At 42.0% G+C, this 243,793-nt stretch overlaps 1 protein-coding gene and 1 non-coding gene across 2 annotated transcripts; both read left to right on the forward strand.

Annotated features, from left to right (window-relative positions):
• Positions 1-73,684: 73,684 nt before the first annotated feature.
• On the forward strand, positions 73,685-73,758 carry Trnat-ugu (transfer RNA threonine (anticodon UGU)). Its single transcript has one exon. It is a non-coding gene; the product is annotated as a tRNA-Thr (tRNA).
• Positions 73,759-123,139: 49,381 nt separating this feature from the next.
• LOC126298810 (uncharacterized) lies at positions 123,140-241,918 on the forward strand. The gene is made up of 16 exons (XM_049990275.1): positions 123,140-123,222; positions 185,341-185,428; positions 192,719-192,851; positions 197,800-197,936; positions 204,284-204,405; positions 208,635-208,779; positions 215,625-215,737; positions 222,139-222,364; positions 222,451-222,570; positions 223,279-223,454; positions 228,744-228,877; positions 238,344-238,483; positions 239,475-239,556; positions 239,687-239,831; positions 239,959-240,157; positions 240,353-241,918. Exons 2-16 carry the CDS (start codon positions 185,347-185,349, stop codon positions 240,502-240,504), a joined length of 2,106 nt encoding a protein of 701 aa, XP_049846232.1. The 5' UTR covers positions 123,140-123,222; positions 185,341-185,346; the 3' UTR covers positions 240,505-241,918.
• Positions 241,919-243,793: the final 1,875 nt, after the last annotated feature.

Consider the following 243,793-nt stretch of genomic DNA (forward strand, 5'->3'; position numbering starts at 1 on the left):
TCTTATATCTTATTCATGGTTCTTTGCTGCTCACAGAACTACGAGTGACCTTTAGCAGAACTGTAGCCCCGAACAAGTCTACCTGCATATCCATGTCTGTCGCTTTCTGTAATACAAAGTCAACTTCCCTCGTCTTTTAATGGAAAGAATTCGTGGAAAACCTTAATAGAATAGATATAAAAATCTTAACCAGCCGGTATGGCCGAGCGGTTCTAGGCGCTACAGTCTGGAACCGCGCGACCGCTTCGGTCGCAGTTTCGAATCCTGCCTCGGGCATGGATGTGTGTGATGTCCTTAGGTTAGTTAGGTTTAAGTAGTTCTAAGTTCTAGGGGACTGATGACCTTAGCAGTTAAGTCCCATAATGCTCAGAGCCAAGCCATAAAAATCCTATAACTACTTCTCAGCATATTCACCACCTGAAAACAAATACCTTCATCATCTATTATATTTCTGTGTCTTATAAGTCTTCCGCCATGGATTGGAACAAGTGTGTGATGGACATCTGTATCTGTTCGTCACCGTGAAAATCTCGCCAGTAAAGGATGCTGTTCATCTACATTGGTACCTACATATACATGTGCACTCTTCGAATCACTGTGAAGTGCGTGGTAGAGGGTACACTTTATTCATCCATTTAGAAGGGCTCGTTCTCGTTCGGTTCACGGGTGCAGCGGGCGAAGAATGACTGCTTTAACACTTCTGTACGAACTGTCATTTGTCTAATATTATCTACGCGATCTCTTCGGCGTAGATACTTGGAGCTGAATGATATTCGTAATATTTGCCTTGAAAGACTTCTCTTGAAGTTTCCTAAGAAAGGTTCTCGTGAGACGTATGGTGCTTTTATTCGACTGTCAGTCAGTTAAGGTTTACAACTTTTCTGTCACCCGCTACAGTCGCAGGTTCGAATCCTGCCTCGGGCATGGATGTATGTGATGTCCTTAGGTTAGTTAGGTTTAATTAGTTCTAAGTTCTAGGCGACTGATGACCTCAGAAGTTAAGTCGCATAGTGCTCAGAGCCATTTGAACCATTTTTTTTCCTGTCACATTCTCTCTACAGTGAAACAAGCCTGTGACAGTGCTGGGCTTCTACATATGCCTCCCTACTCCGCAAGTGACTGTAAAGTACATGATAAAAGGTGCTTCATATTGTACTAGTTGTTAGAGTTTCCACTCAATATGGAGCACGGGTGTTTAACATCTCTGTGCGCGCTGTAATTAATATAAGGGGTAGTCAAATGAAAACGATACAGATGGAAAACAACGTAAGTAAACTGTTTATTACTTCAAAACTAATCGCTATAAATGTTAACACATTTATGTCACTGTGAGACTAGGCGGCCCATTCCTTTATGGTGAAATGTTTGTGGTTGCCTACGGAAACACGATTGTACTCAGGCATGTACTCTTCGTCCGAATCAAATCGGTAGCCATGAATGTCTTTCTTCGGGAGATCAAAAACAGGGAAATCGCATAAGGGGAGATCGAGAATGTATGGAGGATGTGTAAGGGCTTCCCAGCGAAAATTCTGCAGCGTAGCAAATATGTAGGCGCGACTACATGTTGCCATGGTTGTTTTGGCTACGCTGGCAGAAGTGTCGCTGGAAAGCCCTTACACACCATCCGTTCTGTCACGATCCCTCCCCACGCGATTTCCACATTTTTGGTGCCTTAAGAAAGATATTTGCGGCCGTCGATTTACTTCGGACGAAGACTTGCACGCCTGGATGCAATCATGGTTCCGTAGGCAACTGCAGATTTTTCCGTGAAGGCACTGACGATCTTGTTTCACAATGGGATAAATGTATTGGCAACTATGGCGATTACTTTTGAAATAATAAACAGTTTACTTACTTTTTTCTATGTGTGTTGTTTAAGTTGGACTGCCCCTTATATAATCTTGTCCTTGCAAGCCCTACGGGAGCAATATGTATGGAACTGTATATTCCTAGATTCATTATTTAAAGCTACCCCTTGATATTTGGTACGTAGTCTTCCATGGAATAGGTGGCGTCGATCTTCAGTTGTCTCCCAGTTCGGTTCCTTTAGCACCTCCCTGACACTCTCCCACGGGTCGAACAAACCAGTGACATCTACATCTACATGACTACCCTACTATTCACAATAAAGCGCCTGGCAGAGGGTTCAATCAACCACCTTCAAGCTGTCTCTCTACTGTTCCACTCTCGAACGGCACGCGGGAAAAACAAGCACTTAAATTTTTCTGTGTGAGCCCTGATTTCTCTTATTTTATCGTGATAATCATTTCTGCCTATGTAGTTGGGTACCAACAGAAGATCCCGTCGCAACGAAAAACGCCTTTTTTGTAATGATTGCCACTCCAATTCACGTAACATGTCTGTGACACTATCTCCCCTATTTCGCGATAATACAAAACGAGCTGCCCTTCTTTTTTACTTTTTTGATGTCATCCGTCAGTCCCACTTGATGCAGATCCCACACCTCACAGCAATACTCTAGAATAGGGCGGACAAGCGTGGTGTAAGCAGTCTCTTTAGTAGACCTGTTGCACCTTCTAAGTTATCTGCCAATGAATCGCAGTCTTTGGTTTGCTCTACACACAATATTATCTATGTGATAGTTACAGTTTAGGTTATTTGTAATTGTAATCCCTAAGTATTTAGTTGAATTTACAGCATTCAGATTTGTGTGACTTACCGCATAATCTAAATTTACCTGATTTCTTTTAGTACTCATGTGAATAACTTCACACATTTCCTTATTCAGGGTCAATTTCCACTTTTCGCACCATACAGATATCTTATCTAAATCATTTTGAAAGTCGTTTTGATCATCTGATGACTTTACAAGACGGTAAATGACAGCATCATCTGAAAACAATCTAAGACGGCTACTCAGATTGTCTCCTATGTCGTTAATATAGATCAGGAAAAATACAGGGCCTGTAACACTTCCTTGGGGAGCGCCGGATATTACTTCTGTTTTACTCGATGACTTTCCGTCTGTCTCTACGAACTGTGACCTTTCTGACAGAAAATCACGAATCCAGTCGCACAACTGAGGCAATATTCCGTAGACACGCAGTTTGGTTAGAAGACGCTCGTGAGAAAGGGTGTCGAAAGCCTTCTGGAAATCTAAAAATATGGAATCAATTTGACGTCCCCTGTCGATAGCAGTTATTACTTCATGAGTATAAAGAGACAGTTGTGTTTCATAAGAACGATATTTTCTGAAACCGTGCTGACTATGTGTCAATAAATCGTTTTCTTCGAGGTACTTCATAATGTTCGAACACAGTATATGTTCCAAAACCCTACTGCAAATCGACATTAGTGATATAGGCCTGTAATTCAGCGGATTACTCCTACTTCCCTTTTTGGGTATTGGTGTGACTTGAGCAATTTTCCAGTCTTTAGGTACGGATCTTTCTGTGAGCGATCGGTTGTATATAATTGCTAAGTATTGAGCTATTGTATCAGCATGCTCTGAAAGGAACCTTACTGGTATACAATCTGGACCGGAGGCTGTGCCTTTATTAAGTGATTTAAGCTCCTTTGCTACACCGAGAATACCTAATTTTATGTTTCTCATCTTGGCAGCAATTCTTGATTGGAATTAAGGAATATTTGTTTCGTCTTCTTTGGTGAAAGAGTTTCGGAAAACCGTGTTTAATAACTCTGCTTTAGTGGCACTGTCATCAGTGACATCATCATTGTTATCGCGCTGTGAAGGTATTGATTGCGTCTTGCCACTGGTGTGTTTTATGTATGACCAGAATCTCTTAGGGTTTTCTGCCAGATTTCGAGGAAGAGTTGTGGAAATTATTAAAATTATCTCGCATTGAAGTACGCGCCGTATTTCGAACTTCTGTAAAACTTCGCTAATCTTGGGGATTTTGCGTTCTTTTAAATTTGGCATGCTTTTTTCGTTGCTTCTGCAACAACGATTTGACCCGTTTTGTGTACCACGGGGGATCAGTACCATCACTTATTAATTTATGTGGTACACATCTCTCAATTGCTGTCGATAATATCTCTTTGAAAACATTCCACAACTTTTCTACAGTGCTGGCCGTTTTCGTGTACGTCTAATATCTGCTGTTAGTCCTATCCGCTACGGGTTGTACACACTTGAGCAACATTCTACGATGTATCAGACCAGTTCTTTGTAAGCAATCTCCCTAGTAGACTGACACCATTTCTGTAGTACCTACCTGTGAACCGGAATGTGTCACCTGCTATACCTACGACTGAGCCTAGATTTTCAATCGGTTCCATTTCCCTACAAATCATAACCTAGGTACACGATTCCAACTGCGGTTCGTTGATATTGTAGTCATAGGTTATATTTTTGTTTGGGTTCGTAATGCACAGTTTTACATTTGTGAATATTTAAGGCACGTTGACAATCTTCGCAGCCGTTGAAACATTGTCAGTATCCGACTGACTACCGTCGCAGCCTTTTTCAGACAGTACTTTGTAGATAAGTGCATAATTTGCAAAATGTCTCAGGTTACTATTAATATTATCTGCAAGGTCATTAATATACAACATGAACAGTAAAGGTTCCAACACATAACCCTGGTGCACACCTGAAGTAACTTCTCCAGCTGTCGAAGTTCCTCCATCCTAGATAATGTACTACGTTCTCCCTACCAAGAAATGTTCAGTGCAGTCATAAATTACGCTTGATACCCCATATGATCGTTGTTTCGATAAAGGCACAGGTTCGTAGGGGAGATGGGTCGAATTCCTGTCATGTAGATCGGTCACTTGCTATCGTAGTAACAAATTCACTGAGCGGTGCTCTGATTGTGCTGCAATCTACAGAACAACGATAGGAACTAAAACAATAGTGTTAGCTATTGTTTGTTTGTGCCGCTTAAAAGTAAGGTATGTCTTAAAGGTTTCATTACTTTTCTTATAATTCTAGCTGTGTGACTGAACCCAGGTAAGTGTGAGTATTCATGTTAGTTTTGTAGAATTCTTCTGATTTATAACTTGGTTACATACAAGAAGTTAATCTGAACTGCAATGTTTCTACTAACTTGCATTTATTTAATAACTTGAAGATGGAGATTATGGCAGTCAACATGACTGTCATTGCCTCCACAAACGGTATTACGCCACGTAATAATAATTTTGATTTTACTCTCATTAAGATGGCGAAGAATCGTAAACGTATTTCGAATAAGGCAAAATGGACACAAGATTGCAAGATGTTATTAAAGCCTGTAAAGACGGGAAATCTAAAAGGTTAGTAGCAAAAGAATTAGGGATTCCTTTCAGCACTTTCCAGGAGAAGAATAAAGAAGGGAATGGAGGAATACCCTAGAATGGGTTGCAAATCGGCGTTCATTGATCAACAGAAAAAAGAAATTGCAGAACATGTCAAGAAGTTAGCAAACATGTTTTGTGGCATCGGTTTTCTGGATCTTAGGATATCTGCGTACGAATTTGCGTAAATGAACAAAATAGTTAACAATTTAAATCCAATTTGGCGTATGCCTGGTAGAGATTGGTTGGACAGTTTTCCGGAGGGAAATCACTCCATATCTGTAAGGAAGCTAGAATCAATGACCATGAGACGCATTCTAAACTTGAGTAAGGAAGCAGTGTCCACACTCTACGATCCTCTGGCTGAAAATTCCAATAACTCAAATGAAACTCAAGGTGCAATATCTCCCAGCAAAAAGAAAGTAATCTGCAGAAATATCACGAATTCCAGATCCTAGCAACACCATGAAGAATAGAGCAGCAGCGCGGTTCCGGACTGAAGCGCCTAGAACCGCTCGGCAACAACGGCCGGCCGCGATTATTACAACTTGACAGTGGCTGAGCACTGTCTTACATATGGACATAGGATACTATACAATGAGATAACAGTTGTTGCAAACGCCTCTCGTTACTGGGATTGTGTTTTAAAATAATCTATCGAAATCAGACCTATAGACAATATCATTAACCGTGATAATGGATACCCATTAAGTAAAACTTGAAATCCTGTTTTATCAGATATGAAGAAACAATGGTATATGAATCGTTCGGCTGTGAGTAATATTTTTTAGCGGTATACTGTTTTTCGACAGTATTCACCACTAGAGGCGCTGCAACTCTTCTTCTGTCAGGGGGCAGCAGAAACGCTTGAGCGCTTGCGCATTACCTCGGCTCATGTGCTTTCGTATTTTCGCTGCATATAAAGGTTCCGTCGTTCACGGTTTGAATCAGGTCAACACTCGAGCTTACGTCACATGTCGATGGGTACCCCCAAGGCTCTGTGTTGTCTTCCATCCATTTTAACATTTATGTTAATGATATGCCAGTCCTCCCACACTGCCACCTGGCGCAATACGCCGATGATACTACGCTCTATACCACTGGCCGCAACATAGTCCAGCTCATTGTTCGCCTCCATAGGCAGGTGGACGCGACAGTGACCTGGTGTCGTTACAACAAGATTGCCCTCAATATAGCGAAAACTACGGCAGTCTACTTCACTAAACGGCGCCCCATCCTTCGCCACAACATCACTATTGCAAGCGTCCGGGTCCCATGATCCCCTGATACCAAATACATAGGTGTCCGGATGGATAAAAAACTGCTCTTCCACCGCCATGCAGAATACGTAACCCAAAAAGGACTCAAGCTGATAAAAGCGTTGTACCCAGTGTTTAGCAGCTGGGAACTGAACATCGACACCAAGCTCCAGCTGTACCGGATGGTTGTCCATCCTTCCCTCACCAATGGCTCCACTGCGTGGGCTACGATTAGTGCTTCCCCGATGAAAACCCTCCAGCGCCTTTGGTGGAGCCTGCATGCCTCTCCTCTCACGAGGGTAGTTATCCTCCACGAGGAAACGGGCATGGCCACTCTCAAGGCGTCCATACGAGAGAAAGCAAGGCATCTCTATGCCAAAGTAAAAGCCCTATACGACACGTTCGCTGGCTTACAAGACATTGGCACAACGCGTCCCCGGCTCTGGTATCGACACCTTGTTCCTCTCACCATCCTTGAGAACTCAATTCTGAAAATGGCTAACGATAGCACTTTTACGGCCACTAATCAAGTGTTAGTGTTGACTTGACCACTCGATGGGTATCGACCATCGTCAACCACTACTGTTGATATGTAATGTAGTTCGTAGGTAGCTAATATTTACCTGCGACCTGAAATTCCACCGTCAGAGGGTTGTATGGTACTTCAAGTCCCCCCGGCACACCACAGCTTAGCTTTTCTCGCATGATGATGGCGGTCATGTAGACTGAGGAAATATTGTGTGCAGATGACAGTTTGATCCGGCTGAAGACCCGACAAGAATCTGACTAATTCTTGGATTTCCAGCCAGTTTTTTATTTCACGCCATTTTACACATAGGGCACTCGGCTTGTGTCACAAGGAGTGAGGAGAGGGGAGAAATCTGTGAATGGGACATGACACTCTCGTGACGTCTTATAAATCTGGCAACAAAACAGAGACTGCCAGAACCCACTCATCATACCTGTACTACTGCCCAAAAGTTAAGCATAATCACGAAAACACTATAATGAGATGAGAAAAGATGATAAATCATCCAATATCAGTGTAAACATTTACCTACGAGCTCTACTTCTTCGCTCTGTACAGGATAGGTGTACTCCGTCCTGTGAATAGTGGCATAAGCGAAAGGTAAATACAAACAGTGCACCAGAACACTCATGTCTCAGTCTCGTTTGTCTCTTCATAATGCGCAGAGTTTAGTCTCTTGGTGAAGCTGACAATGCAAAGCCACAAATATGCCATTTGGACCCTGTTTTGCAGGGTAGAATATGCGGGCGCCTGGAAGCAGACCGGACACAGACACTGGATTTGCCACAAAGAGTCATTTCGAGGCTTTGAGACACAGGAGATATTCGTCGTAGGCAATTACAAGGTCGACCAAGAATAATCACCCCCAGCAGGATCGATATCTGGGTGTAACAGCCCAACGAAATGGGAGTACACCTGTAAGACAACTGGCTGCGGAGCATGTTGCTGCCCGAGGAGCTGCTTTTTCCCGACGAACTGTGTATCGGAGGCGCAGTGTTTGCGGACGTCCAGCCATGTGCATCCCACTCACTCCAACACAGAAATGGGCTCATGTATTGTGGATTCGGCATCAAAATTGGACCATGGATGGAGGAATGTGCTCTTCACAGATGGATCCCGTCTCTTCTTGTAAGATCATTCTCATCGCATATCACTCTCAAGAGAACATGGTAGCCGATACAACCACAGGAACATCGTGAAAAGAGATTGGTTTGGTGGTGATGGTGGCATGGTGTGGAGAGACGTCATTTGAATGGCCATATGGAACTGCACATCTTCGTTGGTGCTCGGAGGAATACTGTAAATGCTCAAAGGTACAGAGCTGAGGTACTGCTATGACATGTTCGTCTTTTCAGAGCTGCGGTCCGCTTGGAGCTACTCTCGAAAGTGAAGATATCTGTCACGTGGACTGGCCAGCGAGGTCCCCACATATGCATCTCACGGAACATACCTGGGATGCACCAGGGAGGCGAATTGCATCCCATCAGTCTCCACCAAGGACACTTCCAGACGTATGCATCCTCTTGCTCAGGAATGGCATCGACCACCAAGAGAGCTCTTGCGCCATCTCGTGGAGAGCATGCCACGTTGCTAAGATGCACATGTGGCTGTTAGGGGTAACCATATCCCCTATCAACAGCTTATTTGGTTCATCATCATCATCATCATCATCATCATCATTTAAGACTGATTATGCCTTTCAGCGTTCAGTCTGGAGCATAGCCCCCTTATAAAATTCCTCCATGATCCTCTATTCAGTGCTAAGATTATTGCCTCTTCTGATGTTAAACCTATTACTTCAAAATCTTTCTTAACCGAATCCAGGTACCTTCTCCTTGGTCTGCCCCTTCTCCTCCTACCCTCTACTGCTGAACCCATGAGTCTCTTGGGTAACCTTGCTTCTCCCGTGCGTGTAACATGACCCCACCATCTAAGCCTGTTCATCCTGACTGCTACATCTGTAGAGTTCATTCCCAGTTTTTCTTTGATTTCCTCATTGTGGACGCCCTCCTGCCATTGTTCCCATCTGCTAGTACCTGCAATCATCCTAGCTACTTTCATATCCGTAACCTCAACCTTGTTGGTAAAGTAACCTGAATCCACCCAGCTTTCGCTCCCATACAACAAAGTTGGTCGAAAGACTGAACGGTGCACAGATAACTTAGTCTTGGTACTGATTTCCTTCTTGCAGAAGAGAGTAGATCGTAGCTGAGCGCTCACTGCATTAGCTTTGCTACACCTCGCTTCCAGTTCTTTCACTATGTTGCCATCCTGTAAGAATATGCATCCTAAGTACTTGAAACTGTCCACCTGTTTTAACTTTGTTCCTCCTATTTGGCACTCAGTCCGTTTATATTTCTTTCCCACTGATATTACTTTCGTTTTGGAGATGCTAATCTTCATACCATAGTCCTTACATTTCTGATCTAGCTCTGAAATATTACTTTGCAAACTTTCAATCGAATCTGCCATCATAACTAAGTCATCCACATATGCAAGACTGCTTGTTTTGTGTTCACATATCTTGATCTCACCCAGCCAGTCTATTCTTTTCAACATATGATCCATAAATAATATGAACAACAGTGGAGACAGGTTGCAGCCTTGTCTGAAACTACTCTGAACCATGAACTCAATTTACCGTCAACTCTAACTGCTGTCTGACTATCCATGTAAAGACCTTTAATTGCTTGCAGAAGTTTGCCTCCTATCCATAATCTCGTAGAACAGACAATAACTTCCTCCTAGGAACCCGGTCATATGCCTTTTCTAGATCTATAAAGCATAGATATAGTTCCCTGATCCACTCATAACACTTCTCCATTATTTGCCGTAAGCTAAAGATCTGGTCCTGACAACCTCTAAGAGGCCTAAACCCACACTGATTTTCATCCAGTTGGTCCTCAACTAATACTCGCACGTTCCTTTCAACAATACCTGAGAAGATTTTACCCACAACGCTGATTAAAGAGATACCTATTGCTTTATTGCACTGCAATCTATTGACCATTTTCTCCACTTCCTCAAATGTGATCCTATTTCCGTCACATCATTCCTATCCCATTCTACCTCAAAATCTGAAACATTGCTGATCGTATTTTCACCTACATTGAGCAACTCTTCAAAATATTCCCTTCATCTGCCCAAGGCATCCACTGGATTCACCAGCAGTTTTCCTGACCTGTCCAAAATACTTGTCATTTCCTTCTTACCTCCCTTTCGAAGACTGCTAATTACACTCCAGAATGGTTTTCCAGCAGCTTGACCCATAGTCTCCAACCTGTTTCCAAAGTCTTCCCAAGATTTCTTCTTGGATGCTGCAATTATCTGTTTGCCTTTGTTTCTTTCTTCAACATAACTTTCTCTGTCTACCTGAGTATCTAGTATGTAGCCATTTTTGATACGCCTTCTTTTTCCTTTTACAGGCTACCTTGACTGTGTCATTCCACCAAGCTGTTTGCTTCATCCTACTTTTACACACTACTGTTCCAAGACATTCTTTAGCCACTTCTAGTACTGTGTCCCTGTACCTTGTCCATTCCTTTTCCAATGACTGTAATTGACTACATTCAACTAACTGGTACCTTTCTGAGATCGCTGTTATGTACTTGTGCCTGATTTCCTTATCCTGAAGTTTCTCCACTCTTATCCTCCTACATATGGACCTGACCTCCTGCACTTTCGACCTCACAATCCGAATTTCACTGCAGATTAAATAATGATCAGTGTCATCAAAGAATCCCCTGAATACACGTGTGTCCCTCACAGCCTTCCTGAATTCCTGATCTGTTAATATATAGTCAATGACAGATCTGGTTCCCCTGCCTTCCCAAGTATACCGGTGAATGTTCTTATGTTTAAAAAATGAGTTTGTGATTACTAAGCCCATAGTGGCACAGAAATCCAGGAATTGTTTCCCGTTCCTGTTGGCCTCCATATCCTCTCCAAATTTACCCATAACCTTTTCATACCCTTATGTTCGATTTCCAATCCTGGCGTTAAAATCACCCATGAGCAGAACACTGTCCTTGTCCTTTATTCTAACAACAACATCACTGAGTGCCTCATAAAAACTATCCATCTTATGTTGATCTGCCCCTTCACAATGCGAATATACTGACACAATCTTAATTTTCTTGCTAGACACTGTCAAATCTATCCACATCAGTCTTTCGTTTACATACCTTATTACAACTACGCTGGATTCCATTTCTTTCCTTATGTAAAGCCCTACACCCCATTGTGTTATTCCTGCTTTGACTCCTGACAGGTAGACCTTGTATTCTCCCACTTCCTCTTCTTTCTCACCCCTCACTCGAATGTCACTAACAGCTAAAACGTCCAGCCCCATCTTACTTGCAGCCTCTGCCAGCTCTACCTTCTTCCCAGAGTAGCCCCCATTGATATTAATAGTTCCCCTTCTCATTACCATTTGTTTGCCAAATCGTATCTTAGGAGTCCCTGGTTTGCCAGTTAGAGGTGGGACTCCGTCACCTCCAAAGGTCCGAGGCATTTTGCTCTGATTGTTGCTTATTTGGTTACGAAAAAGATTTTACTGTCGTGTTAGTTTCTTAGAAATGTGTATCTTAACTATCATAACTATTGTCACTTTTTGTTTTGGGTGATGTTGTAAGCCAAATGACTTATGATTAAGTTGCAGCTTCTTCAGTAATCCTTCTGACATCGTGATGAGGCAACATGTCCTCTTTTGGACACTAGTGTACATCTATGGTCTCGAAACAACAATGCTAACTACTAAAGCAGAAGGTGCTATTTCAATTCCTGACAGAGACATGGGCGATAAAAATCTAAAACCGCATATTCAGTCGCTACTGCCGGCAGTCGGAATGTAGGAACAGTCGTTCACGATAGCAACTCTCACACACACCCATCCATCTTTCGTTTTCCATAAGTTTACATCACTGAGCGTTGTGAGAAAACATACTTTCTGGGTAAGCTTTGATATAGCTGCACATATAATAGTATAGTGTTGACTGGAATACTCTTTCAAATTTTGAAGGTGGCAGGGGTAAAATACAGGGAGCGAAAGGCTATTTACAATTTGTGCAGAAACCAGACGGCAATTATAAGAGTCGAGGGACATGAAAGAGAAGCAGTGGTTGGGAAGGGAGTGAGACAGGGTTGTAGCCTCTCCCCGATGTTATTCAATCTGTATATTGAGCAAGCAGTAAAGGAAACAAAAGAAAGATTCGGAGTAGGTATTAAAATCCATGGAGAAGAAATAAAAAATTTGAGGTTCGCCGATGACATTGTAATTCTGAGACAGCAAAGGACTTGGAAGGGCACTTGAACGGAATGGACAGTGTCTTGCAATTAGGATATAAGATGAACATCAACAAAAGCAAAACGAGGATAATGGAATGTAGTCGAATTAAGTCGGGCGATGCTGAGGGAATTAGATTAGGAAATGAGACACATAAAGTAGTAAAGGAGTTTTGCTATTTGGGGAGCAAAATAACTGATGATGGTCGAAGTAGAGAGGATATAAAATGTAGACCGGCAATGGCAAGGAAAGTGTTTCTGAAGAAGAGATATTTGTTAACGTCGACTATAGATTTAAGTGTCAGGAAGGCGTTTCTGAAAGTACTTGTATGGAGTGTGCCATGTATGTAAGTGAAACATGGACGACAAATAGTTTTGACAAGAAGAGAATAGAAACTTTCGAAATGTGGTGTTACAGAAGAATGCTGAAGATTAGATGGGTAGCTCACATAACTCATGAGGAGGTTTTGAACAGAATTTGGGAGAAGAGGAGTTTGTGGCGCAACTTGACTAGATGAAGGGATCGGTTGGTAGGACATGTTCTGAGGCTTCAAGGGATCACCAATTTAGTATTGGAGGACAGCGTGGAGGGTAAAAATCGTAGAGGGAGACCAAGAGATGAATAGACAAAGCAGATTCAGAAGGATGTAGGATGCAGTACGTACTGGGAGATGAAGCAGCTTGCATAGTATGGAGTATCATGTAGAGCTGCATCAAACCAGTCTCAGGACTAAAGGCCACAACAACAACAACTTAGCATTGCTGTCTCAAAAATGTGTTAGTCATTACTGGCATGTTCTATATATGTTAAAACTGCATTGCAGCTTCTGGAGGCATCATGAATTAATGTTTCCTGAGTCCGAAAATCCACCAAAGGACGAACATTGAACAGCGTTGTAAGGGTTTTGTCCTTTAAAAGTAGTGACCATCCCAATTGAGGAGATAAGCTTTGCTCATATGCTGTTTTCTTCGTTTCCCTTCAAAACACACTACTAGAAAAGCTCTATAATGCAGTGGTCAAAGAAAAACTCTTAAGCATCCAGAAGTACAGAGATTTAGTTCAACATAGTAGACAACGTAAACTAATCTATATTTCCTTATGACGGAGGATAATGCCAATCAGCCTTAGCAGCTCTGATGAATTAATTTCCAGTTGAAAAAGATATGCTCACCAACGATGTCTTACAGAACATATCTGGGATACATAAGAGTGCAGCCCGTCAGTTGGCACATGGGGACTTCCCAAACTGTTGGCCTAGCTCTTACTCAGGAAAGGGATCTAGTGTTAACAAACCATGTAAACCACCTCATAGAAAGCATGTCACATTACTGTCAAACTATTGTGTCAGATACAGCCAACCACGTGATCACTTCTAAACTGTTTTCATGTTAAGAAAGACATTTTATTGTTTTGTTAATTTTTTCATATTTATTTTCGCTTTCAGAACTTTTCTGATTGCATTTTGGGCTCACTGTTATATGCAAAATCTCTTGTAGTCAAGCATCACTTTGCCATATATCTCTTCAACCTGTTCAAAAAGCCGGCCGGTGTGGCCGAGCGGTTCTAGGCGCTTGAGTCTGGAACTGTGCGGCCGCTACGGTCGCCGGTTCGAATCCTGCCTCGGACATGGATGTGTGTGATGTCCTTAGGTTAGTTAGGTTTAAGTAGTTCTTAAGTTATAGGGGACTGATGACCACTGATGTTAAGTCCCTTAGTGCTCAGAGCCATTTTTCAGCCTGTTCAAAAAGAATATGAACTTTACTTGGCTGCACTAACATTATGTATATGAATGCAATTCCCTCACTGTTCCTGTAAGTGCTCGAGAACAAACAAAAGTCATTCTCTGCAGATTATTTATAATCACCTCGCATTTATTGAATAATGCTTTAAATTTTTCTAATCTAACGCCATGAAACCTTAAATTTCGTAGTGTAAATATAATAAAAATCGTAAGGCCTGAGATAGGGACTGGAAGTTGGATGTCGTGAAAAGGGATGAATTTGCCAGAAACGCCAATAAAATTGCCAACGTGTTTAGCAACTTGGTTCCCAGTATCGCCATCAAGAATGAATAGAGACCTGCCTGTCAGAAAGACATTTCTCTTCAGAGTAATCACCATTACTTTCCCTGGTCAAAGTATAGTCTTCATCTGTAATCTTACAGACTCTATTCGCTTCCGCACTTTTCTCCTTTACAATCACAATGACGCAATCATTTCTTATCAGAGCGTAACACTTGTGCAAAAAGCTGGAAAAAAATTCCTGACATAAAGTTTTCACATTTTGTTCTGACCAGCAACCACCTTACGGCCAGCAATATTTCGTCACGTAAAGTGCATCGTACCATTGACTTTTGGTCAATGGCGTCTCAGATTTCAACGTAGCTGTTACTGTATGCGTGGGTGAATCAATACAAGTCTGCGAGCACAACATTTTTCCATCGACACTGTTCACATGTTCATTGCACCAAAGGCGATTACGGTTTCTTCACAATGGTATGCATGCCACCAGTTCAGCTTTCAACAAACGGCACCTACAATGAAGGGTTCCAGTGCCGAGCCAACTGTGCACACTGAACGATCCATCTCTATCACGCGGTCGAGACGGCAGACATCTCCAGTACCACGGTCACATTGTGCAGTCTAGTACATGTTCGTCACTGCATACGACCCTGGTCTAGTCGCTGGTTCCACACGTGCATGTTTCCTTGCGTCCTGTCCAGTATGAGCCGAAATGACACGGTATGAGAAACCCATTTCCCGAAGACTGGTCGTTCTGCGTCGTTCCAACTTAAATGCTGCTGTTGTGACATTTATCTTCAACGAAACATACTCCAACTTGCTTTAACGTTTCCACTTATTTCAACGGCTCTTTAATGACTGAGCTTTGTGAGGTTTACGTGTCTCATGAGAGAGAGTGTTGCTAGGTAAATGTCTCTGTAATATCGTTTATGGTATCTACATTATTCTACAACAGCTTCAAACTTTAATTCACTCGGTTCATTCTTTCCGAATCACGCAATTTTCAAGGTTAGCACGTGAGCTACCACAGTCGTCTACTAGAAAGAACAAATGAAAGAAATAGAGTAGGGGCTTGCTGCGTTAGTACTATCATTTATTCTTTCCTTTTTCGCCAGAGACGGATTACGATGACAATGACTGCTTGCAAAAAGGAAAAAAGAGCACTAGCAATGTATTTGAATCTTATTTAAATAATTTAATATTCTTATTTATTCATTTTATTAGATTTCGAAATTACCATGCGTTTTCTGACCAATACCTTACGGTGCTCTCCTTTCTTAGAAGACCACGATTGTTTCAGCCATGTTCTCACGTATTGCAACAAGGAAACGTTGCATGAGTGTGCGTGGGCTCTACAGCGCAACAGTCCAAGAACGTTGAAGGCTATTTCACAAATTTTTTCACTGGTGTGCTGGAGAGCTGCCGTACACTCAGGTCTTGACAGACCAGGAGTTTCGGATTGCCACTTGAGGCTCCTCATCTTTAATACTCTTAATTTTTCTTTATTGATTCTTTGGAAAAATGGGAACAACGAAAGAGCTTTCGTCGCCAGTAATTCGGTACGGTGAGGGAATAACAGAAATAGAGGTCGGACTCCATGTCGAAGATAAAGTCGTCGAAGATGGAGCATAAGCACCGATTGTATATGTATGTAGATGGAAGTCGGCCATGTCCCTTTGAATGAACCATCACAAATTCTGCCTTAAGAGATTTAGGGGAATATTGCTTGTTTGATAAACACGCATCCGATTTCACATGGAGGTAGAGGTCTGGGGCTTAATTTACCTATAGCACTACAAAGTTTTTATTTTCAAAAGAACTATCCGGTGTTTCATAGGCTAAATCATTTACATACCTGTTCATATAACATTGGAATACTATTCACAACTACGTTTAGGATCAAAGATTCATTTAACCTTCACAAATGTTCATGGGCGCTCCACGGAAGCACAAGAAACATCCAAGGCTATAGTCAAACTTACTACATACTTCTAGGAGCATGTCTGTCGTTACTACAGAGTCTAAAACAGATGCCTCCCCCCCCCCCTCCACACCTCCAAAGAAAAACACCGTCAGATTAGGCGACATTGGTGGCCGATGCTGCAATGCAGGATCCGTAAGCCCCTCACTGCGGATGCATCGTCGATCCACGATCCAATGTTTTAACTGCAGTGCAACTTTAACTGAATGTTTCGTCGGTGCTTAGCATGATTTATATATTTATTTATTTATTGTTCCGTGGGACCAAATTAAGGAGAAGCCTCCATGGTTATGGAACAAGTCAATACATGAAATTATAACACGATATTAGAAACAGATAAAATGAAATACAAAAAACATATTCAGGTAACAAGTAAGTTTAAATAAAGAAAATCAACAATGTAACACAGGAATTTGCTTAATTTTTTAGATCTTCCAGGAGCTCCTCGACAGAATAGAAGGAGTGAGCCATGAGGAAACTCTGCAATTTAGACTTAAAAGAGTTTGGGCTACTGCTAAGATTTTTGAGTTCTTGTGGCAGCTTATTGAAAATGGATGCAGCAGAATACTGCACTCCTTTCTGCACAAGAGTCAAGGAAGTGCATTCCACATGCAGATTGTATTTCTGAATAGTATTAACTGAGTGAAAGCTGCTAACTCTTGGGAATAGGCTAATATTGCAAACAACAAACGACATTAAAGAAAATACATACTGTGAGGGCAATGTCAGAATTCACAGACTATTGAATAGGGGTCGACAAGAGGTTCTCGAATTTACACCACATATAGCTCGAACAGCCCGTTTTTGAGCCAAAAATACCCTTTTTGAATCAGAAGAATTACCCCAAATCATAATACCATACGACATAAGCGTATGAAAATATGCGAAGTAGACTGCTTTTCTTGTTGAAGTGTCACTTATTTCAGATACTGTTCTAATGGTAAATAAAGCAGCATTTAGTTTCTGAACAAGATCCTGGACATGGGCTTTCCACAACAGCTTACTATCTATCCGAACGCCTAGGAACTTGAACTGTTCCGTCTCGCTTATAATATGTCCATTCTGTCTGACCAAAATATCGGTTCTTGTTGAATTGTGAGTTAGAAACTGTAAAAACTGAGTCTTACTGTGATTTAACATCAAATTATTTTCCACAAGCCGCGAACTTATTTCATGAACTACATTATTTGATACTGTTTCAATATTACACACAAGATCCTTCGCTACCAAGCTGGTGTCATCAGCAAACAGAAATATTTTTGAATCACCTGTAATACTAAAAGGCATGTCATTTATGTAAATAAGAAACAGCAGTGGCCCCAGCACCGACCCTTGGGAACGCCCCACTTAACAGTGCCCCATTGGGACTGAACATCACTACCACTCTCAATATTGCGGAGAATTACCTTCTGCTTTCTGTTCTTAAAGTAAGAGGCGATCCAATTGTAAGCTACTCCCCTTACTCCATAATGGTCCAACTTCTGCAGTAATATTTTGTGGTCAACACAGTCAAAAGCGTTCGTTAAATCAAAGAAAACTCCTAGCGTCCGCAACCTTTTATTTAATCCATCCAAAACCTCACAGAGAAAAGAGAATATAGCATTTTCAGTTGTTAAACCATTTCTAAAACCAAACTGCACATTTGATAGCAAATTATGTGAATTTAAATGCTCCAGCAACTTTGTATATACAACCTTCTCGATAACTTTAGCAAACACTTATGGCATACCAATAGGTCTATAATTGTCAATATTATCCCTGTCTCCCTTTTTGTGAAGTGGCTTCACTACCGAGTACTTTAATCGGTCCGGAAACCGACCACTCCTAAAGGAATAGTTACAGATATGGCTAAGTACTGGGCTAACATACATAGAACAATGCTTCAGTATTCTGCTAGATACTCCGTCATATCCATGAGAGTTCTTGGTCTTTAGTGATTTAATTATTAACTCAATCTCCCTATTATCAGTATCATGGGGGGGGGGGGGGGGGGGAGGATTTCAGGTAATAGTCTCGGAACACTCTTTTCTAAGAGCGCTAAATGATTCCCTGTTGGGACTAGGTTTCTATTTAGTTCACCTGCTATATTCAGAAAGTGATTATTAAATACTGTACATATATGCAACTTATCAGTAACACGGACATTCCCACAACGCACTGATTCTACACTCCTGGAAATCGAAATAAGAACACCGTGAATTCATTGTCCCAGGAAGGGGAAACATTATTGACACATTCCTGGGGTCAGATACATCACATGATCACACTGACAGAACCACAGGCACATAGACACAGGCAACAGAGCATGCACAATGTCGGCACTAGTACAGTGTATATCCACCTTTCGCAGCAATGCAGGCTGCTATTCTCCCATGGAGACGATCGTAGAGATGCTGGATGTAGTCCTGTGGAACGGCTTGCCATGCCATTTCCACCTGGCGCCTCAGTTGGACCAGCGTTCGTGCTGGACGTGCAGACCGCGTGAGACGACGCTTCATCCAGTCCCAAACATGCTCAATGGTGGCCAGATCCGGAGATCTTGCTGGCCAGGGTAGTTGACTTACACCTTCTAGAGCACGTTGGGTGGCACGGGATACATGCGGACGTGCATTGTCCTATTGGAACAGCAAGTTCCCTTGCCGGTCTAGGAATGGTAGAACGATGGGTTCGATGACGGTTTGTATGTACCGTGCACTATTCAGTGTCCCCTCGACGATCACCAGAGGTGTACGGCCAGTGTAGGAGATCGCTCCCCACACCATGATGCCGGGTGTTGGCCCTGTGTGCCTCGGTCATATGCAGTCCTGATTGTGGCGCTCACCTGCACGGCGCCAAACACGCAGACAACCATCATTGGCACCAAGGCAGAAGCGACTCTCATCGCTGAAGACGACACGTCTCCATTCGTCCCTCCATTCACGCCCGTCGCGACACCACTGGAGGCGGGCTGCACGATGTTGGGGCGTGAGCGGAAGACGGCCTAACGGTGTGCGGGACCGTATCCCAGCTTCATGGAGACGGTTGCGAATGGTCCTCGCCGATACCCCAGGAGCAACAGTGTCCCTAATTTGCTGGGAAGTGGCGGTGCGGTCCCCTACGGCACTGCGTACGATCCTACGGTCTTGGCGTGCATCCGTGCGTCGCTGCGGTCCGGTCCCAGGTCGACGGGCACGTGAGCCTTCCGCCGACCACTGGCGACAACATCGATGTACTGTGGAGACCTCACGCTCCACGTGTTGAGCAATTCGGCGGTACGTCCAGCCGGCCTCCCGCATGCCCACTATACGCCCTCGCTCAAAGTCCGTCAATTGCACATACGGTTCACGTCCACGCTGTCGCGGCATGCTACCAGTGTTAAAGACTGCGATGGAGCTCCGTATGCCACGGCAAACTGGCTGACAGTGACGGCGGCGGTGCACAAATGCTGCGCAGCTAGCGCCATTCGACGGCCAACACCGCGGTTCCTGGTGTGTCCGCTGTGCCGTGCGTGTGATCATTGCTTGTACAGCCCTCTCGCAGTGTCCGGAGCAAGTATGGTGGGTCTGACACACCGGTGTCAATGTGTTCTTTTTTCCATTTCCAGGAGTGTATATCCTCGACCTGTCTCTGCAGACCAGCCACTTCCTTTACGACTGACCATATGGTTCTAATTTTATCCTGAGACTTAGTTATTCTATCTGCATACCACATACTTTTTGCCTTCCTAATAACATTTTTAAGCACCTTACAGTACCGTTTGTAATGGGCTGCTGCATTTAGATTCTGACTGTTTCTAACGTATTGATATAATTGCCACTTTGTTCTACAAGATATTCTTATCCCTCTAGTCAGCCACCCAGGCTGCCTGTTTGTGCTAGTACCCTGTTTTGAACGTTCTAACGGAAAGCAACTTTCAAAGAGCACGAGAAACGTCTTGAGAAAAGCGTTATATTTATCGTCTACTGTATCAGCGCTACTTTCAAAGAGCACGAGAAACGTCTTGAGAAAAGCGTTATATTTATCGTCTACTGTATCAGCGCTATAAACACCTTGCCACTCTTGTTCCTTGATAAGGTTTACAAAGGTCTCTACAGCAACTGGATTAGCTTTCCTAAACAGCTGATGACTATATTTAACACGTGTTGCAGCACAAAAATCTTTTAGAGTTAAAATTTGTGCATCATGATCTGAAAGGCCATTCACCTTTTTGTTAACAGAATGCCCTTCTAGTAATGAGGAATGAACAAAAAAGTTATCTATGGTTCTTCTACTGTTCCCTTGCACTCTTGTTGGAAAGAATACGGTTTGTATAAGATTATATGAATTAAGGAGGTCTATCAGCATCCTCTTCCTTGCACAATCACTTATACAATTAATATTGAAGTCACCACATATAACTAACTTTTTGTATTTCCTGTAAAGTGAACCAAGAACCTCCTCTAGCGTTAGCTAAAATGTTGTGAAATCAGATCTGGGGATCTATAAATAACAACAGTTAGAAGTTTAGCTCCATTAAATTTAACCACACCTGCATAACATTCAAACACCTTTTCAGCGCAGTACTTTGAAACATCAATTGACTCAAATGGTATTCCGCTTTTCACATACATGGCTACTCCCCCACACCGCAAAGAGCTCCTCGAAAAGCTGCCAGCCAACCTGTATCCTGGTAAAGGAAGCCTCTGAATTATCTCCTTATTTAAGAAGTGTTCAGATACACCAATAATTTCAGAGTCAACATCTATAAGCAATTCACTAACTTTATCTCTAATACCTTGTATATTTTGATGAAGTATACTAATTCCCTCATTACTCGGATATCTAAGCTTTGTCAAAAGTGGTTCCTTTGTCAGAGAGACTTCCTGTAAGCAGGAATACCTATCATCTGACTTCAATCTAAAAAAGGTGCAGGTCTAACATCCACTACTGCAGGAATTTTCCCATGAGTGATCCCACCAACCCCACCTATGCTGTCACCTATAAGCTTTGCTAACCTTCCCTTCCCATACCTGTTGAGGTGCAGGCCATGTCTAGTGAAAGCCGTCCTGCTGATAGACTCCACCGACACCACTGAAATGTGACCCATGCTTTCTGTCATCAGCGCACCCCCAAGTCTCATGTTATTACGCCTGACGGCTGTATTAAGATGAGGCCGATCGTGACGCTGAAACAGTTCCACGAAATGCACATTCGTGTTGCCAGTGTGAGTGGCTGTCTTTTCCAGGTCACCATCTATGTCATACTCCCCATTCCTATCAATACTATTACCAGCCCCACCCACAATCACTACCTGATCCTCTTTAGGAAAATCCCTACATAACCCCCCTATGTTAACAGTCACCTGAGCCAATCCTGCATTAGGCTTCACAATGCTGGTGACCTGGTACTCACTGCCCAGCACTTCCTACACCTCTGCCATGAGAACTACCTAACAGCAGAACATTCTTCTTCCTCTTCAACTTTGCAACTGTTCTAGCCACCGTAACTACTAAGGTCTGCTGCATACTTCCTACATCTACAGCTACCAGAGATTCCTCTCCACTAGATAATATTAAAAAGGAAACACTTCTAACGTCCTACGAAACTATATGTATTTGTTCACGAACCACCTTTCGGCTTCTTAGGCCATCTTCAGGTGCAACTGTCGTGGTCATTTCACGAGACCTATGTGGCAGGAAGTAACATGTTGCCAGACTCACCTTCGAATTTACACTATTGGAATTTCAGCAGTAACCCTCCCACTGATAAACAACACTCTCTTGTAGGAACTGCTACTTGAATTTGTTGAGCATCACTGTAACTCTGTCGCGCCTTCTAAACGACTCCGTGAAGAAACGCGCTACTCTTCGTTGGATCTCATCGACTGAGTGAAATCCTGCGATCCATATATTTGTGGGACTCCGATATAAAATGTTACAGATACAGAGCCACCGAAACCTTGGTTATGGGTATGCATAGTGTGGCCTCAAATGCTCTTACAATCGAAGATCACAAGGAGTATCCACTGGATGGTGTTGGCGGTACTCCGTCTCGACCTCCACGTATGCTACACCAAGTAGTCTTTCGATCTCGTGATCATGAGGTACATAACTACAACGCAGCTGAAAGTCAGGTTGTCGTTTCATGATAACAAACAGTTCATCTGTAAGGATGAGAGCGGAACCCTTCCGTGTGTGTCTATTGTGTATTAAACCGAGGACCTAGAAACGACGAAGAGGTTTCGTCCCGCCGTAGCCCTCAGTGTTTCACAGCGCCACAACAGGCTACAGCAGTCCACTCACCCCACCGCCGCCCCACACTGAACCCACGGTTATTGTGCGGTTCGGCACCCAGTGGACCCCCCGGGAACGTCTCATACCAGAAGAGTGTACCCCAAATGTTTGCATGATAGAGTAATTAAGAGGTATGCGTACTTGGAGACAGTGTTTGCAATTTGCGCAGTAATCGCCACATAGTGCAACTGAGGCGAAATAAGTGGAACCAGCCCGCATTCGCCGAGGTAGATGGAAAGCCACCTTAAAAACCATCAAAAGGCTGGCTGGCACATCGGACGTCAACTCCGGGAGGATCCATGCCGGGGACCGGCTCTGGAAGCAGCGCATTAGACCGCGCGGCTATCCGAACCCTCCCGTACTCACACTATTCACTAGAGTGACTAAATGCGTAAATGAGTATTTATTTGTAAATAGTGGATGTGTTTGCGAGAGTTTATGTGGAATAGTCGGCTGAACCGTTTGCCTTAAGTGTGTGTTCCTGAGTTGATTGATTGCACACTATATGTAAGTGAAAATTGTATACATTAAGTCTAATATTTACATTGGAACGTTTAATGAGGGTATGAGAGGCATAATATTTACATAATTCCCAAAAGATACAAATTCTAACCCTCATACACCACACAGTGGTTTCCTGAATGTAACGCTTTCTACCAAAAACATACGCCAGGTGCAACAAACACGGTCGATTTCTAAATGTAACATCCACGCGCTCTTTTCCTAGCACAGATGGAGGCAACTTGCTTACTTCTTATCTTGTAAAGATAACTCTTAGCCGACCGCAGATTCTAACGTGCATGCAACAAAAAGTGCATGACAGAATGGCTAATAGAAAGGTTCCAATCTTACTATAACGAGAATTGAAAGATTTTACGATGCCAACTAATGTTTGTTTCATTTACCCCCTGTAAAGTTAGTAAAAACATTTCTATAGCCTGTCTAACATTTAAGTTCACACAAGGTCCCCGGATGATTATAATCATTTCCTGAGAACCATAAAAATGACAAAAATGCATCCATCATACGATCTTAGGAACCACACGAGATCACTCATATATGTTTTTGAGACAACTTTCAACAAATTCTTTACGCGCAATCGTACTTCATACACTAAATCACGAGTTGCTTCCACGGAAACTGAACGTAGGCTCCTCCACATCTTTTTAAGATTAACACGAGTTTGAACATCTCGTCGTAGTAACCACGATAGTTTTGTACTTTAAAATATGCTTTTTTAACAGTTCCGCACAGATGAAAATCGCTTGGTGCGAGATCGATGTTATGCGGAAGGTGCTATAATTCAGTCCAACATCAACGCCGGACTAAATCACGCGGAGCAGGAAGCCTATGCGGTCCCGTCTGGTGTAACAAAATGGCACCTTCCAAAAGCAGTCGAAGGCATTTTCTTCAAATTGTCATCCCAAACCATCAAGTGTGGCTCAATCAATATCAGCATTTATGGTCTCTCCTTAGGCGAGGAAATCAACCAGTTGCGCACCGCTCGTATCTCAAAAGACTGTGGGAATTACATTCTCCACGGCTCCCGTTATTTTGACCTTCTAATGGGGGAATGGACGGTCTCCGTGTCTTTGGTTCTCTCTTTGTCTCATGTGTCACGGATGTACAACGTTTCTTCCTATATGACTATGCAGTGCAGGAGTAAAACACCCTCTGCCTAATACCCAACGGAGTGCCAGAGAGACGAGCCCGTCTCACGACTTCCACTATAATACCAACGGAGATGTAAGAATTGTGTGCAGCCTACCTCATTGAATGAAGGCTCCGATAGACACACGTTCTCCTCTCAAGTGAACTTGCTTGTCCGGCATGAACATTGCACGTTTCGCACATCTGTTTTGCCTTCATCGCATTGATAATATTAAAACAATACCTTTATGTGATATTACACATATTCAGTATACTTTCACTAGCTGGCGATGAATTTCAGCTGGGAACATTTTCTTTAAACGGAAAAGCCTTATTACACTTTGCACTTGAATCGACGCGGTTCAGGCGCTCAGTCCGTAACTGCGCGACTGCTACGGTCGCAGGTTCGAATCCTGCCTCGGGCATGGATGTGTGTGATATCCTTAGGTTAGTTAGGTTTAAGTAGCTCTAAGTTCTAGGGGACTGATGACCACAGATGTTAAGTCCCATAGTGCTCAGAGCCATTTGAACCATTTGAACTTGAATCGACGACCATCTATACGTCAACACTTCCATCTTGAAACAGGATTTCGAAGCGCAGTAGCATAGCCACCTCCATCTAACTGATCTAGACATGTAATTCAGTTAGCATGTATGACATGAGGATTCCTGTCACCTTATTTGCTGAACAACCCTCATCTTTCTTGTGATCCAATTGTATATTGGAACGATTGCTACCTATTTCCGGCCACATGGTACGCTTCTTTGTTCTTCTTCTTGCCACCGCATCAGGTCCGATTACCTTTCCTGATTTCTGCGTTCAGTAATTTTAATATCCATCACTGTCGCATTCATTGCGATCCACTTTGGCGAAGAAATTTCGGAGGGCAGGATTTAGGTGATGGATGAAGGAAGTGTGAAAATGAATTATTAATGGCTTCAAGTATGTAAAGCGCTGAGGGGGCAATGTTATTAAACCAAGTGGACCAACCAAATCTATAAAGCAGGCGAGTAATCTTTAGTTTCTCATGCACGGCTATCTCACAATATACACTCTTGACTTCGTTCTATCGAATGATTGCTTGTAGGACCAAAAAGTTTTAGACAACTTGGCAGCTAAGATTTGCATACACATTCGTTGAACGATTCACGCAAAATTTTTCATCTTTCAGTACTGTATTTTGGGGTAGCATACGCAACGAATAGCAAGCCTAATGTTGCGGAGTGTCTCAACAAATAATACAATCTGGATTGCTTCTGTCAGCCGATGATCCCAATGGAAGATACTACTCCTTCAAATACCTTCTATCAGACTACTGCTACACTCGAATTCCAACGAAACAATAGCCTTCCCACACGTCACAAAAAAAATGGTTCAAATGGCTCTGAGCACTATGCGACTTAACTTCTGAGGTCATCAGTCGCCTAGAACTTAGAACTACTGGAACCTAACTAACCTAAGGACATCACACACATCCATGCCAGAGGCAGGATTCGAACCTGCGACAGTAGCGGTCGCCCGGCTCCAGACTGTAGCGCCTAGAACCACACGGCCACTCCGGCCGGCCACACGTCACACCGAGCGTAGAAGCCTTCGTCGTGGTACCTAATATATTGGTATTTCTGTAGCCTAAATATTGCCATCAGCTGTCACCGACTACAAAGGTACTGCATAAGATCACTCGTCGGAGGACAGGCACTGAATTTCAGAAGTCTGAAGTCTGCAGTTACAGAAAATGTAGCAAGCAATAACTCAAAAACCTTCCAAATACATATCTCATTTGGTTCCTAGATGTAAAAGTATTATTGCAGGTCGTAGTGGAGTCACATAATAATGTAATGTACGTTAGTTTCCATGCATTTAGAAGAAAATCACAAATGTAATGGAGACACAAACAGCTATGTGTTTACTACGATGAATACCAACACAAAAATAAAAGGAGGAAACACGGGTCCAGATAAAGAAGCTATACGGAAGAAGCTGTGCCGATGCAAATTTGCTGTTTATAAATAACACACTCAACAAACAGATAAAGAAAAATGAAATAAAGAAAGGCAATTAAAGCGACAGATATTTACTAACAAGAGCATGTTCAGTAGTACTGCGTGTTCCTAAAATGATTTTGATGCCGACTGTAGGGGATGATGTGGAAATGCAAACGAATCAGTTACAGGTAAGATACAGTGGTAGAGAAACGCCCTAGTCGAACACTACGAGGCTAAAAGTGTTGTGGGACAACTCCGCTAGTGTAACACGAGAACCTAGCGTTCTACGATGTGACAATTGATTTACGGTACTGCGTTCGTTGTTGTTTATGCTGTAAGATAGTCGTGCCCCATGGCGAATCCCGTTTGGTTCATCTGATCTGACACCAGTTGACTCTTTCTTGTCAAATCATGGCAAGATTTCAACGAAAAATGACAAAACATTTTTTACGACGATATCGTGCTGCATTAAAGACAGTATGAACAACTGTTGTGATTGTGGCCCATGTGTTAGTTGTCTAGAGGAATAAAATTATAACCATTTTTTTTTTCTATTTGGGTTTAAGTTTTTAAAAGCTTCAGTAGGGCAATCGAAAAAATTTTAATTTTCTCTCTTGCAGTCACGTTTTTCGGTGCAGTCGTTTTGAGACTGGGGTTACCTGTCTCAAATTGATACAGCTGTCATGGAAGCACCGTGTATGTACTGTTAGACTACGTTTTCAGTGAAAACGCACTGGGAATAATAACAACCGTAAAATACCTAGGTGTAACCTTCCGGAACGACCTAAGATGAATTGATAAAATAAAGTCAATTATAGGAAAATCAATTACCAGAGTTTCATTGCAAGAAGCTTAAGCAAATGTAACTCATTCACGAAAGATGTGGCTTACAAAACGCATATTTGGGGGATTCTTGTGTATTTTTCGTCGGTGTAGAACCCTTACCAAGTGGGATTAACAGAAGAGCTAAGAAGATCCATCACGGGATTGTTTAGCTGGCGAGAGAGCATCGCGGAGATGCACAACAAACACCAGTGGCAGTAGTTACAAGAGGAGCTTTGTGTATCACGGATAGGGTTTCCGTTGGAATTCTGACAGCGTACGTTCGAGGAAGAGTCAGGTAACATAATATTCTCTCCTACATGTATCTCCCGAAATGCCGACGATCAGAAATTCAGAGAAATTAGGGAGTATTCGGAAGTACTCGCGATAGAAAGAAGAGAAGGGGGAAAGTGATAGTCATACTAGGTGTACGCTCCATTACACTCCGTTAGGTAGGTGGCGGAGTGTAAATGCAGATGGAGATGTATGAAATCTGATAGCATATTAAAATGTACGTAATCAATGTATCAGCTCATTGCTGCTCAAGTAACGTCAATACAGACGAAGATGGTGATGGCTACGTGTCACTACATACACAGTAAAGTGTGACGCTTTTAATGTTAGTCGTTGAGGCATCCATTGGTAATAAATGTCATTCTTCTTACAAAGCTACTCTTAGAGTAGAAGTGACATAGGAAACATCACAGCAAACGCCAACAGCTCACTCAAGAAGATTCCAAATACCCCCTGAGTAATTCAAGGTGAAAAGTCCAGCTGGCCTTTCTATGGGATGAGCATTAACCCTCAAGACGATTCTTGTAAGGTTATCGAATTGTAGCATGAAGTCATCTTCTATTTTAATTGCATAAGGAAATACGAGCATCAAGAATATCATCTCCTCGGCTTACTTCCACCTGGAAAACGATACAGGTCTATTAGTCACTCTAAAGGTATACAGTACTGCTCCACACACAGACAATTTCTAGTCTGAAGGCATCACTCCACGCAAAGTTTTCACTCAGTTTCAACAACATTAGCACTAAAAGTCCTTGAGAAAGAAATCATTTAATAAAACGATGTTGGGGTACTGAAGAATGTACACTGATGAGCCAAAACAGAATAACCACTGCCCACCGCGAGGTTGAATGCCTCCTGTTGGCGTTACGGGCAAGTGGCACGGTAAGAAAAGTATGTAAGTGGAAGAGAGACGAATGATCAGTCATTATAGCGAAGATACGAGCCTAAAATGCGGAAATCCTCTGACATAAGCGGTTCTGACGAAGGGCACATTGTTGTGGCGCTGCAGCTCGAGACGAGAATCTCTGGAACGGCGAAGCTTGTGGTAATCGAAGGCATCATGACAGCAGTGAAACACGTGAACATTACTGTGGACCGCCTTCATCGCTTCATGCTTGAAGTCTCTCCCTAACGGGCTGACATCTTCCAGCAGATTAACTGCCCATGTTGCAAGGTCTGAATCGTGCTACAGTGGTTTGAGGGGCATTATAGCGCACTCAGATTGAGGTGCTTGATCTGTACCCATTGGAACATATATCGGGCGCCAGCTGCGTGCCCGTAAAGCACCATCCCGTAATTTGCAGGAATTGCTTCACCCTTGCGTAGGCATCTAGTGGCATATACTTCTGGAATCCTGTCAAGGACCTGACAAAGCAGAATCGCTGCTCTATTGTATTTGCATAGAGCCCAACACGGTATCAAACTGGTGGTCATAATGTTCCGGCTCATCGGTGTATGAGAGGGTTGCATAAAAAGTGGCGACGAGACTGCCGTAAGACGAAGTACGAGGTTATTTCGGAAAGTAAAGATACACCGTACGCCAGAGGAACAGAAGAGTTTTGGCGAGCAAGTTGGCAACACTAGTCTTAACCGTGAACCGTTGGCTTTCTCTTCGCGGTCGTTCGGCAGTTGAACGTTGCTTCTGGTTGGAGTATGTCGTGTTTAAATTGGCTGCGCCGATTCAGAATCCCGCCAAATGCGAAATGCGCTCCGTCGTACGTTTTCTTCATGCAAAAGTCAGCGACCAGCGGATATTCACAAAGAAATTGTTTCTGTTGATGGGAACATTATGAATCGACAAAATATAACGAAATGGTGTCGTCATTTCTCTGAAGGTAGGACCGATGTTCATGACGAACAAAGAACCGGTCGGCCATCTGTGATCTCTGATGCCCTTCTTCGGAGAACGGAGGAAGCAGTTCGTGCGAACAGACGTCTCACATTGAAAGAATTGCATCAGATCATACCGGACGTGTCAATGACAACTCTTTATGACGTTGTGACTGTCAGGTTAGGGCACAGGAAATTGTGTGAGCGCTGGTTTCCAAAACTGTTAACAGAAGAACACAAAAAGAAAAGGATGGGCTTTGCACTCGACTTCCTCACACGCTATGCTGAAGCAGGTGACGAGTTCCTTGATCACATTGTGACAGGTGACGAGACGTGGGTTTATCACCATACACCTGAATCCAAGGAACAATCAATGCAATGGCACCATTCGAATTTACCAAAAGCCAAGAAATGCAAAACGTCGATTTCAGCGAAGAAAATCATGGCTTCTGTTTTTTTGAACAGACAAGGCATTCTTCTGTTGGATTTTATGCCTCCTGGAACGACAATTAATGCTGCTGCAATTGCCAGACTTTGAAACGTCTTCGAAGGGCAATTCAAAACAAACGCAGGGGAATGCTGACAAGTGGAGTCCGCTTGCTTCATGACAACGCTCGGGCTCACACAGCGCTCGTAGCCAAAGCACTACTCAAACAATTCAAATTGGAAATATTGGACTATCCGCCATACAGCCCGGACCTTGCGCCCACCGACTTCCATGTCTTCCGTTACCTGAAGTCACATCTTGGTGGAAAATCATTCCACGACGATGAAGAGATCAAAGATGAAATTGAAATGTGGTTCCGACAGCAGGCGGCAACCTGCTATGACTGTGGGATACAAAAGCTTGTGCACCGACTTAACAAATGTTTGGATAACTGGGGTGATTATGTCGATAAATAACAAATAATCCAGTTAATAAGATGTAACTGACGTTTTCTAAATAAATGTTCTATTTAAGGACTGCGAGCCATTGTGTCTTTACTTTTCGAAATTCCCTGGTATGTGCGTTAAATGGCACGTTTGCTGTCTACAGCTGATACCAGCAGGTCAGTTGAAGTAGTGCAGTAAGTGCCGAGGCTGTGTTTGATTCAGTTGCAGTGTGCACTGTCTGGAAATGCGGGTGGCCAGTTCAAGCACCGTAACAGTATGTTTAGGGAACACGAATAAAGTGCGAGGATCAAGACTGACGTAATACTTGTTTGGAGTCCCTAATAATGTTTTCAGGGACTGGGTGAGGAATGTGGTGATGTAACAGTGCTATACCGTACGGTGGCGAGATGGGTGAAAGTGTTTCACGATGGCAGAGAAGTCATTCAAGTCCGATCCCGTCCGAAACGGCCACCCACAAACATCACAGTTGAGCTCCTTGCCTCCCTGCTGGCTGTGGATCGCCGATGTACTGCGTACGAGTTAGCAGCAAAGGTAGACGTGTGTCACAAAACAAGAGCAAAACAGTGCACAGTGTACTTGAGTTGCAGCACGCTCAATCGCTACCACAGGAAGGGTAAAGATGTCCTTGGAAGGATCGTCACTGTGGACGAAACCTCGCTCTGTCACACGAACCAGGATAAAAGCAGTAACCCAATGAATGATACCGTCCTGGTCCTCCTGGCCCGCAGAACGTGCGCCGTGAACCGGCTTCTACCAAAGTGACGGCTATTGTGACTTGCGATACCCATGGATTAATTCTGCATCATGTTGTACGGCAGGGGCAGACGGTCACTGCAACCTACTGCTTCTCTTTTATGCGACATCACTTTCGTCCCGCACTGGAAAGAAAGCGACGGCCCCTTCTCGTGCTGCATCCCATCATCCTTCATGACAGCACGATGCCACACATCGAACTCTGTGCGGAAGTTACACTCCTGGAAATGGAAAAAAGAACATATTGACACCGGTGTGTCAGACCCACCATACTTGCTCCGGACACTGCGAGAGGGCTGTACAAGCAATGATCACACGCACGGCACAGCGGACACACCAGGAACCGCGGTGTTGGCCGTCGAATGGCGCTAGCTGCGCAGCATTTGTGCACCGCCGCCGTCAGTGTCAGCCAGTTTGCCGTGGCATACGGAGCTCCATCGCAGACTTTAACACTGGTAGCATGCCGCGACAGCGTGGACGTGAACCGTATGTGCAGTTGACGGACTTTGAGCGAGGGCGTATAGTGGGCATGCGGCAGGCCGGGTGGACGTACCGCCGAATTGCTCAACACGTGGGGCGTGAGGTCTCCACAGTACATCGATGTTGTCGCCAGTGGTCGGCGGAAGGTGCACGTGCCCGTCGACCTGGGACCGGACCGCAGAGACGTACGGGTGCACGCCAAGACCGTAGGATCCTACGCAGTGCCGTAGGGGACCGCACCGCCACTTCCCAGCAAATTAGGGACACTGTTGCTCCTGGGGTATCGGCGAGGACCATTCGCAACCGTCTGCATGAAGCTGGGCTACGGTCCCGAACACCGTTAGGCCGTCTTCCGCTCACGCTCCAACATCGTGCACCCCGCCTCCAGTGGTGTCGCGACAGGCGTGAATGGAGGGACGAATGGAGACGTGTCGTCTTCAGCGATGAGAGTCGCTTTTGCCTTGGTGCCAATGATGGTCGTATGCGTGTTTGGCGCCGTGTAGGTGAGCGCCACAATCGGGACTGCATACGACCGAGGCACACAGGGCCAACACCCGGCATCATGGTGTGGGGAGCGATCTCCTACACTGGCCGTACACCTCTGGTGATCGTCGAGGGGACACTGAATAGTGCACGGTACATACAAACCGTCATCGAACCCATCGTTCTACCATTCCTAGACCGGCAAGGGAACTTGTTGTTCCAACAGGACAATGCACGTCCGCATGTATCCCGTGCCACCAAACGTGCTCTAGAAAGTGTAAGTCAACTACCCTGACCAGCAAGATCTCCGGATCTGTCTCCCATTGAACATGTTTGGGACTGGATGAAGCGTCGTCTCACGCGGTCTGCACGTCCAGCACGAACGCTGGTCCAACTGAGGCGCCAGGTGGAAATGGCATGGCAAGCCGTTCCACAGGACTACATCCAGCATCTCTACGATCGTCTCCATGGGAGAATAGCAGCCTGCATTGCTGCGAAAGGTGGATGTACACTGTACTAGTGCCGACATTGTGCATGCTCTGTTGCCTGTGTCTATGTGCCTGTGGTTCTGTCAGTGTGATCATGTGATGTATCTGACCCCAGGAATGTGTCAATAAAGTTTCCCCTTCCTGGGACAATGAATTCACGGTGTTCTTATTTCAATTTCCAGGAGTGTAGTATGTACGTGGAGATGGGAGATACTGGACTATCCACCGTATTCAACCGACATGAGTTCGTGCGATTACGACCTGTTCGCCAAAGTGAAGAAATTTCTTCTTGGCACCCGCTACTACACAAGAGAAAACATCATCCGTGCCATAGGGCGGTCCATACGAGACATCGACAGAGATGCATGTGCTGACGATATACGAGGCCTTCCATTTTTATGGGGAAATATGATCGAGATGCACTCCGAATATATGTAATACTGAAAACGTCTGTCAATAAAGGCTGGTATAAAAAACAAGTTCGACGTCAGCTCAGATTGATTAAGAAGGGGAAGTCACCAGCTGCAAAATTTTCGAAGAAAACATGCCAGAATTTGCCTTAAGTGGTTTTGTAAACGATGGAAAACCTGTATCATGATGATCGGTTGACAATTTGAACAGTCGCCGTCCCGAAAGTGAGTTCAGTGTCTTATCCATTGCCCGTTTTCGCTCGGCAGGCGCAGAAGAAATTTTCAATTCCTTAAACTCGAAAAAATAATGAGGAATACGCGTAATGAACCACATCTGAACTACCTAATTTTTTTAAAAAAATGACATTGTACCACTTAATGGAGAAACTCGGCAAGGACATCTCAAAATAAATTGCAAGAGAACTAAAATACGTATAAACAACACATCAAAAAGGACAGGGTACAAATTAACATTGAATCCATAAAGTAGTCTGGTATTCAGGCTCTAAGCACTATGGCACTTAAAATCGGAGTACATCAGACCCCTAACTAACTTAAGAACATCACACACATCCACGCCCGAGGCAGGCTTGGAACCTGCGACCGCAGCAGCAGCGCGGTTCCGGACTGAAGCGCCTAGAACCGCTCGGCCACAGCGGCCGGCCATGGTATTTAGGGCAGTTGTAGGCAACTATTGATTGGACAACAAGTGAAATAAACAGAAGAGTAAAAATATCCTGGGTTGAAATTAAGCTACGACATGTCTGAAACGGAAAGTCGATAATAACTGTGTTTGCCGCTACCGACGTGGTTTCTTAATACGGAAATCATTCGGAAACTGAGGAACACTCAGCGTGTGATGGAGAGACACCTGTAGGGAATTGCTAACATAGAGAGAGAAACACACTCACGGACTAGAGTGGAATTATGGCTCTTAATAAAACAGAAATGGAGGTGGAAGGAAGGAGTCTTTCGCGATGGCATGCTTCAATAAAATCTTCTCGGCTTACAAGCCACGTCATTTCAAATAAAATAGTCGTTAGAAGATGATATATATCGGACGCTTAGTCGTGATCCAACACAAACCATCATCAGAAAGACAAGGAAGTTAATAAAGGACCCCGGTATGCCGTAATAATTGACGAAGAAGTTAATGCCACGTGCCGCCACACCTCCCAGGCTTAATGGATTGCCGAAGATACACAAGGAAAATGTTCCTCTGAGACCTGTAGATAGTGCAATCACTTCGCCCATCTACAGATTGGCAAAACATTTGGCAGGGTTATTAGCAACCAAACTGGGACACTGCGAACATCACGTTGTTAACTCGCAATCATTCTTTGAGACCCACAAGAAAATAATGTTAGGCCAAAACGACATAATGGTTAGTCTGGACGTTGTGTCACACTTTACGAGAGTGCCGGTACAAGACACGCTGGATCTTTTGGTCCAACAGTTTCCCCCTGAGATTTTCAAGCTGTTCCGCAGTCCCTTAACGACAAAGTTCTTTATGGAGCGTAACGAATATTACGAGATGAAGAGTGGCATAGCAATGAAATCCCCACTGTCTCCGGCGTTTGCGAACTTTTTTTTATGGAGCACTTTGTGGAGTAAGCTCTTAACTCTACGTGGTTGCGACCGTCTTGCTTCCTATGGTACGTTGGTGACACTTCCTTGATATGGCCTCATGGTGAAAATGCGCTGCAGCAGTTTGTCTACCGCATAAACGGTATCCATCCCAACACTAAATTTATTGTCGAGTTGGAGAGGGATGTCAAGTTTCCGTTCTTGGATGTTTCAATTGAATGGAAGGCAGGATGCCGACTTGGTTATTCCGTGTACTACGCTCACTAACCGGTACTTAAACACTAACAGTTTTCACCTCCCTGTACACAAGAAAGTGGTACTGAGCACGTTAGTGCACAGGGAAAACATTATTACTGACGATGACCATCTAGGGTCTGGATCTGAAGAGCGTGTTCAGAGAAAATGGTTACAGCAAGGCAGATATTGCTAAAGCTTTCTAGTGCCATCGATGTAACACGCCTCGTGAATAGGCGGAAGAGGCCAAGCCAGCTGCATTCCTTCCGCACTGTGGAGCAACTACTGGGAAGATAGGGTGCGTGCTGAAGAGACATGGATTAAGACCAGTGTTCCAGCCTGCCTCCAAGATAAGTGACATGTTACACCCCATTAAATACAACATAGATCTTCGAATTCCTGGAGTGCAATGTGTCCCCTGTGACTGTGGTAGTATTTACATAGGTCAAACCAGTCGCACTGTTGCCGAGCGTTGTGCAAAGCATTCACGGCAAAGCACGCAAAGGGAACTTAAGAAGTCGGCCGTGGGTGAACGTTGCCTAGAAAATGGGCATAAAATACAAGTTGAAAAAACGAGGGTTTTGGCTCAAACAACATCATACTGGGATTCTGTTATCAAAGAAGCGGTCCAAATTAGAATAAATAACAACAGTTTTAACAGAGACAGGGGGTAGATACTTAGTAGGGCATGGACGCTGAGCGAAAGCAGAGACGTAGGCTTGACGCTTGTAGGGACGCGGGAGCGGCAGTTTCAAACGTGGCAACAGCCGCTTGCGCCGGGGCCGAAGAGGCCTCGACACGCACCATGTGACGTCACTCGGTCCCACGCGAGTCCCACAAGTATATCTCGTTGGCCCCAGTCCCGCGGTGGGACGGAGCTGCTTCACAACTTGCCTTCTGCGCATACGCCACTCTGGCTCCAGACGCTACCATTAAATCTATACAAGGAGAACACTGTGCCAGCCTCGACAGTCAGTGATTTCAACTCCTGATGATAATGGCGGAGACAGCTGTCGAAAGCTCGAGTGTTTAATTCGATATGACGCGGCTTGTAAACCGAGATTTTATTGATGGAAGGAACATGTCGTTATCAACCCAAATGTATCAACAGTTAGACACCATAGATTAAAAAACAGAACATAATAGTTTCAAACGTTTTGAGGCGAAAGATATCCCAAAAGAAGCTGATAAAAAATTATGTGTGGGAGTACTGTTACAAGATGCAATAGACATGAGTCGTGATATTGCACAGAAAATAATAAGTAGGAAGGAAATTCGACAGCAAGAAAATGATCAGGTATTAGTGATATAGAAGACGATCTAGGGATGAGCAATACGCGTAAAAAACTGTGAACAGTGCAAGTCAAAATGATAAGGCCGATGTAGAAACTGATGAAGTGCTAAATGAGAGGATATAAACGGTACTACGGGAAGCAGTTGTAGCACAAGGCAAAATTATGAACGAAATTAGCAGAAGCCCTAGCAGTGAACGGTGTAGCCAAGGCTTGCCAGCAACTGACAATAGTGGGATATGGAATCTTTGTTGGTTTCAAACAGCAGTCACATGTTCCGACACAAATACAATGTGGATTTGCTGACGGACAATCGGACAATAAATTTCTCGGAGTTTTTTAATCACAAGGCATAAAGGAGATGAGAGGTCAGAGGTCGCGTAGCTACAGAAAGCAGAAAAGACTTAAAAATCGTAGATGCAACCACTGCAGAAACCACAATTACCAGTTTAAAATAGTGCGGGTTAGGTGACTAGATATGTTCGACGATGAACAGGACCGATTTGGCGCAATATATAAAAGCAGACGTAAGTACATTAGAGAACTTAAAAAAGAAATGGATAGGTTAAACTAAGATATACTCGAAATTAGTGAAGTCCGATGGCAGGAAGAACATGACTTGTGGTGAGATGAATACTGGTTTATCAGCACAAAATCAAGTAGAAATAACAAAAGAGTAGGAATAACAAAGAGAAAGAAATAAGAACACAGGTGAACGGCTATGGCCAGCACAGTGAACTCATTGCCATAGCCATAGTAGGCACTACTCCCAATCAGTAGTGAAAGTTTGTATGCCCACTACCTCTGCAGATGATGAAAAGACTGAAAGAATGAATGATCAGGTAAAATAAATTACTCAGATCGTTAAGTGAGTCAAAAATTTAATCGTAAATGCGAACTGGTAGACGATATCAGAAAAACGTACAGAAACAGAAAGAGTATGACATGGGAAAAGAATTAAAGGGGAAGCAGCCAAGTAGAATTTTGCACAGAGTCCACTTCAGTTATTACTAACACTTCGGTTAAGAACCACGAAAGAACTTTTTATACTTGAAAGAAAACTAGGCACACCGGAAGGTTTGAGATAGATTATACGAGTGATAAGACAGCAATTTCGACGCCTGACTGTAAAATGCAAAATACTTCCATGGGCAGATGTGAACTCTGTCCAGAATCTATTGGTTATGAATTGCAGACAAAACCTGAGTAAGTGCAGAAAGGTAGGAAATTAAACTGAGGACACTTGGACAAATTCAGAGAACCAGTGATTGTTGAGACTTTCAAAGGGAACAGTAGACAAACATTGACTGAAACGAGAGAAAGGAATGCAACAGATGACGAAGGACAACTTGGAGGGATGAAATAGTGAAGATGGAAGAGGATCAAATAGGCAAAACGACGAGGACCAGTGGAACTGACGAAACCATAAAACTGGCGATAGATAGAAAAGAGTTTCTGAAAAAAACGTCTAACATAACTCTATCCCGAAATCGGGAAGAATATCCAAAGAGATTCTGGTTGTATGTAAAGTACATCAGCGGCAAGACAGACACAATCAGTATCTTGACTGTGCGGTACCAATGGTAATATTACCGATGACAGCGCCACTAAAGCGGAGTTATGAAACAGTTTTCCGAAATTCCTTCACGAAAGAAGACGAAGTAAATATCCCAGAATTCAAATCAAGAACAACTACAATCATAAGAAACATAGAAGTGCATATCCTCGGTGTAGCGAAGTAACTTAAAGCACTTAATAAAGGCAAGTCTTTCGGTTCAGGTGGCATAAAAATTAGGTTTCTTTCAAACTATGCCGGTACAACAGTCCCATACTTAGCAATCATACACAACCCCTCGCTCGACGAAAGAGCCGCACCTGAAGACTGGAAAGTTGAACAGATCACACCAATATTCAAAAAAGGGAATAAGAGTAATCCGCCGAATTAGAGACCCATACTAGAAACGTCATTTGCAGTATTTTGAAACATACTATTTTTGAACACTATGAATTACCTCGTAGGTAACGCCCTATTGACACATACTCAGCACAGATTCAGAAAACATCGTTCTTGTGAGACACAACTAGCTTTTAATTCGCACGAAGTAATGAGTGCTAGCGATAGGGGATCCCAAATTGATTCAGTATTGTAAGATTTCCAGAAGGCTTTTGACAAGAGACTTGTAACCAGAATGCGCGGCTATGGCGTATCGGTCCAGCTGTGCGACTAGATTCGTGATTTCCTGACAGAAAGGTCACAGCACGTAGTAACCGACGGAAAATCAACAGAAATAATGTCTAGTGTTATACGGCTTCTGCTATTCTTAATCTACACAAACTATTTAGGAGACAATGTGAGCAGCCCTCTTAGACTGTTTTCAGATGATAGACTTACCATATAGTAAAGTCATCAGAAGCTCAAAACAAATTGCAAAATGACTTTGACACGATATCTGTATGTTGCGAAAGGAGGCAATTGGCTCTGAATAAGGAAAAGCGTGAGGTCATCAACATTACTACGAAAGGAGTTCCGTTAAATTTCGGTTACACGATAAATCACACAAATTTAATGGCTGTCAACTCAGTTAAATATCTAAGAATTACTATAACGAAAAACTTAAACTAGAACATAGATAATGCTGTGGGGAAGGCATTTCATTGGCAGAACACTTAGAAGATGCAACAGGGTTACTAAAGAGACTGCCCACATTACGACTGTTTGTCCTCTGCTAGAGTATTGTGCGGCATGGGATGCTTACCAGATAGGATTGGCGAAGGACATCGTAAAAGTCCAAAACAGGGCAGCTCGTATTGTATTATCGAGGAGTAAGGGAGAAAGTGTCGCGGATATGATAAGCCAGTTGGTGTGCTAATCGTTAAAACAAAGACTTGCATTGTGTCGAGATATTTTCACGAAATTTCAATCACCAGTTTTCTCCACTGACATTTTAATGATACTAGCCTACATAGGGAGAAATGATCATCGAAATAAAATATGAGAAATCCGAGTTCGTACAGAAAGATTTAATTGTTCATTTTTCTCACGTGCTGTTAGAGAGTTGAACGGTAGAGAAATAGTCTGAAAGTGGTTCGAGAACCCTCTGCCAGGCACTTAAGTGTGAATTACAGAGTAGTCATGTACATGTAAATGTATATGCAGAAAATTAAAAGTTAAGAAATACTTTCTGAGATGCCCAAGCAGCCACTCGCGTTAGCACACACATCGACTAGACGAATTCATGCCCACTTCCCACGTGCCGCCTCAATCAGACGATTCGCAAAATACTTCGAAAACGTTCTCATATTTTCATGTGTATAACACTAGACGCAAAAACAAGGGATACGTGAATAATTTTTCCCGGTGGAAGGGATGAGTGCAATTTTGAGGGCATCCGGCCACCCTATGCCACTAATAATGCCAAATCCAGATTTAACACGCCGACCTTGTGACGATAGCAGGAGAAAGAGAAATTCCTTTCTGAAACAACTTGTCTGGAATATAGCCTTGTACGGAAGTGAAGTATGGACGATAAACTGTACAGACAAGCAACTTCTAAAATGTGGTGCTTCAGAATAATGCTGAAGATTAAATGGGTACATCGGATAACTTACGAAGAGGTAGTGAATCGAGTTGGAGAAAAAGGAAATTAACGGCACTGCTTGACTTAAAAAGGGATCGGTTGTTATTGGAGGGAAGTGGAGACCGGGCGGGGTTGCGAGATAGATTGAAAATCTAGATGGAGACGAAAGTTTGACTGTAGTAAGAGGATTGAAGTGGATGTAGTTTGTAGTAGTTATGCAAAGATAAAATTACTTGCACAAGTTACATTAGCGTGGAGAGCTGCACTCAACCTGCCTTCGGATTGAAGTCCACGACGACAACAACAAAGCAGACGCAGTCAAAAAGGCAAGAAGCTGTTTCCTGATCTGATCACAGTCTGAGCAAATTAATGTAAAGGTTATATGTAGTGGAGTGGATGTATATGCAATATAGTAGAGTTTTTATGAGATTGTTTGTTTTATAATTCATAAATTTAACTGTTGCAAAACTCTTGAAATCAACAGGGGAAAATACTTTAAAATAAATTGCAATGATCCTGGAAAACATTTAGTACTCTGAAAAAATTCCGGATGACTGGAAAACTGCTCCGATACTTCCACTACATAAAAAGGGAAACAGAAAGGATATTAATAATCATGGAGATGTCTCTCTTCTTCCTATTCAATACAAAATTCTGTCACAAAGTCTCCTGGACAGAATACAACCAACAACTCCAATGCCTAACTCGTGAGTATCTTACAACTTTGTGACCAAATAGATATTGCGCAGAACAAGTTTTAGTTCTAAAAATAATTCTAAGGCATCAAACAATTTACTATAAGATGGTAGTTTGTACCTTTGTAGATTTTAAATGCCTTATGCGACAGTGACCAGTAAGTCTCTCTCTCAGATTCTGAAATAAGAAAGTCTGCATCCCAAAACCAATGCAATTATTAGTGAAACACTAAGTGGTACACAATCTAAGGTAAAATTCAGGGGATAAATTTCCGAACATTTTGAAATTAAACCAGGAGTGAGTCAAGGTGATGGACTCTCTCCATTACTTTTCAGCTGTGTCTTAGACGTACTAATCCAAGAGTGGCGGAAACTAAAATCAGAGTTTAAAAATGACGAATCAATAACACTAAGAAGAACCGACATAAGGATAGACTGTTTAGCTTTTCCAGATGGGCGGCCGCTGTGACCGAGCGGTTCTAGGCGCTTCAGTCCGGAACCGCGCTGCTGCTACGCTCGTATGTTCGAATCCTGCCTCGAGCATGGATGTGTGTGATGTCCTTAGGCTTAAGTAGTTCTACGTCTAGGGGACTGATGACCTAATATGTTAAGTCCCATAGCGCTCAGAGCCATTTGAACATTTTTCTTTTTTTCAGATGACCTCTCGATTCTATGCCAAGAAATTCAAACAGTAACAAAACAAACAGAAATTTTTAATCATCCGAAAGAGGATCGCTTCAAAAAAGAAAGTACATGCCCAGCACCCAAAATTCTAAAAACTACTGTGAGAAAATCGAAGAGCTCCTCGGTTCAAGTACTCGGACGAAACCATTATTGTCCCTCAAAATGTTGGTTACGTAATTAGCAGTCACAAATGGAAACATCTTTCAAAGTTCCAAGAGAGACCTACAACTAAAATTGCATCTCAAAATTCACCAAAAGCAGACATCAAACCGGAGTGCCTTCATGAGCCACAAACACTCATTTTAAACTTAACGAGAGGGAGTAATTGGAAATATTTTCGGTCTAAATAATGAATAAGGGGCGTACCGACAAAGAAAAGAGATCCTCGGCAGGCCGTGAAGGCACAAGGGATGTCTCCCGACCGTCGTGTCATCCTCTGATGTGGTCAGCACACAGCTTTCTCCGCTGTTTTCACACACTTTGCTGACCTTGGAGCCGCTACTACTCGTTCAAGTAGCTGCTCAATTGCCCTCATGAGGCCGAGTCCACAACGTACCAGTACTCCCAACAAACAAAAATCCTTCGTAGCACCGGAAATTGAAACCTGGATCTCCAGACGGCAGCCAGCAACGCTAACCACTCAGCTATAGGGGCAGACAATCCAAACTAACAACACGTAAATAAATTGTAAGGTACATCAACTCGTATTCGGATATGCGAAAACGAAGGCTAATATACCATGGACATATTAAATGAATAGAACCATCTAGATTAACTATACCACTTCTGGGATTCTAGGAAACGTGCAATAAAGCAAAAAAAATGGCTCTAAGCACTATGGAACTTAACATCTGAGGCCATCAGTCCCCTAGACTTACAACTATTTAAATCTAACTAACCTAAGGACATCACACACATCCATGCCCGAGGCAGGATTCGAACCTGCGACCGTAGCAACATTGCGGTTACGGAAAGCAAAAACTGAAACAATAAAATTGCTCGGTGTGGAAAAAGAAGACGGGCTAGAAACAGAAATAACACAACTAGATGTACCACACAGGAGATTATTTAGGCAGAAAATTCAGGAGTGGGCAGTTGGTTTGGCAAAGAAACCCAAGCAAACAAGAACAACTTGGTCTGTCGAGTGCAAAAGAACACATTATGAGAGAATGAACGTAATATGGGTGCGTAGGAAAGCTAAAACAATACTCTGAAAATGCCCCATGTTGTACATCGTGGGGAGGGGTAGGGCACAAACGTGAATAATAATAATAATAATAATAATAATAATAATGATAATAATAGTGGTAGTAATAGTGTAATTAACATTACTAAGGCCGCGAGGGGTAGCCGCGTGGTCTTGGGAGTCTTGTCACGGTCCCCGCGGCTTCCCCCGTCGGAGGGTTCAGTCCTCCCTCGGGTATGGGTGTGTGTGTTGTTTATAGCGTAATTTAGTTTAAGTTAGATGAAATACTGTGTAAGCTTAGGGACCGATGACCTAAGCAGTTTGGTCCCATAAGATCTTACCACAAATTTACAATTTTTACAACATTAGTAAGCACACTGACTTTGAGTGCAGTTAATTCCATCACTTCAAGAAGAGTTTCACATCGTGTGGCTTAACAACAAACAACACACAAACAACAAAACCTTCACTATAACAGCTGTGACACTGTGCCACTTCCCCTTCTTCTTATGATTTAGACTGTCGTTTACTAAGGTTACATTTATTATTTATATGCATTTTCTGCTACCAGTCACTTTTATTTGTTTTATGTTTAATTTAGCATAAAACAACGTGTTTCGAGGAGGAGGAGATTAGTGTTTAACTTCCCGTCGACAGGGAGGTCATTAGAGACGGAGAACAGGCTAGGATTAGGGAAGGACGGAGAAGGAAATCGGCCATGAAACCTAAATCAGGATGGCAGGATGCAAGATTGAACCGTCGTCCTTCCGAATGTGAGTCCTGAGTGCTAACCACTGTACCACCTCGCTCGGTGACGCATTTCGAATATGATCTGCCCATCTTCTGGCGTTTATGCACACAAAAAGATGTTACTTAAAATGAACTGTCTTAAACTAGATTGACATAGAACTATTTCTTTCCTGTTTGGAAATGGGCAGAACATGCTCGAAGCATGTTGCGTTATGTTAAGTTAAACATAAAACAAATCAAAGTGACTGGTAGCAGAAAATGCAAATAAATACTTATTACACATAGTAACGGTTCCCAAACGCACCCAGTATGACCACAATTAGTTGTGATCACATTTGTCTTCGAAGTATTCGTGTGATAAAGACATTGAATTCCGTGTTTCCCTTCTCGAGAAGGGATGAAAAACAGAGAATAAAAAAAATTCGCTGAATCCTTTTGAGCATATGGTCCTTGTTGCATCTGCCTGTTCTTAGCCTCACGCAAATTCTCGCTACGTGCAGTGACAGTGCAAATCTCAGACATCCCGCACGTCGAGAGCATTTATATGCTAAGCAGGCGCTGCTCCCACCGGACGGAGCCACATCATTACGCGGAGGAAGCGGCTGAGAGTACAGGCTTATAGCTCCGTTTCTTCTGAGCGTGCGCACTGTGGCACTTAGTTAGTCTGCATGAGTCGCTTTCCCAAAGAATCTAAATAAGAAAACGATTCATTATAACGGCTATCCAAGTATATAAGAATTCGCTTGGTATTTTTAAGCCTGAACTGTTGCACATTATTTGTATGAGATTAGATTTACTAGTTTCAAATCTTCATTGTTAAAAACAATAGTGAAGATCATCGAAAGTAATGATTCGTCAGGAAGTGATTTAAAGTAGTTGCCAACGATAAGCTGGTCAGTAATCTACTGACATTGCAATAAATAAAACACTCTAACACGATTTCTATGGCGAGATCATTTGTTAGAGAAGGCACGCTGAGATATCAGAAAGGTGAAGTGATGTGGCTGTAGTCTTACAGATAGAACAGTTTCAGCACTCTCGTCGGATGGCGGCTCAGTCATGTATCATTGTGCTGAGGTTTCTCTCTCTCTCTCTCTGTCTCTCTCTCTCTCTCTCTCTCTCTCTTTCCGATTGTGCCCATAGACCCATCTTGTCACATGAAATATTATATTGCAATTGGTTTTGACAATTCATGGTAGACATTATTTTAAGTCGTACACTGGTGCGATGTAACATAGGATTAACAAAGGACTGATTCGATATAATAAAGATTTACAACCAGAGTGTCAACAAGACGAAAATAAACACAGGATACGCAGTGGTAGTATACTATAAAATACAGTAAGAAATGATAAATCGCCGTTGTTATGCACTTGGGATATTTCCAACTCTGTCTACATTAATAACTGGATATTTAAATTACCAATAAAGTGTTCTTTGTATGTCCTCTGAGAATTGTTTTAAAAGCTGAGGATAGAAAATTGAATATCTATGCAGGTATTTAAGTACCATCTACACAGAACAGGAGAACATTTTACAAGAACCAGAGTTGTGCATTACAGCTACACACCAATATTCTGACACGTACATATAGGAGGTACATAGTGACATTAAATTTAGAGACTGAGCGTTCCATATTCTGCGGAGTAGCAAGTGGGCACACACTCAATTAATTGAACTTTGGTCTTTCCCTAGTATTCTAAGCATCAGGAGCATTAAATTAGCAGAGCAGGCAGCTATGTTTTGATGTTGGCACTGTGCGTTTCTATATCGCTGGATGCCAACAAAATGGCTCTGAGCACTATGGGACTTAACATCTGAGGTCATCAGTCCCCTAGAACTTAGAACTGCTTAAACCTAACTAATTTAAGGACATCACACACATCCACGCCCGAAGTAGGATTCGAACCTGTGACCGTAACGGTCGCGCGGTTCCTGACTGAAGCGCCTAGAACTGCTCGGTCACACCGGCCGGCGGATACCAACAAGGTTTGGGGTTTGGAAGCTTTTTTGGGCTAATGACAAAAGCCCGAAGATTACTTGCAAGGACGTTTATGTGATACGTGTTGCGAGGACATCGTAGAAACATGTTGGGACCTTTTTCTCCCTCTCCGCAAACACATAGGGGGGTGGCGCTTAGGTTGAGCCGACAGAGGTGTTTCTTGAACTTCCAGTAATTAAATTTCAGCCATGCTATAATTGTCGTGAAGCTCCTTGATTATTGTGTCTTGTTATATTATGGTACTATTGGAATCGTGGGATGCACTAGTGCATAGTGGCTACCTTTGGTTGTAGATGTTCACAACCATTCCTCCTACCAATCCGAGAAAAACCGCGTTCTGAGCGTGAGTACTATGTCCGTGAGGGACTTTATCATATTTAATAGCTCCATGCAGAGATGCCTCCGTTGCTAGGACATCTACTTGTTCATTTCCAGATATCTCCGAGTGGCCATTAGTCCATTTCGCCACGATGTTGCGACAGTGTCTCTGCACCCAAAACACAACGTCGATAACTGCTGCGACTATGGGGTTGGTACAACTATTGTTATGGTTTCTAAACAGTTGCAGGGCTGACATACTATCAGAGATGATGACTTCTGTGTCTGCTGCGGACGTCTGTGCGTACAGTAGGGCTTTCAAAATAGCAATCCGCACGACAATCGTAATGATGGAGTGTGGACCCTACTTGAATAGGCCTTGTTGTTTGCTTCGGGGTACTCAATAAGTGCTGCCAGCGCCGTCACTAGCCTTGAACCCATCTGTATACACCATGCACGCATCGTGATAGTGACACAGGATTACCATTCCCGATGCCTTAGTTGGGTCCTGGTTTTGACACGTTAAACTGGTCCTGGCATCAATCTGCAGAGTCGGCGTTTCGTAAGGCCTATTGTAATGCGGTAGAAGAGTTTTCCACACCTGGTGCTTCAATGTCTGCATCTCCATGTATTCAGCCGCGATGGATGGAAGTTACTTATTTATCCAGTATCTTCCTTACACGCAGTAGGATGCTAATTCCCTAATTTTTTCGTGAAGGCGCTCATATTCGTCGAAATAGAGTCGCAGGAGGAATTTCTTGCAGAGGAATATTCGTCGCAACTATAACTGTGGTTCATTCGCGTCAACCAGTAATGCGTTGGTTGGTGTTGACATGAACACCCCAGAAACTACACGAGAGGCTTTGTGTCAGCTGTCTGATGCTGGTCCGCAACATAAGTGTCCGTAATCAAAGCGTGCCCCTAGTAGGGGCTGGTGTGAGCACATCGCTGTGTTGAGGTTAGTTAACGTTGCAGTGCGATCAACAAAGGCACGTTCTAGGTATCTCAGCTATAAATCTGTCCACCACTTTAGCCGCAGGCTGTGGTAACTACACTTTATACATACTCAGTGGCAGACACGTCGCACAGGGAGCTGCTGTTTGGAAACATCGCTTAATTGTACTGTATCCTTAGCTGACGTCGATATGGTCATTACGACATACACCCTAGTCCAAAAATTTTCGAGACTGGGTTTACAAAAAAGTGACAAATATGAAGATGGTGATTTTAACACTTCATTTGTTGTACGTAGTTTCCCTCCAATTGAGCAGAACACACAGAACATTCACACCATCATGTGAAACTGTCATAAATGTCTTTCTTTAGGATGTTGTTCAACTCGCGCTCCACACTGGCTTCAATGTTCTTTATGTCGTCAATGTGTTGACTCTTCACGTGAATTTCTGCACTTTGTCACTTTGAGGTAGACTCGTATTGATAACACTGAGACATATCACTCGTGATGATTAGTTTTACAGAAAACAACTTTCCGGATTTTGCATTTTAATCAAGCCGCAGCTGACGTCCATGCGTTCGGGAGTAAAGTGGCGCGGGACAAACTATGCACACACTTTTATCTCCTTAAAAAGATTCTGAGTAATGTCTCTAACGCTTGATTCAGAGATGCTGGCTGGTCCATTGCGTTTGCGTTTTGTGACAGAACAACGTTGATACACTACGGCCCCAAGCCTACTACACTGCTTGCTCGCGAATGACTGATCGACTGCACTTCCGTTGTTAGTACAAGCTGCCACCGTATTTACTGCGCTTATGTTGCTTGTTCGCCAGGATGAAAAGTAGTCTCTGAACTTTTTGAACGGATAGTGCACATGCCAGTCTCTTTCCTTCTAGATGTGCTTCCCAGAAGTAGCGTACCGCCCATTGGTTATAACAACAGTCCTTACGTAGGTGGCCAGCTACTTCACGTGTGGTTTATGACGCAAGCGTCTCAAAATAAGTCGTTCGACGCTATTTATTGGAGGGACCCAACAACACTGTCTCTCGAAATAGTGGGCTGTGCAGCTAATCCATAATCTGCGTAAAAATTTGTCTTTCTTTCGTCATTGCCTACTTCGTAATTTGTGTTGCCAACTCTTCCGCTGAACATTATCTTGTAGTAAAATATTATTCCTTTGATTAGAATTGTATGCTGTTTTCTGAAGTCAATGCCATCATATGACAGTGTAAATTGCGAAAGTGTACTGGTTAGCCTAAAAATGTAACATCTTCGGTACTAATAGTAATAGATTACAGAGGTTGAGAAAGGCACAAATAAGAAAGAGTGACTGTATGTTGAGTGACCTGACAGTAAGAAAATCCATGGTCTAATTTTGAAGACATTCTATCCGGATTGATAAGTTACACTAGGGAAAACTGCTTTCTCTGCTAAGGAACATTAGCTTGGAACATCTTGACGGATTATAACTGTGTGGTGGAAATCGAACCTAAGAACAGGTGCAACGTACCATTATGTGTCAGAATTCCCTCAATTCCTACCAGCCGTCACCTGAAGTCATACCCAATGGCTCGCCATACCATGACGTCAGGAATAACACTTCAAATGGCTCTGAGCACTATGGGACTTAACATCTGTGGTCATCAGTCCCCTAGAACTTAGAACTACTTAAACCTAACTAACCTAAGGACATCACACACGTCCATGCCCGAGGCAGGATTCGAACCTGCGACCGTAGCGGTCACGCTGTTCCAGACTGAAGCGCCTAGAACCCCACGGCCACACGGGCCGGCTCAGGAATAACACTGCTGTGCCTCTCCGAAACATTTGGAAGTCTGAGACCTTTGCACAGGTCGCTGCCATATTCACTGACGGTGGCCATCCGTGGCAGTGCAGAACCGCGATTCATCACTAAACACAATGCGACGCCATTCATCGGCGGTCCATGCTTCCCGGCCACGGCAGAACTTCAGACGCTGCCGTTTGTGCTGTGGTATTAACGACAACCTACGCGTGGAACGGTTTATTCCAGTGTTTTCCAACCTGGAGGTAATTACCCCGTGAGGACTAAAATGTAATTCTCTGAGGGGTAAAGAGTTGTACTTCGGTCATAAAAGTAAATTATTCTTAAAAGTCCATTACTGTTATCATTATTTCCAAAAACTTTAATACTGATTGCTTACGTTACCAATAATTACATACTTCTTTAAATGCTGGCGAAACACGTGACACAATGTGGTGGGGGCTACAGCTACTGAAATCAATGTATAAACATCATCTTCCTCACAAGGTCTACGCAATACACACATACTTGTACTTTGTACAATGCGCCTATAACAGTAAAACTGAGACATATTTATACATCACATGTGCTCAAATATCTCATGAAAATGCGTTCTCCGAGTTGTAGGTAGTTCCAGGAACAGGCCATAAATTGCCTCATTCTTCACTTCGCAGCAATAAACGAACTTATTGACAGTAAAACGCATCATTATCTATAGAGTTATTACACTACTGTAGAGCCTAAAGTGCGTTATTATTATTATTATTTTATTTTTTATTTATTTACATGTCAGGTTCCGTAGGACCAAATTGAAGAGAAAATCTCCAAGATCATGGAACGTATCAGTACATGAACTTACAACATAAAAGTAATAACAGATAAAAATAAATGTTAATAAACCTGAAAAAAGTCAGTCCATAAGTTTAAGTAAACGCTATCAGCAATATAATAAGAATCAGCTTAATTTTTAAAGGAACTCCTCGTAGGAAAAGGAGTGACCCATGAGGAAACTCTTCAGTTTCGATTTGAAAGCGCGTGGATTACTGCTAAAATTTTTGAATTCGAGTGGCAGCTTATTGAAAATGGATGCTGCAGTATACTGCACACCGTTTTGCACAAGAGTTAAGGAAGTCCGATCCAAATGGAGGTTTGATTTCTGCCGAGTATTAACCGAGTGAAAGCTGCTTATTCTTGGGAATAAACTAATATTGGTAACAAGAAATGACAAAAAGGAATATACATATTGAGAGGCCAATGTCAAAATACTCAGACTCGTGAACAGAGGTCGACAAGAGGTTCGTGAACTCACACCACTTATTGCCCGAACAGCCAGTTTCTGAACCAAAAATATCCTTCTAGAATGGGAAGAGTTACCCCAAAACATAGTACCATGCGACATAAGTGAATGAAAATAAACAAAGTAGACTAATTTACGTGTCGAAGTATAACTCACTTTTGATACCGTTCGAATAGTAAAAATGGCAGTATTAAGTCTTTGAACAAGATCATGAACGTGGGCTTTCCACGACAGCTTACTATCTATCTGAACATCTATAAATTTGAACTGTGCAGTTTCACTAATCATAAGCCCGTTCTGTGAGATTAAAACGTCAGGTTTTGTTGAATTGTGTGTTAGAAACTGTAAAAACTGAGTCTTACTGTGATTTAACGTTAGTTTATTTTCTACAAGCCATGAACTGAGGTCATGTCCTGCACTATTTGAAATCGAGTCAATGTTGCACACTACATGCTTTACTACCAAGCTAGTGTCATCAGCAAACAGAAATATTTTAGAGTTACCCATAATACTAGAGGGCTTGACAGTACCCCACTCAGTTTCCACATCACAGCCGTTTTCAACATTGTGAATAATGACCTTTTGCTGCCTGCTGCTAAAGTAAGAGATGAACCAATTGTGGGCTACTCCCCTTATTCCGTAATGGTCCAACTTCTGGAGCAATATTTTGTGATCAACACAGTCAAATGCCTTAGTTAAATCAAAAAATACGCCAAGCGTTCGAAACTTTTTGTTTAGCCCATCCGGTACCTCACAGAGAAAAGGGAATATAGCATTTTCAGTCGTTAAACGACTTCTAAAGCCGAACTGTACATTTGATAGCAAATCGTGTGATATAAAATGATCAATTAACCTTAAATACACAGCCTTTTCGATAACTTTTGCAAACACTGATGGCATAGAAATAGGTCTAAAATTATCTACATTATCCCTTTCTCCATTTTTATAAAGCGGCTTTACTACTAAGTACTTTAATCGCTCAGGAAACTGACCATTCCTAAAGGAAAAATTACAAATATGGCTAAATACAGGGCTAACATGTGCAGCACAGTACTTTAATATTCTGCTAGATACTCCATCATAACCATGAGAGTCCTTAATCTTCAGTGATTTAATTATTGACTCAATCTCCCTCTTGTCTGTATCACAGAGGAGTATTTCAGACATCAATCTCGGAAAGGCATTTGGTAAAAAATTTAAATGATTTCCTGTAGAAACTAAATTTTTATTCAATTCACCAGCAACGCTCAGAAAATGGTTATTAAATACTGTACATATATCTGATTTATCAGTAACAGAAATATTATTACTGCGAACTGACTTTATATCATCGACCTTGAGCTGCTGACCAGACACTTCCTTCACTACTGACCATATGGCTTTAATTTTATCCTGTGAATTAGCTATTCTATTAGTGGCAGTGCTCAGACACAAAGTCTTGTATCTTGCCTACTCGTCAAGCATGGAGTGCCTAGGAAACCTACTTTCTCGGATCGCTAGACCACAATTCAAGCAAATCGTATTAATGACTTTTATTACAAAAGTAACTGATTATAATACTTAACTTTGTGTTAAACAGATGTGTCACAGGCAAAAGACGGCAGATAAAAAAGCAATGTTCTTCAGTACGCTGGTCTTGAACTGCCTAATCTCGATGCCGCGGCACTTATGTTCTCTTCGCCTATATGCCGTTGTTGTCCCGGAGAGGGGTCGGTCAGCGCGCAATTGGCTGACGTCTTCTTCACAGGCCTCTCTGCTCACTCGTTTCCACTGTCGTGCCAGCTCCTGACTTTACGCCGTAACACAAAGCATGGGCAGCCTGAAGTTTTCCAATTTCTGTTAGTCTAGAAGTAAGGAGTCCAGCAATCAAGTGAGGTACAAACAGTAGGCCTAAATGTAACGCACACATTTTAAGTCAGTTGATTGTTGAGCATGATGATCAACTGATAAAGCACACGATTGGAAACAGAGAGGTTACGGGATCGAATACCGACGAGATCACGAATTTTTCAGTCTGCCCTTTCACCTAGCCTTTAACGATGTTATGAATCACCAGAAATGGCACGTACTTCGGATTCCAAGGTAAAATGTAAGTGCGCTTTCCATTGTTGTATAACTGAGGCAGGTGAGGGGCGCGCAAGTCGCTGAAGTTGCGTCCAATTGAAAGATTTGCTTCAGCCGTTGAGCCACAGGAAATTATATTAAATAGGGTACAAGGTGTGTTGAAGCAAGTGTCGCTAGAAAGAGAAGCGGTGCAAAGAAATAATGTTTTGAAACAAGAGTACGCCCTCAGTGTGGACAGTTAAAAAGCTTTCATTCTGAGAAGGAGTTGTAGGTTCACTAGCGATGAAGTTAGAATTGGTTCTCATTACACGAAAAGCATGTCGTGAGAAATAAACAGTATCAATTATATCACAGAATCATTAATTCGTAGTTTAATAAAAACGTCTACAAAAACTAAATATCATTTATCTTTCGTCATTTTAAAAATGAAAGTGTCTAAAGAAAATTACTCTTCATTCTAAAGTATAATTAGCAGCCAACATATACTGGTTCAGGGCATATGTGACAGAACTCAAATTGATAGCCCAAGGCAAATCTTCGTCCCTGTGATTGCAAAAAAGGAACTTCATAATTACCTGGCAACCATTTACCACAGGAAGGATGATCTCAGTGAAGAAAGATAGTCAGGTTAAGCTGTCATATTTGTTAACAAGAGATACCACTCTTTACCTCCATCCCTCCGCAAAATCTTGCAACCATAATCAGTTGCTGTTAGTGTCCAGTTGGCAAATAAGGCAGATTTGTGTTCCTTGTATCTGTAGGCCTACCATAACGAAGACTTAGATCCATCTATGGGTATGCTTTCATGCCCTCGCCGACACCGCTCACTGTGAGATTGAACTTCGGTCACTACTTCCCGATCAGGATATATGACAGACCGAGTAGTTGGGATGGAAGCTCAGCAGGGTTAAACGGTGCTGTACAACCAACTGGCTGTATATGAAGCTCGAGCCAGTGTCCAGGATTTGTTGGATAGAGTCACGAACATGATTCAGCAAGTCACTGAGGTATCTGTTCCAAATCTTCCTCCTTAACGCATGTTCCTGGGAAGTGAAGAATGGCACTTTATACACTCCTGGAAATTGAAATAAGAACACCGTGAATTCATTGTCCCAGGAAGGGGAAACTTTATTGACACATTCCTGGGGTCAGATACATCACATTATCACACTGACAGAACCACAGGCACATAGGCACAGGGAACAGAGCATGCACAATGTCGGCACTAGTACAGTGTATATCCACCTTTCGCAGCAATGCAGGCTGCTATTCTCCCATGGAGACGATCGTAGAGATGCTGGATGTAGTCCTGTGGAACGGCCTGCCATGCCATTTCCACCTGGCGCCTCAGTTGGACCAGCGTTCGTGCTGGACGTGCAGACCGCGTGAGACGACGCTTCATCCAGTCCCAAACATGCTCAATGGGGGACAGATCCGGAGATCTTGCTGGCCAGGGTAGTTGACTTACACCTTCTAGAGCACGTTGGGTGGCACGGAATACATGCGGACGTGCATTGTCCTGTTGGAACAGCAAGTTCCCTTGCCGGTCTAGGAATGGTAGAACGATGGGTTCGATGACGGTTTGGATGTACCGTGCACTATTCAGTGTCCCCTCGACGATCACCAGAGGTGTACGGCCAGTGTAGGAGATCGCTCCCCACACCATGATGCCGGGTGTTGGCCCTGTGTGCCTCGGTCGTATGCAGTCCTGATTGTGGCGCTCACCTGCACGGCGCCAAACACGCATACGACCATCATTGGCACCAAGGCAGAAGCGACTCTCATCGCTGAAGACGACACGTCTCCATTCGTCCCTCCATTCACGCCTGTCGCGACACCACTGGAGGCGGGCTGCACGATGTTGGGGCGTGAGCAGAAGACGGCCTAACGGTGTGCGGGACCGTAGCCCAGCTTCATGGAGACGGTTGCGAATGGTCCTCGCAGATACCCCAGGAGCAACAGAGTCCCTAATTTGCTGGGAAGTGGCGGTGCGGTCCCCTACGGCACTGCGTAGGATCCTACGGTCTTGGCGTGCATCCGTGCGTCGCTGCGGTCCGGTCCCAGGTCGACGGGCACGTGCACCTTCCGCCGACCACTGGCGACAACATCGATGTACTGTGGAGACCTCACGCCCCACGTGTTGAGCAATTCGGCGGTACGTCCACCCGGCCTCCCGCATGCCCACTATACGCCCTCGCTCAAAGTCCGTCAGCTGCACATACGGTTCACGTCCACGCTGTCGCGGCATGCTACCAGTGTTAAAGACTGCGATGGAGCTCCGTATGCCACGGCAAACTGGCTGACACTGACGGCGGCGGTGCACAAATGCTGCGCAGCTAGCGCCATTCGACGGCCTACACCGCGGTTCCTGGTGTGTCCGCTGTGCCATGCGTGTGATCATTGCTTGTACAGCCCTCTCGCAGTGTCCAGAGCAAGTATGGTGGGTCTGACACACCGGTGTCAATGTGTTCTTTTTTCCATTTACAGGAGTGTAATTGTGAGATCGTGTCTGGTTCTGCTCAGTTCCAAATGCTGTATGTCTACAGAGAACCATACAGTCTTTCGGACAGGAAAGGTCAAATTCTTCTAATTATAAGAACAGATCATGGCAGTAATTTATGAATTCCGTAAATGTTACACCAAATGATAGATAGTATTAGAAACCATCAGGAGGATGTAAAGCCATGGTACTAGGTGCCATTAGTGTTGTTAGCAGGGATGGGTTTCTCCAAAGCAGCAAAGGAGACATTAGCCAGACGATGTTGAGCATTTCACTCGAATTAGTGTCATTGTACTAGCTGGTATCTAGTTTTTCGTCTCCCTGACTGATTTCCTAAAGGATCGGTTGGGATCTCAGTTCTACCAGGGATGTAATTTACAATCTACCTTACTCTGTGTTGGTGTTACATCTGGTCTTGTCTGCAGTACGTGACGCATTATCAAGTCACAATAAATTTCATGACAGCATGTAGCAGCACATTGTGGTAAACTCTGAAGAAATCTTCCGTAATTCATAGGAAGAAACTATTTTAACTGCCACCCTATAACGCGAGAAGGGCTACAAATGGCCGCATTCCTATACTAGAGTTGTTTTCTTTGGGAAAGACTTTGTGGAGGGTGTTCAACCACTGCCGTCTCTGGGTCTTAGGATCCGTAGTTGCTTTCACTGTTGATTCATGAGATCCCATCTTTGAAATCCTTATCCTACAGGATATGAGAAAACAACAGACGTTCCTTGGCATTCACCACCCAACAGATGTTTTATTCAACTGTCATAAGGCCTACGATGGTATTTGGAGGAATAATATCCTCTAAGAGCTCCACAGATTCGTTGAAATATTTCTATTTTTTTCAGTCCTTCATCTCCTCGTGTAGCCTACCGTAGTGGCCGAGCGGTTCTAGGCACTACAGTCTGGAACCGTGTGACCGTTACGGTCGAAGGTTCGAATCCTGCCTCGGGTGTGGATGTGTGTGATGTCCTTAGGTTCAAAATGGCTCTGAGCACTATGGGACTCAACTGCTGTGGTCATCAGTCCCCTAGAACTTAGAACTACTAAACCCTAACTAACCTAAGGACATCACACACATCCATGCCCGAAGCAGGATTCGAACCTGCGACCGTAGCAGTCGCACGGTTCCGGACTGCGCGCCTAGAACCGCGAGACCACCGCGGCCGGCTGTCCTTAGGTTAGTTAGGTTTAAGTAGTTCTAAGTTCTAGGGGACTGATGACACAGCAGTTTAGTCCCATAGTGCTCAGAGCCATTTCTCCTCGTGTAATTTTAGATACCGAGTTTGCGGTGTCCTATCAGATCGTCTCATACAACAGAACGATGTCCCTCGAAATAGTGTTTCAAGTATAAACTTTCCTTTCAGTGCCTGTAAATGGTAGAACGTCAGAGCCTGGTTCACTGCTCCTAGTTTTCAGCCAATTTTTTAGTTTTCTGCTATTTTCCCAAATCTCTCAAAAAATGTACGCTACTTGCAAATCACGGTATTGGCTAGACGAGTAGAAGGAAAAAACTTCAAATTATTTTTCGAGAACTCTCTATGTGTTCATTTCAGTCGCGTTTCAAAATGGTTCAAATGGCTCTGAGCACTATGGGACTTAACATCTATGGTCATCAGTCCCCTAGAACTTATAACTACTTAACCTAACTAACCTAAGGACAGCACACAACACCCAGCCATCACGAGGCAGAGAAAATCCCTGACCCCGCCGGGAATCAGTCGCGTTTACTACATTTCAGACATTAGAATGAAATACAACACTTTAAGTTTTAAGTATTGTTTTTGGGCCTGCGTCTCGATGATAAGCTCATCTGGCTCCCATACTTTAGCGTTCGGGAAGCACCGCGCTTCAAAGCATTCGGTATATTAAAATACAAACGGCAGAAAGAACTCGTCTGTTCAATATTTATAAGGACTTTGTACAATCCTGGCCTACATCTACACCTATAGCTACCTGCATACTCTGGAAACGTATATGAAAAGCACAATATTATGTATATTCTAGATTATTAATTTATTTTTAACCGGTTTTCGGCTTACGAAGCAATCATCAGATTTCAACTGATTATCATTGTCAAAGAGGGAGCAGTATTCAAGAATAATATTGTAAAAGATGTTACACATCGAGAATGAGGTGCTAATACAGAGTAAGTGACATGTTTGATAGTGCAGAGCCAACGCAATTAAAAATGTTAAAGTTGAACGATAAATAAATACGAAGGAAACAAACGAGCAACACATTAGCTATTAACATGAAAAACAGCGCTTGTAACGTAATTTGAACTAAATTAACAATCCGAATTATACAAAAGTAGTATGCGATAAGAGTACTGAAGAACAGGTTGAAGCGCTATTACATGCGGAAGGTGTCACAGGAACAAGGTAAAAGATACAATTGGCATTTGTATCAACAGAGTATAGGAGAACACAGACAAACTGAAGTAAATAAACAAATACAAGATAATAAGATGAAAAGAATGGAATATACAGAAAACTATGAGGATTAAGTGAAGTTTGGAAAAGGGAAATTATTGAGCTGTGTTTGGTCATTCAATATGAATCAGGACTGTGCGCCAGATGTTTATTGATTTTACAGCTTCCAACAGGTTAAGTTGTTTACATCTACATCCATACTCTGCAAACCACTGCGAAGTGCGTGGCAGAGCGTACGTCTCATTGTAACTGTATTTATGGCTTTTCACCATTCCATTCAAGAATGGAGCGCAGGAAGAATGAGTGCTTAAATGCCTCTATGCGTGCTGTAGTTAGCGTAGTCTTGTCTTTGCGATGCTAACTGGGAAGGAAGGCCGTCTACATCGAACACAGACGACAATCACCAGACAGTTGAGGAACTGATTCATAGCAATCGCAGACCGATGAGGACGTTCACACAGCAGTTCTCGAACCGCTCCGTGATCAAGAGGCTGATTTCTATCGCCGAGGATTTGAAGGATTGGTAGAACATTCCGACCGTTCTTCACACAAACTTGGCGACTATGTTGAAAAATAAAGTCATGTATCTGTGTCACTTTGAACTGTAGTGAAGCATTCCATAAAAAGTTACTTGGATAGCCATAATCATTCGTAGCTCAATTTTTGAAGTCCCTTCGTATCTGTGACGCTCATTCAGTACATTCTCAACAAACACGGAGTCATAATTCTACAACCATTAGCTGCGTTCATGAGCAACCTAGAGCGTTCCTGTGCTTCTGCCTGATTGGCCAATGCAGAACTTATCACAATCAGGACAAGTAATTTTGTACACGCCCCTGTTGGCTCATTTGTGGGTCTTAGTTTGACTGATAAAAATGCACCGGGCTGTGGTCTTCCTCTAATAGGAGGAAATCCAGTAGTTATAGGATTTGAGTGTTATGGCTACACTCTGTCATACCTGTCTTAGGTATGAGATTGTGGACCACTTCCATCAAACATTGGAAGGAACAGCAGCGGAAGCATAGAGGAGGGCTATCATTTTCAATTTAGGTTTCCTATGCAAGATGTGGTCCATTAAGACAGAGTTATAGCCATTGGTTAAGGAAATAAATTGTATCGTTTCTAACTCTGCTTTGATATCTCATTGGACATAGAAACAGATAAGAGCGGTACACCAATGAGTGGAAAACTGCACCTTTGTGTGTTACTGAGAGTTGAGAGTAAAAAGGTATCATTGTGTTGCATAATTATGGCTCCTCACTTGATGAGCATGTACTGAGTGTTGGCAGCAGCTACCAGCCACAGCCCCATGTCCCCCACTGAGCAAACAAAGAATAAAAACGTAATTTGTTGAAAAACCTGGAAAGCAATAAACATGTGGCCCACAGTTCTTATTTCATATTAAATGACCAAATGCTGGTCGATATTTCCTCTTGCTGAAACTCCACCAAATCCTCACAATTTTACATCGCTTCCTACATTGTCTCGTCTATTCTATTTCTCCTCTATGTAATCCATATATTCTATAATTACAAATGTCAATTTTGCCATTTATTCTGTTTCTGTATCACCTTCCATAAATAATACCACTTCAATGTATTCGACAGTACTCTTGTCATACACTAATTTTATTATATTTCGGTTGTTTCAACTGTGTTATGGGTGCTATTTTTCCTGTTTATATTTAACGGGTTTCTAATTTGTTCCCTTTGTATACAAATCAAAAAAAGTTTTGCCTACCCTCGGTTCCAAGAGTTCCGGAACCTGTATAGAAAATTGGAATAGAGATCAACATATAAACATCATTTCTGCCCTTTTTATTGCTCATGAAAACCACACATTGCATGTTGTACCACCATACAGCGAGACCTTCAGAGGTGGTAGTCCAGACTGGAGCACATACCGAAACCTCTGATACGCAGTAGCACTTCCTCTTGCATTGATGCATGCCGGTATTCGTCGTGGCATACTATCCACAAGTTCATCAAGGCACTGTTGGTACAGAGAGTCCCACTCCTCAACGGCTAATCGGCGTCGATCCCTCAGAGTGGTTGGTGGGTCACTTCGTCCATAAACAACCCTTTTCAATCTATCCCAGGCATGTTAGATACGGTTCATGTCTGGAGAAGGTGCTGGCCACTCTAGTCGAGCGATGTCGTTACCCTGAAGGAAGTCATTTACAAGACGTGCACGATGGGGGCGCGAATTGTCGTCCATGAAGATGAATGCCTCACCAATATGCTGCCCATATGGTTGCACTATCGGTCAGAGGATGGCATTCACGTATCGCAGAGCCGTTATGGCGCCTTCCATGACTACCAGCGGCGTACGTGGGCCCCACATAATACCACCGCAAAACAGCAGGGAACCGTCACCTTGCCGGCCGGAGTGGCCGTGCGATTCTAGGCGCTACAGTCTGGAACCGAGCGACCGCTACGGTCGCAGGTTCGAATCCTGCCTCGGTCATGGATGTGTGTGATCCTTAGGTTAGTTAGTTAGGTTTAATTAGTTCTAAGTTCTAGGCGACTGATGACCTCAGAAGTTAAGTCGCATTGTGCTCTGAGCCATTTGAACTATTTTTGAACCGCCACCTTGCTCACTCGCTGGACAGTTTGTCTAAGGCGTTCACCTTGACCGAGTTGCCTCCAAACACGTCTCCGATGATTGTCTGGTTGAGGGCATATGCGACACTAATCGGTAAGAGAAACTTCTCCAAGTACTACAATGCGGCTAAACATATTGATGATAATGGTTATGATAACGATAGTCATGATCATGAATATTGATTCTTTTGCCATATTAACTAATCCTCCATCGCTTCTTGGTAGAACAACTGCATAATTGTAAATGAAAAGGACAATATTGCGTATATTGTACAGTATTAATTGATTTTGAAACTTCCTGGCAGATTAAAAATGTGAGCCGGACCTTTGCCTCTCGCGGGCAAGTGCTCTACCAACTGAGCTACCCAAGCACTACTGACGCCCCCTCCTCACAGCTTTACTTCTGCCAGTACCTCACTGTGAGACCGGGGCGTGAATCGCGCTTGGGTAGCTCAGTTGGTAGAGCACTTGCCCGCGAAAGGCAAAGGTCTCAAGTTCGAGTCTCATTCCGGCACACAGTTTTAATCTGCCAGGAAGTTTCATATCAGCGCACACTCCGCTGCAGAGTGAAAATCTCTTTCTGGATTGATTTATTTTATTAATCGATTTTCAGCTTACGAGGCCATCACCAGACCTCAGCTGACTATCGTCGTCAAACGGGGTACAATCTTCAAGAGCAATATTTTATACGTCAAGGGTGAAGTGCTAATACAGAGTAAATGATATCTTTGATAGTGCAGTGGTAATACAATTAAAACTGTTAAACGGCAAATAAACACATCAAAAAAGTTTTGCATCACCCCGCTTCCCAGAACTCTTGAAGACAGACCTTGACTGTGGATATTGTATCAGAGACACAGTCCCTTTGACTGCTCAGAGGTGTCACTAAACCCATCCAAAGATGTAAATAACCATGCGTGAGCAGCGCCTATTAGACGGAGGGGGTCCGACAGCCGATCAGTTCCAGTCATCTCTCCAGGAAGGAGGTACACGGCTCGTGTTGTGTATAGTTCAACCATGCCTAGACGGTCAGTATCGCGGTTCGATCGCGTCCGCATTGTTACTTTGTGCTAGGAAAGGCTCTCAACAAGGGATGTGTCCAGGCATCTGGGATTGAACCAAAGCGATGTTTTTCGGACATGGAACAGATACAGAGAGACAGGAACTGTCGATGGCATGCCTCGCTCAGGCTGCCCAAGGGCTACTACTACAGTGGATGACCGCTACCTACGGATTACGCTCGGAGGAACCCTGACCTCAACGCCACCATGTTGAATAGTGCTTTTCGTGCAGCCACAGGACGTCGTGTTACGACTCAAACTGAGCGCAATAGGCTGCATGACGCGCAACTTCACTCACGATGTCCATGGCGAGGTTCATCTTTGCAACCACGACACCATGCTGCGCGATACAGATGGGCTCAACAACACGCCGAATGGACCGCTCACGACTGGCAGTGTTCCAAAACATATCTGCGCTAATATGTGTCAATTACTAATCTAATTAACTGCTACTGGCTAATTTCGAGTCTTGCGTTATTTTCACTCAAGAGTACACAGCATTATAACCTAGCAAGTAGTTTCCCTGTCAAATACTATATTAATGTCATAGTAGTTATCGTTATCTGTGCATAAAGTCACTTATAAAGTCGTTATGTGAGAGGGTAGACTGTGCTAGTTACTTTTTCGGGCGCGAGTCGGTATTTGTCAACTGTTTTGAGTCATTCCTCATTTGAGTCTGTTTGATTGCTAAATTCCGGGTTATTATGTTAGCTGATGAGGCGGTTGTATGTTGGTGCCTGCTGATATTTATTTGGCACTGTTGCTTTCTTGGATCTCGTATTACGAGTACATACATACTGACACACAGTGTGCTACAATGACGATGCTTCCGAAGCTACGCAGGACGAAGTCTCTTTTTTCGAGTTCCACTTGCTAGAGGAACTGGTAGGTAGAGTGCTCTCACACCCCGCCTAAAACATGACATTGTACCAGTCATCATCCCGAAAATACAGTTTTAAAATATCAATAAAACCAGAAACGACGAAATTATTAACGGGGTTTATTCCTGGCTCCGCTCAGCCACTTGCCTGGCTAGCCATGTGAAGGCTCAAGACCAGTTCCAACTATGAGGAAGAGCTGCGTGAAAGTCTGACAGAATCGATGGTAGCAGATAACGACCTACAGTTCTTCTCCTTTGTAAATGTCACTTCTACTTCCAGAGACCCCGCAAGCTAATCCATGAGATGTATATTTTGATTTATCTGGTACAGCTGCTCCATGTAAAGGAAGTAAAGGCCATTTGTACCTCTGAAATTTCCCACATGTGGCAGTAGTACCACACCTCCTTACGTCATGTCACTGACTGCGCGGACCCTCCCGTCGGAGGTTCCAGTCCTCCCTCGGGCATGGGTGTGTGTGTTGTCCTTAGCATAAGTTAGTTTAAGTAGTGTGTAAGTCTAGGGACCGATGACCTAAGCAGCTTGGTCCCTTAGAAATTCACACAGATCTGAACATTTTCCAATGTGAACCAAGAGTCATAGTGCAAACTAAAGCCGTAAACATCTACGAAGAGTACATTATTCCTTTCTTCCAAGGTTGTCGATATTGATTATTGCACAGTAAATGAGTCTGTCTCTGGGTTTCCCCGAGGGAGAATACATTCTGGTGTGTTCGACATACAGATTTCTGTGATCCCCGGTACACAGTCTGGCCGGAAATTGCAACTCCTGAGGCTGCTGTAATCTCTGTAGACAATTATTTCACATTCATTATTTTGTTTCGCCGTTGGAGGTCAGTACGCAAATGCAGCTTTATGTCCTCTACACCATAACACCTGGACCACCGAAACGATCTTGTCCGACAATGTCCGTGCGTGCATTACGTGTCCCCACCTCTCACCATGTGAAGGTGCGTCCAGAATACTAGAAGAGAGAGAAAACACGTGGGCCTGGAAGACTGAGCAGAGGACGTTAAATAACTATGCCTTGTTTCTCTGCAACCGTGAATCAGTTATGTGCTACATCTGTTTGTAGGCTAGTGCAAATTTTGGACACAATGCGCTGAGTATTTTTTCTGTGACTATTTTAGTACTAACTGTTATGCGAGGTCTCAGCTATCGTGTCCGGTATCAGAGATGGAAGGATAGGGAGCTGACGCGGCCGTTACAGAGACGGACGGCGTGACAACATACAGTTAGCTGGCGACTCTAATGCTTCTGCAGACGATAACTCCACCAGCCGCAAGAAGCGCTACGTCCGTATGGGGATGCGGCCGTTGCTTGAGCATTGTGGGGACACTCATTAACGCAGCTCCCAACGGTTTCGTATGCCACCTTGGGACTTCACACGTGCCCCGAAACAATGATCCTAAATTCTTATTTAGACAGTTACAAGAGGTACGATTTTTATCGGTATTCTTCAGGGATGACAGCGAACTTCGATGAAACGCTAACAACTGCGAAAACGGAAACTCTAAGAACGATACATGCGCTTGAAATTAAATGTTATGCCGCAGAACAGACACGGAGAGCATACAAATGGCGTTGCTTACAGACCAAAGAATAAGGTGAATGCGTTTCTTTAGCAGTAAGTGTCGACGCTACAGTTGGCTACAATTTGCCCGATAGTCAGATCCGTTGAGACAGGCAGCGTCGAGTTAGAACACGTTATGACTTGTCAGTCAGCGTCCTCAGATACTGCATTGAGGATGTACGTATTTACCGCATCCGTCGAGCACGAAGGATTCCGAACAACATTTAAGTTCTGTTTCAATTTGCAAAAAAGTGCCAATAATTGGTGTATGGTTCAAAATGGCTCTGAGCACTATGGGACTTAACTTCTAAGGTCATCAGTCCCCTAGAACTGAAAACTACTTAATCCTAACCAACCTAAGGACATCACACATCACACGCCCGAGGCAGGATTTGAACCTGCGACCGTAGCGGTCGCGCGGTTCCAGATTGTAGCGCCTAGAACCGCTCGGTCACCCCGGCCGGCAATTGGCGTATGGCGTAATGCTGTAACTATGAAGTGGTATGAGCGGCTTAAAAGCGGAAATGAATCAGTAGAAGACGAGCAACGTTCGGAACGTCCATTCACTTCAAAAACAGAAGTAAACGTGCAAAAATTGGTAGGCGAATAACTATTCGAGAGCTTACGAAGAACTTAGCAGTTCGCACGGTCCGTGCAAAGCGTTTTAACCGATCAATCGTAAATGAGATGAGTGAGTGCAAAATGTGTTCCCAGACTTTTTGAGTGATGAACAGAAAGAAATTCGTGTGTCCGTTTGCACCGAGTTGAAGGATCCTCTTCATTCAGATCCGGACTTCATGTCCAGCATTGTATCTGAAGATGAAACTTGGGTCTACAGAAATGATTCTGAGACGAAAATTCAGAGTTCCCAGTAAAAAACCAGTGAACTTCCTCTCCCTAAAACGACACGTTGGTCAAAATCGAATCAAAGTCATGTTCACTGTTTTTTCGATTTTGAGGGCATAGTGCTATCACAGTTCTGTTCAAGGAGAACAACTGTAAATGCCAAATTTTACAAGGGCTTACTGCAACGTCTGCGAAACGGTGTACGAAGAAAGAGATCAGAAAAATGGGCCAATGGCTTCCCTCTTCATCACAACAACGCTACGTTCCATATCTCGCTAATGATTCGCGATTTTTTGGCCGGAAAAAATGTTCCCTTTCTGTCCATATCAGAGTTACTAACCAAATTTAGCGCCATGCAACTTCTGGCTTTTCCCGAAAATTAAAACTGTGCCTAAAGAAAAACGTTTTAACACCATTCCTGAACGCCCTTTGAAAGTAACCTTCCAGAAATGTTTCCAGTCGTCGATTCATAGTTGGGACAAGTGCATTGCTATTCAAGGACAGTACTCTGACAAGATTACGTCTAATTTTGTGTAACCTTATTACGTTGTTTCTAATAAAACATCTTATCACACATAGTATATTACCTCTGACAGATTTCAGTAAGGCCTGAAGTCCCCACAAAGTGCAGTTAGAACTTTTAAATATCTTGACGTAGGAACAAAGAGAGCTTTGATGCGTTGTTGGGACATATTCCTCTATGTGTTTTGGATGCTAGTCTGGCGAAGACATCAAAGTGAGTTCACTATCACGATCCTCAGACCACTCTAGAATGATTCTGATCTTGTGGCACTGACAGTTATCCTGCTGGAAGATGTCATTCACGTAAGGGAAACCATCAAGCATGAAGGGTGGTGGTGTTTCATGATAACGTTCACGTACGATAGTCTACAACTGTCACTGTGCCTTCGGTTACTACCACAGTCCCACGGAATCTCAACTAAATGTCAACCATTGCATAACACTGCCCAGCCAGCTGTGGCACGGTGTATGTTTCGAGCAGCCATTCACCTGGATGATGGGGAATCCAGACACGACGAGCGATCTAGTGTTACGAGAAATGGGATTCTTTCTACCAGGCAGCACGTTTCGATGATCCCGTGTCCACTACAATCGTAATTGATGCCGCCGTTTGGTGAACAGGGGGTAACGTAGGGATCTTCTGCTGCGGAGTTCCATATCCAACAACTTACGCTGAACAGTGTGTTCCGAAACACTTATCCTGCTCGAGCACCGAACACTATCGTCAGACCTGCCCCAGATCACCGCGTATCCTACTTCACAGAGCGTACAAGTTTCCGACCTCCATGTTCTGTCATGAGGCGTGGACGTTAAAACCTTGTCGCCTACTCGTGGTTTCACGGTCCTTCAACAGTTTTAAATAGATGCTCACGACAGTAACGAGCGAACTGCTGACCAGCTTCTCCGTTTCCGAGATGCTAATTTCCAAGTTCCCGGCCATGAGAGTTTGCCCACTGTCAAATTCCATTATATCGGTGAATTTTCCTATTTCTGGCCAGCATCGTAACTAGAATGATTTCCGTCTTCTCTGCTCCGCTTATACATTTACCTTAACGAGGGCTAGGGAGCGCCCACACAGACAGACCAAATTAAGCGAATGAATCTGAGGGTTGGCGAAAGGAATTTTCTATGTCATTTCGCCGCCCCACGCCTTGCACATACAGAAGGGGGTGAGCACAACGAATACCTGGAGCCAGTCGCAGTTATGAACTTCGCTACTGAAGGGAAGAATCTGTTTTTGCGGCCATTTACTATATCGATCATGCTTCCCGTAGCTGTTGAACTGGCGCACTGACTAAGACTGGGAGCCGTAAGTTGCATCTGTAGGCCTGTCGGGGTGGCCGTGCGGTTCTAGGCGCTACAGTCTGGAACCGCGTGACCCCTGTGGTCGCAGGTTCGAATCCTGCCTCTGGCATGGATGTGTGTGATGTCCTTCGGTTAGTTAGGTTTAAGTAGTTCTAAGTTCTAGGGGACTGATGACCTCAGAAGTTTAGTCCCATAGTGCTCGGAGCTATTTGATTTTTTTTTTTTTTGTGCTTCTGTAGGGCCTAAGTGGGCGCACAACTCACTGCGATGTTATCCGCTGCGGTAACATATGTACTTAAAAAAGCACTGTGTAATAAGTTGATTTTAAAATATATCTAATGATAACAAATAAATGAATGTTCACGTGGCACAAGAACGTCAGCCACATATGATCTTTCCCCTTTGGTTAGTTTCAAGTACTAGGGGATCCGACCGCCGCTACGATCTTCTGCTGGTGCCTGGTACGATCATGTACAGAGTAGAAAGCTGAGAGCAGTGCCGATACGCAACACAGTTATTACTGCATTTCTGCCAGCAACTGACAAACACAGCACCTGTCTAACATCAGTTAGTTAGTTTCCTGTTTCAAGAATTATTCGTATGATTAATCGTAATGATATGGAACATGTCGTTTCACATTATTATTACACATTCGTATATTAATATGTCTACGTGCTCACCATTTACAAATTTGTTCTTTTGTGCAGATGTGAATTATTAATTCCTACCTACCTCATTTTACGCAACAAAAAAATCGAAATTCCTCTACAGAATAGAAGGAGCTGTGGAGAAGAAACTTTTCCAGTTTGTTTTCAATTTTAACTTTGTTTTCTGTCAGACATTTAATATCATGGACAGCTGACCAAACATTTTGGTCGTAGCATTGTGCACCCCTTTTTGTCCTAAAGACAATCTTAATGTGGAGTAATGAATGCCATATTTTTATCTGGTATTATAATAATGTAAACCACCATCCATTCGTATTGCAGTGGATTATTTACAACAAACTTCGTTGTGGGTAAATATCCTGCAAAGCTGTAGACAAAATGCCTAACATCCTAAACAGTACCACATGTTATTCTTACATCACGTTTTCGAGTAATGAAAATTTTGTTTCTTAGGGACGAGCTGCCCAAAACATTATTCCACATGATATTATTCAATGAAAATTTTCAAAATATGTCAGCTTACTGATTAGTTTCTCCCCAAAGACTTGCAGTGTTTCAAAGTTCAAATGTGGCTCAACTAAGTTGCTTTAGGAGTACAAAAATGTGTTTTTTTTCCAGTTTAAATTCCCATCAACTTGGACATCTAAAATATTCGAAGTTTCCGCCGTAGTTATTATTTCCTTACCATGCGTTACGGCATCACTGGTGTAATAACTCTAGATGTGATAACTGAATATGTTGTGTCTTTTTGAAACTTAAAGGAAAGTCATTCGCAGAAAACCACTCAGTAATACTTCTAACAGTTTTATTTACTATTTCTTTTGTTACTGTATATACATTTGGATTGATTAGAGTACTAGTGTCATCCACAAAAAGAACTACTTCCGTTCGTTGTATGTTAGACGGAAGATGGTTCCATAAAGTCTCAGTTTGTTTGAGGTACTGTGATTCAAACAGTGAAGTGCCTTAGATAGGTCACAAAAAATTCCAACACTTACTTTTTGTTATTTAATGACTGTAAAATTTTATGAATGAACGTGTAAATGCAGTTGAGCAACTTTTCTGAAATCCAAACAGTGATTTACTGAAGATATTACTGTTGCTCAGGTGGGAAACTATTAAAAAACACATCATCTTCTCAAGCGTTTTGGAAAATTAGGTCAGTGGTGAAACGAGGTGGTTTTTAAGAATATTTCAAAGAATTTTCATGTAAAGCTTTAACAAATTTGACACAGATCAGCAGTTTCCCATTTAAGACGTACACTGTAAAAGCACAGACATACCAAAGGTTGATAAGCAGGCGAGTACGTCACAGCATGAAAGCCGAACTGTTCAATTCGTTCTGTCGCTAGGAGCGCTTAGTTCTCTCTCAGCAACTTAACACTAATTCAATTGTTGGTGTGTGTATTACATACATTTTGATTTGACTGTTGAGGTCTTTGAAGGCGTGCAGTTTTAGAGTAATACAAGCATTCAAAGTAAACCTTACCTAGCCATTAGTACCCAGAATTTACTTTTGTTCTAAGATGAGCGTTAGCCGTGGTCGAAGCTCTTCTGTACCTCGTTTTTAGAGCCACATGTGACATCAAAGAAGCTCTTCAGGTGAAACAACAAGATGCTTGCTGTATTGCAGTTCTTCTCATTTTCACAAGAAGCCGCCAGCCTTGTTGCGATGACCGTCAGCAGCGTTGTTTATTTAGCATTTTATTTGATTCCCGTGAGAAAGGAGCCGGAGCGTGTGCTCGCAGGAGCGGTCTGCGCGTCGGGATCCCTTTGTACGGGGGCAGGCATTGCCCTCTGCCTTCCGTGGCGATTGTTGGAGCTCGCCGTTATTTGCACCCTATACAGTTATGCGGCATTACAATACTCATACGGAACGGAACGGAATTGTCGGCTCCGCTTTAGTGCATCAGAATGGCCGAAGACGTCTCTCATATCTGATCCGAGGCGTTTGCACATCGGCAGAAAGCTCCCTGTATTCTCTAGGTCACGTCTGTCAGCCAAGGAAGCGGAGCCGCATAATCTCGTTATGCTTTCTTTCGGCTGGTCGTTTCAGCTCGTCCAATTAGAAGGGAACGAAGCAAGTTATATTTAACCATACAGTTCTGAAAGGTTTTCATGAAAATTTTCATGCAACGCTTTAACAAATTTTACACAGATGAGCAATTTCCCTACCAAGAGACCTTGTGAGACTCAAACACAGGGCATGCACTAACAAGCCTTTAACACAAAAGAAATAGTTATCTACACCAGACAGAAGGCGTAGAAGATGCTGAGCAGGAATAGACAAGTATAAGAAAAATTATTAAGGCTGCTGATGAAGCAGTCGGTAAGAAGAAAAAGATACGACGGAAAACGGGCCTAAAATCTGAGCGCTACACCTTGAAACAACCATAAAGTTCAAATATAACGTTTATCTCGATTATTTTAACAACTCGACAGAAGAAAATAATCACACTTTCAAACATAAAAGGGTCAGTAATAAAAAGGCAAAATGGTTCAATTGGCTCTGAGTACTATGGGACTTAACATCTGAGGTCATCAGTCCCCTAGACTTGTTGTTGTTGTGGTCTTCAGTCCAGAGACTGGTTTGATGCAGCTCTCCATGCTACTCTACCCTGTGCAAGCTGCTTCATCTCCCAGTACCTACCGCAACCTACATCCTGCTGAATCTGCTTAGTGTATTTATCTCTTGGTCTCCCTCTACGATTTTTACCCTCCACGCTGCCCTCCAGCACTAAATTGGTGATCCCTTGATGCCTCAGAACATGTCCTATCAACCGATCCCTTCATCTAGTCAAGTTGTGCCACAAACTCCTCTTCCACCCAATTCTATTTAATACCTCCTCATTAGTTATGTGATCTACCCATCTAATCTTCAGCATTCTTCTGTAGCACCACATTTCGGAAGCTTCTATTCTCTTCTTGTCCAAACTATTTATGGCCCATGTTTCACCTCCACACATGACTACACTCCATACAAATACTTTCAGAAACGACTTCCTGACACTTAAATCTATACTCGATGTTAACAAATGTCTCTTCTTCAGAAACGGTTTCCTTGCCATTGCCAGTCTACATTTTATATCCTCTCTACTTCGAGCATAATCAGTTATTTTGCTCCCCAAATAGCAGAACTCCTTTACTACTTTAAGTGTCTCATTTCCTAATCTAATACCCTAAACATCACCCGACTACATTCCATTATCCTCGTTTTGCTTTTGTTGATATTCATCTAATATCCTCCTTTCAAGACACTGCCCATTCCCTTCAACTTCTCTTCCAAGTCCTTTGCTGCCTCTGACAGAATTACAATGTCATCGGTGAACCTCAAAGTTTTTATATCTTCTCCATGGATTTTAATACCTAGTCCGAATTTTTCTTTTGTTTCCTTTACTGCTTGCTCAAGACTTAGAACTACTTAAACCTAACTAACTTAAGAACATCACACACATCCATGCCCGAGGCAGGATTCGAACCTGCATCCGTAGCAGCAGCGCGGTTCCAGACTTAAGCGCCTAGAATCGCTCTGACACAGCGGCCGGCGATAAAAAGGCAGTTAAAGATGCCCAACAAGAATCTTTAGAACAGTTTCTAAGTATAATCGAGGATGTCATCCACGGAAGACAAGCACTAGCCTATAAGCCAATGAAAACACTTAACAAAGCAGACAGAAAAATAACACAGAACAGCTGGAATGAGTCGAGCGTTACAAATACCTTTGGTATGCAGACGGGCAGACGGAAGATGGAGAAATGAGATATATACACCCGCGAAGTGCGGACGATTTGTGCATTTGTGGCTACGATGGCCTTGAAGCACAGTATCGCTGTAAGTACGGAAAGAATCAACAATGAATTCATAAGATAACGTGGAATTTCTCTCTGCGTGAGTCTGCTAAATTCGTTAAATATGGGTAGCAAAAGAAGTGTCATACAATAGAATGGAAACAAGTTGAAGTTATACCGCTGTCTGAAAAAGGAGATGGGCGTAACAGCCAGAATTGTAGAGGGATTAGCTTACTAGACGCAGCATACAAAGCTTACGCTAAGATCATGAATAACAGATGAAACGGAATATCAGAATGTTTATAAAGTGAAGAACAAATGGACTTCCGTAGAGGAACTTCGCCAACAGGCGTGATATTTGAGATCAAAGCAATCATTGAAAAACATGTAGAATTTATTCGAGAGACCCATTTAACATTTGTTGATCCGGAAAAGACCCTCGATAAAGAAATAGATAAAAACTGTGGGACATAATGAAGAAAACAGGGTCGTCATTCAATTTAATTAACTCTTTAAGAAACTTATATGATAGTATAACAATCACGTCAGATATAAATGAAGAGTCGGCCGCACCTTTTGTCACTAAAAGCGTGTGTGAACGCGCGCGTGGGCTCGTGTGTGTGTGTGTGTGTGTGTGTGTGTGTGTGTGTGTGTGTGTGTGTTTGAAGGATGTGTGGGGGAGAGCCAGACAGAGATGTAGCATTTCGTAATTTCAGCCAGGCTTTTCAATATGGATACAGACGATTTATTGTCTGCATAGAAAAGCAAGTCTCATCCGGGTATTACAATAGACAAACACACTACCCTGAACTGTGTTATATATACAGATGGTGTCACGATCTTAACACACAGAGAGAATGACCTACAAAAAGGAATTTATCTTCCAAGCAAAGTAGCCGAAGACTACAATATGACCATATCCACAAAGAAAACAGTAGTAGAATAGCTCAGGCATTTTAATAATTTTGATATTACATACGAGATATAGACAAGAAGGTATCAAAATTTGGAAAAAATGTGGAACAATAAAATAAACAGGTACTTGAGAAACAAGACATACAAAATAACAACAAACAAGTTATATAAAGTAATGGCCGTCCCCACCCTACCCTGCGCAAGTGATTCGTAGGTCATTCACAAACGACAAAAAACTACGATCCGGGCAACTGACACGAGACATATTGTGGCTGTGAAAGGCTATACCAGAGTAGAAAGATTAACAAACAACGACATTAGGAAGGAATTAAATATAGTTAACGTAAGAAATAAAATTTCAAACAACAGAAGGAAATGGAGTGCTCATCTCGACAGAATGATCAATGGTACACTAGTTTAGAAAGTCAGAAATTATAATTAGCTAAATTGAAGAAGTCTAGGGGGTCCAAGGAGAAGCTGGGAACCATAACAAGTAAAGGCCTAACATTTGAAGTGCAGAAGAAAAAGAAAAAGATGATGATGATGAGGAGGAGGAGGAGGAGAAACAGTAAGACTGCTCAGATTTGTGCGACGTTTGGACTGCGTACTTAAGCTGTCACAATGTTCATCAAAATTGATCAACTCAAAGGCAGCGGACCAACAGCCCACACGTGTTCTTATACTCCTCCAAAAAATCATGGATGACAAAAAGTAAATTACACTGATTCTACCATTTTCTGTGCGTACATATTTAGGTATATATTCAGTTGGTAGTGGTCGCCTTCAAATGAAGACCTATTTCAGTCAACACATGTTTGCATTCGTTGCCTACAGTGCTCAAAACATTTCTACATGTCGTGTTCCATGGGTCCGCGCGGGGTAGCCATGCGGTCTAGGGCCGCCTTGCTTCGGTTCGCACGGCTCCCCCCGTCGGAGGTTCGAGTCCTCGTCCTCCCTCGGGCATGGGTGTGTGTGCTGTCCTTAGTGTAAGTTAGTTTAAGTTAGATTACGTAGTGTGTAAGCCTAGGAACCAATGACTTTAGCAACTTGATCCCATAGGGACTTACCACAAATTTCCTTTCGTGTTCCATCGGGCTGCACATATTTGCCGCCTGGTGGAGCCCAAGAACACTTCTGTACAAAACTGATCATTCGGAGCCATGAATTGATCTATTTTGATGACTCTTGTCACAGTGTCTTAAACCTTCAATCCAGCACAGTATATACAGGACGGACACGAAAATAGATGTTACGCGTTTAGACTTTCTAGACCTGTCGTTTCTAGACCGCATATGGCACCATCCACTATAAACTGCTGATGAAGAACATCTATAAGATGGCGATATGTCAGAAGCTAACACAGACTATCATAATTCTTCTCCAAACTCGCAGGTTCCTCACAAAGATTCAGGATAAAAGTAATAAGTGGTGGAATAAAGAAATAATCTAGAAGGCAGTGTGCTCGGCCTGCTCTACTGAACATGTACACTAACGACAGGCCCATATCCAAAGATTCAAATAGACGGCTCACTATTTGTAACACAATACTCAGAATTGATCGACGTCCTCTGGTATGCTGCCAAGTGGAAGGTCTAAACCAAATTTTCATATGATTCTGCGACGTTCACGGATGCGAATTTTTCTACCTTCGCAATTGGGTGGAGAATTGTAGAGCCTCTCTCAATGAACTTTCCGAATTACTTAACGGTGAAGAGGGCATCACTGAACAGTGTGTGGTGTAGCAGGATGTACCGCGGAGAAAGCCGAAGGAATATATAAACAAAAGTTTTGTAATAGGCGTCATCCTAATTGGCAAAACTTGTTGCTGTGTGTAGAAACCTATGAGAAGCTCAGTCGCTAAGGCCACAGAGAACTGTCCAAGATTCTCAACAATTAACTGTTGAGGGGATAGTATTTGGGGAGTTGCTGTTGGGTCATGTGGAAGAAGGAAGGCATCAGTTGTCATATGCCAGTGATGGCACCAATGACTACGGGTGTTACAAATAATATTAAGGAAGGTAAGAAATCATTTCCTTGTCAAAACTGCAAGGTATCTGAGTAGTTGACACAAAATTTTCAGTTCTGAGGTCGAAGGTGTAGAGTATAAATGAATATGTTCAATACGTCTTAAACCAACAGCTGCCAAGCAAGTATTTAATGAATGAGTAAGGCCCAACGTTGTTCAATAGCAAATTTTGACAGTTCCTACAAGAACAAACAGAACTGTATCACAGAAATATGGCAAGCCAAAGCCTAGATGACAAACAAAAACTGAACGAAATTGAAAAGTCGGCCGGGTGGCCGAGCGGTTCTAGGCGCTACAGTCTGGAACCACGCGACCGCTACGGTCGCAGGTTCGAATCCTGCCTCGGGCATGGATGTGTGTCATGTCCTTAGGTTAGTTAGGTTTAAGTAGTTCTAAGTTCTAAGGGACTGATGACCTGAGAAGTTAAGTCCCATAGTGCTCAGAGCCATTTGAACCATTTTTTTTTTTTAAATTGAAATGAGCCTAAGAATAGCACTGAGAGAAGAGTTTAGTGAATTTGCAAGTAAAATTTTGACAACCAATGTGACTAAAATCCCTAAAACTTTCGGTCTTAGTTAAAGTCAGTAAGCTAAAGGAAATAATCTATTCAGTCGCTCAGTGTCCATACTAGCACCGAAACGGAAGATGACAGAGAGAAGGCGAAATACTCGGTCTTCCAAAACTGCATCCCCGAGGAAGATCGTGATACGGTTCCTCCTTTGGCTCAGAACACGATTTCCGAAATGGTAGAAATTGGCATAAATGATCGCGGAATGAAAAATCAATTAAAATCATTCAATAGTGGAATGGAATCGCAACCGGATGAGATACCTGTGAAATTCTACATAAATTATGTGAAAGAATATGTTGAATTCCAGTAGCATTTTAACATAGGTCGCTGGAGAAACGAAGGACATCTAAAGACTGTCACAAATCTCAGGCCATTTCCGTTTTCAAGAACGGTCGTAGGACGGATGCACATAATTATAGGCGTATAGCGATGAGCTCAGTTTGTTACAGAATTATGAAACATGTTTCGGGCTCAAGTGCACTCTAAGAAAAAAAAAGTGATGACTAACTGAAACCCTCAGCTGCCGACAGGTGCTATTGATATACCTCGATGTGGACAGCTGAAAATGTGTGCCCCGACCGGGACTCGAACCCGAGATCTCCTGCTTACGTGGCAGACACTCTATCCATATGAGCCACCGAGGACACAGATAAAAAGCGCTACCCAGCCATTGACCTTCGACTGTGCGAATGCGCACAGGTTGCCCAAACTCTTACGGGAATCGCCAAAGCGTGCGCGAGTAACGAGTAAATGGGCAAATGTCTATAAGGTACATTACATTTGTAGAATTGTGGACAGTTGGGAATGCGAGTCTCACGGGAAGCGTGCAAAGGATAAGTCCCTGCTGTCGCGCATTTCGTCTGTGTCCTCGGTGGCTCAGATGGATAGAGCGTTTGCCATGTAAGCAGGAGATCCCGGGTTCGAGTCCCGGTCGGGGCACACATTTTCAGCTGTCCACATCGAGGTATGTCAACAACACCTGTCGGCAGCTGAGGGTTTCAGTTAGTCATCCTTTATTCCAGGGAAAGCTGCACGGTCAACAACAGTAATCTGCTCTTTCGGGAACAGTTACTGTCTTCATATTAAAAAAAAAAAAATGTTGTTCCACCTCTGGGCCCGATTTGTTGACCTCCATGGTAAGCCTTCCCAGCAAGATAATGGCCGTCCGCACCCGATGAGAGTTCCTAATGCTTCTCTTCGTGCAAGGCAAACCCTACCTTGGCCAGACAGGACGCCGGAGCTGTCCCCAACTGAGATGGTTTGGAGCGTTATGGACAAGTCACTGCAACAGGCCAGGGATCTTGGTGATCTAACGTGCCAGTTGGACTGAATTTCGCACAACATCCCTCAGAAGGCCATCCAACAACTCTATCAGTCAATACCAAGTCGAATAACTGCTTGCATAATGGCCAGAGGTCGTTATTGACTTGCTCAATTTGTGAAGCTCTTTCTCATAAATAAATCATCCAGTTTTTCCGAACTATTAACCATATTTCGTCTGTACATCTACATCACTTCTACCGATTTCCGTCCCATTTGGATAATTCTTTCGTGGTGTGTCTGTTTTTTGTCTTTGAGTGGATTATGACATCCTGAGGGCCATAAACATCGGCGCCCAGGCTGATGCCGTGTCCCTTCCCTAAAGCAGACATTTGATACAGTTCCGCAGTGTCGCTCAGTGAAAAAATACAAGTTTACTGAGTATCAGACCACATATATGGCAGGATTCAGGACTTCTTACAGACAGAACTCAACACTTTGCTCTTTACGGAAGAAAATAGTCACACCCACAGGTAATTTCAAGAGTACGCCAAGGAAGTCTGATAGGTTCATATGGTTCGAATGGCGCTGAGCACTATGGGACTCAACTTCTGAGGTCATCAGTCCCCTAGAACTTAGAACTACTTAAACCTAACGAACCTAAGGACATCACACACATCCACGCCCTAGGCAGGATTCGAACCTGCGACCGTAGCAGTCGCGCGGTTCCAGACTGTAGCGCCTAGAACCGCTCGGCCACCGTGGCCGGCTGAAGTCTGATAGGAACGTTACCATTTACAATATACAGTGTGAGCCAGAACTCTACCGACAAACTTTCAGAGATTGTTCGGGAATACTTCCTGAGTAGTTTGATATATGGGACCCTCAGTCTCCGTCGTTGTGAGTTATTGCATTTCGTTCAATTTCTTGCCCAAATTAGCTCTATATATGTGTTGCACTGAAAGTCGTGCACAACAGGCCAAAAGCTGTTTCATTACTGTAACAAATTAATAACTGCTTCGACCAGTAATGTTGTCCACTTCCAAGTGATGACGGCGGCTTGTCTCGCCCCACGACGACAATGTAGGGATGGTGCAGAACGCAGTAACGCATAGGCATGCAGGACGAAGGGTGTTGATATGCGGGGCCGCAGCACCGTGGGACTGTGCCGACGTGCGTTCTACAGCAGCGCATCTCGATGCCACCCGCTTCCACGAGTGCGAGGCGCTCGCACACGGATACGAGGTATAGGAACTGACACCGCCTAAGCGTTGTAACGTTTCTTACCGCCATGCATATGACGTCCTACGTAACGTGGGCACCCAGGTACGTTGTTAGCAGTTTGAAATATCAAAACAACATTTCTGATTAGCGATTTGTATATAGGTGTAAGTAATTTACCAACGCATGGGAAAGTTATTTACCACTTTATTTCTGTCTTCAAAAGCCTTCGAACGTCGTAATAAAGTTATTTACCACTTTATTTCTGTCTTCAACAGCCTTCGAACATCGCAAAAGAAGTACATCGAGCCGTTTAAAACTAAGTTATTGCTTCAAAATATTGGATTATTTTTAAGCAGAAATTGTTTCCTTAGATATCTCAATTACCTTTTCGTTTTTACCTTGTTATGAGTCTGTCGATGGGTGTAATAAATTGATCAATACATTTTAGCAAACTTCTAAAAGTCAGTATTCAAGAATAGGGGCCGGCCGGTGTGGCCATGCGGTTCTAGGCGCTTCAGTCCTGAACCGCGCGACCGCTACGGTCGTAGGTTCGAGTCCTGCCTCGGGCATGGGTGTGTATGATGTCCTTAGGTTAGTTCGGTTTAAGTAGTTCTAGGGGACTGATGACATCAGATGTTAAGTCCCATAGTGCTCAGAGCCATTTGAACCAAGAATAGGGCTGTGCCCATATTATCATATGTTTACCCCGAAAAAGAGGCAAAAGTGAAATGTGCAGACCCTGAAGCCTCAAATTTACATTTTCAGCTACTCTTGGCGAAACTTTTCACAATATCACTGTATTCTTCCTTTCAAAAGGGCTGGTATACAAGAAAATCTTTCCACGCGGCAAAAGACTAGACCTTGTACGTTAACAACTTACCGAAAATGTTTTTCTTGGATTAGTGCAAAACGAAGAATGATTACCTTGAAGCAATATTCGCCCCATATTACGTAGGTGGTACACTCTGTGATATAATTTCGTTCAATTCACCGCTACTTCTATCAGTCGATGATCGATTTCAAGCACTCAGTTAACGTCTGATCTGTTTCCTCTGGCTGAAATTTCTTTGTTCCCTATCATCCAGTTGAAGTTTGTTCTGAAAAACATTACATTTTCAACCAAAACAAAAAATTGCTTGAAATTTTCAGTCTCCTTCCACACCAATGATTTTAATTCTGTTTATCAACGGGCACTATGTGATTCAAACTAGCAATTTGGTTTCCCCTTTAGAAACTGTGCTAGCATCACTAACATTTACTCTAAGTGATGAGAAGTTTTTCAGGACCATAGTTTCCATGAGATAAACATACAAAGCCACATGTAAAGCCACAGCTCCTCTTGTTCGTGACACTTTTTAAAAATAGCCTTTTGCAAAAGTTGAGTTATCTCAGTCAAAATTGTAGGTCAGAATACGTAGATTCAGGCAGCTAGTTTCACAATGAGACAATGCTTTAATTAAGATTACTTGGTTAAAACATCAATAAGAATATAACGATAACTTTCAAAATACATTGCTTACAATAATTTTATTTCAAGTTTGTACTCCACAAAACAAATGCTGTCGATTAATAATACAATGACCATGGCCACCTACCTAACAGCCGCTATGTCCACCTTTGGCACAGGTTACAGCGGCGACACGTTTTGGCATGGAAGTAATGAGGTGTCGGTAGGTCGCTAGAGGGAGTTCGCAGTTGACACCACATGTGCACGCCACAAGTCACCTAATTCCCACAAATTCTGTGGAGAGGGGAGATGAGCTCTGTCGCCATGTTCAATCACATCAAACATGTGTTTCTATGGGGTTCAGATCTGGCGAGTTGGGGGTGGCCAGTTCATCAATTGGAACTCGTAACTGTGTTCCTCTAACCACTCCATCACACTCCTGACTTTGTGACATAACTCATTACCTTGTTGAAAAATACCAGTGTCGTCGGGCAACATGATCGTCATGAAGGGGTATACTTGGTCTGCAACAGTGCACGATACTGCTTGAATGCTATGGTGCCTTGAACGAACTCCACATGATCCATGGATGCCCTTGCGAATGTTCCCCAGAGCATGAAGGAACCGCCGCCAGCTCGTCTCCGTCCCTCAGTACAGTTGTTAAGGAGCTGTCCCCCAGGAATACGACAATTTGCCCCTCCCATCGGCATGGTGGGGAAGGTATCGTGACGCATCAGACCATGCAACGCTCTGCCACTGTGCCAACGTCCAGTGCCGATGGTCTCGTGTCCATTTTTTCAGGTGCCGTGGTGTTAACATTGGCACACTCATGGGTCGTCGGCTGCGAAGGCCCATCGCCAGGAGTGTTCAGAGACATTTGCACTCTGCCTAGCATTAACGTCTGACGTTAGTACCACCACAGTTCGTCGCCTGTCCGGTTTTACCATTCTAACCAGCCTACGAAATCGACACCTGTAACGAGGTGGCCGCCCAGCGACGCCTGGACGTGGTTTCACCTTGGTTTCGTCACATGTTGAAGACTCTCACCACAGCACTTCTCGAACACTCAACAAGTCGCGCAGTTTCCGAAATGCTTGTGCCAAGTCTCTGGGCCATCACAACCTGCCCTTGGTCAAACTCCGATAGATCGCGTGTCTTCCCCATTCTACACACGGACAGCATGCTCACTGAGACTACAAGCACATTGCGTGTGTCTGACTAGCAGCCATTCCCCGCCAGGTGACGCAGCTATCACCTGGACGGGTTTATATTAATACTACACTCCTGGAAATTGAAATAAGAACACCGTGAATTCATTGTCCCAGGAAGGGGAAACTTTATTGACACATTCCTGGGGTCAGATACATCACATGATCACACTGACAGAACCACAGGCACATACACACAGGCAACAGAGCATACACAATGTCGGCATCAGTACAGTGTATATCCGCCTTTCGCAGCAATGCAGGCTGCTATTCTCCCATGGAGACGATCGTAGAGATGCTGGATGTAGTCCTGTGGAACAGCTTGCCATGCCATTTCCACCTGGCGCCTCAGTTGGACCAGCGTTCGTGCTGGACGTGCAGACCGCGTGAGACGACGCTTCATCCAGTCCCAAACATGCTCAATGGGGGACAGATCCGCAGATCTTGCTGGCCAGGGTAGTTGACTTACACCTTCTAGAGCACGTTGGGTGGCACGGGATACATGCGGACGTGCATTGTCCTGTTGGAACAGCAAGTCCCCTTGCCGGTCTAGGAATGGTAGAACGATGGGTTCGATGACGGTTTGGATGTACCGTGCACTATTCAATGTCCCCTCGACGATCACCAGAGGTGTACGGCCAGTGTAGGAGACCGCTCCCCACACCATGATGCCGGGTGTTGGCCCTGTGTGCCTCAGTCGTGTGCAGTCCTGATTGTGGCGCTCACCTGCACGGCGCCAAACACGCATACGACCATCATTGGCACCAAGGCAGAAGCGACTCTCATCGCTGAAGACGACACGTCTCCATTCGTCCCTCCATTCACGCCTGTCGTGACACCACTGGAGGCGGGCTGCACGATGTTGGAGCGTGAGCGGAAGACGGTCTAACGGTGTGTGGGACCGTAGCCCAACTTCATGGAGACGGTTGCGAATGGTCCTCGCCTATACCCCAGGAGCAACAGTGTCCCTAATTTGCTGGGAAGTGGCGGTGCGGTCCCCTACGGCACTGCGTAGGATCCTACGGTCTTGGCGCGCATCCGTGCGTCGCTGCGGTCCGGTCCCAGGTCGACGGGCAAGTGCACCTTCCGCCGACCACTGGCGACAACATCGATGTACTGTGGAGACCTCACGCCCCACGTGTTGAGCAATTCGGCGGTACGTCCACCCGGCCTCCCGCATGCCCACTATACGCCCTCGCTCGAAGTCCGTCAACTGCACATACGGTTCACGTCCACGCTGTCGCGGCATGCTACCAGTGTTAAAGACTGCGATGGAGCTCCGTATGCCACGGCAAACTGGCTGACACTGACGGCGGCGGTGCACAAATGCTGCGCAGCTAGCGCCATTCGACGGCCAACACCGCGGTTCCTGGTGTGTCCGCTGTGCCGTGCGTGTGATCATTGCTTGTACAGCCCTCTCGCAGTGTCCGGAGCAAGTATGGTGGGTCTGACACACCGGTGTCAAAGTGTTCTTTTTTCCATTTCCAGGAGTGTAGATCGGTGGTCATAATGTTCTAGCTGATCAACATATATGTAATAATAACATTGTATCAATTTTGTTAATGCCTTTGTACATTTAGTTTTTGTATGTTTTGAACCCTTCTGTCCGCATGTCAACCCCGTTCAGTCATAATCTTACAAACGTCATCTTCAAGCAAACAGAATCATCACTTTCTAAGAGTCGTGCGCTGGTTCATGTACAATATTTGCCTTCCGTTTCAGTTTTAATTTTGATTAGAACCGAATGGGATGGGCGTTATGGCGTAAGAAATGCACTGAGAGACTAAATTTTAAGCCGGTCACCATATTGAACAAGAATTTTGTTGCTGTGGAGATGGCGAAGACAGCAGTAGAGTTTATGAAATCTATTTATGTGGGGATGTACATGCTAGACCTATCCAGACTCAACATGTACTGCTTTCACCGTGAGTTTGCGAAAACTCATTTCGCAGATCCTATATTACTTTATATGGATACAGTTAACTTCATCTATTGGGCGAAGAACTGCGGTCCCTCTGAAATAATGAGGTACTGAGGCAATGAATTCAGTACGTCCTCATAACGGCCGATAATCCACAGAATAAGAAGGTTATCGGCCTTATGAAGGACGAGGCGAATGGATTACCGATTTTGCAGTTTGTAGGTATGCTGTCAAAAATGTATGCGTATCGCACATTGGAAGGTGCCACACAGAGGTGGGATAAGGGTGTGCGTCGTATGGCATCAAGAGTCCACTGTACTGAATAAACGTTCAAACGTGTGTGAATTCTTAATGGACCAAACTGCTGAGGTCATCGGTCCCTAGACTTACACATCACTGAAACTAACTTACACAAACCTATGCTAAGAACAATGCACACACCCATGCCCGAGGGAGGACTTGAACCTCCGGCGGGAGGGCCTGCGCAATCTGTGACAGGGCACCTCAAACCGAATGTAACGAAGACTATTTGCGCTGCCTGTACAGCAGTGTTCGCGATGGTGCACTGCAGCCGCCGCATATGGTACGGCAAACTAGTGTTCGATTGAGAGGACACGATATGTACATTTTGCTGCAGTCTAAACCCAGCCTGTCGCCTCATGGCGATAAAACAAACATTTGTGATGACGGAATTGAAACTCTCCCATACTCATACTACACACTTGTAGCAAGGGAAGGAGTGCGGGACTCTGATTGAGTGAGAGAGAGAGAATGGGTGTGTGTGTGTGTGTGTGTGTGTGTGTGTGTGTGTGTGAGAGAGAGAGAGAGAGAGAGAGAGAGAGAGAGAGAGAGAGAGAGAGTCTGCAGTGTAGTTGTATGACCCTTTTATCATTGTGTAAGAATTTTTGTGGGTGTGTATGTACACTTTATTTATTTATTCACGCATAACGTATTAATTTTTCAGTGTATACAGTCCATCAGAATTATTGTAAAAGCTTTGCTGCTAGGGCTGTGAAATTTAGTAAAAGCATCTCCACATTTGTTTTGAGAGTAGATTTATATATCTGCAAAAACTGTAAACATCCTGATTCAGTTTTACTGGCAAAAAAATTGTAAAAATTATTCTCAACCAGTGTTATTGTTGTGTCATATAAGTTGAAAGTATTTCTGCATTGGTATATCAGAGTCAAATTGAACCTCAAGAACTATACTGTATCTCAAGAACTGAACTGTAATTTCAAGAACTCAATTTTATCTGTATGAACTGAATAAACGAAAAAATTTCGTTACCATACGTCTTTGTTGTTGATATTTACAAAAAAACCTATCCCCTATTGCGGCTGTGCAGGTCACAAATGACATTAGTTTTTCTGAAGATGACTGCTATTAAGGAAATGAAGTTTAAGATGGAAGATGACAAAATATATAGAATGGTTGCATGGAACTACGCCTATCGTGCAGCACGAATTGGGTTATGGGAGCAGGAGGCACGTAACCGTGCCCACTTCCAAAAACATATAGCAAAAATTTCTAAAATTACATCTCCTGTGCTTGAAGAAAACCACAGACATAATATCTGGACGGAACAGTACACTGTCAAAGCGGGGACAGGTTGAAGAGAAGTCACACACATATTGTGAGGTAAAAATTCGTTTATTTCTCATCCAAATTAAAAGTAATTTTACATTTTCATAAGCAGACACAGCAATACTATTTTCACACATCTTCTTCTTCCTGAGTCGATGGAATTCCAGGTCTTGAGTAGCAGTAAACTTGAAGATTCGACGCATCAATGGGATCTTCTCCTTCCCCTTCACGTAGGTGATGGTGTCCGTGTGGTCGAATAACTGAAGTGACGTCACCGTATCTTTATAGGATATGCCAGGATCATCCCAGTGAATTCCAAAGCAGAAATGTGTTAACTAATTTCCACTCTTCCGCGTTTTAGTGCAAATCACGTCCTAGAACGACCGCAGTGATGCTATGTTTACTGAGAATGTCTATATTACTCCGGCATCTTCTGTGTACGCTACGAATGCAACATCTTTAAATATGAACTGTCTATGCCCAGCTTCATAGAAGCGCTGAGCGTCTGCAGTGATGTTCACACGTTGAGATACCATTGTGGAATGCTCGATGCACCACCTCATCTAATGTGCGACGTACTCGTACCCTCCCATAAGCGCGGAACGTGCAACGAGACTAGTCAGTCCGGCATCCGGTTAATTCTGATTTCGTGCAATGTGTTCCCTCTATCTGTTGAAAGCATTCGCGATAGTGGACAGAGACCCTTTTTGCCAACACACGGTTAACCCTTGACACAGTACGCCAACGGTCTAGTTACGGTATAATTTTCCGACACGGCGCGTCTTCCCATCCAGTGCTCAACTGTAATTTTGACGACCGTTTTAAGATCTGACGACATCCCAGTCACGCGAGACGCCAAACTGTTCAGTTCGGCATGGTGCCATATTACTTTCTCCTACATACACGCCGCGAAAAAACCACGAAGGTAAAGCTGGAGAGTTTCAAGCTCATAGTCTCTAATCGCTCTTCCCATACACCATTAGCGACAAGAACAGGAAAGTGGCTTGCAGTGTATAAATGTGGATGTCGATACTTTAAGTATGTGACGGAGGCCCGTGACAACCTTTCTTCGCAGTAACACTAGGAGAGGGAGGGTGACGTTCCTATCGCCTCAGACGCCTTCTAATCCTGGTAAAAGACCCCAGTACTCATTTAATAGGAGGCTGAGTGCACTTGGCGGCCATCCTGTAGGGACCGGAAGGAGCAAAAATCCCCGTCTCTGTCCAGGATTGAACTCGAGACCTCAAGAGTTGGGCGCTACTGCTCTACCTGCCAGACCGCTACATGTAGATACGAGTAGTTAGACAATGATAATGAAGAAAAAGCCTTCTCACCGGGACCTTCGTTGAGGGCGTTTCCGTACTACAACTCTACAATGCGATGTTTAATGAGGAAGCCAAAAATCACTTATTTCAAAGACAGGAAAGTGTGCACATAAAACTAATCTCTAAAATATTCTTAAAAAATCTATATGTATTCGTTGACTTGCCTCTACTCCAAACTTCCCTTTGCGAATCGCTAGTTGTTCCTGGTCTTTACTGTGATATGCCATCGATGAGGTTGGGGTTGGGGTTGGGTTGTTTGGGGAAGGAGTCCAGACAGCGAGGTCATCGGTCTCATCGGATTAGGGAAGGACGGGGAAGGAAGTCGGCCATGCCCTTTGAAAGGAACCATCCCGGCATTTGGCTGGAGCGATTTAGGGAAATCACGGAAAACCTAAGTCGGGATGGCAGGACGCGGGATTGAACCGTCGTCCTCCCGAATGCGAGTCCAGTGTCTAACCACTGATCGATGAAGTAGACGAAGTTTGTATTACATTTGCTCAGAATGTTATCGTTCCACTCAGCACATTTCTTGTCCTACATATAGGACAGTACACAATTTTCTGAAACTCAAGTGCTGGTGCAAGACTCTCCGAAGTTTATAAATGTGTTATGCTAGTGCTGTAATATTTTTAGGCTGCTTTAAGCTGTGTTAGGTTTAGGTGCACGAGCACACGCTCAAGGCAGCACAGTTCACCCGACAGCGAAAGAATTACAGTTTCCTGCGTCCTAATTGTCTGTTCCATTGAATACAAACTAATGTATCCTGCATTTACACTGGAAGCTGAACGGTTCTGTCAGAGAAGAAGTCATTAATTTTCTATAATAAACTACGCTTCTTGTCATCTCTAAGACCCGAGAGGCGTTTTGCCCCGCTGAAACTTCCGGGTTGAGCGTATCTACGGCCTATAGTGGCTATAATTCCAACCATTCTGACGATACGTAGACCACGGGCACTTCGTCGAACACAAAAGCAGCCATTTTTTTGTGGACTTAACTGACTCTGAGTTTGCACACAGGTGACATCCAAAGGCAGTGGGGGTCTACGAATTAGTGTGAACACATAAACATTTTCATAAAATATGTTTGTTTGCATGGTGGTCTTCTGCAGTTTACTGAGGTTTTCGTTTAAGCTTAATGCAATTAAAGAATATTTTTCAGCAGACGCGTTTCGCTTTTTGTTTGTAAAGCATCCACTTTTTGGTCATTCTGGAAATACAGTGTAGTACAAATGACATTTCTAGATTTTTATTATTTATTTCTTCATGAAATTGGCGCACAGTTTACTTATACTGTTTTTGCCTCATGTTTACTTGTTATGAAGTCCACTGTTTTCTCCTTAGTTATTAGTGAAGGTTGAAATCGAAAGAAACTTGATTGTAGTTTCACTTTCAGTAAAGTCTTGTCTTTATTGAACTGGCTTTTCTTACACTACATTTGTGTTTTTTCCACTTCACTTCATTAACTGTAACTATCACAAGAGCAACAGTACTGTAAATCACGTGTTCCGAACTCAATACAGTGTTTATTTTTATGCATGTTTTCTTTTCGTGCGTGTGTGTGTGTGTGTGTGTGTGTGTGTGTGTGTGTGTGAGAGAGAGAGAGAGAGAGAGAGAGAGAGAGAGAGAGAGAGAGAAAGCTACAGCAGACAGAGAGAGAAAGAGCGACAGACACAGAGAGAGAAAGAGAGAGTAGGAGAGAGAGATAGAGAGAGGCCGACAAGGCAGACAGATTAGAGTGAGGGGGCAGAGAGAAGGAAATAACAAATTTCTTTGCTAAACGATTGAGAAAATGAAATAAATTAATAAAATCTTGAGGTCAATTATTATACCACCTTGCCACATCAGCAGTGAGCTTTTTGTCATCTTTAAATCATTTCCCTAGTAGATGAGCCTTCAATCGTCCCAGCTGACGTATACCCAATGACATATTCATACCGCTTAAGAGGACATCGTCTTCATGCCAGTCACGTTTGCATGTTCTATATGCATAATAGAAAGGGTTTTTATTTCTTTAGTATTATTTCATGTCCCTCGCACAATATGAGTGGTGTGTCAGGGGTCAGCGGTTCAGAAAATTTTAAAGCACACAAAGATGAAACAAAAAATTAATGAATGATATAGCAAATATTTTTAAATAAATATAAGACGAATTTCATTGATGGTACAGGGTGTTTCAAAAATGACCGGTATATTTGAAACGGCAATAAAAACTAAACGAGCAGCGATAGAAATACACCGTTTGTTGCAACATGCTTGGGACAACAGTACATTTTCAGGCGGACAAACTTTCGAAATTACAGTAGTTACAATTTTCAACAACAGATGGAGCTGCAAGTAATGTGAAAGATATAGAAGACAACGCAGTCTGTGAGTGCGCCATTCTGTACGTCGTCTTTCTGCTGTAAGCGTGTGCTGTTCACAACGTGCAAGTGTGCTGTGGACAACATGGTTTATTCCTTAGAAAAGAGGATTTTTCTGGTGTTGGAATTCCACCGCCTAGAACACAGTGTTGTTGCAACAAGACGAAGTTTTCAACGGAGGTTTAATGTAACCAAAGGACCGAAAAGTGATACAGTAAAGGATCTGTTTGAAAAATTTCAACGGACTGGGAACGTGACGGATGAACGTGCTGGAAAGGTAGGGCGACCGCGTACGGCAACCACAGAGGGCAACACGCAGCTAGTGCAGCAGGTGATCCAACAGCGGCCTCGGGTTTCCGTTCGCCGTGTTGCAGCTGCGGTCCAAATGACGCCAACGTCCACGTATCGTCTCATGCGCCAGAGTTTACACCTCTATCCATACAAAATTCAAACGCGGCAACCCCTCAGCGCCGCTACCATTGCTGCACGAGAGACATTCGACAACGATATAGTGCACAGGATTGATGACGGCGATATGCATGTGGGCAGCATTTGGTTTACTGACGAAGCTTATTTTTACCTGGACGGCTTCGTCAATAAACAGAACTGGCGCATATGGGGAACCGAATAGCCCCATGTTGCAGTCCCATCGTCCCTGCATCCTCAAAAAGTACTGGTCTGGGCCGCCATTTCTTCCAAAGGAATCATTGGCCCATTTTTCAGATCCGAAACGGTTACTGCATCACGCTATCTGGACATTCTTCGTGAATTTGTGGCGGTACAAACTGCCTTAGACGACACTGCGAACACCTCGTGGTTTATGCAAGATGGTGCCCGGCCACATCGCACGGCCGATGTCTTTAATTTCCTGAATGAATATTTCGATGATCGTGTGATTGCTTTGGGCTATCCGAAACATACAGGAGGCGGCGTGGATTGGTCTCCCTATTCGCCAGACATGAACCCCTGTGACTTCTTTCTGTGGGGACACTTGAAAGACCAGGTGTGCCGCCAGAATCCAGAAACAATTGAACAGCGGAAGCAGTACATCTCATCTGCCATGTGAAGCCATTCCGCCAGACACGTTGTCAAAGGTTTCTGGTAATTTCATTCAGAGACTACGACATATTATTGCTACGCATGGTGGATATGTGGAAAATATCGTACTATAGAGTTTCCCAGACCGCAGCACCATCTGTTGTTGACAATTGTAACTACTGTAATTTCGAAAGTTTGTCTGCCTGAAAATGTACTGTTGTCCCAAGCATATTGCAACAAACGGTGTATTTCTATCGCTACTCGTTTAGTTTTTATTGCCGTTTCAAATATAACGGTCATTTTTGAAACACCCTGTATGAAAGTTGCTTGACAAAAAAGTGAAGCGTCCACAATGGGAGGAAAATACGAAATGAAAGTTCGCGGGTTCAAAGGGTATGTATTGTTAGTTCAGTGATTGCAAAATCGCTTAAAATTTGTAAAGAACTTGTCAGTATGAACCCACTTATCAGTAAAGTGTTGCATCCCCTCTGGCCTGGATGCATGCACTAATTCGACAGTGGAGGGTGACATAATGACGTTGTATTCCCTCCTGAGGCAAAGTGGCCCACAACTGTTGCAAATGGTCCTTGATATCGCGTATACTGGCGCTGGGACGGAATTGACGTCCAAGATGCTCCCACACATGTTCTATCATAGACAGATCTGGGGATCTTGCTGGCCACGGTAATACGTCAACATCATGCAATTATTTCATAGAAACACCTCTCATATGTGGACTACCGTTGCCTTGTCGAAAAACGGCACCACCATACTGTCGCATGAGAGCTAACACATGAGGAGGCAGGATGTCTGAGATCTAACATTGCGTTGTCATAGTTCCCTCAATTGCTACCAGCCATAAATTGAAGTCATACCTAATGGTTCCTCACGCCATAACACCAGACATAATACCCCTGTGTCCCTCCAAAACATTGGAATAATGGGACCTCTCTCCACGTCGTCGCCATACTCGCCAACGATTGAACGATTGTCATTTATGAGAGTGCAGAACCATGATTCTTCACTGAACACAGTGTGAAGCCATTCATCAGCATTTTATGCTTCCTGGTCAGGGCACCACTCGAAATGCAACTGTTTGTGGTAGGGCGTAATTCCATAGTTCAGATGCTGCTGGTTTCTGGTCAGTGGTGTGGGATGACACAGAATGTTGCAAGAAGTCCATTACTTGTTGTCAGACGGCTGGTGAAGATGCAAATCAGTTACGATGTGCTTGGTGCACAATACAGTGGTTAGCCCCTTGTGGTACAAGACAAAGAGTACGCCTACCCTCACATTCCCATGCTGCCTAAAATTGGGCTGCTCTCACATCCCAGTGCCCCAAAAATCTGGATATTGCACGATTCAACCAGCTGGCCAAATGGAGACCCACAACGAAGTCCCTTTTCAAATTCTGTTAGCTGCTGACAGCACTGTCTCGAACATGCATGGGGCATCACCATGTCCTTTACGGTGATCACTCGACATGACTTTTTTTCATGCCACTTACGCCCAACCAGGCCTGGTAACAATGCTAAACATGAACAATATTAATGCTCTCTGGTGGGTGTTCTACCTATCACAGAGAACTGCAATTCTAACCATTCACATAGTCGCTGATGGCATATATGTTCACGAGGTTACAGAGACATCTCATCATGTCTTCTGGCTTTTTCCCTTTTTTCAGTCATTGTATATAAGATTAAGTGTTGCGTTTACCTCTTTTAAATTAGACTCTAAAGCTAAAACGTTAAATAACAACAATGAAAAGCTATTTCAAAGACGTTGCAGACACGTAACGATCTGAAACTGAAACATTGCACTTTCTCTAAACAGAACTCAAGGTATTCTCGCATTTAACAGTTTCTCCATTAAAACGTCAGCCATCGACATATAGCTGTACAACGCAATAGTATTGTGACCTTTCTTTCCTAACCCACTCAAATATATTTATTCAGCAACGAACGACGAAACTTCTGCTGCTACCTTCTCTTCCTGCTCCATTCGTGAATGGTGGGTGAAAAGAATGTCTTTCTCGTTGTGATTATTTCTTGATAACTGTGTGGGATACTGTAATCGCTGTAAACGTTTTCTTTAAGCCATATGTATAATAACACAATTGACCCGCTTTCGTGTTGTAAACAGATGAAGTCATTTTTGCAAGACAGGGTGTGTTCAACAGAAGAAAACCCATACACACTCTGTCAATATAATTTCGTTGTGAATATATGGGGTGGTAGTGTCATCGATTATGTCACTTAAACTTACTTACTTCCCGATACACTCAACGTAGTCATGTTCTTTTAACATGTCCTCTCACATACCCTTGAGTAGGTTGTTTATCTCTCGGTAAAACCACATTAACCACAATTTTGTCATTGCAGTCATTTCGCGAGACGTATGTAGGAGGGAGTAACATGTTTACTGAGAAGACATAGAAGGAGCAGTAAACAGATCGCCCCTCAGCCTGTTTTCTCAGAGTATCGATCCCATCCCCACAATATTGTTGCACCATTAACGAATATTCCAGTCTTCAATATATACCATTTGCATGTATCCGATTTTGAAATATAAAAACCATTACATCACAATTCAGGCAATCATACAAAAGCGTACCCATCCCTCGTTGTTTTAGAATAGTGGTTAAGTCAAGATCGAAGACCTCCAAAAGTGAGTTTAGGGCATATCCTCCGCCATATAGACAGTGCGTGTGTCCATGAAACATTTCTTTGCAAAGATGGACGAAAATTGTTGTTTAGTTGTACGCAGATGAGATCTATCTGGTACACACACAAACACACACACACACACACACACACACACACACACACACACACACGTTTCACTTATGGGACTTCCAATCAAAGTCTTGCAGTTTTGTGAGAAATATGCAATCTACTAACACAATACATTACAAGATGTGTTACAGAACTCTCCTCTGGATCACTTCCACTGTTGCAACTGTGTAGCAGATCAGTCACAAACAGTCATTGAACATGATTACTCTGTCAGTGGCAATGTTCTGAAAAACACTTCTTTTGCAGGTGTATTGCATTCCCTTAACTATTCTGTAAAATGAATCCGAGCAAAACATATCTTTTGTTTTGACTTCCTTTCACGCTTTGTGGTTTTTTAGTGGATACACGAGCTTTTCATCAATAGAGGATTCATATATTAATTTGTTCTATGTCTAATATCAAATACTGAAAATAACACATAACTTTGCTGCGGTAATTGCAATGTCAGTTGCTAACAGTAGATTTGAATGCAGAAATATATTCAGATACAAAAGATTTATAAATGTGTCACTCTTCAATCGAGGCCTGCCCACTCCGAAAGTCTGAAAATGTTATTGAGGTGGCAAACACTCAAAGTGGGCTCAGTGCATGAATGTTCGAGCTTAAGTACACCAGCTACAGGAACTCCGGAGAGGGGATGTTTGCATCTCATTGACGGCATCGTATCAGTGCATGGCAGCGCCCTTGTGCCACGGTGGCTGATGTGACACGGCGGCATAATTGGCGGCCCGCATATTTGAAAGTGTGGCCGACTACATAGCAGCCGATACTGCGGTCTTCTTCTGCTTTAGCTTCTTCCTGTGTATTTTTTGGATGGCACTTAATGTTTCCGGCATTAGCGTACATTGACCGCGGCCCGCAGGCACATGCGGCCCGCAATTGATCTGATAGTGGCCCGCCCCTAGCCGTTCGTACTTGTAATTATTTTTAACCTTGTGATTCATTTCTTCCCAACGAGAAGAGACCGTACCCTCGTAAAACTTATTTCCGCACTTTCAACATTGTAACACAGTCAGCAATAGTATATAAGAAACGGTCAGCCTCGATTGCAGTAATGAAACCAACCTTTACCTAGGTTTCAGCCCAAATAATTGAGCCTTCTTCAGAAGATACACCTGAATCTATAATATGTCTAAGAGGGCATGGCCTAAAAATAAAACTGAAACAGCCTGAATAGGCGTACTCAAATTTTAAAAATGCAGTACATAAGTCAACACCAAGACTTAAACTCTGGCGTGTGCCTCGTCTCCATGGATGCCGTGCGGTGGGCCTCGGGAGCTAACGTGAAACTAAATTTCATTTGAGTATACGACAGGTAAAAATCTCTGGGAAATACGACGTATCTCTCACGGACATATATGGGTGGATTAGGGTACTTATGGAGGTATGCAGACAATCATTGTTTAGTCGAGCAATGCACGAGAATGGGAAGGAAAGGTAGTACATAATACTGTTATGATGTACACTCCCACTCGTGCTGTACACTGGCTTGCGATGTATGTGTATAGATGTAGAACGTTTTGTGGGTGATGGACATGTCCATGTGAAGACAGTAGCGAATTCAGGAACACCTGCGGAGGACTGCTACAGAGACTGCCAGTTGACCTGAACTTAAGTAAATGTAACTATTGCACATAAAGAGGACCAGATTCATCGTGTATGTACAGACGTGCAACAACTTGCAAGCCACTCACTGTACCTATGTAAAGGCCGCAAATTCAAAAATAATGTGCAGTGACGCAAGTTGTTACTCCAAATTGAGATCTCCCTGTCCCAATTCCAGACATAATCTGCCAAAAGAACAAATATGGTTAAAAAGGCTCTGAGCACTATGGGACTTAACATCTGAGGTCATCAGTCCCCTAGAACTTAGAGCTACTTAAACCTAACTAACCTATGGACATCACACACATCCATGCCCGAGGCAGGATTCGAACCTGCGACCGTAGCGGTCGCGCGGTTCCAGACTGAAGCGCCTAGAACCACTCGGCCACAGCGGCCGGCAAAAGAACCAATTCCTATATGGTTAAAAATAATTATAAGAACGAATGAGGAGGGGCGGGCCACACTCAGATCAATTGCGGGCCACGTACACACTCACCATAAACTTTCACTTCCCTTAAAAAAAAAAAAAAACCTAGGAGCAAGCTAAAACAAAAGAAGAATACGTTTCACTCGGATTCATTCCAGATATATTAAAGGACTGCATTCCACCCAATATATATATATATACTCCTGGAAATTGAAATAAGAACACCGTGAATTCATTGTCCCAGGAAGGGGAAACTTTATTGACACATTCCTGGGGTCAGATACATCACATGATCACACTGACAGAACCACAGGCACATACACACAGGCAACAGAGCATACACAATGTCGGCACCAGTACAGTGTATATCCGCCTTTCGCAGCAATGCAGGCTGCTATTCTCCCATGGAGACGATCGTAGAGATGCTGGATGTAGTCCTGTGGAACAGCTTGTCATGCCATTTCCACCTGGCGCCTCAGTTCGACCAGCGTTCGTGCTGGACGTGCAGACCGCGTGAGACGACGCTTCATCCAGTCCCAAACATCCTCAATGGGGGACAGATCCGGAGATCTTGCTGGCCAGGGTAGTTGACTTACACCTTCTAGAGCACGTTGGGTGGCACGGGATACATGCGGACGTGCATTGTCCTGTTGGAACAGCAAGTCCCCTTGCCGGTCTAGGAATGGTAGAACGATGGGTTCGATGACGGTTTGGATGTACCGTGCACTATTCAGTGTCCCCTCGACGATCACCAGAGGTGTACGGCCAGTGTAGGAGACCGCTCCCCACACCATGATGCCGGGTGTTGGCCCTGTGTGCCTCGGTCGTATGCAGTCCTGATTGTGGCGCTCACCTGCACGGCGCCAAACACGCATACGACCATCACTGGCACCAAGGCAGAAGCGACTCTCATCGCTGAAGACGACAAGTCTCCATTCGTCCCTCCATTCACGCCTGTCGTGACACCACTGGAGGCGGGCTGCACGATGTTGGGGCGTGAGCGGAAGACGGCCTAACGGTGTGTGGGACCGTAGCCCAGCTTCATGGAGACGGTTGCGAATGGTCCTCGCCTATACCCCAGGAGCAACAGTGTCCCTAATTTGCTGGGAAGTGGCGGTGCGGTCCCCTACGGCACTGCGTAGGATCCTACGGTCTTGGCGTGCATCCGTGCGTCGCTGCGGTCCGGTCCCAGGTCGACGGGCACGTGCACCTTCCGCCGACCACTGGCGACAACATCGATGTACTGTGGAGACCTCACGCCCCACGTGTTGAGCAATTCGGCGGTACGTCCACCCGGCCTCCCGCATGCCCACTATACGCCCTCGCTCAAAGTCCGTCAATTGCACATACGGTTCACGTCCACGCTGTCGCGGCATGCTACCAGTGTTAAAGACTGCGATGGAGCTCCGTATGCCACGGCAAACTGGCTGACACTGACGGCGGCGGTGCATAAATGCTGCGCAGCTAGCGCCATTCGACGGCCAACACCGCGGTTCCTGGTGTGTCCGCTGTGCCGTGCGTGTGATCATTGCTTGTACAGCCCTCTCGCAGTGTCCGGAGCAAGTATGGTGGGTCTGACACACCGGTGTCAAAGTGTTCTTTTTTCCATTTCCATATATATATATATATATATATATATATATATATATATATATATATATATAGGTAGATCACATAACTAATGAGGAAGTATTGAATAGGATTGGGGAGAAGAGAAGTTTGTGGCACAACTTGACCAGAAGAAGGGATAGGTTGCTAGGACATGTTCTGAGGCATCAAGGGATCACCAATTTAGTTTTGGAGGGCAGCGTAGAGGGTAAAAATCGTCGAGGGAGACCAAGAGATGACTACACTAAGCAGATTCAGAAAGATGTGGGTTGCAGTGGGTTCTGGGAGATGAAGAAGCTTGAACAGGGTAGAGTAGCATGGAGAGCTGCATCAAACCAGTCTCAGGACTGAAGACATATGTCAAACGGATGTCAACTGCGTTTTTTTAAAATGGGAACCACCATTTTTATTACATGTTCGTGCAAATATCCTTCAACTTTCCCACAGAAAGAAATACGGGGACGTCAGATCCGGTGAACGTGCAGGCTATGAAGGGTGCTTCGACGATCAATCCACCTGTCATAAAACTATGCTATTCAATACCGCTTCAATCGCACGCGATCTATGTGCCGGACATCCATCATGTTGGAAGTACATCACAATTCTGTCATGCAGTGAAATATCTTGTAGTACCATAGGTAGAACATTACGTAGGAAATCAGCATACATAGCACCATTTAGATTACCATCCATAAAATGGGGGCCAATTATCCTTCCTCCCACAATGCCGCACCATACATTAACCCGCCAAGGTCGCTGATGTTCCACTTGTTGCAGCGATCGTGGATTTTCCGTTGTCCAATAGTGCATATTATGCGGGTTTATGTTACCGCTGTTGGTGAATGACGCTTCGTCACTAAATAGAACGTGTGCAAAAAATCTGTCATTGTCCCGTAATTTCTCTTGTGCCCAGTGGCATAACTGTACACGACGTTCAAAGTCGTCGCCATGCAATTCCTGGTGCATAGAAATAGGGTACGGGTGCAGTCGATGTTGATGTAGCATTCTCAACACCGACGTTTTGCAGATTCCCGATTCTCGCGCAATTTGTCTGCTACTGATGTGCAGATTAGCCGCGAGAGCAGCTAAAACATCTACTTGGGCATCATCATTTGTTCCAGATCGCGGTTGACGTTTCACATGTGGCTGAACACTTCCTGTTTCCTTAAATAACGTAACTATCCGGCGAACGGTCCGGACACTTGGATGATGTTGGCCAGGATACCAAGCAGTATATATAGCACACGCCCCTTGGGCATTTTGATCACAATAGCCATACATCAACACGATAGCGACCTTTTTCTCAATTGGTAAACGGTCCATTTTAACAAGGGTAATGTATCATGAAGCAAATACCGTCCGCACTGGCGGAATGTTACGTGATACCACGTACTTATACGTTTGTGGCTATTACAGCGCCATCTATCACAAAGCGAAACAAGTGGTCCAACTATAACTATCATATTTCTTTACGTACTACACGAATATGTAATAAAAATGGGGGTTCCTGTTTAAAAAACCGCAGTTGATATCCGTTTGACCTATGGCAGCGCCCTCTAGCGGGCCAACCATAGCGCCATCTGGTTTCCCCTTTCAAGCTAGACGAGTTTCGTTCTTTGTAGTTTTTTTCGTTTGATGCTTATTTCGTGAGATATTTGGCCCGGTCACTTTCAATGGGTCACCCTATTTATGGTGTTTTACTAAATGTGTTTGCCTCTGTAAGTTGCGAAGTAATAGGCGACTTAAATATTTATTGCGGTTGGTCACCATAATAAACGTTACACTGTCTTTGGAGCTATTAACATAGTTTATTGTGTTATTATCCAAAGAGCTACAGCAAAAAGATAAAAAATTTTAAACGGAACAACAGTTGTTTGTATCGTGCCCTGGAATCAGTAACAACATCTGTGTATAAATCAATTTAAGTTAAATGCCCATCACTTTTAGTTTGGGAGCTACAACCCTTCAAAGTTTCAGGGGCAGATACCACACACGCTGCGCATAACGCAATATGTCTTCTAAATGTGGTGCATCCGAGTTGTAACATCGCTGGTGTCACGGAGCTAGAAGCTTCCTCGATGCACTATTAGACTGCCAATTAGCTCCGCGCAGGGCCGTATATCCGACAATTCGAGCCACACAAACAGACGGGGCTCAATATACCACCGTTACAGACATCGGATGAAGATGGCATACACGAACAACGAGTACGTTGAGATGTTGCTGATGCTCGGCGAGTGCCGACACGATGCCACTGAAGCAGCCATGCGTACGCCGTGAGATATCCTAGGCGAAGAGCCCCGGCAACCATTACGTTCTTACGTGCCGAACAACGACTTCGGGAAACAGGCAGCTTGGTAATATGCGGTAGTAACAGACGAAGAACTGCAAGAAGTGAGGAGACGGAGGTGTTTTTTAGCTGAAGTACACCATGAGCCTCATGACAGCCTACGAGTCGTTGCTGCTGTCGCTGGTGTCAGTCTCACACCTGTGTGGCGTATAGTACACGGCCACAGGTTTCACCTGTACCACCTGTCACTGACCCAGGAACTGCATGGAAACGATTTCCGTGTTAGAGTTACATTCTGTGAATGGGCCACGCGTAATTTCACGCTGGAGTCTTTACAAGATGTTATGTTCTCTGATGAGTCCACGTTCACAAATTATGATGCAGTGAATCGCCATAACGTGCACTACTGGGCCGCAGACTATCCTCGGTGGGTACGACCTGTCGACCGTCAACCTAGGTGGTCTATTAATGTATGGTGTGGAATCCTTGGGGATGAAATCATCGGATCCACACTACCTCCCAGGCACACTGACAGGTGAGTTACACTCCTGGAAATGGAAAAAAGAACACATTGACACCGGTGTGTCAGACCCACCATACTTGCTCCGGACACTGCGAGAGGGCTGTACAAGCAATGATCACACGCACGGCACAGCGGACACACCAGGAACCGCGGTGTTGGCCGTCGAATGGCGCTAGCTGCGCAGCATTTATGCACCGCCGCCGTCAGTGTCAGCCAGTTTGCCGTGGCATACGGAGCTCCATCGCAGTCTTTAACACTGGTAGCATGCCGCGACAGCGTGGACGTGAACCGTATGTGCAATTGACGGACTTTGAGCGAGGGCGTATAGTGGGCATGCGGGAGGCCGGGTGGACGTACCGCCGAATTGCTCAACACGTGGGGCGTGAGGTCTCCACAGTACATCGATGTTGTCGCCAGTGGTCGGCGGAAGGTGCACGTGCCCGTCGACCTGGGACCGGACCGCAGCGACGCACGAATGCACGCCAAGACCGTAGGATCCTACACTGTGCCGTAGGGGACCGCACCGCCACTTCCCAGCAAATTAGGGACACTGTTGCTCCTGGGGTATAGGCGAGGACCATTCGCAACCGTCTCCATGAAGCTGGGCTACGGTCCCGCACACCGTTAGGCCGTCTTCCGCTCACGCCCCAACATCGTGCAGCCCGCCTCCAGTGGTGTCGCGACAGGCGTGAATGGAGGGACGAATGGAGACGTGACGTCTTCAGCGATGAGAGTCGCTTCTGCCTTGGTGCCAATGATGGTCGTATGCGTGTTTGGCGCCGTGCAGGTGAGCGCCACAACCAGGACAGCATACGACCGAGGCACACAGGGCCAACACCCGGCATCATGGTGTGGGGAGCGATCTCCTACACTGGCCGTACACCTCTGGCGATCGTCGAGGGGACACTGAATAGTGCACGGTACATCCAAACCGTCATCGAACCCATCGTTCTACCATTCCTAGACCGGCAAGGGAACTTGCTGTTCCAACAGGACAATGCACGTCCGCATGTATCCCGTGCCACCCAACGTGCTCTAGAAGGTGTAAGTCAACTACCCTGGCCAGCAACATCTCCGGATCTGTCCCCCATTGAGCATGTTTGGGACTGGATGAAGCGTCGTCTCACGCGGTCTGCACGTCCAGCACGAACGCTGGTCCAACTGAGGCGCCAGGTGGAAATGGCATGGCAAGCCGTTCCACAGGACTACATCCAGCATCTCTACGATCGTCTCCATGGGAGAATAGCAGCCTGCATTGCTGCGAAAGGTGGATATACACTGTACTAGTGCCGACATTGTGCATGCTCTGTTGCCTGTGTCTATGTGCCTGTGGTTCTGTCAGTGTGATCGTGTGATGTATCTGACCCCAGGAATGTGTCAATAAAGTTTCCCCTTCCTGGGACAATGAATTCACGGTGTTCTTATTTCAATTTCCAGGAGTGTATATTGCGCGTTTATAGTCGACAGTTTTGGTGGTCTCCTTGAACATGTGTGTCTACACACGAGAGTCCATATGTGGATGCATCACGATGGTCACCCAGTCCATTCTGAGAGTGCTGTTGTGGAAGAACTAAACAACAGGTTTTGCAGGAAGGTGGCTGGGGCGCCATGGTCCTCATTCATGGCCCGCAAGGTCGTCCGATTTAACACCATTAGATTTCTTTTTGTGGGGATACCTAAAGGGTTGTGTTATATCTCTGGAACAACAGTAGATATTCGAAAACGGTTTTCACCAGCATGAACGTACGGCAGGGGCTTACGAAACCAAATACTATGGGACATTTTAAAACGTAAACAAATACTCTTTTCTGCACAAAGATGTATATTTTTAAATGGACACCACCTATTATTTCGTATTCAATCAATAGCATGAAAAATCACAAAAATAATGGGTTGCTTACATCGCAATAGCCGGCCGGAGTGGCCGAGCGGTTCTAGGTGCTACAGTCTAGAACCGCGCAACCGCTACGATCGAAGACGGCCGCGGTGGTCTCGCGGTTCTAGGCGCGCAGTCCGGAACCGTGCGACTGCTACGGTCGCAGGTTCGAATCCTGCCTCGGGCATGGGTGTGTGTGATGTCCTTACGTTAGTTAGGTTTAAGTAGTTCTAAGTTCTAGGGGACTGATGAACTCAGAAATTAAGTCCCATAGTGCTCAGAGCCATACATCGCAATACTTCAATTACATCCCGAGAAGTTGCGAAACGAAGTTGACGTTCGAAATAAACTAAGTGCACAGCTAGGACACGCCCTGAGACTCAAGCGTGTACCTCACACTGCCTGTGTCAGAGGCTCATACAATGGTAAGTTATGCACAGTCCACAAAAAGAAACAAGTAACACGTCCAGCGCAAAGTTACGTTTTTAAAATTATAAATGAATGTTTATTCTAGCGAAATGACAACTAGTGCTACGATTAGAGATAACACACTTAAATTCACTTTGCTAAATACATTTGCTAGTGCCCTGTCTCATATAGAAACTGTATTGTTGTGCATTACATCCAGCATAGAAAATACACCCACATCTCGACCAATGAAACTGTGTCACGTCAACATATATTCGAAGTGCCCTCAGTTTGCATCAACACACGTTTGCAGATGGTAACGAGTGTTGCACAGATTGTAAGTTTCTACAGATACTGCCGCACACGCCGCAGTAATACGATGTTGCATATACTCTACTGCCTTGGGGGTTCACTGTCTCTCACTGGGCCCCACAGAAAGAAGTCTAATGGCGTCAAGTCGGGGGACCGTGCTGACCATCGCACAGTACCACCCCATCCACCTATTTGGAAATCCCTTATATAGAACGTCTCTGGCAACTTTTGCATTGTGTGCAGGACATCCATCGTGTTGGAAATACATTGATAGATGAGTTCCCAATCCTAGATCCTCCATGAGGAGCGCTAGTATGTGTTGAAGAAATGATGCTTATCGCTGTCCATTCAATGTTCCACGGTAAAAATAGGGACCTACAATAGAGTTAGCAATGATACCGCACCAAACACTGACACTCCACTGTCGTTGATAAACAACTTGGCGAATCCAGTGGGTATTTTGGACGGACCAGTAGTGCATGTTCCGCAGATTCACATTACCATGATTTGTAAATGAAGCCTCGTCCGTAAACAAATGGTTCAAATGTCTCTGAGCACTATGGGACTTAACATCTTAGGTCATCAGTCCCCTAGAACTTAGAACTACTTAAACCTAACTAACCTAAGGACATCACACACATCCATGCCCGAGGCAGGATTCGAACCTGCGACCGTAGCGGTCCCGCGGTTCCGGACTGCAGCGCCTAGAACCGCACGGCCACCGCGGCCGCCCGGCCGTAAACAATGTTTTGCTTAGGAATACTGGATTACCTTGCAACTGCTGAAGTGAAAAACGACGGAATGCAATGCGAGATTCAATGTCATTCCCATATAGTTCTTGGTGCAGTGAATTATGGATCGGATGAAACCGATGCCGATGCAAGATTCTGGACACACTACTGCAACTTAGTCCTACACCCCGTGTAATTTCTCGTACACCTACCTGAGGATTGTGCCCTGCAGCAGTCACAACAGAAATTTCGTTTCCGTTGCCAGTCGCTGGCGTTGTACGTCAACGTTTTGCTGGAGCCCAGTTTCCTGTTTCCGTAACTGTCTTGCAGATGTTGCCAATGGTTCGACGCGACGGACACCGCCGATCTGGGTAGCGTTCAGCATACAGTGTCACAGCTTCAGTTGCAGTTCTGTGACACTCATCATAAATTAAAATAATATCTAGTTTTTCTTCATTACTGATGGCCTGTATATCGACTAGATGACGGCAAATGTAACAAGCCACAAGAAAACAGGTTTTAATGTGGCAACGTAAGTGAATTACGTTACAGAATGAGAGCGGTTCAGCAGACCAGACTGGTACGTTTACGGCAGGATACAGGCCCCAGTGCAGGCAAGCCCTGCTCTTAGCACAGTACTAAATGCGATGCATTACGCTCATAAACTGTGACGCCGTTGCTATCCTTTACAAGCCACATATTTCAGAGCTTATTAGGTTTAGAAACGTGAAACAAATTTTGTCAGCACTAACTGTACATCTACTTGTCATTTCGCAACAATAGACATTATGCGCAGGCCTTCATTTTGATACAGCATTATTTGACACATTATAAGAGATGGACGAATTCAAGTAGCGTACAGCTCAAGAAGGGGCTAAACAATCCCCCTTTAGGAGTGTCATCAATGAAATATGGGCCAATGATGTGTAGTCATACAACCCCACACCATACTGTAACACTCCACTGACGTAGTACGTCAATCACATCACGATTACCGGAAGCGTGAGGTGCACGCTTGAGTGTCAGGACGTGCGCTAGCTGTGGGATTCATTTATTTCAAGCGTCAACTTCGCTTCGCAATTTCTCGGGATGTAATTGACGTATTGCGATGTAACCAACGCCATTATTTTTGCGATGTTTCATGCTATTGATTGCATACGATATAATGGGTGGTGTCCATTTAAAAATACACAAGGTTCTGTTGAAAATTGTACTCGTTTACGTTTTAAAATTTCGCATTGTATTTGCTTTCCTAAGCCCCTGCCGTACGTTCATGCTGGTGAAAACCGATTTTCAGTAGCTATTGTTGTTCCAGAGATATTTTCACTGAGTGTTGTGTGATCTCCTTAGGTTAGTTAGGTTTAAGTAGTTCTAAGTTCTAGGGGACTGATGACCATAGATGTTAAGTCCCATAGTGCTCAGAGCCATTTGAACCAGACATATTTGAGGTGGCAGAGTTTGGTGGGTCACCCTTTATACAGAGTGTTACAAAAAGGTACGGCCAAACTTTCAGGAAACATTCCTCACACACAAAGAAAGAAAATATATTATGTGGACATGTGTCCGGAAACGCTTACTTTCCATGCTAGAGCTCATTTTATTACTTCTCTTCAAATCACATTAATCATGGAATGGAAACACACAGCAACAGAACGTACCAGCGTGACTTCAAACACTTTGTTACACGAAAAGTTCAAAATGTCCTCCGTTAGCGAGGATACAAGCATCCACCCTCCGTCGCATGGAATCCCTGATGCGCTGTTGCAGCCCTGGAGAATGGCGTATTGTACCACAGCCGTCCACAATACGAGCACAAAGAGTCTCTACATTTGATACCGAGGTTGCGTAGACAAGAGCTATCAGATGCCTACATAAATGAAAATCAAGAACGTTGAGGTCAGGAGAGCGTGGAGGTCATGGGATTGGTCCGCCTCTACCAATCCATCGGTCACCGAATCTGTTGTTGAGAAGCTGATGTGCTTGATGCTAGTACTGTAGAGCAATGAGTCGCATATTAACACAACCACCGAAGTCAACATTACCTTCCTTCAATTGGACCAACTGGCGGTGAATTGAGGAAGTACAGTACATAATGACGAAACTAAAATGAGCTCTAACATGGAAATTAAGCGTTTCCTGACACATGTCCACATTACATCTTTTCTTTATTTGTGTGTAAGGAATGTTTCCTGAAAATTTGGCCGTAGCTTTTTGTAACACCCAGTATACAGAGTGGTCCATTGAAAGTGGCCGGGCCACATATCTCACGAAATAAGCACCAAACGAAAATACTACATAGAATGAAACTTGTATAGCTTGAAGGGGAAACCGGATGGCACTATGGTTGGCCCACTAGATGGCGGTGCCATAGGTCAAACGGATATCAACTGCGTTTTTTTTAAAATAGAACCCCCATTTTTTATTACATATTCTTGTAGTACGTAAAGAAATATGAATGTTTTAGTTGACCACTTTTTTCGCTTTGCGATAGATGGCACTGTAATAGTCACAAACGTATAAGAACGTGGTATCACGTAACATTCCGCCAGTGCGGACGGTATTTACTTCATGATACATTGCCCTTGCGCCGGCCAGAGTGGCCGAGCGGTTCTAGGCGCTACAGTCTGGAGCCGCGCGACCGCTACGGTCGCAGGTTCGAATCCTGCCTCGGGCATGGATGTGTGTGATGTCCTTAGGTTAATTAGGTTTATGTAGTTCTTAGTTCTAGGGGACTGTTGACATCAGAAGTTAAGTCCCAAAGTGCTCAGAGCCGTTTGAACCAATCCATTACCCTTGTTAAAATGGACCGTTTACCAATTGCGGAAAAGGTCGATATCGTGTTGCTGTATGGCTATTCTGATCAAAATGCCCAGTGGGTGTGTCCTATGTATGCTGCTCGGTATCCTGGACTACATCGTCCAAGTGTCCGGACCGTTCGCCGGATAGTTAAGTTATTTAAGGAAACAGGAAGTGTTCAGCAACATGTGAAACGTCAACCGCGACCTGCAACAAATGATGATGCCCAAGTAGGTATTTCAGCTGCTCTCGCGGCTAATCCGCACATGAGTAGCACACAAATTGCGCGAGAATCGGGAATCTCAAAAACGTCGGTGTTGAGAATGCTACATCAACATCGATTGCACCAGTACCATATTTCTATGCACCATGGATTGCATGGCGCCGACTTTGAACGTCGTGTACAATTATGCCACTGGGCACAAGAGAAATTACGGGACGATGACAGATTATTGCACGCGTTCTATTTAGCGACGAAGCGTCATTCACCAACAGCGGTGACGTAAACCGGCATAATATGCACTATTGGGCAACGGAAAATCCACCAGTGAATAGAAATATGGTACGGGTGCAGTCGATGTTGATGTAGCATTCTCAACACCGACGTTTTTGAGATTCCAAATTCTTGCGCAATTTGTCTGCTACTGATGTGCTGATTAGCCGCGACAGCAGCTAAAACACCTATTTGGGCATCATCATTTGTTACAGGTCGTGGTTGACGTTTCACATGCGGCTGAACACTTCCTGTTTCCTTAAATAACGTAAGTATCCGGCGAACGGTCCAGACACTTGGATGATGTCGTCCAGGATACCGACAGGATACACAGGACACGCCCGCTGGGCATTTTGATCAGAATAGCCATACATCAACACGATATCGACCTTTTCCGCAATTGGTAAACGGTCCATTTTAACAAGGGTTATGTATCACGAAGAAAAATACCGTCCGCACTGGCGGACTGTTACGTGATACCACGTACTTATACGTTTGTGACTATTACAGCGCCATCTATCACAAAGCGAAAAAAGCGGTCCAACTAAAACATTCACATTTCTTTACGTACTACACGACTATGTAGTAAAAATGGGGGTTCCTATTTCAAAAACCACAGTTGATATCCGTTTGACCTATGGCAGCGCCCTCTAGCGGGCCAATCATAGCTCCATCTGGTTTCCCCCTTCAAACTAGACGAGTTTCGTTCTTTGTAGTTTTTTTCGTTTGATACTTATTTCCACCAGTGGAACATCAGCGACCTTGGTGGGTTAATGTATGGTGCGTCATTATAGGAGGAAGGATAATTGACCCCCATTTTATGGATGGTAATCTAAATGGTGCAATGTATGCTGATTTCCTACGTAATGTTCTACCTATGGTACTACAAGATGTTTCACTGCATGACAGAATTGTGATGTACTTCCAACATGATGGATGTCCGGCACATAGCTCGCGTGCGGTTGAAACGGTATTGAATAGCATAGTTCATGACAGGCGGATTGGTCGTCGAAGCACCCTACCATAGCCCGCACGTTCTCCGGATCTGACGTCTCCGATTTCTTTCTATGGTGAAAGTTGAAGGATATTTGCTATCGTGATCCACCGAGAACGCCTGACAACATGCGTCAGCGCATTGTCAATGCGCGTGCGAACATTACGGAAGGCGAACTACTCGCTGTTAAGAGGAATGTCGTTATATATATTGCCAAATGCATTGAGGTTGGCGGACATCATTATGAGCATTTATTGCATTAATGTGGAATTTACAGGTAATCACGCTGTAACAGCATGCGTTCGCACAAATGATAAGTTCACAAAGGTAATGTATCACAATGAAACAACCGCAATAAAATGTTCAGACGTACCTACTTTCTGTATTTTAATTTTAAAAACCTACCTGTTAGCAACTGTACGTCTGAAATTGTGAGCCATATGTTTGTGACTATTACAGCGCCATCTATCACAAAGCGAAAAAAGTGGTCCAACTAAAACATTTATATTTCTTTACGTACTGCACGAATATGTAATAAAAAATTGGGGTTCGTATTTAAAAAAAAAACGCTGTTGATATCCGTTTGACCTATGGCAGCGCCATCTAGTGGGCCAACCACAGCGCCATCTGGTTTCCCCCTTCCAGCTAGACGAGTTTCGTTCTTTGTAGTTTTTTTCGTTTGATGCTTATTTCGTGAGATATTTGGCCCGGTCATGATCAATGGACCACCCTATATATATATTGGCCCCCATTTTATGGATGGTAATCTGAATGGTGCACTATATATATATATCCCGTGTGGGGTTGTTGGTACCCCCATCGGACGCCTCCCCGGGTGGCGGATAGGGGAAAGCTTCCTAGATAGGTGGTACTGGGGAAATGAAATACCCAGGGCGGACCAAAAACCGATAAACCCAGTGGTCTGTTCAGCATCTGGCGTCTGTTCCTCTAGTTGAGGCGGCTGCACAAAATCTCGAACTCAAAAATCGAGTCGTATACCTGTGGTCTCAACAGAGATCACCACTAAAACTAAAATTCAACTTGAACGCATGAAGATGACCACAGAGTCACTACCCCAGGCACCAGTCGATAGACTGGATTCACTTGATCATCGGATTCTGGAGGATCAGGGACACCATGAGGAGAAGAATCGGAGCTTCTCAAAAACTCCTCACACTCTCAAAACGAAACCTAAAAATTTTATTGGTACAGTTAATGTGAACACCCTCACTAAAACAGGCAAATTAAAGCAACTTACCAACGCAATGGGAAAATTTAACCTGAAAATCACTGCACTGCAAGAGACAAGATTCACAGATGAAGGACACTTTAACACAGAGAATTACAGGATCTACAAGGGCAAACCTGCCATAAAAGTAAGAGACAAACTACCACTTTTCGGAACAGGATTCGCCGTACACACTTCCGTACTCGACTCAGTTGTTGACTTCACGTCTCCCAATGAAAGAGTCTCCCTGTTATCAGTAAAATCAGCTAATAAAGCATACACTCTGATCAATGTGCACGCCCCCACAAATCACCACAATAAAATCTACCCTGAAACAGTGGACAATTTCTGGGAAACACTAGAAGAAACAACAAATGAAGTATCTAGGCACCATGTGAAAACCTTCGTAGGCGATTTTAACGCACAATTAGGGAACGAAAAAAAATTCAGAGATACCACTGGACCCCACACCAAACACAAACGTACCAACAAGAATGGTGAAAAACTAATCGACTTCTGCAGAAACTTTGGACTTAAAATAATGAGTACCCAGTTTCAAAAACCTGCACATAAATTAACCACATGGAGATCACCCAGTCTTAGACAGGGTGAATATCAAATAGACCATGTCGTAATTTCCAAAGAAAACATAAAAGAAATTCAAAACATCAGAACCCGCAAAGGTGTCTTTGAATCAGATCATCATCTTCTCCAAATAAAAACAAAATTCCAACCTTACAGAATGCTAAAAAGGCCACCCAAAAGTACCAAAGCAGATCCGGAATATCTGCAACTCAACAAAGAAAAAAATCATAATGTAAATTAATCAGGAAAAATCAACAGACTGGAAGAAACTAACAGAGAAAATTCAGGAAGCCCTCAAATTAGGACAACCCCCTCGCAACAGGAAACATCGCTTTGGAATGCAACCTGTGATGAGGCAGTCGACAACCGAATAATTGCATGGAAAAAATTTAGCAGTCACAAAACTGAAGAAAACTGGGAGAACTTTCTTAAAGCCCAAAAACAGACCTCAAAAATAATTAGAAAAGAAAAACGGAGATATGACAACAACAGACTCTCTGAAATCCAGCAGGATTTCATCAAAAATAATACAAGAAATTTTTACAAGACTTTCAGAGAAAACTTACAGGGATACCAAGCGCCTAGCTTGTGCTTCAAGAAACTGGATGGCTCTTTGGAAACCAATACGAAAAATAACTGCAAAATCTTAGCCCAATATTTCAGTTCCCTCCTCAACTACGAACCACCCCAAGAAAAACTTGTCTTCTCTTCTCCAGTATTCACACACCCAGACTCATATGCCCCGGATCTTGAAGAAATTATGGAGATAGTCAAGCAGCTGAAAAATAACAAAGCACCAGGAGAAGATGGGATCATTGCTGAGTTCTGGAAACTAAACGATCCTATACTTATGCAGAAATTACACCACATAATGTCAGACATATGGATAACGGAGCAGATACCAGAGGACTGGAAATGCGCTTTAATTCACCCGCTACACAAAAAGGGCGACAAGACAGACATGAACAATTACAGAGGAATTTCCCTGCTCCCAGTCGCTTACAAAATCCTTTCCAGAGCCCTTTTAAACAGGATAGAATCCCAAGCAGATACACTAATTGGTGAATACCAGGCCGGATTCAGAAAAGGACGCTCATGTGCGGAACAGATCTGGTGCTTAAAGACAATATTACAAATGAGGAAATGCAGAAACACAGTAGTTACATTCATCGACTTCAGGAAAGCATATGATTCAGTGGACCGTGGAACCCTGTTTAAAATCATGGAAGAATTTGGGATCGACCGAAAGACACGAAAAATCACAGAACAGACACTTACAGGAACAACGGCCAAAGTGAAATTCATGGGCGAAGTATCAGAACCCTTCGAAATCAAATCTGGAGTCCGACAGGGGGACGGATTATCCCAAATCTTTTTCAATGTTGTTCTACAAAAGATAAACAGGGAATGGGAACGTCACGTAAAGGGTATCCAAATTGGGATCAAGAAAGAGAACGGAATTAAAGTCAAGTGCCTTGCTTTCGGTGACGATATTGCAATTATCACCAATAACAGAACAGAAGCGATTCACGCAGTGGAAAAACTACATGAAATTTCACAAAAAACAGGACTACAGATATCTTATGAAAAAACCCAATATATGGAAAGGCAGCCAGAAAATAAATCCCCTTTAATAACAAAATATGGTAAAATTGCACAAGTCTGTAATTTTAAATACCTCGCTGAAACTATACAGTCCTCAGGATTAAACCAAATTGTCAATGAACAAAGAATCACCAAGCTCCAGAAGGCCTACAAGCTAACATGGACGCATTACAACAAGAAGTGCATTTCGACAGACGCAAAATTAAGGCACTATACAACAGTGATTCTTCCAGAAGCAATCTATGCAGCTGAAACAATGGTGATTGATGGTCATTCAAAAATTAAGGAAATAGAAAAGCAGGAAAGAAAAATTCTCAGGAAGATTTACGGTCCAATCAACAAAAATGGCATTTGGATGAAGAGACCACAAAACGAACTCTATAGGAAGATCAACATAGTAACAGATGAAATCAGAAAGCGCCAAGCCAAATTTTTTACACACATCTGCAGGATGGAAGACTCCAGAACAGCAAAGAAATTATTCAACATTATAACAAGGAGTAAATGTGGCACAGAATGGCTGAAAGAAGTCCAGAGGGATTTACAGCAGATCGACATAAAAAATCTCGAAGATCGCACCGAGTGCCGGCATAAAATCACAAGTGAGAAAGTTTGGGGAAAGAACATCGCGTCAGCCTGGTAAAAAATGGACAGAGGAACGGAAGAAGGAGCATTCTGAGAGGATGAGGAGGTTTTGGGAAGCAAAGAAGAAAAACATCCGAAGATGAAATTATGAATTCAAGTTCAATCGCTCTCCTAAAGGGGAACAATCGTTATATATATATATATATATATATATATATATATATATATATATATATATATATATGTGTGTGTGTGTGTGTGTGTGTGTGTTTGTGTGTGCGTGCGTGTGTCACTGAAGGCGATGCTTCATAAATAAAAGAAGCGGAACATGTATGGCAAAAAACTAACTGCCTTTCGTTTAGTTGAAAAGATGGAACATACCTCCATCACTCTTTTTTAACTTGTGGTGAAACTGGTGGGGTGGTAAGTGGACATATGATTAGGGATTTGTTTGGTTTAAGGAAAAGTAAGATTTTGAAGGTTAAGGATGGTAACCTGTGGTGAGTATCGTAATGTATATGTTGCAACGGTTACTAGTAACATGAGAGTGCATTCTTTTAGGTGTCGATGGGCTATGAATTCACGCCTAGGCACAGTGTTACGTGTTTTGTGAAATGCATTTTTTATATTGTGTATTGTGATTGCTGTTTAGCTCTCCAACTAGAGCCAGTGCTGTTGTAGCAGGGGCATCGGTACGTTCATGGATTATAGTGAATAGGGAGTAGACAAAATGAGATTCATCAGTAATTGTAAGTTCGAGAGAATGCAAGTAGACAGGAAGTGGATGTGGTTGTGGAGGAAGTTCTGTCGGTGGTTATTGAATGCCGTGGGTACTGTCTGCTGCAAATCATGGCTTCTGAAAGTTTGAATGAGCTTGTCGCCTGGCGTCAGGCGCCATCCTGAGTTTGGTTGATTTGGGGGAGGGTACCAAACAGCGAGGTCATTGGTCCCATGGGAATACTGAAGGACAAGGAAGGAAATCAACGATGCCTTTTCAAAGGAACCATCCCGGCATATCCCTGAAGCGATTTTGGGAAATCACGGAAAATCTAAATTAGGATGGCCGGAGGCGGGTTTGAACCGTCGTCCTCCTGAATGCGAGTCCAGTGTGCTAACCACTGCGCCACCTTACTCGCCATCCTCATCTGCTGAATTGAAGAGAGCTACTCCCTCGTTTTGAAGCATCGTTTTCAGGCCCTATGGATGTCGTCCGGTTTGGTGCCAGTGGAGGAAAAATCAGAGGAGCATACAATTTTGTGACGATCTTGGAGGTGGACTTTTCAACCCCTGCAGTTTGTTGGAGAATTGCATATTCATCTTAATGTGGACTTCTCAGCATCAGTCTGTCAGGAAGTTTCATAACAGCGCACACTCCACTGCAGAGTGAATGATTCGTTATGCAAACTAACTCCCAGGCGGTGGTTAAGCCATTTTTTCGCAATATTCGTTCTTCCAGGAGTACTAGTCGCTTCAATTACAGGTTAGCTATCGCACTGGTCGCGACTTCGACCTCCTCAATACTTTCTAGATACGAAGATACTGCAAGCATCGGTCTAAATAGGTGGATGGGGCTCAGAGAGAGCTACTGTTCGATACGTCTTACATATTGCGGCTGCTCTGACTCACCCAGCTAATCAAAATTTGGGAAGAGGGACAAAGATACTGGAGGAAGTAAAGCTTTAAAGGCGTGTTGTCAGTCGTTGATGGATAGCTCAGTCCAGAAGAGCATTGGCCGGGAAAGGCAAACTCCCAAGTTCGACGCACAATTTTGCCCTGCTAAGAAGTTTCCTTTTGATAGGTTAGGAGCGAACTGCACGAAAGAAGTGGCTACTAGTGTATCACAGCACACATGTAGGTTCTTTTTAGGAGGGTGAAGACCCTCCACAACTCGATAAAAAAAAACAGTGTCGGAGAGGAGAGAATGTTGACACCATTAATCAGAGAGGTCACCATTCTTCATTTCAGATCAGAGTAAAAAAAATGTTGAGAAGTATTGCTTAACTGTCGAGCATCCATTGGAAGGTCCCAGGCTTATTGTCGTTTATAAACAGTAATAGTGCCCCATACACTCGTGAACCAATGCATTATCACACCTACCACCCACGAGAATGCTACCTGGTGGCGTTGCAGATATGTGGCGCGGTAATAAAACTATATAAGCAGGATAGAACAAAGAGGAACTCAATATAGCAACGATCGGCCTGCAAATGTGGAAATCCACCTACATAAGCGACTTTGACGAAGAGCAGATTGCTGTGGCCAGCGCCTAGGAAGGGGAAACTCGTACACCGAAAATGGTCAGCTGTTCGTCTGGTACTGTCGTGAGTATCTACGGAAAATAGTTGAAGGAGCAGTGAAACCACGACTTTGGGACAAAATGTTGAATAACCACGCCTCAACACAGGGAATAAACGTCTAAGGCTTGTCCTCTCTGTAAAGCAGGATAGGCGTTGATCAGTGGCAGATCTGACGGCAGAATACAATACTGATACAGGGACAAGTGTTCCGGACAATACCATTCAGCGCACATTGTTGAACATTGCGCTCCACAGCAGACGATCCCTCCGTGTTCCCATGTTGACTCAATAACATCATCACTTATGATTGTAATGGACACACGATCACTGAATAAGAGTCGTGGATCAATGGAAACGTGTCGTCTGGTCGGATGAACCACGTTTCTTCTTACATCAGGTCGATGGTAGTGTCCTGATACGCCATTATCCAGGCGAACAGCTGCTCAGACGAAGCGCTGTGCCACAGGTGCAGGCCAGTGAGGACATTATTATGCTATAGGCGATACTCATTTGGGTTTCCATGAGATACAAGGCACCATGATACCTACGGGATACTTGAACTTTATTGCAGACCAGCTGCATCCATTCATACTTTGATGTCTTCCGCGACAGCGATGCAATCTTCCAGGAGGACAACTGTCCCTGTCACAAGACCAGACTCTTGTTACAGATGTTTGAGGAACATGATATTAAACTCACGTTGCTGTCTTGGACTCCAAATTCTCCAGATCTGAATCTGATGGTCCAAATATGGGACGCTATCTAGCGCCAGCTGTGCACCAATGAACCAAATGGCGAGACCTACTCTTTGACATCTGGTGCCACATACCTCCGGAAGCCTATCAGGACTTGCTGAATTCATGAATCGCTGCTGTGTTGCGTTCCAATGGTAGAACAACACGATATTAAGCAGATGGTCATAATGTTATGGCCGCTGAGGGTAGAGGCCAAATGCATTGCGTCGGAAGTTAGGATATGAGTTCACATCGCAGATCTTTGCAAACTCCTTTCTAAAGCTATCAAGCGAAGTACTGGCACAGTCGATTTGTACCTATACCAAATTCAAGTTTCGTAATAACCTTTCCCTATTTCTATGAGAGAAACTGATTTTTCTTAATCAGCATTGGCTGGTAATTTCATAACTTAGTAATTATAGGTAACATTCCACTTGAGATGCACAGAATTCGTAGCGATAATATATTGAAACATCCCCTTAAAAAAATTATGAATTGCTGTGCTGGTAAACCCCTTACGTTATCTGATTTTCAAACAGCTGAGCAGAACTGAACGTACTCAGACATTTCTCTCTTTACTTATTCTGAACAACACTAAACTGACACAATATTTTTAGAGCAACGCAATCTGACTTTCAATAATCCCTACAAAAGAATGGCCCTGACTAACAGTAACCTATACCTTTCATGAATCAAGTACCTCACAAAAATCTTAGTTACTCGAACTACTGAAATACAGCGAGCGCCAATACTGTCAGCTAAATAAAAGATTTTAACTACTGAAGGCACTAACTACTGATAGGCATAGTTAGCAAATGACAAATGAAAGATTTTGATAGAGAACAAACAATGTGTTTACCTTAATAGTGTTCAAAAGTCATGTCAGTTCATGACATCCAGTCTTACAAATTTCCAAATTTCTTTTTTATGATGGACACACGTCCAGATCGTCCGCTCTCAAAACTCTGCCATCTCTCTTCCGACATCCACCACTGCTGGCGGCTCACCTTCAACTGCGCAACGCTATGCGCTGTTCACATCCAGCTGCCCAACACTACAATAGCTAATATTCCAACAATGCCAACCAGCCACAGACTCCACACAGCACAGCCAGTGATTTTCATACAGAGCGCTACGTGACGCTACCAACTTAAAAATCTAAACAGCCTACTTACAATATCTAAGAAAAAAATGGCATTAGCAACAAAGTCATCAAAATTTTATCGCTTTATACGCGGTCTAGCATCATTATCACATCAATGTGACCACCACCTATGTTCGATGTCAACGTGCAATAACCACTAACAGATGGCAACTGCCAGTATTAGCTGTGGAGGGTGTATAAAGCGTGTCTGGGGACGCGGAAAATAGCTTAGTCGTTGTCGTACTGCAGAAACGGAGCGATTTATCTGACGTCCAAAAGGGTATGGTCATTGGCTTTTGCGCCATGGATGGAAGTACTCCAGAAACGGCTAAGTTTGTAAACCGTTTGCGTGTCGTCGTAGTTGAAGTTTACTGTGCATGGTAAAATAGAGCTATCCAAAATCGGCGCTGAGGCAGCTGTGGTGCAGACAGGGTTCAATGACAGATTCGGAGATGAGTACGGGTAAAAAGACGTAACTGCCTGCCCAGATGAATCAAGAAGCTACCAAAATCGTCTCCTCTATGACCGTTCAACGAACGTTGCTGCGTGTGGCCTCCGCAGCTGGTGCTTGGTTCATACACCCTTCCTGACTGTAGTTCATCAGCGACGAAGACTGGAATTGTTTGTCAATATCGCACTGGGAGTCCACTGAGTGGCGACAGGTGGCCTTTTCACACGAATCGCGTTTTATGTTCCATCGAACAGATGGCCGTTGTCATGCACGGCCATGCAACAATCGTCGGAAGGATCCAGCTGGAGGAGGGAGCTTTATGGTCGGGGAACGTTTTCTTGATGTTCCCTGAGAGACTTCCCCATTCTGGAAGGCACAATGAATCAACACATGCATGCGTCTGTCCGTGGACACCATGTCCATCGTTACATGCAGTCTGTTTTCTCTCATCACGATGGCATCTACCAGGAGAACAAAGCAACGTGTCACACAACTTACAGTGTACGTACATGGTTCGAAGATCATTAGGGTGAGTTACCGTACGCCCCTGGGCGCCACACTACCCGGATTTAAACTCAATTGGGAAACTGTGGAACCACATCGATTTGTCTGTTCGCTCCATCGATACTCAGACGAGAAGTCCAGTGCAGCTGGGCATTGCACTGGAGTCGGCACGGCTCCACTCACTGTCGGTACATCCCAGAACCTCAGTGACTCGCTTCCTTCTGTCTAGCAGCGCTCCGCGCTGCAAACGGTGGTTGTTCAGGCTTTTGACAGGCGCCTGGGCAGTGTACTCTGTACCCTATTGTAATGTAATGTACAAACCGCGCAGCATTGGAACAACTGTTCCAGTCGGCCGTTCCCTTCTGTATCCTGACGGAATGAAATTCTAAAGGTACCCATTTTTTATTTCGTTCAATGGCTTTATACATATTAAGTGTAGCACATCACAAGAACTAAGGAAAATTTCGTCAAAGGCGTGTTATATGGATTGCTTGGTCTTCTATTAGTACTAGTTTTTAGTCCGATTAGTCATATGCGTGAAATCTCTCTCTCATACATTTCTAAAAAACGAACAACCACATTGATTCTGGTCGTTACACAAAGCAACGCAGAAGCATGAAATTCCTTATGAATGACATTAAATTAACTCAAACATCTACATCTACACCAATACTCCGCAAGCCACCTCACGGTGTGTGGCGGAGGGTACCTTGAGTACCTCTATCGGTTCTCCCTTCTATTCCAGTCTCGTGTTGTTCGTGGAAAGAAGGATTGTCGGTATGATTCTGTGTGGGCTCTAATCTCTCTGATTTTATCCTCATGGTCTCTTCGCGAGATATACGTAGGAGGGAGCAATATACTGCTTGACTCTTCGGTGAAGGTATGTTCTCGAAACTTTAACAAAAGCCCGTACCGAGCTACTGAGCGTCTCTCCTGCAGAGTCTTCCACTGGAGTTTATTTACCATCTCCGTAACGCTTTCGCGATTACTAAATGATCCTGTAACGAAGCGCGCTGCTCTCCGTTGGGTCTTCTCTATCTCTTCTATCAACCCCATCTGGTACGGATCCCACACTGCTGAGCAGTATTCAAGCAGTGGGCAAACAAGCGTACTGTAACCTACTTCCCTTGTTTTCGGATTGCATTTCCTTAGGATTCTTCCAATGAATCTCAGTCTGGCATCTGCTTTACCGACGATCAACTTTATATGATCATTCCATTTTAAATCACTCCTAATGCGTACTCCCAGATAATTTATGGAATTAACTGCTTCCAGTTGATGACCTGCTATTTTGTAGCTAAATGATAAGGGATCTATCTTTCTATGTATTCGTAGCACATTACATTTGTCTACATTGAGATTCAATTGCCATCCCTTGCACCCCAAACTGTTACAAAAATTACAATTCTTGAAAGTAATAATCAATTTATTGATTACCTTATGACCCAGTAATAAGATGAAATCAAGGTAGACTGCTCTCACTGATAGTTACCACGTAAGTGGTTGATTTTGCAGCAAAATATAAATTGTATGTTGTTCAAGCTTACATCCCAGTGTTTCCATCATTCTATAAATTGTATTCATGCCTTCCCTAACATGTATAAGATGAATGGAGGATTATGGCCGAACCATTCAGGTATCTTGCCAGATAAAAATGATGCTTTACCTGAGGTGTTCGCTAGTTTCGCTAGAGAGATTTAGACCAATATTGAATGACACAGTGATGACTTTTAAGGAATTTTTCAGAAATTCGTCTTTAATTTGGCAGCAAAAGCACAAAATAAAACCAATTATGAAGATTATTTTTGTATAAGTTAAGCCTTCCACGTTGGCAGAGCAGTCGTTAGAGATGGAGTTCAGGAACTGAGGCTGTCGTTGTCTTGCAGAAGAAATTAATGATTGAGGGAAAAAAGAAAATTAGATCTACGAAAAGTTCTCAATCAAACAGCCGAACCATTGTGGCATACAACGATTCGGTTGTTGGATCGAGAACCTTCCATGCATGATACACTCCGGGAAAAATTGAAGAATTACAAGAACATTAGAGTGGTCGATTTTCGAACGTGACAACCACATTCAAAGACGAACAAATGCATTATTACAAAGGTCACTGTGTGCAAATAGCTCTAAAAGCTTTACAAAATTAACATTGGGATTTCCAAAGTACATTTTCATCATTTACCTTGACGGTGCAATGTCTTAACAAGTCATGAAGAATGTGTTGTAAATATATGACCTCCATTCATTTTAGCCAGTGTATTAGTATTGATGTCATCGATTCTTCGTTTAAGAGTATCTCATGTCATCTCGTAAGACGTTCGAACCCCTTTTCATACTACCAGAACGCAAAAATTCGAAAAGTTGTCGGTGATCACATCCGCCTCCCCTGTATCAATGACGCTAACCTCCACATTAAACTGATTATGCGCCTGCTAGAAACAGGTTTGGTACCGTTTAGTTGTTCTGCCCGGGTTTTTTTTTTTTTTTCCCATGAAGTCCGCCGGCCGCGGTGGTCTCGCGGTTCTAGGCGCGCAGTCCGGAACCGTGCGACTGCTATGGGACTCAACTGCAGTGGTCATTAGTCCCCTATAACTTAGAACTACTTAAACCTAACTAACCTAAGGACATCACACACATCCATGCCCGAGGCAGGGTTCGAACCTGCGACCGTAGCAGTCGCACGGTTCCAGACTGCGCTCCTAGAACCGCGACACCACCGCGGCCGGCTCCTGATTAAGAAAAAAAGTTTATGGCTGTTAATACATTAGAACATCTTAAAGTTTCATTTAACGTAACTTCGTAATAAGATATCTAATACATAAATAGGACCTACTTCCAAGAGCGTAACAACGCCAGTGCACGTTCGCTACAGCTTCTGACGAGTCATAGCGTTTGTATTTGTTTACATCAGGTTTATTCTTATGATGAACAGAGTATAGTTGAGAGCAATAGTGCTCATATTTATGGTGCTGGAGTTGCGATTAAATAACCTGATCTCGGGGTCAAAGCGAGACAGTCGACCCTTCTCAAAATAGTTTGGAGCCAACCAATAACACAATTCCTTTCCGAACGTGAAGTAATTGTGTCATGTACCGAAAGTTTATGTTTTACTGATCATCAAGTATGCAAGGAAAATGACAGCAGATATTCTTTCGACTTTGTGAAAAGAAGGAAGGAAGGAAGGATGGAAGATTAGAGTTTAACGACCCGTCGACAACGAGGTCATTAGAGACGCGTATGGGAAGGATGGGGAAGGCAATCGTCTGTGACCTTTCAAAGCAATTAACCCGGCATTTCGCTTAAATGATTTAGGAACATCACGAGAAACCTAAAGCTGGATGGATGGACGGGGATTTGAAGCGTCATCCTCCCGGATGCGACTCTAGCAAGCCATCTCGCTCGGCACCGATGAAAAGAATAAGAGAACCAAGTTAAATCACTTCACACACACTGGGGAGCGAGAGTTGTGAGTAAGCTGTGTATATTTAGTCTATAAATAAGCAAAGGTAATGCGCGCAGTTGAATAAATTATTTCTATAGTGATACCATAATCCCTGCGAGACTGACTGTAAAATGTTAGTCCTCAATAGACTTAATGATGTTTTTGAATGATGTTCGAATATTTTTTCAAGAAACAGATCCTAAATTCGTTGAGGGTGACAACATCCGTGAAAATTTTTTACTGTAAATAAGTTGAACAGAAGTGTAGTGCTTTCACCATAAAATCTCCCGGCTGGGTCGGAGATTTTCTCCGCTCGGGGACTGGGTGTTGTGTTGTCCTAACCATCATCATTTCATCCCCATCGACGCGCAAGTCGCCGAAGTGGCGTCAAATCGAAAGACTTGCACCCGGCGAACGGTCTACCCGACGGGAGGCTCTAGTCACACGACCATAAGATCGTACGTTGACGTATAGGGTTCCTTCTGACAGAAATTATACAAAGAGTATTGAAGCATGATGTATGGATCCTACGCACCATTGTCTTGAAGGATTCGTCAAGGAAACAGCGGAGATTACATCGACGCGGCAACTCTTAGCTACTTCTTCACCCATAACAATGGAGAAAATTCGGTTAATATGAGAAAATCTAACCCAACAGCACACTACTGTTAGTTAAAATTCCTAGGTCTAGCTTATTACTGTTATTGTTATTGTATGCATTGTAAATAGAAATAACGAATGTCAATTAAATATGTTACAAAATTTATATACACACTCTGATTAAAAGTATCTGAACACCTCTATTAACGCAGAATTGACCACTGCGTGTCAGCAGAGGCGAGCTTGCCAATACAAAAGGAGGCGGGTTGTATTGCGTCTCAGTAGAGAGGCAGCAACAGCAGAACTGGTCCATCAGGACAGCTCATAATGGCGAACGTAGATTAGTCACTGGATGCCATCTGAGTAAGAAATACATCTGAGACATTTCAACACATCTAACACTGCGCAAGTTAATTGTCGGTGACAGGACTGTGAGGTGGGAACGCGAAGAAATAACCACAGCTACTTCAAGACCAGGTAGACCTCATGTAGCGATGGACTGGGACTGTCGAGAACTTCATTGCATGAAATCACCGGATGGAATCATTCTTGAGTTCCAAAGTACTGCCAGCAGACCAGCTGGCACACTGAGTATGCACCGTGAGCTAAAAATAACAGGGTACAATGGTCGAGCAGCTCCTAATGAGCCACACAATTCTGTACCGTGTAATTGGAGACTGTATTAGCATGATTGTTGTATTGTTGTGACTGTGTGTTAATATCGATTCAGCCCAAACATCTGCAGTAGCAGTAAAGTTAACTCCTACTATAGTTCAATATAATGGGTGGCAGTTCGCATGATAGTTACTACTCATTCATCACCTGCTTGACACGGTGGCACTGAAATGTAGCAACACAGTAAGAAATAATCAATACATTTATTAAGAGTTTGTTACAAAACTTTAGTTAACATTAGTAACATTTTAGTGTTTGCCACTTGATGTACTGTACCTAATGCAATGAAATCTAAATAACTTGGCTGTCTCTTGGCAGTCTGTGATATCGTCATTATGACTAGGTAATTATGCAGACACTTGTTTGACCACTTTTTAGTTCTCTTTAAATAGTAACTGCTAAGTCGAAATGTAATCTTCTGAACGGAATTTGCGAAACTGTGATCTGTAGCGTAGCTGTAGAAAACGTTGGCATTTACAGTACTCGACGAACTGCACGAAGTATGTGTATCTCTGGCGTTGCAGGACCTGAACTGAGAATGTCTGTGGCATGTCCTCTTTTCTACCTGTAGGAGGAAGGATCTCCATCTCTGTCCATTCTAGGTGGAAGAAAAGTACTCCACCAGTTGACAATGCTCTCTCTGGCAGCTGGTAACACTAGCAGCGGACCAGTACGATGCACTGATGGATGTGGTGGCGGAAGCAGAAAGTGGTCCCAAAGAGCGACAGGTGGTGGTGGCTGCGTGGAGCTGAGAAGGTGCCACCTGAGTGACTGCGCTTGCGTGATAGCGACCTCTTTTAGTAGTATCTCTTGAGCTATGTACACAAAAATGACAGTGCATCCTGCCATAAAGCATTATCTGTGGGTAGTGGTTTGCTGACAGTAACTGAACTGAAACCAATGGAATACCTTTGGAATGAGTTAGAACATCGACTTTGTTCTGTATACCAATGTCCAACATGACTACCTTCTCTGCTTTTGGCTCTTGAGCAAGAATGAGCTGACATCCTCCACAGACATTTAGACACTTCATTGAAAGTGCCCACAGCAGAACTCAAGCCGTCATAAAGGCGAAGGGTAGACACACAGCATATTAACGTCTACTAATTGGTATCTGGATACTTTTGATCAGATATTGTATATCACCACCACCATATGCATCAGGCATTGGACACATACTGCTAATAAAGGTCTCATACAGACTTCTCCATACATTTTAGTCTGTAGCAATATGCATACATGTAGATACCGAATTCTTCATAATGTCATCCACTCACCTTCCGTTAACTCATCATCTCGGTCTTTTCTTGTCCCTTGGACCCCATCCACGAAATAGCTTGTTCCATTTTCCATCCTTTCATCTGGCTAAATTATTTTTATTATAGTCGTGATTACTTCCTTCACTCTAGTTTTTTTTCTCACCCGTTTGTTCAAAATGTTCAAATGTGTGTGAAATCTTGTGGGACTTAACTGCTAAGGTCATCAGTCCCTAAGCTTACACACTACTTAAGCTAAATTATCCTAAGGACAAACAGACACACCCATGCCCGAGGGAGGACTCGAACCTCCGCCGGGACCAGCCGCACAGTCCGTGACTACAGCGCCCTAGACCGCTCGGCTAATTGGCTCTCACCCGTTTGTTTTCCTGTCTCTTCTACTAATTTATATCATGCATCTCTCCATGCCCCACTCAGCAACTTTCACTTTTTGAATGGCTTTGGTCATAAGTAAAAATTGCTAATACATTTCTAGCACATCAGACGTTTTAGTTGTGAAAGCTATATTTCATTTACAAAAAGCACTCTAGGCAATTTTTGTTTTTATGTTCACTCTTCTTACTGTATATCCAGTCACTGTCTTCGATTGAGATAAATTAACCAGCCTTATATTACAATTCTATGACCTCGTTATTCATTTGTTCTAGTTCCTTTTTTATGTGTCGATTATGCAAGGTACCATCAAAAAATCTCCGTCCGAAGGCCATACAATCCAGAATTGATATACTAATCAGGCAAAAAAGCCATGAGCATCGAGGCAATCATCCCAGCGATGCACCAGGTTGAAGATACCCGTTTGGTAAAACACAGTGTCCTGCTGTGTGAAGAAGTCCGTCAAGCTGCACATTCTCATCCAACAAGAATCGTCGACTCTTCGAGGCCTTTTCTAAGGGAGTGAAGGGGTGATAATTGCATGCGAGGAGATCAGGATTACAAGGCGGGTGCTCCAGCGGTGGTATTCGATTGACATGCTCACCCATACACATTCTTCATTTTCCGATGACTGTCTAAAAGTGTCTGTCCTTTGGCAGCAAAGAAAATAATAACAGTACATTGGCCCTGTTTGGACGCATTTAGTAATAACATCGCCACAGTTCATATCTCCACATTTATCACACGCTCTTCAGAAAGACGGGAACGCCACACTAATTCCTTGCCTACATTCGGTGCTCATATACTGGCATCAGGGATTGGGTATATACTGCAACAATTCCCTCAAACAGAAACTTTTCAGTCGCCTCTTATACATTATCTTCACATTATTGTAACTGAGTTTCATACCCGCATTTGTTTTAGCTCCATTAAGTCCTTCCATTAGTTTTAGAAGTTTACCTACAGTAGACGTGGCCATTATAAGGTCACCAAAACGAAATTGGTTCAGGCATATTACGAAACATGCACTTCTTCTTTCATTTCAATTTTTAAATATCTGTAAACTTCCTCTAGACCTGTTCAGAATAATTTTGGTGATCTGGAACATCTTTGCCTGACTCCTTTTCCATTTTCGGATTTCCCACTACCTTCATGATGTCTCATAATAATAATATTTATTCACTCTTTGATCATTTTCCACAATGATTTATAGAAGTGAATTCCGAAAGAGGTACATAATCTGACGCACAAAATGGAGATAATATAATTTTGAAGCACGTATTTGCGTCTTAAGTATGGGCACTGGTGGTGATTAAGATTGCAGTTCCATTAAGGCAGGATGTAAAAAACGAAAATTTGCATGAAGTTTACTACAAGCTTGGGGAGGCATATGATGAGCAATACAAAGTATGTAGGAGTAATGCAATATACACTGAAGCATCAAAGAAACTGATATAGGCATGAGTATTCAAACACAGAGATACTGAAACAGGCAGAATACGGCGCTGTGGTCGGCAACGCCTATATAAGACAACAAGTGTCTGGCGCAGTTGTTAGATCGGTTACTGCTGCTATAACGGCTGGTTATCAAGATTTAAGTGAGTTTGAACGTGGTATTATAGTAGGCGCACGAACGATGGGACACAGCATCTCCGAGATAGCGATGAAGTGGGGATTTTCCCGCACGACCATTTCACGAGTGTACCGTGAATATCAGGAATACGGTAAAACATCAAATCTCCTATACCGGAAAAAGAGCAGCGAGAACGGGACGTACGACTACTGAAGAGAATCGTTCAACCTGACAGAAGTGGAACCCTTCCGCAATTTGCTACAGATTTCATTGCTGGGCCATCAACAAGTGTCAGCGTGCGAACCATACAACGAAACATCATTGATATGTGCTTTCGGAGCCAAAGGTCCACTCGTGTCTCCTTGATGACTGCACGACACCAAGCTGCATGCCTCACTTGGGCTCGTCAATACCGACATGGGACTGTTGATGACTGGGTTTTGGGTTGTTTGGGGGAAAGAAGACCAGACAGCGAGGTCATCGGTCTTATCGGATTAGGGTAGGAGGGGGAAGGAATTAGGCCGTGCCCTAACAGAGAGGCCATCCCGGCATTTGCCTGGAGCGATTTAGGGAAATCACAGAAAACCTAAATCAGGATGGCCGGACGCGGGATTGAACCGTCGTCCTCCCGAATGTTGATGACTGGAAACATGTTGCCTGGCCGGACAAGTCTCGTTTAAAATTGTATCGAGCGAATGGACGTGCACAGGTACGGAGACAATCTCATGAATCCATGGACCCTGCATGTCAACAGGGGACTGTTCAAGCTGATGGAGGCTCTGTAATGGTGTGGGGCGAGTGCAGTTGGAGTGATATGGGACCTCTAATACGTCTAGATACGACTGTGACAGGTGTCACGTACGTAAGCATCCTGGCTGTTCACCTGCATCCATTCATGTCCATTGTGCATTCGGACGGACTTGGGCAATTCCAGCAGGAAATTCGACATCCCACACGAACAGAATTGCTACAGAGTGGCTATAGGACAACTCTTCTGAGTGTAAACACCTCCGCTCTCACCAGACTTCCCAGACATGAACATTATTGAGCATGCCTTGCAACGTGCTGTTAAGAAGAGATCTCCATACCCTTGTACTCTTACGGATTTATGAACAGCCCTGCAGGATTTATGGTTTCAGTTCGCTCCAGCACTGCTTCAGACATTAGTCGAGTCCATGCTACGTCGTGTTGCGGCATGTCTACATACTCGCAGGGGCTCTACACGTTATTAGGCAGGTGTGCCAGTTTCTTTGGCCCTTGAGTCTACATTCTGTATATAAGGAAACATTAAGCAGCGGGTTTCTTATTCAAAAATCTCATTTTGATATCAATTGTTGTGAATCGTGTAAGAATGAGAAACATCTACCAGTATGTATTGGAATTCGACAGAGGCAGCTTCGTACTGTATCGAGACAGCAGTTTATAGTTCTGTGATAATACTGTTCACATTGTTCGAGCTCCCACGACTGTCATGCGAATATGGACTAGATGAGTTCACGACCGGATATAAAGAATCGATCTTCCTTCGCTTTTTCGACGAGTTCATGAAGCTCATACCCAACGCCCTGTAGGATCTTAACGGTCCTGTGCGACTAGCACCCGAAAGGACAGACGCGTTGTTCTTCCTAGTGTGGGAAATCATATAGGCACGTCACGTACTTTGAGTCAGGAGATGACTCTGCAGCAAGACAATTATCCACACTGAGAGTGCGGCGATACTTGGAAAATCACGGACTGTCAGTCCGGCGGACACTGTTGCGGCTTCCCTTGACGCGGTACCATAGGGAGGCTCCCGACAGTGGTGCACAAATGGACAACACTGTACACAAGAATGGCACCACGTCGTCTTGTCATGAGAGTGCCGGTTTTAGGTACAGCATCACGACCGATGTGCCTCTGTGGAAGTTCTGATGGGAACAAACGTTGCCAGTTTGCATTTGTCACCTTCATACAAGCGTAGAACCAGCCTTGACGGTATGGATCGCGTTGACTACGCAACACTGTCACATCTACATCTACATATATATTCTATACTTCTCATACCACTGTCTGAGCTCCCCTCCCCTGCGCCCTTCGCGATTGTTGCCTGGGGAGAAAGAATGTCGGTAAACATCTATATTAGCTTCTGTTGCAGTCATTTCGCGAGACGTATGCTGAGGAAGTAATGTGTTATCCGACTGGGCCGGCCGGAGTGGCCGAGCGGTTCTAGGCGCTACAGTCTGGAACCGCGGGACCGCTACGGTCGAATCCTGCCTCGGGTGTGGATGTGTGTGATGTCTTTAGGTTAGTTAGGTTTAAGTAGTTCTAAGTTCTAGGGGACTGATGACCTCAGGTGTTAAGTCCCATAGTGCTAAAAAAATAAAAAAAACTACTGACAATACAACACTCCCCCCAACCACCCCTCTTCTTACACTGGCGGGTCCGCCTTTCGTGACTTGTAGTGGTCACTTCCACATTGCGTAAGGGTCTCCCTAATCTTTTGATCAGGTACGGTATACACGATTGGCTTCCCAGTTACATCTAATGATGTAGTGAATATTCCAAAATCGATTTGGCGTGTTGAGTGAATGATCAACGTCAATAAAAAACATTGTCACAAGTTATGTCTAAATCTACAAATGCAGCTTGTGATGTAAAGTTCATGTCACATGTACCTTTCTCTGTAACGTAGTTTCCAGAAATGGTAGCGCATTTTAATTTTTTGAAAACTGTATTTTTTCCGGACTTGTAGCAGGGCTAATCAAACTTGCAGACGTATTGTGTATTACATTCTGTTTTCATTGACACATCCTAGTGTTTGTACTAGGAATGTTCTTTTCGGAAGAGGCAGTATTAATGGAGTAAACAATGAGATGAAAGACGCAGGATGGAGCTGCATCTCGCCCACCGCCTCCCACTCCCAGCCAACAATGGAGCAGCAGCGGCGGCAGCAGGGAGCAGTGACCATGACGCGGCCGCCGCAGCCGCGGCCAATGGCGGCGCGCCTCACCTGCAGACACCGTTGGCCACCACACTTATAAAACTGTGGCGCCGCCAGACCCACTGCCAGTTTGCCAAGTGCAGTGCGCCGCTACCGCACGTCTGCTCCTCAGCCTCGCCTACAGGTACGTGCTCAGGCGCTCACCGTAACACACTCCATCTTTATAACAACCGTTACCTTCGACACGTAGATTCGGTACATACACCTACGTGTAGTTCGCCACTACTATTCATTCCATTTCGTGCGTGTTTTAACGTTAAAGAATCCCTGTAAAAGAACACGAAAGTTTACGTTCTCTCTTGTCTCGGCCTCCCACTTTTTGCAGCGAAGCGCTTCGGATATTCCTAGAGAGACCGAAGCACTTCCGCATCACTTCGAGAAATTTTAAACTTGATATTTAATTGTTGCGAGATACTGGTGTCAGTACAATACCAGTCCGGTAAAACACCAAATTAGCGTGAAGATTGTAAAACGTAGTATTTTCTTTTACATTAGAGATTTTATTTGTGCAGTTGTTTTACAGTGGTCCATGTGATATAAAATGCTTTGATCGTCCTCGATCTAATATTTCATCACATTCAACAGTTTATAATATTGGTCCCGCTTGTCATAGAGGAGCAACGACGAAGACTCTGCATTTCCTCGGTCTCAAAATACATAAATCGTGATTCGTGGTGTAGGCAGTAAACGACAGAAAGAAGGTAAAGGGATCAAATAAAAATTTTGCCTCTACGTGTTACCATTGTCTGTGTCCGAAATGTAGTGCTGCAGATAGTAACTCTAGTTTCTGTGATAGTGATTTGTTGGCATCAATGTTTATTTAAAAGTTCCGCTTTAGCTTCCGAAGCTAGCGGCTTTAATCAAGGAGTATTCTGAAACTGATAAAGTAGCGTAGCAGAAAATACTTCCAAAATTTTCTGGACGCAAATCTCTTCCTTCGTAGTTTCGCGCAGCAGCACGGAAAATTATCACCATACTATGTTCTTCTTTCTCTGCCTTAACTGTTACGTTTTAGCGCGTGCGCGTTTGAATACGAATTTTTATTCTTTGGTATCAACTTTCGTAATTCTTAATTCTCAGTAGCATACTTTCCGACGCCGTATTTGTTATGACTGAAATTACACGCAAACCAAGGTGGGTAGCCGGTCGCGGTGACCGAGCGGTTCTAGACGCTTCAGTCCGGAACCGCGCGACTGCTACGGTCGCAGGTTCGAATCCCGCCTCGGTCATGGATGTGTGTGATGTCCTAAGGTTAGTTAGGTTTAAGTAGTTCTAAGCTATAGGGGACTGATGACCTCAGAAGTTAAGTCCCATAGTGCTCAGAGCCATTTGAACCAAGGTGGGTAGTATTTTAGAGCAAACTTTTGTTTAATTGGCTTCCGGAATGTGCCAATACAGCCATCTCTACATTGGAAATGTTATACTATAGTTTCTTTCGACAATTTAGAGTATATATTGGTTTAAGTCGAACCTTGCTACGAAGTTACATAGGCTCAACAAAGGACAGATTTCGACATAAAATAAATTTTAAATCCACGGTATACTGAAACGATGCGAGTGCTGTATCCGTGTCTTTTTTTTTCTTGTCGTTAATGTAACTGACAATGTTGCAATAGTCATTCGTGACATAAATCATACAACTTTCGTGCCCTAGAAATTTTCGGAACTATTAATGTTAGTAAACTGGTAATTCGCTGCAGTTTGAGGAAAAATTACAAATGAATTTCGTTTCTCTAAAAAAGAATGCATTACACAGGATGTTCTCAGGAGGACTGTAGCGTTAAAGTTCAGTGAACCTGCAGACCGTTCAGTATATTAAAAGTTCAGAACGCTTTCATCGCCAGACCAACTGGTTCCCCACGTATCAGAGTGTGATCTTATCCAGGTTAATGTTGCGGGGCCTTGCTAATAGCGCCACGTTTCTTCGTGTAATGCTGTCGGTAGTCAGATGAATAGTTCGCCAGCGGCATCCTAGGTGCTTTTTTATACGTTTTTGTTCACCTTATCTGTATTCTAGGAAGTGCCTCGAGATCTTAATATGTAGTCTGTAGGAAACAACAATCCAGAACTGTTTACTCTGCAGCTGGTGGAGGTACTCCAGATCTGGATCGTATCTACCGTCGGAATATAAATTGTTAGAAGCACTTCCAGTCTATGGAATTGTTGGTGTTTAATTTCCCATCTACGGCAGTGTCATTAAATGTGCTCGGTTTTTTTTTGCTCTCTTTTGTAAGACTTCTTTTTAACTTTTGGAGGGAAGCTACCTCAGAATGGTCGAGGACTGAGGGGAGAATCGAAGGAGACAGCAACACACGACGAATAACTCACCTGGAGAAATTTATGACGGTCAAAAGGGGTTCTGCCAGCCATCTCGCTGGTCGAGGTTTCGACCTCCCTGGTGCTTCACAGACGGCGAAGTTACTGCAAGCATCGGTCAGAATAGCCGAATGGGACTCAAACCGAGCAAATGTACGACACTTCTTGTATATAGCCGCGATGCACACTCACCAGATAACAGAAATAATTAAGGGAGAACTTTTGCGAAGATTGTGAAGTAGGGGAGAAAAAATGTCAGAAGTAAAGTTGCGGGAGCAGGTCGTCAGTCGAACGTGGGTAATTTTGTCGACAGGAGCATTGTCCGCGAAACGCGAGCTTCCGAGTTCGAGTCCCATCTCAGCTCACAGTTTAAACTGACTGGAAGCTGAAGTTTCAAAATAACTTGTTTCAACTTAAGCTTGTAGTACAAATAATTAAGTAATAATGCTTATTTCTTCATACATACTTTGCTTTGTATTGATTTTTGCTGCAAATGTGCCCATTGCTGACAGGTTATAGATTCTAGAAGGATTTGGCTGTGTTAAAATACACACTTTTTTCCCGAAAGTAACATGTGTCTTATGCATTCATTGTAGTAAAAATGCGACGCTAAAATCTCGATAAGAGTCTTTATTTGAAGTACAGGGTTTTGCGACATGATCACTTCCTGAAACTGACTTTAACAAACTACCGGCGTTACATTTCAGCGCTCTGGTTAATTTACCTACAGGACTCAGTATTTCGCAATGACAGAGTGGCCTTTTTGCGAGGTAGGGGAATCGCGTTTGACACTGGGCTCTGCTCTGGATTTTTCTGCTGCAAGGAAGGCGGTCAGTAACGGTGTTCCCTGAAACTCGTGAGGTCAGCTGAAGAGCGGCGTTCATGCGGAGAAGGCGCCTCGCAGAGATTTTATTACAGGCCACGCTATAGCAATCTACCAGGCCGTAAAACTAGAGAGGCTTTGGTCGAGTACGCAGAGTGGTGTTACCTCTTACTTCTTTTTTCTGAGATCGCATTGGGTAAGACACTGGAATAAGACCTAGAAGAGCGAAGAAAATCTAGTAAAAAGTAAGCCTTATATGACAGGAGCTTTTCTAGCCAAAATATGTGGTGATATACCGACTGTACAACGGTACTCGTAGTTTATTGATGCCTTCTTCATGGGGCAAAACTCCATTTACGAGCTAATTAAGTAGAAACAACTACAGACGTGTTTTTTTCTGCTTCGCAATGCGTCAGTATCCCAGTATGACAGAATGTGCGGAAGATATCAGCTGTAGCCAAATTTAAGGAAGAATTTCAGGGCTTTCTTAGAGTGACTTTCGAAAATCGTCCGAGATTTAAATCAAATTTCCCGGTCTCAAATTCCAACCCAGCTTTTCCTGTTTAATCGCCCAGTATTGCACCGATGGGCTCGGTTGTACGAAATTACTGCAGGTCTAAAAATTACGGCTTCTATCGTAACTCTTCGCTGTCGTTCTCCTTAAGACTTGAAATTGAAACAGATGTCTCCACCGGCAGTTATCTTTTGACAGTAGCCTTCCGTACAACTTTGGCTTTCGTGGCTGTTGCAGAAATAGCGCATGTATACATGTAAGCGTATTTGTTTTAAGCCTTCAGTATTTCTACATCAATATTTGCAGTTTTCAGAAAAGAAATACAAGCAACATCAGTCAGTGTAATACAGAGAGCTACTGCACAGGATCTGCGTCACTCGTCACGAAAATGGCATCAGTTTCTTTCTTCCAGCATACGAACATGAACGTTGAATGGAATTTATGACGCAGGTTAGTATTGTTCGCTGGGGAGATGTAACAAACCTTACATGGATGACAGAGAAATTTCTTTGAGATTACGAACTAACAGTCAAAAATGAATACTTAGCTGCTGTTTTCTTCTTGTTTACATAAACAACTTACACTTTGTAGTGATTACGTAAACCCAACGCAATAGCTACTGTTCGGAGTAAATACCTCCAATTTCAATGCATATATAGAATTTTGCGGTACTCTCTCGAATATCCAAACAGTAGAATGACGGAGGCAGCTAGGACCAGTCTGTACTTGAGTTTTATTCACCAATGACCGCATGTAGTCCCACGGGAAATAAACATTTGGAGTTAACTTCGATGATTTCGCTGGCCGTGGAGCACCAGGTAAAGCGCTCCATTCAAATTGATGGCAGCAAATAAGGTTCTGTTAACTGATCGTGTATAATTCCATGCGACAAATTCATAAAGGTTCACTGCTGATGATATGAGACTGCGGTATTTTATCACACCGAACGTGTCTATTGTAGCACCTCATAACGTCATCACAGTTGAAATAAGCCTCAACTATGAAAAACACTAAGTCACGTACTGTCAGCAGTATTCATTTCCAATCATTGTCTGTTAATCCCAAATGTTGATTTTGGGATCCTCCCTCGTCTTTATGGGTTTAAGACTGTAGGATTGGATCACACTGTCACACTGTATAGGGAACGCAATGAAATTTCGTCTGCCTGTCGTGGAAAACTCGTCCGTCTACCCGTTTTCGAAGCAATATCACTTCGATTTCGAAGAGGATCCTTAGCAGAGACATAGGTGCGCTGAAACGGCAATGGCGACGGGCTCATCCAGCAACGCCTTTGTTTAACGCTATCTGCGCTTCAGTTGCATTTGTTGACAACGAGTAACCTACACTCAGTACGGCAGAAGTCACTCTCTCTTAATTTCTATTATCAAATGGTTTAAATGGCTCTGAGCACAATGGGACTTAACAGCTGAGGTCATCAGTCCCCTAGAACTTAGAAATACTTAAACCTAGCTAACCTAAGGACATCACACACATCCATGCCTGAGGCAGGATTCGAACCTGCGACCGTAGCGGTCACGCGGTTCCAGACTGAGGCGCCTAGAACCGCTCGGCCACCACGGCCGGCATTTCTATTATCCATCATAATGAAGTGCGACAACTTTAAGAAACTAGAAATCCTCTCTCGATATCTGTTGCCGATATTTGTCAGTTAACAACCTCGAAACATCAACTTTTGAGCAGTTTTGCGCTCTTACTAGTTTCGCTGCTCCTAGCTTCCCTCCTGAGCCTGTAATCTGCTATCACAAGTTGCACATTGCGATTGCGAAACTCTTTAAGGTCAAATTAAATCGAAATATTACAAAAAAGTATGGTAACCATCCATAAGATAAGAGGACAATTATATTTTAGAGTCTTGGAAAAGTTCTTGTCGGAAATTAATTAAGTTGTGGTTCACCGAGTAGTCTTGGTGTGGTTTTCACTTGTTATTTGCACACCCCATCTTCGCTTCCGTTTGAAATATGCATATAGGAAGCGTAACAAGCGCCAGAACATATTATAAATGATTTGGAAAGAGCCGAAGATTTTTTTTCTCAATTTTTAACTTCGCCTTTTACGTCATTTCTGGGAACGACGAGGGCATAGTGAGCTGTGTACGATTCAAAACTAACATGCCGTGATTTAGGGAAAATGCGAAGTAACGAAATCAGAGTGGTTTAGTTTTACTTCTTTGTTCCGAAACGTTCCGTATTGTTACATGGGGTACTCCATATGAGAAATGTTAATTTAATAAAACGTCAGTAATAGACGAAATTATTACAGTGGATTCAACAGTGTATCAGTTGAGCTTAAACGAAAATACTGTGGTATTGGAATGCGACGGTAGCCTTTCTGCAGGAAGTGTAGGACACAGCTTTGACTTCCGCGTCTTCCTCCCGTACCCAAGTAGCGTCGTCAAATTTCCGGCCGGAGGCAGACACTCCCTGTGCACACTGCTCACTGCTCACGGTCACATTGTCTCTCTGGTTGCCTTTTATGGTAGGCCGGGGGTTCTTTCCTCCTGTACATATTTGGCACTTATTTCTAGGAAAGTCGTATGATCCATTCCCAAAACGTCTTGCAAAAACAAACGGATCTCGAGTAACCAAAAGAAATTTTTTATCGAAGAAATAATAAAAACAAAAAAAAGTCTGCAGTACCCTTATGCACAGATTTGCTTAACACGGCAATGAATTCGTCTTTTCGTGTTCTCAGTGATGTTTGAGACGTACATTCCAACGAGGTTTGCACAAAACAACACAGAATCACTCAAGGAACTTTGTTCTGAATTTACTCAACTAGTCGCTCACTGGAATTCAATAATGACCGCATATTCAATAAATGCTCTATACAAAACGAAGCATGAAAAGCATCTCGCGTACCTTGTACGAGTGCCTTCAAGTACAACGAGAAATACTCCGCACTTTTCAGTGAATGTTAATATGATAGCGAACTGCTGTTCCGGTAATGACTTAAGCCACAAGTGCCACTGATGGCCATTTGACAAATTTTCATCCAGTAATTGTATTTCGTAGGCTTTCCAGAATTATTGCAGAAGGAGATCTCAGTTTTTGTATGACATATCTAAAAGTGAGTTTCTGAGAAGTGTTCCCAAAAACGGCCCTTTCACACAGCTCATTCTGATTGTGCACATGTGTGTGTGTGTGTGTTTGTAAACATTACCTTTTCTTGATTAGCTCTTAAAATATGTTTGATAGCTAAACATCTCTCTACAATAATTGTCCTTATAATAATAAAGGTCTTGATTATGGGGGGGGGGGGGGGGGGGGGGGGGGGAGGGCCGTGGGGCTGGAAAAGCTAAATTTTCGTTCTGAACACAAGACTGTAAATATACATGATGTTTCAAAGTCTTTGCATCAAACGTCTGCGGATGATAGATCACGTCATAGGGAACAACTTCTGTTGCAGACAAAATGTTGGCTGACTCTTCCCGGCGACGCTAGGTGTCTTTTATAACTGACTAAGCCCCTGAGAGGCGGCAGGGCGTAGGCACTCTACATCATTTGTTTGCCATGTGTGTTGCCTACAATCCAGTCATCTGCTCCGTGTGAAAGAACTTATCCTGAGCTTCCAAAATATCTTTCTCCGCTTAGACACACTCATTCTTAAGGTTATCTTGTTGGCAATCTCTCTGTCAGTTTATTGGGGTACGTGTTATGCAGATACGTGTGTGAAACATAAATATGTGTGCGCATATAGAAGTCGTCAACACACAAACAGTGCACATGGTGGTTCATGTAACGTAGACTACATTAATATTTCGTAACTGGTTCATGATACTGAAAATATATTTTCGATAAATGATAGCCCATGAAGTAGAAATTATTTTGCTGACTGGGTAATAACTTCTTCCCATCGAGATACTGAGGCAACTTCTCCTTCCTTCAAAAAACAAAAAAGCAGGAATGAGGTACTTTCCACGTCATTCGAGAGCTCTTTGGTTAGCCCTGGTTAATATTAGCAGTAGAACTGTTGATTAAAATAAGTGAGAGATGTCTGATGACAAGCAAAACAGACCGACAGGAATGAAAGTAAACTGTGCTTATTCTTCATGTTTTCACATTAATAAATTATCATTAAGTTGTTATAGTCAATGAAATATTGTAACCACATAGTACTTTCAGCAATCCTGGAATATCCATCGACACAGTGTCCCTGACACTAGCATTATTATATTGATGGTGTTCAGAGCTGTATCAAATTGGATGTTTTCGCACTAGCTCGATGAGTTGTGAATCATCCATTTTGAGCAGCAAAACTGTCAGATCGAGGCGAACTGCAATGACAACGCTCTCGATCGCGAGCGGATATTATGGCTCGACTGGTCGACAGATCATCATCTCAGCCGCCGCACTGGAATCGCACCTTAAGGTCAGGTACGAAAACGAATCACTTAATTCCTTACAAGGGGATCACCTAGATACAGAGGTAACACAGACTTTTCCTAATTACCTCAATAGATTCAATATAAGAAGCACTGACAGAATCAGTTATGGAAAAACGGGAACATGTAGTGGCAGAGCGCTTCGATCAAAGACTTACACTGGATGCAGAGATAAGACTATTTAAGAGGCCGTAGTTTATATGTTATTACATGTGACAGGGAAGCACGTGCTGTTTTGATTAGACTATGAGACACATTTTCCAGGAGAGAGGAAGTGAACAAGAAGCTCGGTAATGTCAGTCAGGACTGCATCATTGTAAACCCTGCGTCAGATGAGACAGTGTACGGAAATGATGTTTGACGTCAGCATCAGTAATCTAACTCCTTTGTTCCTGATGAGTACCAGTGGTTTCTGTTTCGTAGTCGCCCGCTGTAACCGAGCGGCTCTAGGAGCTTCAGTCCGGAACCGCGCTGCTGCTACGGTCACAGGTTCGAATCCTGCCTTGGGCATGGATGTATGTGATGTCCTTAGGTTAGTTAGGTTTAAGTAGTTCTACGTCTAGGGGACTGATGACCTCAGATGTTAAGTCTCATACTGCTTAGAGCCATTTGAACCATTTTGAACCGGCTTCGTGCCCACTCCAGCAGAAGAAAGGATGACAGCACGCCACATCTACAGGGTCTCTAAAGATAAAAGGCAAGCTGAAGTCTGTGGCGCAAACCAGTGACTGGGCTACTGGCCTGACTGCAGGCAGAGTGCAGCCTTCCTTCACTGAGGGGTAGGGTGGTGGATTCATCACCCCGGCGCCTTTTACCCCAGGGAAAGATCCATGGTGCTGATTTGATAGCAGGCCCAATGGACCTGGGGCCATCCTGGAGGGACTAGAAGGAGTAAAATCCGCACTCCTATCCAGGATTGAACCCGGAACCTCCAGGAGTGGAGTCTGTTGCTCTACCTTCTTTTTTTTTTCCATAGATCACCTCGGCCACCAACAGGATCTGTCGTGGGGACAAAGGAGAGAACCACAGCCACATCCTACGTGCCAAAAACCTGAAGACCAGTGTTAATCCTACACTAACAGTCAACAGCTGTAGAATGAAAGAGGCTACATTTATCGAGACTGAAACTCGGCGTCGGATTCGAATGATGTAGACTTCATCATTCTAACAGATGTTGACAGTCAATCTAGGATTGACACTGGACTTCATGTTTTTGACTGGCTGTGATCAGTAGACTGCCTTTTATCGTGTGCAGATAAAACAATAGCCGTGCGGGATTAGCCGAGCGGCCTTATGCGCTGCAGTCATGGACTGTGCAGCTGGTCCCGGCGGAGGTTCGAGTCCTCCCTTGGGCATGGGTGTGTGTGTTTGTCCTTAGGGTAATTTACGTCAAGTAGTTTGTAAGCTTAGGGACTGATGACCTTAGCTGTTAAGTCCCATAAGATTTCACACACATTTGAACAACTTGATAAAACAATAACAGCATAATGAATAATTCCTACTTAAGCTTACTATCGTCTCTTTAATTTTCTTACTATATTTTACTATAGCTGGCAAAATCTTTTCGTTATTTTTAATGTTTGTCTCTAGTTAAGTAGTACGTTGTTTTTGTTAATCTCACAATCTCCTTTTCTCCTATATTTTCTTCTTCTCTAGATAAGTTTCTTTTCATTAATTATTTTTCTACTTTTTAAATAGGTAAGTAGTGTAATGAGGTGGTGGGTTTCGGGGCTGTTCAGATAATTGCATATAAAAAAAGGAAACAGTTTTATTTATGTATTGTAATAGTAACGATAGCAACTGTGAAACGCGTCGTTCACCTGCTTCTGTGGTGCATGTTACACATAAAAATTAAACCAACTAAACTCCGCCCACCGGTCTTGGCTGCCCCAGCTGGGCTGCATTGGATCGGTATGATGCATACCGCTCGTCTAACCGTTGTGTTTCGTCCCATGGAGCCGCTACTACTCTGTCAAGTAGTTCTTCAGTTGGCACCTCGAAGCTGAATAAACCCGTTTCAGTCCTTCTGTCAACATTGCTGGCAGTACCGAGAATCGAACCAGGCCCCTCTACATGAGGGACAGCCATGCTAATCACTGTTTCTGTTTATCTCTTTTTTTTCGTTATTCGTCGTTGCATGTGTTCGAGGCGGACGTCGCATGACACCTGTTCAAGTTCATCGTTGATCCGGTTACTCATTCTTTTTACTACAGAGGGCAGTTAGCCCTCTGACCGAACAAGATGAGCCACCATGCCGGCAAATAAATATAAAGTAAGTAAAAAGACACAGTAAAGGTGGCAAAACAGTTGCGCACTAATAGAACAGGGCAAATAGTCCTCTAGTAATGCAAGCTGTGTCGTTTATTTTGTGCCTAACTGGTAGAAGAAACTGTGACACGTTTACGGCTTCGCAAGCCGCTGAGTGGTGTAAACTTTTCAGGATGGGTGTCCATGACTCCTGTATTGTTGGTGTAGCTTCTACCCGCCACCGTAGTTAACTGTCTCATGGAAGAACAATGTTCAATGCCCAGTACTGCCAAAGAATTTTTCTTTGTGGGAGGATTGGAACGGGTGTGCACTCCGTTATGCAATGGTCGATTTTCAGGGCGATGCTCTTATGCAGCGAGGGTGATGCGGAGTGTCAGCCACCCAGTGTTATTTCAGCTTTCGTATTGGCTGCGACCAGCGGAGGAAGGAAGGGAAGATGGATTTAATATTTTAAAAGCGTCGAGATTATGGGAGACTGTTTTTGACTGCTGTTTTAGGTGAATTCCGAATTTGATACGGCTCGGAGATGCGGAGTTTTTCTAGCAGAAATAAGGTGAAATGCTGATGATGCTAATGGTTAGGTGCGAGGCGCAGTAGGCAGCTCAGGGTCTGCAAGCGAAAGTAGACATTCGCTTCTTCAATATGTAGTGTCCTTCCGTGTCGCAGTTAAAACGGCTGCAGGCGACCCGTTATCATATAATAGAATTGCATTTGTATTAGACAATTCAAATGGTTCAAATGGCTCTGAGCACCATGGGACTTAACTTCTCAGGTCATCAGTCCCCTAGAACTTTCAACTACTTAAACCTAACTAACCTAAGGACATCACTCACATCCATGCCCGAGGCAGAATTCGAACCTGCAACCGTAGCGGTAGCGCTGTTCCGGACTTTAGCGCCTAGAACCGCTCGGCCACTCCGGCCGCCATTAGACAATTCCACCATATTTTTATATATTAAATAGCCACAGTGCATCTGTAAAACCATTCATCAGCATGAGGTCGTCAACTTTTGATGATACATGCGCTCAGACAAAGCTAGTTTCCAAACGCTTAAGGACAGTTCTCAGAAAATCAAATTGAAATTGAAACGCACAAGTTTCCCACTGCAAGACAAGTGCTGTGCTGTTACTTCTTCTCGCTCACAAGGAGTCCCAGGCCACCGATAACTCAAGTTGCCATGAGGCGACGACCACTTATACTCTAATCTTCGTCACCAAGACCAGAGACCTTCCGGCCAAGTTATACGTTGTGTTTACCAAAATACAGTGGCATTCATCTCGCTGGATTCATTACTGCTGCAGGTGAACATAAACTGAGATTCCACTACCAACATTAAGTTGGCTCTTAGACTACAATTGCAGCTCTTAATTATCTGAGATGATGCCGAATTAAGCTCCATCCAAGGGATTAACAAAATATTAACAGTCGCGGAGAGCTACTGTTAGTGTTATTACGACAGCGTCGATGACTGAGAACTGCACGTACAGAGCCATAAGTGTCTATGCCGCCATAAACACAGTATGGAAATAATTATCTGCCTCCACCGATATTCCAGACCTAATAGAATTTCTTAGCGAAGAGAAATTCCTCAAGGCCTCTAGGGTATGTAAGAAAGAGTCGCAGTCCCATCTGAAGAATTTCTGTGGACAAAAGTCGACTGAAGATAACAGGTGTATCAGTGAGCCATTTGTGCGTTCCTCTAGTACCGGAGTTGTAAGTAGTCATGTTCTTTGGCAATTAAAGTAAAATTGATTATCACCACACCCCTTATTTTCGTTCCCTTGAGTCTGTTTTCTTTCCTAAACACGACAACAGCTGCGGCAGATCAGAGTTATTACACAAAACTGGACAAAAAGAGTTGTTCAGCCATTCAGATATCGCCATTTTACTTCATTGGAACAAATAATTCGACGGATAGTGATCTAGTAACGTTTCACATCTGAAAAAATATGGAAAGCTACTGATATATGAAAGGCATATAACAGATTCTGGATACACATTTGGTCAGTTCATCCACAAGAGATGATTAAAGGATTTAGATAAATATGTTTAGAAAGCTGTATCTTCTGTTTTCCTCGCCCTTGCAAGTTTCACAACCATTACTTTACTTACATAACAGTAGACGTTGTTGTTAATGTCGCTGTTTGTCTTTTGCAGTGCACCCGATAATTCAATACAGTACATTTTTGTTTTTGGTAATTGTTGTAAACTATACTCTTTCGCTGTTTTCGGTTGATTCAGCAATTGAATATAAGTGTTTCTATTACGTATCTGTCCTTGTATACCGTCACTCGAATCAGTAACTATCTAATGAGAGAAAACAAGAGAGATTGGACATTTTATTTCCAGAGCATAGTCGAAAATGAAAGAGTCTCGTAAGTAATATGATGTTTAGCTCCAGTAAAACTACACCACCGAAGGAGAAATAACATAACCAGGACAAGTTGTGCGTCTTTCGGGTGCGGACGTTTGAGACATTATAACAGATGTAATCGAACATTTTTAGGTTAGGCTTTACCGTGAGTGTTACTGACATTAAATGAAACAACAAGTTCACTGTTACCAGTCACCGTTTTATTTATTCCCACGACGCGTTTCGAAGGTTTAAACCTCAAATATTGGGTGGATTTACATTTACATTTGTGTGTTACGATTTTTGGAGGAACTTGTGACACTGCCTTCAGTGGTCACAGGTTCCTTTTGCTGTCGTAACAGATCACATGTATACTGCCACATTTGTAAACAAATATGGATGGCGTCAGAAATCAGCAAAAGGAACCTGTGACCACTGAAGGCAGTGCCACAAGTTCCTCCAAAAATCGTAACACACAAATGTAATTCTTACTAATGTAAATCCACCCGATGGTGGAGGTTTAAACCTTCGAAACGAGTCGTGGAAATAAATAAAACGGTGACTGGTAACAGTGGATTTGTTGTTTCATTTAATAAAGATGTAATCGAATTAAATACCTCTTAATTATGAAACAACAAAATTCAAAGGATGAGAGCTTAACGAATCTTTGAAAGAACAAAATAGTCAAGCAAATGAAGTACAACTGAGAGCTATCTATTAGGCTTTACAGAAATGCCCATGACATGAAGTCCAGAATATTGTAGAATATTTATACAAACAGCTGCACAGTCCAAAAAACATCCACATGAACGAAACTTTAGTAGTACGTATCAATATGAGGTTGTAAGAAACAGATGTTTCGGAACTAGAGGCAGGAAAACATAGTAAAAAATAAAGAAATCAAAATTTTGCGAGTAGTGGATTAAAGCCATAATTAGTTACGTAATTGTGACTGTTTATTGAGGATGAGGCCATTGTTCTTAGAAATATGCTTCAAAATCTACAGCTCTTCGAGTACGTCGACCCTCTAACCTTTCTCTTCCCTAAGTAAAATGGAAATTTCTTCAATACTTTTCGACTTGTGACCAGAAATTAACAAATGATCAGCAGAAGTGGCATTATGTACATTAGTGCCTCTTTTTCCGAATAAATGTTTCTTGTACCTGACACTGTAAGATCTTCCAGTTTGCCCTACATAAAATCCGGACGCGTACCGCAAGTGATCTAATAAACTACGCTAAGTACCCGCACAGGTTACAGCGGTGGAATTCTAATTATGGCAAGAGATGTACTCAGTAGTAAAGCCGCATTATAAAAAGGGAGAAAGGGATAATGTAGACGATTATAGACCTATTTCTACACCATCAGTGTTTGCTAAAGTTATTGAAAAAGCTGTGTATGTAAGGATAATTGGTCATTTTATATCGCATAATTTGCTATTCGGCTTTAGAAGTCGTTTAACAACTGAAAATGCTATATTCTCTTTTCTCTGTGAGGTACTGGTTGGATTAAACAAAAGGTTTGGAACGCTGAGCAATTTTTTGATTTAACTAAGGCGTTTGATTGTGATGATCACGAAATATTGCTCCAGAAGTTGGACCATTACAGAAGTTAGCTCATTGAAAATGGATGCAGCTGTCTACTGCACACCTTTCTACACATGAGTTAAGGAAGCACGATTCAAATGCAGATTGGGTTTCTGACGAATATTAACTGAGTGAAAGCTGCTAATTTCTGGAAATAAACTAATATCTTTAACAAGAAACGACAGTAAAGAATATATATATTGAGAGGCCAGCGTCAAAATACCCAGACTAGTGAACAGGGGTTGACAAGAGGTTCGCGAACCTACACCACTTATTGCCCGAGCTGCCCGTTTCTGAGCCAAAAATAGCCTTTCAAAATGGGACGAGTTACTCCAAAATATAATACCATACGACATAAGCAAATGAAAATAAGGGAAGTACACTAATTTTCGTGTCGAGCGATCACTTACTTCAGATACAGAATGGGCATATCATTAGTGAAACTGAACAGTTCAAATTTCTAGGTGTTCGGACAGATAGTCAACTGTCGTGGAAAGCCCACGTTCAGGATCTTGTTCAAAGACTTAATGCTGCAATTTTTACTATTCAAACGTTATCTGAAGTAAGTGACTTGAGTGATGAATCACGTTATACCCTTTAGCAATCCGATGAAAGAGATTGCCTGGAGTACATTGCCAGCCATCATGTGTGGTGCCGACAGTAAAATAGCGAGGAGGTGTTGTCACAGCATGGAGGTATTTTTCTGGTTAGATTGTGCTCCTTTTATTGCGCTTAAGAAAACGCTAAATGCGGAAGTTATGAACACATTTTACGGCATTTTGTACTGCATACAGTAGTGGAACAGTCCGGGGACGATGACTGACTGTATCAGGATGACAGTGCACGCTGTCATAAAGCAGCATCTGTTAGGCAATGGTTTGTGGACAATAATGTTTCTGAAATGGACTAGCGTACCCAGAGCCCCGTTCATAAACCCAATGAAACAAAAACATGGTTCAAATGGCTCTGAGCACTATGGGACTTATCTTCTGAGGTCATCAGTCCCCTAGAATTTAGAACCACTTAAACCTAACTAACCGAAGGACATCACACACATTCATGCCCGAGGCAGGGTTCGAACCTGCGACCATAACAGCAGCGCGGTTCCAGACTGAAGGGCCTAGAACCGCTCGGCCACAACGGCCGGCCCAATGGAACACCTTTGGGATGTATCAGAATGTCGACTTAGCTCCAGACCCTATCGTCCAACGTCACCAACTTCTCTCGTTTCGGCTCATCCCTCCACAGGCATTCAGAGACCTCACTGATAGAGTCGCCACTACAGTCCGAGCCTTCATAAAGGCGAAGCGTGGACACGTCCGATATTAATGTCCACTAGTACGTGTCTGGGTACATTTGATGAGATAGTGTATCTTCCTCGTGCTCTTTGCACTAGTCTTTTAAAATTTTGTATGCATATATACGAGTGTAAAAAATACGATAACGATATCCAACAGCGATATCATTTTCAACAAAAAGCAACAAAATCCACGAATTCGATTTTTCCGAAGGTCCTGCAATGATCAGCTAATATACTGAAGATGAAGCTGTGCTTCGAAAAGTACTTTAGCGAATAAATACGCTCTTGAAGAGAGAATTGACGGACTTTAAGATTAGGATTTCAGTTGTTATTTACACTGTATGCGTGAGAGACTCAAAATCTAAAGAAAAGTCAAATGACGCGTGTTTCTTACAAAAGAGAAGACTGTCGATAAGGCTTCCAGCTGAGCGGGCACAGGTGCGCGCGGTTCGTTCCGTTGTTTGACAATGAGGACATGACGGTCACGGCAACGGGATCCGGCGACCGCGAGCGCCAGCACCAGATAACGTACAGGAATGCTTCCCCTACCCCCAGCCCGTCCGCCCCCACCACCGGCGCTCGCTCGGCCGGAAGACTCCGGCGGACGGCACGGCACGGCGCGCCGCGCGTACCGACCGGTTACCTCCGCGCCCAGCCGCGCTACCGGCCTTCCTTTTAAAAAATACCTGTTCCGGTCGCTCATTGAGGGGCCTAGCACTACCACGTCAAACGCTGACTCTAAATTATCTAAATCTGCTAGTTTCCTCGCCTTTATCTGCGTCCGGACATAAGTTTAGGTGAAGTGTTTAGCAGGTCTTCCGCACACTACATTTACGTAAAACACAGCTTCCGGAATATGGAAACCGAATTTCGGAAACCATTTATCGGTGTCGTGTTCACATGTTAAGGCTTCACTGACTGGCCAAATGCGGCGTCTGGAAATCAGCCGTTCTGGTTTCTGGTTCGCTCACCACAATGGCTGTTTCTCTCCATTTAAATTACACGCTCAGTGTAACATCTCTACTTCTTCACTGCACCAAAACTCACTCCATCCAGATTAGCCGATTTTTTTTAAGTAACACGTTTAAAAAACGGTCGTGCCTTTGCATGGAAGAGAAAATCGTTTGTGGACGTGGAAATTCGTTAGCTACAACGGGATTTCCGGAACCGATATTGTAGTATTAACATGACCAAACAGAAACGGAATCCAGTTTTGGGAATCCCATGTAAATGTAGTAATAGGAAGGTCTTTGAGGCTGAGCAACGAAGGACTTATCTGAATCTGCTAGGGGCTGCGAAAGAATCGTTTGCAACAGTAATTATGATAACATTTCGCACTGTACAGTATAGTCTCCGTGGCACGATTTAGGCTTCAGTCCGATACAGATGTTATTCTAATCATCCTTACGTTGCAAAAGGCATGTTGCGTTCAGTATAGATCTGTGGCTGAAATGGACAGGCAGTCACGAGAAAAACAGAATTTGAGATCAGATAAAGTTCAACTGATAGAATTGTAATGTAAATAAATAAATGTACTGTTCGCATATTCCAAATTCACAACAATTTTCTGGGCATGTGGCACAGTGAGGAAAGTACAAAAGCGGAGCAGAGACGAATGGGGAATCATTCTAACGGGGAAATCTCACTTAAGCGACTTTGACAAAGGTTAAGGCCGGCCGGCGTGGCCGAGCGGTTCTAGGCGCTACAGTCTGGAATGCGCGACCGCTACGGTCGCAGGTTCGAATCCTGCCTCGGGCATGGATGTGTGTGATGTCCTTAGGTTAGTTAGGTTTAAGTAGTTCTAAGTTCTAGGGGACTGATGACCTCATAAGTTATGTCCCATAGTGCTCAGAGCCATTTGAACCACAAAGGGTAGACTGTTATGGCCCAACGCCTGGGAACGAACATTTCTCAAACAGCGAAGCTGGTCGGCTGTTCGCGTGCTGCTGTCGAGAACATCTGCGGAAAGTGGTTGAAGGTCGGTCAAACCACGAGTAGGCGACAAAGTGTTGGGCGTCCACGCCTCATCACAAGGCATGGAGGCTTTAGGCTTGCCCGTGCTGTTAATCAGGTTAGGTGTTCCGCAGCTGATGTCTCCTAAGTGTTCCTATGTTCACTCGAAGACATCCTCAGTTACGATTTTAGTGGGGTGGGATCATCGAGATTTGACCGTGGATCAATGGAAACGTGTCACCTGGTCGGACGAATCACGTGTTTTATTACACCAGGTCGATGATAGTGTTCGAATATACCGTCATTCAGGCAAACGGCTGCTCGAAACAAGCACTGCACCACGGGCGCAGGCCGGTCGAGAAAGCATTATGATGTGGGGGTATTCACCTGAACTTCCGTGGGACCTGTGGCTGTAATTGGACACACCATGGCAGCAGTGGACTAAGTGAACTTTATTGCGGACCACCTGCAACTAATCATGACTGATGTCTTCCCGGAGGGTGATAACATCTTCCAGTAAGACAATGGCCGTGTCACAAAGCCAGGATCGTACTACAGTGGTTTGAGGCGCATTATAGTAAAATCACTATGATGTCTTGGCCTCCAAATCTGCTTGATCGGAGCCCGATGGAACACATCTGGGACACTACTGAGCGCTAGCTCCGCGCCCTCAAACAATCAGCTTGTAACTTACGTGACCTGTGCGTAGAGATCTAACGCCGCATGCGCCCAGAAAACTACCAAGGCCTTGTCGAATCCCTATCACGCAGAGTCACTGCTGTATTACGTTCCCAATGTGAAGCAACACGCTATTAAACAGCTGGTCATAATTGTTTGGCTTATCGGCGTAATTTCATTCGATCACAAATTAAAGATGTATATTGTCATACAGAATCCGGAATCAGGTAATAGTTACGAGAGCAGGATCATCAACAGGAACTAACATTTCACACAGAAAGAAAGTTTATTAAGCACGTATAAAGTACACGCCGAGCTGATCTGTCTCTCCCCAGAAGGTGTTCCTGTTCGTTCTTATACAGAATGTTCTGGCAAATTACAGTATTTCATAAATAATTAAGTGCCAAGACCCTCCAGAAACATCGAAGCATAATTAATAGTAGGAGGTGGGATTTGAACCGAGGACCCGCACGTCGCTAGCCAGCTACGCTACAGCGAACAACACACTGCACTTGGCAATATTGATGGCACTTTCTGGCGAACAATTCTTATTTTCTCGGCCCTTTATGTTGTGGCACGAAAGTCTGGGCAGTATATAATTCTGCAGCCTGGAAGAGACCGATTATGAAATGGGAGCAGTTGATTCAGTACTCGTCGCGATCCCTTTCAGCAGCCCACAGCTCTCGCGTTATACATGTCGCTGCACGTACTCACAGATCTAACTGTTGCCACGAGACAGACAAGTTCTTCCGTACTGGACCGCCTACGCATCTTTCATATGGAAACAAAATACTGTTTTCAAGTTTGCTGAAACAGTTTGCCATCTGCAAAGCTGTTCATATAGCACACGGAGTGAGACACTAAACGAGCCTCCATACACAGAATCCTGGTTTCAATAATCCTTTAGAGTAAACTTCAGTATAAAATATAGTGCTCTAGTTTATTGCTTTCCATCTACTTCTCTTCATTTATCTCTTTTTTATTCTTCAATGCCTCGAATTCCGAAAAAATATGAGAAAATAATGTTATTTTACAGGACGAACACATATTGTAAATTTTTATCTTTAGTCTTCTTCTTTTACCTTTATCCTGCAGCTAACTTACACGGGTTCGTCATGTTAATTATCGTAAATTACCTTATTAATGATAGAGGTTGGCCCGATGCCCTTCTTGTTGCTGCTCCTTGGCCCGCAAAAACGGAAATTGTTTACTCCATCTGTCTGCGTCTAATGTTATTCACCAGAAAGTTTGCGAAAATTTCCCTAAATGTTTTCAAATCACGTAACTGAAGCGGGACGTGGGCACCGGCCCAGTATTCTTCCAGATGAATGTGGAAAATCACTTAAAAACCACAACCAGTCCTCGTCGATCCGAGTCCGGCACGCCTTCCCCAAGCACGCGCAACTATACAGGCGTTTAGAAATGTCGATAGAACCCAAAACGTTGAAGCTGTATGCTACCACAAAGGGTTGTACGTTCATGGGACTTGTTGAGCAGAAGTAATCACGGCCGCGTGACTTTTTTTTTATCCCACTTCTGCCACCTAATAGTAATATACTAGAATTCGACGGTACCGTGAGACGCCTACCGATGTGATATTTTCTCAACTTGCATACCTACTGTTAAGATCTTCTAGGCGTCCAGCAAAGGGGTGCGTGTATAACAAGTTGGTTACAAAAGAATAAATGCTGGTCGCATATTACCCCACTGATCATTTTACATGCAAGGTATAACTTCCCATGTGATTTTACGGTACGACCATACCATGAACAACTATTAATTATGTTTGGGGTCTAAGCTTCGTCGATTTTTAAGTCATCGAGAGCTCCATCTAACTTACTGTCATTTATTGTAGCTATGCAGAACCGTGACTGCGTGAAATAGATATTTGAATTTTCTGCTACCAGTCACACTTATTTATTTTATGTTTAATTTATCACATTGCAACTGAGAAATCCTTATGTAGTATCTGTAGGCATAAAAAAAATGTGGATGGTAGCAGTAAAATACAAATAACATCTGATTCTGGTTTCCTTACTGAAAAAGTAACTACAGTTTGAATTTTTAATCGAAATTGCACTAGTGCGGGAGGTTAAGGCGGAGGCTGTGAATCTATAAGGCCATTCAAAATCAGACTCGAACTGGTCTTTTCGTCACTCTTCAGAAAATGAAACTGAATCACGACACGTCTCGGGTGACTTAGAACGCCGCAGTGAACACAGAACCCAAATTTAAATATTAATGATGAAACGTCAAATTTTCTCGCCACAACTGATTAGGACGACGGATTATAACATTGTGTTGATATGAGATGAGGCGATTAGATATAAAAAGGACATTCCATCTGTTGCTACATGGTATTCCGACCCAGATGGAAGCTTTGCATACATGTCAATAATACCTTAAACAGGCGAATAAGCACAACGATAACACGCTGGACTGTGTGGACTGCGTACGTATGTCCTTAGTTTTAGGATTTAAGTGTTCAGTTGGAGTGATATGGTACCCCTGATACGTCTAGATACGACTCTGACAAGTGACACGTACGTAAGCGTCTTGTCTGATCACCTGCATCCATTCATGTCCATTCCGACGAACTTGGGCAATTCCAGAAGGACAATGCGGGGTCCCACACGTCCAGTATTGCTAAGGAGTGACTCCAGGAATACTCTTTTGAGTTTAAACACTTCCGCTGGCCGCCAGACTTCCCAGGCATAAACAGTATTGAGCATGTCTGAGATGCCTTATAACGTGCTGTTCAGAAGAGATCTCCACCCCTCGTACTCTTACGCATTTATGCTCATGGTGTCAATTACCTACAGAACTACTTCAGACATTCGTCGAATCTGTGCCACGTCGTGTTGCGGCACTTCAACGTGCTCGTGGGGACCCTACACGATAGTAGGAAGGTGTGCCAGTTTCTTTGGCTCTTCAGTGTATATCGTAACACGACATTTAGGTCGTATGTGCTTTACTTTTTGGACTACTCTGCCAGCTGCTTCCCGGTGAGATATGAAGGTGGACACTTCATGCACTTCAGAGAGAGAGAGAGAGAGAAAGAGAGAGAGAGAGAGCGTTATATGACAACCTACCCCGCAGGAAAGTGGAACATTTACTCGCTGCTGCGCACCACAGACGAAAGTGAGCGCGTTTCGTTGTCCGAGAGAAAGTTATGTAATGTCGCAGGAACTGTCCATTCTAGGCGCCTGTGAAAACCTCCAGAGGAGCACCTTATTATTATGTGTGGCACGCCTATCATCAAAATGGAAAACGAAGAACAATCAATTTTAAATTATTCCATCGGCGCAGTTGTGTGGTAAATATGTTCAAATGTGTGACTTCCTAAGGGACCAAACTGCTTAGGTCATCGGTCCCTAGACTTACAACACTACTTAATCTAACTTATGCTAAGAACAATACACACACCCGTGCCCGAGGGAGGACTCGAACCTCCGGCGGGAGGGGCCGTGCAGTCCGTGACATGACGCCTCAAACAGTGCGGCCACTCCGCGCGGCTGTGGCAAATATTTTAACGGACTATTTTCTACACCCGAAGTACTTTTTAGCATTTTTAAGAGAGAAAAGGACACAAACTGCAGTTTTCCTACCAAAATTTATTTATTATGATTCGGTTTTAGGATTTTTATAGTCAGGTAACTAATGACTATCGTCCACAAAGACGCTAATGTACAAGAAACCAATCCCTGAAACGTATAGTATACAGGACAGAATGCACCAGATCGAAACGTTGTGCTCCTAAATATTCAACATTTCTTACATTTCTGCATCGATACACTAGATAAAACTGTTTAAATAGAAACATAACCAATTGCTGTCGGGGTTACAGGAGCGTTCCTATACTCGTCATGCCTTAGCAGTAGGAAAACAGAAAGTTTAGTGTTTAACATTGCGCCCAGTTGTTGATGAGAGAGAGAGAATGATTAAGGATGTGAGAGGAAACCAATCTTTTCCTTTGTAATGGAAACAGTCTAGCATTCGTCTATACCAACTAAGAGGAAGCTAACTGAGCATTTGACTTGATGGCTGCTCCTCCCGAATGCATGCCTAGTGTGATAACCGCTGCGCCATCTCCTTCGTCAGCAGCATAATCAATATATAATACCCTCCATGCAGTCTACAAGCCATCAGTCCTGATAGTCTAGCAGTACAGGGCGTGCTTGGAAACGGATAGATCCCGGGATCAAAGCCTGATCGGACCCAGGAAATTTCCTGTCTCTCATTAACCTAGCTAGCCAACACCTATCAACGATGTGATTAATCACCAGCAACGGCATGTGATTCGAATTCCACGTTAATCTGTGGGTCCCCTTTCACCGGTTAGACAACAGAGGTAGGTTAGGGACACGCGAGTTGCCGAAGAGGCGTCCAGGTGAAAGACATACATCCGACAATTGAGCCACACTCTATTATTATTAGTCTTCCAGCCGGATTAGTATCATCCGTGCTCTCTGGAGATATCATAGTTGGATGGGAGACCATTTGATGTCAGGATATTGGAAAGAGGATTAGCTTTTAACATTCCATCGACGACTAAGTCATTAGAGTGGGGCACAACCTCGGACTAGACACAGATAGAGAAGTATGGAAGGAAAGCAGCCCTAATTTCAAAGAATTCGTCCTGACATTCGTGTTAAGCGACTTAGGGTCTATGTAAAACATTCATATGAATGGGTTCGTCAATCAGCAAAACTGGCGCATTTGGGGGACTGAGAATCCGTATTTCGCGATCGAGAAGTCTCTTCATCCGCAACGGGTGACAGTGTTGTGTGCAGTGTCTAGTGACGTAATAGTCGGTGCGATATTCCTTGATGGCACGGTGACTACTGAATGGTACATGAAGGTTTTGGAAGATGATTTCATCCCCATTATACAAGGTGACTCTGATTTGGACAAGATGTGGTTCATGCAAGATGGAGCTCGACCCCATCGAAGCACGATAGTGTTTAATGTTCTGGAGGAGCACTTTGCGGACCGCATTCTTTCTCTGGGGTGACAGTGTGGTGTGCAGTGTCTAGTGACGTAATAGTCGTTGCGATATTCCTTGATGGCACGGTGCCTTTCGAAAACCGGACGGAGATTTGAATTCCTCTCCTGCCGCTTACGAAGCCACTGTGCCACATGGCAGGCATCTTAGGAGGGGACCTGTCGTAGGAATGCGTACTAAGGACAAATGCTCATCACAGCGCTGACTAAACAGTCAGATGGACGGAAATGTAAAAGCGAGTAGGAAGCAACCTCGAGGACAATTTGAGTATAGTTTGTCGATCGGGTTCGACCAGTGGAGGCAGAAAACTATGCAGTTGCATTCAATTCTACGATACTTATTTTGTAAACTTGCAAATAATCACACTCGCTGATTTGGTCCATCATCCTCGTTTTTCCACGGAGATTTAATCCATTTCCGCTGCGCAAGAGATGTATTCATTTTTGTGTGTTCTTTTTTTCCGGTTTGGGTATTATTAGGTATGAGGCGATCGGAGCCGGCTGGTAAGGGCCGCTAATTGCAGGAAGACGGAGCGGGACTGCTGCACGTAGTTCGGCTTCCCGTTACGTCGTGGCCTGGCCTACTCCCGCCGCGAGCGCTCACTGGAACCGAAGGCACTACCTGACATCGCTGGAATCCCATTGTTTCCACTGTCGAGATAGTGCCTGGCCAACGAGCTGAGAAAAGCAGCACACCTAGCCGAAACCTATTACGGTACGCCTTTATCGCACCATTCGTCCTTCTTCCCTTGGTATTGCCTCGTAACATTACTCCGTCTTCAGTTCCTACTATTAAAGCGTCTTTCGAAAGGTAGACTCGACATTGTCTTCGTTTACTTCACACCAGGATTATCACAAGGAATTCCGTGTTGTCTGTTTAATATACCTATAAATATTATAAACTGGAGTTCCCCACCGCGATTTTCTGTCTGTATGAGAACGCAAATCTCACGAACTACTGTAAGGATTTTGATACGGTTTTCACTAATAGAGGGACTGATTCACGAGGAAGGTTTGCGTATGCAGCTTATAACTGCAGTAATGATAAGTGTGTAATTTAGAGTATTACAATTATTGAACTATATGAAATAAACGTAAAGTAGTTACAAACTACGGCGTGCACGCAATTTATTCAACATGTAAACGTCGCTACAGATATTCGGATTTAGCTTATGACATATTCGATATGCCTGCCATCATTGGCAATGATGAGACGCAAACGAATATCGAAACTCTGCATGATCCGTTGAAGTGTCGGAACATCGATGCTGTCGGTGACTTCCTGAATGGCTGGTTTCAGCTCAGCAATGCTTTTGGGGTTATTGCTGTACACCCTGTCTTTAGTATAGCCCCACAAAAAGGAGTCGCAAATGTTCACATCCAGATAATACGGCGGCCAATCGCGGCCCATATCTATGGCCTCTGGACACCCCAGAGAAAGAATGCGGTCCGCAAAGTGCTCCTCCAGAACATTAAACACTATCGTGCTTCGATGGGGTCGAGCTCCATCTTGCATGAACCACATCTTGTCCAAATCAGAGTCACCTTGAATAATGGGGATGAAATCATCTTCCAAAACCTTCATGTACCATTCAGGAGTCACCGTGCCATCAAGGAATTCGCACCGACTATTCCGTCACTAGACATTGCACACTACACAGTCACCCGTTGGGGATGAAGAGACTTATCGATCGCGGTCGAATGGACAATAAGTCTACCTTCGCGGAAGCCAGTCGTACGTAACCGTTGAGATCCTGCGTGGTGTTAAGTATGACCGTCCTGAACCCATCGGCTCCATATTCACATGACACTCGTGGGCCCCTACCAATGCGAAAAGTAACAAGACGCAATGATAAACTGCTGGCTCAAAAGCCACAGTCCTGCCGCTGTTGAATTCCAGCACGTGCTGTAGACGGTTCTCTTTCTTGCATGACATATAACATGATTTTTTCACGAACAACCGACATTCAAATGCTATTTCTGAATGAGAAACGCGCACTTGTCTTTCCTAATACACAGAATGCAGATTGTGTCACTCCTGTGTACATTGTGCGGTTGCGCTGTAATGCTCATCATTTGCATATCCCAACTTCCAATACACTGCATGCCAATTTGACGTTAGTTGCATGCTGTCTTCATGGTGTTGCGATTTCAACGACCTGCAATGTACTTGTGAACCAGATAACAAAATTAGATGAGACAAGGGTGGTACACAAGCAGGTACCGACCAGGCCTGCACCGAACGAAGTGATACGACCGTTAGTAGCACATTGGACGGGCATCCAGGAGAGGCAGGGTCCACATTCCTATCCAGGTTTCCAGCTTTGTGTTCCCGTTTTACCCTGAGGAAAATGCCGGAATAGAACATATGCGGATCAGTAGTTGTCGAGGAGCAAGTAGTCAGTTTTACATGCAGTACACAGCATCCAGAGTCACACAGTGCACAGTATGTATGGCTGCTTCCTCCGCAACTATGGCGACGTTCTGTAAATGAAAGAAGCCAGATGTCACTGTGCAAAAATGCGACAGCAGACTGTAAAATAAGATGTTACCATAAATCATGTTTGAAACTGTTTTTTGCAGCTTCTTTTACTAAATATGGTGATTGACACAATTCACACTTGATTTCACTTTAGGAATGTTCACTGAAGTCTAATATTTTCTTCGTAATCTTTCCTAAGCAAACCAATAAGAAATATTTACTGAAATATCCTAGACATGCATCGTAATTTACCTTGTATCGGACCAGATTTATGACTGGATCCAGGATTTTCTTGCAGAGAGAGGTCATAACGTCGCTCTTAACGGAACAAAATCGACAGATGTAAAGGTAATTTCAGGATCACCCTTTCAACGCGCTATTCGCGAGTGGTACAGGGAAGGGAGGATCAGATATGGGTATCAGACATATGTCTATCCTCTGCCATACATCTAAAGAGGACTTGCTGAGCATAAACGTAGCTATAGATATCAATTTTAAGTTGGCAGAAAATACGACCACTCTCTGTACGCAAGCAATACTGTTAAGTATCTTTTCCAAACCAGTAGTGACAGGTTGTCGGAGAAATAATTATTCCATCCAAATTTCAGTCGTGTGCCATAATTGCAGTGTGAATGACAGCCACTACCGCTGAGACGATAGCATTTTTGGAAAACGTCCTTAACAGCACGGGAGCTGAAATATTCTATTCGCCGCCAGACATAGAAAGGTGGGCTGGACTTTACTCACATCCGAGCATAGTGTGGCAGTCGGGAAAGCTTTCAATGTGAGTTGAATACTTTGCCCCAGGGCTGACCAATATTGAGATGGAAGTAGTGAGAACTTTGAACGCCATTCATTTGCAAATTAGGTTACACCTGTTACTGTTGCGTGACAGCACTGAAGAAGGCTCCAATTAACGATGGAGAGGTCTGAACCATAGAGGGTAGCGTAGCGGAGAGACAAGCTGATTGTTCTGGAACCCCAAGTTGACTGGCTAAAAGGTCTCAAATGTTAAACAAATTTTGAGAATTTCGGACAGTCCAGCGGGACAAGGTTTTGACCTGATGTAGGCATATCCGAGCTTCGGAGGAAAATGCTGTTGTTTTATGGAGGTAGCGATCCTGCACGGAAGACTGATAGCCAGTAGCGAATTTCCAAGTCGAGCGTACTGCATTTAGAGCAAACGGGTGCGAATATTCGGAGCTTTGAATTAGGTAGGGGAGGAGGTGCTGGTCGAAGAAACGGATATTAAGGTAGGAACATATGATATTGTTTCCGTGGGACCTGAAGTGCGTTTATGACAATCACATCTCGAACGCCTATCCAAGACTTGTTATCAGCTGAGAAAGTTAAAAGATGCGATTTGGAGGTTAAACGGTAACTGTCCACGCTGTAGGTTCTCATTTCAGTGTCCGGATCAAGAAATTTCCACGGGTATCGCAGGATTACACCAAGGTCAGCGACATGAGTTGTCTAACAGGTCAAAGAGGGACTCTCGACTTTTATTAAAAATTATTTCACTAATACGGCAAAGCAGAGAACTGCTCTGAGTTAGTCATTTAATAATTCCCACACCAATAGTAGTGCAACTGTGTCGCACATCAGGATCACGGCCGGACAGAGTGGCCGAGTGGTTCTAGGCGCTACAGTCTGGAGCCGCGTGACCGCTACGGTCGCAGGTTCGAATCCTGCCTCGGGCATGGATGTGTGTGATGTCCTTAGGTTAGTTAGGTTTAAGTAGTTCTAAGTTCTAGGGGACTGATGACCACAGCAGTTAAGTCCCATAGTGCTCAGAGCCATTTGAACCATTTCAGGATCACGAGCGTCGCGAACGAGTGGGTGTGTCGATCTCCACACGGAGCTATTTTTGCGAATTGCACACTTAAGAAGATAAGACGATTCTTACTGAGTCGCAGGTTTAAAAGTCTTATAAGCAGCACGAACACCTTGTTACAAACATATGCAAGTCGATGTCAGAAGCGATACTATTTCAGCACGAGGGGAGAGTGTCACGGATGTGATAAGGATTTGGGTGGACATCATTTAAAGAAAGGGATTTCTCGCTGCGGAGTGGATCTTCTCACGAAATTTCAATCACCATCTTTCTGCTCCGAATGCGAAACTATTTTGTTGACGCCAACCTAAATGTGGAGAAGCGATCATCGTTATAAAATAACGGAAATCAGAGCTCGCACGGAAAGATACAGGTGCTCGTTTTTTCCTCGTTGGCGTTCGACAGTAGAATAATAGAGAATTTTTGTGAAGGTGTTTCGATGAGCTCCCTGCCAGGCAATTAAGTGTGATTTGCAGAGTAACAGTGTAGATGTAGATGAGCCACGAACGTTTTCTTTGGTACAGTGGTGGGTCCCTCGCAAGCCGAGAAGGAAATTGCGAAGATAACAAAACTGGATGAAGAGAGAGTAACGAATCGGAGTACGGAATCTACCGGCGCTGTCTCCGTCGGGTAGCAACCACGCGCGGGAAAGAAAATGTGTGATTAACCAAATGAATAAGGGAGTACTTAATCTATACTTAGCGTCTCGTAGAATATCTATTACTGTATAACGGAACCGCATGTTATCCAACAGCCCTAGTGTCGACTTGTACTAGGAGAACGGCCGCTGTGACATAACGCCAGCGTGCGCAGAGTGTCGGTGGACCGTGATCCCGTGCGTAGCTCTTCTGGCCCGTGACGGCCTTGGTGACGCGGAAGCCGGCAGAGCAGTGGCAGCGGGTCAGCGGCACGGGTCACGCCCAAGTGGGTCAGCGCCGCGTAACGGACCCCAGCACTCCTCACCGCTTCTCCGCTCTCTCTCCACAGGTTAGCTGTTTCTGCTTCAAGCTCCTCGCATTCTTTTCTTCTTTTGGTCCATATTACCACCTCTGAATGTTAGTGGTGCAGTTATGATACGCCCATTTTATATGCACCGTCTGACACAGTGAAGGACCCAAAAGACAAGTATGATGTCAATGTTACTTCGCAGTCTTACCCACCATCCGCGGGTATGTAAATTCTCAGAGTGTCAGTTCTCTGTGACAAGTAGAACGGCCACAAAACTCCATTGGTGTTGTTCATGTTTAGTGTTGTTACCAGGCCTGGTAGGGCGCGATAGCGTCAGATGTTGAGTAATCACCGTGAAGGACTCGGGGAAGCCGCGTACTCGTGTGCGACAGCTTTGTCATGTTTTCCGAAATTTCTTCACCAAAGAAGACGAAATAAACATTCCAGAATTCTAATCAAGAACAGCTGCCAACATGTGTAACTTAGAAGGAGATATCCACGGCGTAACGAAGGAGTTTATATCACTTAATAAAGGCAAGTCTTCCGGTCCAGATTAAATAGTAACTGCTGATACAATAGCTCCATACTTCGTAAAATCACTGCAACTGCTCGCTCGACGAAATATCCGTACCTAAAGACTGGAAAATTGCACAGGTCACGCCGATATATAAAAAAGGAAATACGAGTAATCCGCTTAATTAAAGACCCATATCAGTGACGTCGGTTTGCAGTACGCTTTTGGAACATACGATGTGGTCGAAAATTATGAAGTACGTCGAGGAGAACGATTTCTTGACAAATAGTCAGCATGGATTGAGAAAGTATAGTTCTTTAGAAACACAACTAGCTCTTTCTTCACACGAATTAATATGTCCTATAGGCAGAGGATATCAAATTGATTTCATATTTCTAAATTTCTAAAGGCTTTTGACACCGTTCCGCAAGAGTGACTTCTAATGGCGTTCCTGTGTAGTATTTTCTCAGCTGTTCGATTGGATTCGTGATTTCGAATTTGAAAGGTGATTGAAAAGTCATCAAGTAAGACAGAAGTGATATCTGGCGTTCCCCAAGGAAGTGTTATAGGCCCTTTTCTGTTCTTAATCCATATAAACGATTTAGGAGACAATCTGAACAGCGTTCTCAGATTGTTTGCCGGTGATGCTCTCGTTTGCCGTCTTGTAAAATCAACAAAAGATCAACACCAACTGCAAAATAATGGTACAGACAAGACATGTGTATTTTGCAAAAAATGTAAATTGACTCTAAATAATGGAAAATGTTAAGTTACCAGCATAGATATTAAAAATAGTTCGTTAAATTTCGGTTAGACAATAAATCATACATATCTAAAGACTGTCATTTCAACAAAGTACACTCCATTTCGGATAATTGCTTCGTGGTATAACTCTTTTTGTCTCAGATTGTGCATACGAATAAAAATTACGAATAACTTAAAGTGGAACGATCACATAGATAAAGTCGTTGGGAAAGCGAACCAAACACTTAGATGATGAAATAAGTGTACTAAAGAGACTACCTACATACACCTCTCCGCCTTATTCTGGATTATTGCTGTGCGGCATGGGACCCGTATCAATAGGATAAACGGAGGACATAGAAAAAGTTCAAAAAAGCGCAGCTCGCTCTGTATTATGGCGAAATAGGGGTGAGAGCTTCATGGTTAAGGTACGTGAGTTGGGATGGCAATCAGTAAAACATGTACTACATGAAAAATACGTTACAGCTTCAACAGCGATCAACATCTGTCTCGTTAGCGCATCACTCTACCTGTCAGTCTACAAATCACGTGTTTCTGGGTTCAATCCTCAGGCGGTAGGAGAATTATTCCGTCACTTACCACTTCTTCCATCTCTGACATCGAGTTGTGTATGTGAAAAATGTTATGTTGCACCGTGGCTCAGGGTACTTGCTAAACTATAGGCTACCTATAACTGACTGAGGAAGTCACTTCAGATATGAGGAGAAGGCAAGGGCATACCACTTCCGATGTGAGCGTACCTAGTAAAGCACTGTGTGGTTTAAACCAACCTTTGGATTGAGAACGGTTTTATGGAAGTCAACTGGCCACGTTCAATAAACACAGCAACAAGCGATAGTGCCTTAAAGAAAGCGAGGCTTGCGAACGTCCATAATTTAGCTTGGCGTAACAAATTCATATCTCAGTCTCTGCTGCATTATTGTTCCAATTCCGACCATAGTTTCTGGTATAAAAGCTCAATAGGTCACACACGTTATTCACATTCTCAGTAAATTTTGTTGCAGAACTGTTGCTGCTGTTTGTCTGAAGCATATGCTACTCTTGCAGACAATCTGAAGAGTTCAATAGCTTAACGTTTAATTTATCTACTCATAATTGTCAGTTACGTTTATCGCTCTAACTGCAGATAATTGTTACCAGACTGGGTGGCGCACTCGGCGTCCTCTTCCGGAGAAGTAGGATTCTGTATCCCTTTGCGTTATCTCCATTTATATCTAAATCTACGTCCACGCTCTGCAAACAATCGTGAAATGCATGGCAGAGGGTACGTCTACTATCCACTGTTCCGGATATAAGTGTTTCTTGCGGGCTGCAATTAGACTAAAACTGTCTTCGCGGCCCCTACGTGAGCGATACGTTGGGGCTGTAGTATATTGCTAGATTCTTCATTTAATACTCGCACTTTAAACCGTGTAAATAGACTGTAACTGGCGCCCATCTTTGAGCATCTGCCAATTCAGGTTTTTTTGGCATCTCCTTGACGCTATCCCGTGGCTCATATAAACCTGTGGCCATTTCTGCTGTACTTTTTTGAATGCGTTAAATACCCCCTGTTAGTCCCATCTGTTATGGGTCTCACACACTGGAGCACTATTGTAAGATGACATGCACAAGCGTTTTCTAAGTATCTTCTTTGTGTACTGACTACATTTTCTCTGTAGATAACCTCGTAGTTCCAGGATGCGTTTTGCGAGTGATACTGTTGTATACCCGTTGTGAGACTAGAAAATTGTAGCGAAATAGACGAATACATGCAGAGGATCGACGCTTAGTGCAGGGAGTGGCAATTGACCCTTAACATAACAAATGCAGAGTGTTGGGAATACATAGATAGAAAAACCCTTTATTGTATGATTACACAATTGCATATCAATCACTAGAAGCAGTTGCTTCATAAAATAACCAGCAGTATGTGTACGGAGCGACTTGAAAAATGGAGCGACCACACAAAATTAATAGCATGTAAAGCAGGTGCCAGACTAATCGCATTTAAGGCAGATTACAGACTGAGATTCATTGGAAAGATCCTCAGGAAATGTAGTCCATCAACAAAGAAAGTAGTTTACAAAACTGCTTCGACCAATACTTGAAAATTGCTCGTTAGTGTGGTATTCGTACCACATAGGACTGATAGAGGAAATAGAGAAGTTCCAAAGATGAGCAGCACGTTTCGTTACAGTTTCATTCCGTAAGCGCGAAAGCGTCATGGAGATGCTCAGCAAGATCGAGTGACAGACATTGTAACAAAGGCGCTCTCCATCACTGTATAGTCTACTGTAAAAGTTCCGAGAACGTACAGTCCTAGAAGAGTCAACCAATGTATTGCTTCCTCCTACATATATCTTGCGAGAAGACCATGAAGATAAAATTAGAGAATTTCGACGCTTACCAGCGATCGTTCTTTCCACGAACCAAACGCAACAGGAAACTGGGGAAGTGACACTGGTACAAAAAGTACACTCCGCCACACATCGTAAGGCGACTTTCGGCGCATGGATGTATGATATATCATACCAATGAACCTAAGTCTGCCACCTGCTTTACTTGCGATTCAGCCTATGTAATCATTCTATTTCACATTCTCACAAATTGCTACAATCATATATTTGTAAGAGTTGACTGATTTCAGTGAGGATTGACTGGCACTTTAATCAAAGGATACTTCATTTCTTCCTTCTGTGAACTACACTTTCCCCATGTACGTTGAAGTAGACCAAGACTAGGTTTTTGCCATCATAGTCGATACTGAAATATTAATGTATCTGTGATGCTGTAGCCGGCCGGTGTGGCCGTGCGGTTCTAGGCGCTTCAGTCTGGAACCGCTTGACCGCCACGGTCGCAGGTTCGAATCCTGCCTCGGGCATGGATGTGTGTGGTGTCCTTAGGTTAGTTAGATTTCAGTAGTTACAAGTTCTAGGGGACTGATGACTACAGATGTTAAGTCCCATAGTACTCAGAGTCTTTTTTTGTGATGCTGTAGATAAATATTAAACCCTGATCCAGAGAAGTTCTTCTAGAAATTGTACTATATCCTTCCACGTATCTTCGCTGATCACGCGTCGGCATCTGTGTAACCGTATTTCTTTACGAATTTAGTTTTAGAGCGTTTTATTTGGGTTCAAGTACCTCAAAACAGATCAAGAGCTGGATCGCCAAAGTCGGAAGCTGTATTGTCGCGAAGACTAATGTCCCGCGCAGCGGTACCAGAGAGGATATCCGACGCGTGACCTGCACTCCGATAGCGCCCCTCATTCTACTTGGAACCGCTACACGCCATAGATAGTTACCAGCTGTCGCGCTCCTAACGACAAGGACTACTAATCTCACACAGCCATTGAGGACATTAGAGAGTGAGTATTCTTTCCCTTGGGGGCTTAACATGCGTGTACAACCAGCAGCAGTTCAGCCAGATTGGGTCCTCTGGTCCAACTGAACTGTTCATTGATTGGAAATGGTTATGTCCGGCTACTTGGAGACGATTTGCAATCATTCATCGACTTCGTGTTCCCAAGCAACGATGGAATTTTGATAAATGACAATGCTCCATGTCATCGGGCCGCAATTGTTAGCGATTGGTTTGAAGAACATTCTGGACAACTCGAGCGAATGATTTGGCCACACAGATCGCCCGACATGAATCCCGACGAACGCTTGTGGAACATAATGGAGAGGTCAGTTCTTGCACAAAATCCTGCACCGGCAACATTTTCGCCGTTATGAACTGCTATAGAGGCAGCGTGGCTCAGTATACTCGCAGGGAACTTCCAGCGACTTGTTGAGTCCATGCCACGTTGAGCTGCTGGACTACTCCGTCCAAAATGAGGCCCGAGATTAAATTAAGAGGTATCCCATGACTTTTGTAACCTCTGCGTATCAGCTTCTCCACGTCTGGACTGTGCTGATTCTGCAACTGGTGTTCTGGTGTTCAGTCAATGAAAAGCCTCTGCAGTTTTCTTTAGAACTTAATTAAGTTCATACGACCGGTTTCGGCCTTTATATTAGCTCATTATCAATTGTATCTGAAAGTTATGCTGTAGAGGAGCAATGTCAAATGATAATATTTTTTGTAATCTGACATTGCTTCTCTGTAACATAATTTTCAGATACACCTGATAATGGCCTAAAATAAAGGCCGAAAGCGGCCGTGTGAACTTTATTAAGTTCCAAGAAAAGCAACTTAAGTGGCTTTTCGTTAATTAACATTGCTAAGTGCGCGAGTTGTGGCTGCGGCCGCAAGTGCGATACTGCGCCAGTTTCCAGTTCCACAAAGCTATCTTCAATCAATCTGAGCAGTTTCGCAGTGTCGCTGACCATTTTTTGTCATCATATTTACTTAATGGCCCAGTTTTTGTTCCCAGAAGAAGATAATAACAATAATAATTTCGTGTGGCTCGACGCCCTGGTCCAAGTCTTTCAAATGGACGTCATTTCGCTGACTTGCGAATCCCTAACCTACCCCAGCTATTCACATGGGAAAAGGGGACCTACAGTTTAACGTGGAATCCAATTAAGTGTCGTTTCTGGCGACTCCTCACATAGGTGAGATGTGAAGGCTAGGTTGAAACGCAGAATGAAAAATCTGTGATCCGACCGGAATTTCATTCCACGGCCTCTCAGCTTCCAAGTACACGCTTTACACGTTACTATTCGTTCTGTCTTTCGGTCTCTTCGTCATTCTTTGTCAGTACTTCTATGTGGATGTCGCTTGACACCTCTCAGTTCCATCAATGAAAACTTCACTCAGTAGCCCACCAGGCCCGACTAGGAGGGATGACATCTACTAACACAATGGTGCCTGTTTTCACGCGGAGGTAATATCAGAGATTTATCTGTTGAGTCTGAATGTGGAACAAGATCTCTTCTCTGTTCTCCGCAATCTCCAGATTAACACTGAAGTGGCAAAAATCATGGGATACCTCCAAATAAAATGTCGGACCCCCTTTTGCCCGGTGAAGGGCAGAAAGTCGACGTGGCATGGACTCAACAAGTAGTTGGATGTTCGCTGCAAGTATACTGAGCCATGCTGCCTCTACAGCCGTCCATAATTGTGAAAGTGTTGCCTGTGCAGGATTTATTGCAAGATCTGACCTATCCATTATGTCCGATAAATGTTCTCTGGGATTCATATCGGGCGATCTGTGTGGCCAAATCATTGGCTCGAATTGTCCAGAATGTTCTTCAAACCAATCGCAAACAGTTGCGTCCCCATGATATGACTCATTGTCATCCATTAAAATTCCATCGTTGTTTGCGAACATGAAGGCCATGAATGGCTTTAAATCGTCTCCAAGTAGCCGAACATAATCATTTCCAGTCAATGATCGGTTCAGTTGGAACAGAGGATCCAATCCATTCCATGGAAACACAGCCCACACCATTGTGGAGCCACGGCCAGCTTGCACAGTGCCTTGTTGACAACTTGAGTCCTTGACTTTGTGGGATCTGTACCGCTCTCGAACCCTACCATCAGCTCTTACAAACTGAAATGGGGACTCATCTTTTCCAGTCGTCTAGGGTCCAACCGGTACGACCACGAGCCCAGGAGAGGCGTTGCTGGCGATGTCGTACTGTTAGCAAAGGCACTCGCGTCGCTCGTCTGCTGCCGTTGCCCATTAACGTCAAATTTCGCCGCACTGTCCTAGTGTTATTTGTCTGTTAGCACTGAGAACACTACAGATACGCCACTGCTCTCGGTAGTTAAGTGTAGACCGTCGGGCACTGCGTTGTCCGTGGTGAGAGACAATTCCTGAAATTTGTTAATCTCGGCACACTCTTGATAATGTGGCTCTCAGAATACTGATTCCCCTAACTATTTCCGGAATGGAATGTCCCATGCGTCTAGTTCCAACTACCATTCCGCATTGAAAGTCTGCTAATTTCCGTCGTGCGTCCACAATCACGTCCGAAATCTTTTCACATGGATCATCTGAGTACTAATGACAGCTCCGCCAATACACTGCCCTTTTATACATGGTGTACGCAATACTACCGCCATCTGTATATGAGCACATCGCTATCCCATTACTTTTGCTACTTCAGTGTAAAAGTTTTTTGATCGTAGTGGTACGCAGTGCAGAAATAATAAATTATTAGCCTGTCACCTTCCTGGAGAATCTATCGAAGAGGTGAAATAAGTCTCCATCAACGGAACATCCACAACTTTTACTCATTGTCAATGGTAAAATCCGCTGCAGCTGTAAAAGTTATTAATTTCTAAAAACGGGAAACACTGCCCGCTTACAGTACATACTCGTATGTCCTATCTTCAGGTGCGTGTTAAAATGCGAGTCTATAAAGGATGCATAACTAAGAATAAAATAGGTTAAAATACGAAAAATCAGTTGAAATAAGTAAGAAAGATTTGTATTTAACATCACCCTCGATGGCGAAGTCATTACAGACAGAATTCAAGCTCGAATATGATCATGAGGAAAAGAATTGGGCGTGTCCTTCGTGATTCTTGTGTTGAGGGAATTACAAGAAAAAATAAATGTCTAGAACACATTGAACCTGCACATACAACAGTTAGGTTCATAGCCGCCTGTTCTATAAAGGCAGGAAACAGGGCCGCTCATACGAGAGACGAGGCAACTGCGAGGAGCAGCTTTGGCGATGCAGGGACGCGCTTGGCAATGACGTCAGCGGCCGGTCGTCACTCCCGAACCCGGACAGCATCCCGGCGTCTCTCAATAGCTGCAATCAAACGTCTAACGCAATCACAAATTATAATATTCATTTTCTCTTATTTTGTAGCTAGCTCTATCCACAAAAATAAATAGTGAGCGAGTGGTATACAACTTACCTTTCGACGAGCAATTACCATTTCAGCTAGTGCTAGCGACAGTTATTGGCCTTTTTCATAAACTAGACCGAGACAGACGCCCTTCGGAATAATATAATCTAATAAACGAGTACAACTTGTACAGAAACAAGCCAACAGTTTTGAGTCGAAGGACATAAAAGAGAACCAGCAGTTGAGAAGGGAGTGAGACAGGATTGTTGCCTCTCACCGAAGTTATTCAACTTGTACATTTAGCGAGCATGAAGGAAACTAGAGAGAAATTTGTAAGGGAATTAGAGTTCAGAGAGAAGAAATTAAAACTCTGAGGTTTACCGATGGCATTGTCATTGTGTCAGAGACGGCGTAAGAGCAGTTGAACGGAATAGGTGGTGTCTTAAAAAGAGGGTATAAGATGAAAATTAACAAATGTAAAACAAGGATAATGGAAATAGTCAATTTAATCAGGCGATACTGAGAGAATCAGATAGGGAAATGAGACAATAAAATAGTACACGAGTTTTGCCGTTTGGACAACAAAATAACTGACAATGGACGAAGTAGGGAGGATGTAAAATGTAAGCTGGTAATAGCAAGAAAAGCATTACTATGAAGAACAGAAATTTGTTAGCATGGGATAACGTAACTTTGGATCTAGCATTCACCTCATAATGATGTCGAGATTCTCCAGAAACGACTCGTGGTTCGTATTCCAAGCTAAATTGTAGTTCTCCTTTGCCAGGTTGGATAACTGGAGCAGGTTAGGAACATGCAAATAGCCGAAGTGGTGCTTTATTGAAAGACTTGCACCAGGCCACTGAGCAACACAAATTATTATTATAGTTGTTATTAGTGTTAGAAAGTCTTTTGTACGCAAGTGAAACGTGAACAGCAAACATTTCAGACAAGAAGCGAAAAGAAGTTTTTGAAACATGGTGTCACAAAATAATGCTGAATAATGCTAGATCGCGTAACTAACGAGGATGTTCTAAATGTAATTGGGTAAAACAAAAATCTATGGTGCAACTAGACTAAAAGAAAGGGTCGATTGATAGGGCATGTGCTGAGGCATGGTGGTATCGACAGTTTGGTAACAGAGGAAAGAGTGGGGGAGGGGGGTGTAAAAATTGTAGATGGAGATCAAGGAATACTGCTGAGTACGGCTTTAGAGCCGTTTTTCGCAGTCCCATGAACGAAACGCGAAAAAATTAAGAACCAGTGATATCACTGCAATATAATAACATGACCGTCACGAATGGCTCGATGGAGACAGACAAGCTTGCGCACGTCTAGAGTTTTCTTGCTGTTTTCAGTTTGCATTCTGGTGTCAGTTAAAATCGTCTTGGTGAGCTTATAATACTTGTGTGCGTATGAGTAGGCAATGGCAACAACGCGTATTTTGCTGCTCGAGTACTTGGGCATCCTTGGAAGGTAAAAAAGAAAAGAGATCAGTCCCATCGACGGTGAGGTCATTAGAGACAGAGCATTTTTGTTCGGCAATACTCTCCCCACACTGTCAATTTGGTAACGTTTTACTGGAGGGTAAAGTGTATGGGCACACGTACCGGCTACGCAAGCCAGTCTCTGTTTAATCCCAGTGTCTCATTTTTCCCAAAAATCTAATGCAATCTACCCCCTTTGCAATTAGGTTTTCTCCTTTGTACGTGATAATTCGTATACTCTGGCACCTATTAAAACAGAGAAAAAAAATATATGGGTGCTTCTTTGCTAGCCTTTTAAGTTTAGTACGCTTGGCGAAAGTTCTATTTTGGAAAGAACGGCATTTCAATCGAGTCTGAGAAGTCTGTAATCGTTGAAATGCTTCATTTCACAACGAATTACCTCTTTCTTCTGTCACCGTCCATCTTCAGATCTACAAAATACACTCCTGGAAATGGAAAAAAGAACACATTGACACCGGTGTGTCAGACCCACCATACTTGCTCCGGACACTGCGAGAGGGCTGTACAAGCAATGATCACACGCACGGCACAGCGGACACACCAGGAACCACGGTGTTGGCCTTCGAATGGCGCTAGCTGCGCAGCATTTGTGCACCGCCGCTGTCAGTGTCAGCCAGTTTGCCGTGGCATACGCAGCTCCATCGCAGTCTTTAACACTGGTAGCATGCCGCGACAGCGTGGACGTGAACCGTATGTGCAGTTGACGGACTTTGAGCGAGGGCGTATAGTGGGCATGCGGGAGGCCGGGTGGACGTACCGCCGAATTGCTCAACACGTGGGGTGTGAGGTCTCCACAGTACATCGATGTTGTCGCCAGTGGTCGGCGGAAGGTGCACGTGCCCGTCGACCTGGGACCGGACCGCAGCGACACACGGATGCACGCCAAGACCGTAGGATCCTACGCAGTGCCGTAGGGGACCGCACCGCCACTTCCCAGCAAATTAGGGACACTGTTGCTCCTGGGGTATCGGCGAGGACCATTCGCAACCGTTTCCATGAAGCTGGGCTACGGTCCCACACACCGTTAGGCCGTCTTCCGCTCACGCCCCAACATCGTGCAGCCCGCCTCCAGTGGTGTCGCGACAGGCGTGAATGGAGGGACGAATGGAGACGTGTCGTCTTCAGCGATGAGAGTCGCTTCTGCCTTGGTGCCAATGATGGTCGTATGCGTGTTTGGCGCCGTGCAGGTGAGCGCCACAATCAGGACTACATACGACTGAGGCACACAGGGCCAACACCCGGCATCATGGTGTGGGGAGCGATCTCCTACACTAGCCGTACACCTTTGGTGATCGTCGAGGGGACACTGAATAGTGCACGGTACATCCAAACCGTCATCGAACCCATCGGCAAGCCGTTCCACAGGACTAATCCAGCATCTCTACGATCGTCTCCATGGGGGAATAGCAGCCTGCATTGCTGCGAAAGGTGGATATACACTGTACTAGTGCCGACATTGTGCATGCTCTGTTGCCTGTGTCTATGTGCATGTGGTTCTGTCAGTGTGATCATGTGATGTATCTGACCCCAGGAATGTGTCAATAAAGTTTCCCCTTCCTGGGACAATGAATTCACGGTGTTCTTATTTCAATTTCCAGGAGTGTAAATCATTTTAAAGGTTAAAAGAGATGTTATGTGCGAGATTGCGTCAAATTTAAAATCCAGTAAAATAACGTGTTGTTAGACAAGGAGACGGATGCAGGGTTTCACTCCGACAACTGAGATACCCACGGTGTCAACGAATATTTGTCAGGAGAGTCCTGTATACAAAAGCTAATCTCCAAGTGAGCTAATAACTAACTATTCATGTGCTACTGACATATTTCAACAAAATTAAAAAAAGTACATCAGTCAGCCCAACGTATAAAATTGCAATAAAGATTTGCAATTGCCTTATTTTACAACAGAATGTAATGCACTATTGAGAAGTAGATACATTATATATTATATAAAATGGTATGACAGTATGCCAATAAGCTTAAGACAGTCAAATTTTATTTTTTTTAAATTTTAATAACTCTAGAAATTCGTATTGCACAAGCAGGGTCTCTTACATAGACAGTACTGTGAATAGTGAGCATTGAACGTACACCGTGACGTGCATGATGCAGACGGTTTCATTTATGATCAGCAAAAGGCATCTAAGTCTGACGTCATGTTTGCTGTGCACGTGTTCATTTCCTTGTTGACAGCCCTCTCAAAAAAATAGTTCAAATGTCTCCAAGCACTATGGGACTTAACATCTGTGGTCATCAGTCCCCTAGACTTAGAATTACTTAAACCCAACTAACCTAAGGACATCACACACATCCATGCCCGAGGCAGGATTCGAACCTGCGACCGTAGCAGCTGCGCGGTTCCAGACAGAAGCGCTTGGAACCGCTCGACCACAGCGGCCGACCGACCCTCTCGCTCACACCGTACTGTCGCATCTGTGCCATAAATTACGCCAACTGCAGACTACTTAATGTAATTTTAAACAGTTTATTGACCAAAGTGCTTCTGCACAATCTTCTTGGCTTTTTTATACAGGGCCCACGTCAATATGTAAACCACAGCTCTGTCTTATGGTATGACAACACTTCATTTTACTGTATTTTAAACTTATTTGTCTTGTAGATCTGAATATGGTCGGCAATGGCCAAAACTGCTAATTTCGTATTGAAATTTTTGTTATTGTGTCCGAAAATAAATTATTTTCAAAACAAACAAAAGCTTTAGTTTTTGCAGAGTCTGTAGTCTACAGTTCGTAATACTGTAGAAGTTACTGCATATGCCACATTTACCAGTGTCGTCTACAGATCGTGTATTGTGAACACCTCGCTTCTTTTCCTTCGAGGACCATAAACCGATGCTACTGCCTTCAGCATCGTGTCTCTTCTTCCGTAATTTGCGCGCTGTCGACTTACTCCATTTGAACATTCTACAAGCACATTCCGTCACCTAAGTCGGGCTGTCATTCCTTTCCCTTTTGCATAGAAGATGAATTTAATGAAGTTAATAACAAAGCTTCGAGCCTGCCCGCGGAGATATTTTCCCTTAACTCTTTCTATGCTTGCACAGCGAGGTAACAACGGTCATAATTTTTAATTGCGACGTGTTTGTGAGTAACCTAATTTTTCATGGGTTTTGGAGGTCAGATTTCATTTGTTGAGTAATAATAAAGAATTTGAAGTTTCTTATGAATAATTTTGGAATAAATTGCGTTTTTAAACGATTGCCCTGCGGTAAGGGTGGAATGATTTAGGGAATGAACGGGAACCTAACAAAAGGTATGGATATCGGGATTCAAATTCAGCTCCTTGATATTAACAATCTTTCACGAACTTCAATTGACAAAGAGTGCTTTTGCCTGTCTACACGCATATCGTTACCAAAGAGTTTCTAGTAGACCAATAGAACAGCTACGCCGCAGCAGGAAACTGACCTGCCATATTATGCATGAAGCCGAGGGGCATCTGAAGCAGGCGTATCGTTTTCATCTTAACGGCTCGCTTGTGCAAACAAGAAAGGGGTCATCTCCTCCTGTCGGTTCTTCGCATCCCCCGAAATCATTCAGATCTCGGCAGTCAGCAACTTCGGTAAGGCAAAATGGCGCGCCCTTTGCAACTGCATATTCCTTTTGTACAGGGCTCTGGCGCAACATCGTGTCTGCAGCGGCCAGCCTTCGCCATTCGTCTGTTCACTGCTTGCTCACACCAATCACAAAATTTCAGTCTCAACCATGACGCTGCAACCATTTTTGTTCATACGTATGACTACATTCCGCTCTAGAGGTTAAACCAGTTTTGACCATGTCGAAGAAACTGCCCCGGAAATTTCCTTAAGCTGTAAGAGGCGATCCAAAAGTTTCCAATTGAAGGCGTTACTGTAGCGTATACGTAACATAGCGCGACTCCGATGTGGGTATATAAGCACAGACATGCAGGCAAGGGATTAGTGTGGAATTCGTGTCTTTCCTACGTGCGTGCGATAAATGCGCAAACGTCAACTATGGCGACGTTATTACCAAGTGCGTCCAAACAGGACTAACATACAATTATTCTGTTCTTGGCTACCGGAGGACAAATACTGGTAGGCGTCCATAATGGCGGGCGCAAACGGGAGGCTTACTGTCGCGCAACCATTTCGTCTTTGTCGCTTTCCAGATGCTTCGGTTTTTGAGAGCTCGTACACGATGAGCAACTGTTTCCTGACAGCGGACACATTTTCAAGGGTTTTTGTAGTGCAGTCGATCAGTGCACAGAGATGGATTGTTTTAAGACTGCAGTTTCAACCGTAGGCATACAACTACTCGTCGTATGATTGAATCCGCATTTGGCATATTGGCGAACAAATGGCGTATTTTCCATAGACCTCTTGATGTTACCATCGACTTCTGCGATACAATAATCAGAGCATGTTGTGTGCTGCACAATTTTGTGCGCAGAAGAGATGGAATCAATACTACAGATATGACTTATGAATGTCCACTGCAGAGTATAGACATTGAACACCAAGCTAGATCGATATCTGCTATCAATATACGCAACTATTTTGCAACCTATTTTACGTCCGTTCGAGGATCTGTTCCTTGACATACCATGGACTCTGATTTCACTACTACTCAACAACATTGAAAAACTTACTTGTCCTATCCACAAAACATTATTAAGAAGTGTAATACAATAACAATGTTAAAAATATGTTAATAAAAGCAGCTTTATAAAATAATAACTTACATGCTTTTTTTCTGTAGAGAGTTGTCCGCAAATCGTACTCCACACTTCTTCCCAGAGTTTGCTTTTCAAATTAGTATCAGAATAATCTTTTAAAGTTTTATTGAACAATGCAGGCCTCTTTTCTACTTCATTTATGAGCAATTCAGGGAGACAGGACGGAGACAGTTGCGTCGCCCTTCTGTCGGCGCCCAGAGCAACTGAAAAGTTGTGTCGCTGTCGCGTCGCTCCGTGTGCGCTCTTACATACGACTGTACAGACTCTGTGGAAAAGACGAGACAGTTGCACGACAAAAAGTCTCCCGTGTGAGCCCGCCCTAACAGAATGAAGAGTGTGCATAGGGTAGCACGGTTGTTCAAAACAACAGTTCTGCAGTGGTCCGGCAAGGGGTGCTGCTGCTTCATAATAACGTACGTCCCCACACCGCAAGTGTCATAAAGCAGAAGTCACGTCAACTCAAGTGGGAGGCACTCGAGCACACGCCCTATAGTCCTGATCTCTTCCCATGCGATTATCACGCCTTCGGTCCTTTAAAAAAGACCTTGAAGGGTCGACGATTCCTGTCGGACATCCTAGGAGGCAGTTACGAACTTCTTCAAGCAGCAGGACACAGTGTCTTACCAAACGTGTGTCTTCAACCTGAAGCGTCAACGTTCACGGTGATTTTACCTGATTGGCATACCGACTCTGGACTGTACGGCCTTCGGAGAGAAACATTTTGATCGCCCCTTATCTTTAGGGCAACTATTAAAACCTAAATCTGCATTTGAACTGCCGTCCTCACGAAAGCGAGATTAATGCCTTAATCGTGGGCCATCTTGCAGTTGGTTTCGTGGCACGACGCATGTGATCCCCTCCCACCAGCTATGGCGATGATGCAACCTTGTGCGGAGCCATGGTACCAAACATTGTCGGTTGAAGAGCGTTTGCATGACATGGCAACACAGCTGTCGTGATATAAGATGGCTGAATTGAGATATAAGTTCTCGAATCGGGAAGAAACTACACTATTTATGGGAGCGAAAAGGAAAGCACCACCATCACTCACTGATTACAAATAGAGAACGAACTTTTTGTTGCTGATATAACGAAGCATTTAAGTAAACTGCAGTAAGGATTTACTGAGCATTAACATGTGTGTTAAGATTACTGTATTCATTGACAAATTGCGTCTATATCAAGGCAAACAGTGTGGAGGGAAAATATTTGAGAACTTTATCATCTACTCTTTACTAAGATTAACTGTATCAAATAATTATTTAAGCAAATAAACCTATTCTGGTATCGTGTCGTATGTATAGAAGAATTTCCCAAGTGACGGTTATCATAGCAACTTTATAGGCACGAAAATAATAAAAAATTGAAAATGGTCCTATATTCACTATGCAACAATGAGAAGCGTTTTATGTCTTGCTTGACACCAGATCACTTGTAAATAAAAATATATGCCACGTTGTGAAAATATAAGAAAATGTTATGGCATGAAAAGAAAAACTGGAAAAGGTCCTATATTCACTATGCAACTATGAGGAGAGTCTTACGTCTTGCTTGACACTTCGTCACTTGTGAATGAAAAGAATGTTCCGAAAATATAACAAAATGTATGATTTGTGCTCTAGTTTAACTTTTTGGGGAGATAGTGCAGCTTGTTTCCACAGTGTTAAATCTCTCAGGTCTAAGGCCATTTTACTTTTAAAAGCATAATTTTGAAACTTAATGAACTGTGAGATTCCGAGCAGAGATCTGAAACGCCAACCTCTCGAATACGAGTCTAGTGCTCCTTACCAGCTGTAATATTATGAAAGAAATCGTGCCCCAGTTGTCTCTCTTCATGGAATCCTAGTATTATTATTTCAACTGCTAGTTAATCACAGACCCGTTTTTGGAAATCTTTTCTGACCTATAAATGGAAGACTATCCTTCAACTTCTTTCCTTCTCATAGGAAAAATGAGCTTTTACTGTATAAGATAAACGCTACAACACAAACGAAAAACTAAAGTTTTGCACCCCATCAGACGTATAACATTTTTCTCCTCGCCATACGGTATAAGGCAGTGTTTCGCTCCCGCGTGAGGTGTTCGCCCGTATGGACGTGGTCGCTGCACCTGCCACAGCCTGTTCATGGCGCTCTTGTCGCAAAGGCAAATTCCTCCCTATGCCCCCTTCAGAAAGGGCCATCATACTTGTTAATACAGACGCCCACGTGACACTCGCTCTTACTTAAATTCATTGCAAAGCAGTTACCATTAAAAGCGTCAATTTAATATTGATAAATATTCCATTTTTCACATTTGAATCAATGCGCAGCATCTTGAATCGGCATACAGAAGTCATTACATACCATCGGATCATCTTCCTTGACGACTTGGATACAGATTTTGAAAGACAGGGAAATAATACATCTAATAGATAACTGCAACGTTCAGCAGACAACAGCGTTGCTCGTGTTCCTCATTTTTTTTCTGTTGAGTCAGTGTTTTTGTATTTTAATGCCCTAGAGTAGTCGAATCCACAGACCTAATAAAGGTAGTGACTAAGGCCTTTCTTAACGCAAGAACGTATTTCCCTTCTGAACTGACTAGGAAAATGCACAATATCAAATCAACAATAAAAGCCAGAAAAATTTTATCTTCCCTTGAGGAAGTGAGATAAGTTGCTTGTGAGTTTTGCGAATCTCCGTGTCAGAATACACCTTTCATTAACAGACTGAACTGATGAAGCCATATATAGCGCACGTGTAACAGATTGAACTCATCCAAGTTGAGCTGTTGGCAGTTTTGTTCAGAGGAGTTCTAATTAACTACGCCCTATCACGACACTTTTGCTGTTGAAAGTATCTTAAAATGCAAATACACAACTCATCATTGCTGGCAGAGAGTAAAGGTAGACCCTGCGACATAAGTAGGGAAAGAGAGGTCGAGACTGTGACATTTTCAGGGCACCGCCCGCTGCAAGTCTGCAGGTAAGAGCGCAAAAGCAGTTCACCTTGCATCGTGCAAACTACTGAAGGCTGCTATAGTTTCGCCGTAACTATTCGCAGCCGGGTATGAAAAGCTGGCTCAGCAACTAGTCCTAGGCTGAATGTCAGCCACTTCCTGACGCAGTCGTCCTCTTCGTCTTAGACTTAGTAACATAACACGTGCCACTGATTCTGGCTCTCAGAAATGTACACAGTGTGCCACCAACAGCACAAAAACAATGGCTATAGCTTTTATCAGTGGAGCCGATACCGCGAGAGCTGCAGAAATCGGATCCATTTGTCGTAGCAGTTCTCAAGTTCTTTCACTTGCAACCAGTTCTTTATAGCCTACTGATCCACAGGGTACTCCTACATGTCGCACACCACGCCCAGCTATTGTTGTACTGGCATTATTGGGTGGGAGACACGAACAGTTGTTCAGAAGGTTGGTATACACAATGGTGGGAGGAAGGGGGCTTGGGGGAGGGGAAGGGCACTTACTACCCTCCTTGTATCTGTAGTACCGATTTTTCATCCGTTGCAGTATTCCGATGCATTTATAGAAAGGATTATCCGTGATTCTACGAAACCGCAGATTTGGCACTGTCGAGTGCGGAAAGAAATTGTGTGGATGTAGCAGTACCTACTATGTTTATTTGGTTATCACGCTGTTCACGGAAAAATATCTGGTTTCTTTGGCGCAGCTGCAGTACCGGCGCTGCCCTACATTCAATGAGAATATGAAGCTTTACAGAAAATTTCCAAAATCAGGTCCCAAATCTGTCGTCTGTCGCTTGCTCGCACAGCCCTTATGGAGCTGTAGAAAAGAACTGATTGGACACCCAGTCTGGTGCCATTTCCTAGGATGGGCATTCCTCTCTCGACAGCGGTACGTAAACATAGTTGTGATATACCCCGCCGACATCCATCTCCAAATCCTACAACGGTTCCTTCTATCCATCTTGCAAACTTATTCTCAATAGCAGTTTACCTTTTTTCAAGTACACTTAGACCGACAGTGGCTTAAAAAAGTCTGTGTTACCCTGTACTTCACCTGTAGGGCCAAAGGCAATTCTCGGAAAGACAAAATGCCGTTTTTCGGGCTAGAAGAAGAGCAAAAACTGTTGAATTTCAAGGGTGAAAATATGTCGGTTTCAGAAATTGAAACAGTCTTCATCTCTGTAGGGTTCAGCTCAGAGCTACATGCAGTCATAGAGCTACAAATTCGGTATAGCGTGAAATTAAGGTGTCAAGCTGCGAAGGCGAAGACAGTCGTGGTTGAATCCTTGGCTGCTAAGAGTCGGTTCCACAGGCCTATTTACTGGTACGTTTTGGAGGTGTTCAGTATTTATCTATTGGAATATTGGACCTAGAATCCACAAACTACTAAAAAAAATGAAGCTTCTAAGACATATGCCGCTAAGCTGTCATTAAAAAAATAGACTGCCTGACAAAAAAAGTGAAGCACCCAGAATGGGAGGAGGAAACGATTTTAAACTTCACGGGTTGAGAGAGTACGTGATGGTACATCAGCGATCATAAACTCGAGTCAAATTTACGAAGGACTTGACAGTATAGCCTACTTATCAGTACGAAGTTGTGCCACATCTGGCCTGGATGCTTGCATCGCTTCGATTTGAAAGGGTATCATAAAAGCCGTTGTACCCTCTCCTGAGGCAAGATGGCCCACAACTGTTAAGCTTTTTCAAACTACTAATGTACTGGGTACATTGATGGTTGTCGTAATCGCTGACTGAAAGTGACTTTCAAATAACGCTTTGCATACATTCGTTTCTATCGCATTAAGTCATGTGCTAATGATTGTAATTAAAAATTTAGGGTTACTGACCTAATGAATATTAGAGTCTTAACGAAACAGTGATTGTAAAGATTATTTTTAAATAATGTATAATGGTGAATAAATCACACTTTAAATCTTTTCGTAAACAGCCCTCAGAAAATTAAATTTCACATCAGTTGGGAACCACAACACTTGGTATACTGCCAACGTAACGTCAAGCCGCTGAACATTGAAACTGATCCTATAAGAGACCGTTCATCTTACAAAATTTCGCAATGATGTAACACCATTCACGAACTAACAATAGTAGTAGAGTTTCCTTAACGGTTAAAGCAAAATTCGTAGCGGATATTCTTGACAGAGATCGTATGTTGAATTCTACACACTGCTGGGAACTGAAAGAACAGAAAAAGTGTCGTACAACATCGACGTTTATTTTCTCGAGAAAATAAATACATACAAGTACATCAAAACATATTTAAAAAACAGTATTAGGTGACAAAGCGAACTGAAGTCCTGTCCAGAGTAGATGCACCGTCTCGTTTACGCCTGAGAAACAACGTACACTCTCGTATCCTTACGAGTGGAGCATTGTCGCGCGCTGCATGCCATACGCTAATACTCTGCATAGCACAACAATAAAACATTCACCGGCACTTTTGTTTAACGATACTCCCCGCATACCATCACTTGACAACATTTACTCACACTGTGACGAATGCAGCTCCGCCTTTCGTCCCAATAAACAACTGAAAAAAACTTCGCGATCGGGCCCACAGGACCGTGTTATGTCGACCTGCCGCCGTCTGTACCTCTTCCATATGGCTTTATTCGGATGGTGTGTGGAGGGTCATGGAGTCCGCCACCGCTCTTCTGACCGTTGCTGGTCTTCCAAACCCTGGAGCAGACACTTCTCATTCGAATAGCTCCTCACTTGGCATCATGCGGCTGCGTAGAACCCGATCCAGCCCTCCCATCAGGAAAAATTCCTGGCAACACAGCGAACTGAGCACAGGTCCTCCCGCATGATAAGTAGACAGATACGATGACTAGTCAGCTGCGGAGGCGACCTTATGCTTCATTTTTTTTGTAACAGTCTAATGCAATATGTCTTTTTTTAATTTTATTTTAACTTGTTCGCATATGATAATTCTCTTATTCTGGCACCTTCTAAAATGTTGGTAGCCTAGAATTCTAGATCTGTTCGTATTACTTTGCATTGGTCATGATACCGCAGGAATTTCTGTGTAATACCACACTTAGCTGCAATGGTCAGTGGGATATTTATTGTCTGCACTTCTTTGGGATAGATACTAGAATTCCATTCCACTTAGCCCTCATTTGGACACTACCGGCATACTCAACGTTAACGTTTTTCTTCCACAATCCGCCACATTTTCCGGTCAGCAGTGTCACCCCTTTCTCCTTCTCATCGTCAGTTAATTTAATGACGTTAACAGCAGTTCGTCACAGTTGTCCACGCTGGCGTTTTCAGTGAGTGACCGCTTTTCGCGCTTGCACTGCGAAGTAACCATTTAAACGTGGCTATACTTAATCATGTGACAGGTTAGTTCCCGTTACGGCCGGGTCGACAGTTCGCTTTATCATTTGCATCTTGTTTTCTTTGTGTCTGCGAAATACTGTTGAAACAATCTTCATAAAAAAAAGTTGTCATGAACTCACGTTATTATTTACGCATTAGTTAGGCATTTTCTTATTCCAGGAATTGTATTGTGGAACTTGAATTATTTTTCGCTTTCAGATATTGGATTTCTCTTGTCACGAAAACAAAACAAGCAATAAAATGTAGATTATGAAGACAAATAATCACAAAATCGACTACAACAATATGAATGAGCACGGCGAGAATAGTTTACTTCCGATGATAGTAGATGACGTTACTGCTCCGTCACTCAAAACTTTCTTTTCGAGAATCGTTTCGTACACAGTCTGCGGAAATGCTGCAGTTCCAAATGCATTGTGGAATGTTTTGACGTTCCGTTCCGTAATGTCCAATAAGACTCGACCTTAACTCAATTTTTTCCCTTTCCTCCATGTCGAAGTACACTGCAAATACAAAAACCATTAAGTCACCAGTTAGGGAGAGACGTCTTTTTAGCAAAAAGCTTTGTAACTGCCAATGACTTGCAACATACGAGCCCTGTACACTGTCCAGTCGCAATTATTTATGTTGTTGGTGGTGTTACTGTAGTACTCAGCCCGAAGGCTGGGTTGATGCAACTCTCCGAGCTATTCTATCCTATGAAAGGCTCGTTATCTTCAAATAACTATTGCACCCGACATGCATTTAAACCTACTTATTGTATTCGTATCTTGGTCTCCCTATACAATTTCCATCGCTTATACTTCCCTCCAGTACTAAAATGACTATTCCATCAGTTCTCAGAATGTGTCCTGTCAACCGATCCCTTCTTTTATTCAAGTTATGCCACAGATTTCTTTTTTCCTCCATTCCCTTCAGTATTTCGTGATTAGTTACGCCATATACCTATCAAATCCCCAACATTCTTCTGTAGCACCACATTTCAAAGGCTTCTATTCTGTTCTTGTCTAAACTGCTTATCGTCTACGTTACACTTCCACACAAGGCTACATGACAGACAAATACTTTCAGAAGAGACTTCCTAATACTTAAATTTCTATTCGATGTTAACAAATTTCTCTGTTACAGGAACGCTCTTCTTGCCATTGCCTATCTACATTTTATATCCTCTCTACTCCGGCCATCATTAGTTATTTTGCTGCCCAAATAACAAAATTCGTTTACTACATTTAGTATCACAGTTCCTGATCTAACTCCCTGAGCATCGCCTGTTTTAATTCGACTATATTCGATTACCTTTGTTTTATTTTTGTTGATGTTCATCTTATATCCTGTCGATTCCATCGAAGTCTTTTACAGTCCCTGGAAAAATTAAAATGTATTCTCTAAAAATTTCTTTCGTTTCGTTTACTGCTTGCTCATTGTACAGATTGAATAACATAGGGGGCAGACTACAACTAGGTCTCACTCCCTTTTCTACCACTGCTTGCCTTTCGTGCACCTAGTCTCTTACAACTGCCGCCTGGTTTCGCTCCCTATATTTTACCCCTACTACTTTCAGAATTTTAGATAGTGGATTCGAGTCAACATAACGACAAGTTTTCTCTAATTATACAAACGCAATAAACATGGGTTTACCTTTCTTCAACCTACCTTATAAGATAAGTCATAGGGTCAGTATTGTTCGCCTGTTCCTATTTATATGTTCGGTGAAATGTGAAGATCCAGGACAGCAGATAGAAAGTGTTCCTGAGAAAACTTAAGCAGGAAAAAAAATAGTGCCAAATCTTTGTGTCAGAACATAGAATCGTAGAACTATTTGGAAGGTGGTGCTTATGTTAGAGAACAGATGCAACTGGGGGACTAGTTTACGGCAACGTGTGCGACAGAAACAAGGCGACACATTCATGTTAATTTACTTCGACCGTCTGATGAGTAGTATTACTGTCCTACATTTGCATCTACAGGATGCCGCAGACATCTAAGGTTTCGACCCTAAATATCTCTTGATACATTAAACTAGTAATACGTTCTAACCTCGACAAATATTTGTAGGAGACCCATAAAAAATGAGTTCTTTTAACGAGCTCCTCGTCAGGCCGTGAAGGCCGCCGTGACGCCTTTTGCCTTGCAGCATCATGCGAGTGTGGTTGGAGGGGCATGCAGCCAGCACACCGTTCTCCCGTCCGTTTTGCAGACTTTCTAGACTGTGCAGCCGCCACTGCTCAGTCAAGTAGCTCCTCACTTGATATCACGAGGCTGAGTGTACCCCGTACCAGTATTCTCACCTAGGAAAAATCCTTGGCATTGCCGGAAATCGAACCTGCATCCTCCGCATCTACACTGACCACTCAATTACAAAGGCGGAATAAAATAATATCTGGCAAATATTAGTTTCATATAGCGTGAAAACAATTTGCAATATTGTTGCTCACAGTATTATACGCAGATGTAAAGGAGAATTCGACACTTCATTTATTTCAAATCAACCGTCGATCGAGTGTTGATATGTTAGAGCTCCATACCGGAGTCTTTCTAGGAATCTATCAGTGGTAGAGAGCCTTTTATTAATTGGTATTGTGTCAACACTAAACTTTCGAGTGACTGGTGAACCTCGCGTGGGTTTAAATAGCTCGCTTTGGTTGTCGAGCTCAGTGGCGAGTGCGACTGAGGGGTGATGCGAAGAACAAAGTGAGGGCTGCTTCCGGACGCCGCTAGAGTCAAGAGGTTTGCTGACAATACTATTTGCGTTAAATTAGATTTACGTTCTGCATTAGGAATACTATGGCGTCTACAAATCTTTAAAAAAAAAAGCCGGAGAAGTCACATTGTTTAACGCCAAATGGGAATAACTTTACTTTTCGTATCGTTTAAAAACCATGCAAAGTGATTAATATATCATCGCACTATTATGAACTGGAAAAACACTTATTGGACCGTCATTACAACACCAGCCACGAAGACGATATGATGCACTTGTCTTCTGAAGAGCGACAGTGAAAGCTAGCTGAACTGAAGGTGGCCGAAAAAAAAATAATGAGTTAAGGGTAAGTAGAGTGGTGACAAAATCTTTTATTTTTTTGTATATCCATCCTTTAGGCAGGCGGTCTTTGGGAGGCCGGCCGTTTACTTTTGGGACAAAATAAAACAACTACAGCCGTCCTTATAATTTTATTTTCTTGCAAACAGTTTCAGCTAGTTGATGGTTAGAATGCTGACACATTATCTGCGTATCCAGTTATGCTGGCAACTGATGCGATATATATAGGGATCGTATCAAGCCTTTCCGCATCAACTACAACCTGAAGATGGTGCACCGAAGCGCTGAAACTGGTTGCAACAAAATAAAATAAAATCATAAGGGCGGCTGTAGGTGTTTTATTTTGTCACAAAATCCTTTATGCTCAACATCGGCAATTATTTGAATTCACTGAAGGTCTTAATGCAAGGGAAGAATCATTTTGGTAACAGATATGGCGGACGAGATTGATGATATCAAACAAAAATCAATCCCGTGGAAAAATCAGCTCGAAGTTCATGACAGGGAACGCTTCTCGGAACTTAAGGCAGTCATTTTTTGTACAGGCATGACTGACTTCATTTCAGTAATTGAAACATTTCATCATGAGTCCTCAAATAAAATTCAAGATATTGCACGACTGAAGACTGACTTCGATTTATTTCTCAGACCGCTCTCGCTTTATGCTGGTGATGTTGCCCATTATTTCAAACTTGACCTGCTAGAGGTCCACTGTAGCAACCAGCTCAACAACCTGTTTGTACAATCCAGGAATTTACAACACTTTTATTAAATATTACCCCAAGAGCAATATCGTCGACTGCACGGAAAAGCCGCTAAACGTATTGCAGTCTTTATTTCAACTCATGTCTGCGATATATTTTCTGTTATGAAATTGACAATGTTCCGCCAAAGTTCGGGGTTAACAGTTTTTAATCTCCGTAACGCCGTGTATTTCACTGTATCACGAATCATAGTTCCAGATGTACTGCATCACATATTCTAAAATAGAAATATGTGTAAATTTATAAGCATCGCATGTTAATGCGACTGCATATATGTAAATCTTTTTATAGTTCTGCTCACCGTATTAGCATTGTCTTTTGAACTTAATGAAGTAATAAAAGTTATTGCTTTGGCAGAAAAGTGAAAAGTTGAAAATAAACATACATGATAAATTCCTGCTTATAAAAGTAAGCTGCTGTATTCGCTCATTAAAAGTAGTCGCACTGTGTTGCAAACTCGTCCTGCTAAGTTTCCCGCGTGTGCAGCCGCCGGCGAACACCCGTCTCACTCCTATACCTGCTCAGGAAAGCGCAGAAGGGGCGGACGGGGGGGGGGGGGGGGGAGGGGGCAAGCCGGAGCGCTGAGCAGACTCGGCTGCGCTTTGCGCTTGCGAAGCACAAATCTTCGCCAGGCCTGATGTAGACGAATGTGATACGAAACATTTCGTTAAAGTACTTGCGGACGTGAACGCTTTCAGCTCTCGCAAAGCGATAAGCACGGCTTCCGCGGCCATTAATCTCCCGAACATTTTGCCCACGCAAGTTCATTTGGCACGGCGAAGCTTGTACACGTGGACGTGACAGTAGCTCTGTGCTTAGCCGTTTGTACCAACATTCTTACTGCAGCATCGTCTGCACGTGTTTAATCAATTTATGACATACGTTCGACTCGGGTCCAGCAGAAGACCTGAGATCTCGAGAGAGGCAGCAGGCAGTAGGAGGGAACGCTCGAGGCGTCCTTGCTGCGCTGCAGCTGTGCGGGTCATCAACCGGCCGCGCTACCTTCGCCGGAATTCTACCTGCGCCCCAAAATAGACGCAAAAAACTTCCGCGGGGATCTCAGGCTTCACACGCACAGCTTCCAGCTTCCAACTGGGTTGCGTGTCTCGTTCTGCCCAACAGAAGCCTTATGCCTCGCCTCTAAAACGACAGTCAGAGCTTTCACCTCTTCCAAAACGTTTCTTTTTCCATTTGCTACCTCCACTTACGCTGTCGAAAAGTTCGAAAGTCTCGCCTTAACGCACTTGTTGCATTTTACGAATTACTGATTACATTTCGTAAGGACTCGTAAAGATTCGTTTACAGGACTTGATCTTCGTTCTTACTTTCTTCATAGTTCATATTCGATTTTAATTTTTTTTTTTTTTTGTATTAGAATGCTACTTGGAAAAAGAGGCCAAACATGAAAGAAGGTCATTCATTATTAAATCCATATAACTGCCAGTATTTTACAGGCAATTTGGAACGTGAAGTTGTGTGAATATAACAACAGGCAATAGAAAAGTAACACATGCGTACTGTTCCTCAGACACATAAAAGGTACCCACAGTTTCGTGCAAATATCTGACACAGAACTTCAACACGTTGAAGACCAATATATGCGCAACTTTCTAAAGCAGAATATCTCTTTGTTGGATTTCTAGTGATGTATCAAATGTTTGTATAAAAAGATCTGGTAACATTGACGTTTTTCCCGCTCGACTCTCCAATTGACGAATCCTTCAGGCATTTTTTCTCTCTTCTTACAACAAAGCAGGGCAACTAACGTAGCAGCAGCATCTTGATGATCCAACATTTCGGAACGGACCACATAACTGCGTAACTTAATTGGGCTGTCTATAATAAAATTGCACGTCATCATTGTAAAGTAGTATTGACGTCTTATGGGCAGCTTCACCGCAACACCTAATAAATAAGATTTTTGTAAGAACGTGAAAACATTTTCGATTACGCGATGGCCTGCCATGCTGATAGAATCTTCCGACGTGGAATCTACAAGCCAAGTATAAACTATTTCAAACAAATCCTTCAGGTTGCAGTGGCAATAAGCTCCCGATTATACGTGTGTAGAGTACCGAGCTTGCGGATTATCCGTGCATAGTTAGGCGATTTTTGCGAAAAAAAAGCCTGAAATACTCTGTTATGCTGTCATTTGAACAAATATTTTCGTTTAGAATGCAAGTTTCTGGTTTTGAAGACGTAGATGATCAAGAATTCCACGAGTGGGAAAACGGCATTTTTGTAGCTAAATGACGCGTAGAGAGTGGATAAAGTTCGTTCGGTAGTAAAGGAGAGCAGAGGCGAGGCGATCGAGGAACTAGTCGTCACGCATACAGAGGCGCTGAAATTGTTAAACTGTTATTAGTGTGTGCAAGACAAAATTCGTGTGGATACACCCATTTCTTGTCTAGAAAATGAGGACCGTCGTCAGGTAAAAGTGAACGAGAAACAGAAAAAAATTGACGCTTATTTCTCTAGAGCAGGCTCGGACGGGGGACCATCCTAGCGAAGATAAGGGCTTCGCACGCGTATAAGTGTTTCAGAGCACACCGCTCATGAACACTGTTGAACATGGAGCTCCTCAGCAGACCCGTACTCGTTCACATGTTGACCCAACGACATCGTCAGTTACGATGGCCGTGAGCACGGGACCATCGGAATTCGACCCTCGATCGACGGTAACGTGTCGGCTCTTCGGGCGAATCACATTTTTGCTACACTAGGACACTGGTCGTCTCCACAAACTCCGTCATCGAGGTGAACGGCGTCTCGAAACGTGCAGCGCGCTATGGACGGAGACTGGTAGGAGCAGTATTATGCTATAGTAGACATCCCCCTTCGCTTGCATGGGACCTGTGATAGTAATTGAAGACACGCTGACAGCTGCATATCCAAAGGAACTTTGCAGCGTAACTCGGAATAATAAAGGCACTGCAATGTCGTATTTATCCACCGACACGGGGCAAGCGACTTTCAAGTAAAATTTCTCAGCTGTCCGGCAATATACATAGTATATGTACGAGTACAGATTGTGAACGCATGGTTGATGATGTATAGAAGTTTGGGTCTGGCTGTGAGTCGTGCACGGATAGCCAAAATGGTAAGACGACTGCTCGCGGTAAGCGGGATATCTGGGTTCGAGTTGCGGTCTGGCACAAATTTTCACTATCGTCTTTCCATTCTACAGCTGATGCTTTCCATATTCGCAATTGCGCTTACATTTAATGTATTTCATAACGGCTGTAGTCGCCGCAGTGCCATGCATGCATGTCGAAAGGAACTTTGCATCGTAATTCAGAATAACACAGGCAGTGCAATATTGTCTTCATGCTTGATGTCTTCCACGACGGCGATGTCATCTTTCATCAGTATAGTTGTCCGTGTCTCGGAGTCACAACCGTTCTACAGTAGTTTGAGGAGCATTATTGTGAACTCACGTCGATGTTTCGGCGACCAAATTCGCCTGATGTAAATCCTATAGAACCCATCTGGGTCACTATCGGGCGCCGTCACTGCGTACAAAAATCAGCGCCCCGTTATTTACGCGAAGTACATGAACTGTGTGTAGACATCTGATACCTCCATAAACTTAGCAACGAACTGTCGGATCCCAGATTGGCAGAATGAGTGATGTAATTAGTTCCAAATACTGAAAGGCAAGTTAATAAGCAGGTGGTCATAATGTTTTGGCTCATCATTGTAGTATGTTCCAGTAAAAACATGTGTACTTCGGAATATACGTGTTTTCCGTTTATCTTTGCAGTCTTAGGTCCGCTTTAACCCGAATAGTTGGGAGCTTTCTAATTTAAACGTCTAAGAGATTACGGTATACACTTTTCATCAAACATCTTGCCACTAGAACAGCTGTCACTATTAACAATCCCGACATCTAACAGCATCTGCTTAATGGAATACAGTCAGCAAATACTCAGTAGAACAACATCTGATATAAAAAATTGCTATTTATGGAGCAATGACGCGACAGATTTCAGCCGCAACTGTTAAATATAAGAAACGATAAATCCATCGAAAAAGTTCTATTCTTCTTTTGTGTGCGTATTTGTTTGTTTTCATTGTTCATTGCTGTTCTCTATCACGTCTGTGATATACGGTCGTCTCATTTCATATTGCTTTACGAACGATCGTACGGGTACATTGTTTTGTCAGCGTTAGCTGTGACGAATGGCCGTTTTCAGAAGTAAATAACACACGCAGTCTTTAATTTACGCACGCCAAGTGTTACATATTCATTGATACCCCCATAATGCTTTGCTGTGTGGCAGGTGTTCCGGACCGACCGAGGGGCGAGGGAACGCAGGGGTAACTCACTGGAGGACGACGGTTCAAGTTCCCTCGGGCCATCCGGATTTAGTTTTTTCGTGGTTTCCCTAAATCGCTTAAGACAGATAAAGGAAAGATTTCTTTGAAAGGACATCGTCTACACTCTTAGGACCCTTCCACAAACCAAACTTATGCTCTGCTTCTAATGACATAGGCGTTGGCGGCAAGTTAAACATTAATCTTCCTTCCTTCAGTTGTCCTAGCAGAGACGTTGATTTGATCCGATTGTTATTTCTGTAACTCGTAACGTCAGTCGTGCGGGTTAATGTCTGAACCAGTACCACTGAATCTTTGAACATATTATTAGCTTAAACGTAATGGGGTGTCTCAATCAGAATGACCGTCTTCATGGCAACCAGCTTGGATTCCGTAAACATCGATGATGTGAAATACAACTTGCGCTTTCCTAAAATGACGTACTGAAACCCACGGAACAAGGCCGTCAGGTATACGCAGTATTTATCGACTTTCAAAAAGTATTTTTCTCCGTACCACATATGCTCTTATTATTAAAGTGCGCGAATTTCGCTTCACCCTGTATATGACTGTTGGGTATATTTAACAAATAAAATCATTTTCAGAATAGAATTAAAAACATGAGCCATTTTTAACAAATTGCTTCCCCCCTCCCCTCCCTTTTCACAAAAAACTGGCTATGTCCCTGCTATGTATAACAACCTGTGACGATATGAAACAGAATGGTCAAGTACGCTGAGTCGTAGGTAAAACAAGTGAGGAACATAAAAAAGTAATTAGTCTGCGAAGGACTGCTAAGCATAATGCGTACAAAACACTCGTGAGACCCTCAAATGTGTGAGACCAACACCAAACTGAACCACCATGTGATAGTGACCGTATACAAAGAAGGATAGCTCGAATAGTGACAGGTTTATTCGACTCAGGGGAGAGTATGAGGGAAATTGTGAAAAAACTCAACAGGCAGACGAAACAGACGTCAGCTATTCAGTGAAAGCCTACTTACAAAGTTTCAAGAACCATTCTTAAGGAAGGAATATACCAGAGTCAACAACTTGATGCTCCCAAAGCGACCGCGAAGACTGGGTTAGAATGATTTTAGTACGCTCACAAGCATTTAAGCCGCTATTCCTGCTGCACTCCATTCGCTAATGGAACGGAAAGAAATCGTAATACTTGGTACAATGGGGAAGAGACCTACGATTGTGCTTAATTTCGGCCGGGACACCCCGGAACGGCGTTCCGGAACCTCCTAGGGATTTTTTTTTTTTAACTCACAGGAACAAGTCGGCACCGGAGATTTAAAATAGTACACGTGCATTAAATCGCAACGTAGCTATAATCTGGCGCTGCGCCAGCACCAGTGAACGTGACAATGGGTAGCTATAATACAACTGTTTAAACGTTCCTGTTGGCAGAAGTTGAAAACATGACGTGATAGTCACGAAAACTACTGACGTGTGCGGATATGTATCTAGCAGAACTAGGGAGCAAAGTGGCACTATTACGAAAACAGATGGTATCACCTGTCATTTATATTAAATATTATCGTTTTATTGTTTTGATAATAAGAAATTATGTTTTAAATGCCTAAATTTTATAGCACTATTTTGTAAAAAAAGATTTTTTACTGTAAGTTTTATGACAAGTTTTCAAAAATCGAAATTTTTGAGTTTTATGACTGGGGGGGGGGGGGGGGGGGGTGGCTGGGATGTTGTATGGCGGAAAAGATGTGTGTCGGCACCTACAATTTATTAACTAAGCACGTTACAGTAGTTTACAGAACGTGTGTGAAGGTGTAAAAACTTTGTTCGGATTATTGTTAACAGTAATGAACCTGGCTGCAACAGAATTCGGCGAAAGTTCGATGAGAAACTGTTAGAATCACTATTTCAACATCCACATACGATTTTGAAATACAAGGAAAGAGTCCAGAATGAGATTTTCACTCTGCAGCGGAGTGTTTGCTGATATGAAACTTCCTGGCACATTAAAACTGTGTCCCGGACCGAGACTCGAACTCGGGACCTTTGCCTTTGGTAGAGCATTTGCCCGCGAAAGGCAAAAGGTCCCGAGTTCGAGTCTCCGTCCGGCACACAGTTTCAATCTGCCAGAAAGTTTCAAGGAAAGAGTCGACGATGTGCCCCAAATCGTAACAGGAATTACGGAAGCAGCATTCTTATTTTATTTAATGGCTCGCTTTAACTATCTTCGATGACAGTTACGTAGGGAATCTGTCTGCAATTTCCCATTTCGTTTTACAGGTTAGCTTCCTTCAAATAATATTTTGGTGACAGTTTCAATGTTATGTTATGAATGATGTTACATTTAAAAAGAGACGTTGTTGTTTTATTGTGGGTGATAGGGTGTTTGAGTAAGAAACAATGAATTACCGGTACATTAACATTAGTCACCAAGGCTACTGGACGTCTTTCCGAGTATCAGGTTGACCAAGGGTATTGATTAGATGATATACACAGATGAGCCAAAACATTATGACCACCTGCTTAATAGCTCCTTTGCCCATCTGTGGGATGAAATACATCGCTGATTCTGCGTATCAGGGATCCGACAGTTTGTTGATGGTTTGTGGATGAAAAAACGGCTCTGAGCACTATGGGACTTAACACCTGTGGTCATCAGTCCCCTAGAACTTAGAACTACCTAAACCTAACTAACCTAAGAACATCACACACATCCATGCCCGAGGCAGGATTCGAACCTGCGACCGTAGTAGTCGCGCGGTTCCGGACTGAGCGCCTAGAACCGCGAGACCACCGCGGCCGGCGGTTTGTGGATGTATGTGGCATTAGATGTCTACGCACAGCTCACGTAATTCCCGTAAATAACGGGCCGCTGATTTGCGTACGCGGTGATGGCGCCTGATAGCGACCCAGGCGGGTTCCACAGGATTTACATCAGGCGAATTAGGTCGCCGAGACATCGACGTCTGTTCACAATAATGCTCCTCAAACCACTGCAGCACGTTCGTGGCTCCGAGCCATGGACAGTTATACTGCTGAATGATGAAATCGCCGTCGGAGAAGGCATTGCGTATTAAGGAACGCAGGTGGTTCGCAGCTGTCAGCGTGTCTTCGGTTAGCCGGCCGCGGTGGTCTAGCGATTCTAGGCGCTCAGTCCGGAAGCGCGAGACTGCTACGGTCGCAGGTTCGAATCCTGTCTCAGGCATGGATGTGTGTGATGTCCTTAGGTTAGTCAGGTTTAAGTAGTTCTAAGTTCTAGGGGACTGATTACCACAGATGTTAAGTCCCATAGTGCTCAGAGCCATGTGAACCATTTTTGTCTTCGGTTACTACCACAGACCCCATGCAAGTGCAGGAGAATGTCTCCCATAGCATAATACTGTTCTATCAGTCTGCGTCCGTGGCGGGTAGCACGTTTCGAGTCCCCATTCACCTCAATGACGGCGTTTGTGGAGACGACCATCGACCTAGTGTAACAAAAAATCTGATTCACCCGAAGAGCCGAAACATTTCCATTGATCGAAGGTCGAATCCCGACGGTTCCGCGCTCGCTGCCTTCGTAACTGACAATGCCGTTGGGTCAACATGTGAACATGTATGAGTGATCTGCTAAGGAGCTCCATGTCCAACAATGTGCGATGAATGGTGTGCTCCAAAACACTTGAGCATGCACCAGCATTGTGCTCTCTCAGCAGAGATGCCACAGATCACCAGCTACCCTACTCTACGGAACAGGCAAGCTTCCAAAGCCCACGTTCTGTGAAGAGTTGTGGACTTGATGATTTACCGCCTAGTGTTAGTTTCCCTTTCTAGATACTCGTTCAGAGACTCTGAGTAATAATAATCTGCCCTTTTCAAAGCCACTTGTCTCAATGTATTTCCCCCATTTGCAGCTCATATCTTCGCTAGGGTGGTCCCCAGTCCGTGGCTGCTCCGCTTACATACTTTTGTTACCGCGTCACGTGCCCGCACAGTTACCAAGAGGCGTCCAACGTCGTGGTGGACAGCGTTCGTAATGTTTTGGCTGTTCAGCGTATGAAGTATGCGGAATATTACATCCGACTGCACTGTCAGTCTGCATCGCCTTCATCTACATGCACATCTGCTTCTGTATTCCATTAGCAGGTGATGTGGGCAAGAAAGATATCGGTACTGATAACTGTACAAGATTCTACTGCAACATTTTCAGTGCGGTTCTGCTCCAGTTTTGGGATCCTTAGCTAATGAACTTGACAGAAGAAATCGAACGACTCCTGAGGCGCACCGGTGGGGGCGTAGCAGATCAATATAGCCCATATCAAAGTGTTACAGAAATGCTGAAAAAATTTCAATGGGAACCTTCTAAAGGACAATCTGCCAGACCCACGACGATCCTGCGACAAAATTCAGCGATGTAACACCACCACGGGCAAAAGACATGACGAGCAGATATTCTGAATTCCTGACCATTTAACAGCGATTTAATATCAGAAGATTGAGAGCACGTACCAATCGAAATACACTGCTCCGTCGATAATCACCTAGTAACCTAATGGCAAACCATTGTGTTACCGAACTGTTGAGACTTTCGTGGTCACTTGTTGACATATTGCTTGTTGGGTTTTGTGCCGGGACCTTCAGTGGACGTTGAGGGTGAACCTTTGACAATGCTAACCACTAGCGTTGGCGAAACGTAGAAAATATCGTTAAACGAACGTCGATCGAAGATCCCGAAAGAAAAGCCAACATGCAATAGATCCATAGCCAATGTTACCACTTTGAAGGAACGTTTAGGCATGGAAAATGAGTGTCAATGCTGCGGACAATAGGGAAATTCCACTCTGCACCAAATTTTAAAATCTAAGGCAGCGCATTTCCTCATGAGACGCAATACTAATATATTTGAAAGTCAACCTATATTTTAACAAACTGCGTCTTTATTTTACTGGTTTTAATCAACGACATCTCAACGATGAATTAAAATGAGCAGCCATCACTCTCACACATTTTTACTGTATAATACAAACAATTCACTTGTAGCGGCTAGTGCAGCTGCTGCTTTGTTTTGCATGTAGTTGCAGTTCGGCGCTCATTTTGACTGCAATCGTATAATGGTGTGCGTGTTTGTTTTAGACCATAATGAGCAGCAGCACGTTAGCCCGGCTGCGATGGATGCTGGTCGTTGCTGCAGCTCTTCTGGGCGGGGTCGCTTCCGTCAGAGGTGAGTTCCCTAGTCACGGTGCGTACATTATAAATATCCTCATGTTCCTTTTGCAGCCAAGAAAACACCAGCCAAGTTCGGCCCTATTTGCTAGAAGAGTGTTTCCAATAAAACGTCAAAAATACCATGTTTTCATAAACGTTTATCTTCATTTAAGTCTCAAAACAAGTTTAGTTTATATAATTAGCCCTATTTTTCCGGAAGCTTAATTGCTTGCATGATTATTATTATATGATTATCATCATCACTACAGTCGACGGATTTGTGGATAAGTGTGAAGGTCTTCCGCACTCCATGTTCATGGATTCAACCTCAGTTGACACTGGGGATTGTTTTTCTATTTCTTACTGCAGTACAAAATCCATCAGATGCCATACAGAAATAAAGTCACTAAATCAACCTTTCATTATCTCTCACGCATTCCCATTAAAATTTGAACTTTGGATTTTGCACCCATATTGTTACTAGTGACTGTACTGAAAACAAAAACTGTGAGAAACTGACCACTGTACTTTTACACGTTTTCCTATAGCCAGTCAGTATTTGTATGAGTGACTAATCATAGTTCTTTCACTTTGTAGCCTAATTTGTCACTGCACTGCTGTTCTTTTTTACAGTTACTAAACCAACTACTGATAGATTAGGATTGGTGTATGATCCTCTGGGTACTATGGTCTAGGGTAGTGTCTTCAAGTACCTCTAAATCAAAGGTCATGGATTCAGGGTTCGAGCCAAGGCACATCTTAAATTTTGAAGAAAAAGTCATCAGCTATGCCAGCCGAAGACTTCTGATGTAAGGAGCGACCCTCATTCTACCAGTTGCCTTGTCAATAGAAGGTGAAGAAGCAGATAGAGTTTCAGGGTACTCTCTTGCTTTAGACATGGGAAACTAGCTGTAAAGATGGAATAATAAGCAACGCTAAATCATCTGAGGATGCAGAAGGCAATGTAACCACTGTATTACAGCCACACAGGACATATAGCCCTCAATCATAGTCGCATGATGACCAGTTCCTCTGCAATAAAAATCCAGAGATAAATAAGTCCGTTTATGGATCTCCAGATGAAGACTAGTCAGAAGAGGGTTACCAGGAGGGTGAAGAATAAAGGAAAATGTTCTATGAATCAGTGTGTCGAACGTTAGGCGTCTGAATTTCATAGAGAAATTGGAGAATCTATAATGAGATAAAGGTGCAGATCCAAGGTTTGGTTCTGGGGGGGGGGGGGTCACAGTTTGTTACTGCCTGTGTCTTCCCAGCACCTTCAAAAAAACCTTTGATAATGGCATCGCCGGCCGCGGTGGCAGCGCTGTTCTGGCGCTGCAGTCCGGAACAGCGGGACTGCTAAGGTCGCAGGTTCGAATCCTGCCTCGGGCATGGGTGTGTGTGATGTCCTTAGGTTAGTTTGGTTTAAGTAGTTCTAAGTTCTAGGGAACTTATGACCTAAGATGTTGAGTCCCATAGTGCTCAGAGCCATTTGACCCATATTTTTGATAATGGCACCTTGCACACAGTATAAAATTGCGCACTCACAATTACAAGTGTTTCACTAAGCAAAACAATTGTGAACTCTGGGCTGCAAACTATGACTATACAAACATATTAAGGTGGAAATTCTGCTTCTTTGAATCATTTCTATATATTTTTCTGTTTTCTGCTTTTTTCCCTTGTGGTTTTCCTTAGTGGAGATTATTACCCTTTCTCTCTTCCCTTACTCAGATACCTGTAATTTGCCTCTTCTTCTTGTGAACTCATGAGCCATTTGCTGCTGACATTTGGTAGGTCAGCCTGTACGCCTCACCTGGTTGAAATGTTACTGGTCAGGCCGCAAACCCATCCACTTGAGAAGGTCCTCACATTAGCACTGAATTAAACAGGGCTTGTAAGTTCTAGAGTTTCATGCCATCTTGGAACTCATAGTTTTCACGCTACTTTATTTTCCAATTTATAGTGATGAGATCTGGAAATTATACATGTAAAAATACAAACACTTCTAATAATTATTTCTTGGGATGCGGAGTAATGGCCGTCCACTCCCTCCAACTTGGATCCTCACCTGAAGAGATAAAGAGCAGGTTTAACTACACTACTGGCCATTAAAATTGCTATACCAAGAGGAAATGCAGATGATAAACGGGTATTCGTTGGATAAATATATTATACTAGAACTGACATGTGATTACATTTTCACGCAATTTGTGTGCATAGACCCTGAGAAATCAGTACCCAGAACAACCACTTCTGACCGTAATAACGGCCTTGATACGAGTGGGCATTGAGTCTAACACAGCTTGAATGGCGTGTACAGGTACAGCTGCCCATGCAGCTTCAACACAATACCACAGTTCATCAAGAGTAGTGACTGGCGTATTGTGACGAGCCAGTTGCTCGGTCACCATTGACCAGACGTTTTCAATTGGTGAGAGATCTGGAGAATGTGCTGGCCAAGACAGCAGTCGAACATTTTCTGTATCCAGAAAGGCCTGTACAGGACCTGCAACATGCGCAGGGATCGAATGAAAGGTAGAGCCACGGGTCGTAACACATCTGAAATGTAACGTCCACTGTTCAAACGGCCGTCAATGCGAACAAGAGGTGACCGAGACGTGTAACCAATGGCACCCCATACCGTCACATTGGGGATAACGCCAGTATGGCAATGACGAATACACGCTTCCAATGTGGGTTCACCGCGATGTCGCCAAACACGGATGCGACCATCATGATGCTGTAAACAGAATCTGGATTCATCCGGAAAAATGTCGTTTTGCCATTCGTGCACCCAGGTTAGTCGTTGAGTACACCATCGCAGGCCCTCTTGTCTGTAATGCAGTGTCAAGGGTAGCCGCAGCCATGGTCTCCGAGCTGATAGTCCATGCTGCTGCAAACGTCGTCGAACTTTTCGTGCAGATGGTTGTTGTCTTGCAAACGTCCCCATCTGTTGACTCACGGATCGAGACGGGGCTGCACGATCCGTTACAGCCATGCGGATAAGATGCCTGTCATCCCGACTGCTAGTGATACGTGGCCGTTGGGATCCAGCACGGCGTTCCGTATTGCCCTCCTGAATCCACCGGTTCCATATTCTGCTAACAGTCATTGGATCTCGACCAACACGAGCAGCAATGTAGCGATACGGTAAACCGCAATCGCGATAGGCTACAATCCGACCTTTATCGAAGTCGGAAACGTGATGGTATGCATTTCTCCTCCTTACACGAGGCATCACAACAACGTTTCACCAGCAACGCCGGTCAACTGCCGTTTCTGTATGAGAAATCGGTTGGAAACTTTCCTCACGTCAGCATGTTGTAGATGTCGCCACCGGCGCCAACCTTGTGTGAATGCTCTGAAAAGCTAATCATTTGCATATCATAGCACCTTCGTGTCTGTAGCACGTCATCTTCATGGTGCAGCAATTTTAATGGCCAGTAGTGTAATTTGGATTTCTCCGCCCCAGTAGCTGAGTTGTCAGCATGACAGAATGTCAACCCTAAGGGCCCAGGTTCGATTCCCGGCTGAGTCGGAGATTTTCTCCGCTCAGGGGCTGGGTATTGTGTTGTCCTGACCATTATCATTTCATCCCCTTTGCCATGCAGGTCGCCGAAGTGGCGTCAACTCGAAAGAGCTGCACCCGGCGAACGGTCTACCCAAAGGGAGGCCCTAGTCACATGACATTTACATTTTTACTTATATTTAGTAGAGATTAGTGAAGTGAAATGGAAAGAAGAAAAAGATTTCTCGTCAGATGAGTCTAAGATGATAGCAACAGCATCAGTGACCAAATGATTCTTCTGAGGATTGAAAGTAATCCAACACCAACCACACTTGTGGAAGTTTTCATGCTCACATCACAAACTGATCATGAAGAAACACACATAATATATGTGGCAACAGAAGAACTGATAACATTTGTGAAGGGGGATGAAAATTTGATAGTCCTAGGTGATTGGACCACTATTATAGGAATGGGAGTGGAAGATAGAGTTCTTGGGGAACATAGCCTTGAAGAAAAGAATGGGAGTAGAGAGAGTCTATTACAGTTTTTCCACTGGTCCCAACTTTTAGAAAAGTCCGTCTTCCAGAATCACAGTGGAGGAAGCTATACATGGCAAATACCTGGAGATATCAATTAGACCTCATCATGGTTAGAAAAGAATTAGAAATCAAATACACAAATGCAAAGTGTACTCAAATTGTTATGAAGCAAGCTGGGATAATTTTACTTCCCTTCTTGTTTTGCCATCTGCCTCCTTAAAATTCGCCCTCCTATCAGAGGTTCAAGTCCTCCCTTGGGCATGGATGTGTGTGTCGTTCTTAGTGTAAGTTTGTTTAAGCAGTGTGTAAGTCTATGGACCAATGGCCTCAGTAGTTTGATCCCTTAAAGATTCACATACACACACACACCTTAAAATTCATTTTGTTCTTAACTAATAACCATTAACATATGTGGGCATAATCTGTATTTTTATAAAAGAGAAAGGTTGGACCTCAGTGTTGAAGAATATAACACTAGATCTATTTTTGTGCTTAGTTTTATGTATGTAATTGATTTTCTAATTTATTTTGACTATGCCTAGTTAGTATCTTTTGTTATAGGGTGAAATCAGTGATTGTTTCATAAATTAAATTCTATTGTTGATGTATAAACAAATATAAATTCTGTACTAAATATAAAAATTTGGATGAACAACTAATAACATTCTTTAAGCATTTATTTGACTTGATCCGAAAACATGTTAGCAAAGCCCACACTTAATAAATTCCAAAATAATTAACAGTTTTGTCAAAAGTATTGTTTGCATAACTATATATGTTAATTTCATCATTTAAACAAATAATTCGGCTTAAACCTACTAGTAGAAGAAACTCTTAAAAAGAACCAATTTTTCAATGTATTCAGTTAATTTCATGAGTTAAGTTTTAATTCGAACAATGTGTAGTTTACATACTTATTATTGTGAGGATATATAAGGGCCCGATTTTTGCTCTCGAGACAGTCAGTCCATGGCCGAGCTTCAGACAAGAAACCTGTGTTAGTTAGAACAACAACATGCTTCAACTTAATTGTGAAATAAGTGCACACAGTTAGGCTGTGTGTTAAAACAATGACAGTGTCTGTTCCACATGTACCTTTCTATTCTTCAAGAACTGTGAACTTTGTGGTTAGGTTTTTACTGCTCATAGATGTTCAATAGTAAACTATTGTAGCAGTATATACTTATATGGATATAGTGTCTGTTCTTTCAGACCTGTCCAAAAGTACAGAAACCATATCCATATACGTGTATAGTTCTGGCGATACTGGCTATGACCTTCTTCTTCTGTGCAGATGCACACATATTCCCAAACTCTTACAGGACTTGGTAAGAATGTCTTCCACGAGTAATGAGTATGTTGGGGAGGGACACTACGAATGTAGTGTGTGGACATAAAAGGTGAGAATGTGGGTCTCGCAGGAGGTTTGTGTGAGATAGTCCCTGCAGTTGCACTATCCTCTGTGTCTTCGCTGGCTCAAATGGATAGAGAGTCTGCCATGTAAGCAGGAGATCCTGGGTTCGAGTCCTGGTCGGGGCTCACATTTTCACCTGTCCCTGTTGATATATATCAATGCCCATCAGCAGCTGAAGGTATTAATATAATTCTAATTTCATAGTAGCAGTATGTGGAGGTTTGCCTGGAAACTATGAAAGAGTCTTATGGAAAGTTAAAACAATACTGCACTGGCCATATATAACTGTGGATTATTGGGGGTTTGTGAACAGTGAAAGTTAACTACTGTGAAATGCAACTATGTACCTGTTGGCTACATTATTTAAAGTAGTCAGTGTTGTACTTCTGCACCTCATTTTTCAGGCAGTATCACATCACAGTACATTGGCACCGAGGACAACAAACGAAGAAATGAAGAAAGAAAAAATGCATACTCAGACCATAATCTAGCAGTGATGAATAGCAGGTTGAGATTTAAGAGGATAAAAAAGGACTTCATGATGAAATGGAATACTGAAAATTGAGGACAGAATGAGACAAAGTGGAAATCCTGTGAGGCAGTGACAAATGGCCTGGGTAAAAGTGTCAAGAGTAATTCAGTAGAAGAGAAGTGGAACTTAACAAAGGAAGCAATTAAGGAAGGAGAGGACATTTAACATGTAGCAAAAGTAAAGATAGAAGCCATGACCAGGAATGACTCAAGAAATACTTGATCTTACAGACAGAAGAAGAATATGTAACAGTCTTAATATTGAAGTAGAAAGTCTTTAGTATCAGGTTACCTAATAATAAAATTAACAAAAAAAGCAAACAAGCAAAGTCAGAATGGATGAGAGGAACATCTCAAGGCACTGAGAAAGATATAATTGTAGCAAAGAATTATAAAGCCTACAAGAAGGTTAAACAAAACTCCAGAGAAATGAAATACAAAGGTTTAAACTTCTTAGGTGCAGATGGTAAATCACTATTAATGCAGAAGAAAGAGCAGGCAGATGGCAAGAGTACATCAAAGGCCTGTATAATGGAGAGGAACTGTTCTTAAGTGTAGTAGTAGAGTAGGAGGAACTTGGTGTGGAAGAATTAGGTGATCCAGTAATGAGTTGACAGTTCAGCAGAGCTAAGGAAGGCAGCAGGAATCAATAACATACCTTCAAAGATATTGAAATCTTTGTTAGATGCAGGGACTGCAAAGTTATCTGAACTGGTGTCAAAAATCTATGAAACATGCAACTTATCTTTCAGGTCCAAGCAAAAACATTACCATCACATTTCCAAGCAAAACATCTGCAGATAAATGTGAAGCCTATCAGACTATTAGACTGACATGCCATACCAGTAATCTGCTGACCAGAATAATATATACTTTGCTTGCTTATAAGAGCTGCTCATCACTGATAGTTATATGTTCCCAGCTTTTGACTGTATTCTTACATTTGACATTGTTCACATGGTTTAACAGTTAAGTTTATTAGGTTGTACACATTATTCATTTAATGGTGTATTTTTCATTTTGTGTCATGTACTTCGTTGTTTTTGTCTACAGATAGTTTACAGCTCAATACATTTATTTTTTAAATTACCAAGGTACCTGATGTAAATTGAGAGGCCAAAACTTGTCGTAGGCTTTTTTTAAAAGAAAAAAGATCTGTTGCTGCCACCAATTAAATAATAGTTTCATTTCATTTTAAGTATAAAGGTGATTGGTAATATGGAAGAAATAGAAAGGAAAAAACAGCTAAAATACCCGCAGATATACAACTTCATCATCTTACTTTTAAAGCTTTTTCTCATTTTACAGGTCGTACAGCATTCGAGAAGCTTACCGACCAGGACTATCGGGGCACAACATATTACTCTGTGAAGAATCTGACACTGTATGAGTGCCAGGGTTGGTGCCGGGAAGAAGCCGACTGCCAAGCAGCTGCTTTCAGGTAAGCTGATTTACCATTATTGCTTCACTTGGCACTCATAAGCATGATGCTAGACTTACATTTATGTGATACATAATAGTGACAAACAAGTGATACACATTATGAAATTTTTGAGCAATGAAATATGTTTAAGTGTGGAATTGTTTAACCTTCATTGTTTCTTTAAGTATGCTTTTTCAGAAATTGTTTCTTGATTGTAGATTTCTTAAAGATTTTTACATTTATGTTATTTTTATTATTTTTAGCCTGAATTGGTTTCATCTGTATGTAAACTAACATGCATTTTCCATCTGTTAATTAACTAAAAGAAAGCATACAACAGACTAAACCAACTGAAATTACTAACTTTGCAACATTCTTCATTTATGAAGCAATAAAATGTAGATCCAAATAATCTACACTTACATCAGTGTTATCTGTATTTCTGTTGAGATGCAGTAACATGTTTCACTCCAAAGACTCGATCTATCACAACAATATTTTCAACATTCACTCATAAAACTGCTTATCTATCTCAGCATAGCCTCTCCTCACATTCACTGCCATATCCCACAGTAGTATAATACTTTCATTCATCCTTCTCTCAGCGTATTCAGCTTTGGTGCAGTTTCTTCATTAGGAATTTTTCTTTGAGCAACATTGCCAACCTTATGGTTCTCATGATAAATGTAAATTAAGTTGCAACTGAGAAAGAATGGCTGCAAATATTGACAATAGCTTCACACTAGTTTCATGTGTGACTTGAAAATAATTACTTATAATAAAAAGGTCAGATTACTAGTCAAATTACAGAGTCATACAGAAGAATTTTAAGAAACTGCCTACTCATCATCTTTTCCTGAAGGTGATGAGAAGGAACTCTGTGAAACATTGCTGCACTGTCATTTGGTCAATAAACTGAGAAGTGTCACCAGCAGAATATTATAAGACAGCCTGTATACTTATGAACAATAATTAATTATTCAAGCAAGACAGATGAAAGGAAAGAACTTCTTTAACTCAACTCTTAAACAGTAAATTTTGTGCACAGAGTAATTTAAACAGGATTCCTCTAAGTCTGTTTTCTATGCCACTTCTCCAAGAAGCATGTTTTTAAAGGAAACATTTCTTCGTGATTGCTTGGTGAAATGCCTTTGACAAAGTTTTATTTGTATATATTCTCACCAACCTTTCTTACTGTTTACATTTTAATAGCTATGAAAACGAAGACAATCATCAATTTTTATCCTCTAAATGAATTCATAGGTTCATTTTTAAGTAGTAATGGCATAATTTCATGCTTATGCTTGGCTAGTTGCATATAGTTTTCTTCATTATCAAGTCTTGAATATTTTGGACAAATTGATTAAAAACAGCTTCTCCAATTAATCAGCCGACTGGACCTGGCCACTCACATAGTCATGCACTTGTAGTGTGAAGCTGGCTTAATTTACCTGACCCCATTGGTTTGCAATTATCTCCTTATCATTCTTCCTTCTGGAAGAATACAGTGAGTATTCATTTTGTGATATTGCAATAGCTGTAACTCTCTGAATTTTCTGTTTGGTGACTAAACCAATACCTCTTGTTTGGTCAAATTCACAATTTTATTAAACTGTATGCTGGACTTATACTTTAAATGGTGCATTAGACCTATAGAATAATAGGAGAGTCTTTGTTGTAGTGGAAACTGCAGAAGAAAATTATTGAGAAGTGGTGTTTTGGTACAGGATATAAGGCATTCACTCATGTGTCTTGATTGGTGAAGTATTATTCATGACAGCTTAAATTCTAGGTTGCAATCTTAATGCAGTGAATACTTTTATCTATTAGGTATGCCAACTTTAATTAATGGTCTATTGAAAAGTTCAGCTTTTATCCTAAAACAATTCTGCATAACATATAGGTGTTTTTTCAAGATTAATTTGAATATTTGTGATTTTTCATGATATTTTAATGTACTGTGATGCAAAAGTAATTTATAGTCCTTTTAATGCTGAGTAAAATTGAATACTGGCATGTGGATGTCCCAGTAACCTGCAAAAAAATGTTAGAGACAGAAGAAAATGACATTATGCCAGATTTTTTCACTTAATTTTCTAACAAGTGACAGAGTACTCCACAGAATAGACAATGTATGAGGAACAACCAATGGGTCTGCACAGTTCTGCAAATGACATTGTCTAAATTAACCACTCAAACACCTCCAGTACATTAAAAGAGAATACAAAGTAGTCTCTAATACAAAGTTTGATTTCAGCACTCCAGTGCTATATAAGGCAGTACAATATTCTAGATGGTATTCCCATATGCCTGTGCCTTTCTTCAACCATCCATTGATGGGTCTACATTTGAATCATGGTGGCATTTTTAACTTACAAAAAATACTTTCAGAGGTGAAACTGAAGTAAAGAGCATGAAAATAGAAAGCTCAAAAACTTTTTGAGGCTTTTGTGGCCACTTTTTGACATATTGCATGTTGTCTTCCATCTCAGGTACTTCAGTCAACATTTCTTTTGTTTTCCTGACATTTTGTCAGCATGATTGGCTGCCTTTGTCAAAGGTTCACCCTCTCAGTCTGCCACCAGCAATGGAGGTTGAACCTTTGGCAGTGTCATCCACTCATGCTACCAAAGGCCGGAAAATTGTTAAAGAAACATTGGCCAAAGAACCCTACACAGAAGACAACAGGCAATACGTCAGCTCAGAAACATTTGCACCACCCAAAGAGAAAAAGGAACTTGTTTATTGTAAAACAAAATGAAAACCATAAACAAAATAAAAGCAATCTGTTTGAAATTGTTAATTTTGTGGCATCTGTGAAATCAAAATCTGCTCCTTGTAACAATCAACATAATGTCACTCCACCCTATGCACTGTAACATGCTTGGATCCTCCTTGGAATGTTGTCCACAACTTGATTGAGACTATGCTGCTCAGGCCTGTCCACCTATTCAACAGAAGCTCTCTTGGACATCCTGTGTGTCTAGACCATTCATGCAACAAGGAACTGCAAGTTTCAACTGGTCCCAAGCCTCCTCAACTGGATTCATGTCAGCAGATACTGCAAGCCATTCCATTTGCTTGATTCCTGCCTCCTGGAGGAGGTTGGGTGTGGTGTTCTTATGTATTATCATACTGAAAGATGAACTCACCACTAAAATGCAGAAACATGACTGACCACCATCCCCTTCCACCTTCCATACACGATATGGGCAAAACCATGAGTGATCCACACAGGGCTGGGTTAAGGCCTAAAAGGCACAAACAGCCACTTCAGGTGCCAAGCTAAGAGATGTGCCAGAGGTGTGACAACAGTAAGACTTCCATACAGTACATGTCACAATTAGAAGCATCTTTTGGGGCACCAACCTTTGTACAAGGCCAGGGAGGCCCATGTGCAACCTCTGTATACAACACATATCACTGACATGGGTGAAAGTGTACACATGGAAAAGGGGGGGAGACATGCCAAATGATAAGTCACTCATATGGAGAAATTTTCTTGAACCATCCATTGGTACCTGGCCATCTCCACATTTGTTTATGATGATCACCAAGTATGAAACAAATTATTTACTTGTCAGTGAAGAGAACTTGATGCTACTGTTCTAGATTCCATTCTTGGTGCCCCCTTGCTCACTTTCCACGTGCAACATGGTGCTGATGAGTTTGTAATGTTGTTTGTAATGGATACCTAAAGACAAAATTGATCATGTAGACAACACTTCATATAGCCTGATCAATACAACCATTCACATTGCCTCCAAAAAGGCAGCACATAATTCTCTTGGATTCTGTCTAGGGTATCTAAAAGCCATTATTTGTAAGCAGTGATCAACAGATGGTGTTTTGGATCACAAGTGACTATGGTGAGGTAGATATTCAATATTTTGTGCCTCACATTAGTGGTGAATATTTTAACATTGTCACAATGGTTCATACTGCTCCAGCAAGCAATTTCCCATGCTGACAACTCTTTTCACTGTAAAGTGACATGGTGCACAGGGTCTAAGCTAGAAATGATCCTCTGAGGCATGTTGATAGATGATCAATGTACACAACTTACATTGGTCCATTGCCTACTGAACTGCACTGAAAATGGAAATTTACTTTTCCTCAATTTCCCAAGTATGTGGTGATTTCACATACCAAAACAAGTATTAAGGAAGATGTTATTGTTTTTAACTATGCAAGTCATAAAAGTCATACAAAATGTTGTTTGAGCAGTTTATAGTCTCAGGACTGACCAAGGACAGTTCCTGAAATTCTGGATGTTTAGTCTGGCATTTCCCTCATAAGTCAATAAGCTCTTTCAGATGAGCAGATGTGTGTGACTCCATTAAGTTATTAGAGTAAATACTCCTTTGTTTGATCACACTCTGTATTTGCCTTGGCTCACTGACACATGCACTTCTTCTTTACACACAAGATCATAAAGTGAGGCACCACAGACTGGCACGCCTTATAAATTTGGGAAATATGTCTATATGTATATATATTTAAATGCCACATATCTCTCATGGAATTTTGAGTGATGTGTAAATGGAATCCTATAAATCTTTCTTTGTTATAGTTCTTCCATTGTCAATTTACTTAATTACTTACTTACTTAGTCATTTACTTGCTACTAATGTAGAACTGTGGATCTAGTTTCTTTTCTTTTTTTTTTTTTTACCTGATAGAATGAGATGACATTTTGAATTGTGCTTTATGCAGTATTAAAATTTTTCAGTTGCAAATGTATGTATAAAGTATTCCTGCTTTCAGTTTTATTAATTGTTCACTCAAGTATGAAATTTGCATAAATGATACATGTTCTTAAGAAGTGACACAAAAATTTCGTAATATTCTGTCACGTTCCTCAAGTTAATGAGAAGTCTCATGTTGCAGCCTTTCGAAATCTACCCTGACTTCTCAAATATAAATAAGAATAGTCCACATAAATCTTTTGTTTCTGTTGTTGCAGCTTTGTAGTTAATCCATTAACGCCAAAGCAAGAAACATTGTGTGAACTCCAAAATGAAACTTCAGCAACAAATCCATCAGTAACACCTCAGCGGTCTGTTAACATGTATTACATGGTCAAACTTCAGATAAGATCAGGTAATGAATATGTATTTTAACCATATGTGAGATAAGGCAATCATAATTAATATAAAAAACTCATTAATATCAATACTTCCAAATTAAAAGGCTTTTAATGATTGTGCATGTATGAATCTCCCATGTTCAGCAAATTTATATCCAGTCTTCCTATGGATCTTTAGAAACATGATGTATGAGGAAATGGAAAGATACACAGCAGAGAAACATATTTTCTCCCTGCTCCTCTTTTTATTATATAACTGTAGAACACTCTAATACTGTAACATTCATTAGCAAAGTCCTGGAGTGGTAACTTCACACAGAATAAAAACAATAAGAGAATTACACATTTTTAAAAATAATTTTAGGGGCCATCACATTTATAATATGATAACAATCATCACTCTTTTTGGCCATATTCATTTTCTGTACCTATAGTGTCTGAAGATGGCCAATGTATACAATATGAAGATGGCCAATGCATGGCCAAAATCACTAATGATGGGTATCATATTACAAATGTGATGATGTTAAAACAAAACTTAGTGAATAAAATGACCAACACTTGTGTCCATAAACAGAATTTCATTTTTCAGAGTACTATTGATACATTGTTTAGAATAAAGCATGGAAGTGGTAACACACAAGAATAGTTAGTGGTATTTGACGTGACCAAACATATCTGACTATATTCGTACACATGCAAGATAAAAATGCTTTTTTCTGCTACCAGTTATTGTTGGCAATTGTTCAAAAAGTCTTTTCTTTCTCTATTTAGAAAGTGTACGCTATTAGTTTAGAACTGGATAGCTTCTAGTTAATTCTTGTCTATTGGAAATTTACTTGTTATTTTTATATCATGGACATACATTACAGTTTACTTGTTCTCTAGTCCATTTAATGACCTTTTGCCAGTGGGACCAACATCTTTTTCGGCATTCTATTTTATCTCATTTCTATGGAATAGTTTGTCCAATTTTTCTCCTTAATCTTCCTGTAAAGACATTTTAATTCCTTATTCTTGCCTGATTACTGTATTTAGTTTCGTATCATGTACCCTGCAGCTAGTGACTCCTCTCAAAAAATATTGTCTCTGCAGTATGGAGTCCATATTTATTTCCTGTTGTTACTACCCTAATCTCACTGCCATATATAACACATGTCATTTCCATTGTCTTGTAATAATGCCAAGAAAGTTTATTTTGTCAGTTTGCTATTGAGGATATTGTAAGTGGCCACATTCATATTATTGAATTTTTATACTACTGTGTTGGAAATTCATGGACAGAACAATGTATGACATAAGGGAAAGGTAGCCACTCACCCACAGTGGACTAATATGTAGCACATAGACACATCCAACAGAAAACAGTATTCACTACCTTTTGAGCTCTGGCTCTTTTTCTAGCAAAAGTATACACATTCACACAAACAATCAAACAGACACCCAGACACCCAAACATTCACTCCTGTGGTGAGACTGATTCTAGATTTTTGAGAGTAGTTGTCTGGACCAATGGACGTGGGAAGGGAGTAGAGAAGGATGCATGAGGAAAAGGAGGGGGGTGGGGGAGGAGGTAGCGGGATAGTGTGGGCAGGTCTTTAGCAGATGACTCAGCAGCTGAACAACAAAACAAAGGAGTTCAAAAGGTAGAGTATATAAAAGATATAGAGAGAGGGAAAGGAGAAAAGGTAGAAAGGGAAAGGAGAGGAAGTTGGAGATGAAGAAGGAGACAGGAAGGGGGGAGAGAAACAGGGATGGGTGGGATAGGGGAGAGAGGGGGAGGAGGGGGAGAGAGTGTGTGCAAGAGAAAGAGAGAGAGAGAGAATGTCCACAGGGGGAGATGGGAGGGGGCATGGGAGGAACAGTGGGGGCAGAAGGCAGTACACAGTCTGGACAGGGAAGGAGTGGAGAGGACAGAGAGCAAAGAGAGAAACGAAAATGTAGGGAGAGACAGTGGGGAACATGTTAACAGAGGTTTAGGGGACAGGGGGGTTGTGAGAGTGGAGGACATGCTACAGAGACAACTCCCACCTGCATAGTTCAGAGAAACTTGTGCTGCAAGGGAGTATCCAAGTGGCCTGTGTAGTGCAGCAGCAGTTAAAACTGAGTGAGGCAACACTGTGGTTAGCACACTGGACTTGTATTTGAGAGAACAGCAGTTCAAATCTGTGTCTGACCATCCACATTCAGATTTTCGGTGATTTTTCTAAATCACTCTAGGCAAATGGAGGGATGGTTCCTTTAAAAGGGAACAACAGCTTTATTTCCTCTAAGTCTAATCTTCCTTTTCAACTGTTAAAATTATTTGTATAATGTGTGCAGAATTTTCATTACTGGCTGGTCAAGTTTGCAGTCTGTCATAGTTTGGGATGCAAATAGACAGTTGGTTACCTGTCATGCCCACATAGAATGCTGTACAGTAACTGCAACATAGCTTATGCAGCTCGTGGTCTCGCGGTAGCGTTCTCGCTTCCCGAGCACGGGGTCCCGGGTTCGATTCCCGGCGGGGTCAGGGATTTTTCACCTGCCTCGTGATGACTGGGTGTTTGTGTCGTCTTCATCATCATCATCAATCATCCCCATTACGGTCGGAGGAAGGCAATGGCAAACCACCTCCACTAGGACCTTGCCTAGTATGGCGGCGCGGGTCTCCCGCGTCGCTCCCCTACGCTCGGTAAACGGAGTATGGGACTCATCATCATCAACATCGCTGCTTTCACACGTGGCCCTGTCTTTTATTGGGTAGAAAATACCTGTGACTGGACTGCAGTAGAAGGTGGTGACTGGATGTATGGGACAAGTTTTGTACCTGGGTCGACCACAAGGGAATGATCCAAATGGTGCAGGATTGCAAGCAGTGTCAGAGTAGGGATGGACAAGGAAGAATATTCCATAGGTTGGGTGGATGGCAGAACACTACTTTGGGTTATGCAACTAGGATTTTGGGCAAGATATTCCTCGACTCAGGGCATGACGAGGAGTAGTCGAAGTCCTGATGAAGGATGTCGTTGAGCTTTTCAAGGTGAGGGTGACATTAGGTGATCAGAGGAGCGCTAGCTGTGGCTGGTTAACAGATTTTCTGTTGTCAGAGGAGCAGACAACATGGGAGACCTGTTTATGGATGAGATGAACAGAATAATGTTGTCAATAAAGATTATCAGTATATTTTGATTTTTTTTTTTTTACTGCAAATGTAACATTCACTGGTGGCATATCTGTAAGGAAGAGACTTTTTGACAGAATGGATATCAGTTCATCTGGTTCACATTCATTGATGACACTTTCATGATCTGGACTCATGGGAAGGACAATCTTTGCTTCTTCCTCCATAACCACAACACCTGCTCCCAAATTTACTTCAGCTTTTCCTTCTCAACTTCACGAGCCATTTTCTTAGATGTTGATCTCCTCCTCTGAGATGGGTGTCTGGTTGTCTGTGTGTTTGTGTGTGTGAATGTGCATACTTTTGTTAGGGAAAAAAGCCAGTGTTCACAAGCAAGTCTGTCTTCTATTATGTATGTCTATGTGGCACACATTATTCCACTACAAGTAAATGGTTGCCTTTTGCTTATTTCACGTGTTGAATTTTTATGTTTCATTTTATAGAACCATTTGGTGAAAAACAAAGTATTTCTGAAGTAATTGAACTGCTATACTCTTTCTGTTGTTTCACTTCTGTCACTAAGCATCCATATTCGTTATTAATTGTTTGTTTTGTAGCTGGTTTTGAAATCTGCCACTTCTCATTATTCACTCCAATATTTTTTTTATCTGTTTGATAGCTTAGACTTCCCTTTATCCACCTATTTCATTAATGTTTATGATATTCTGATGGAAAATTATTTTAACGAGTAGTTAGTCCACTACTTTTGTATCATTTCTTTTCTTTACAATCTTTCACAAACTTTTGCTTCATCCAACTAATTTTAAAGAAAACTGTTGTCATTAGTATACAATGATACGTCTCTCTCCCCTTTACATTCCTTAAGGTTACTTTTTAACATGCAAAAAAATTATCTGTTATTGACTGATGTTCTCTCACATTCCAGTTAATTTTATATGCTTTGTTATGTCAGAAATATGTGTTCCTGATTCAGTTATTGTTGAAGTATGTAGATTTTTCCAAAGGATTCCCTCTGGAATACAAACAGTGGTGTGAGTAAAGATATTCCCCACATTGCTATCTATTGGGGTGTCCTCCACCCTTCCAGTAATATACCCAACATTATTTCGATTTTTTGGCAGGAAGGATGGTGTCTCCTAATACCATGAAGAGTATGCAATGGTCGTAGGGTGGGCCTTCCATACTAGAGCTGCCAGGTCTTAATCTTTGAACATCCCTCTTCTTCACAAGGAAGTAGCTTGTATTCCTCATTCACTTCACTATAGCTATCACCATGTTCTCCACTACTGCTGCTGCAGAACACTTCATACCATGTTAGTCATCACTAGTCTTGCAATATATGGAGTCTCATACTGTATCACCTCGACAAACAGTCACTTACTTTGTAGTGTTGTCTACCTCCTGAGATACACTTTGGGAAGGGAGGATACATTTTTGTGAGACTGAAATTTCTTTTAATTTTAACATGTTTTCAGTTGAAGTTAATTTATTGTGTTAATAACTGATAAAGCTGCTGTTGCCCACATATTTATTTATGGCTGTGCTCAAGACTTTGTGCATGTGGAATTTATTTTCAACCAATGGAAAATCCATGATGGAATATGACAATATTATGAAAAGGGTAGTTGCAACTCAACAGTTAGTGGAGATGATGAGTCACAGATAGGCACAACAAAAAGACTGTCGGCAAGTAAGCCAACAAGACCTTCACTAGAAATAGACAACACACGCACACACGCACACACTCACACACACACACACACACACACACACACACACATGGGGATATAAATAGAGAGCTTGTTTGCTTCATTAATATGGGAGAGCCACACAGAGCTGACCATGCAAAAAGCAACTGACACTAAGGTCCATGCACGCAACACACAACACCTGGCCTTATGCTTTGTTTATGGTCATAGCATAACTCAAGTTCACTGGGAATTCTACAAATGTAATGAAAAGTGGTAAATTTTTAGGAATAAGCAAGATTAGTGGTACAAAAACCCACTCACCTGCACCATTCCCATCACAATTTCTGCTTCTACAACATTACATTGGAGAGAAGTAACTTTCAGCCTCTGTGAGTAAAGGGTTCTGAGGAGGTAGATAATCATGATGCTTTTGAGCAGAGTTGCATTGCACCTCGCTTTTGCTTTTGGAATGAGTCTCCAAAGAGTGAGCTAAAGCCTGATGATCTTGAGCCACAGTGAGTCTCACCTCATGATCTTCACTGGATTCTTGAGACAGAATGTTGCTCAGTCTTTTAGTAGCTCTGCTGTATTCAGAAAGGCTTGATCATCTTTTAGACATTTTTACTTGCAATCAAAAGGAAATCAAAATGTAATCAGTAAACACCCAAATCACAAAGCAATTTTAATAAATGTGTTTTCATTGGCAAAGAATATAAATAATATCCAGCCACATAAATTTACTGTTAATATGTATTCATAAAGATAAAATTGTGGTACTTCATTCTGTCTGATGTAAAATTCTGAAAACACTTCTGTTGCTGAGAAAAAACAAACTTTCCTGGGAAAGAAGTTAAATACAAATAAAAGCTATCAAAAGAAGCAGAACACTGTCATTAAGTGTTTAATACACAAAGTGAAATCAGTAAATCTGTATATGCTAGCCAAGTAAATTAAATGTTAGGTTGTATTTGCAAAGGTGAGATCGTGGCACTTAATTCTGTCACTGATGTAAACTTCCAAAAATACTTCTATCACAGAGGTAAAAGAAAGCTAACAGTGCCATCTACTGGATCTGTGGTGTACTACAAAACTAAAAGTTCCACCTATTGGTTCCTTAGTGTACTATGCCATAATGATTAGACATCCAAACTATTAACCTGAGCAGATGATTTTTAAGTAAACTTTAAATTATAATAGCCTTTTTCTGTGTTCCAATTTTGAGGAAATACAGCCTATACATTGCTCCAAACTATACTCAAGTGTAGTTGATTTGGAGATAGCAAGTTCAAACAGACAGACATGATGCTTTTACAGTTTTATTATTAGTATAGATTTCAAAATTTCCTTCTTGCAGACACAAGTTACCTGATATACCAGTCATTTATTTTTGTGACAAGATTTCCATAAAAACTACTGCTGATTATTACAAACAATTTGCTGCTGAGCACTGAATTGTGACTGATATCTGTGTTTGTATATGCCAAAAGTGTTGTGAGCGCCCCACTGCCTATTGCAAGAAATTTAAAACTTATAAAATGACTTTCAGATAATGTGTGCCTTCGACCCTGGGCATTTGAAAGAGTTCCAAATAAAATGATACGTGGACTAGACAATGCTCTTATCTACACATCTACAAAAGAAGCCTGCCAAGCTGCTTGTCTTAATGAGGTATGTTTCTAGGTATAATCATATAAAAATTCACCATGTTTATATGGGAAATGGATCATGTTTCCCAAGAACAGGACCTATGATACCTTTCAGAAGTCAAGAAATGGTATTAAACACAAAAAGAAAAAGAAAATTCAAGAAATTTACTGCACCTTAACTCTTTGAGGGATAGTAATATAGTTTTAATCATCACTTCAAGGAAGTTACATAATTAATATTTTTATTTGTTAGCAGGTATACATCTGCACTCCTGGTACACACTGAAATCCTCACAAGGGGAGCCAAAACAAAATAGCATAGCCCATTGACAATGTGGTGAATCACATGGTAATCTGTGTAGTTTATTTTAAGGGAAAGAACACTGCAACAATCTATCTTGAGTTAGTGGAAGTGTATGGAAATAGATGCTTTCATTGTGGCCAAAGAAGTCTCAATGACAAAAAACAAAGTGGCAAATCATCCCTCTCTGAAGAACTAGAAATTGTGAGAGAGGTGGAGGTCTAGATGCTCAAAGACTAGCATATTGCAGTCAGTTAATAGTGGATTGTGGAAGAAGTGAAAATCAGTCATGGTTCAGTTCTCAACATCTCACACAAATTCTGTATGTGGCCAAGGTCAGTGCCAACTGGGTCCTGTGACAGCTCATACCCATTCAAAAAAGCCTGCCACACCAAAACGAAACGCGCTGCTCTTCTTTGGATCTTCTCTATCTCCTCCATCAACCCGATCTGGTATGGATCCCACACTGATGAGCAATACTCAAGTATAGGTCGAACGAGTGTTTTGTAAGCCACCTCCTTTGTTGACGGACTATATTTTCTAAGGACTCTCCCAATGGATCTCAACCTGGCACCCGCCTTACCAACAATTAATTTTATATTATCATTTCACTTCAAATCGTTCTGTAGGCATACTCCCAGATATTTTACAGGAGTAACTACTACCAGTGTTTGTTCCGCTATCATATAATCAAACAATAAAGGATCCTTCTTTCTATGTATTCACAATACATTACATTTGTCTATATTAAGGGGCAGTTGCCACTCCCTGCACCAAGTGCCTATCTGCTGCAGATCTTCCTGCATTTTGCTGCAATTTTCTAATGCTGCAACTTCTCTGTATACAAAAATGGCTCTGAGCACTATGGGACTTAACATCTATGGTCATCAGTCCCCTAGAACTTAGCACTACTTAAACCTAACTAACCTAAGGACAACAGACAACACTCAGCCATCATGAGGCAGAGAAAATCCCTGACCCCGCCAGGAATCGAACCTGGGAACCCGGGTGCGGGAAGCGAGAACGCTACCGCACAACCACGAGATGCGGGCACTTCTCTGTATACTACAGCATCATACTAGGTCATTTATATATATTGTGAAAAGCAATGGTCCCATAACACTCCCCTGTGGCACAGCAGAGGTTACTTTAACGTCTGTAGATGACTCTCCATTGAGAACAACATGCTGTGTTCTGTTTGATAAAAACTCTTCAATCCAGCCACGCAGCTGGTCCGATATTCTGTGGGCTCTTACTTTGTTTATCAGGTGACAGTGTGGAACTGCATCAAACACCTTCTGGAAGTCAAGGAAAATGGCATCTACCTGGGAGACTGTATCTAATATTTTCTGGGTCTCATGAACAAATAAAGCGAGTTGGGTCTGACACGATCGCTGTTTCCGGAATCCATGTTGATTCCTACAGAGTAGATTCTGGGTTTCCAAAAATGACATGATACTCAAGCAAAAAAACATGTTCTAAAATTCTACAACAGATCGACGTCAGAGGTATAGGTCTATAGTTTTGTGCGTCTGCTTGACAACCCTTCTTGAAAACTGGAACTACCTGTGCTCTTTTCCAATCATTTGGAACCATCCATTCCTCTAGAGACTTGTGGTACATGGCTGTTGGAAGGGGAGCAAGTTCTTTCGTGTACACTGTGTAGAACCGAATTGGTATCCCATCAGGTCCAGTGGACTTTCCTCTGTTGAGTGATTTCAGTTGCTTTTCTATTCCTTGGACACTTATTTTGATGTCAGCCATTTTTTCATTCGTGAGAGGATTTAGAGAAGGAACTGCAGTGCGGTCTTCCTCTGTGAAACAACTTTGGGAAAAGGTGTTTAGTATTCCAGTTTTATGCATGTCATCCTCTGTTTCATTGCCATTATCATCCCAGAATGTCTGGATATGCTGTTTCAATCCACTTACTGATTTAACAGAAGACCAGAACTTCATAGGATTTTCTGTCATGTTGGTACATAGAATTTTACTTTCAAATTCACTGAATGCTTTATGCATAGCCCTCCTTATGCTAACTTTGACATCGTTTAGCTTCTGTTTGTCTGAGAGGTTTTAGCTGAGTTTAAATTTGCATTGAAGCTCTCTTTGCTTTCACAATAGTTTCCTAACTTTGTTGTTGAACCACAGTGGATTTTTCCCATCCCTCACAGTTTTACTAGGCACGTACCTGTCTAAAACGCATTTTATGATTGCATTAAACTTTTTCCATAAACACTCAACATTGTCAGTGTCGGAACAGAAATTTTTGTTTTGATCTGTTAGGTAGTCTGAAATCTGCCTCCTATTACTCTTGCTAAACAGATAAACCTTCCTCCCTTTTTTTTATATTCCTATTTGCTTCCATATTCAAGGATGCTGCAGCAGCCTTATGATCACTGATTCCCTGTTCTGCACTTACAGAGTCGAAAAGTTTGGGTCTGTTTGTTATCATTGGGTCCATGATGTTATCTACACGAGTTGGTTCTCTGTTTAACTGTTCAAGGTATAATATCACTCGATGCTCTGTTCCTACCACCCATCCTAAACATCTGAGTGTCCCATTCTATATCTGGATTCATCATCAATGGAAAATTTGAAGACCCACATATCACCAGGAAAGATGATGAGTGTTTTTTGGGACTACCATGATGTGATGCTAACAGATTATGCTCATAAGAGGCAAATCTTCACAAGAGCATATTAGCAAAATCTCATGATGAGGTTACAGGGTGTTGTCAAAATGAAGTGCTTCGTTAAGCTTTCCAATAGTATCTTTTTGCCCCATGAAAGTGCCCCAGCTCATAGTGCACAGTCACACATGGTGCTTCTTCATGCTATAAAATTTTGCTTGCTGCCCTCCCTCACATTCCCCATATTCTCCTGACATGGGACCCAGTGACTTCTTCCTGTTTCCTCATATGAAGAAATTGTTATATGACAGACATTTCCAGAATTACATAAATGTGACTTTTTAGGTGGAACATTTCCTGAACAGCAAAAATGCAGATTTCTACAACCCAGCTCCCTGCCAAACTGTCCACCATTATGAAAAATGTGTCACACTCAAGGGTCAATATGTAGAGAATGACTAATACCATCAACAATTATCATAGTATCATAGTCACAGCTTTATTTTTTCCAAGGTTATGTTAGAAACTTTAATGACTCCTCAAACACAGGTTTTATTACACAAAATTAATCTCTCTGCATTATGACTCTCAGCTCTCATTTAAGCCTTGATTGTTATCTCAAGTTTTCAGACACAGTATCTTATTTCAGTACTTTTTCTTTAATCTGATGTTATTGGGTATACAGTAAATTGAGTTATGAAAGTGAAAAACAAAGATACAGAGGTAAAACTGGTATATTCAATAACACTATAAATTGAAAATTTTCAGTATCATACTTAACAAAAGGTAAAATATGAAGTGATGTATTTGACCTATATGAATATTATTCACAGGTAAACTTTAAGGATTCATCTTTAGTAGGAATCAAAGTTGCAAATATTGTTCAAATAAGTTTATGACTATAACTAGCCATTTCAACCTATGGCTCACATTTTTAAAACAATGTGTCAATTTAGCTTTCTCAACAAGCAGAGGTATCATATTCAAAAATTTAAACAAAGAAAATTAAGTTCAATTCCACTGTTGCCAAACTGATAACAAAAATTTATTTAAATGCTATTTTTAGCAGTGAATTTCATCCAAAATACGTTAATTAAATTTGATTTCCAGACATACTATTTGCCCATCACTTTAGGTTATCTTGCTACTTTCATAGACAGCACAAATTTCATAAACAATTTTTTTTTGGGCTTCTCTGTTTAAATGTGGTATAAAGGAGAGAAAAAATTAAATAAAAAAAATTTCTCACCATTGATTGTATAGTTTACAGTGTACTGACGAAGGATATAAATATTAAATAATGAATGTTCTTTCTTTTAGGATCGCTTCATATGTCGTTCACTGGAATATAATTATGTTACGTTGCAATGCCATCTCAGTGAATCTGATAGGCGTACTACAGGACAGTATGTTCAATTTGTTGATGCTCAAGGAGTAGACTACTTTGAAAATCTGTGCCTCAAATGTAAGTACATTTTATATGAAGTTCCACACATATCAACTTAATTGAAATATTGTATGCCAAATTGTGCAGCAGCCTGAAAGCAATAAATAAAAATAAGAAATAAGCTGCTTAAAATATTGGCCAGGCACATGAGAGGGTACTGTATGCATTTCTTGGTTCATGTATTCAGTAATCTTTGGCCACTGTAAAACATTACACACACACACACACACACACACACACACACACACACACATATATATATATATTTGTGTTGAATATTCAGTACAGCCACAGACTTATTTAGTGTCTGACATCTACTTATGGTTCATCAAAAACTGTATAAACATAATAGCATTCATTTCTAAGGTTGTTCAGGTGTAAATCATACCAGTATGCAATACAAATACAAAAATACAGACTCACTGTGAAGGATACTTCCAAGGTGTATCATAATGACAAATAAGAGAAGTAGTGTATGTGTACAGAAAGGAACCAAATTTATAGCCACTGATTGTTCTGATTATATGGGAGTATCAAGAAATTTTTAATAATAAGCTTTGATAATGCAACTGTATTGGCAAAGTCACTTACATAAAAAAAATTTAGGAACAATTTGTATATGCTGAATACAATGTTTCTAAAGATTGTCGAACAAAGATCAGATACTTATACAGTCATCTTGATTTAGATTTTGTGTAACTTCCCTAAATTATTTGCTGTAAATGAAAGAATGGTGCCTTCAACAAAGCTGTAACTGATTTCTTGCCACATCTTTGTTGCCAAAGTTGGTTAACAATCATTTTTTTGATGGGCTTTTAAACTACAGTTTTCTGAATGTCATCCAGGGTTGACTCTGAAAATTACTGATAGTATTGAAACCACAACATCAATTGTAATTTGAATGGAAATTGTGCCACACATCTGTCCTTAAAGACACGCATATTTAGAAAAAAACAGAACACCTTGAATGACTAGAGAGAGCATGTTCATATTCATAGGACAAGTACATTACTATGTTCTGCAAAAATGAGTAGCATTTCAGTCACATCTGTTCAGCATGCATCCTGTTGCCCAGTAGGCACAGGGTCCACCATGGGCCCTGATAACTTGTTCCATGTGTGATGGCATCGATGTGTATAAGGCTATACCTGTGGTATAGCCTTACATACTGAATTTACCTGAGTCTAAAGTTCTGTGGTGGTAGTTGGCACTGGGTCATACCACTGCACCTGCCATTTCACCACATCCCATACATTTTTGATTGTCAACAAGTATGATGGTCTGGCAGGCCAGGGCAAAAGGCTGACATCCTGAGACACCAAGAAGACAGGTGTGAATGCAGCATTATGTGGTCGTGCATTGCTTTGCTCAAAAATAGTGTCTAGAGTGTTGTGCAGAAAGGGTATGGCTATAGGCCACAGGATGTTATTAACATAGGTAGGTGGAGAAATGAATGATGTGCACATGCACATAACCCATGCCATAATAAACAGTGGTAGACTGTCACCCCTGGTAGTGTATGATGAGTTCCACTGTTTCACCAGCATAGAGGAGGATGCAGATCTGTCCTGCAATGCCATTCGCATGAAGTCTTGATCTTCTTGGGGGATGGTCTGGGTGAAAAATAAAATGTCCCAGGATTATCACTCACCTTGACAACTTTGACATACTGTAATTAGCAGAAACCAATTTGGATGCAGAACAGTTATCTGTGCAACCAATGCCATATTTTGATGTGAATAAAAGAGAAAGAAACTTCCACATGGGAAAAATATATTAAAAACAAAGATTCCAAGACTTACCAAGCGGGAAAGCGCCAGCAGACAGGCACATGAACAAAACACACAAACACACACACAGAATTACGAGCTTTCGCAACTGGCAGTTGCTTCGTCAGGAAGGAAGGAAGGAGAGGGAAAAATGAAAGGATGTGGGTTTTAAGGGAGAGGGTAAGGAGTCATTCCAATCCCGGGAGCGGAAAGACTTCCCTTAGGGGAAAAAAGGACAGGTGTACACTCGCACACACACACACACACACACACACACACACACATATCCATCCGCACATACACAGACACAAGCAGTCTGCTTGGAATGACTCCTTACCCTCTCCCTTAAAACCCACATCCTTTCATTTTTCCCTCTCCTTCCTTCCTTCCTGACGAAGCAACTGCCAGTTGCGAAAGCTCGTAATTCTGTGTGTGTGTTTGTGTGTTTTGTTCATGTGCCTGTCTGCCGGCGCTTTCCCGCTTGGTAAGTCTTGGAATCTTTGTTTTTAATATATTTTTACAATGCCATATTTTTATTTACAAAAAAATTTTGGAATGCCTTGACAAGAAAACATTGCCAGCTGACATATTTTGAGAAATGTCTATGGTTTTTGATTCTGCCAGCCATAGGACACTTGTGGAGAAAGAATGCTACTATGGAATCCAAGTACAACTGTATAATTGGCTAATATCCTATCTGCAGGACAGATGATAGAAAATAGTAATAGAGGGAAACAATACACAGGTAGTATGGGTAAAGTCTTACTGGAGCATAGTACATTATGGAGTCCCAAAAAGTTCTGTCCATGTTCTGCTGCCTTTCTTTTTTTATATAATCAACAACCTACGTCTGTCCTCCAACAGAGCAAGCAACTTCACACTGTTTGCAGATGACACAAGCATTATGATAGACAATAAAACATCCACCAACTTAAGACCCATTACTTGAAGAGATTCTGAACTGGTTCACAGTATATTCTGTACCAATAAACCTCAGCAAATCTAATTACATTCAGCCCCATTCTGGTCAAAAAGCCTTCAGGAGATTAATATGGCACATTTGAGCCAGCAGATACAGAGGGTACAATGTTCAAAATTCCTGGGTGTCCATGCCCATAATAGGCTTAATTGGGAACACCAAATCTTCCAAACCTTGGAAAGGCTTAGCCGAGCAACATTTGTCCTCTGATAATCTCCAAAATCAGAGACATCAATGTCTCAAAATCCGACTGTTTCAACTACTTCCAATCATTGATGTGTTACAGAATCATCTTATGAGGCAATTGACTGATATCAAAAAAAGTCTGTACCATTTAGAAAAAGATAATCAGAGTTGTATATAGAGTGTGTCCAACAATCTCCTCTCATAATCTTTTCAAGTAAGAAGTGATATTAACTACTGTCTCACAATATCTCTTTCTGATCATGTCATTTTTGCTTGACAATTATTTTCAACATGAAATGAGAAAGGCATACAACTACTATATCACAAGAAGGAAATGTGAACACATTTCCAAGTAATATTAAGTCCACACAAGGTAATAATCAATGACTTATAAGTAATATAAAGGAATCTTTGCTTCAAAAAAGTTTCTAGTGTCTAGATGAATTCTTTAACAGAGACAGATATGACTGTCCCTTGTATCTTTCTGTTTTCCAGTTTTAATGTCTCATGCTACTTTACTTACACCTAATAAATCACATTGTTTGTTTCTGTAAGTCATGAAAATAGTTTTTGTACTTAGTAAATTAAACTCTTTGTTTAGATAATATTGATGGTTTTTGTTTCTGACCTTTGTATCATCAATTTGTATTTTTATCCTCAGTATGTGATTCCCTTTCCACACCTACATGCAAAAATAGATCTATGGTATATATATATTACAATACATAAAAATAAGTAAATAAACTTCTACATAATACATGCCATATTCTTTGCTCTAGGCTTTTAGCTACAGAGTGTAGAATGTAGTTTATTCATCCCATAACATTCAGAACGTAGATACTGAAGTGTTAACTTCTCTGTACAGTTCTCCCACATCACTTGATTCTATTCATGTTAACTATAAGCTTACATTGTGCTAATCACTTCAATATTCAAAAGAGTAGGACTTAGTCACAAGATTAAAAGAGTTTGCATTTGCAAATCTCTCATCATTTTCCGTGTCAGTAGCACCACTTTGCATTCCATTCCAGTTAGAGAATCTGCAGCTGAGGATCAAATTTGAATCATGTCATATTACAGGTATTTGCACAAGAGTTTAATATCCCATGGCCCTACTGACAGTAAATATGTAAACATACTGCTACTAGAACAAAAATGTTACCAATATCATTGTTGTTGTTGTTGTGGACTTCAGTCTTGCGAATGGTTTGATGCAGCTCTCCATGCTACTCTATCCTGTGCAAGCTTCTTCATCTCCCAGTACCTACTGCAACCTACATCCTTCTGAATCTGCTTAGTGTATTCATCTCTAGCTCTCCCTCTACGAATTTTATCATCCATGCTGCCCTTCAATACTAAATTGGTGATCCCTTGATGCCTTAGAACGTGTCCTACCAACCAATCTCTTCTTCTAGTCAAGTTGTGCACAAACTTCTCTTCTCCCCAATCCTATTAAATACCTCCTCATTAGTTATATGATCTACCCATCTCATCTTCAGCATCCTTCTGTAGCACCACATTCTGAAAGCTTCTATTCTCTTCTTGTCCAAACTAGTTATCATCCATGCTTCACTTCCACACATGGCTACACTCCATACAAATACTTACAGAAACGACTTCCTGACACTTAAATCTATACTCGATGTTAACAAATTTCTCTTCTTCAGAAACGCTTTCCTTGCCATTGCCTGTCTACATTTTATATCCTCTCTACTTCGACCATCATCAGTTATTTTGCTCCCCAAATAGCATAACTCCTTTAATTATTTAAGTGTCTCATTTCCTAATCTAATTGCCTCAGCATCACCTGACTTAATTCGATGACATTCCATTATCCTCATTTTGCTTTTGTTGATGTTCATCTTATATCCTTCTTTGAAGACACTATCCATTCTGATCAACTGCTCTTCCAAGTCCTTTGCTGTGTCTGACAGAATTAAAAAGTCATCGGTGAACCTCAAATTTTTTATTTCTTCTCCATGGATTTTAATACCTACTCCAAATTTTTCTTTTGTTTCCTTCACTGCTTGCTCAATATTCAGATTGAATAACATTGGGGAGAGGCTACAACCCTGTCTCATTCCCTTCCCAACCACTGCTTCCCTTTCATGCCCCTTGACTCTTATAATTGCCATCTGGTTTCTGTACAAATTGTAAATAGCCTTTTGCTCCCTGTATTTTATCCCTGCCACCTTCAGAATTTGAAAGAGAGTATTCCACTCAACATTGTCAAAAGCTTTCTCTAAGTCTACAAATGCTAGAAACGTAGGTTTGCCTTTCCTTAATCTATTTTCTAAGATAAGTTGTTGGGTCAGTATTGCCTCACGAGTTCCAATATTTCTACGGAATCCAAACTGATCTTCCCCGAGGTAGGCTTCTGCCAGTTTTTCCATTCATCTGTAAAGAATTCGTGTTAGTATTTTCCATCCATGACTTATTAAACTCATTGTTAGATAATTTTTACATCTGTCAACATCTGCTTTCTTTGGGATTGGAATTATTATATTCTTCTTAAAGTCTGAGGGCATTTCACCTGTCTCACACATCTTGCTCACCAAATGGTAGAGTTTTGTGAGGAGTGGCTCTCCCAAGACCGTCAGTAGTTCTAATGGAATGTTGTCTACTCCCGGGACCTTGTTTCGACTCAGGTCTTTCAGTGCTCTGTCAAACTCTTCATGCAGTATCATATCTCCCATTTTATCTTCATCTACATCCTCTTCCATTTCCATATTATTGTTCTCAAGTACATCACCCTTGTATAGACCCTCTATATACTCCTTCCACCTTTCTGCTTTCCCTTCTTTGCTTAGAACTGGGTTTCCATCTGAGCTCTTGATATTCATACAAGTGGGTCTCTTTTCTCCAAAGGTCTCTTTAATTTTCCTGTAGGCAGTATCTGTCTTACTCCTAGTGAGATAAGCCTCTACATCCTTGCATTTTTCCTCTAGCCATGCCTGCTTAGCCATTTTGCACTTCCTGTTGATCTCATTTTTGAGTCATTTGTATTCCTTTTTGCCTGCTTCGTTTAGTGCATTTTTATATTTTCTCCTTTCATCAATTAAATTCAATATTTCTTCTGTTACCCAAGGATTTCTGCTAGCCCTACTAGCCTTACTTGACCCTCTGCTGCCTTCACTACTTCATCTCTCAAAGCTACCCATTCTTCTTCTACTGTATTTCTTTCCCCCATTCCTGTCAATTGTTCCCTTATGCTCTCCCTGAAACTCTATACAACCTCTGGTTTAGTCAGTTTGTCCAGGTCCCATCTCCTTAAATTCTCACCTTTTTGCAGTTTCTTCAGTTTTAATCTACAGTTCATAACCAATAGATTGTGGTCAGAGTCCACATCTGCCCCTGGAAATGTCTTACAATTTAAAACCTGGTTCCTAAATCTCTGTCTTACAAATCTCATTAGATCACTGAAAACCTATAATTTACTTATGTTTCTTAGTGTTCCTAATAAAATATTAAACATATGTGCTGTCTCAATGGGATACCTTTACAACTATCTTCATAATCAGTCCATAAACTGCAGACACAGCACAGCTCTTTTGGTTGTCACAGAGTTCCTACACAGACTTTATAACATCGTTACAATGAAATGCTGACCCACTTTTCTGAGTAGAGCTTAGTAACTGCCTTTCAGTAAAGAATTCTCTACTGAGTATGGCATACACAGAGTTACTAATGAAGACCTGGCAGGTGTAAACAAGACAAATTCTCTTGTTAGCACTTTTTTGGCTTTATCTTCCAGTCACAGTTTTTATTCAAATAAGAAATGGATGTTTTTGAAGCATTGTACACTCAAAATAAGCATTTCTTCTGTATGAAATACAAATTGTATGATATTAGAAAGCAATATATCTATAGTGAGATGATTTCAATTTTCATCCATGTAATTCCAGAAAAAAACTGTTTTTCTATTTCAGCTAACCAAGCATGCAAAGGCAACAGACAGTATATCTCCCCAAGGATTGGAGTTTCAGACGATAAAGTTGCACAGTATGCCAGTCTACACTATTATGTTGACAAGGAACTACAGGTACATATATTATAATACAAAATCCTGTAATATGACCATGAAACCTTTCATAAAGAAATGCTACATTGTTAGTAGTGTGGGCTTTATTAATGTTCATATCTTGTACATTTCTGATTAATTGTTTCATTTCTGTTAAATTGAAATGCTCCTTGAAGTTTGTAAATTAGCTACAAGACAAGTAGTGGTGTTTGTTGTAAGGCTATGGTAAGCAGTAATATACTGCAAATAGGATTCACATCAATATTTACAGATGTAGGTACATACGTTACTTAAAAAATACTATTGTAATCAAGTATACATGAAGCTGCTAATAGCAGGAAAAACAGAACTCTGTAGTATAATTTAGAAGGCAACAGTTGACAGCTTGCTTCCTAATTTGGTCAATTACATTTAGATGGTATAAACATGAGTACAACTAACCAATACTACTTAGTGAAAGTTTATTGTTAATATAGTATATGAAACAGTTTTTGTTATTGTCTTGTCTTTTGTTAACATACACCTAGATGTACCACATCACCACATCCCTGAAGGTTATCCTCCTCAGTGAGATCTACAGAACATGAAGAGGAATGGATGAATTAATTAATTAATTCATCGGAGCAATAATTAAAAATGAATTAGTTCTTCTGCTAATGAAAAATTGTATTTTTCTCTTCCACTCCAATTTTTATTTATTCATTTTGACAAAATGGGTTTCACCTTCTTTTGAAACAAAATAGTAAATTCAGCAATCATGTATTTTGCCACAAAAAGAAGTGACATTAAATAATGTCATTTGTCATTTGATTTCCATCCTATAGGACTCTGCAACATTTTGCTCTGTCTTTTTATTTCAACTAAATTTTTTATCCTGATTATTTGTATAGTGTAAATGACACACCATGCTAATACTGTATTAATAATTTGTTCGATATTACAAATTTGTGGCATATTTGTTGAAATGGCTATGTCCAAAAGATTTCAGTCATCTTCTCATGTGTGTGATTAGAGTTAATCTGATAAATTAAAGACTTTCAGGACTAAGTTTTCCCATCTGGGTGAGTAATGTGGTAAAAAACAGTCATATTCAGAGTATTCAATTCTAGCTAAAATATAAATAAATTACTATTCTCATTGGTTCCTCTCACATCACAAATTAGTGAGTTTAACAATGAAGACCTTTAGCACTCTGTTAAAGAGATCAGATTCATATTCAGTAAGACCGTGCTTATAATCCCCATCTAACCATCTAGATTTAGGTGTTTATGGATTCTTGAAGTCACCTGAAGTAGATGTCATGGTTGTTCCTTGAACAAAGCAACATTCAAGTTCCTTCTCCATTCTTACCCAATCTGAATTTATATTCTGTCTTTAATGACTTGGATGCCAGTAAGACATTACATTTTATGTTTTCTCCCTTGCTTGGCACTGAGAAGTGAATGAGATGAATACTCTATGTGTTAATTTAACACAGCATAGCTCTTTTCTCTAGAAGAAAGAAGAAAATTTAGTTTAATATTTAATTGCCATCAAATAATTGTCTTAAAATATAAATAAACTGGATATTACAGCATAATATATTTGGTTACTGCTATTCAGCTATATACACTATATGTACAGTAATCTCAACAGCCATAATTTAACAATGTATTCTTCTTGTATCCTCCTCTTCATTTAATGTGTCTCTGGTCTCAATGGACACTTTGCACAGGACTACATGATCCAAAAGTAACAGAAAACAGGGAGAAAAGTTGTTTGGAATGTACTGAAAGTAGTGTGATGCTATTTCATAAAAATTTAGAGAAACATTTTTGATTCACTGGAGTCCAAAATTAAAGCAACAAAAGGAAATTTTTCAAGGTTGTGTTTATTTTGCCACAAAACAGTATAAGCAGGTGATAGTAAAGTAGTAACAATGTAAAAAATACAGAATGCAAACAACTGCAACATGCATAACAGTAAACAAAAATGATGGGGCATGCTGTGAATGGCGTCACCAATCTCATGTTGAGGCAGTAGCACCCATCCTTCCAGCAGAGCTGCTTGCAGTCTTGGAGAGTGGTTGGTGGATGCTGACATGATGCAAGCCATCTCCGTAGTGCATCCCAGGCATGGTCTATGGGATTCAAATTGGGAGATTGAGGAGGCCATGCCATACACGCAGTATCTTCTGTTTCCAAAAAACAACATCAACCAAATGTGCTCTGTGGTGTCAAGCAGTATAGTCCATCAGTAGGACATCTGGGCTCACAGTACCTAGCAACAACTCAAATGAGGTCTCAAGATCTCATCACAATATCTGACAGCAGTTAAACCTTGCCAATTGACCCATACAATTTCATGAAGAGTGGTTTAAGGGGTAAACACAATCCCTGCCCACACTATTAGGGATCCTCCTCAATCTTGGTCACCTTCCACAATTTTTGGGTCCTGAAATAATGTTCCACATTCCCTCCAGATGTGAATCTATCAAGAATCACTCTCCAGACTGAATCGGGACTCATCCGTGAAAACAACATTGTCCCACTCATCGATTGTCCACGTGGCATGTTGATAAGTCCACTCTAGACGTTCCCTTCTATGAATACATATCCTTCCGCATACTTTTTGCCTTGATACAACATGTCCAGCGAATGCTGTGAGCTCATATGCCAGTTGCCGTGTGGTACTAAGGTGGTAATGTCATGACCTCACAGTCAAATAACAGTGCTCTCTTCTGAAGTCACATGTGTTCAGCCCTGCCCTCATCTGTAGGATACAGTTTCAGTCTGTATAAACTGTCGCCATGTCTGAGAAACAACAGAATGATTCACATTAAGCCATTGGGCCATATCAATTTGCTACTGTCCCGTTTCCTTTCTTTCTATTGCCCTCCACCACATCTTCTCTGTGCCATATTGCGGTGTCTGTGACTGTGTACCCAACAATTGCGGATGTGAAGCTACCCAGCAATCACAACCTCATTTCCTAGGTACCCTGACGTCATAGTTGGAATGGTTGTCCATTGTCCGGAATGCTATCCTCCCGTGTAGAATACAACCATATGGACATATCACAAATTAGACACAGGATGGGGACAAACCTATCAATTCAGTATCAGCTTGAAGAAAGCCAGAACACGTAATGGAAATGGACTAATAGCATTCATTTCATTTTTCCTTCCTTTCTTTGCAGTGAAGAGTAAACAAGACTAATAATGTTAATATAGCTGAGAAATCTCACAACTATTGCTTCATTCACTATGAAACTAACATGAGTTGCCACCAGTTGCCCCCCCCCCCTCCCCCTCTCTCCCTTTTTTAGTGCAGGCCTTGGTATTATACATGTTACTGTTGTGTTTTCAGTCGAAAGATTGGTTTGATGCAGCTCTCCATTTGAACCTGCTTACTCTATTCATCTTTTGGTATCCCTCTATTGTTTTTACCCTCCACACTTCCCTCCAGTATCAAATTGATTATATCTTGATGTCTCATAATGTGTCCTATCAAATTATCCCTTCTTTTAGTCAAGTAATGCCACAAATTTCTTTTCTCCCCAATTCTATTCAGTACTTCCCCATTAGTTACAAGTTCTACTCATCTACCCTTCAGCATTCTTCTGTAGCACAAGTTTTTAGAGGCTTCTATTAACTTCTTCTCTGACCTACTAATCATCCATGTTTCACTTCCATACAAGGCTACACTACAGACAAATACCTAGAGAAAAGACTTCTTGACTCTTAAATTTGTATCCAATGTTAACAAATTTCTCTTATTTAGAAATGATTTTCTTGCCATTGTCAGTCTACATTTTGTATCCTCTCTAATCTCTCCATCACCAGTTATTTTACACTCCAAATAGCAAAATTCATCGAGTACTTTTAGTGTCTCATTTCCTAATCTAATTCCCTCAGTATCACCTGATTTAATTTCAGTGCATTCAATTACCCTTGTTTTGCTTTTGTTTATGTTCGTTTTACATTCTCCTTTCCAGGCAATGTCCATTTTGTTCAACTGCTCTTCCAAGTTCTTTCCCGGAAAGAATTATGATGTCATTGGCAAACCTCAAAGTTTTTATTTCTTCTCTGTGAACTTTAATTGTTACTCCAAATTTTTTTTTCTTTTGTTTTCATTACTGCTTGCTCAGTGTACAGATTAAATAACATCAGTGATAGGCTACAATCCTGGCTCGCTCCCTCCTGAACCATTACTTCCCTTCATGCACTTTGGCTCATTACAGGAATCTGGTTTCTGTACAACTTGTATATAACCTTTCACTCTCTATAATGTTACTGCTGCTTCCTTCAGCATTTCAAATAGCGTATTCCAGCTGCCATTGTCAAAAGCTTTATCCAAATCTACAAAAGCTATAAACGTAGGTTTGTCTTCTAAGATAAGCTGTATTGCTTTGTGCATTCCTACATTTCTCCAAAACCCAAACTGATCTTCCCTGAGGTCAGCTTCCACTAGTTTTCCATTCTTCGGTAAATAACTTGTGCCAGTATTTTGGAACGATGGCATTAAATTGATAGTTCAGTACTGGAACTGGAAATATTACCTTCTTTTAGAAGCATGATGGTATTTCCCCTGTCTCATATAAATATTACATACCTGGTGGAATAGTTGAGACAGTAGTAAGACAGTAATTACAGGGGGCTCAATCTTCTGAATGCTTCTTATAAAATCTACAGTAAATTAATTATTGAAAGGCTTCAAAACATCTCTGATTCAATTTTATTAGAATGGCAAGCAGGCTTCCATATAGAAGACCTTGTGCCAATGATGCTTTCACTCTGAAACAAATTATACAAAAAAGATGAGAATTCAGTTTTGAGACACACTTTATATTTATTGACTTTGAGAAAGCATTTGACCATATCGGCAGAAAAAGCTCTGGTCAATAATGAAGAAAACACGCTTCCCCTAACACCTGGTAACAGTATTCTGCGCTTTATATAAAAACACCAAAATAAGAATAGATACTGGCAAAGAGATGACACCTGAAATAGAGATAAACCAGGGAGTAAGCCAAGGCTGTAGTATGTCACCAACACTGTTCAACACCTACATCAACAACTGGGTCAGGGAATGGATGATGGGCAGGATTGTCAAGGTATAAGAATTGCACCAGGTAAATTTCGAAATACAATGCTTTTTTGATGACAGTCAGGTAATCATGCAGGACAGTAAAGACAAATTGCAAATAGTGGTACACAGATTAAACAACATAAGCCTAAATTAGAATCTAAAGATATCAACAACAAAAACATAAACAATGGCATTTTTATGAAAATACCCTATAAGTATTAATAACATGACAACAAAACAGGTGTCTCATTTGCAGTATCTAGGATGTGACATAACTTTTGCAAAATAGAAAGAAATAAATGAGAAAATTAACACCTATCAACAAATATGTGGCATGATAAAAAGAACATCAAAGGGTAAAACTGGAAATGTTGTAAAGTCATGGCATTACCCATTGTACTATATGGAGCAGAAAGTTGGATATTAAGATCAAAAGACCTAAGACAACTTGAAACATCAAAAATGAAATTCCTTAGATCAATGAAAGGCTGCACAAGAGAAGAAAATAAGAAATGAAGAAATAAGGAAGGAACCAAAGGTACAGGCATTAACTGGAAAAATAATCCCACAAAATCAGGATTGGAAAGGAAGCAGGATGTATTGCATATGTCACCTCAGAGAACCCTCAACAAGTAGTGGAATACAATACTATTGGACAAAGGGGTGTGGGAAGGCAAGGAAGAGATGATGAGGCTGGAACAGGTCATAGGGCCTAATCATGGATTGGCAGAAGAAGAAGATACTTGCGTTTGTTCTCTAGCAATTCCTGATTAGCTATTTTGCCCTATCTGTCAATATCATTTTATAGACATCTGCATTCACTTTCATTTACTCTATTTCTTACATTTTTATATTTTCTCCTTTCATCTTCTGAATTCAGTATCTCCTGTGATATCCAAGGATTTCCATTAGGTCTTATCTTTTTGCTATTTGATGCCATGACTGTGAGGTTTGACCAAATAGAGGTATCAATTTCTGTCATTGTGAATATTGAAGCTAAATCTTCTGCACTAAATATTTGTCACTGAAGTTCAATTTTCTATTCAAGTGAGGCCTGTTATCTTTAGTAAATGATAACCTCATTTGATAATGGCCAAAGTTTTGAGGATTCACTTCTATTAATATCATTTATAGTAGTACAAATTGAAGACAAAAAACTTGATTTAATTTGTATAAAACTGCCTTGTTTCTTCATGTCCTCCTAGTTGCAGATGAATAGTTTTCATATATCTAAATTTTTGTGAAGATATTAGTCGAGAATAATGTGATCACTTACATTTTTTTCTAATAAGCACATAACCATGTACAGTTCTATGCCTATGTTTCATCATCCTCTGTTCCATTATTGTACAGGTGAACAGTGAAGCAGCTTGCCGGCTTGCATGTGAAATAGAGAGTGAGTTTCTTTGTCGGTCATTTCTTTACCAAGGACCTCCAATTGGAAGTGCATACAATTGTCGCCTGTTTCATCTTGATCACAAAACACTACCTGATGGACCAAGCACCTATTTAAAAGCTGAGCGTCCACTTATAGACAATGGAGAGCGCATTGGTTCATACTATGAAAATGCATGTGAAAGTGAGTAAATGAAATAATTATTTAAGATTAGATCAGTCCTACAAAATACATTACATTAATAATGTAATCCTTGCTTTTTTCAACAGAGTCAAGCAATCCATCACTGGAAACATTACCAGTTGTCTTTGATACTACAGAAGATCCTAGTGTGAACAATCAGAGTCGCACAGATATCAACTGTGATAAGACCGGAACCTGTTATGATGGTGAGGATAAAACTATACATTTTAAAATTCAATGGAATAGTACTATGATGAAAATAAATGCAGAATGTATAGTTATCACTCATATATGTGACAAGCAAGTTTACTTCTTACATTGCTCTGATATTAAGCACAATAAAATTTTGTGAACACATTAATACAAAATCAAGAACTGTCACAAAATTCAAACAGTTTTGTAATGTTAGTATTATTATCTACTAGAAGGTTCACCAAGAATAATAATTAAATATTAATGAACACTGTGTACGTGATTCTCAAACTAGCAAACTAGTTGGGGTGTAATAGAGTTTATTTATCCTTTTCTCACTCTATTACAGCTGTAACTGACACTCATCCAGCTAGTAAACTCACACCACAAGGAAGTGTATATTTGATACTACTGACATTTTCAACTGTTGTATGTTTGTTAAGAGATGCTGAGTCCAGTGCTTTTTACTTCCCTACTTCCTACTGTGCAGCTGTTGACCTGGAGTGAAACATATGACCTTCTCTCATAACAGGCCACACATAGACATTGTCTTGTGGAACAATAGTTGTATGTGGACAGTACTACTTTGTTTCTCATTCAGGATGTAATCCTAAAATATAAAGTACTATAAATTACAGATATAGTATTACAAACAGATACTGTCTGATATTTTTGTGTTTTATCTTACAAGTAATATCCTAATTCACAAATCTGTTACACAGTTTCAGTTAACTGTAAAGATACCAGAATTGCTGTCCAGGTGCGTACAAACAAACCTTTCAATGGGCGCATATATGCACTTGGACGATCAGAAACTTGTAACATTGATGTTCAGAACAGCAACCTTTTCCGGTTGGATTTAACAATGAGTGGCCAAGACTGCAACACACAATCAGTTGTAAGTGCACTTTCTGATAACATTCATCTTAGCTGTTGCTTGATATTGAGAAAAGTGTTTGGATGTAGAATAAGTAGATTTTAATGTAAACTTTCCAATTTGGAATATAGTTTAATTAATTTTGGAAATTTAAGTCACAAATGATGTCTGAGAGATAACTGGCTCTGTTGTGATTTTAATAATGTTTAAGTTATGAAAACAGTTTGAACTTTCTTATAAACTTACATAGGATTAATATGCATCAGTATAAGGTTGAAATATCTAATTGCAAATTGTCAACCAGCTTTTTTAAAAGTAGCAATTTTCCTCCTAATTTTATCATGTTAAATTTAGTGAAAGTTATCACAAAACCTTACTGCACTCAGTCATGAAAAAGATACCATACATCAGACTTGTAGTTCATTTAATGTTCACAGCAGTCATGGTGAACTCAAACCTAAAATGTCCTCATTTAATGTGGTTTATAGTAGTTGAACATAATCAGCTATGACTGATAGTTTCTAATAGCTGCTTCTATTTATTGATTTACAGTGTCACTCTTTCTATTTTTCTATGTGTTGTTCTTCATGATGAGGCCAATGGAAGATGAAGAATGGCTGAATCTATTAATTAAAAAATAGGCAAAAACATGAACCTCCACAACAAGCACTTTTAGTTGTTTTTCCCATTGTTTTCAGTGAAATTTCAGTAAACCTGTCTCATCACCAAGTCTGCAGGAAATGAATTACAAGGAAGCTTTTTGAGACCAAATTTACAAAGGAAGGGAGATGGCCTTAAGCATCTTACCAGTGACAACATCATTAGAGATGAAGTACAAAATGGTTCAAATGGCTCTGAGCACTATGGGACTTAACATCTGAGGTCATCAGTCCCCTAGAACTTAGAACTACTTAAACCAAACTAACCTAAGGACATCACACACATCGATGCCCAAGGCAGGATTCAAACCTGTGACCATAGCAGTCGCGCAATTCTGGACTGAAGCGCCAAGAACCGCTTGGCCACCGCGGCCAGCAGATGAAGTACAGTTTTAGAATAAACGAGAATGAAGAAGAAATTGGCCATGATTTCCCACATCCCTCCCTCTTCCCATCCTCCCCCCAACAGAAGCAGCCCAGCATTCACTTTGATCAAAATTTAAGCAAACTATGCAAAGCTTAAAGTTTGATAACTACACAAGAACCTGAACAACACTCCTCCTGAACCAAGTTCTGTGCTATAACTGTTGCACCTCCTTCCTTGGTGACAAGACTTACAGAATAACAATGAGCTTCATAAAAAAATTAAGTACATATGTAGGAACACGAGACAGTGATGATTATCTAGTAGAAAGTGGAATCATTCAAGCTACTCTTTATCAAATAGAATAATTATATCATCTTAATAGTAAGCACTGTGTGGTATGAAATGTGAAGAAAATAAGAATGTAATGGTACGGACTATGTAGGGAGAAGAGGGGAGCTCAAAAATTCATTTAAAAGGTATCTTATTTAAATACCATGTAACAGTATCATAAAAGTATGTTATAATCTAATGGAATTTTTTGACATTGTGCATTATCAACTCCCCGACATACAACAATGCAAGTCAGCAGTATTCACATATACATACTTTGAGAACAATGTTCTGCAAAACTTCTATTGGAATAATTAACTATTCATATTTTACATCCTACATATTCATTCTGGGTATGTAATACTTTGTTTTATGACCCACTATTTCAGTTACATATTTGCACAACCATATCTTTGAGAGCAAACCATCCATATAGCAAATGTTGCAATTAAGATTTATGGTGCAGCTATAAAATGTTTAAATAAGGTTTTTCAGTAACTCAGTGTATTGATGACATTGGATTCTTTAGATCTGTCAAAGATTAAATGGAAACAGATGGAAGGCTGACATTTAAATGGGGATTTAATGAACAATATATCAGAAATAACATATGAGATGAAACAGAGGTGCGGCAACAGTAAGGGGTGAATTTGAGAAAGATAGAAAATACACATACAGATGGGAAGATGAAAATTTATACGACTAAATATACATAGTTCAAGAATTGGAAATATGAATGGTATACTCTGCTGGAATAGCTGACATGTCATAAAACAGTTGGTTTGAAAGATAAATCCCATATCAATATCATAATACTGGAGAGCTAAGAAATATTCATTGGCTCTTATTTGTAGTTGTACAGATGAGAGTAAATAGATGGCCATCACATGACAAGTAAAAAATATAAGATAGTAAAACATACTTAAAATTCACTAAATATGAGCAAAACACATTCGACGAAGCAGGACATTAAAAAAAAAGGATGCTGTTAGAAGTGCCTAAAACGTATGAAGGATAATGAAAAAGTGATGAAAGAAAAAAATCATGTTACAAGGATAAACAGAAGTGAACAAAAGTAAAAAAGTTGATAATTTTACAAAAAAATAATCTAAAATGCTAACAGAAGAAGTATCTTAAAATAAGACAAGAAAAAAGGAAATGATCATCACAGCAATAGGGAAGGAAAAGGCTATGATAGATAATTGCAGACAGGTGACTGCAAATTAATATGAATGCTCAAGATAATGCATTTAGAAACATAGAATGAAAAATAAAAGAGCTAACAGAAAATTCTTGGATGAGGTTTCATAAACAAAAAATGGGGTAAACTTAAATTTTATGGTCTCTTCTTGAACTGTATTCATTTCATTACCAATATTACCTGTAATGTTACATTGTTTTCAAATGCTGGACCCACTAAAATGTCATGAAATAGTGTTGATCAGAAATATATTTAAATGGCAGACCCATAGACCTATTCTTTCTCTCCACTATCACCTTTCATAGTCGAATGTGATCAAAAGATACACTCTTTCTGTGAGTAAGCATTAATATCTTTTTAACTTCATATACATTCAACCCTCTGGTCACAATTACTGCCAGAGAGAAATTCATTGTATATAAACAGGATTAGACTTTATTATAGGCATAGACTTCACCCTTCCCTCTTCTGGCTCCTATAATAACACCAAACACTTTAATTACCACCAGAAAATAAAAGGAATAAAGTTCATTACCTTTGGAAATGGGTAAATGACCCAGTAAAATTTTAACTCACCCAACTATTTCATTGTCTGAAAGATCTCATGCCAAATCTGTTAATTTATTATTTCTTACCCTATGATTTCCCTAAATGCCATAATGGTCCCTTCACCAAGGCTAGGCTACATTCAGTCCTCATTATCATTCAGCTGAGCTATTACCTCATCTATAATTTCAATATCAGTGACACATTAAACTCTAAACATTATTTCTTTCTTATTGCTGAGCACCATATGTTTCTTCAAAAGGCTGTTTCCTATTTTAACTCAAACTGTTATAAGAACTTTTTGTTTAAGTCTTCAGTACTTTTTGTCAGTAAGCAGCAGCACTAAAAAGTAAATGTAGATTTGTATAATCTTAGCACTTGCCTATAAGTTTTCTACTTTCACTCATCCCTAGGAGTCACTTCCTTTTTGTCATTATTTTCTGTACTTTCCTTCTTGCTACCAACTACCACTGAATCCCTACTCTGGATTCTAGCATTCATTTATTTCACACCATAACCCTACAACATGCCCCCCTATGTAATACTGCTATCCAAAAATCAGTCCAGCAAGCCCACAGTAAAGCACCAAAAGACCCTCAGAATATTTTTCTCCACCTGAACACAAAACTACCTTTGAATAATAAGACTCAGCACATCACTTAAATGGCCCTTTTACCAAACTTTGTCCCCAGCTACAGCAACTCTTCAACTAACAGTGTATGAGATGATGACACCTATAATCATTAGCTCTGTCTTCTCGCTCTGTCATCTCTCCCCCCCCCCCCCCCCCCCCCTTCCTCACTCCCACCACCACTTGAACCATAATATCACATCTCTGAGTGAACCAAACTTCTCATTGGCATAATAGAAAACACTGACAGGCTCCAGACTCAAGTTAACAGGAAAACAAAATGAGCTTTCTGCCAATACCTATGTAAATGAGTTATAACTCACAATACATTTTTCAGTACACACAGCAATGCTTTCAGATACAAGATCAACTTATCAAAAGTATGCTATTGTCAAACAATAGTTCCGTTTTTGATTCCAGGCATCAAAAAGCCTAGATTCTGGCAAGGAACTCCATTATGCCTGACACAGCAAGGCACACCTGAACCGTAAATCTCTAGTTCACATGAATCATGTCCATTTTCCACATTCAGTCTAGTTCTAGTTCTTGATACTAAATCTAGATAAAATAAATTTTGTTCAAAAGTGTGTTCTCTGCAAGGCACATAAATAATTTATGAACGGCCTTCAAAGAAAAATGGGATAACAAATTAAAACAATTAAAAACAATCTTTATCAATCAGTTTTCTTTTCTTCCAAAGTCCATGTCATATTAAGTGAAACAGTGGTTTACATGAGTATTTCCTTTCTTGGATCTTGCCATTGACGTGCTGTACACACCAATTTTAAGACATTACAAAAAAAAGCACACTACATGTTGTTGCATATACACATTTGCATATAAAAATTTTACCATTGATTAAAGATTAAGTAGTAGATTCAGTCATGATAAAGATTTTTTATTAACAAATTTATTTTCAAAATTATTTATTTGTGACATTTAGAGACCACACTTGATATGCTTCATTTAAACACAAAGAATGTATTACATAATCCTTAGATAAGCATCACTAATCTCGTTAATTGTTGAATGAAGTTTCAACTTAGTAATGTAGTACCCAGTATAATTCTGCCTGTTCTTGTCAATTACGGTGTTCTTTATTGCCCTAAAACACTTTTATTAACAGAGTCAGATGTCTTCTTATGTCAAAAATGGACAGATACATATTTTTTGTTTTGTAATTTTTATTTTTTAGTGTTATACTACTGTTGTGTAAGAATGGCAGGAGCAATACACTCAATTTAATTCAATTCAATTTTATCATATACATTATATAGGAATTGTCATATAGAAAGAAAGAGAGAGAGAGAGAGAGAGAGAGAGAGAGAGAGAGAGAGAGAGAGAGAGAGAGAGAGGGAGGGAGAGAGAGAGAGAGAGCTTTATTTATATTTTTAACAATTAAGGGAAATAACATTATGTTTGTTAATCCATTAAGGGGAATAACATTTTCTTAATTACACTTAAATATTTTTCTTAATTAAACTTCACATATTTTGTGTTCTATTTACATGCAAATTGGAAAAAAACGAAGTGCAAGCATTAAATAATATAAACTCTACTAATTTTTCTTTTACAGACAGGTGTCTATACTAACACTGTAGTTCTGCAACACCACAGTGTGGTCATGACAAAGGCTGATAAGATATACAAAGTGAAATGTACTTATGACATGTCTTCAAAGAATATAACATTTGGAATGATGCCAATCAGGTAATTTTTAATGACATAATATTTATTTTCTATAGGTAGTGCTAAAAAATGATTAATTATTGCAATTTTAGAATGCATTGTTGAATACACTTTTTGTGACTCAATGACAGCCTGAGTTTGACAAAAATCAATACTCAAAACAAAAAATTAAGTACAGCTGTGTATTAAATACTGCAGTTCCTGAAGTAATAATTATTTCTGCCAGATAATATTCAGTTTTATTATTTTTAAGGAAATACAACAAGCAGAAGTATTCACCTATGTCATAGCTGTCTAGGAATATATTTTAAAGTATACTGGTATTGCAATGAAGAAACCTTTACATATGAAACACTCATAAGCAAGATCAACATCATAAAATTACAATGATGCAATGAATAAACATTGTAATCCAGATGCCATTGATGTCTCCTTCCAGCATTATGAACTGATGGTATCACTGTGTATGACTTGTGATGGCCTATAGGATGCAGTACCCCTCTCTTCCGCACACTGGAATCGCATTCGGGAGGACAACGGTTCAATCCCACGTCCGGCCGTCCTGATTTAGGTTTTCCATGATTTCCCTAAATCGCTCCAGGCAAATGCCGGGATGGTTCCTTTCAAAGGCCATGGCAGAATTCCTTCCCCATTCTTCCCTAATCTGATGAGACCAATGACCTCGCTGTTTGGTCTCCTCCCCCAAACAACCCAACCCCCCCGTCTTCCCCCTCTCTCTCCCCTTGAATTGTGTGGTGTCACTAGCAGACAGCCTCCTGTAGGGCATTTGCATCATCGAAAGTCCTTCTTCTCAAAGTTTTTTTCAGTTTTTATTGAAGATATTGTTGCTACATTATGAGAACAGGGAAGAAATAAGACTAGGATTTAATACCCCATTGATGATAAGATCATAAGAAACAGAGCACAGAATTTATGATCTTAGCAAAAGAAATTAACCATGATCTTGTTCAAGGTATTTTCTTGGCATTGCACTGAATTATTAATGGTAACCAGAAAAACACTAAATCAGGATGGTCAGATGTGAATTTTAACCTCACTCCTCCCAAATGTAAGTCCACAGGGCAACTCACTGCACTAGTTCACACATCAGGAAAATAAGAGAAGGGAAAGGGGAATAGGGAAGGTCTATGTACTCATTTTCATCCAGTCTAGTTCCTGATTGCAGCAACATGTTGAGAAGGCAGTACCCTACAAGAGTAGTTTTGCTTATGGATTCTGTGTCATAGATATCCTGCAAGAATGCAGTAAGATTTCCATTCAGTCTCTCCTGCATGGGTCAATAGATAAGCAGAATGCATTTTGAATACTAAAATATTGATAGTAATGGATTTTCACATCTGAGGGCAGATGCAGATTTTGTTAGGTGACGACTTCTGGAAGTAAAGAAACTTAGAGTTTAACACCTAATCAACATTGGGATCATTAGAGACAGAGCAACATTTCAGTCTGAGAAGGAAATCGCTATAGATTGTTTAAGAACTCTTTGTACAATATCCCTGATGTGACTCTCTGTGATTCATTGGAAACTTAAATCATGATGTCTGAGTTGCAGTTATCCTTTCTGAACATGAGTCCAGTGTCTTATATACTGTGACATGTTGCTTTGTAGGAGTCACTAAAAAGTGACCATATCTGAGTCAAGAGTCATAACTAGCTGTCAGTTGAGAAAAAGCAGCCAGTGGACTGTTGCCATTAATTGCCAGCAGTTATTAGTTGTATTTAATCTACTCACACTTTTGCTTATGAGCCTGTTCATGAGGTAGCACAGTGAACACAAAACTCCGCCAATTTCATATTGTTTTCAATGACTGAATATTAGCTGCTGCCCCCAAACTTTGCTAAATGTGTGTTTTGTATGTAGAGACTGGAAATAAAAATATACAGAAGTATTTCTGTCATGCATCACCTACTAGGCTGTTAGGTCCTTGCTGATGCTCTCAGGGGCTCAGCATTCATTTGCTGGGTACAGGCTTGGTGAACCCACAGTTCCTGAGCTGCAGACTCATATGCACCTTCAGTCTTCTGTCACTGTAAGCTCTGGGCATGCTTCAGCAACCATCGTGCAGCATGGCGATGGAACCATGAGTGCCACAGAGAATGGGAACCTGGGACTGACCACCTGGATTACAAGGATAGTAAAATCCTCTATATAAAAAAGTCTAAAAGTGTGCTATGTGACAATGAGATGCATGGCTGTTGAGGTGGAACAGTCACTAGTAAGCAACCTCTGAGGAACCTGCAACACCTCAGTTGTAAAAGGCTTACCTAGGCATGTGGGGCTCTGTCTAGGTCAACTTTTATTTCTCTAGCTGCTCATGGGACCAAGATGTAGCCCTCCAAATTCTTTTATTCTCCTCCCAAGGGAAAGGGTGGGCTGCTAGTAGGTTCCAACACCCAATCGAGCAAGCAGGCCAGATTTAGCCAACTGTCACCCTGGTTACTGCAAAGGCCCAGAGTAATTTTAGATTTAGTGCATTGCAGAAAAGACTAAACTCCTGCTTCTGTTTTTAATATGATTTTTCTGGCATTTTAAATGTGCACTACAATTATGTAGCTGTATTCACAGATGGGTCTTAACAGGGGGACTCCATTGCTTTCTCTGTTGTCTTCCCACATCGAGTGCTCAAGATTCAGTTGCCTCCAGTATTCACTGTATTTGATTCCAAATTATCTGTGATCTTGAGGGCACTGGAACAGATGAGATGTACCATGCTTGCTAAATTCCCCATCCATTCCAACTCACTGAGTGCCTTTCAGTCTCTGCGAAGTTCGTACCCAGCTGATAATGTAGTCCAGGATATCCATAACACCCTTCTCCACATACAAAGGCTGGGGAAGGAGGTGACTTTCTGCTGGATGGCAGGGAACATAGGTACTGCAGGGAAACAAAAAGGTGGAAGTAGCAGCCGAGGAGACATGTCATGATCCTCAGTTAGTTCAGTGTGCCATCCCCCTGCATGCTATCATCTCACTGTTGAGGTACAAAGTCATGCATTGATGGAAATATGAATGGCTAGAAGTGACAGGCAATAGCTCTGTCTAGGAAAGTGCAAAATGTGGTAATAGTGTACCTCCTTCCAGCTACACAGATGAGACAAGGTTCTCCTTACTCATCTTCGCATAGGCCACAGCCCTATTGACTTATGGCTTCTTGCTCCAGCGAGAGGACTCTCCAATGTGTGGTGCTTGCACCACACTTTATTAGTGTGTGTTTTATTTTCACACCAAATGACAGTGGCAGACTTGCTGAGAGGTCTGCCCTCTATTTTAAGTAACATTCAAATGAATGTTGTGAAAATTTAAAGGTTTTGTGATTTGTCCAACTTATTTCTTAAAACTTTAGGGTAATGTTCTTCATATGCTAACAAGGCCACAGGAGACCCACTGGTTTTTGTAAGTGGTCAGCTAGTCACACTTCCCTGTGCCTTACTCTTGTCTCCTCTGTCATTTTACTTCTTTTTAATCCCAGGTATATCACATTTCACCCTTTTTCCATTGTCTTAAGCCATGTGAGATAGAGTGATTGTGCACACACACACACACACACACACACACACACACACACACTCTCTCTCTCTCTCTCTCTCTCTCTCTCTCTCTCTCTCTCTCTCTCTCTCTCTCTTTCACCCCCCCCCCCCCCCCCCCCCGGTCACTTGCCATCACATTTCGTCCTATTGTCAAAGTACTTGTACCAACTAAACATTGTTTTAAACTTTGGGTCAGTGTCTCTCCACATTTCTATTAGCTGCTGGTAAACTTCACCTACACTATCATGTTCATTTCACTGAAACCATGCTGTCTAGACTAGTCAATGATAAGTGCCCTCCATTTATAGTCCATAAACCTTGTCAGTACTAAAAGACAACCACATGTCAAATGGTCCTAATTGCAATGGGAGGTGCCAAATCATGTCATTCTCTACCACCTATGCATATTCCATCAAGTGTCATTAATTTATTCATACATCTGTCTCTGTATCCCATTTTAGGAAGAATCCCAAAGAACTTAGAATGAGTCAAAATATAAATTCCCATAGAGATATAGTTATTTTAAACTGCTCTTGCAGAGTATGTTAGCAACTACCATTGAAGACAGGATGCATATACACTCCTGTAAATGGAAAAAAGAACACATTGACACCGGTGTGTCAGACCCACCATACTTGCTCCGGACACTGTGAGAGGGCTGTACAAGCAATGATAACACGCACGGCACGGCGGACACACCAGGAACCGCGGTGTTGGCCGTCGAATGGCGCTAGCTGCGCAGCATTTGTGCACCGCCGCCGTCAGTGTCAGCCAGTTTGCCGTGGCATACGGAGCTCCATCGCAGTCTTTAACTCTGGTAGCATGCCGCGACAGTGTGGACGTGAACCGTATGTGCAGTTGACGGACTTTGAGCGAGGGCGTATAGTGGGCATGTGGGAGGCCGGGTCGACGTACCGCCGAATTGCTCAACACGTGGGGCGTGAGGTCTCCACAGTACATCGATGTTGTCGCCAGTGGTCGGCGGAAGGTGCACGTGCCCGTCGACCTGGGACCGGACCGCAGCGACGCACGGATGCACGCCAAGACCGTAGGATCCTACGCAGTGCCGTAGGGGACCGCAACGCCACTTCCCAGCAAATTAGGGACACTGTAGCTCCTGGGGTATCGGCGAGGACCATTCGCAACCGTCTCCATGAAGCTGGGCTACGGTCCCGCACACCGTTAGGCCGTCTTCCGCTCACGCCCCAACATCGTGCAGCCCGCCTCCAGTGGTGTCGCGACAGGCGTGAATGGAGGGACGAATGGAGACGTGTCGTCTTCAGCGATGAGAGTCGCTTCTGCCTTGGTTCCAATGATGGTCGTATGCGTGTTTGGCGCCGTGCAGGTGAGCGCCACAATCAGGACTGCATACGACCGAGGCACACAGGGCCAACACCCTGGCATCATGGTGTGGGGAGCGATCTCCTACACTGGCCGTACACCTCTGGTGATCGTCGAGGGGACACTGAATAGTGCACGGTACATCCAATCCGTCATCGAACCCATCGTTCTACCATTCCTAGACCGGCAAGGGAACTTGCTGTTCCAACAGGACAATGCACGTCCGCATGTATCCCGTGCCACCCAACGTGCTCTAGAAGGTGTAAGTCAACTACCCTGGCCAGCAAGATCTCCGGATCTGTCCCCCATTGAGCATGTTTGGGACTGGATGAAGCGTCGTCTCACGCGTTCTGCACGTCCAGCACGAACGCTGGTCCAACTGAGGCGCCAGGTGGAAATGACATGGCAAGCCGTTCCACAGGACTACATCCAGCATCTCTACGATCGTATCCAAGGGGAATAGCAGCCTGCATTGCGGCGAAAGGTGGATATACACTGTACTAGTGTCGACATTGTGCATGCTCTGTTGCCTGTGTCTATGTGCCTGTGGTTCTGTCAGTGTGATCATGTGATGTATCTGACCCCAGGAATATGTCAATAAAGTTTCCCCTTCCTGGGACAATGAATTCGCGGTGTTCTTATTTCAATTTCCAGGAGTGTATTATTTGCCAAAACACACTGTACTCCAAATTTAAAAAGCCTGAAAATCATTGGCTTACTTAATCAATTGAAATGTAGCTACTTTCAAAAAGGCTGCTCTTCTTATAATCATACTATTCACCCTATGTTCATATATTATCACATAGTTTAAATTTCTTTGAGTATAAAGAGTATTTTTGTAGGATAAGATTTATGCCCTGTATGATCGCATTTTACAATGAAAATAGTTCACCTTAGTGCTAACAGAGATTTGTTAATAAGGGACCAAATATTATAACAATTTGCAGGTTGCAACATCCATATGGAAACTATATTAGACCTTGTGTTACCATCATATGTATTGTACTGGTAGTTTGTTTAAAGAAAATCTCTTATTATTATCTATGAATAACAGTAAAGATCAAATGAATTTACATACATGGGTAAGAAAACTTCTGAAAACTTTTTGGATTATAAATATTGCATAATATTCTTATTGCTTTATATCATATTAAGTACTTCATTAAGCACAGAAATGTTGCCCTAAAAGATTATTCTGTAAGACAGCATAGAATGAAAGTTCTCAAAATATGCTAGAATTCCTGTCTGGCGGATAAGACTCCACGATGCGGATAAGAGCTAAACAGGATGAACTGAGCTTTTTATCTATGTATTGGTTCCATCTTAATTTTGAATGAATCATTTATGCTTGAAATCTTTTTCCCTACTATCTGCCATTATTAAACATGCAATAATTAAACAAAATATTTTTCATCTATTTTGCTTGATGTTTTTAGTTCACCACAACTGCAAGACATTAATTACACCACATTCTTAGTTGGAAGTGAACATCTCACTGTTACATAGATTGTTGTAAATTTAGTGTTAGTACAGTAGTTATCTACTGTTCTTAATTTAAAATCATGTTAAATAATCTTCAGGTCTTTACTGTATTAAGTCAAACACTTTTCTTCACATTCTTGGTTTATTGGATGATTCCAGAGACCATTTAAAATCCCAAATAACTGACACTGAGACAAAATGAGATATACTGAGCCAAACTGGACTGTGTGGTCACAGCTGCAATCAGATTTATAAATTTTTATTAATGAATACATTTCTTTCTTTGTTGAAAACATAATTACTATAAATTTTATTATACTTGGACAGTTTTATGGGAGACTTCTTCATTGAATTATTTAATATTTTCAGCTGAAATTATTGACATCCCTTTACAAATATGAACTTCCTGATACAAGTGCATGATTTTTTCATGTGAGTGATACATTCCTTTCACGTCCATATATATTCAGTAATAGCTCATCATATATTTTTTTATCATCACTATTATTTTTATGTGAGAAATTGCGATTTTACATTGTTAAAAAACTGAAGTGCACTTGCATATTTTTATCAGACATTGTTACTTTTGCCAGTTATGATATTTCACTACAGACTGAAACAAAATCCCAAATTACTGACCAAAAGTGTTTACTGTGAGCTCAAAATTATATGTTGATGCAAAAATCCTAAAGTGACAAGGTATTGGACTGAGACATAAATATGTATTGGGTTCTACACTAATGCTGTGAATCACATACTACTTTGTAATATTAATAATGGATAACAGTCTCATGAAAGATGCAAAACCTTATATTTAAAAAAAATATTTATTGGCACAGACTCAGTTGCAATTAGTCACACTAGATAACTAGTTTCAATCACATTCAATGATCATCTTAGATATAATTAGTCCCAAGTTGTGAAAGACAGATTTCTTTAAAAATACAGCCAAAATATGTAAAATAAAAGGAACAGCACTGCATTACTCTTCTGACAATGTTCAGTTGTATCCAGCATTTTCCTCAAATGATTTTTGTCTGTGCCTCACATATCATGCATGCACTGCTCAACAGTGGATGCTGAAAGTCAGTGTTTGTTAAATTGACTGTTTCTTTGACTATGCTTATGAATTTCAGTCTTATGATTATTATGGATAAAGCAATGGAAAATCCAGGATGGAATAACAACAATATTATGAAAAGGGCAGATTGCTACTCACCATATAAAGGAGACATTGAGTCACAGTAAGACACAACAAAAAGACTACTATGCATTTGAGCTTTCAGCAAAAAGGCCTTCTTCTAAAGTAGAAAACACACACACACATACACATTCATAAAAGCAGAACTCATAGACACATGACCAGTGGCCAGAGACAGTGGTCATGTGTGTGTGAGCTGTGCTTGGTGAATGTGTGTGTTCTTTCTGTTTTAGAAGTTCTTTTGGCCAAAACCTCAAATGTACAGCAGTCTTCTTGTTGTGCCCATCTGCGACCCAATATCTCCTCTGTGTGGTGAGTAGCAATCAATCCTTTTTGTAGTAGTGTGATTATTATGAATGTTAATTCTAAATATTATTATTATTATTATTATTATTATTATTATTATTATTATTATTATTATTATTATATTTACACATTTTTGCCTCCATGACAGTGGTTAACTGTAATGTTACATGATTATTAATTTTTTCCTTGTTTCTTTTTCTTTTCCTCTTCAGAAAATCACTTTATTCTTTGGCTGTGTTCCTGTTTCCTTTGTTTTGTTTCTATTTTGCCTGTTTTCTTCCTTTTTTTACTTCAAATTTGTTTCTGGCTTAGTCTCTTTCATTTACCATTTCAGTATTGATCCCTGCTTGTTTCAGATCTTCTTCTATTTCTTGAAACAAACTGGATTTTTTCATTGAACTGTTTACTACATCAAAAATCCTCTTTTTGAGTCTGTTGTTGTTCATTCTATGCATGCGTCCACAGCATCTTAGTTGGCATTTCCTGATCATATCTGTGAGCCTGTCTGTGCATTCATATAATTTTTTGGTTGGTCTCTTCATCCATATACCATCCCAGTGTACTACTTCAGAAATGTTGGTGAGGATTTTACGTTCAATTTTTCCTGTCTCTGTGATGCCTGATGCTATGGTTGTGGTCATTTCTGACCCGTAGCATATTTCTAGTAGTACAACTGTATTGTAGTGCCCAGATTTGGCCTGTCTTGAAAAATTTATTTTATTGTAGTGTGTCTATGTCAGTTTGTACACTTTGTGAAGTTTTCCTGTTCTCTCTATGTTGGACACTTTGTCAGATTCTCCTAATTCTACATATTCCCCAAGATATTGGAATTTTTCCACTCAGATAACCTTCCCGTACCACGTGTACATGGCTAGGTTATTGCTGTTATTATTATTATTAATGTTAGTTTTAGACAATAAAATGACATCTAGTCTGTAGGTCCTATGAGAATAAATAACTCAATAGTTTACTTTATTCTTTGTTTCTATTTTTTTTTTTTTCAGTGCCTCATCATGAGATCTTAGCAGATCTCTAGTACCTCCCAACAAAGTGCTCTGTTCTGTTATGTATTTTATAACATCAAATTATTTCATATATTTCCATTTTCCAATACCCTTGTAACCAACAGCTCATATCTGAGACCTATTAATTAGGTTTTAGTTATTTTGAGCTTAAGTTTCTTATAATTCTGCCCAATTCCTGATTATAAAACAAGAACATAGCTGCCGTAATAAATACTTTTTCATCATTCAGATTCTGTGGACTGAAGTATACATCAACAGCAAAAATTTCACCACTGATATATATTTTGTGCCATTGGAAACCTCTCCTTCAGTAACTTTTGTCATTAGGTTACCATGATTTATTCAATAAAAGGCTTTGAACAGTCTGGTTGCATGTTACCCTGTTTTGTTTTAACAAATTTATCAACAATATAATGTGAAATGTTGGTCTCAGAGGGTTATTTCTCATCAAAATATTTGTCCTGCTGTTCTCTAAGGAGCTCATATACCCAAGTAAATGCAACAGTGAGAACTTCTGAACAGAAGAAAGTGTCTATGCTTTCAAATTACATCACATAATACCAACTATTATCATTTTTGTTTAGGGATCCAGAGATGATCAGTATTACTTCTGCACCAGAAGCACCTCCACCACGTATCAGAATTTTGGACAGTAGGGGTCGTGAGGTGGAGACAGTGCGCATTGGTGACAAGCTGACATTCCGCATTGAAATTCCAGATGATAGTAAGGAATATTATGTAATTTTATCAGAAAATGTTACAGTTTCATAGCGGCAAATAAAAAGATGCACATAAATGAAAATTATAACCTTAAACTAAGAACCAAGATATATCAACCTAGATTTTAGGTCGCAAATTTTATAGTTAGAAAGCATTCTGTATAAATTTTGTAAATTATTTTTTCTTAGTAGACAGCTTTAGCACAAAAACTAGCTAGAACACTGAAACTGTGTGATTTTGAAGATTAATAATTTATTGCAATTCTCAGAAAACATTCTTCTTAAGTCATAGTGCTTTTTAGAATTATCTCAGACTTTTTAAGGTGGTATTACATACATTAAACTCTTCATCTATCCTAACTTAAATACAGAGTAAGGTAACACTAGTAATTATTGAGGAAAAATCTAAAATAAACACAGCAATCATTATCCACTTCAAATTTGGACAAAAAATCAGAATTGGTTCTTAATGGTAATGATTACAAATACAGAAAATATAATTTAAAAGAACATGTGTTTTCTACTGAATTTAAAATTTTCGATGAAAAAATGCTGTGGAGACAATGAAAAATATTTCTTGTAATGAATGCATCCAAAACAATTATGTCTGCAGTTTAGAAAATCATGGTTATGTAAGCAGTATATTTGCAAGGAAATAAGATAATTAACATTTCCAGTTTCTGATTCTCAAATGACCACAATTCATTGATGTTGCATGAGGGTAGTAGTATCTTCTTGCATGGTACATAGGCAAACAAATATCATTACATAATGAATATCTATTTATGTGAAGAATACTGGAACTGATATAGTCCTGTCTTCATAGTTATTAAATATTATAACCACCAATGTTTAAAGTAACACACATTAAAATGAATGTTTACATTTTGTCACCTAATTGTATTACTTTAGTTTCTCTTTTTCCTTTCTTTTCAAATATGTATTTCATTCATACATAGCATTTGTAACTAATTTTAAATGTGTTTTTATTTCCAGCTCCATATGGTATATTTGCACGAAGCTGTGTTGCAATGGCAAAAGATTCAAAGAGCACATTTCAGATAATTGATGATGAGGGGTAAGAAAAAATTAATATGATAGATAACAAAGTGGTGAAAAATTATAAAATGTGCACTGATACAACTTATTTTGTTCTGTACTGATACAACTTATTTTGTTCTGTACTGATACAACTTATTTTGTTCTAGCTGTCCAATAGATCCCAGTATATTTCCAGCATTCACTCCAGATGGTAATGGGCTGCAGTCAGTTTATGAAGCCTTCAGATTCACTGAATCCTATGGTGTCATATTTCAGTGCAATGTGAAGTACTGCCTTGGGCCTTGTGAACCAGTGAGTACAGCTGACTAGATATGTAGAAAATGTTCTCCATCTATGTGCTTTAGAATGAAAATTTCAAAATGGCACATTCAATTAATGAGCTTCATATTGATCATATTTTTGTTCTTTTCTTTTTAAGGCTGTCTGTGAGTGGGGACATGAGTCTGTCGAATCATGGGGGAGACGTAAGAGATCTATTGCCTCCAATCACAGCAACACTGAGTCATCAGAAAATGATGATATGACTCTTAGCCAGGAAATTCTGGTTCTTGATTTTGGTGATGAGAAAAACAGTGAATTTCTCCGCAATGAAGCTCCATTTTCAGATTTTTCAAAAGGTAAAGAGAGAAAGGTTATAATGACACTAATGAGAATGTTCCATAAAGCCTCATGTTTATAGATCTATAATTCATTATTTACTGCCATTTAATTGGGTACTGCTTCAGAAAATTACAAGCAGAACAATATGTTTAAATCACTGATAAAGCTCATAAGTTTGCTTATGTTCATTATTTTTCTGCTTTTCTTTCCAGATAAGACAGTTACAATTGTGGAACCTTGTCCAACAAAAACATCTGTTCTTGCTCTCGGAGTCACATGTGCACTTCTGATACTGATTTATATCAGCACAGTTTTCTGCTACTACATGAAGAAGTGGATGTCGCCCAGGAAGGTGCTGGGTTGAAATTCACGATATTTCCATTATTATGTGAAATCAAAATACCAACAACAAAGTCTAAGACAGTTCAACAAACAGCATTAATTTTACACATAGGGACATCCAGCTACATGTCTGTGCATAGAGGGTTGCTGTATGATAAATGTTGCCCAGTGGAAATAATTACTGCCATCACGTTGAACTTAAGTTTGAAGCATACAAGAAACATGAAGAACCATTCAGATCAAACATTTGAAGTGCTGTGTGAAATACTTCACTTTAAACCAATTCTTCTCAGTTTCAGAAGTGAAATTTTATAATACTGATGCAAAACGCTTTAATGTTCTTGTTACGGATGTGGATATGTGATACCCATTTTGCCGTAACACTTCTGCTCTTTTGCTCGTCATGTACTCTAAGTCCTAATGACTAGTGGGACTTCTCTAATTTCGTATGATTAAGCCCAAATCTTCAGCTATCAGTGTATGTTGGTTGCACAGTGATTTACAAACAATTTAAACTAAAGAAATTTTGAATTGTATCAAAAAGAAAATTCACTTGAGAAAACCATTAAATTATGAGGCAGGATCATTGAACCATACTTGTCTACACGAGTCAAAGTTAGTATTGCTCCCTCAGGAAGTGATTATATTTAGTACTACAGTTTCTCTGTGTTTATGATATTTTTTCATGTTTAGCTAACCTCTTTCTTTGTTTAGCACAGTACTAAATATTTTGCCTCCTGAAGAAATTCTGAATTATTATTTATATGGCCAGTATTTAGAACACATTTTGTTTCATGTCCCATAAGTTAAACTTTCATTAGAAGTTTAAATGAATGTAGTAAACATAATCCAGGGCAAAAATAAATATAATTTTATAGTTTGTGTGGTGTAGATAGGAACAACACACAATCTGCTTTTTCAATTTTCAAACATTTTTTGGATCATCTTTGTAAGAACCACCACCATACTAATTAAAGGCATAATCAGTATTATGCAATGAAAACTTGATGTGGGATTGAAATGTCAGAAGAGATTGATAATTGTATTATATTTAGTTAAATGAACAGTTGGTAAAGTGATACTATTAATTGAAAAATCTTTTGGAAATAGTAGATTATTATGTACCTTAGACATAGCTGCCATTTGCTGCCAACAAAATCTGAAGATTTGGGTCTTATTCATATGATACTGTAGTAAAATTGATGAATACAAAAAGCCTAGGAATAATGAGGGTTCAAAACTCATGTAAATAATTATTTACAAGGCTTTTTGGCACATTTTGGGACAATGGCTGTGGGTGTGGTGGAAGAATACTCATTAGCATGTAAGTAACAGTATCAGCTGCTATTCATATTTTGTATATATTCTACATTTCATAAGTTTATTTATGTAATTAATTAAAATAAATAAGCTACATTTGTAGCAATGCAACAGCAGTATGCATTTTTGTTTCATTGTATCAATTATACAAAAGCTGTTACTCCCTCTTTATATGCCATGAGCCATTTAATTGGGATTTGTAACTTACCAGTTTTGTTTTTCCAATATGACTGCATAAATTTTCACAAAAATAATTTAATTATGACATACACAGTACATTCTCAACCCATAACATGTAGGGAAATATAAGTAACTTTTACTCCCATTACACAACCTTACTTTTTATGTTCATATTTTTGAACTTACGTGATCTCTCTGGAGTCAGATTATGTTATATACCATGCAGCTCATTTGTACACATAAAATTAATACCTTAAAAAAGAAGTATTATACCAACTTCTGAAACTTCCTGGCAGATTAAAGCTGTATACCCACGTAGAACGTGAACTTAGAACCTTGACTTACATGGGCAATGGTCGCTATCCAGGCATGACTCATGATCCAGCCCCACATCTCAATTTTGGACAGTACTTCTCACCCGAACCTGTGAGCATGGGTTGTGTGTTGTGACTCGATAGGTCAGTCTGTAACAGTTTTGCACATGAAAGGCAAGGTTCTGGGTTTGTGATTTAATCTGCCAAGTAATTTCAAAACAGCATACACTCTGCTGCAGCGTGATTCGTTCTGCATAATAACTGTTGATAACCACAGCTAAGTCTCTTTGGAGGCATACACACTCCAACTTCGCATAAATTATCTCAGCTGTCCACAAAATGCACCTTCAGTGACAATCTACATAAGGAAAACATAAAATGCAATCTGCGAATTGGGGCTGTGCAAACTGAGCTACAAGGATTTTACTACAAATTTCTGGAATCTAGAATTTAATACATGCTGCATGGTGTTTGAAAAGATGTTTTCCCACTGTGAAGAACATGCTGCTTCAGAAAACATAAGTAACATGGAAACATGCCTAACCATCTTGTAAACTACTCATCAATCTACAAAATGTGCTCTCTACCTCTTTCAACAAAAGGAAAATGAATTAAAAGTGTTATAGTCAGTCTCTGTGTTTTTTATTTTCCTTCCATAACTGTTTCCTACATAAGAAATAGGACACTTTTAAACTATTACCTACAGTGCCATGAAACTTCTAGTATCTGTCCATTTGCTGGCCACTCCTGCTTCCAGCATAATGCCCTTGACCATGTGTAGTTCACTCCAGGGCCACAGGTGCATCTCCTTTGGAGACTGTTTACACACCTCACGAGTGCATTGCACATTCACAAACAGTACTTTCAATAAACTATCTGTTTACACACTGGTGGCTAACAGTCATCGCCAGGGGCCCCATCATCACTCATAGGCAGTGTGCACAGCAGCAACATGCCCATGCTTGTGAACCACCTGAGGACATGCCTCCACCTGCTGTGTATTTTGATGGCTCAGCTTCCAGCTAGCAGCACTTCATTCAACTCTGGGCAAAGTGGTAGCCATATCCCATGGCCCATTCATCAGGGTTTTCCACTGAGTCTACACTGCACTGAACCACCATGCTCCTGCAGCTACCAGGAATGCCATTTAGCAATGTATATCAGAGCCTCCTGCTTCTTCAGACCCTAGATATCCCATGACCACATGCCACTGCATCAGTAGTGCTGCTGTGAAATGTTTACTGTATACTTGTGTTAGTGAGAGCATTGGACCAACACCACTACAGAATTTCATTCTGTTACTCATCAGATCAAGAACAATTCCAGTTGTTATTCCATTTTATGTTTAACTCTGCTTTGTTGTGATGCTGTAATAAAAGTGTACTTAAACATAACCTGGGAATCATCACATCAATCAGCTATTTGTGTGCAACATTTACAAAAACAGGTATAAAAGCTGACAACAACAGGAAAAGAAGCATTTCTCAGTGTAATCGT

The sequence above is a fragment of the Schistocerca gregaria genome, chromosome X, assembly GCF_023897955.1.
Source record: "Schistocerca gregaria isolate iqSchGreg1 chromosome X, iqSchGreg1.2, whole genome shotgun sequence".
Taxonomy (NCBI): Eukaryota; Metazoa; Arthropoda; class Insecta; order Orthoptera; family Acrididae; genus Schistocerca; species Schistocerca gregaria.

Excerpts from the sequence above, each read along its gene's own strand:
- LOC126298810 (XM_049990275.1), top strand. The coding sequence starts at position 185,347 with ATGAGCAGCAGCACGTTAGCCCGGCTGCGATGGATGCTGGTCGTTGCT. Across the intron at positions 192,852-197,799 it reads TGCCAAGCAGCTGCTTTCAG|CTTTGTAGTTAATCCATTAA; the intron begins GTAAGCTGATTT and ends CTGTTGTTGCAG. Across the intron at positions 223,455-228,743 it reads ACTGCAACACACAATCAGTT|ACAGGTGTCTATACTAACAC; the intron begins GTAAGTGCACTT and ends TTTCTTTTACAG.